The sequence below is a fragment of the Callorhinus ursinus genome, unplaced genomic scaffold, assembly GCF_003265705.2.
Source record: "Callorhinus ursinus isolate GAN/ISIS: 27379988/994484 unplaced genomic scaffold, GSC_fseal_2.0 scaffold14, whole genome shotgun sequence".
Classification (NCBI taxonomy): domain Eukaryota; kingdom Metazoa; phylum Chordata; class Mammalia; order Carnivora; family Otariidae; genus Callorhinus; species Callorhinus ursinus.
The window spans coordinates 15371215-15659572 of NW_027397076.1; the positions used below are offsets into that span (position 1 = coordinate 15371215).

Consider the following 288358-nt stretch of genomic DNA (forward strand, 5'->3'; position numbering starts at 1 on the left):
TGGTTTGAGAACTATCATATAGCAGGTCCTGAGCTAGGCCTCAGGGGTACACTGGTAACCAAAATGAAGAGATGCATAACGCTGAGTCAAAAGCCAAAGATTAATTAGCTAAGAATTCTGCCTAGCACTATTCAACTTAGTAGAGCTATCTGGTCACTATAATTTATTCAGTATCATGGACCGGAATCTTTTTGCTGAGTTTTGAGTGTATAGTATTATCCTGATCAGCACTGAAAGAACTTTGAGTATCTCTTAAGACTGTTGAAGTTAGTGAATTAGATTATTTAATGTTTTAAATAGGTAACACATTCACACAGTCCAAAATCTAAAAGGTACAAGAATGTAAGTGAAATGTCTTTCTTTTACCTCTGTTCTCCAATACCCAACACCCCTCCCTGAAGGAATCAATTCAGTTAGTTTAGTGGATATCCTTGTTTTATCCATATTTTAGAGTAAGGATTCTTAACTAGATTTGTAACTTGAGAAAAGACCTCTTCTTGATCCTGTGGTAACTGTCCTTCTAAGACTATATCCTGTTCTACAGGACTTATATGAATCAGAAGTTCAGATTTTATTTTCCAGATGAGTATAGTGTGAGTTGTTCTCAAGAGGGAAAAGAATGGGAAAAGCAACTAGAAGAGACATGCAAAAATATATTTTACTGTTAATACTCTTAAAAGTATTTCATGCCATCAAATAGTCTCTGACAAACAAAGTTATACTGTCATGTTTTAAAAGTCTGGTTTCCTAAGGAAAACTATACCTGGTTCTATCAAGATTATGAAAATAATAGTCCTTGCTAAGGGCTATGTAGTGTTTATTTAAGCTTCACAACAATCACATGAAGTATATACATTTCATAGGTGAAGAAAATGAAGGGATAGCAAATATAAGTTCTCAAACCTAGACCAGGGCTCTAGTGCGCTCACTCTAATTTGCATGATACTCATTATCCATCCTAATAGAGAACAGCCAAAAGAAGGCACGTAGCAATATTTTGTTTATACATTTTTGTTGTTTATTCAAAATCTTTATTCTCAAATTTTAGGATCCATCAAAATTACTCACGATATTTAAATGCAGGTTCCCAGGCCCTGGCACTGACTTAGAGAATTAGAATCTCTGAGAGAAGGGCTCCAGCCAGGCATGCTTATTTTAACCAGTACAGGCAGGTGACATTAAGCCGGCTGGCTCTATGCACAGTGACAACTGTCATACCTGTGACAGTTTATGTTTTCCAAAATTGGCCACAATCGTATCTTCCAACACACACATACTATGTTAGTTTCTAGAATCTCTCCACTCCCCTTTCAGGAGGTGGAGTCCATGCCCCATACCTTTGAAACTGGGTGGGTTTTTGTGATTAGTCAACCAACAGATTATAGTGGGAGTGATGCTATGTGACTTTCAGGACTAGGTCAAAAAAAGACAATTCAGCTTCTGTTTTTGCTAGTTAGAACACTCACTCTTGGAACCCAGCTACCAGGGAGAGGCCCACTAGGAGAGAAGCTAATAGCCAGCACCAACCTGCCAGCTATGTGAGCCATCTTGGAAATGGATCTGGGCCCAGTCAGGCTGCCCAGGCTGACACAGCACAGCATGGAGCAGAGATGAGCCTTCCCTGCCAAGCCCTGCCCAAACTGCAGATTCAAGAGCTAAGTAAATGATCGTTGTCGCTTTAAACAGGAAGTATGAGCCGGTTTGTTAGGCAACAATAGGTAAGTGGAACAGCACACTTCTAACTTAATATTCACTCTGCTTTTCTTCCTATCAGGGTGAATTCTCCTGAGCCCTCTCTAAAATATTCTGAAAGTATCCTTGTCCAATGTCATTTACTTTCCCAGATTCTTCTTCCCAGATTCTAATCACAGAACCACTTATTTCAGACTTCTGGTTATGTGAGATTCTCATTATTACCTCTGAGGCTTGGTTTCTCATCTCAAAAGCACTGGTAATAACAGAACCCACCTCATGAGCTTTATAGTTAGATGAGATGATCCATGTAATCATTTAGCATTGTGCCCAGCACATAATATTCTCTTATTTTTACTAGGTTTCTTGCATTCATAGTCTCCATTTCTTTAATGCAATGTGTGTGTGTGTGTGTGTGTGTGTGTGTGTGTGTGTACACACATAGACTTTTTCTTGTAGTCCCATGCCATTTTATAGGCTATTTCCTATGCCTGACATGCTCTTCCCTACTGGGTCTGTTAGACTTACTCACCCTTGAGGGCAATTCTTCTTCTTTGGGAAAGCCTTCTCTGACTTCTCAATTAATGCCTCTCTGGGCTCAAACAGCGCCTTGGAAGAACCTCTACTATAGCCCTTAACACACTGGGTTGTTAATTAATTACTTGTCTCTCTTCTCCATTGGACTGGAAGGCAGTATTGTCTTCACCCCCCAACACAGCACCTGGCACATCCATACTCACCATCTACGTTTGTGCTGTGCTAGGAAACACTGTGGTTAGGCAGTCAAGGGATCCATGTTTTGGGAGACCTGCTCGGGGTCAAAACAGCTCCATTTTCTCCTGCATAATCTTGGAAAATATTAGTTGACATTTCTGAGCCTCATTGTAGAGACACTTTCTTAAGATTTCTGTGAAGTAAAATACCTGTGAAAAGCCTATCCCAGAGCAAGCAAGCAGTCATCAAACGTCACAAAATGCTTTTCCAACAGTCCCATTTTCAGGCATCGCCACTCTAATCTTCCTTTAGGGCCCTGCGCTCCATGGGTAATCCCTCTCTCAGGGATTACTCTGGGCTCTCTAATCCTGTCCTCGGTCATTCCTCCAGCTAGCAACTCTGCGTTCAGAAGCCAAATCCCTGCACCCCAACTCTCTCCAGACCCTTTCTTTCAGCCTTCCCTGAGCTTAAGGGGCCCGATTTACGTGAAATTTAAAAATCAAAATTTAAATATCAAAACTCTATGACTAGGGTATCCCTGGATAACTTCCGAGACCCGCATTTAGGAGAATGGCTACTGAGTTTCAGTCTTCCACCTCCCTTTGAGGAAGGAGCCCGCGGCTCAACTTAACCGGAGTCGTTCCCCGCTGCGGCCGCGCGCAACACAAAAACGTTGAATGAACGAACAAACAAACGGATGAATGAATGGGCTGCGCCCGCGGCTGCGCCTCTGTTACGTCGCCCACTGGCGCAGGCGTGGCCGCGGTAAGAGGCCTGCGGAGCGCCGGCCGTGTAATCCTGCCGTCGCGCGGCGGGCTCGGCCACGAGCGCCGGAGCTCCGCGCCGCCTCGCGCCTCCTCCCCCAAGTCCCTGCCCCGCCGGGGCTCGTCACTTCCGCCACCCCCAGGCCAGGACTGGGGCAGGGAACGCGGGGGAGGGGGCCAGGTCCTAGGGAAGCCCGCCCGCGCACGAGCAGGGACTACATTTCCCGAGGGGCCTCGGCGGCGGCGGCGGCGGCGGCGGCGGCGGACGCGGCAACGTCCCCCGGAAGTGGAGCCCTGGACTTCCACTCGTGCGTGAGGCGAGCGGAGCCGGAGTCGAGACCAGAGGCCGAACTCGGGATCTGACAAGATGGCCGGGCTGCCCCGCAGGATTATCAAGGTAACCGCCCAGGCCAACCCCCGGCTCTGCGCCCTGCTCTTGGCGGCTTGGCAGACCGCGCGGCGCGGCTCCTCCCTTCCTCCGGCCCGCGGCCCGCGCTGGGAGGCCGCCGCCCAGCGCGGAGAGGGTCTGGCTGTGGCGGCGAGGGAAGTCAGACGCTGGGGAGGGGGCTCCGGAGAGACTTCCGGCCGCGGTGGGGCAGCCAGGCGGCGGGGACCCGGGGCTTCCCGGTGGCCGCCTTGCGGGCGGGGAAGGCCTGGCCTGCACCCTGGCGGAGGGTGGGGCCGCGGGGTTGCGGGGTTCTAGTCTTGGGCGCGGGCCGTCGCGGGCCTCCGCGGCCTCCCAGACCACCCGGGAGGAGGCCGCAGGCGCGCGCGAGTCGCGGCGGGGCCCGGACTCCGCGCGGGAGTTGTGGCCCGACACAGCCCCTCGGCCCTGGAGCCTTCTCTCGGGCCGGGCGGGAGCGCGGGGGTGCGGAAGCCCCGGGTTCAGAATGAATGAACCAGGAGCGTGAGGCCGGGCGGGGCCCTGTGCCCCGGGAGGCGGCTCCGGGAGGGCCGCGCGTCCTGCCGCCGTAGGCACATGTTCGCCGCAGGCTGCGGGGGTCGAGGGACATGAGGCTGCGCGCCCCGCTGCTCTCGCTTTCGTGATGTCCTCTCTTAAATACGTTTCCGCTCGTTATCTCTGTGAAGTGATTTTACTCTGGTTGCCAAACTCTGAGAGCGGTTTCTGCTCAGAGGATATAGTTTAACACAACATGGGGGGGAGGGGCGGAGCAGGTATGGGGGACTTGGTGAAATCATTTGCCTCTCGATTTTATGCACTTTAATGTTTAGACTGTTCCAATACATATGGAACTGTGAAAATGGACATATTGGTTTTGTAAATCCTTTACATAATATCAGGTCCTCAGATGCGCGGTATTTCTTGCAATACGTCAAAACAAAACGTTGAAATCTCTTGTCATTTTTAATGAAAATTTTAGTTGAACTTCTGTGTTCCTTAATATGCGAGTTAAAGGGACTAAATTGCAGCATCATTTCCTTGATAGAACATGGTGAACGTGTATTTAATCTAGCTTGTTCTGAAGTTTGAGGGGAGATGCATACTAAGTTCAAGATCTTTTAATGGGTGATGTATTGTGTAGTGCTTCGTGCAACTTAAATATATCTGAGATGGGGGGATGTCTCTGACCTAGAGTTGCTTGATTTGGAGAAATAAGACTTTTTTTTAAAGATTTTATTTATTTGAGAGAGAGAGACAGCGAGAGAGGGAACACAAGCAGGGGGAGTGGGGGAGGGAGAAGCAGGCTTTCCGCTGAGCGGGGAGCCCGATGCGGCGCTCGATCCCAGGACCCTGGGATCATGACCTGAGCCAAAGGCAGGCGCTTAACGATTGAGCCACCCAGGCGCCCCGAAATAAGACTTTTTATAAGGTAGAAATTCTTAGAAATTAGAGACGTGGATAGATTGTCATTGTGTGCTGCAGTCTAATATGAACTTTCATAGTGCAAAATTTGTTGTATTATGGATTTGTCTCAGGCTCTGTCCAAGGCAGTTAAATTGCTGTATGCTTTGGATGGTCCTTACAATGTGGTTTTCCTCACAAGACCCCAATCATGTTTATTGAAGCCCCAGTTGAAAATGAGAGATGGGGGGGATCTAGCTGTACACCAGATGTCTTCAAATGTTTGTTTCCTGTATTCAGGTTATTTATTGACTACATAATACAAATTGATATTCTTAATAATTCTCCAAAATACATAATGAAGTAAAGATTTAACATTTTTTCCAGTTTTGCTTGATTCTGGACATATTCTGCGGTAATATGAAAGCCTTGGATGGAAAAATAAATTCTGTGCATTATTTTTTACAGAAATGATTTATGGCAGTGAATTGAAGGCCTCATAATTCAGTTTTTTTGGCACACAATTTAGTTTACACTAGGTATTTTCATTTTACTATTTTAACCCAGACAGTGATAATTCATAAATATGGTCTTAATTTTACAGTATCTTGTTGATAGCACCTCTTTAATAAAAGGTGACTTCATTTGGGTTTTATCTTGGAAAATTTAGGTGGTTTTACTTTAATGGTCATTTATGGCTTATCTTAAAAGAACTGTTTTCTCCAGTCCCTAGGAAAGATTGCAGAACTATAATGTGTTTTCTAGTGCTTACTATTGTTTTATGTATATTTTCCCATAATCAGTGAAAACAGTTTTTTTAAGATTTGTTTATTTGAGAGAATGTGTGCGGAATGAGTTGGGGGAGGGCAGAAGGAGAGACTCTTATGCACTTCCCCGCTGAGCATGGAGTCCCAGACTGGGCTTTGATCCCAAGACCCATAAGATCATGACCTGAGCCCAAACCAGGAGTTGGACGCTCAACCTACTGAGCAACCTGGGTACCCGAAAATGTTTGTTTTTTAATCAGAATTTTTAGAAAGTTTGCCTCTTTTTTGTCATCCGCAATACAGGATTCCGTGTGGAATATGCTGGTGGTGGTGGTGCCGGGTAGGAACACACCATCTTTCATTGGACAGCTATTAATAGGATGCTATTTATCTCTTAACTGGTCATTATTTGCATTTGCAAAATTCTTTTTTTTATTTTAAGACTTTATTTTTAAGTAATCTCTACACCCAGTGGGGGGCTTGAATCCACAACCCGACATCAAGAGTCGCACACTCCACCAACTGAGCCAGCCAGGTGCTCCTGCATTTACAAAAGTCTTATACTATTTAATACTTGTAGATCTTGATTTTGTGAAGTAGACTACTTTTATAGTCTAGAAACCCATTCAGATGACTTTCTTAGGGTCTTAAAACTGGCAAGGGATAGAACTTGGATCTTGACCCAGTGTGAACTTCCCCTGCTTCTTGTTATTATGAAATGACTATGTAAATGTACTTTGATAACTTTAACTGTACAGATATAAGATGATTTTTTTGAATTACTATTCCCTCATTTACTGTCCTACTCAGATTCCCATATACAATCCGCTAGCAAATTCCCTGGGGCGTCAACTTTCAAAATATATTCTTAATCAGCTACATTTACCCATCTCTCTCAAACCACCGTTCAATTCCATCATTTGTTGCCTAGCCTACTGTATTAGTCTCCTAAGCAGCAGCTAGTGTTACTTTCTAAAAATATAGATCATATCACTCCCCTTCTCAACTCTAGAAAGGTTCTCCACACTTAGAATAAAATCTTGACTTTTTCCCCCCGTAGTTACAAGGCCTTCCTTGCATCTGCCTACCTCTGAGGTCATCTCCTGCATGTCTGTCCTTGGGTCACTCTACTGCAACCACAATGTTGCTTTGCTCTATCTGAACAATAAGAGGCTAAGTTTGTTCCAGTCACAGGGCTTTCCTTCTGTTTACTACATTACCTGTTTTGGCGTATCGTTCAGTTCTTGGCTCACATGTCATCCTCAGAGAGGTCTACCTTAATTATCCCAAAACACAGTTTTCCTCTTCCCCTCCCTTTGAGTTCCTCATTATCCCCATATTTCCTCCTCTCCTCTGTATAGCCCTTATCACTATTTGAAGTTATATTATTTATTCTTTATCTCTGCTCCTACTAAAGCTCCACGAAGACAGGGATTCTTGGGCATTGCTCTAATACCTAGAGGATGTAGTGTAGTAGGCACTGAGATATTGAATGAATGAATGAATGTGCTTCAATCTTTAGAAGAAAGTTTTAGGAGAGTTATTCTATATCATAATTTGATGTTATTGCTTAGTAGATTTCTATCTAAATCAATGTCTGAGCTAAAAGTTAATCTCTGATTCATTAAAAAATCAATTTTTATTTTGTCTAATAGGAAATACATGGAGTGCAGCATTTGAAAGGTTCTAACAGGTACATAGAGAAAGTTAAAGACTCTCATCTGCCCTTCAGCATTCCAGTTGCCTGCCCAGACAACCATTATTTTTATTGTGTATTCTTCCAGAAAGACCAGAGAGATTTAGTATGTATATTTAGGCCTGTTCCCCTCCTCCTGATGCAAATACTTTAATTTCCTCACCCCCCACCAATCTTTTTTTTTTTTTTAAGATTTTATTTATTTGAGAGCGAGAGAATGAGAGACAGAGAGCATGAGAGCGAGGAGGATCAGAGGGAGAAGCTGACTCCCTGCTGAGCAGGGAGCCCCATGTGGGATTCGATCCTGGGATGCCAGGATCATGACCTGAGCCGAAGGCAGTTGCTTAACCGACTGAGCCACCCAGGCGCCCCGCCCCCACCAGTATATCTTTGAGGCCACTCATTTTTTAAAGGGGTTCTTTGTGGAACCATGTGGTTAGACCTTAATTTAACCAATTGTTTATTGCTGACTTAGATTGTCTCCAAAATTTGCTATAGAAAATGCTGTGATGAATAGTTTTATAGTTAGTGGTATTTTGCACATGTGTGAGTTATACTGAATCTTGGCAGTTCTTTGTTTTGCTTGAATTTTAGAATTTGCTTTTTTCTCTCTTCTCCTTGGCCAGAACTCTTTTAGTCTCTAAAAGTGACTGAGCAATTAAAGCTTAAAATCACGTAGGTTAAAAGAAACTAAAATAAGTCCTTCCTAATCGGTTCCTCATAAAGAATTAGAGTTACTTTGGGAGCAGGTAAATGAGATCTGTAGTTGTGGCCTTGGTCAATAATTTATTTGATTTACAGTTTAGGGGCACCTGGGTGGCTCAGTTGTTAAGCGTCTGCCTTCGGCTCGGGTCATGATCCCAGGGTCCTGGGATCGAGCCCCACATCGGGATCCCTGCTCGTCAGGAAGCCTGCTTCTCCCTCTCCCACTCCCCCTGCTTGTGTTCCCTCTCTTGCTATGTCTCTCTCTGTCAAATATATAAATAAAATCTTTAAAAAAAAAAAAAGATTTACAGTTTACATGTTACTTTAACAGAATGATGTTCTGTTGTCTTCTCAAAGTTAATTGTGAAGACAGTAAAATACAGCTTTGGGAACAATAGTTAACTTACTCAAGGAGTTGACTTATTTGATTAAAACCTGGCAAACCAACCTGCTCAGATTAGATTTTCACCAGTTTTTCCTAGAATTTATTCTTCTGTTTGGTAAAAACTCAGTATGGTCTGGGACTCTGCATTGAACTTGAGTTCTATATATTTTTTACTTTAATAATTGTAATTTTTAAAAATACAGATATCACTTTTTCACTATCACTATTTAAAAGCCATTCATTTGATGTCTGTTCTAGTACATAAGGTAGTTTTTAGTGAGAAAAGTGATTCAGATAACTGGCCCTATTTTTGAGCCTTGAAAGTCTGACCAATAATTTTTCCCATTTAAAAAAAGGCATGAAAATCTAAGAAGATGAGGATGGACTTGTTATATGTAGTTAAAACATCCTTAGGAAACTGATAAACTCTTATAGTAAAAACTTGACCAGAAACAGTATGGTTCTTGTCTCTTTTGGTTGTTGTCCCAGTTTAAGAATTTTCTGTTAAGAATTTTTTTTGGGTCGCCAGGGTGGCTCAGTTAAGCGTCTGACTCTTGATCTCGCCTCAGGTCATGATCTCAGAGTTCTGAGATCAAGCCCTGCTTCCAGCTCCATGCTCAGTGGGGCATCTGCTTGAGATTCTGTCCTTCCCTCTCCCCTTCCCTCCCTTCGTGTTCTCTCTCTCTCTTCATATAAATAAATCTTAAATTTTTTTGACCATTCTAGAATAATAAACTATATTTTTTGTATATGACTTCTGGGGATTCAGGTTTTTGACAAGCTTATTTGTGAATCCTTTTTATCTCCATGGATTCCAAGTTAAGAATCTCTGGACTACTATTGGTAGTGATTAAATTTTCAGGTTATAGGGCGCCTGGGTGGCTGAGTCGTTAAGCGTCTGCCTTTGGCTCAGGTCATGATCCCAGGGTCCTGGGATCGAGCCCCGTATCGGGCTCCCTGCTCAGTGGGAAGCCTGCTTCTCCCTCTCCCACTCCCCCCGCTTGTGTTCCCTCTCTCGCTGTCTTTCTCTCTCTGTTAAAGTCTTTAAAAAAATTTTTTTTGGGCGCCTGGGTGGCTCAGTTGGTTAAGCGACTGCCTTCGGCTAGGGTCATGATCCTGGAGTCCCGGGATCGAGTCCCACATCGGGCTCCCTGCTGAGCAGGGAGTCTGCTTCTCCCTCTGACCCTCTTCCCTCTCATGCTCTCTGTCTCTCATTCTCTCTCTCTCTCAAATAAATAAATAAATAATCTTAAAAAAATAAAATAAATTTTTTCAAGTTATAAGGATACTGTTTAATTTACTGCCTAATGTTTTGATTATAAAATGGCATAATTGAAAGTAAATTAAAAAAAAGCAGTTGAATGTTTTTTTTTTTAGCTTCTCTGTGTCAAGCACTTTCTTTAGTCCAGGTTGATCAACTCTCATATTAGAAATTGAGTTTTGTCAAAATATCAAACACTTCTGACTATCTACCATTCTATGTAACTATGGCATCAGAGATAATATGCATTCGCTTTGCAGAAGTTCTAAATTTTTTCCACACTGTGACCACTTATAGCTGTAAAGTTTTATACATTAGAGGATGCCCATCTTTTTCCTTCGCTGATGAATTTGTAGGCCAAAGAATTTGGATGACTAGGATTCTGCTGCAAGTTGGTAACTTCGCTTTTTTCCCGATACCCTGTAGGATGGTTTACTTGTGTGAAAATGATTTTAAGAAGCAAATAAGTTCTACAGATTGAGGTAGTATGGATTGTGAACATACATTTAAATCTGTTACTGTGAGTAATGGATGTTTATGCACTAGAGAAATTCCAGAAACAAGGGAATGAGGATAGTATTCACTAGGGGCTTTGGGCATTACAATTGTAGTCATCAGTTTTGATGTAGGTGCCTAATTATTATATAATTTTACTTTCTAAAAACAAAATAGATCTGAAAGGCATATGTAGTAATTTTATATCAAGAAATATTCCTTTTTTATATGTAGCATGTGTTAGACTGGTATTTTATTATACAGTTGAAATTTGCTTTGCAAATGTATATGAAAGACATCAGCATGGATATATAAATTAGGAGATAGAATAATAGGGAATCAGTTAACTTCACCTGAAATCTTAGCAACTTCTAAAAATGCTTAAGTGAAGTATTTTTTTTTTAAATGTTAAATAGTTATCTTTAATTTGTGGATTAGATAGGATGTAGGATCACCGTAGTCTGAGAACTGTGGCGCTAACATCTCTGGTGGCAGAAGCCATTATTGTGTGATTGGAAGAACTGGATAACTGGTAAAGAGCCCTCAGAGAATCAACAGAAAGACTTCTTTATTAGCCATTCTTTCAAGAGCTATACCACACTATTCATGGTATTTTATGTTTTTAAAATCCTGGTTGTAGCTATTCAAAAATCCCTTAAGGATACTTAGAAATAAAAATTTTTATTATTCTGATATGGCCTGCAACTCAGATGTTTCTAAATGATTAGGATTCAGCTATAATTTAAAGTTATTTTATTTTATTTTATTTATTGATAATAAGTAATCTCTGTGCCCAGCGTGGGGCTCAAACTCATGACCTTGAGATCAAGAGTCACATGCCCTGCTGACTGAGCCAGCCAAGGGCCCTTAAGTGCCTTTAGACATTGTTTTCAGAATCTAATGTTGACGTATTTTGCTTTTTGGCTAATATGTTCAGATTTTCAAACTTCTTTAGTTTTCAGTATGTCTTAATCAGTAATTTGGTCTGTTTTGAGCAAATCTGTTTTTATTTTCAAAGTCTTTACAGTCTAGTGATTAAAGGCATTGTAGTCAGGAAAATACTAGAAAGAAGCATTACAGATGTTATCTTCGTGTCTTGAGACTATGGGTGCCTTTATTTACAACTTTTTAAGATTTTAAAAATAATTTATACTAAGGAAAATCTTATTCCCATAAAGTCTCTGTGTATTTATGACCCTTAAGGACAATTGGGATTACCATCCCTTTCCCCTCTTACTATAGGGCACGGACAAAAGTGACTTTACTAAGCTAGTAAGAGCCCAAGGCCAAATTTCATTCTTTTGTGAAATTGCGATTTTTCGGCTTTTTTATTATCCCTTTTTTTGGTCCATTCTTAAGACATTTTCAGTTCAGGTAAGTGGACATTTACTGGATGCATAATATGTATTTAGCACTAAGCCTGGGGAACAAGAAGTGCATCACTATCTAAGGGAAAACTCAGTCATGAAACAAATTAAAGCGAGGTGTGTTATGAGAAAAGATACACATGGGATTTACCATAGTCTGAGGATGTGAAGGAAAGTAAGATTGAGGGAATGTTTTTAAAGTTGAAGGAGGGAGGGGCCCCTGAGTGGCTAGTCGGTTAAGCGTCTGCCTTCGGCTCAGGTCACAATTCCAGGGTCCTGGGATCGAGTCCCGCATTGGGCTCCCTGCTCCTCTGGGAGCCTGCTTCTCCTTCTCCCCCCCCGCCCCCTGCTTGTGCTCTTTCTCTCTCTGTCAAATAAATAAATAAAATCTTAAAAAAAAAAACAAAGTTGAAGGAGGGAGAATGAGTTTTGGGTAGATGGAATAGCAGGTAGGAAAGCTAGAAGGAGAAAAAGAGGAAGAGAGAGAGTACACAAAAGTATACCATATTCCAGGAATCTAGTGTGTGTGATGGATAGTGTCTTATGTAATTATTAGGGTCCCATCAAGAAGTATTACTGTCTAATTACTAAGTTTAGAGAGTTGGAATCAAAAACTGTTGGGCAAAGAATTTTGAATTGTTTAGACTTCGTGTATGAATCATTCACCAGAGTGTGGTGTGACAACTGTTCCTGAAGTGAGATTGGTCATATAATTTTTATTATGTAAGTAAGACATCTTTTATTGAACACTTACTATGTGCTAGGCACTGTTCTAAGCATGTTACATGCATTAATTTATTTAATTCTGACAGCAAATCTATGATATGACTATTAGTTTTAGCCCTACATTACAGATGTGGAAACCTGCACAGAGGGGTTAAGTGGTTGGTGGAGCTGTGATATGAATTTAGGCAATCTAAATCTGTGGACAGCAGGTGCTGTAGATGAAATGCACCAGAGCTTATCTGCCCCTGGATAATAACTGGCAGTGTTTGTATATTTATATTTTATCATTTGGACAAATGAAGTGGAAAAACATTTCATTGCAGAATCTAAGTGTTTAGCTTTCTTGTTTTTCATCAGAAGTCTCCTTACTGTAGTTTAATTAGAGGCTTTTGCACAAGTAAGTCCCTGTTTAGTAATAGTTTCACTTAAGATGGAGTGACTTTGGTCTGGGGTGGTGTATTCCTCTCTTTCCCTCCTGGATTCTTTGATTTGGGGAAGTCTGTGGTTCGGGTGACAAGGAACTAAAGAGCAGCTATTCCTCTCTTTCCTGCTGTTTCTTACCAGCAAAATACATTTGAGGTATCACTGCATCAGAGCATAATCTCTCTAATGTTAGGTTCCCCCCCCCCTTTTTTTTAAGATTTTATTTGGCCGAGAGAGACAGTGGGAGAGGGGAAGCAGGCTTCCCGCTGAGCAGGGAGCCCGATGGTGAGCAGGGAGCCCGATGCAGGGCTCGTGGGATCATGACCTGAGCTGAAGGCAGACACTTAACAACGGAGCCACTCAGGCGCCCCTCTAATATTAATTTTAAACAAGAATTTTTCATTCAGTAAGCCTAAAAATAGATTAGAATTATCTTACACTCCTTTATATATTGAATTGAATTTTGTGTTTTCAACCCAGGGAGGGAGTTTGTACCTGCGTTAATTTCCTCACTCCCATTTGGAGAGAAGGACAAGCGCTGTTCCAGTATAAGTCCCCTACACGCCTCCACGTGCTATAATTCTTGCTTTGGCTTTTTAGAAAAGATATTTTTCACAGTTGAAGGCACAGTGATTTATAGCTTATAAAGCTTGAAATTTCTTACCCTTAGCTGTAAAAGAGCTATTCCCATTAAGTAACATTTTTTCAAATAAAGTGCTCTGTCCACTGTCTTTATTGGTGCCTGTCAGGAAAGGGTTAAACTGAAAGTGCTGCAAGCTCCATTCAGATTCCTGCCACTGATGTGATTAGAGATCAGTGCATTCTTGGCCAAACCTTGCCTGTTTCCTACCAGAATCTTCTCCCAGTTTAGTTGGGACTGCTGTTTTGGGTGGTAGGAACTAGAAGACATTTTCTGTGAACACTTGTTTATAATCTGAGTACTTAATTCATGGTTTTGCATCAGAATTATCTGGAGCATTTGTAAACTTAACATATAGCATCCCAGCATGTTTTTTTGTTATGTTTTAAGATCTCCAGATGATTTTTATGTGCACCTTGCAGAAACGAAGGCCTTGGGTATGCTTGGCTTCAATGCAAAGATGTTTAGAATGTGGGGGATACAAGATACAAGTAAAATCACATAGCCAGTACCTTCTCATACATAGAAAGCAAAGATGTCAATGGGAACACCAAAGATGACAGTCCAGGGTGGGGAAACCATCAAGATTGGTTTAGGGAGGGATATTTTTAGTGGGGTGACATTTGAGCTAAATTTTGAAGGGTAAGTAGAAAAGTGAGGTGTTGGGGGGGGAGTAGAATGTCATTCTAGGTTAGACATATCAAACTCCAGGAAGATATTTGAGCAGTGCTAAAGCTGTAACATGAGTCAGCACTTCTTTGCTTGGTACACACAGACACTTTAAATGCAGTCTTAATTTGAAAAAGTTTATTTCTTCAGAAGTGTAGTTTATGAATGTGTCATTTTGGAAATTCAATTAATATCCTAAGTATGTTATATACCAAAATAATTAATGTGGATATTTTTCCCCTTCATTTTCTTTTGCTATTTCAGTCTTCAGTTTATAGGTAAAATGGCTAACATCTTACTGAATATGGAAGGAAAACCTAAATGCTTCATTTATTTTTTTGAAATATAACTCACATACCATAAGATTCATCCATTTAAAATGTATAGTTCAGTGGGTTTTAATAATTCACAAAGTTTTGCAGCCATCACCACTAATTCCAGAACATTCTCATCACCCGGAAAAGAAACCCTATACCCATTAGCAGTCACTGTCCACCCCCTTAGTTCCTCAACCCTTGAGAACTGCTTATCTTTCTGTCTCTCTGGTTTTGTCTGTTTTGGACTTTTTCATATAAATGGAATCATATAATACATGACTTTTTGTGTCTGGCTTCTTTCACTTAGCATGTTTTCAAGGTTCACATTGTAGCATGTATCAGTTCTTCATTCTCAAAGTTTTTAGCTGAAGTTTTCTGAGTAAATAACTTTAAGAAATGACAATGCTGAATGAAGCAAAGCAGTACTTTTATAAGGTAAATAGTCTGTATTGGTTCCCCAAGACTAGTCATATTTGAAACCTACATTGCTTTAGAACATTTAAGAAATATTCTTCAGCCTTGTGCACCATTATTTTAAAAAAAAAATTGTTAGTGGTAGTAAATCTTTTTTTTTTTTTTTTTAGTGGTCATAAATCTTTATCTTTGAAGATTGGGCTTGATTGCTGGAGACAGAAAATTAAGCTAATGCTGGTGAATAATGATTAAGGATCGGCACTGACCTTTATTCTTATCTCAAGGTTTAAGAAACTTTGTGACCTTGGTCAAGTCACTTTCCCCAGGCCTCAGTTATTTCTAACTCCTGTTTTAAAACTTAATGATTATATGACCCCTCTGGGCAGAATTTGAAACAGAAAAAGCCATGCTCGCATAATCCTGGAACTGATTTTCCCTTTTGGCTTTTAAACTGGCTCTTAGGCAATCAAAAAAACAAAACAAAACACAAATGCCGAGTAGTTAGCAGCATTCTGAAATAAATGTATACTTTTCCAGTTTAACTAGTGTGCAGGCCTGTATCCTGTCCGCTTTGATAGTTTTAAAGCCTTTAAATGTTTATGTTCTCCTGGGGTTCAGACCTTGAACCTTTTCTCATTATATATTCTTCTGAACACCTTTATTTACTTTTACCTGGCTTCAGTCCACATTGATCAGTGATTCTAAAATCTGGTGCTCAATTTCAGGTCTCCAAATGCCTACTTTTTATCTCCACTTAGATGTCTTGCAGACTTTTTAAAAAAATTTTTATTTTATTGTTAATCACCATACATCACATCATTAATTTTTGATGTAGTGTTCCACGATTCATTGTTTGCATATAACACCCAGTGCTCCATTCAATACGTGCCCTCTTTAATACTCATCACCAGGCTAACCCATCCCCCCGCCCCCCCCATCCCCTCTGGAACCCTCAGTTTGTTTCTCAGAGTCCATAGTCTCTCATGGTTCATCTCTTGCAGACATTTTTAAATCAACCTTTTTTTTTTATTAACAATAGAATGTATTCATTTTGCTGTCTCTCCTCATGAAACACTTTTAGTGTTTCTTCTTTATTACGTCAACATTAACTTAGTTGCCTGAGATATATTCCTCCTCTTCCCTCCCCTTGCTTCCTTTCCACATTCAGTTTGCTAGTAAGCCCCTGATGGATTCAGCCTCAGAAATGTTTCTGGCTTCTCCTAACCCATTCCTCTCTTCTTTCAGTTGTCTTTTTATGTGGGCCCTTATTCATCCTCCCTCGATTGTTTTTGCAATAATCTCAGAACTCATCTCTCTGTCTTCACTTACTGCCCACCCATCTCCCTCCCTCCCCATCCATCACATTATTCTAAAAACACTGATGTGATCATGTGGCTCTCCACTGTATATAGGGTAAAGTTCAAACTTTTTAACTTGACATAGAAGCTGGTCTTTTTGTCTTGATTACTTCATTGGCATCTCCTTCCTGTCTCCCCTTTCTTATATAACTTCTCATAGTGATACTGCTTACCAGCCAACATGATGTATTTTCCAACTTCTGAATTATGCCATGTTTGCCAGGAAGCATCCCTCATCAAATGTGGCTGTCCAGCATTCTATGTTTGGGTTTGTTTCTTTTACTCTCTTGGGAAAACCTTGACAGTAGTCATCTTATGTTCTTAATAACAAGTAGGTGGTGGTTTAGAATTAGAAGTACTATTTCCTGTTACTTCTACAGGTTCCATGAAAAGAAAATCAGGGATAAAATCTAAGTAGTTTGCTTTTTTTTAAGTTTTTTTTTTTTGAGAGAGAGCATGGGGCGCTCTTGAGGTGGGGAGGGGCACGGAGGAGAAGGAGAAGCAGACTCCCAGCTGAGCAGGGAGCCTGATGTGGGGCTTGATCCCAGGACCCTGGGATCATGATCTGAGCCAAAGGCCGATGCTTAACCAACTGAGCCACCCAAGTGCCCCTAAGTAATTTGCTTTATTTTCTGGGATCCTTTTAAGGCACTCCGGGAAACAGATGTTGGTTCTATTGTTAGTCATTAATTATAGTGAAAAAATGTTTAAATTTTTTTAGACAAATACAAACTGTATATTTAAGGTGTACAACATGATGTTTTGATATGTGTATACCTTTTGAAATGATTACCAAAAACTTATATGTTACTTTCCATTGTTATCTTTTTTGTTGCTGTAAGGACACTTGAGATGTCCTCAGCAAGTTTTAAGTATGCAGTGCATTATTATTAATTGTCACATATGATACGTTAGGTATATAGAACTTATTCATCTTATAACTGAAAGATTTTACTCTTTGATCAGTATCTTCCCTTTTCCTTCACCTTCCAGCCTCTGTGGTAACCACTGTTCTACTGTTTGTTTTTAAAGATTCCACACATAAGTGAGATCATGCATATTTGTCTTTCTGTATTTTCACTGACTTAGCATAATTTCCTTGTTGCAAATGGCAGGATTTCCTTATTTTTTAAAGCTGATGAAGAAATATTTTAATTTGCTTTTTCATAACCATTGGAAAAATAAAATATTTGGCACTGCCTGGGTCAAAGTTTTGAGCACCATATATACTTTTTAAAAAGCCTATAGATCTTTTTAAAGCCTTTACTTTTTAAAAAGCCTATAGATGGTTCACACACATACGTATTGGCCTTTCTGTTTTCTACTGCTTAATTGATAATAGTGGATTAACCATAACAGGGCCATAAACAAAGGTGGAGAATTCCAATGCTGGCTCCCTTCATTGTAGGGATTACTGTAGCAGATTTTCCTGTGATAGGATGCAGCAGGACCCTGACAACCAAGAACTCAGTCCTAGTTGGTGAGCAGGCTTTCTGTTCCCTGTGCCCCACAGGTGTGTATTAAAAAATGCAGCTGTTTAGGTCTACTGTCAATGAAAAAAGAAAGTAAAATTAGCATATGTTCCCTCTTAGGAGTAATCAAGTTACAGCAGTTTTAATATTCTTAGAGTGCACACATACACTTCATTACTCCAAAGTGCTCCTTAATTTCTTGAGTTGAATCATCAGGCCAATTACGGTTATGAATTATGTGTGTTAATTTCTTAAACATTACAAGTATTTGTATGTTGAATATCTGCTTTGTTCTTTATACCGATTATAGACAGTTCCCTCTGTTTATGGCAGACTGAAAAAAATATTATTTCTGGTTGGTATATATCAGCCACTTATATCATAAAGTCAGTCATACAGCTTGTTGGGAAACAGACATATCTTGAGAAAAGTGATTAATTGCAAAGTACAGAAGTGTTACCCATTTCCCTCACTATTATTCTTATCTTTACTGAAAAAGCTTTGTGATGTGAGTGAGAAAAATTGAGAAGGGATATTTGTATCCTCTGGCAGGGAGATCCCTGGTATTGTCCCCTTCCTTAATCTTGTTTTCTGTAGGTTACCTTTTTCTTTAGATTCGTTTGACTTCCATGTATGTGACTTCCATGTTGTCTCAAAGTATTACAATACTAATCTGTGTGCAAAATTGCTGGACCCTATATCTTTTTGTCAGGGGTACTGGAGAAGTGTGGTTTGGGAGAAGTTGGTTGTATGGTGATTGGGAGTCTCAAAAATCTTGCCACATTATGAAATTCTGTTAGGGTCATTCACACTTGGGACTGTCTTACTTTGAGCATATTAGATAGTTCTCTGAAGAGCATCTAGCTGTAGTCTGCTGCTTTGAAAAGTGAGGAAGGGTGGATCTTAGTTGGTATAGTGTTGGTCCCGATGTCTGTGAAACTTACATATTGATACCAGTAAAACCACTTTTTTAAAAAAATTGAAGTATATTTGACACAGTGTAACATTAGTTTCAGGTGTTACAACATAGTGAATTGGACAAGTGTATACCTTATGCTATGGTTACAAGTGTAGCTAGCATCTGTAACCATACAGTGCTATTTATTATAGTACTGTTGACTATATTCCCTATGCTGTACCTTTTATTTCCGTGACTTAATTCATTCCGTAACTGGAAGCCTGTATCTCCCATTCCTCTTCACCCATTTTGCTCATCCCGTTTGGCAACCATCAGTTTATTCTCTGTATTTATGCGTGTTTCTTTTTGTTTTGCTTTCTAAATTCCACATGAGTGAAATTATATGGTATTTATCTTTGTCTGACTTCACTTAACATTATGCCCTCTAGGTCCGTACATGTTGTCTCAAACGGCAAGATCTCATCCTTTCTTTGTAACTGAGTAATATTTCACTATATACACACACACAAACACACACCATATCTTCTTTTTCCATTCATCTATTGATGGATACTTGGGTTGCTTTCATATCTTGGCTATTTTATTTAATGCTGCAGTAAACATAGGGATACATGTATCTTTTCGAATTGGTGTTTTTGAGTAAACCACCCTTTGAATCCTGAATTGGATTTTAGTTGCCAGATACGGGCATTGTGTTTTCTACCTGTTCAAGTGGAAGGGTTCCCAGACATCTAGGGACCTGAGGTGCTTGCATGGGCACCCTCCAGCATTGGCATTTCCTTAACTGGCATAACTGCCCTTCTAGTTCCAGCTGTCCTTTTATCCTTTGCAGAGTGGAGGGCAAGGAGCCACTTGGAGGTGTGTACTAGGGGTAGTACTAGGAGGTGTGCAGGCAGCTAGGCTTATCCTTACTGGGGTGATTCTGTGAACATGTGGGAACTGTCACATATATAAAGTTACTTGGGTGACTGAAAGGATGAAAAGAGAGCTTTAAAGTATTGTGGAGGTAGAATAGGAAGCAGCTACCACTTCCAAGTCTGGGAAGAAAACAGAAAAAAGATTGAAATTATTAAAATTGAGGAACTTGGGATGCAGAGCCCCATCTGGGATGCAGAACTCTGAAGAGAGTCCCGCCCTCTACAGGGACACATGACCATTAAGCTGGTGCTCTCAGTGTGGGGTAAACTGCAGATTGAATGAATGTGCTGCAGGAATGTTGGATGATGCTCACGGGCACCTCAGACAGACAAGAAACCCGGGAGAAGCACGTTCCCCCTTGTAGTCCCCCTTCAGCACCTCTCATCTGCAGAGTTTAGTGCCGAGTCCCTGGCAAAGCAGAAGTGAGTGCAGTTTGCAGAGTGCCGCCTCCAGAATCACAAAGTATAGAAGGATAAGTGAGAGACCATTACTTTACATCTGACAGAATTTCCCAGTGTAGAGGTTTTAGAGATAGAAAGCTGCCTGACCCAGCACATGATAGATAGGGAAAAGGTGTGGTAGTATTTGGCTTGACTTCAGTCCTGCAGAATTAGGGATTTTGAGATTTTTAAAAAATGTTTTCGTTTTGGGGCACCTGGTGGCTCAGTCGTTAGGCGTCTGCCTTCGGCTCAGGTCATCATCCCAGGGTCCTGGGATCGAGCCCCGCATCAGGCTCCCTGCTCCGTGGGAGGCCTGCTTCTCCCTCTCCCACTCCCCCTGCTTGTGTTCCCTCTCTCACTGTGTCTCTCTATGTCAAATAAATAAATAAAATCTTTAAAAAAAATGTTTTTGTTTTGACTAAGTTTAGGGTAAGGGGACCGCTTACCACAACCCCTCCCCCCCACACATACACGCCATTTGTCAGGATTTTTTTGAAGTAAGCAACATACACCATAGATAAATGCCTTTGTTCCAAATCAGTTGAATTTTTCCCCCCTCTTTTTTGGACTATCCCTCAAATCTTAGACCAGAACTGTGTGCATTCAAGAAAGTAGGCAGAGGATACAGGCAAATGGTACGTCAGGAGTTTACCCTTGCCCCTACCCTTGGTGACTGCCTCAGTTCTGAGGACACTCCTTCATATACTATTAGAACAAATTAAGAAACATTTTCTGTTTTTAGCTTAGATACACCTTGCAGTTATAACTGTCATTCACCTAACATGAATGTAGAGATGGGAAGTGCTGCTGGAGGCTAAGGATTCCAAGTACCAGCTGTTAAGTGTAAAAGAGCCCTGGACTGCAGTGCACTTCTAGTCCATGTTCTGCCACTTGTGTACATTTCTGGAGGTGGTTCTGAGGCTTAAATGAAACAACAATGTGAACATCCAGGTCAGTTTTAAGGATGAATTCTTGTGTCATCTCTACACCTTGGATGTATTCCAGTTCTAACTAAATTTATCTAGCTTTCTAATTCATTAGCTTCTGAAAATCCCATGTCCTGCTCAGGGTTTGGCCATTTAGCAATGTTTTGAGGTTTTCTTTTGTCTCTGGTTCTGGGATTGTATATGCATTTAACCCAAACACACAGTTCAGCCCTTTGAGCAGTTTCCATAAAAGAATCCACTACGTAGTTACAAGCATTTTGCAAGTTTACGAATATTTATTGGAGAGTTAGGAGTTTAGCAACCAATGGTCATAAGCCATCTCATTGGCTCTTGGTGTTTTTCCTCTAGGTTCTTCCCTCCTGCATTGCTCCACTGCAGCACCTCTCATCTGCAGAGTTTAGTGCCGAGTCCCTGGTCAGTGTAGCTCCTGCCTCTTAATCCCAGCAAATACTGAGGTGAATAGGGGCCCTGTCTACCCAAATTAAGACCCACTCCTTGCCCTCAGCAAGCTCAAGACATACACTACGCTTTTTTCCCCCTTTTATTAAGGTATAATTTACATACAAGTAATGCATCCATTTTAAGTATACCATTTAAGTTTTGACAACAGCTATGAAACCACCATCTTGTTAAGATTTAGAACATTCCATCCCAGCACAACACTTAATGAAAAGATTATACTGTTTTGAAGTGTGTGTTTTCACTTACATAGAAGGATATTTTTCTGTGGTGTTATACATTTTCATAGGCTTTGGTGTGACCATTATTTCTGGAGCTGTACTTTTGAACACATTCAGTTTTTCCTAAGGATAAATTCCAAGACAAGAAATTTTAAAGGTTTGGTTAGCCTGTAATCCCACCAGCCATGTATATGAGAGCCAGTTTTTTCCAAAACAGTAAATAGCATTTTTTTAAATCTTTGTCACTTCTGAGTTTTAAGGGTTGTCTTGATAATAAGACATTGTCACTTTCAAAATAGGGTTACTTACAATGCTTATCCAATTTCCTTTTTGTGATTTTATTTAAAAACATTTTTTCTTGCTTTTTTTGGTAAGTAGTACTTGGACATGTTACAAAATTCAGCAAGAGGATACCAGCTTGAAGTGTCGCCCACCTCTCAGCCATCTAATTACTTTCCTCAAGGAAACCACTCAGTTGGACCATTTACATCTTTTTATAAAATTATTTTATAATTTTGTAAGCTTTTGTAATCTTTGAAATTTTGTTATTTTTGCTTAGGTGCAGTTTTACATCATATCATATTAGTTCACACTGCTAGCAAGCCCTATGTCCAGCATTCATATTATGTTGTTGCAGAGACTGGCTGTCCCACACGAAGTGGGTGAATTTGACCCAGTACTATTGTATACAGATGCTCTATCATATAATATGTCTGCCTCAGTATGTAAATTTGTGCTTATTTCAGTTATATTAACATCTGAGTTGTCTGGGTCATTTCTTTCTCTGGCTCAGTGGCACAGGACAAAATAATCACCTAAAATCACAGAAAAATAAAATATCTAGTGAGTTATATACTCCAGCTGGATCTCTTAAGATTATTTAACTTTTGGGATGCCTTAATGGCTCAGTTGGTTAAGCGTCTGCCTTCGGCCCAGGTCATGATACTGGGGTCCTGGGATCAAGCCCCGCATCAGGCTCCCTGCTCAGTGGGGAGCCTGCATCTCCTTCTCCCTCTGCCTCTCCCCCTCCCCCAGCTTGTGCTCTCTCTCAAATAAATAAAATCTTAAAAAAGGATTATTTAACTTTCAAACCAGACTGATAATGTGTGAAATATTAAAATCTCCAAAGTACTCAAGAAAATGAGATTAATTTCAAATTCTTCCAAAAACGTTGAGGTACAAGACTGAATCTTTAATATGTCAACCAGTTCTTATTAGCAAATGATCATTATTAAACTTGAGAAAAATGATTTAGATTATCAAAGCTACTAAAAGGGCAAAAGAAACTTAAGCCTGATACTCTGGTGCTTAGTGTTTGGTCCTTTAGTGCACAACTTGTAAGGAGAATGGCAAGGGCAAAGCTTTTGAGCAGAAGTATAAAATAGTTCATGAACATTGGGTTTAAAACTTTAAAAAAAAAATCCCTTTTTTCCCCTCATTTTCCTGGCATTTATGGCCACTTTCTGGAACCTTAATTTTGGGTTAAGCCCAAAATGGGCTTACCATTTTTGAAAGTTCTTGAATCCCCCTTTACCCTCTCTGTATTTTTCTTTCAGTAGTAGTTAGGTGTTCATTCAGCCCTTATGGAGTGTGAGACACTCTGTGGTGCTCAGTGTTGGGGCTGCAAACACTACACCTGGGCCTTGACCTATAGGGACTAGTGTAGCTGGGGAGTCAGTAGGGAAGAAAGTATGTAAGGGGTAGTTTTGTGCAGAAGGTGCACTTATACTGCCCAGTAATACTCTTGCTTTTTTAGTCAGTAGCATTTACTCAGCTGCTTACCTCTTACGTGACAATCAACTTTTCAAAATGGTAGAAATGCTGCTTTGTGGGCAAAATAACGTTTAGTGTGTTAAATGTCTTAGATCTACTTCCTGATTCTGAAGAGCAAAAAGATTTTGGGTGTGTGGAGCTGTGTGGGTTATGTGTGGCAGGAGCACAGAGTGTGGGGGTAGGCTTTCTGGGCTTGACTTGTAGCTGTGCCAAGTACTAGCTTGTGCAGCCCACTTGACCTCTACTTCTTCATCTGTTTAATACACTAATCTAGCTCTAAGGTGGTTGGGAGGGTTAGAGTGCAGAGAAGAGAGCTTACCATAATACAGTGAGCCTTATAATGTTATTACTGTTTTCTGATTTTGCAAAGATGCTGCTTCACTGTAAATCTGGAAAGAATGGATTTCTTCTCAGTGTGGGTATACTTGTGTTCATCATTTATGTATTAGTTCCACAAAATGGATAACCTTAAACATAACCATCTGAAATAGGGCACAGATTTTCTTTTAAAGCACAGTGGATGCCCGTTTATCACAGTGGGTAGGAAAATGGGATGTTTGAGGTAAATAATCTGATTTTATTGGAATTATCATTTTGATTTTATTAGAATTACCATATAATCAATTTTCCATGAGTTAGACAGTAATAAAGTTGATTTGTATTGCTGCTAAACTGAAGTTTTATTCTTTAACCCAAAGTATTTGGGATCTTGCACTGTACAACTTCAGGGGGTGCCATTCATACAGACTGATGTTGAATGGGCTTCTCTTAGAGCGGTGCAGTATGGCAGCCTTCTTAAAGGGTGCTTATTTTGGGGGAGACAGAATCCCTAATATCTAATTGCTTCCTGATTTATCTCAGAGTTAGTATGCAGTATTTTTTCCTGTGGTTTGGATTTTGGACAAAATTTTGTGAGTGGCACAATTGGATTGAGAATGCAAATCTGGACCAACTGTAACTTGTTTTTGTTTGCCTCACTGAAAATTTCAGCTGCTCTGCTTCTGTCTTGTCTGTTAATATAAGCGTAGGCCTTTCCTATTAGTGGAGACCTCAGGCATTTAGCGCTTAAATTTTGTTGTGATTACCACATTTGAAACCTGAAGTAACTAGTGATCAAGGATTGAATAAGTAGTACATGGTAGTTGTACCAATGTAGCCAGTAGCTTGCAGGTCAGTGTCTGTTTATGCCACATAGTTGTGCAAGGAATATTGATTAATTTACCTGTAAAACAACCAGGAAAGTGAGATGCACTGACACAGTAAATGAAAAAATATAAAAATATTAAACTGTTTTAAAAGGGCTTTTTGTCTTTATCAGAATAAATATAAACATACTAAAATGTCAACCAGATTTTGGTTATTAGGAGTATAGCTATTTAAGTCTCTATTGTATTTTTCTTTAATGAGCCAGGTGGGAAAGAATTGGGGAAAAAAGCAGGTACCATTAGCAACAAATTTCTTTAGATATTGAGCATTGGCACAGATGCTAGGGATACAGTCCATACTATCTCTTCCCTCAGCAGCGAGGGTGAAATAGTGAACAGTAATTACAGTGTTAAAGGGTATTATGGGGTACCTAGGTGGTGCAGTTGGTTAAGCACCCTACTCTTGGTTTCAGCTCAGGTCATGATCTCAGCATCTTGAGATTAAGCCCTGCGTTGAGCTCTGCGCTCAGCATGGAGTCTGCTTGGGACTCTCTCTCCCTCTTCCCTTCCCCCCTGCTCCCTCTCAAATAAATCTTTAAAACAATAAGAGTATTATAAAAGGGGACCTTTTAGTAGAAGGGAGCATATAACAGTAAGATTTCATCCATTCCAATGTTAAAATACTCAGTCAATTTTAGTGCTAGAGAACCTTGGAAATGTTGGAGGGACTAAATTTTAGATGGTTGGGGAGGTTAAGTGAGTTTGAATGATTGTATAACGAATTGGTACAGTTAGGATTGGGATTAAATAGAGATGTCTTAGCTCCACGTTTTTTCCCTAGGAGGTACCACCAGGCTGTCTAGTTGGAAGTTAACTCTTTTAATGTGAAATTAGCTCCCTCTTTAACGGCTGTTAAACTGGATAGAAGTTCTTTGATAAAGAGGTTAGCTGACTTTGGTGCTCTCCTTTGACCTCATTTAATCCCAAAGAGATACTTAGTTTCTTAACCTCTTCATCTCTCCAGCCCCTGGTCCATTAACTCTTAACTTTTCTTCACTTTCTTTTCTATCTAGTTTAGGCTTTGTATTTTTAGCAAGCGATGGAGGTCAACTTTGGCTAGTTTAAGTAGAAATAGTATTTACTGAGTTATTAGGTATCTCACATAATCTTCAGGGGTGCCAAAGAAAGAGGCATTCAGGAAACAAGGCTCATAATCACTTCATGGTGGAGACTTCACTGCCACTATTGTGTGCCTCGTACTCTGCAGTTTGATTGCTGATACCAAGTACAGACTGCTACACTAGAACCTCTTCCGTTGCTGTCTAGAGGTAACTACTGCTATTATCTCCAGAATGGATCCTTCTGTTGTATTTTAGCTTTGATGCACAGGTTTTGCGTGAGCCTAGGTCTCACATGCTTAGTAGAGAGTTAGAAAATTTTCTAAGACTAGAGCTTCTATTGAGGGAGGTGGGGATCCATAAAGGTTGGGGGGTATTATTCCCCAACAAGGCTGTTCTGCCTGTCAGGTGGTCTAAAGGAATGACGAACATCTACTATGAACCTCATTTTTCTTATGCTGCCAGACATAATCCTGTGTGACTATGGATAACTTTTTTCTGTTTTCAAACAAGGGTTACTTTAAACTTTCACATTCTTAAGCTCCTAATTCCAGTATTATACTAAGGAAGGGGAGGGAAGGTATGAATGAATGGGGGAATTTTACTGTTGTTCAATTATAGACAAATGTGTAGATAAATGGCTGAAATTGCACATAAAGGCCTTAAAATGAATTATCAACTTCAACCAGTTGAAATTTTAAGAAAGAAACCCACAATCTAGATCATTTCTAACTTAAATGCTGAATTTTTTTTTAAACTACAAGTTCACTGGTTTTTGCTAAGGCATCACTCACAATTTTGTTTTCACTATAAAGAAACAGGAAATTAAAAAATTGCCTTTTCATTCAGGATGAATACAGAAGACCTTCCCTCCCCCACCTACTAAATTATATACTTCTTCCCAGAATCTAAAGTATGCAAGTTTTTTAAAAATGCTTTTTGATGGGTTTGCTAACGGTGCCTTAAGGTCGTTATTATAAATAGTGGCAATCTCAATGAAGTGTGTTACTAAGCTAGATAGTCTCTTCATTCAGAGTTCCAAGACATCATTCCTAAGACACAGAATTCATTAAGACCGAAGGACAGTTACGTTATTCAGATGAGTAAAGGCATATATTAAATTTTTGAGCTGGTGCTAAAGAAAGTCCAGGCAATGAAGTGTTTATATTATCCATCAAATCAGAAACCAAGAAGAAAAATGGAGATGTTACCCATGAGTCTACTAGTATAGTGCTGGGCATTCAAAGGACTTTTTTTTTTAAGATTTTATTTATTTATTTGACAGAGGGAGACACAGAGAGGGTACCCAAACAGGGGGACTGGGAGAGGGAGAAGCAGGCTTCCCACGGAGCAGGGAGCCCAACACGGGGTCCTGGGATCATGACCTGAGCCGAAGGCAGACGCTTAATGACTGAGCCACCCAGGCGCCCCTCAGAGGACATTTTTACCATCAAGAATTTCATGAGTGTTTTATGAAGGAGTAATTGACATTGTCTTCAGCTGTGATGCCAATATTTAGAAATCTTTTAAAAAAACAGAAAAAAGATGATGTAAAGTTATCTTTCCAGAAAACTTTTGAAATGTCTTTAGAAATAAGCAAGAACATAATGTGCTCCCAGTCTAGTCCTGTTGTTCCTGTAGATTAGTATGCCTAATCACACCTGTACCTTCTCTAAGACCTTGACATACCCCATTTGAAAATGCATCTTTCAAAAACTTTTTTTTAAACTATCTTGAAGGTAATTTTTTTTTTTTAATTTATTAGAGATAGAGAGAGAACACAAGCAGGGGAAGAGGCAGAGGCAGAGGCAGAAGGAGAAGCAGACTCCCTGCTGAGCTGGGTACCTCATGTGGGGCTCTTGATTCCAGGACCTGGAGATCATGACCTGAGCCTAAGGCAGACGCTTAACCATCTGAGCCAACCCAAGTGCCCAAAAAACTGACTTTTATATGTACTTTATACTCAGTGAAATAAATTCTTGGGGGACAGAGGGACTATTTTTTATTTTTCCTTTGAATCAGTTGATACCACAGTGTCATGTACAAAATAAATAAACATTTGTTAGTAAATTCATATTTCAGAGTCACAACATTTCAGAGCATAGTGGTTTCATGTAATAACAGAGATAGGCAAAGTGGCTTACCATATAATGGATAATTCCAGGTCAAAATGACATATACCAATTTTTCTATCAAAGCAGAGTTTTTTCAACTTCATTTATGTTACTAAGACTGTATACTTTTTCAATTGCTAGTCCCAAGGGAAAAAAAAGAAAAATGACATTATGGCTTAAAGTAATTTACCCCTTTGATGAAGCACTTTTTCATGATTATGAAGGACTGAAAATAGCCCTTCCTTAACTTCTGTGCTATTTACTATCCTGCCAAACATTTGAGATTTTCTGTTCAAATTTTTTTTTTTTAAGATTTTATTTATTTATTTGACAGAGAGAGAGCAAAAGCAGGAACACAAGCAGGGAGAGTGGGAGAAGGAGAAGCAGGCTTCCCGCGGAGCAGGGAGGCTTCCCGCGGAGCAGGGAGTCCGGTGCAGGGCTCGATCCCAGGACCCCGGGATCATGACCTGAGTAGAAGGCAGACGCTTAATGACTGAGCCACCCAGGCGCCCCTACTGTTCAAATTGTTAATTGTCTTTCTATAGGTCATTGAGATTAAGAAATCAGGCTCTGAAGCCAGACTGAGTAGAGGCCAATTACCTGGATTTCAATCTTGGCTCTGCCACTTGCTAGCTTTGGTTATAATGTAAGTGGTTAGTCTTAGTTTCTCATTTCCCTCATTTGTAAAATGGGTGTGAAGATTGAGTTAATAATACATGTAGCGCACTTAAGTCACTATTTGGCACAGTTATTGTTACTTGATTTTTTACCGATTTTCTGTGTATCTGGGCACAGTGCTTTAATAATTGCATAGAGTCCCTGCCCTTATTTTATTTACAGACTAGTAGGGGCAGGAAAAGAAACACAGACTGCAGTATAACCTGATGTGTTTAGTGGAACAAAAGAATTTGGGGGTGGTAGACAAGGAATTCAGCTTAATGGTTTTCCCTGTTGGAGGCACACTTTGTTAGTAGGATTTTCAGATTTTTGTTTATTGTCAGTGATCGGAATAATTTTAAATGCCATTCCTGGGGTGGAAGTTACCAACTACTAACACAGTAAGTATTGTAATTCTTCTTATCAGCTCTGTCTGGTGCCTAAGCACACATGCATTTATTCATTGAACAAGCATGTATTTATTTAGCACATCATCACCACCATTTGCTAGCTGGAGTTCTCATCTTCAAATAGTTACTGTCCTAGCTGTAATAAGAGGAGTGGTGTTAATGTCCAGGAAACTGGAACTGCAGGGGAGATGCTTCCAGACTAATTCAGACCTGAGAAACAAGTTGATTAGATTTAGCTTTTCAAAAGTCCTTCCCTGGCTTCCAAGTCTCTTTTCCTTTTCACTGACCTTAACAGAAGTACTGATTCGGTCTTGGCTTGAGAGAAAAAAGCTAGAGATTTCTAGCCCAGGTCATTCCATTCCATCTCTTGGGTATTACTCCAAGGGGAGTACAGAGTACAATTGACCCTTAACACGGGTTTGAACTGCACTCGCTGGTCCGCTTATACATGAGTCCACTTGTACGTGGATTTTTTTGTTTTGATAAATGCAGTACAGATATTAAATGTATTTTCTCTTCCTTATGATTTTTTTTTTTTAAGATTTTTGTTTATTTGAGAGAGCACGCACAAGCGGGGGCAGAGGGAGGGGAAGAAGCGGACTTCCTGCTGAGTAGGGAGCCAGACTTGAGGCTCCATCCTAAGACCCGGAGATCATGACCTGAGCTGAAGGCAGATGCTTAACTGACTGAGCCACCCAGGTGCCCCTCATTTTCTTAACATGTTCTTTTCTCTACCTTACTTTATTGTAAGAATACAGCATATAATATATACATAAAATATGTATTAATTGACTTACAGGTAAGGCTTCTGGTCAACAGTAGGCTATTAGTAGTTAAGTTTTTGGGGGGTTAAAAGTTACATATTCACTCTGCTGGTTGGTTCCCCTGACTCCTCTCTTGTTCATGGGTCAGCTTTACTTTCTTGCTACTTACCAGTCCAACTGGAAATAAAGCTTTTCATTGAAGAGATACCTTGGTCTAAAATCTTAAGATTTAGTCCTTGGTACCTAGAGCCTTTGAAAGGGCTCCTTCCATTTTTCCTTCTTTTCAGAGAAGGAAATTGTGAGGTTTATGTGTGTGGGAGTAGAGGGAGAAAAAGAAGGTGGAGGGTGTGCCTTGAGAATCATTATTCTCATCTGACTTTAGGGTAAACATTTTTTAAAAACTTAGTGAATTAGGGTAAAATAATTGAGCCGTTTGCGAAGAAAAGGGGTTGAAATAAGTAAGTGATGTCTTTCGTCCACTAGGGGGTGGTGTGGACTGTAAAAATTAAATTTATTCCTGGGGGGATTAACTCTTATTTCTTAATGCAGTTGCCTTGTTTCAGTTAATTTTTGTCCATGCTATGCTTTTTTGAAATGGCTACAAATCATTATTTTCTAACACAATCTTGTGACTGTAACAAACAATAACACCCACATTCCTATTATTAGTGATTGAGATGTTCCGACATTACTGTTCGTATAGAATTTTTTGAGGGGGGAAAAAGTAATACTTTTAAGTTTCTCTGCCAGATTTTAATCACTATATGAATAAATTATTTTCATAACCTGTAAGTAACATTATAACAGTATTGTGTTTCACTGTCCTGTATGGTAGCTACTAGCCCCATGTGGCTATTGAGCAGTTGCAGTGTGGCTAGTTTGAGTTGATATGTGTTGTAAGTATAAATTACTGGATTTTGAAGACTTTGTATGAGAAAAGATTATAAATATTAATTTTTATATTGATTACATGTTGAAATGATGCTATTTGAATATATTGTTAAATAAAATATTAATTTTAACTGTTTTTACTTTTTAATGTGGCTAGTGGAAAATTTAGTATTTGCAGCTCGTATTTCTGTTGGGCAGCACTGCTGTAGAGAAAATATTCATCAACCGTTTTTATCATGCTGTACGCACCTCTGGCTGGCCTTACGATTTGTAAGGAAGTGGTGTAGTGGGGAAATTGAGCACAATTTTGGCTCTGTTTCTAATCCCAGCCAGAATAAATATGGTCCATTCTATTATAATGAGATCTATGCGTTCCTAAAATTCATTGTGTTGACCAAAATTGTGCAGTAAAAATGACATGGCTCATGGATAAATTGTTGGGGGCATGACACTCAAAAATGTTGGTTAACATTTTTTTTAATGCCCACTAACTGTAGATGGTGAAGTTGTAGATACCCTTAAAGTAGCTTACAATTGAAAAATAGGCTTTTGCTTTATCAGTAATCCCAAAAAAGGAGCCCCCCTGTTTGTTAATATTTTAAAATTGCTTATAGATGTAGTTAACAGAGGTTGGAGTAGACAGAGTAGACATCATTGAGGCATCTCTCAGTTTGATAAGACAAATTGTGACAAAAAAATTGATAGTGTTATCAAGTATAGTCAGATGGCTCTTGGGTGAGATGATCTAAAAGATCCACAATTGACATTATTAGTAATACATTGCATTTTTGTGTTTCGGAGAATATTCTTTTTTAATTTTAGAGAGTGAGAGAGGGTGTGGTGACGGGCAGAGGGAGAGGGAAAGAGAGTCTTAAGCAGACTGTGCTGAGTGCTGATGGAGCAGGGATATCATGACCCTGAGATCATGACCTGAACTGAAACCAAAAGTCAGGCACTTAGCTGACTGTGCCACCCAGGTGTCACCAGAGAATATTCTAAATGGGGAAAAACCTAATTGCTGTAGATTTATGTTGGAGGTGTATATAGAAAGTTATTATGTATCAATTTTTCTCATATGCAAATTGCCACTCTTTTCCTCCCTCCCTCCCTCCCTTTCTTTCTTTCAGCGGGGGAGGGGCAGAGGGAGAGAGAATCTCAAGCAGACTCCCTGTTGAGCATGGAGTCCGACCTGAGGCTAGATCTCGGGACCCTGAGATCATGACCTGAACCAAAATCAAGACGCTTAACCGACTGAGCCACCAGGCGCCCCTTCCACTCTTTTTCTAAGATACTGTTTATTACCTAAAATTTTACTGTACATAATTCATTCATTGCCTTAAAAAATGTATAATAAGACCTCACATTGCTTCATAGTGAGCACAGGTTGTTCCTGAACTTTAAAGTGGGACAAGACCTCGTTAATGGAATTTAGTTGACAAACTGTCAAGTGCTGCAGTTTACTGTGGTATAATCCTGGAATTTGCTTGTAGATGTATTGATGACCAGATCAATTTGATGTTATTTACTTCCATTTTAAGGTATTTATAACATGAACTATTACACTCACTCTGTAAGATGAGGTAGTTTTCTTAGACTTAATCTTATTGCCACTTAAATTCATACTCTATTTTTATGTAATTCCTTTTCTGCTTTTTAGTAACTCATTCCCTAAATAGTCTACAGTGCTTTTTGCTCTGTATGGCCTAAACTCAGTTCTGCCTGGGACTGGGTCGGAGGATTGCTTTTAAACAAGTAGGATCATAATGAAACTAATGGTTATTCTGTTTTCTTTAAAAACAAATACTGTTATTTAATAAATCTTTAAAATTTGTTATTGTGCTTTGTTCTTAATTCTTTTTGAGTTGGTTGTATATGGCTATGGCCTTCCTATGTGATCTCATTTGTTAAGTCTTTCTGCAGTATTATCTCGATCTTCATAGCAACTCTGCATGAGAGGCAATCTTAATTATGATACAGATAAGTCAGCTGAGACTCAGAGCAGTGTAAATTATTTGCTCAAAAGTAAGAGTTAAGTAAGCAGTGCAGTAGGAATTTTAACCCGTTACTTCCAGACTTCAAGAAATCACACTGTACTTCACTGTCTTTCTACCGAAGAATAATATAAAACTAGGTGTTCCATAGTTAACCTTATGTGTGAGGAGTAGCAGGAAGGATTTTATTTCCTACCCACTTTTGCCTTTTTCGGGAAAAAAATTGACTCCCAAGTTCTGTGGGTGAGACTTGTTCCATTTGGTTTGGATTTTATTCTTTTTTCCTCCCATAATTTATGTTACGGGTTTGGGAAATCAGTGCCATGTAGTCAAATAATTATGCATCTGTTCATTATATCAGAATCCATGAGAACTTGAGAGCATATAAAAACTGTTTAAAAAGGTTTTCCACACTTAAAAGCTTATGCTAGAATGTGTTCTGATTAAATCTTATAATTGATCAAGGTCATGTGATATGCTTAATATGTACATTCTTTAGAAAGACTCTTATTTTGAGGAGGAACTGAAGATGAGGAAGGAATGCTGAATCTCTGACAATGTGTTCTAAGAGTAATTTTGAGGCTATTTTGGGATAAGATCTTGGAGGCTCTTCTGGCAGCTTTGTATAGCCTTGAATAGAGCTGCTACTACTTTGTGTAACCAGGGAGTGGGATTTTGGGGCTCTTAGCCCCCAGCCTTTCCTTTTTTTCCCAGTCTCCCTCCTTATGGATTTCTAAAAATAGGAAGACCTGGGGCAAAACAAAAGGAGGATGGAGGTGAGGAGAGGTCAGAATTCAAGGAATTTTACCATCTAGTTTTTTTCTCATTCCTTTACTCTTACTGTTGATCTTTGCTATCTTGATTGGTTGCTAAAAATGAAGCCTGGCCTCTTTTGTTCTAATTCCATGTTGGAGGACTTTCCACAGTGGGGTGCTTCATTATTGCCTCTTGAGATTTTTTTTTTTTTTTGAGATTTTATTTATTTGAGAGAGGAAGAGAGAGCTTGAGCGCAAGAGAGCACACACACACTGCGGGTAGGGAGGGGCAGAGAGAGAGGGAGAAGCAGACGGAGCCCAATGCGGGGCTCGATCCCAGAGACCCAAGCTGAAGGCAGACAATCAACTGAGCCACCCAGGTGCCCCTCTTCTTGAGGATTTTTAATGCTCTAAAAATGTTTTACTTTGAACCTAAAGAACATTTTGCTGAAAGTAGTTTATAGCATTTCAGTTTCTCATTTGCCCTTGCATTGCCACGATTAAAACAAAGCAAAAAAACTAGTCTCTAATTAAAGTACTAAAGGCATTACTTTAAATGGCTGTGGGTTTAACACAGTTTGCAAAAGTGTTTAATTTTTTATCTGCATCTTAGGATTATTTCAGTATATGACGGGGAAATCTCTTTCAGTATGTGCCCTATAGGCTGTAGAATGAAATGGTGTAAGGTGTAGGATTTTTCTTTTTTAAAGATTTTATTTATTCATTTGAGACACAGAGATAAGAGAGCATGAGCAGGGAGAGGCAGAGGGAGAAGGAGAGAGGCAGGCTCCCTGCTGAGCCAGGAGCCCAATGTGGGGCTTGATCCCAGGACCCTGGGATCATGACTGGAGCCTAAGGCAGATGCTTAACCATTTGAGCCACCCAGGCGCCCTGGTATAGGATTTTTCTTAAGTGAAGGCAGTGTAAATACAGTATTCTCATTGCTCTTCATATCTGAAACTTTAGATATAGCAGTGTTCTAAAACTTCGACTGTACATGCCTATTCAAAATGTTGAAAATATATTACTAATATATAAAATTACACATGGTATTGTCAGTTTCTTTTATTGAGTGTTAACTATTTTTGGCTAAAAGTAAGTTTATAAATAGAAGTTAGATTCTTTCTTCCCATGCCTGAATGGATCGTTTTGTTTTCCTCCTGTGATGTGCACATCCTGCTTTGAATAACACTGCTTTAATGTTAAAGATGCAATTCTGATAGTTTATTCCTTGTTCTTTGTAACATCAAATAGATTCATAATTTAGCAAGTATTTATTGAACATCTGTGGTGCCAGGCACTGTTCCAAACGCTGAGGATATAGCAGTAAATAAAACAGGCACAAATCTCCTTTTATGGCGCTTCCATTCTGAACAAAATAAGTGAGATATGTAATATGTTAGTAGTGCTGTGGAGATAAAATTAGGGGAACGGGGATAGTAAGGGTGTGGGATAGGGTGGAAATGGGCTTTTGCAGTTTCAATTATTGAGGCCTTACTGAGAAAACACATTTGAATGAAGATCTTAGGAGCTCTGAGGGAGCAAACCAGATAGAAATTTCAGGGGGAAAAAAGCGAGGGCAAAGCTTTTGAGGGAGGAGTATGCCTGGCAGGTTGGAAAATTACCAAGCCGCTAATCTGGCTGGAGCAAAGTGCCAGGGTGTGAGTATTGGGGGAAACATAGCTGAAGATGAGTTAAGAATAGCCAGAGTGAGGGGATCATATAAAGCCTCTTCTTGGGGGGCCATTATAAGGACTTTGAAAGGTCCATTAAACACAGACCCAGGAGGGAGTGGGGAACAAGGTCAGCAGCAAGAAGAACTAAGTTAGGCTATTGCAGTATGCCAGCCGAGAGCTGATCGTGGCTTGGATTAGAAGTGTAGCCACAGGGTGGTAAGAAGCAGTCCAGTAGATTTTGAAATTCAAGCAAACAAAATATGCCAACCAGGTTAGATATGGTGGGGTATGAAGGAAAAGATTTCATCAGTTGGAAGGATGGCTTGATGGTGAAGAAGGCTTTGAGGGAAGAGCAGGTTGAAGGTGGGGGAAGTCATGCAAAGTTTGGGATGCTTATTAAGATACTCAAGAGGAGCTGTTGAACAGGTGATTATGGTTAAAAGAGGCGTGATATAGGGGAGAGATCTATGCTGTATATGAATTTGGGGAGACATACACAGGGTGTATTTAGTATTTAGATTCATTGGATAATATGGGATCACTCTGGAAGAGTGTAGATAAGCCCTAGGACAAAGCCTTGGCGCACTTCAGTGTTGGGGAGTTAGGGAGGGAACCAGCAAGGAGGTTGCAAGCCAGACAAGTAGAAGAGAATCAGGAGAGCTTGGCTACAGGAAGCTGGGTGGTGTTTGGCAAGGAGGGCAGACCAGCTGGGTAAGATGTTACATTTAGGTCAAATAAGATGAAGATTAAACATTGGCCATTTAATTTAACTGTGTGGGACTCACTGGTGACCTCAACAGACAGGTTAGTGGATAGACCCTGATTGGAGAGTTGTGTTCAAGATAGGAGGGAGGAGGAAAATTGGAGACAATCAAGTATAGATTACTTTGAAAGAGCAGCAAAGCAGTGGGGCATTAGCTGGTGGGGTGGGGGGAGAGTGAGGTCAAGGTTATTTTCTCCTCTTACTGGGAGAAATTATAGCAAATTTGTACAGTTTGGGGAAAGATCCAATGAAGGGGGGGAACTGATGATTCAGGAGAGTTTCGAAAGCGATGCTAGGGCAATGTCCGTGGACAGGTGAGAAGGAGATGAGATCTAGTGCTTTATTTTTTTTATTTTTTATTTTTTTAAAGATTTTATTTATTTGACAGAAAGAGAGACAGCGAGAGAGGGAACACAAGCAGGGGGAGTGGGAGAGGGAGAAGCAGGCTTCCCGCTGAGCAGGGAGCCCGATGCGGGGCTCGATCCCAGGACCCTGAGATCATGACCCGAGCCGAAGGCAGACGCTCAACGACTGAGCCACCCAGGCGCCCTGAGATCTAGTGCTTTAGAGAAGAGGTCAGTCTTAGCCAAGAGTGATGGCCATTTCCTCCACAGTGACAGGAGGACAGGCAAAGCACGTGGGTACACAGTTGAAGGTGGGTGTACAAATGCTACAGTGGGAAGCATGTCTGTTTTCTCGTGAAATAAAAAGCAGAGTCATCAGCCAAAAGTGAGGGTGAGGATAGAGACTGGAGGTTTGAAGAGAGAGGGAAGAGTGTTATAGTTATTTAGGAGAGAGGGAGAAAGATGGGAAAGAGAACCTAATGATTGTTGGAGAGCAGCATTAAAGTGTTTGGTGTCAAGGTTGTATATAGTTCTCTAGCCCTGTTTAGGTGCCTAGGCACTTGGCCCTCCCTCCTACATTCAGATTTTCAGTGACTTTTAGAACTAATTTTACTTTTTAAAAAATTAATTAATTAGAAAACTTTATTTTCAAGTAATCTCCACAAACGTGCAGCTGGAACTCACAACACTAAGACCAAGGGTTGCATGCTCTGCTAACTGAGCCAGCCAGGCGCCCCTAATTTTACTTTTTAAAGGTTTTGGTAGAGTTTAAACAGAGTAAGTTGCCTTTTCCTATGTGATAATCCCAGTGTTCTTTTCTTTTTTCTCTTCTCTATCCCCTCCTCTCTCCTCACTTCTCTCCTTAGTATAAAATCAGTTTCATTAGCCTAATTTTTATTATCAGCATATTTTCAGACATTTGTAGTTGCAGTGTATGTCATCAGTATTCACTTGCAGTTGCATTCAGGTGATTGGGATTATGTAAATAATCTTTTAAGTTGGTGTTTAGCAAAGTGACATTTGTTTCATAAATGTATCATGTTTTTCTGTTGTAGGAAACCCAGCGTTTGCTGGCAGAACCAGTTCCTGGCATTAAAGCAGAACCAGATGAGAGCAACGCCCGTTATTTTCATGTGGTCATTGCTGGCCCCCAGGATTCCCCCTTTGAGGGAGGGACTTTTAAGCTTGAACTATTCCTACCAGAAGAATACCCGATGGCAGCCCCTAAAGTACGTTTCATGACCAAAATTTATCATCCTAATGTAGACAAGTTGGGAAGAATATGTTTAGATATTTTGAAAGGTAAGTGTTACCTTTATTAATATATGCTATTAAGATTTCTCCTTTTTCTCTTAAGCATTCCATATTGAGAATTTGAACATTGTAATCTTGCCTTATATAAAGACCACAAAGGTCTGTGGGAATGCAATGCAGGAGTTCTGGGGCTGTTGTTTCATGCTGGTCATTCTGGGCCTGTTGCCTTCATAGATAAGTGGTCCCCAGCACTGCAGATCCGCACAGTTCTGCTATCGATCCAGGCTTTGTTAAGTGCTCCCAATCCAGATGATCCATTAGCAAATGATGTAGCGGAGCAGTGGAAGACCAACGAAGCCCAAGCCATAGAAACAGGTATTTAATATCCATTCTCCTTTATACCACTTCCACTTTTTAAAACAAACATATACTACCTTTATAATTTTTATTTATTTATTTATTTATTTTTTAAAGATTTTATTTATTCGTTTGAGATAGAGAGAGCATGAGCAGGGGGAGAAGGCAGGCAGAGGGAGAAGGAGAAGCAGGCTCCCTGCTGAGCCAGGAGCCCAATGTGGGTCTCAATCCCAGCACCCTGGGATCATGACACAAGCTGAAGGCAGATGCTTAACCATCTGAGCCACTCAGGCGCCCTATACTACCTTTTTAAAAAACTTTTTTTCGAGTCTCAACAAAAAGAAAAAATATATTAAGAGGAATAAGTCAGATCCTGTTTCTAATATGTAAACACCTCTTAACAACAGATGTTTAAGTTCCAACCTAGGGCCTGCTTCATAACCCCCAGATGTAAAGACAACCTATAATTGGGAGCTCTTCAACTCTTCTATAACCTGTACTACCTGGTTTATCAAATATTTGGTGTGTACCATTCATTTAGCAGTACATGAATATACTAGAAAACTTTTGAACTCTTTTGAGCTGCTTTTGTAATTCATCTGATCAATAAAACTATGTCAGTTTATAGCTAGGGAGTTTGAGATCAGTAGGATTCTTCTTGTTACAGATTTTAACAAAATTAGTGGAGAGCATGTCTAGAAATGAAGGAGACAAAAGGAGACAACTCTTTTCATCCTGCTGAATTTTGTGAACTTCTGGATTCCGTTGTAGTGTTTTGGTAATTAGATATGCACACAGTCTTTCTGTCTGATCCAGATGATAGAAAATGGCATGAATTTAACAGAATACTGCTTTATTTTTACAGAGTTTGGAGAGTAACGTATTGAACTAAGTAAAATAATAATTGCACGTTTGTTTTTGTCTACAGCTAGAGCATGGACTAGGCTATATGCCATGAATAATATTTAAAATCGATCTGATCATCAAGTTCTCCTGTTCTCCTGTTCTGCCAAGACTTCTTCCTTTTTTGTTTGCATTTAATGGACACAGTCTTAGAAACATTACAGAATAAAAGCCCAGACATCTTCAGTCCTTTGGTGATTAAATGCACATTAGCAAACCTATGTCTTGTCCTGATTCACTGTTGTAAAGCATGAGCAGAGGCTAGAAGTACCATCCGGATTGTTGTGAAACGTTTAAAAGCAGTGGCCCTTCTCTGCTTTTATTCATTTCCCCATCATGGTTTGAGTATAAAGCACTGTGAATGAAGGTAGTTGTCAGGGTTAGCTGCAGGGGTGTGGGTGTTTTTCTTTATTACTTTTTTTGAGGGGGAGAGGTAGTTTTATTTTAATTTTTTGGGCTCCTTTCCCCCCTTTTATGGTGATCTAATTGCATTGGTTAAAAGCAGCTAACCAGTTCTTTAGAATATGCTCTCTAGCCAAGTCTAACTTTATTTAGACGCTGTAGATGGACAAGCTTGATTGTTTGAACCAAAATGGGAACATTAAACAAACATCACAGCCCTCACTAATACCATTGTGACTTGCTGTCAAGTGTAGAATCCTTCCTTCAAGAAAAAGCTTGTGACCATTTTGTATGGCTTGTCTGGAAACTTCTGTAAATCTTATGTTTTAGTAAAATATTTTTTGTTATTCTACTTTGCCTTTGTACAGTTTATTTTACTGTGTTTATTTCATTTTCCCAATGTGACAATCGTATTTAAAAATTAAAACTGATGGAACATTCTCTTTTGGTCTTCACCATCTGACAAGTTGATCCGGCAGGAGGTGGATTTTGCCAGTTTCTTTTCCCTGATGCAAACTTGTGTTAAGATGTCACTGAACGGAGTATTTATAAGCTGGCCCTGAGCATGCATAAAGCATTGGTATTTGATATTTTTTTTACCTCCTAGAAATTTGAATAAATGTGTTTGTGTTGTCTGATTAGATGATCATAGGTGTCTTGCCATGATGTTTGAAACTTACTGTACAGGAGAGTCACAGCAAAGCGGCAGTTGTGACTGTGTAGGACTCACATGTTGTGCCACATTTGTTTGTGTCTGGCATTTGGGATATGACCTTTTTCTTAGTTCTTGTCTGGAAACTTCCTGTATAACCACTGGTATGTGCTACTAGGAAACACCAATCTGATAATCATTTGGGGTTGCTGAGGCATTTATGAGGCTTCCTTATAGACCTGATGAGCAGATCTCAAGCAGCCACCTTGCGTAAGTGTCATCTGAAAGGTTTCTTCCTTTGAGAGTATCAGATCCTCAGTAATGATTCTTTCATCCTTCAGTATTTGCTATGGGAGCTCCTGTTGTGATATTCAGTAATTTTTTTCTGCATTGACAGAGTTGCTCCCCTCAAAAAACTGTTCTTTCCCACCCTTCTCCATATCGAATTCCCTATCCTTGTTCTTTGTAAGTCATCAGTGTAGCCAGTCCTGAGTATGTAAATGTTAACCCGCAGGTTGGAACCTTTGTCTCTCACAATTTAAGGTAATGGATATTGTAGCCCGTCTGAATTTGCCCCACTCTTGATTCTCATAACTTCTGGAGTTTCTTCAGAATGTGGTGTATTTTACTGTGCTCCTATGTAAGATGAAGAATTATCTATTAAAATTACATTTTCAACATACGAAAGTTTTTGATGACTGGTAACTGGTATCCTTCCAAATAAATGCATTGCTTGGAAACAAATGTTAGTTTAATTCAGAATAAAATTGTTCGTAACCTTAACGTTGTAAATTTAAAGCTCTTAAGAGCAGTTGACATTTATAACAATTCTTGTGCTGTAGAGGGTGTTTTGCAATTAAGGAAACTGAATTGCATTCTGGGGCCAAAATGAACACAAGCAGTTCTGTAGAGATGAGCTTTATTTAGTGCAGGTGGCAGTACTCGTGATGATAGCTAGTATCACATAGTGATTTATAAGTCCTAAAATTCCAGATTTAAATTCATTGTACCACAAAATATGTCTAGAATAGGACTCATGTCTACTGATTTGAATTCTAGAAGTCCTGAAGTGGAATAATTCACTGTTTTTGTTTCAAATATATGAATTCCTGATTTTATGGCATTCTGTTTTTTCCTTTGTAATTTTGTTAAGAGCCCCCATTGTTTTGATGACTCTTTCACCACCAGTGGGATGAAATGAGCCAGTTTGGTGATTGAACTTGTTTAGGATTAAAGGAGCTCTGGGAGAGGCCACGATAGATTTCAAAAACTGGCAGCTATCTCTGGCTTTTGGGCCTTTTCCTTGGCCCACACAGTGTGGTTGGTTAAAACATTCTGAATTCAGTGCCAACCTTTTAAAAAATCAGGAGATTCACATGACAAAAAAATCCCAAATTCTGGTAACTTGAATGATGTGAAGATCTGGCAACTGCAGCCATGCCCAGCGATTGTGCATAGCACCCTTCACCTTCCGGGAGGAAGCAGCCTCCAGATAAGAGTGCATCTCTCCTCGTTCAGGGACTCTGCTTGGCTCGAGTCCCCTTCCAGGCCCGCTTGCTCCTTTATGTAGTCCTCTTCCCTTGTAGGTCTTTGATTTTGTAACTCCTAAGCTTAAGGGAACAGTGAATTTGACAAAAGTATTCTATGTACCCAACACTACCACTTGGGGATGATTAAGTGAATGAGATTGGCATGCGGCTTTTCCTGTGGCCCTAATGGGGGAGGGGCACAGACAAACTGCAGTTGCAACTCTGTCCTGGAGAAGGGAAGGAAGTACTTGGGAAGGGCTGCTCTTCTGGATTCCAGCCAGATGAACACCTCTAAGCTGGAGGAACACCATGTGCAAAGCCCTGGGGGAGAGGAAAAGAATCCGAATATCTAAGTGGCTTCTTGAGAATCTCTTCTGCCCATTAGGAGCTTCTCTGAAATCTGAGGCATTGACAGGAGCTTTATAAAGTTACTTGATTTTCTGTTTTGTTGTTTGTTTTGATTTGTTTCCACACTAGTTACTATTCTTGGTTCTGCCTCATAAGGTCGTAGGTCCGCAGTGTGTAGAACTTAAACCCTGCTCTAGACCAAGAACATACTTTAATACAAAATTTAGAAAGCATTTAAAAATAAGCTTAAATACAAACTTACTTAAACAAGCCACAGGTGCTGTGGTTTAGCACTGTTCAAGGAGAGTACTGGAGGAAATCTAGTATCCTGCAAGACACCATAAACATAACATTAGCGAGATGGAACTGTTGGTGTCCTAGGAATGAGAGAAATTGTCTTTATTTTTCTATTTGATGGTTCAGGAATCTTTTTTTTTTTTGGTGGGGGGGGCTATTCTAGCCATATCACTGTTTGTTAGTTGCAGTAGCAAAGGTTTTAAAAAGTTAGCCTTATTTGGAAAAGCTGGCCAAAAAACAAATAATTAAATGCCATGATTATGGGGCAGCTAATTTATCAGTCGATTTAAGAAAAATGTAATATCTCATTGGAATAATTATTTTTGGGCTGGGGTAACATTTAGCTATTTGGCATGCTGCTTAGGTTTAAGGAATTATATCAGGGGTTTATTTTTTAAATGATTTAATGATCACAAAAGCAAAACATGTTGAATGTAATAACTTGAAAGAAATATGAAGAATAAAAATCTGTAATCTTCCACCCAGCCTGGTGATACTTTGTTTCCTTAACTATATGCCCCCTGTGTTAATTTCCATTTCTTCTTGATGTTGGAAATTGGGAGGATTTGTTCCAAGGGTTAGCTTTGGTACAGCTTTTTTACAAATTGGGTAAGTTCTCATTGGCAGCAAAACTAGGAGTTGGGCTACGGGTTTTTCCTTTTAGGTGTAGAACTTCACATGAAGAGTGCCTGTCCTCCTTCCTCTCCCCAGTTAACATCTTTGCCATACTTCAGTTGGTCTCATTTCATCTGTGCCTGTTGATGTGGCATTTGAGTTATGTGGATGTAGAGTGCTACACAGCCAAGCCTCTACTGGACTTGATAAAATTGTTTCAGTTTGATTTGGTTGTAGAAGCAGAATAATTGCCTGAATATTTCCACCTTGCTTATTGTCTCCTAGCAGAGTAACAACTGAAATCTCATCATTTAAAATACATTTTGTGGTGCTCATTAAGGAGCTTTTTACATTTTTCCTCTGCTAATCGTTTGTATCTATGGGACAAAACAGGTCTTAGAAAGATTGATACCTTCACCTCATTTGTAGAGAATATCTAGCAGGTTTCCTTTTTTACATACTCTGATCCATTCTCACCCACCATATGACTCTCTTCTGAAATAGTTCCATAATCTAGATTAGTAAATCCCAATTAAATCTCATTATAATCTAGCAAGTTTACAAAGTATTCTGGCTGAAATTCATGAGTAGACTAAAGACTCGTCAAAAGCAGTTTAGGTAAGGTAGGTTGGTTGCACAAGATTTGAACTTGGTGCTGTTTCTTTGTTTTGGGAGGAAGCATTAGGACTGTGAGTAACTAAGGGAATGAATAGGGCCAAAGTCTTACAATCTTTTTTTTTTCCTTCTAAAACAGTAAATATTTGGGGCTCTGTGGTCCATGGGTCTGTCCACGTTACTTGCCTCTGCCATTGTTGGTGAGAAAGCATCCATAGACAATTTCAAATGGTTGGACATGTAGTGCTATGATAAAAGTTTAATTTTCACAGGTCACAAAATATTTTCAACCACTGAAAATGTAAAAAAAAAATGTTCTAAGTTTGTGAGCTGTACAAAGACAGGTGGGGTCTAAGGTTTGTCCTGTAGGCTGTTACCCACCCCCTTGGCTGCTATTATTCACTGCTCTTGTATTAGAACCAAATGTGTTTCTCCTCCCCGCTCCTTTAAAAAGTGATACATTACTGTTATTACAATAACAAAGATGGTGTAGGTTTCCTTTTCCCCCTTTGCTGTTTATACATACGTATTTTGATAGTACGCACAGATTGAGCATTTATCAAGCCCAGTTTTCACGTGAGATTATTGAACATTTTCACACTGAAAATTTCTTGGAAAATTAATTTTAAAATTATACAGGTTTTTAAAGAAAATAAATCCAGATTCCTTTTTTAAAAAGTGACCTTTAGTAGGTAACACTCTATAGTTCTTTTTAAAACGTGTTATCAAAGTTTACACTTGGTGGCATCACATTTGGTATCCGTTATCTATTGATAATTTAATCCCAGGTGCAACATTTAAATTGATGCCAGTTTTACAAAGTCTGCAATAAACATCTTTAACCGTATTTTGATTGTACAACTTGTCTAAGTATTTCAGTTGACTAGATTCCCAGAGGTGCAGCTGTAAAATTTTGCTTAGTACTTAGTCGTTGTCCAAAAGGCCATATTGATTTACATGCACAGATCCTTACCTGACTTGAATGTTATTTGTCTGTGTAATCTTTACAAGGATATACTTGTTGACCATTACCCCTTTAGGTGTGCGCATATTACTTCCCTGTCTCACTTTAGTTGCCTAATTTTGGTATATAAATCTTTGTCCACATTCCTGGAGAGGGTTTGAGATTCCTAGTGTAATACTTTGATCAAAACGTATGTTTTTAAGGTTCTGAATACACATTCTGATCAAAAGGTACATGGTTTAAGGTTCTGGATACACATTAATGGTCAGAGTCGTCTTTTAATTTCATTTAAGGAATGCATTTGATTAAAAATTGAGAAAGTTACAAAACTGGCCTTGGTGTTTTAAGAACCAGGAAATGTGATGTCCAGAAGGTAGTCAGTATTCCACATACTGGCAAGAATAACTTTGGGGATAATTAGTTGCAATCACGGCAAAGTAGAGGAATTTAAGGCTGGTTTCTGGCAAAAAGACAATTGAGCCTTTGGATAAGTTTGGGTCTTTGCTATAATGCAATGCCAAGAGAGGCCCTTAGGGCCTTCTCACCTTACTGCTAGAATTCAGCCAATGGCACTAGTCAGGAAGACATAAAAACAGGGAGGAAAGTAGCACCAGAGATGAGATGACTTTTCAACCTGAATTTTGTTCTACAGCTCCATATAAAATGTTGCTAAATATTTGGGGGGAGGGGCACGTTTTAAAATGTTGCTTTTGAAGATGGTACATGTTAAGTCTAAAAAAATTTAAGTTGTAACACCTTGGAATCCCAGGGCCCTGAGATCACAACCTGAGCTGAAATCATGCTTAACCGACCGAGCCATACAGGTGCCCTTAGACTGTAACAGTCTTGTGGGCAGAAACTTATTCTGTGCTGTGAGCAACAATGCTGGGCATAAAGCAGATTATTGTGCAGCTTCTGGTACACATTAGAGATTTATGAAACAAAGGGTTAGCTGGAAACTTCATCTGAGACAGAATCCAACTACATGACAGCATTCCTGTTATAACCCAGTTTCAATAAAAGGAATGTTTAGTCCTGTCACTTGTCTACAAAGTTCAGCTTAAAGGAACCTGCAGAGAATTCTTGTATTCCAGTGTTAAGACAGCACTGGGAAATGCCATGCTTTTTGTTTTCCTCCAATTTAAGCTAAATGAGATTGAATGGAACTTTGGTGAGGATTCTTCATGGTCTTCGGTAAGCACTATTTTGGGGAAATAAGTATTTTGGTGGGCAAGGTAACTAGCCAGTTACCCTTTTAAATACAGCTGTAGTAAAATGATAGTAATTATCAGCAAAGTACGTAATTACAGAATAGTCTAGAAGAGTTCTTGAAAATCATTAAAGATAAAACCCATTTGGGGAGCAGAAAGCAATAAAGATACAGCCATAGTGGGACGGACACCATGAGACTGGTTGGTATTTAATAGAAAATATCCATTTGGGAGAGTAATGGCAGCACTTTACTGGTGGACAACTAGTTAATAACACTAGTAAGGATCATAAGTGGAAAGTATAAATATATATAAATATACTCTCATATAAGTATATGAGATTATGTATATGACCTATGGGAGAGGAGTAAATTTTTACTGTGGAATGCCAGACAAGTTTTCCACTTGGATGATGTTCAGTTACGGTAAAAAAAAAAATTTATTTCCATTTTTATTTGGTTTCCAAATATAAAAAGTCAAGATTCTTACACCAATTATCTCAAATGAGACCATGCAAAGCAATTTAGAGTGTATACAACAATCATCCCCCCTTTCAGTTTTGCTGCTTTATACAACTGTTTGACAGAAAATTGAATGGCATGTGACAGAAAATTTCACCTTGTTTATTAAAAAAAATACACACACACACACACACACACAAACCCCCCCAACAACAAATATTCAGGATAGTTTGCTACTTTGTGTCTACAAGTCAACTTAACCTATATATTTAGGAGGCACATGGGACTGAAAACTTTAGCTGCCCAATTTTATCCATCTACCCCACAGAAAGCAGAAATGAGTCCCAACACTCTGTAAACTTTGGAGGGTTGAGATAGTAGACACTATTATCTATAGTAGATTCAACTGTTGAGCCTGAAAATGAAGGCTTTTTCTCCTTAACAGAAATCTCCTTATGGCCTTTCCTCTAATTTTGCTAGACTAGGTTCCAGAAGAATAGTGAAGAATCCCTTGTGTGAAATTCAAAGTGTGACAGCTGTATTCTGTTGCATCATACAAATTTTTGCTAGTTGCATAGACTAAAGACAGTTGGTTTGCTAAATGGCACTGAAGAAAATCCTGACCCGAGTGGCACTACTTAGTCCAAATGTTCTTGACCAAAAGAAATTATACAACAATATTTATAGGCTCACTTTTAAGAGATGGCTGACAATACTGTACATATTTTACATGTCAAATACATAGTCCAAGAGTTTATAAAATAAGTTCATGCATTATTACCTCTAAGAATATCATATACAAGATACCCCCCTCCCCCGGTACTTTGACAGCATTTCAGGTGGACATTTTTATATACAAAATCCAGTTTCTCTGCTGTGTTAAGGTATATAAAGAAACTTAAGAGATTACTGAGAAACAACAAAATCTTAAGTCCACTGAAGATTCAAAGTGTCAATCTGTGGATTTAAAATGTTTCTTTTTAAAAAACACGCAGGATGCATAACCTCTGTACAAAGAATACAAAAATTCTGGATGATCATGTTTGATCATACTACATAATTTAGAATGAAATGTCATTGGTTAAGTTTTTCTACTTTACTCATTCCTCTTGACAGCATTAATTTGTGAATATTTATATTTAGTTCAGCTGCATTTATGGCACAAGATCTTTTTCAAAACAGTGGCACCGATTTTCCTTAAGTGTAACAGCACTCTTTAGCAGCCATTATATTTTTAAAGGTTAACAATTTGTAGAATGTACAACTATACTTACTTTCTACTCTATACTCACCAGTTACAATATTTACAAGGCTAATACCTACATAATGATCTTTCACTCTCTCCCCACCGCATGTCTTATTCAAAGGTTTTTGTCTGAGTTGTTTGGGAAAGTACAGGAGTTTCAGACAAGGTACCTGTGTGTGTCTCAATGGGATTCTTGATTCCAAGTGAGTATAAAGACAAGACAAAATAATTCTTAGTTCAGGTATATTCCAGTGCCCCAACAGTTAGTTATAGGATAAATAGTACTTATTGGCAACGTGTAAAAGATGATGAGACATTCTCAGGTGTCCTAATAATCTAAGTCTGGAACAGCCGAACAGCAAGAAGGCCACTGCAGTCACCACTGACTACCATTTGAGGTTAGACTCTAATCCTGTGGTCACTACTGGTAACCAGTAAGTTTAACTAAAGAGGGGTCAGTAAATTCAAAAACTGGAAATATATCTTTTAAAAGGAATTTACCTTGAGAGAATTATGGTTCTCCAGTATTCCGTGTAAAGAGATTATGGATAAAGGGAATTGGCGATTTAGCATGCTAACTCAAATCCCATGAATACAGTTTTTCATGTATTTACTATGTGCGTCTTTCTTACAATACCTCTAAAAATCACCAACTGTATATAAACCGTGTTAAAGGACTAGTGAGTTATAGGGGGTAACTGGCCATATCAGGTAGCTAGTGACATACCAGTTGTGAAAATTCAAGACAAATGAGTTGACAAATTCCTGAAAATACCAAAAAGTCCTTTGTCAAAATAGTTATTGGACCATACAGAAATAGTCCAAATCTGGAATTTAGAAATTAAAACTATGATCCTATGGAACAAGCTTTCAGATCAAACAGATTTAAGAATTATTTTCGTAAATTTCTACAACAGAATTTGTTGACTATGTTAATGCTGTGATGAGAAAATAATTTAGAAGATATACCCATAAGTAAGCTGATCTGACAAGAAATCACAGACTGATGTCAAATGGACAAAAAACTGAACAAAATGCTATGAAAAAAATGAACTAAAATGGGGATGGGGTGGGTTGGGGGCAGAGTTAAGGCATCTAAAAAAAATTCCACATGGCTTTGGCTTATTAAAATATTTTACAATTTTTTTTTAGAGAAGATTTGAAAACATCTGAAAAACATGCAAATTGTTTGAAAATCCTGCATCGCAAATTCAGTTTGCAAGAGTCATTCAGATGTTTGCCAAGGAAAATAAAAGAGACCTCTCCCCACAAGACTGCACTTGGGAGGTCCTCCCAGTTCTATCTTATACTGGATGGCAACCCAGAGGTCTGTGCGGCAGTCACAAATAAGGTGTTGTTATCTGGAAGGGAAGGGACCGTGGAATTTCCATTGGTTGGAGAACAACCCAGCTTTAGTTTTTCCAGATACTCTGCATGTACAGGCTTATGACACTGGAGAACTTTGATGGCATCTTCTACTTTGAACCACTCTCTCTTCCTTCCTACAAAATAGGACACTGGTCACTATATTACAATAAAGTCAATTTTAAAAAGTAGGCCATATGCTTTAACAATGCCCTTCACCCCCTCCCCCCACAAATAATTTTGTTTTTTCTGGAATGGCTTAGACAATAATATGTTGGGGGAAGAATTTTAAGATAATTCAAATGTGGACATACTGATCCTCTTTAAAAAAGGTAACCAAAATTAAAAGATGAAAATGGTATACAAATACAAAATACTTGAATTAAGAGAATCCAGATGGCAAAGGGAAAGGGAACTTACCTATATTAACAGAATCTTCCCAATCTTCTAGTATTTCAGTGACAGTAAGAACATAAACATATGTTCTATGCTTTCGGTCTTGATTCTGCTTGAATATAAAAAGAAAAGCATTTTACTCTCCAGGAGCTAGCCATTACACATTTTTGAGGGGAAAAAATTCAGTTGTGGCATACTACAGGTTAGCACATAGGGGCAAGTATAATCCAGTTGTATAACCCAGCACAGAAGTGAATTTTATGTAATACAAAATATGTAAAATGATGAAATTAGTTCCCCATAGTAAATGTTGCACTTTAATTTCAATGCATGTGTTTAAGAGACATTAAGTATTGATAGTTTAAAAGCTTTCAGGGCAACTATGCGCAGCCAAGGTTGAGAATGGGTTAGTCTATTTCTGGAATATTATCTTCTAGTCCTTTGGGCTCAAACTCAGTTTTTACCCATATAAAAACTGCCACCTTGTCTTGTCTCTAGATTCAAAATTAAACACAAGTTGGTTTTAAAATGAAGGGGTCATCCTCTCAAAAGTTAGCCTTGCTTACCGTAGTCTAGGACTTCAGATAATTGCCTGATAATAAATTCTATGCCTGACCTGGGGCTTGAACTCAAAACCCTGAGATCAAGAGCTGCTTGCTCTATGTTGCCAGAATTTTTTCCACCACAAACCACCTGAGTAATACACTCAATTCAAATAGTGTATTATGTCTTTGGGAAGGAACGGGACAACAAAAAAAAAAGGCATCTCTCACATAAAACATTACTGTTCTTATTAAGAACTTACTGTCTTATTTCTATGCCTGGAAAATCAATATATTTATTATGCTGTGTTCACAAATTCACTGAAATCACCAAGGTGACTAGGAAGGATAATCCTAATTTTCTCCTGTATTTTCTAAGGGGAAAGATACATTGGTTTACTATTTTCTGTTCAGAGTCTATGAATAAATTTAAATAGCATTTGTAATGCAGTTAATACTATTACCTACCTGTGTTAGAGAAGCTTTATTTATGATGTGAGAAGTTTTCTTCAAAAATCTTGTCAGCATATCGACAATGTGCTATTTGTACCATGGCTACTCTGAATTACAGAAAACCCTCAACATATTTTTCAGTTTAACCAGGAGATGGTGCTCTTCAGTTGGGTAAATCAAGTGCTGAATTCTGGGAAAGTCTGAATATTAACTTGAGAACTTTACTATTAACACAGTATTCTAGGAGTCATTAATTCTACCAAGTGTTGCACAATTTCTGAATTCTGTAGAAAGCCTTTTTTCTTTAAAAAAAAATTTATTGGGCGGGGAGGGAGAGAGAGGGAGGGCTGTGTGAGCGGGGGCAGGGGCAGAAGAAAAATCCCAAGCAGACCTCTCTGCTCAGCACCCAACGTCCCTGAGAGATCCATGACCTGAGCCGTAATCAAGAGTGGGCCACTTAACTGAGTCACCCAGGCACCCCCTTAAAAAAACCGTAAAAATAAAATGTTTACGGTTCTACAAGAAGGACTAAACTAACCCTTTAGTAGTATCTTGAAGGGAAATAAAGCCACAGTGTGTCAGGTACACCATGTATCTATGTATCTTTTTGTCTGACTCTTGGATGAAAAGATGAGAATAGCTTGTGTCTCATGATCCTTACCTTCCATAGAATACCTGCCAATTCCAAATTCCCTCTCCACAAATTCCATTCTGCCTTCAGTAATAACAGATTATACAAGAGAATTCTAAGCTTTTAGCATCTATTCTTTGTATCAGGGTTTTTTTTTAAACCTTCATACAGTCCTGTAGGGATAATAAAATCATTATTTGTGTATCATCTAATATTATGTGCTAAAGGCTAAGGGTCCATTTCCAGACAGTATCCACAAGAGTCCTAAACCCTTAGGTGATACTAAGGACACTGTACCTCCTAAAGAGTCTATAACTAAACATTATCAGTAAACCAAGAGATAGGTCTTTCTGTATCAGCTCTACTGTATTGTCATATAAAAATAATTACTACTGTAATAATGTATAAATTGATGGAATATGAAAGTAACTTTTACTTCCCTCCCTCTTAATCCTTATAAACTTACTTGCTTACCGATAGTTTTAAGAGGAAATGTCTAGCTCAGGTTGCTGCCAGATTATTTGGCTGGTCAGGAAAGAATCATTAATTCTATTATTTGAAAGGATTACTTTTGTTACTCACCTCAAATATGCCCAGGAGTCTGCCTAATTTTCCTTTGACTCCAGCCTATTAAAAAAAAGGATGAAATGTAAAACTGTTACCTTTGCTAAGAAAATTTACATTAAGGTTATTTTCTGGCTATTTCAACCCTTGGATCTAAGCACAATAAGCCCTCCTATACCAAGCCTGCTTCTGTAAAAGTTTTTTTTGGTTATGCCAAGATTCACAACCTGTGGTTTGCTGTAAGACATGGCTTAATTTATTCCATATGCAAGTTCAGACTGATCAGATTGTCATTTCATTTATTAGAACTGACAGGGATTGGCCAAAAATTAAGATTTTCTACCAATTTGGGACAAACTTCATGAATGAAAACAGAACTTTTCCATATGAACTGATAAAGGATTTACCCTTCTTAAAGTACTGTCTTTCCGCCCTTTTTTTTCCCCCACATGGCTCAGGAGGTACAATTTTCTTCTCTATGTTACTCTTCGACTGCAGAATCCTCATTACTTTTACCCAGTTCTGTAACAGACTGACTGGAACTTCAAATCCACACCACAACTAACACATTGGTACTTGCTGTCTCCTCTGTCTACGACTTGTGTTCCTCCATCAGGAAGCTGCTCATCCTTCAAGACCCATCTCTATGAAACCTTTGTAACTACACACCAAGACCCAGTGAGAACATTAGCATCTGCTTCCCATTTATACCCTAACTTGCTGCTCAATTTATAGCACTCAAATCTATGCTATTCTGCCTCTGAGTAAAAGCAAGTTCTATCTATAAGCCACTGTTAGAAGATAAGCAGGCCACTATGCTTTTGTGCATGGGTGTGTGTGCCATTTTCCTCAACTTTAAGACAAAACAAATAAAGGCCGTTTGCTTATTCATCTGAGAAAGAATTACAGGGCATGAGTGATGTCTCTGTGCATTCCTGCAGGGCATTCTAGGTGTATCACTAACTGCTCTGACACGAGGCCACCATATTACGTACTCATCACTGATCAGGCTTATTGTCTGTTACGCAATTCTGGGGGACGTCTACATTGCTTTTAGCTCTATTTTACCAGGTAGAAAAAAATACCTGCTTAGCAAAAAAATGCTAGCTATAGTTGCCTGCTTAAAAATGTTGAACCAAACAAGAGAGAGCACCCAGGTGACCTGCCTGTCCGTCTTCTGAGTGCATGTAGCCCGAGCGCCCCCTCCCCCCCCCCCGACACTGTAAAACCTCCAAGTGCACAAGCACATATGTTTGAGAGGAGAGCAAACAAGCTACCATGGTCCATCTCACCTCTTCATAAACCTCCCTCACGGCTGCACCGCCGGGTTCCTCCTCCGGCTCCATGCCTCCTCCAGGGACAATCCACTGGTCCGGGTACCGGCTGCTGCTCACGAGCAGCACCTGCAAGAAGGAGCACCACCGTGCATGGCCGCTGCACACGGAGTGCCGCGCCCCAGACAACACCCTCAACCCGCCGCCGCGGGCCTGGGAATGTAAGCCCTTCCAGGTCAACCCGCCTTTCAGGGTCATTCAGATTAGGACGGGTGCACATTCCACCACAAACAAGCAGCCGACAGCTTCTGTACACACCGTCTTTCGGAATTCTGAATTCAACAGTATTGTGTTCACATTACTACACCATCCTGAACCTAATGAAGTTACTTCAACTACCAGATTCAATTCGTGAAACTCTCCAATTCTTGGAGACTCACAAAAGATTGAAGCTGAGACTCCGTTTACTAGTCTCAGCTGTATGCACTTAGGTTTGTGGTCGTAATGTCTGTTTTTTCAGTTACAGAATCTGAGTATTCTCCCAAATTTAAGGGTATGTGACCCCAGGCACATCACCCCGTTCCCTCACCTATAAAATGTATGAATACTTAAAAGATAACCGAGACTGTGAGAAAGGAATAGGGAAACTCACATAAAGCCAATGCACGGCAGAGTTCCCGTTATTTTTACACTTATGATTGGGTGGAAAGAAGTACCCTTCATATTCCAAACTAATTATAAATGAACAAAAGTCACTTTTGATTAACAGGCAGCTATAACTTATGATCTAGAAGACGAATGGCAAGCTACAGTGAGTGCACTGCTTGTTTTTGTACTGTCTGTGAGCTAAAAATGGTTTTTATATTTTTAATTATATGAAATTCAAATTCCAGTGTTCATAAAATTTTATGAGAACCTAGCCACACTCATTCATTTTTTACGTGCTGCTTATGGCTGCTTTCATGCCACGACAGCAGAGTTGGGTAGCTGCAACAGAGACGGTGTGGCCCACAAAGCCTAAAATATCTGGCTCTTTACAGAAGTCTGCAGACCTCAATCAAGATTAGCATTAACCTTGAAATATGCACTTTTTTTTAAAGCAGAGTATCCCAGAGGTTCATTAAGTGCCTGAAGCAAGAATTATATATCTAATAAATGAAAATTTGTGGGCCAGAGTAGGTTAAAATTCACCCAAGTTAAAACAACAAAGGCTATGATAAATAACCAAACGAGGTTTGTGAAGTAACAGATGCCTTAACGAACGTGAACAAAAGTGTTTACAAAGTTACCTTAGTATACTGCCTTCACCAACATAAGCCATTCTCACCAGATCAATCAATTCAGAGCAAAGTTTAATCCCGGACGTGGGCGCTTCTTTTCTGCCCTGCCCTGCATGCCCGTAGGTCGAGCTGCCCAGCCCCCTCCCTCCTGCCAGAGCAGCCACTGGCCTTGAGAGTTCACAGCCAGCACAGGATTCGCCTCCCATGGAGGAGGCCGCCAGAACTCAACCTTCCCCACTGGAAAGTTCCAGGCTGACAGTAAAATAGTTCAGCAACTCCCACCTTTCCCCAAAACCTCTAAAATACTGAGCTGGAAGGAACACCTATCCAGGCACATATCCCCTCAATTTGAAAGCTAAGCAGAGCAGCAAATTGTGACCTATGGACACACCATCACTGCAAATTGGTGATCCATCAATGTTCAAGGGGTCTGAGCATTATTTCTCTCATTCTTGATCCGGATAGGACTCTATTGCTTTTTTTTTTTTTTTTAAAGATTTTATTTATTTATTTGAGAGAGAGAATGAGATAGAGAGCATGAGAGGGGAGAGGGTCAGAGGGAGAAGTAGACTCCCTGCTGAGCAGGGAGCCTGATGTGGGACTCGATCCTAGGACTCCAGGACCATGACCTGAGCCGAAGGCAGTCGCTTAACCAACTGAGCCACCCAGGCGCCCGAGGACTATTGCTTCTACCAGCTTTATTCCTTCAAATGAGTAACTGGCAGAACAGTGCAAATCCAGAGGAAGCACTGTAAATTAATAGCGGATACATCATTATTAAAATATTTAATGGCTGGGGCGCCTGGGTGGCTCAGTCAGTTAAGCGGCTGTCTTCTGCTCAGGTCATGATCCCGGCGTCCTGGGATCGAGCCCCAGGTCAGCAGGCAGCCTGCTTCTCCCCCTGCTTATGCTCTGTCAAATAAATAAATAAAATCCTTTTAAAAATATTTTAATGGCTGACATTGAAGGTATCACCAAGTCAAAATATAGCAATTTTGGTAAAATGAAATGTAAGACAGGTTTACATTTAAGCTTTCTTAAGTATTAGCAAACAGGGCTTACATATCAAAATTAGAAACTAAAGAGCCAGAATAAGCAAATCTAGTAAGAATTAGAAAACACTGGTTTGAACCTGAAGATGTTTTGCAACTGTACAGATCACAACCAAGGTGTGTTTCACTACTGGATGCACACAATGAAGGCTGCTCATCTACCTTTCAGTGCACCAGTGTTGTCCTCTGTAAAAGCAAGTGCCCGCCCTTGTAGGGCTGTTGAGTGTTACTGAGAATTAAATACCTTAAGTCCTGGCCTAGGCACTTGCTGTTGGCCCTTACTAGCTATTCGGCTTTCCCACCAGTGGAGTTGAATCAGCTCACCAAGAATTAGGCTTTCCCCCCAAATTTTGCCACTTGTATTTGTTTTATAATTACTGAGAGTTAATGATGAAATGAGGGCAGAAAGGAATTATCAAAAAGACTACAAAGATTAATTAAAGGTGGGTTATTAAAAACTATCAAATTAAGTACGGATGAGACTACTATAAAAGACTGGAAAAAGGAAATTTAAAAATCCAGAGTCTTCAAGGTTCAAATTCTTTTTTTTTTTAAAAGATTTTATTTATTTGACAGAGAGACACAGCGAGAGAGGGAACACAAGCCAGGGGGAGTGGGAGAGGGAGAAGAAGGCTTCCCACTGAGCAGGGAGCCCAATGCGGGGCTCGATCCCAGGACCCTGGGACCATGACCTGAGCCGAAGGCAGACGCTTAACAACTGAGCCACCCAGGCGCCCCAAGGTTCAAATTCTTTAAACAAAGCGAAACTGCAAATCAGATTTCACTTTTTATTTTATTCAAAAGGGAGGTTTTCGGAGGATCTATGGTATTCCGAGGCTTTGGCCTATATTGAGACTGGCAAATGTATGTTTTTAAGTTAAAACAAAAATGCTTAAGGTATAAAAGCATACGTCTTGCATCAAGGGAAGAGTAAACCACAACTTCTGTTTCTGTGCAGAGCTGGAGGCCTCTTTTCCTGATTACTAGGTGTGGGTTACAGATAATCTAGTTTTTATTGCCTGGCTGAAATTCTTACTACCCAATTCTATGCTCCTTAAGAAACTTCCTTGATTACCTTCATAATGGGACAGGACACTGCAGGGGCTAGCTACTGGAAAAGTACATCCTTATTTAGTAAACAGGGAGTTTCAAAGCCACTGATATTCTTAATGTTTGAGTCCTGAAAAAAATGAAACTCAGTGTCATGTATCTAGGTCAATGATAATTCCCATTTGTCCCAAGATAGTCTTTAAGAGATAAATTACGTAAGGTTAATAATGTTGAAAACCCATTAGTAGAGTCTGTCTCCTTTTCTGAACACTTATGCTTCCAATTAAATCCAAATCTTTAATCTGCAATCTAAGGACATCATTCACATATGAGTAAATTTATCTTCTAAAAGTCAGTGACATGGAATCCCTGTATGCTTCATAAATTATTTTTTTAGAAATGTATGAAAAGAAGTGTACAGTTTTGGATAAATGATTTAGGTAGAATCTGAGAACTTAACACGCAAGAGTCCCTTGACATTCCAAAATGATTAAATTTTATTGATCAAACCATCAACTTCAAATGTATCTTTCCAAAATGATACATTTAATAAACAAGTAATTAGTATCTGCAGTATAGAAATGACCAGCATCTAAACTAGCTTAAAAGATTTGATAGTGAGTCTTCAGTGATTAAACAGATTTGGAAACCAGTATGCTTCATTAAATATTTGCCTACTCATCTAGAGTACTTCAGAGTTCAAATGAGGTCAAGGCCACATTTGTATGTTTGTTATGTTATGTAGGGGAGAGTGGTGGTGGTGATTATCTACCAGGGTAGAAGAAATGAATCTGAATAGCATTAAGTAGAGACAAAGATGAATTAAAATCCCTCCTACATGCTAGAAGAATCTGAGCATATAGAACCCCATCACAGATTATTCAATATCCTCAAAAAAAAGCCATCTAACATTTCTACAACATCCTCAATCTAGATCTGTAATAATAGCTTTAGCATGCTTACTAATGCTCTAAAAACATTATTACTGAAGTAACAAAAAGAAGTTATAAGATCTAAGTAAGAGGATATACCAATAGCTGACAAATCCATACCTGGTTGTTCATAGGTTTTAAATTCCTTTTCAGATACCTTTCTAGGCATATTACATTTTGTGTATCCAACAAGATGACAGTCTGCCACATTAGTGACAAGGTGACAGAAATGAAAGTAGACATTCAACCTTCCAGGTAAGCCAGAGCCGAGCAAAGGAAGATTTATAAAAAGGAGGTTAGTCAACCCACCAGGCTGCAGAATGAGACCTGAATCAAACTCAACCTCAAAGCCAGTGCTGTTAGAGTAGTGAAAAGTGAAGACATTTCCTTGATTCAACCCGCCCACCTTCATATAAGCATTCCTGCTACTGTACTATCAAACCCCAACCCCTCCTTCCATGTATTGAATAATTACCAGAACACAACACCATTCACTTATCACTGTTAAGAAGCCATTTCTCACAGTTGTCTTTTTCTTAGACACTTAATGTTTTAACCATTTGGAATATAAGTACTTCCCACTTTAAGTAGCAACAGTATAGCGATAATGGTCTACTTGGAACCAGCCCTGAGTCTTCCTGGACAAAGGTTTGTCTATGAATTGAAGTAATCTACAGTATAGATTCTATATTCCGTATCACCTAAGTAAGTCGTCCTCACTGGGGGTGTGTTAGAGCTTGTAAACGAAAAAAAAATGCCGTTCAAGGTTTATGTGATGCAGTTATGCCTTCAGAAGATGGAGGTACTTGAAATTCTTAGTCCTATACACCAAGAGGCCCCCAAATGTCCTTTGTGTTTCAGCTTTTACCCTTATAACTGTTCTTGGTCACAGCCTGATTCTGGGAACAACTAGTCACTACAAATGACTACTCCTGGGGGCGGGGGTGGGGGGGGGAGCTATCTAGAGAACCTCTCAAATGATTCCTAAATCGAAGAATGAAGTTTTATTTTGTGAATTATAGCTATTAGAAGCTGTACTGGGGTTTTTGTTCTTTCTTCCCACATTATCATGAACTAGGATGCATGAATGGTTAAACTACCTCTACCATAGTAACAATATTATAGACATTTAGCCAAAATTAGGCCAGCAAGCAGCATATTAGGAACACCCAGTGTGCACACAGACATTTTAAAAGATCTTAAGTTATAACAATGATTTTTGTATCCATTAACCAGCTACCTACTGTTATTATTAAACAAATTAGTACTACTTTTTGGACTACAGAGGCACAGTCCTATAGGAGCATCAGAAATAACAGCTCATTTTGGGAAAATGTGCTTAACCCATATTAGATTATTGCTAGCTTGGAAAAAGATCAAAATTCAAAATCTGAGGTATGGGTTCTACTGAATGTGTATCACTTTTGCACCATCATAAAGTCGAAAAACCACAAGTTGAACCATTGAAGTCAGGAACCATCTGTATGGGATTGGTAGATAGATGAATGCTAAGTTGGGCTGATGACATTTTCTTCTAGCATGTCAGTGTTTTGAAGCTATGGGTAAGCTTTCTTTCACACATTACAGAAAGCCTTAGTGATATATATACCAAGAGCCTGAAACAGATGCAAATGGTACAAAAATGCCTTCCCTTGAAGGAAGTGGCTGAGTGGCAGAAGCAGCACTTTAGGTCTGGGAGAGCTGGAGGCAGAGAGGACATTTCCCTATGTTTAGAAAAGGCTGTCTTTGGATAGTTAACTTTCATAAAAGTGGTCTCCATTTGAAGCAAGTATCTTCAAGGACTTAAATCTGAAAGGACTTCTGCGGAAGTATAAGCCCCAGAGTATACATCTGAAAAGGCAGACTGCCTATTGATCCCAAGCGTACAAATTTTAGTAGAGATTTACCTGTACTAATATTTCTTATTAAGATTGTTTTTATTAGGGCTCTGGTTTTAGAGTTCTGCTTTCCCTACCAAGTCTTTTTAGGACTCTGCTTTCCCTCCCAAGGCCTACTTTCAGTGCATGATTTTGTAGAATTCAGACATTTAGTTAATACACGTTTGGCATTTAGCAGACTGTAGAATGCAGTCCCTGGCTCAAGGAGCTTAAAAGTTAAGTAGGGCAGTAAATCCAAATGGAAGAGTAGGGGGGCAGTCTTTAAGACTGTTTTGTTAGTGTTTCTCACTCACAACTGTGCCTGGATTCCACCCCAGAATCAAGTCATTTCTATTTCTCTTTTTAGCACTCTAACCTATTTTGCTGCCAGATCATCCTCAAGCTTGAATACATTAAAAATGTAAGGGTTCCTTGTTCAAAACTAAGTGTTCCTCTCCTGCCTAGCAACTCCTTAGCCTAATAGTTAAGGTCCTCTTTTTCAACCATTATCTGTCCTATGCTATCCTAAGCTGTGGCTCAACTAACCCACAGCCCCAAGTTTTGCTGTTTGTGATACTTGGTCCTTTCTCTCTCACTGACTGAAATCCAGCTCCAGTGGATCTTAACCCTGGAGTGCGTGATGGTACTTTTCCCTTATTTCCTTTTATATCAGTCATTTGTCTATCTTCCTGCTAGAGTTATGTTTCTTAGGAGTTGACACTTCATCTCTACAACCCTGTTCAAACTATCATATATGCAGTATGTTCGAAAGAATCTATTTTTGGTTACCTTCTGTGAATGTATTATCCTCCTTCTCTGTACAAGCACAATATCCCAGCTACTCTATGGGATGCTTATTTGTCGGCTTGTGTGGAAGCCCAACTGCCAAAACTAAGGGTGGTTCCCTACAGGAAAAACTAGCTAGAGAGGATCAAATGAACAGGAGATTTAGAAATAAAGCACCTGGGGTCAAAATTATCTGCCAGCTTCTTTGACCTTGGGACAAATTATGTCTGCTGCCTAATTTCTTCCTGTACAAATGCTAATTCTTATTATTTACCTCACAGGGACGATAAAATGGGCAAATATAACCCCCCCCCCCAAATAAGACTGTGCTGTTAGGACAACCTTCTTTCCTAAAATAACCTGTTCTCAACTATGGGCTACTGAGAACGCCTTCAGTACAAGGACAACCATACTGGAACACTGCGTAACTTTTTCTGGTCAAACAGCAATTACCATTTTATTTCAATTGACACTCTATAAACATTTCATCCTAAAATAAGGCATACATTTAAATCTCCCAACCAGGACCTAGGTATTGTTAACCCAGTAGGGGTGAAAATTCTCACCTATTAGCACTGAGAAGAGGTGGATTCAGTCTGTTTTGTATCCTATCCTTGGAAGGCTACCAGTATAATTTAAACAGAGTGGGAATAAATTCATAGCAAAACAGCAAGATGTCCAGGAAAGCTAATAGGGTTCACTTTGTAACTATCATATAATAGAAAGAGCCCCAAATATACACAGCTACAGAAATGGAGATCCTAAAGAGATAAACCACACATAAAGGTTGGCTGTGCATTTTACTTAGAGAATTCTAGAGCCTTCCCTTAGTACATATTCTGACTTGGTTTCTCAGTCTGCACTGTACCAGATTTACCAAGTTTTACGTAACAGATTTCTCTAATACTCCAGAGCTTGCTCCTTACTTCATTTTATCTAATGGCAGTAGTCTCTTGACTCAACTAGAGGCTAGGAATTTAGCATTTATTACAGTAGGAACAACTTCCAAGCACAAACGTAATTCACTGATCTACTAAGGTGATTTCTGAAGCTCTCTTCAGGCTTTGCTTTACCATTCACACAATACAGATCATTTCAATTTCTTCCCATTTCCTGTATTTTCTCCTGGGAACGGTTTTGTTTTTTGTTTTTTTTTAAACAAAGCCTGAATTCCAAGCTCAGGTTATGGCAAGACTTCAAAGTCGTCACTCCCAGAAAGGCTTGGTCCCAAGCTCAGCCTCACAAAATCTCTCATTCAGCAAATAGCGTGCATCCAATTGCTAAGGAGCCCTGTGCCAAGAGCCCAGCATCAGGAACAGGGACTGGATCCTGAATTCTGTCTACCACTTCCTAATTATGTCATTTGGGGAAAGTACTTACGACCTGCCACCGTCTCCTCACCTATAAACCAGCACTAAGAGGATGAAATGTAACAAACTCGGGTTTTCAGGAAAGCACTCAACTAAGAATGTGATTACACAATAGTGAGCAAATCAGACAAGATCCCTGACCTATCTTGATCACTTCGGGCTATTTTATATTGAAAGCTCGTTTTTTCCTAACACGGCCCTTCCCTCAACGATTTTCTAATCTTTTTAAAAACATCATATACTTAAGGCTGGTTGACTATTCTGTGAATGTTACATCTTTCCCCTTCCACTTTCTAGCTCTCCAAAGTGGGCCCAGTCATAGATGCAGACCTGTTTCTTCGGAAAACTCAAGAAAATTTACGTTTTAACACTTAAAGGCCCCCAACTGAGGACTGATCAACACTAAAAGGCTTGGTTTCTTTCCAAAAAATAAAGGCAAGACAAGAGTTTGAAGAGCACCATTCTGAAGCACTTTGATTTTTGTTAGCATAGTAAGAACTATGCTACCGAGTGTACACCATGTCATACTCATCCTAACTACACGGATTAGCAATAAGGAAGCCATTAAAATTTCCCGTCTCCAGCTTTAGCCTGGTATTTTACTGGACACAGTTGGTTATGGAAGCAGAACTCTGTTAATTTTTTCCCTAATGATTTTAGGAGTGGCAATACTTTATAAAAGATTTTCATGGCTACCAATCAACTATTATTGCCTTAAGCAAATTTAAAACAGTGAACCATTTTTAAAGTAAATAAATGTAACTGAAATAAGGAAAACCTCAAGGGCCTCATATCAACCCAACGCAGGAGCGTAAATTACAGAAGATTGACTGCTTACTCCTAGAACAAGAAAGGCTGCTCCTCTCCAGATGTCAAACCAAACACAGCAAAATAAAGAAGCCTTGATAAAATATGCTGAGAGCTAGAGATTAGGGTCTGAAAATGGCAACTTTGCCGACCTCTAACCTTCTTCTCCCTCTGGCGTTATTCCACATTTTTCACTAGCCATCTTTCTGCTGTCAGAAAACTTTAAATGAGGAGGCCATTAAAAATATATATATGTACCAAGTATAATTATGCCAAGTGCTTGCGAGTTAAGGGTCCACTTAAAAGTGGGATTTTAAAAAACCAGACCGAATGGGGGTTTCATTTTAAAGTACGGCGTCTGTTTGGCTATTCCACAAACATCCCTAGGTTTAATCCGAAAACGCAAACTGCTGTAACGTGGAAGAAAAATGTAACAGAGGCAGAGGCATTAGAGCTTGGGCTGCAACACGCCATTTCTGCCGCCTCTGTTAGCACTCGAGGTTTATCTGGCTTTACACTCATTTCGCGTGTTAAAATGGTGACTCCCGCCAGAAGCGACCTCTACGGCCTGGGACCTTACCGCGGGCCGGGAGGCGTCTCGGCCTCAGGTCCTCACGACCGCCCAGCAGAACATAGGGCTGGGCCAGCCCCTTTGTCTCCTCTATCAACCCAGAGAAGGGAAGAAAGGAAGGAAGGAAGGAGAAAGGAAGGAAGGAGAAAGGAAGGAGGCAAGGAGGGAGGGAGGGAGGAAGGGAGGGCGGGAGGGAAGGAGGGAGGGGGCTAACTAATACCTCCCAGCCCCGGGGCCAGAAGAAGGGTCGGGCGAGGAAGGGGAAGGGCAAGGACCCCCACCCTGGCCCGCACCGGCCCCCCGCCCCTCGGCCCCCTCCGGCGCCCCGCCGCGGAGGGCACAGAGCGCGCTGGCGGCCCTCACCTCGTCCTCCTGCTCGCTCCGGAAGCACAGGCACGCCGCCCGCTTCTTGAAGCCCTCGCGGTCATAGGTCCGCGTCTGGTTGGGCTTGAACTTCATCATAGAGGCAGGCTCTTGCTGCCGCTGCTGCTCCGGCCGCCGCCGCGGGGACCCGGCCGCCGCCACCCCGCCGGGGAGTTGGGGCGCAGGCGAGTCGGGGCACAGGGGCGCCGGGAGGCGAGGCGGCGGCGCGGGGAGTGGCAACGAGGCCGGTCAGTCCCGGAGCCGGCGGCCGCTTCGACGTAGGGCAGGGCGCAAGCGCCGGTCACTGCAGCCCGGGTGCCGGAGAGGAAACGCCGCCTCTGCCCGGGCGTCCGCCGCTCTCCATGGAGCCCGCCGCCCGCTCGCCTCCGCTCCCTCCTGCTGCTGCTGCCGCTGCCGGCAACGCCGTCTCCGTCGCCGTCGCCGCCGGGGGAAGAGCGAGGCTCGATGCTCGATGCTCGCGCCACAAGGAGACAGTTATAAGAACTCGCGGCGACTAGGCAGCAACGCCGCAGCGACTTCGCACCGCCCCCACCGCCCCTATATTTAAGTGGGCCCGCGCAGCCCCGCCTCCGCGCGCCCCGCCCTGCGCGCGCCCCCGCGCCTGCGTGCCGGGACCGTTGCGGCGGGGGAGGGGCGGCGGGGGGCGGGGTCTCCGCCGCGCGGCCGCGTGGGTTCCTCGCAGCCTGAGAGTCTGGGGTTGCGTCCAAGCGCGGGCTGCCGGTAGCCCGCCAAAATACCCGTGAGGAGGAAGAGGCAAAGACCCCTCCTTCCCTGTTTATAAACACCGCTACCTGCCCCGTGGAGACCTTAAATATCATCTCCAGGAGAGGAGGTCCAACTACGTACATCCTCACAAAAAGTTGCACCCCGGTCAGGAAATGCCTGGAGGCATCGCAGCGATGGCAGTCTCCGCAGTGACTGACGTCCCGAATTCGCCCGTGAGGTGCGGGGAGACGAGGGGGTGAAGGCCTAGAAAGGGGAAGACGCTGATTAAGAGGGTTCGTTTGGAGGGTTTTAGGGGTTTTGCTTGTTTTCCAGAGGAAAGAGAGAAGGCACATTTCCTTTTTTTCCCCTTTCTTTTAATCTTTGGTTAGGGGGTCGTTTGTATTCTTTCAAGAGTCCGTTCGAGCTTGAATATTTCTTTGAAGCTATGGGTAGCATCTTCCACTTTGTCCCACGCTCCGGAATGTGTTCATTAATACTGGCAATGGCTAGTATTTACGAAGTGTTTTGTGCTTGTATTTCATGCTAAGTAACAGGCACAGCTAGGTACTGGAGCCACACGCTAAATAGAGTAGGATTTCTGCTATCTGGGAGTTTCAAGTCTTCTGGGGACTTGGGACGAACAACCTTTCCATTTCAGAGTGTCACTCACGTTTTAAGATTGGAGCCAGGAGGCCCCCGGTGTTAAGGAAGCCAACCCAATCCATCCTGCCCCCTCCACAGAGCCCAGGCTACTTAGTTCCAGGCACGTGTGACTCTTCGGTTTTCATTCCTAGAGGGCCTACTGTGTGCCAGACACTGGCATCTAAAACCAGCCCCTGCCCTTCCAGGATCTTTGGCACCTGAGAGCAGATATAGTCAGATATCAAACAATCACACGAGTACATGTAAAACTACAAATGTGATAAGGTTGAAGGTGGTGGAGGGTTTCCCAGGGAGATATGACCAGACCTGCGAGTCAGAAAAGGCTTCTTGAGGCAGGAGGTCAAGAGCTTTGGTCAAGGGCCAAAGGAGGGGGAGCTAAGGCCACCAAGAGCCTGGTGAACTTTCAAGGCTGAGGGAACTGGGACATATGTAGAGTCCAGTGGGAGAAGGAGCAAGGAGCAAGGAGTAAAGGCCCATGCGGCTGCAGAGGGGGTGGGGGTAGCTGGGTTCCACCTTTGGCCCAGGGGGCTGTGATGCCTGACTGTTCCCAGCCTGGGGTCCCTTGGAGAGTCCAGAGTAGGGCACTGGTCTTCCTGTTCTAGATTCTGACCTCCAGGTTCATGACCGCTGCATCTAACTTCATCATCTTCTTATCTCCAGGGCCAGGCAGATGCAAGTTTGTACAATAAGTTAATGTTGAATAAGTGATTTAAGAAATGAGATTTTACCATGGCACAATTGGAAATCTTATCAAGTCTGTGCAGGGACATTTTCCAAGACTTAGCGTTCTTACAGAAGCTGCCTGAAGTTTATTTCCCGATTTATAAACAGGGACCGAACACATGTAGCTAGGGGCTCCATTTTGGCTAATATGCAAATATTATTTTAAGATAAGTGGTTCAAATTGATAAAATGATTAATCTCACCATGGTCTTTTTAAATGATAAAGAACATTAAGTTTCTCTCTGCTTTAAAGGTCTAGCTTCTATTTTGTGTTCAGTGAATATTAGTTGATTGGATGTTGATCTACTCAAATCTTTCCCATTTCGTAATTACATGAGGTGAGGCATGAATCAGAATTAACTGAGGAGGAAAAGAGGAAGATGGCTGGAACAGACTCATTGAAGGGAGGAAAAACTGCACAGAAAACTGGCGAGCATGAGCATGGGACCCCTTGCTTCAGGTTCCAGACCATTGCATTTGGTTGAAAAGATCTTGAGTTCAGGTCTCACCTGCACCAATCACTAAATGTAACTTTTCTCACCTGTCAAATAGATGTAATATCATTTATACCATCTTCTACAAGACCACAGTGAATCTGAGGGTGCTTTAAGACTATAAAGCATTTAAACATAGGATATTATTAATAAGAACATTTTCTCTGGAGATCTATCCTCCTCCTCCGTTTCTTCAGGGAGTAGAGGAATAATGCAGAGGGCCAGGTGCTTGAAAGGACTGTGAGTTGTGAGGGAAGGGTTTTAAAAGGAATTGTGCAACAATTGATTTGAAGGGAAGAATGCTATTCTATAAATAACCACCCCCTACTTTTTTGTTAGTTTATTTATTTATTGAGTTAGTTTTTGCAATTATTTGAGAAACACCTGAGAGAAAAGGAAATTTTTGTCTGACTAAAATGATAGAATAGAGAAAGGCTGAATTACAATGCTGGATCTTCATTTTTCTATGTCAGTTCCTCAGTAGTAGGGTGCACACCCCAGCCCAAAGCTTCCTGCTTAGTATTGTCTAACAGGTATTATGCATCTGAAAAGCGCTTAGGCACTGTTTAAAGCTTAGATCATATCCAGCCAGATCACAGTTGAGATAGACATGAGGTTGTTTTTCCTCTGCAGGGCCAGTAAGGACTGGGCTACACCGGCCGGTTTCCTTGGGGATCAGAGTCCAATTTCAGGTTAATCCGTTTAGTGCACTTAGCGTAGTGTTGTCTTACCTGGAACTTACTACACACGGAGCCCTTTCCTGTACTATTTTCAAATACTTGAAGCCATCAGAGAGAACTAACATTCCCTCTCCAGGGTACTTCTTTTCCCAGGGTCTTTTTATGGGAGGCAGTACAATAGGGGTGCTGTGCAGGGAGCTTTCTGCTTTCTCTTGTAATTGACTCACAACGTTACCATAAAGTAAGTTCTATCTCTCAAGGTAAAACTGATCATGCCAAATCATCCCTTCCTATGTCTTTCCAATGATAATAATAGCTAGTCATTACTGAATGTTACTCAGTGCTGGGTGCTTGTCATGATCATATTTGAATGATCCCAACAGCAGCATTATGAGACAGCTACTATTTATCATCCCCATTTTACAGGCAAAGAAACAGGGATGGCCTTTCTCTCTTTGCAGCCAATATTCTTAACTCCTGCACTGTATCACTGTAAGCTTGTCTCGCCTCTTTTATTACATGGTAATTATTTTGTATGTGTTATGTTCTGACACTGGGATTTCTTTCCATTTTAAAATGAAAAAGCTTTGTTTAAGGTAGGATGGTAAGAGAAGCTCTTCTAGTGCAAAATGGAAGTGGAAGTCTTGATTACAATTTCATGTCATCTAAAGTGATTTTGTTTCTTTTACAAAAGGCACAGATTAGAATGGAATAAGCAATAAACTAAAGCTTTGGGATTAAAAATCCTAAAAAAAATTAATGCAACCAGCATTAGCAAGACTTTAAAAGAGACTGGTTTGCCTGTTTATAAACTTCTCTTTCATTGAAGTAAACAAATGATTTTCAGATTTACAACTCATTTTCTATTTCCTCAATTCCTATTTACTGCAGAGCCCTTTGCTTCACATGCATCATGTTTACGTGCAGTTCTGGGTGGCTAATAAAAGTGTTTACTGGGAAGCACAGCTCCCACTTTCCTTCTTTATCATTCAGGGGAAGGTATGCCAAGTGCTTATCTCCTCAGCAAAGGCAGTGACTAGACGTTTTCATCACCTTCTTCAGGACAGCATTTTAAACTCCTGCTTCATTCAGAATTGCTTCTTTTTGCTACATAACAATTCTGCTATTTTCATTTGAGGAGAAAAGCAAAAAAAAGAATGTTTGCCCATAAGAGACATGTTACTCAATTGTAATGTGTGGACCTTGTTTTGATATAGATTAAAACAAATGAAAAATAAACAAGAAAAAAGACATAGGGCGATTAGGGGATGTGGACACTGGTTTATGATATTAAGCAACTGTTGTTATTTTGGGGGGCTGTGATGTTTGAAAAGGGAACTCCTTACCTCTTAGAGATATATACTAAAACATTCAGAGCTGAAGTGATATGATATCTGAGATTTCCTTCAAAATAATCTGGGTTGTTGGAGCAGGGAGGATGGGTTGGGAGTGTGGAGGAAACTAGAGAGGCCATGAGCTGATTGTTGTTGAGGTTGTAAGCCATTAGGAAAATGGAGGAGAGGAAGGAAACCGAAAGGAGGAAAAGAGAAATATTTTATATTTCATGGGGCATGGAAATGAATCTCTGTTAGAAAGAAGCTGTACACACTCATAAGTATTAGATTCTAGAATGATGAGAATAACCAAAAGTGCAGTTTGCAAGTTATGCAATGTTTTTATAAAATATAAAATAGAGAAATAGGACATAAAAATTACCTGTGCAAAAAGTTGTGACCAATATTATTTCATGAATTGAAAAAAATTTAATGGTTATTTCTATGTGAAAATTTAATAGTGATTGATTTATCAGCATTCATCTTTGTGTGGTGAAACAGAATTTCATTCTTAGAACTAGACTACAATGGGCCCCTGGGTGGCTCAGTTGGTTAAGCGACTGCCTTCAGTTCAGGTCATGATCCTGGAGTCCCAGGATCGAGTCCCACATTGGGCTCCCTGCTCAGCTGGGAGTCTGCTTCTCCCTCTGACCTTCCCCCCTCTTGTGCTCTCTATCTCATTCTCTCTCTCAAATAAATAAATAAAATCTTAAAAAAAAAAAAGAACTAGACTACAAGCCCTAGGAGGGCGGAAAGCCCGGGTGATCCAGTGATACTTTAGTGTTACAACTCAGTTATAGGCTATGAGACAATCCATAGATATATGTTGCTGATTTCTTCTTTTGGCATAGTTACTGTATCATATATCATATTCCTGTATAGAAAATGCAAATACAATCACTCTCTCCGTTTCCCTCTGTCTCCTCTCTCCCTCTCTTTCTCTCTCTCTCTCTCTCTCTCTGGCTATTTATGCTGATTTTTAAATCTGTCCTTGATTTTTGTTTGTTTTGGTTTGGGGCTATATATATAAAATTATATATATTTACCCTAACTGAAGAATATGATCAACTCAGTCCTCAGAACCTGACATTTATTTCTCACAGTTTTGGAGATTGGAAAGTCCAAGATGAAGATGCTGGCAGATTCAGCATGTGCTGAGAACTCACTTCCTCACTCATAGATGGTTCCTGGTTCTTTGTGTCCTCACAAGGTGGAAAGGGCGAGGGAGCACCCCATAGTTTCTTGTAAGGGCACTAATCCCATTCTTGCGGGCTCTGCCCTGTGACTTAATCATCTCTTAAAGGCCCACTTTCTAATACCATCACATTGGGGTTTGGATTTCAACAGATGAATTTTAAAGTGACACAAACATTCAGTCTATAGCAAGTAGCTACACAAAGAACTGTAGAATTTCTCTTTAGGTGGGAGTTAGAGCTGGTGATTTGTTTGCGAGAGGAGACTTTTTAGAAGCACAGTTTTTATAGCATTTGACATAATATTGAGAAACATCAAGTGTACATATCAATGAAAAAATTGTGGCTGCTTTACTGAGCATTAATGGCAGCTTATGCTTTTTCCAAAACTATCCCTTTTTCTCCCTCCAACTAAAACCATATTTGGCAAGGACTTAGGCCAGTGATGGACATAGCGGGAAGGGTCAGGTGGATTTCCATATAAGGTAGACAGCAGAGTCCTATAGTTTTTGAACTGGAAGGGATTTTAGAGCTCATAGTCAAATCCCTTATTTTTCAAACATAACCTTTCTCTCTGGCTCTCACCCCTCTTTGGCTAACTCCTGCTTCAGGACTCCATTTAGAGACCCTTCCTTTAGGAGGCATAATTTCCCTTCTCCTACAAAGTCTGGTTGCAGTCCCTGTTTCTGTCCCCTGTGCTTTTTCCATGGTCACACTCTTCACTCGGTATTATAAATACTCTTTTCATTTTATTTTTTTATCTATTGCTCCCAAGAGATTCCAAACACTTGAGGTCAGAGGCCTCTGCTATATCTAAGGCCAGTTGTAGGGCCTGCACATAGTCATTCTCAAAAAGTATCAACTGAGTAAAGGAATGTACTTGAAAAACTCCGAGGCAAAATCATTTAAAAATAGGGAGAATTTGCTAGGGTACAGTGGACTAGGTGGCTGGACCAACAGGGAGAGAGCAGAACTGACAAACCAGGAAACATCATGGGAAAGGATAACAACAATATATAAGGAATAATAATGATAGCATCTCCTCAGTGCTTCCGAGGTGACACCCTGTGTCCTCATACTTTATAGATATTAACTCGTTTGTTCTCCACCAACATGCCCATTTTACCATGGGAATACTGAGGCACAGATGAGTTATATAACTTGTCTAGTTCACGAAACTGGAAGGTAGAGCCAAGTGTTCAACTCAGGGAGCAGAATTTCAAAACTGTAATTATCATCACAATTACAAGCATTGATGGCAGAGCTAATAACTGGAAGACACAACAGCAATCTGATAGATACCTTGCCCTCAGCTACAGTCCATGCTGTGTATAGATGAAGAAGGTGGCAGGTGAATTTGTAGTCAGAGCACAGAAATGTATAGACCGGGGGCATGTCTTAGGTAATCTAGAAGTTTCTTGCACCCCTAAAGATTGAACTAAGTCTTTGAATGTGCAACAGGTTCTTATATAAAAGGAGAATTTGAACTTGAAGGAGAACTTGAAGGAAAGGTATTCTGGCAATCTAAAAAATATGAATTAAAAAAGACTGGAAATTTGTCCATTAAAATATTGACAATTGGGTATCTTTAGTGCTAGGATTGGAGGTGATTTAAAACTCTTAATGTATGCTTTTCCTCACTTTCCAGCATTTCTTCAATGTACATATATTACTTTGGTGATTTTTTAGAAGAAAACTCTTGGAAGTGCTAAAGACAAGCACTAGCTTTTCTGAAACTCCACCAAGAATTAATTACATCTGTTTGTAATGACTGAAACAGAGGAGGTCTTTGAACTTTTGTGACTGTTTAGAAACTTAGCTAATCGGGATTAGAAAGAACCATGTAAGTTTTTTAATTTGGTTCTGGATAGCTGAGTTTATCTTTCTCCCTTCTATCTAAAAGTTGAAAGGAAGTTATTCATTGGTGGGTATAAAGATTTATCCTAGACTATATAGATTGCATTGTTTTGTGGGTTATTTTTGGTTTTGTTTTTTTTACACCATAGGTTACTATCAACAGAAGCCCCTTAAAAGTGGCCTCTATAGGATCATGAACCCCTTGAAATTGAATGCAAATCTTTGTGTGTTTGTGTATATATGTACATTTTTTTTTCTTTTTTTGGAGTGGATAAGTTCATAGCTTTCATACATTTTCAAGGAGCTCCTCAAAAGGATTAAGAACTGCTACATGAAATGGACTCACCCAGACAAGGACAAGAGGAGTCTGGATCTGTTGTTAGAAAGTTAGAGGCATGGGTGCCTGGGTGGCTCAGTTGGTTAAGCGACTGCCTTCGGCTCAGGTCATGATCCTGGAGTCCCGGGATCGAGTCCCACATCCGGCTCCCTGCTCAGCGGGGAGTCTGCTTCTCCCTCTGACCGTCTTCCCTCTCATGCTCTCTGTCTCTCATTCCCTCTCTCTCAAATAAATAAATAAAATCTTTAAAAAAAAAAAAGAAAGAGGCAAAGTTGGAATGAGGTAACACTGTCAACAATCCAGGTGCAGGGTTCAAGAATAAGATATTATAGTCATGAGCTGGTCATAGTTTATAAATCAGAATCCAGATGTAGGGGCAGAAACTGTCTGGAACCAGGAAAGAGGAACAGAAAGAATAAAACAAAGGCAATTTTAGTAAATACCTGTTTCTTGAAAAGGAATTAATTTTAGGCTTGGCTGAGGCAAGAAGTTTCCCAGTAACAATGCTGTATTCTGGTATGAGTTAATGTGTCTGAGCTCCCAGAGAGCTCTATGTTGTCTCCAACTCTCCCTTCTAAGGGGTCTTTCCACACCCTTATAAACAATCTACTAGAGGGCTGCCTAGGTGGCTCACTTGGTTAAGCCTCTGACTCTTGATTTTGGCTCAGGTCATGTTCTCAGGGTTGTGAGATAGAGCCCTGTGCCAGGTTCCAGGCATGCTCAGCAGGGAGTTGGCTTGAGAGTCTCTTGGCTCCCCTACCCCCCACGCGTGCACGCTCTCCCTTTCAAATAAATAAATCTTAAAAAAAAATCTACTAGAGGGGTGCCTGGGTGGCTCAGTCGGTTAAGCCACTGCCTTCGGCTCAGGTCATGGTCCTGGAGTCCCGGGATCAAGTCCCGCATCGGGCTCCCTGTTCGGCAGGGAGTCTGCTTCTCCCTCTGACCCTCCCCCCTCTCATGCTCTCTCTCTCTCTCATTCTCTCTCTCAAATAAATAAAATCTTTTTAAAAAAATTAAAAAAAAAAAAAAGGGAAGCCTGAGTGGCTCAGTCAGTTAAGTGTCTGCCTCCAGCTCGGATTATGGTCCCAGGGTCCTGGGATCGAGTCCCACATCAGGCTTCTTGCTCAGTGGGGAGCCTGCTTCTCCCTCTCCCTCTGCTGCTCCCCCTGCTTGTGTTCTCTCTCTCTCTCTGACAAATAAATAAAACTAAAAAAATATTAAAAAAATCTACTAGAGATTCAGAGATGCTGGACTTCCGTGCTTTCTATTACTTAGTCCTATTCACCACATTTATAAAATTATGTCTAAAGCCTTAAGATATCCATAGAACAAGCATAAAAACATTGTTTTTCATAATAATAATAATAATAATAATAATGATTGCAACCGTATCGTACAAATGCAGATTATTATAGGGTCAATATGTTCCACAAAATAATATTAACATTTAGTTTCACATTTAGAGAATGAGAACAATTTATTTCAAAGATTGGATGGTTAGTAGGATTGGTTCTCATGGCACATTGGGTGAACTCTCCTTTTCTTTCTTTCTTTCTTTCTTTCTTTCTTTCTTTCTTTCTTTCTTTCCGTCTTTCCTTCTTTCCTTCCTTCCTTTCTTTTTTAAAAGATTTTATTTTTAAGCAATCTCCACACCCAACATGGGGCTCAACCTCACAACCCCAAGACTGAGTGGCATCCTGCACCAACTCAGCCAGCCAGGCGCCCCGTCTTTAAACTAAATATAAACATTGTGGCAGGCACTGTGGAGGATACAAAAGAAATAGAAGACAGAGTTCTTAACCTCAAGATACCACAGTCTTTTCAGGAAACATGAAACAATACAAGTCTAGTCTAGAGTAAAGAGTTAAACTCAATGTGGTCAAGTGCTAAATTGTAACCACATTCAGGCTAGTTGAGGGCTCTTGGAAACTACTTTCCAACAACAAAAATACTCATGTGTATACATTCATGCACACACACAGACCCCCTCATCCCTAATGAAAGTATCTTTCAACATTACTTTTCCTTTCATTTTTAAAAAGAAAATAATATATATAAATATATAATATATAGAAGATGTGTTCTATTTCAGTTGTATGTTCTCCAAGACTCTTTTATATTCCAGCTTTATAGAAAAGTAACATTATTTAAAAAGGCAAGTAGCCATACATGTACATATAGATGCATTTTCTATTGGTGAATTTTCCAGGCTGAGCCTTTATATATCTCGTCATTAAGGAAAAAAAAAGTGTGAGAGAAAGAGAGAGAGAAAGAAACAAGAAAGAAAAAGAAGGAAAGGAAGGAAAGGCAAGGAAAGGAAGGGAAAGAAAGAAAAAGAATTGTTCTACCTTTTTAAACAGAGCTTGGTGATGTTAAGATAAATATTCACTTATTTAATTTAAAGCACATATAGTGTAGATTTTTCTGCTTTTAAGAGACACACTTGCATTTCCTAGTTTTATTTGCCTTTTAAATCTCAACATAGTTTTTCAGATATGTTACCGTTTGTAAAGATTCATCTTTATCCCTTTTAACTATTTGGAGAAATGAACGCTACAATTTGGTTCCTTCTTCTATGTAGGTTAATTAGATAAGAAATTTTTTTAAATCCACATTTGAAGAAACTTGGCGATGCTTTAAGACAGAATACATCTATATATGCTTCAGGGAAATACTCAGGGTTTATATGTCAAGTTTGAAACAAGGACAGAACTTCTTTGAGATATCTGATTACAGAAGCACAAGTCATGTCTCCATAGACTTGCCAACAATGCCATCTGCCAAAGCCACTGTGACTGTATAGTCTGTAGGAGAAGGCACCCTGGGCCCAAAGACAAAACATCTGAGTTCTGGTGACAGCATCTTTACGTTATCTGTTTTTTTATCTTCAAAATAGAGTTAATAATACCTGCTGTACTACCCATGTCTCAGAGTTTTGTGAAGACAAACTGTTACAAGAAATAATTGGAAACACTTTGGGCAAAGCATGTAGAGTGGTTTCAAAATTTTAAGATAGCTTTGTAAGAAAAAATTGATTCAAGTGAAAATCAAATGAAAGTATAGTGGTACATAGCATTTTTTTTCCCCCAGATTGACACAAAGGTCCAAGGACATTGGGTTTTAGGAAGACTCTAAATTCTCTTGTCACTTGAAAAGCATTCCACAATGGTGATTCTAGCCATGTCGAATCTGTGAAAGAACCTCTGGCTACCTGTTCTGTTTCTGGTAAAGTCTAAAGGGCATGGGAAAAGATGAATGATTTGGTGAAAAGACACTTAGGGTAGGTAGGGGATGACTGTTAACAAATGGCTGTTAAAGTTTTTGTTTAAGAAAGTGTTCCTCCAAGGGGTGCCCAGGTGGCTCAGTCAGTTAAATGTCTGACTCTTGGTTTCGGCTCAGGTCATGATGTCCAGGTTGTGAGATGGAGCCCATGTTGGACTCCACGCTCAGTGGGGAGTCTGCTCAAGATTCTCTCCCTCTACCCCTCCCTTCGCATGTGCCCACTCTGTCTCTCTCTCAAATAAAAAAATAAACCTTAAAAAAAAAAAGTTTCCTCAAGATTTAAGGACTTGTGACAAGCTTATCAGTGTCTAGTCCCCACCAAAGGCCCTAATGGGTGGAAAAATCTGCTGTCATTTTAAGAACTTCTGGTTTCTTTTTCCCAACTTCGTGTTTTTATACCACCTCTCATGTATTTTTTTTTTTTAAAGATTTTATTTATTTATTTGAGAGAGAATGAGAGATAGAGAGCATGAGAGGGAAGAGGGTCAGAGGGAGAAGCAGACTCCCTGCCGAGCAGGGAGCCCGATGTGGGACTCGATCCCGGGACTCCAGGACCATGACCTGAGCCGAAGGCAGTCGCTTAACCAACTGAGCCACCCAGGCACCCATACCACCTCTCATGTATTTGTGCTCCTTTTTCAACACTCCCCTCTTTCCTCCAAAGCCTTCCTAGAACTGGTCACACCTTTAATTCAACAGAATTTTATGAAATACATTATTCTTGAGGAAATTTCATAGTAGTTCCTGCTTTTGTTTATAATTCAGTGATACTGTACCTGTTTTTCTTGGCTAAAGGAAACCAATGACTAAAATGCTTCTTACACTGTTCCCCTGCTGCTGCCTACACCTTGTTTGGGGAGTTTTCATTTACTCATTGCTGATATTGAGAGCTATTAAAAGGTTTAAATCCATATTATTAATCCAAAATATGTTTTGTAGAAGCTAAACGCCTAGTAATAGAGAAATGGTTATATAAATTATGATGTCTCCACTTCCAAGAGTACTGTGTAGCTATAAAAAACAATGCTTAACTATTTTCTAAAAACAAGGCAAGAACTTGTTACAAAGTTAGTTTTTTAAGTGTTAAAAGTAAATATAATAAAGTCCCAGTTATATAAAGATCTTTGAGTATAGGTGTTTTTTTGTTTGTTTGTTTACACTTAGCTGTATTTTTTCAATTTTCTATCATGAGCATGTTCATTTTTGTATTAGGATGGAGTCTGGTTTTTTTTCAGCACAATACTAAGTAAATTGCTTTCACATTGGTTAATAAGAATAAAGGCACTTATAATCCCAACAGTAATGATAAAAATGTAATATTCTGGGAGGAACTGGTGTATAATGAATGAGTTCACTCCAGACCACTCAATTTTAAGACAAACCTGTTAGTATGCAAAGTAGGAAGTGATGAGGTTATTGGAGCTTGGTGGTTGACTTCATTTAACCTTGGTCACAACGGACATAGATACGTTGTAAGCCCCCACTACGGCCCTCCCCTTCATCCTTCACAGTCTCTTCCCTTTCAGACTTCCCATTTTATTTCCATACCTCCCCAGTGGCTTAAATCAAGGGACAGAGGGAAAAATGGGGCAGGTCAAACTTAAAGGTATAGGAAAGATTCTTTTTTTCCTTACCTCTGCAGGCAGGGGAGATCCCTTTGGACAAGTTCTGAGAAATAAAACTATTTCATGTAACTGAGCACTCAACTACTTCAGCTAATGGATCTTGTGACCCAGTTGTGGGAGTGGAGTTGAGTTCCCTTTTATTTCTTAGAGTGACTTTTTAAAAGGTACTGGAGCATGTAACAGTGTCTTTCTTCCTTTCTTTCTTTTGAACACTGAAAATTCATGGTAATGATTAATATTACCCCCATTAACATTTTGTGGAATTGATCAAGACCTAAAGGAGCTTTTCTGGCATAAGATTGTTGCAGTTTCATATTCAATAAAGGTTTAGTGAGCAGAGACTACATAAGGACATAGCATAGCATAGCATATTTGGAGGCCCCCCAAAATCTCCATTTGCTCTCCAAGGACACCCAAAAATTTTTCAAAAAATGTAGTCTGTGACACAAACAATATTTTTCTCAATCTTATTTACGATGTTGGGGAGTAAAGTCTCTTGCCTTTACTGTTTCTCTTGTAACATACGATTTGTGCAATTATAAGACAAGTCCCCTAAGTACTAACTAGTAGGGGAGAAAAATAAATATTTGCAAGGTGAGAAAGAACTATAAGAGATGTGTGTCCAGAGTACAGCTCTCCCCAGGGCTCCAGGAAGGCTGGCAGTACCAGAGGTATTGAAATGAGAGTATCAGGCAAGATAGAGAAAGAAGAGGGGCCCAGGGTATGGGACGGTCAAGTTCAAAGGCGCTGCTGTGTGAAAAAGAATCTTCGGGAAAACAAAAGCTACTTGCTGAGAATATTTGAAGATGAGGCCAAAGAAGCAGTCATCAGCTATATCACAGACTTAGATTCAGGCTAACGAGTTCAGACTCTACTGTGTGGACCAGGAGTATCAAAGTGACCTCAAAAAGACTTTTACTTGCTGGCACAGCTGTTTTAAAATAGTTTCAGGTTTGAATGCCTGTAAGTGGGACAGGTCTTTTCCAGGTCCATACTGCCTCCTACTTTGCTGTATTAAACCCCATGATTTCACATTTTTAAATATCTAGTAGTGAAGGCACCTCAGATTGTCTCAAGAAACCTCTGGGTAGTCAATGGAGAGTCATGAAAGACTAGAATAAATCAATGACATGATCAGATTTGCACTTTAGGAAGGTTATTCAGGCAGTAAAATGGAGACTAGGTTTTGTGACAGTTGGCATGAACTGGAGGGAAAGACCAGTGAGAAAAATACTTAGAAGGTAGAATCTACAGGGCCTGATAACTGATTGTATGTGGAAAATGAAAGAGGAGGCTTAAATGTCTTCTAAGTTTTTGCTCTGGTAAAGGGGTAGATTGGAGTGTGAGTCACTGAGATGGGGGCTTTGCAAAAGGAGTAGCAAGGTGGGAGCAATGAAAGGATGTTCAGTTTGAGACCAGGTAAGTTTGATTGGTCCTGTGGGGCATTTTTGGCAAGCTGTTCAGTGGGCTAGAGATGTGGATGCTCTGGGTATTATTTGGCTTCACCCCTGGTCTAGAACCAAGCCAGGTTGTTGGGTTGTTGAGCTATTCTTAGCATTTGTTTACAAGCTTTTTTAGCTGTATCCCAAGGAAAAGTTTCTGTTCTCATTTATTCCCACCTACTTTAATTCTCAGTTTGTATCCATCCTGCAGGGGTTTTAAGGAAGAGGAATGTAATTATGTTTCATCTTTTTGTGACTATATCCTCTCTTTTCCACCCATCAGCTAACTGCCCTATGGTTATTTGCACTGTTATGGTTAGTAGGTAATTGTGCCTGCATGGTTAATGACCCAGCAGCCATGCGGAGATTTGTGGGCTGCATGTGAACATGAGCTGCTACCAGCAAGAGGTGTCAAACACCCAGCCTTTGCCGTGAGCACACCTGGCACAGAAGGCTTTCCTGTCCCATGAACACTGACTTATCTGTAATAGAGCTACTGGAGGGGGTGGGGCTCAGGCTGGGCTGTTTATGGGGTTGGAAATAATGGCAAAACCATTCTTAGAAGCTTGGCAGGACATGTGCAAAGGAACAGCTATTTCTTAGGCCACACAGCATTTGCATTGCCTTCTGTAATTTGAAGCTTTCTCCTCTGGACCTGAGAGGAATTTGGGTTCTATAAATAAAAAAATACTTAAAGTATGCCTCAAAATGACTAAGGTCTTGGTATAACTTTGGCATTTGAAGTTGTCTGAGAAAATGAGGCAAATGATCAGTGAACACATATTATGAAGGACCTCCACAAAGGTTGGGACTCCAGTGGTATCCCTCCATGGAAATGTAGAGAACTCTGAACCCTGGCATGGCTCCATTATGCTTTGGGTAATTCACACACTACTTTTTGAAAGGGGGAGGCAATATCCAGATTAAGGGCAGGAGAGGTTCATTGAGACACATTTGGACATGCTTGTATATTTGTATTTATTTTAATTATTATAATGCTCATTGACAAGTTTTAAAAAAAAGTAAAAAAAAAGTCATCTCCAAATCCTTTTCTGCAGGTACATATACAAACATTATTTTTGTTAATGATGAATTATATTATACATTTAGGGGTTTTGTTCCTTATTTAAATTGATGTATAATTTACATAGAATGGAATGTATAGATGTTGAATGTACCTTTAGATCAATTGGCAAATGTATACCTACTCTGTCCCTCTCCTCCCCCTCAAGACATATTCCAAGATTAGAACATTTCCATCACTCTAGAAAGTTCACTTACCTCTTTTCAAATCAGTGTCTATTCTGCAGCGGTTCTCTACCCTCCCAGCCAACCTCTGTTCTGATATCTATTGCTACAGATTGGTTTTGCCTGTTCTTGAACTTCATATAAATGGAAGCATACAAGTGCAAAGGGTTTTCTATTTTTATTTAATCTAGTAACATATGTGAATGATTTTCATCTCAGTAATATTTATCCACAACATCACTTTAATGGAAAAATAATACTGCTTTTTATGAATGCAGTGTACCATATTTATTTATTTGTCCAGTTCTTATAGGTGGACTTTTTGATTTCTTTAATTTCCTCCCTTCCCGTCTTCCTTCCTTCCTTGCTATCCCTGTTATCAGTGTCATTATAGGCAAGTCTTTGCATATGAGGCAATGTGAGGTTAATTCCTAGAAGTGGAGTTGCTGTTTCAAATAAATGCGCCTTTAAAAAAAATGCATATTTAAAGGGATATTGTCAAATGATCTCCAAAAAGACTGCCTTAGTTTATTTCTTAGTATTGTCAAAACATCATGTAAACTTGTTTTCCAATACCCTCACCAACATTGAGAATTGGGGGAAGAGCTTTGATCTTAGTTCCATAGCATAAACCTGGTGTTTCATTTTAATCTGTATTTCTTTTATTATTAATGAGGCTGAAGACTTTTGAGGAAGATTTCATTTTCATTTTGTCATTTTACAGTGGAAATAAATGGTCTTTTTATAAAAAATTAATTTTCCAAATGATCAATAGCTGGCTATGGAAAAAATAATCCTACTGAAGATGGGAGGATAAAAATAAATCAATGAAAAAAGCCACAAGCCAAATTTTCTGTCTCTGTTACTTTTAGCCAATGGCCTAACTTCATAGTGATTGACATTAGCCTTATTCTATACTTGATTTTGCCTAGTTTTTGCTTTTCAGGCAGTGTTTTTGTCTTCAGTTACTTTTAGAAAGGTTTTACTTCTGCTTGAAAAAAAAATTAAATTCAGTTTTGCACGACCAGGTTTTTAAATAAAAATTAACCCACTATGGGTATATTTAAGCCAGGATGTACCTTAGATATTTTAGGAATGATTTTTATTTATATATTTTATTATTTTTTAAAAAAGATTTTTATTTATTTATTTGTCAGAGAGAGAGAGAGAGAGAGCACAAGCAGGGGGAGCAGCAGAGGGAGAGGGAGAAGCAAGCTCCTCACTGAGCAAGGAGCCCAATGCGGGACTCGATCCCAGGATCTTGAGGTCATGACCTGAGCCGAAGGCAGACTCCTAATGACTGAGCCATCCAGGTGTCCCAGGAATGATTTTTTTTTTTAAAGATTTTATTTATTTAGGGGCACCTGGGTGACTTAGTTAAGCGTCTGCCTTCGGCTCAGGTCATGATCCTGGGGTCCTGGGATCAGGTACCGCGTCGGGCTTCCTGCTCAGCAGGGTGCCTGCTTCTACCTCTCTGCCTGCCGCTCGCCCTGCTTGAGCCCTCTCTCTCTGTCAAATAAATAAAATCTTAAAAAAAATTTTATTTATTTATTTGACAGAGAGAGAGAGAGCACAAGCAGAGGGAGCAGGAGAGGGAGAAGCAGGCTCCCCACTGAGCAGGGAGCCCCATGAGGGGCAAAATGTGGGACTCAATTCCAGGACCCTGGGATTATGGCCTGAACTGAAGGCAGATGCTTAACTGACTGAGCCACCCAGATGCCCCTATTTTAGGAATGACTAAGGGAGAGCCAAATAACCAGTGTTTAGGAAGCCACTTGCTTTTTGCGAAGTTATCAATCAAGCAACGGAGTTAGTAGGTGAGGTTTGAAAACATTCCAACCTTTTGTGTCAAGTCCCAAGGTTGTTTGATACCATCTTGTTAGTATATCACAATTTTATTTCAGACTCTGATTATCATCATCATCAATAGATATATACTAAGAGGTTCATTTTTTCTAACATTTTTAAGGGAACCGTTGGTGTTTTAGTTGTAGCTCAGTTGAACTTGGGATAGCTCAGTTCTTTATTTGTAGAATTGTAGGGGTTGGTTGAATTTACCCCAAAGGTCTCCTTGGGACCTGAAACTTTTTTTTTTTTAAAGATTTTATTTATTTGACAGAGAGAGAGAGAGAGCGAGCACAAGCAGGTGGAGTGGCAGGCAGAGGGAGAGGGAGAAGCAGGCTTCCCGCTGAGCAGAGAGCCTGATGTGGGGCTAGATCCGAGGACCTAAAACTCTTAAGACAGAGAAATTTATCATTGTTATAATAACGTTAGTAAGAATTTTTATGATAATGGAGATTAATAAATAAATAGCAGTTTGATAAGTTCTTGTTTTGGGAATGTCCACAGAGCCATTTAGAGATTGAGTAAGCATGTAGGGCAATGAGGTAGGATGCAGATTCTGGAGTTGTAAGCAGTTTGGGGTCTGAAACCCAGCTCCACCACTTACTATCTGTGTAGCCTTCAGCTAGTTACTTAATCTCTCAGTTTTTCAGTTTGCTCTTTTGTAAGTGGGGATAATAACTGTCTCAAATTTTTGCCCGATACATAGGAAATACCCAGGATAGGGGTGCCTGTATGGCTCAGTCAGTTTAAGTGTCTGCCTTAGACTCAGGTCATGATCTTAGGGTCCTGGGATGGAGCCCTGCCTCAGGCTCCCTGCTCAGTGGGGAGTCTGCTTCTCGCTCCCTTTGCCCCTCCCCCTGCTTGTGCTCTCTCTAGCTCGCTCTCTCAAATAAATAAGTAAAATCTTAAAAAAAAAAAAGAAATACCCAGGATATGGTAGCTGCTGTTATTATTTTTATCATCATCATCATCATCATCAATGCAATCAGGAATATATAGAATTGAACAGAAGCAGCCATCACTTTATTATTCATCAATCTACTCTAATTTATATTTGAAACTTTCAGACTGGTTATTCGTACTGTCAAATATACAATGAATCTGATTCCCTCATCCCATCTGGAGGGATATATTAGCAGAAACCTTCTCTACTCTCTCACAGGTTCTCCTTTCTACCTAAACCACTCTCTAGAGTAGGTGGTGTTGAAGGCCATTCACTTTGTGAAGGTCTAGCTGGTTTAGAAGGAAGCCTGGAACCCCTTGTGGCCTGAATGCATCCACTTCCTAAACCTCTCCCCTTCTGTGTCCCTGCCACCGTGATGATGGAGAGACCACCCTGCAGGTCTGCAGAGGGGGGTGCAATTGCTCCCCACTACATAGTCCTAGAGAGACAGGTATGAACCACTCATAGGTGGCCCTGAAACTCCCCTGTAATGTCCTTTTACTAAATCCTCTCTGACCATATGTAACTTGACCTGAAAGGTCCTTTTTTTGGGGACCTTCCAACCCTTTCTTCAGCTTATCTATGCGATAACACCTGTGTCTTAGAGTTAGTTATGCATGAGTCTGTCTTCCTTGCTAGCCTAGATAAGAAGCTCCGTGACCATGTATGCTATGAATAAATGAATGCATGAACAACACAGTTCCCATCCTTGATAGTGATGTTCAGGACTGGTATAAGACAAAGTTTTCAGAGATCTCACAGATGCTGTAACTCCTGCTTCCCCCACCAGGAGGGTTCCCTCACGCCTGCCTGACACTGTCATGTCTGCAGCTCTACATACACCACCCTGAAGACTGGTTTCATTTTCCCCATTTTGCAGATGAGGACATCTGAAACTCAGAGAGCTATAAAGCAACTAGCCCAAGACTCCATATTAGCAACTGGATTAGATTCCAGGTTTGTCCAATTCCAAAGCCCAGTGCTCTTTCTACCATACTACATTGTCTCCAGAAAGAGGGCTGGCATGTGGTGAGGTCTGTCACCTGGTTGTCCCAGCACCTCAGGTATGTATATAGGTAGAACTCCAAAGCTTTCACCAATAGGTCTTACTGTTTTGAGGCATGAGAGAAGATGGGTGGTGGAGTCTGTTTTGAATGTGGTAGAAGAGCTTGAAATGTCACCACCAGCTTGTCACTGATATTTAAATTTATTTTGGCTCAAGGGATTGCTCCCCATTAAAGCAATTAAATCTGTGTGAGAGGAGCAGGGCATCTGTAGTAAATAATTTACATCTTATGTGCCTTATCAGTTCAAGCCCAGATGATGTAGCTTTGGAAAGTGACATATATGTAACACATGTCAACCTAAATAAAGAGGTAAACTGAGACAAGCTCAGATTACCGGAAATTGAGCTTATTTGGGAATAGTGGAGGAATTGCAATTTGGGAAATGCGTGCTGTAGCAAGCTACAGGCAAGTCTGTTGAGGGTTTAGAGCAGACTTAGGAACAAGGAATACAAAGAGGGGGACGTTCAGCTGGAGTCCAAGCAGTAAGTTCATTGGCTGGAGGATGGGAGAGATTCCTGTTGGTTGTTCATTGGTGAGGAGATAAGCCTCATCTTCTGTAAATCAGGCATTTATGGGAAACCAGTGTCTCAGTTCTTAAGTTCTGTTCTTCTGAGGGCATGTGCATGAGATTCCTCATTTCATATCCTCCAGTTCAATTTGAGATTGAAATTCTTTCACATGATTTAGAGAGAGAATTAAATATATGTTAATATTAATAAAAATATATATTCTGTCACACAATGTTAGAGAAATATATATTTATTAATACTGATATTAATAAAAATATTTTTAAATTAAGACAATCTCTCTTGGTATCATTCTCCTAGACATGATCAAGAAATGTGTTAAATTAGGTTTTTGTTGTCTTTAAAGCAAAATTTTAATTGTTCTTGAGTCATCTACAAAATATAAGAAGAGATTGCTATTTAAGGGAATCCAAAGAAGAATTTTAGTACTTTAATTTTATAGAAGATTAATCTGGTAAATGTATGTTTTGGTATTTTTATAAGGGCTGCATTTATATATTAGAGTAGCTTGGTTTTTTTTTTGTTGTTGTTTTGTTTTAATTTCTAAAGCAATACATTAGAACTGAGTTAAAGCAATGAAATTCCCTACTTTTTATTCTTGCTGCCCTAGAATGGTCACAGTAGGCTCACTGAAATATTTCTAGAAAGATGTAAATACCATATTTTGTATTTCATAATATTGTCAAAGCTTTAAAGTTTTTTTTGTGTGTGTGGGTTTTTTTTTTTTTTTTTTTTCCACAGAAGGATCAAGATAGGAGTAATATTATTAAGTTTGCATTTATGGGGAGAGATAGTTTCTTGTTATAAAGGAGTTAACACTGGATTTAGTGTTAAGAGGCTCCAAAAATCAGAAATAGCCTGACAGGAGAACAATGCCTGTCATTAGTTGCAATTGCTGCATAAATGGTCTTTCTCTTTTAGAGAGTGCAGTTTATAGTAATTGAAAAAAAAAATCCCATGTGCCATTTTCATTGTTTGCTCCATTTGTTTGCTTTCTGTGTAATTGAATTTCACACAAAGGAGAGAATGAAAACAATTTTCAGGTGCATCACTGCATTTTCTACAGATTCTTTAATTTTAGAGCTTAGCTCTTGTTAAGTGTTCTCTAAGGGGTATGTATTGTGTGTGTGTGTGTGTGTGTGTGTGTGTGTGTATATGCCATTCAAAGAAGGAAAACGACATTTCTTTTGAAACCAACCTCTGACTTGATTGACTGTTAACATTTTTTAAAAACAGCGAAAATTGGCTTTCAATCACATTTTGAGTTTATTTCTAGCCATTTGCCAGAGCAAGCCTTATTGAAATCAGGAGACAAAATTGTATTTCACGTTTCCTAGCGCTGTGTTTCCAAAGCCACAGAAACACAGATTATATAGTATTCTGCCACACAAATATTATTTAAAAAAACAATATATGAGATGCAGTTCTCAATCACACCACATTTTCCACACCTTTTTTGTCAGTGTTTGGGTGTTTATACCTGGGTGAAATAAATTTGGGGAAAAGGCAATATGTCCTTATTTTGAAGCAGCAAATCTTTGCTACTGTTTCATTTTATGAATGGTGTGTAGAATTGGCTTGTGGGAGTAAATGGGGAACTGTAAGACATAGAGTAACATTCAAGGGATTAGGGGAAAGGTAATGAAAATGGTTTTTGTGGAGTTCAACTATCAACTCGTGGATATGGGGAACAGAGTGATTTGCTTTTAAGTTTAATTTTTGTAACTCGGGGCCTGCTACCTAGCATCACAGCAGACAAAAAAAATACTTAAAAGATATTTTTTGAACACAGATCTCTGAATCTCATTATATTAGCTTTTAATTATCAGAAGGTGGTTCTGTGAGACTCAGAATCCGATGAGCCATTGGGGAAGAAGGAACTAGTGCAGTTTTATGAGTGAGGACAGTATTGATGGATTAGAGGGAAAGAATAGTAGCTCAAAATTTTGGGTTCTTATAAGAAAACTGGTCCTAAGACAGAAATCTTCTCCTTTCAATTTATCTCTCACAAGAGATAATGAGGAAATGGGGACTCAGTATCATCCAATCTAGACTTTAAGATTCAGACCTTTTTCAAAAGCCTCATAGCTGTTTATTGAGATCATTTGGCTCTAGAATATTGTATTCAGCATTCTTAGTGTAAATGCTTGCATTGTATATTTAGAACATGTTAACTCTGGGATGTTCTAGGTCAGTTTCCACACTGCATTTTACATTGTGTGAAAATTTTATTATTAAACTCTGTGCTGACTCATTAGGATCTGTAGAAAATATGACAAGCGTAGTGACACAACTGACTTTTTTAAAAAGGAATAGTCCAAGATCCTGCTGAATAATTTGTTGCCACTATAACCTTTATAAAAATCTGTGGATCTCAGCAAGATACAGTCTTCAAACATGTGTTCTTCTAATAAGCAGAATGGTCAGTGTTGTGAGACAATTTTCATGGGTCTCTCACATTTCTGCCTGTCTTGTGAGCAGAGGCACTGACTATATTCATTCTAGACTATCCTTTCAAGGATGTTTGTATAGTGAATGGTCTTGGAAAATAGAGGTATATCTCCTGGAGCAAAGGAACAGGTTTATTTGCTGCCTGTTATAAAAGATTAAGCGTCCCTCTCCTGAAATGCAAACCAGTGCATGTGCAGATGTTATCTGGCTCCTTTCATGTCACTTTGTGGGGATTGAGACTCTGGGAACCAGTGCAAGAAAGTGCTGATACTCTGGCTACTGGCGTTGTTGTGAGTAATAAAATCCTTTGTATCTGACTCAGGAATGTCATGCCTGTTACCAGCATGCATAAAACTGGCAGGCTTACTGTTAATCTGCAAGTAAGATATAATCTCAGAGCCTTCATAGTCCTTGATAGTACCATAATTCATAGACAAATTTCTTCTTCATGTGTGCCTGTAATTGTTATGGCCTAACTAGATATATAACTAATAAAAGAAATGATTTTCTAAATACCAAATAGTAAATAATTTGGGACACCTGGGTGGCTCAGTCAGTTATGATCTCAGGGTCCTGGGATTGAGCCCTGCATCAGGCTCCACACTCAGCGGGGAGTCTGTGTGGGATTCTCTCTCTCCCTCTCCCTCTGCCCCTCCCCCTGCTCGTGCGCGCTCTCACCCTCTTTCTCTCTCTCTCTCTCAAATAAATAAATAAATCTTTAAAAATAAATACTAAATTATCTTCTAAAATAATACTTAAGATTCTTAGTGTGGCCTTCCTTTCCCACCCCATGCCTCGCCTAAATTGTTAACTCGAGGCTAACTTTCAACTTAGGGAAAAAAGAAATCAATTGAATCTTTTACTCCTAAAAATTCCTTGGTTGACAGAACTTCAGACATCACTCATTTCAAAGAAAAAAGAGATGAGAAAGCCAAAGCTGGAATCTACTAAGAGCGATAGAGTAAGTAGGGAGCCTAGCCTGGGATTGAAGATTCCTTTTAGTTTAGGTCTCTTCTGGTACACTCGCTAATGATGACTAGTACATGTTTTCTATTCTTGTTAAGTGGAAACATTATATTTTCTTCTTAACATTTAAGAATGGTAAAATAGATCTGGAATGGTAGTGGTTAAGCCCTGGTTAAGAGTAAGACCTCTGGGGGCGCCTGGGTGGCTCAGTCAGTTAAGCGTCTGACTTTGGCTCAGGTCATGATCTCAGGATCCTGGGATTGGGCCCCACGTCGGGCCCCAGGTCATCCTCATCTTTGGGCTCCACACTCAGTGGGGAGTCTGCTTGTCTTTCTCCCTCTGCTCCTCCCCCTGCTTGTGCTCTCTCTGTCTTTCTCCCAAACAAATAAATGGAATATTAAAAAAAAAAAAAAGCAAGACCTCTGGAATCAGCTGGACTGGGTTTGTGTGCTGGTTCCACCTGTGTGGAAGCTTAGAGCAACCTTTGATTTAGCTTCTCTAAGTCTGTTTGTCACCTTTAAATAGGAATTTAGAGCAATACTCCCTTAAAGAATGGCTGTCATGATGAAATGAGGTAATGCAATGCACAGTGCAAGGCACCTAGTGAATTCTCACCAAATGCTACTGTAATTAGATATTTGTTAAATATGTGCCTGACAACTAATGAATGACTTAGGAAACCGGTCAACAAATATGCAGTAGCATTCATTATTCATCCCAAATAAATTATTTTTAAGATGGAGACCATTGCTGATTGATCAGTTTCTTTGCCATTAGTGCAGTTCACATGGTTTCCCTAAGCATTTCTGTGTTCCTTTTTTTTTAAGATTTTATTTATTTATTTATTTGAGAGAGAGAGAGAGAAACAGCATGAGAGGGGAGAGAGTCAGAGGGAGAAGCAGACTTCCCGCTGAGCCTGAAGCCTGATGTGGGACTCGATCCTAGGACTCCGGGATCATGACCTGAGCCGAAGGCAGTCGCTTAACCAACTGAGCCACCCAGGCACCCGCATTTCTGTGTTCCTTTACAGGTCTTGCTGGGAGTTAATTCAAATTCTGGCTGTCCACAAATGATTTGGCCTTTTAGGGACTCAGGAATTTGATTTCCACTTCAACAGCTTTATAGGGACTCCTCTATCAGAATAAAAGTAGGATGTCAAGTTTCTTGGCCAAAAGCTTCACTTTTATTTTCTTTCAGAGCCATATAAGAGAATGTTTCTTTTTCCTCTGTTATTTGCATCTTGCAAAGCCAGTAAGCTGACCTTATGATCCTATTATCTTTTGCTCACATAGTTCACAAAAACTGTCCAAATTCTATGATTTTTTTCTAAAAATTGAAAACCTTTAAGTATTAATAAGTAAAAAATAGAAATGCAGGAGTTTTAGAAAATATGACTGTCCGTGGAAACACAGTGAAAAAATAGCGTGTTCACTGCTCCATAGAAAAATAAGAAAAATAAGTTAATGTAAAAAATCTCTCCTAAAGCTAAATATAATGGTAAAAGTAACTTATTTTGACATTGTGTTCTTAAATTTTTATGTTATTAAAATATTTTTTCTATGAAATGTTGCTTATATAACGGGTTTTTTTTTTTTTTTAAAGATTTTATCTACTCATTTGACAGAGAGAGACAAAGCAAGAGAGGGAACACAAGTAGGGGGAGTGGGAGAGGGAGAAGCAGGCTCCCCACTGAGCAGGGAGCCTGATGCGGGGCTCAATCCCAGGACCCTGGGATCATGACCTGAGCCAAAGGCAGATGCTTAACGACAGAGCCACCTAGGTGCCCCTATACTGGGTTTTTAAAAAATGTTTTTATTTTGGGAAAAAAAGGTCAAACTCATACTGATTTCCTTAAATTCTTTTTTTTTTTTAATTGGTTTTTGAAGTCCCAAAGTCTAAGAACCAGGAATTAGTGAACATTTATGTAAGGCTTCTATGAGCTAGGCTCTGTTTTAAGAGCTTTACAAACATTTATTCATTTAATTCTTAACAGCAACTTTATGAGGTAAGTACTGATTATACCCAATTATTAGGTAAAAAAACAGAGAAACTGAAGGGTTAAGTAACCTGCCCAAGATCACATAGCTAACAAATGGTGAACCTAGGGCTAAAATCCAGGATTCTGAAGCTAATCTCTCTTCCTTTCCTTCCTTTCATTGAGCTAGAAATCTCAACCCAGTATTTAAATATGTGGAAGGCATTTTGGCATTTATCTATCAAAAGGTTCAAAAATATGTCTTTATGGTTTGACCCAGCATTTCTAGGAATTTATTCTAAGTGCCAAAATATATGTACAGGGTATTTTTTTAAGATTTTATTTATTTGAGAGAGAGAGAAAGTGAGCGGGGGCAGGAGTGGGGGTGAGTAGCAGAGGGAGAGGGAGGAACAGACCCTCTGCTGAGCAGGGAGCGCAACGGGGGGGCTAGATCTCAGGACTCCAGGATCACGACCTGAGCCAAAGGCAGATGCTTAACCAATTGAGCCACCCAGGTGCCCCTGTACGAGGGTATTAATTACAGTATATTTTCAATAGAGAAAAATAGAACTAACCAAATGCCCCACATACAGAGGATTGTTTTAAGTAATAGATAGCACAGCCATGCAAAAGAATACTAGTAAATAATTTTTAATTGATTTAGGTATTTAAACTGTGTCTCACAAAATCCTGGGGTTCATCTGATCTGCATTAGGGCTCTGTAGGTTTTTTATCTGAATTCCATAAATTTTTATGGAGATTGATACATGGTTTTCTTATCACCCCTGATTGAACTTGTTTGTGTTTATAAAACATGTTCTTATAGATTTAAGATGAGTAAATACTCTACATTTGAATAGTAGTCCATCTCCATGGGTTGACTGATGCCTTATTTATTTATTTATTTATTTATTTATTTATTTATTATTAATGAGGATGCTATGCAGACTAAGCTGATTTTCAACAGCAGCTCTCTAGTTATGATGTGATAATGAGTGTCCCCATTAGGGTTTTCTGGCTGACCAAACTTGTCAACCTGTCCTCAGTATATTTTTTCTACTAAACACAACCAGACTTCGCTTTGCTAAACTAGCCTGTAATCAGCAGAATTCCTGAGAGGGAGATTCTTCCCCGTTATAGTTTCAATTTTATGTAAAAAGCTTCTCTGGTCTAATCAGTTAGAATTCTTCCTTGAAACTACTGAAAGAGTAATTAGTGACTAGTGTGGACAACACAAATAGCTTTTTTTTTCTTTTTGCAATTAAAAATTCTTGAAAATGTGACTGTATCACGATGTAAGGGAAGAGGCAGTTGTTTTAACAGAATTGTGAATTTGCTTTAACTGTTCCCTGTGAGATGTTGGCAAGTTATTTTATCTTTCTAAGCATTAGATTTTTTGTCAGTAAAATGGAAATTAATATCTTTCAGTTTGTTACGAGGATTACATAAGATACATTTGAGCGCTCAACAAATGTTGACATAAAAGGAATATGGCTAGGGACGCCTGGGTGGCTCAGTCGTTAAGTGTCTGCCTTAGGCTCAGGTCATGATTCCAGGTCCTGGGATCGAGCCCTCCATCGGGCTCCCTGCTCGGCGGGAAGCCTGCTTCTCCCTCTCCCACTCCCACTGCTTGTATTCCCTCTCTCGCTGTGTCTCTCTCTGTCAAATAAATAAATAAAATCTTTAAAAAAAAAAAGGAGTATGGCTAATTTAAATATGGGAGTCAGGGAAGGTTCCGTCAATTTATTTTTTTCCCTGTATCCATCACCTCAAATACTGGAGGTAATTTCACACATCTCCAGTAACAGAGAGATAGGAATGAATGTATTAGACTTTTATTTTTGGAAATGTTTCCTACTTTTTACCCTCAGAAAAAATCTAACTTCCATCTATTTAGAGTTTTACAACTTGTATTAAAGATAATATTATACCCACTCTTTGCTGTATAACCTTGCTAAGTTCTCTGGCCAAAAGCAATAAATTTCACTCTGGCAAGATCAAAGACTATTCAGATAATATGAATATAAAATATTGCACTACTCTTTAAACTTATGGTCCATTTATGCAAAGTCTCATTGCACCACTTCTTGGTCTTTTGGCTAAGATCAAGTGTAGTACACTCATTGCCATAGGAGAAGTGTCTCAGTTATTTTCTGGGGTGCCAGTAGTTTTATGGAATTGTCTTTCCATTCTCTCTCTGTCTCTCTCAAGTTTTCCTTGACCTTCCCTGTCTGAGTTGGTTGCCCCTCCGATAGGCATCCTCCATAGTCTGAATTCCATAGGTAATCTGGGGTGCATTTTTCTGTCAGTATGTATGAGTCTTCCCTAACAGATTATGAATTTGCAATGGGCAAGAACTCTGAGTGTTCCTGGCAAACCCTCACTTCCTGGTCCCCAACACCCACAACTGTGCCACTGCTATCAGCCCTGGGGGGGGCTGTGCTAATCCCATCATGCCTCCCATTTCTGTCAGCCCTGGTCTGCCAGGTCATCTCCCATTCTTGGACTCTGATCTCCACATGGCCTCATATGCCCCTATCCTGGCCCTACGTCTCACCATTCTCCAACTTATGAAACCCTTCCACAGTGACTTCACAGCATCCCCTCTCTACCTCACTTCTTGAATGTTGGCTTCAACTTCTTGATATAGGGGTGACCTGGCTCTCCCAAAGACACTGGTTCCTTTGCTGATGGGGGCCATTTTCTCTCTCAAGCTCCTCATATCATGAGCCCACAAGCAGGGTGGGTACTGCATACCGAATGTTTGTGGATCCCCCCAAATTCATATGTTGAAAACAAACCCCCAATGCGATGTTATTAGGAATTGGGGCATTTGGGAACTGATTAGGTCATGAGAGTAAAGCCCTTATGAATAGGATTAGTACCCTTATAAAAGAGACCCCAGAGAGCTCCCTTGCCCTTTCTGCTTCGTAAGGATGCAGGATAAGACAGCCATTTATGAACCAGGAGGCTAGTTCTTATCTGATCTTGGACTTTCAGGGAGAAATAAATGTTGTTTATTTATTTTTATTTATTTATTTGACAGACAGAGACACGGCGAGAGAGGGAACACAAGCAGGGGGAGTGGGAGTGGGAGAGGGAGAAGCAGGCTTCCCACCGAGCAGGGAGTCCGGTGCAGGGCTTGATCCCAGGACCCTGGGATCATGACCCAAGCTGAAGGCAGTCGCTTAACCAACTGAGCCACCCAGGGGCCCCGAAATAAATGTTGTTTATAAGCCACCTAGTCAATCGTAGTTTTGTTATAGCAGCCTGAATGGACTAAGACAGGGGGTCATCCTTATTACTGCTTCCAGAACATTCCCTCCACCCCTCAGTGCTCCTAACCAACTCTCAATCTCCAGTCAACAGACCTATAATCTTCTATTGCCTCCTTTTCACATACCCACTTGTTTCTTAAGATTTTAGCTCCAGATCCCTCTCCTGCACTACATCTGCCATACTTCTTGGTGATTGTTTTATCCTCATAGGTTTTGTTTTTATTATCTGGTCTTAGCTTTCTTTAGATTCCCCTCCTCCAATGACCTTGCCCCATCCCACCTCATGTACTGAGTCCCATGGTCAGCCCTTGGACTTTGTCATTATTAATGAGTGTAACCTGTCCCTAATCTCAGTCTCAAGTGCTAGCTATTAGTGTTACTATTTTTACAGAATTTGTTGAATTGGATTGCTCACAATTTGGATCACCACAGGCAAATGAGTTCCACTCTTTCAGCGCCATTTGCTCTGTTCAGGGGCTATGGTGTGATGAGTTGAGAACAGGTATTGGTGATAGGATAGCTGGGCAGAGAAGCAAGAGGAACTGAATAATGAAGGGCTTAAGGGCTTTGAATTAAGCCGTGAAGAAAGAGGTAAAGCCTGGGGGCCAGAGAGGATAGAACAATATTCTATTATGGAAGAAAAGGATGGCTAACCTGCATGTCAGGAGGTGAGATATTGGCTAAGAAACAGTAAACAGATTATAAACTAGAGGTTTTTGGGATCAGCAAGGGTAGAATAGAGAGATTAGAGGCAGCCCAGGGGACACAGGGAGGAGAAAATGTTCCAGAGCACACAGTAGGGGCTGAATAAATATTTGTTGAATAAATGAATAAATTACATGACTCCAGGCATAGGGTTTTATTGTTTTCTTATCCTGTTTTGGGCCCAGAAGTGCAAGGGCATCACATTTTAGGCAGGTATGTGGGGTGGGGAAGGTCGAGGCTGCTGCTAGCATATTTCTTGTGCAAATTAGAAGTGACTCCATATTTGGGCAGATAGATTAGAAAAGGTTTCAACTTTTAGGTTCTAAGCAGCTTTGTGTCAGCAATGTATGTTTTGGATCTCTGCGCCCCTATTTTTGGGGATAGGTTGGGGGCAGGTGGGTAACACAATAATGTGGTAAGGTGGGGCGCCTGGGTGGCTCAGTTGGTTAAGCATCTGCCTTCAGCTCAGGTCATGATCCCAGAGTCCTGGGATTGAGCCCCGCATCAGGCTCCCTGCTCAGCAGGGAGCCTGCTTCTCCGTCTCCTTTTGCCTGCCTGTCTGCCTACTTGTGATCTCTCTCTGTCAAATAAATAAATAAAATCTTTAAAAAAAAATAATGTGGTAAGGTTCTAAAGTCCATTCTTGAACTTCCACCCCACCCCTACCCCAGCTCAGTAGTCTTTATACTTTTTGAACCTGGGCTCCTGCAATCTTTGAAGCCAGAAATTCTTAACATTTCTTCTGTGACCTCCCTTTCTAGTCAGTTGAGACCAAGGTCTAGTTTAAAATGAAGAGTTGGTTGACTGGGGGTGTAAGGGATTTATTTCTCTTTTTGTTGGGGTAAAAAAAAGGAAAACGATACGGATTTATGATGGGACTCCTGTTTACTTTCTGTACTTTCCCTCATTTTCAGGATTCACAACCATCTTCCCAGGCAAATGTGAATTACATTATTCTTATGGAGGTCTGAGAAGAGAGTCTGCAACTTGGGCCAGGTGCAGAGTGAGGAATAAGTGAAGATTCAGACTCAAGGTATTCCATTGTGCCTCGTATATGCTGTATTTCCTTCTGGTAAAATACACCACTAGCTGTAAACTTGCTGAAGTTAGGTGTTGTTTTATTTTTTTCACCTTTGTATCTTTCCCAGAGTTTAGCATCATCCCTGACACTAAGAAAATGTTGAATAAAGGGCAGTGAGGTTGAACTGAATGTGCATGAGCAAAGGCTGCTGACTACCAGCCTTTCCCCTCTGTCTGCTGACATTTTCACCCTGGGCATCAGTCATCATAAGGCTGTTTTCATCATTTGCCTCTTCCATCTTCCCCTCTGAAGGAAATGCTTCTCATGGGAATCTGCTGATCCAGTGAGCTGCAGTCATTTGATACCTAAAGAGATTTGGAAACATTCATTTCCTAGTGGCTCCTATGCTTAATAGGGTCTAACAGTTTCCCTTACTGTCTCCATTTGCTCTTATTTGGTTCTTGTATTTGGAGGTGTATCCAAGGAGTCTTAAGAAAGGTATATGTGGAATTTTTTTGTTGACCCCAGTACAACACTCTGCTGCTTCGACTCAGGTCATGATCCCAGAATCCGGGGACGGAGCCCCACGTCGGGCTCCCTGCTCAGTGAGGAGTCTCCTTTTCCCTCTCCTTCCGTTCCTCCCCCCACTTGTGCTCTCTCTCTCTCTCTCAAATAAAAAATCATTAAAAAAAAGAATTTTGAAACACATAATAAACAATTGTCTGCTTTTAAACTTGAATGATACAATTTTCAACAAATTTTCATTTAAAAAAATTTTTTACATTAAAAATATTTGGAGGGCGCCTGGGTGGCTCAGTCGTTACGTGTCTGCCTTCAGCTCAAGTCATGATCCCAGGGTCCTGGGATCGAGCCCCGCATCGGGCTCCCTGCTCGGCGGGAAGCCTGCTTCCCCCTCTCCCACTCCCCCTGCTTGTGTTCCCTCTCTCGCCGTGTCTCTCTGTCAAATAAATAAAATCTTAAAAAAAAATTTGGAAGTATAGTTGACATATAATATTATATTAGTTTCAGGTATATGACATAGTGATTCAACAATTATATACATTATAAATGCTTGTCACAATAAGTGTGGTTACCATCTGTCACCATATAAAGTTATTACAATCTTATTGACAGTATTCCCTATGCTCTACTTTTCATTCCCATGACTATTTTATAACTGGAAGTTTATTCCTCTCAATCCCCTTCACCTATTTTGCCTCTCCCTCTACCCACCTCCCCTCTGGCGACCACTAGTTTATTCTCTGTATTTATGAGTGTGTTTCTGTTTGCTCATTTGTTTTGTTTTTCAGCTTCCACAAATAAACAAAATCTTTTGGTATTTGTCTTTCTCTGACTTATTTCACTTAGCACAATACCCTCTGGGTGTATTCATGTTGCTGCAAATGGCAAGGTTTCATTCTTTTTTTATTGCTGTTTAATATTCCGTTGTGTATATATATTAGTTCTTTATCCATTCATCTATCAATGGTTTCTTCCTTATCTTGACTATTGTTGATAATACTGCAGTAAGTATAGGGGTATATACATCTTTTCAAATTAGTGTTTTTATTCTCTTTGGATAAACACCCAAGAGTGGAATCACTAGATCATATGGTAGTTCCATTTTAAATTTTTCGAGGAACCTCTGTATTGTTTTCAATAGTGGCTGTACCAATTTATATTCCCACCTACAGTGCACAGGGATCCCTTTTGTCCACATCCTCACCAACACTTGATATTTCTCAATAAACTTTTTATTAATTAGATCTGGGGGTGGAGCGGAGGGAGAGGGGACTCTTAAGCAGGCTCCAGGGCACCTGGGTGGCTCAGTTGGTTAAGCGACTGCCTTCGGCTCAGGTCATGATCCTGAAGTCCCGGGATCGAGTCCCACATCGGGCTCCCTGCTCAGCGGGAAGTCTGCTTCTCCCTCTGACCCTCTTCCCTCTCGTGCTCTCTGTCTCTCATTCTCTCTCTCTCAAATGGGTGAATAAATAAAATCTTTAAAAAAAAAAAAATTTAAGCAGGCTCCATGCCCAGCACAAAGCCCGACTCGGGATTCAGTCTCACAACCCTGAGATCATGACCTGAGCTGAAATCAAGAGTCAGAGGCTTAACCTACTGAGTCACCTGGTCGCCCTTCTCAACAAACTTTTAAATCCACTCCCTGATATTAGCTTTCTTTTGTTTTTCAAACTTGCCCAACCCATAGAATTAGTAAATGGCAGGGCTGGAATTGGAAGTCTTTTAGGGTTTGGTTTGAAATTGTTACTCTGTTGCTGTCAGGCTGGCCCAGTTTCTTAGCTTCTATAATAAAAATAGAAATTAAAAAAAAAACAACACCCTAATTTTTGACTACCAGATTCTAGGCTCTATTCTAAGAGCTTTTCTAATCTATAAGTTCGGATAATAATAGTGTTGTCTTGAAGATGACATGTGGGCATTTGTATAACATCTGTTGGACGAAGGCTGGATATTGTAACTGCTCCATAATGTTAGTCATTGTGATTGTCATTATGAATAATTTTGTCTGCCAAGAAATATGACCAGCCACAAAAATGCTGCCCTTGCCATTTCCATTTAAATGGTACTGTTCTGGGACGTCTAGCTGGCTCAGTCAGGGGAAGGTACGACTCTTGATCTTGGGATTGTAAATTCAAGCCCCACGTTGGGTGTAGAGATTGCTTAGAAAGAAAATCTTTTTAAAAAAATGTAAATAAAAAAATGTTACTATTCTGAAGAATGTTTGTAAACATGTCACAAATGCTCTTTTTTTTTTTTTTTTTGGTGGGCAGCAAAGCAAGGTTCATTGAGCGGTAGCAGTGATAGTACAAAGCTCCTGAGGAGGGAGGGGACCCAACAGGGTGGCCACAGGAGTTTCTAAGTCTAGAGGGTTTTAGGGCTTGTTGACAGGCTGTTTTAATCTGATTAACCCTCCCTGCGCCTGTCCTCCAATCAGGTTTTTGTCACCTATCCTGGGAAAGGGTGGAGGGCTTCTTCCAGGGTGGTGTGAAATCCTTTTAAGGGTGGTTTCATCTTTGGGCGGGGACCCCTTGTCCCTGTTTGCCTGCCTTCTAACTATCCTTCATTATTCCCCCCTCTGAAGACGTATCCTTAATTGCCATTAGGGAAAAAGGGCTATGACTGATTGTAGCAACTTCCTATTGGTCAAGAGGGTTGGATGGAGTGGCAGTCAGGGTTCCTCTCATCCTGATCTATCAAGGGGTCCCTTGTAGATATCTGGTTTGACCTTCATATGAAGCTCCATCTGAACCACCATTTGGAATTTGATGACCTTTAGTCTGGAAGATATAAAGCGGGTTAGGGCATTTAGGAGGCAAGGCCCAAAGCACAATGCAAGATCGAGTATAGCCAGGGGTCTGACGAGGGGTAGGGGATGTTTTGGTGGACTTCCCACATACTGTGAGGAGAGGGCAGGTGAAAGGAATGCAATAAGGATTATGATTTTGATGGGATATAAGGATCTGTGTCTTGTCCCTTCAAGACTAGTTTGAGGTCCTCTCTGGGTTCACAGAGGGATTTTGGTTCCTTGTTGTTAGGCCCATTGGGGGACCAGGGTTTGACTCTGGAATGGTGGATTCAGGCTTCAAATTCAGGCACTTTGCTGTTGGAGTGGCTAAAATCACCGTATTCGGTCCCTCCCAGGCTGGCTCTAACAAGCCTTGGTCCCCAGGGTAAAATGGGAGAGGTTGGGTATTTTGGGGCTGGGAGTTGGGAAACTCCTTGCAAGAGGGATGAAATGATTCCAGAACCTTGGATGCTCCCTCTGATAACACTCAAAGGGACTAGGGGGCTTCAGACCAAGGGATTTACCAGTGCCTTTATCACTTCTGAGGCTTTTTCGGTTTTACAGGGGAAGGCCTCAACCCAGGGCATTAAGGTATCTACCCAAAGCAGGAGGTACCTGTACCCATGCATTTTAGACATGTGTGAAGTCCATTTGCCAGTCTTTCCCAGGATAACTTCCTACTTGCTGTATGTCTCAGGGGATTTGTGAATGGGAGAACGGGGTATTCTTCACATTTTTCCTGTCCTAGAGTTAGTTTCTTCCTGTCCCAGAGTTAGTTTCATAGTCACAGCTGCCCCTAAGGCATGCCGGCCAGCCATAAGCCACCAGATCCAGCTCTTTGCTTAAATATCCCACTGGCTGTTGAGCTGGTCTCTGGGCCTGGGTTAGGTCACCCAAGGCCATTCCCTTTCTGTCACATCCCTCATGGTAGGAAGACTTAAAGCTGGGGCACTGAGCAAGGCCCTCTTGAGATTTTTAAAAGCTTTTTCTGACTCTGGATCCCACATTAATTGATGGCTGTCTGGGTGTCCTTGATCAACCAGTAGAGGGGACATGCTATTTTTCCATATCCTGGTATTCACGAGCGACAGTGTCCTGTTATGCCCAAAAAACCTTTCCAACAAGGGAAAGTTGTGTAGTCCTTAAAGTGTATGGGAATTTACTCTTTTTTCCCTAAAGATATTTAAATAACCTTTTTATTTTAGAATAATTTCAGATTTACAGAAAAGTTACAAGATGGTACAGAGAGTTCCTGTCCATTCCTTACCTGCATCTCATATTACTGTGGTAACTTTATCACTCCCAAGAAGCCAACATTGGTACATTACTATTAATTAAACCCCAGACTTTTTCATATTTCCCTAATGTCCTTTTTCTGTTGCAAGATCCAATACAGGATACCCCATTGCATTTGGCACGTGCTCTCTTCTGCCCTAAGCAGTCCCTTCTTCTGTTAGCCTGAACTGTGCTCTGCTCCAAAGGAATGCCACAGGGAAGCTCCTTGCATTCTCCAATTCTGACATTTGCAGCTTTCTGCCCTTCACTTTTCTGACCAATCCCTGTCTTACACTCTGACAGATTCGTAAGACTGGTCTGAAACAGTGGTTGTATGACCTAACCTAGATCCTCAGTAGTAATTCCTACAGAACCTGGCACATGGTGACTCTTCCTCAAAAAATGTTAATTATAGCTTTTTAAAATCATTGTGCTCTCCTCTTCAGGTTGTAAACCGGCCTAGCTCCTGATTCTGTCCAACCTTTTTCAATCCTCTCATGTTATCTCGGATGTTACTCAGTTTAGTAGATGAGTTTGCTGACTCAGAGGCTGCTTAATTGCCAGAGAAGTTTGAATGCTTCTTTTTAAATGCTTTGTGACTTTCCTTCCCTTATAGAAAATTTTGGAAAGTAATAGGACAACAAGAAAGAATCTGGTATTTCAGACTTCTTCCAAGTCCTCTCCCACCCTCTATTTTGGTCTTTTTTTTATTCCTAGAACTCCCACCATACTGCCTGCAAATAGGGGAAGGCCCACCCACCCATCTGCTCTGAGCAGGGAGGGAACAGACCTGGCAGCTGTGGTCTAGGATAAGCGATTTTGAGTATTCAAATCATTTCCTGTAGGATGTGCTTAGGTCACATGGTCTAATCAGAAAATTTCATGCAATCTGACATTTCCCATCAGAGTTGCTTAGAAACCTAAGGAAGGCTCTGGCTCTGAATGGCAGGACAGTAATAAATTAGGCAGTCCCAGGTCCAGCCATCTGCTTTAAGTAAATTAAGAGCATAACCCATATGGGATTTATCTAAAATAGCAGTTCTTATTTTTTCCCCTCTTCTCGTTTTTATTCCTCTTTATCTGGGCTCTATTAATCAGTTTAAGTTTGCATAGAATACCCCAGCTGTCTTTATCCTGTGGGCGAGGGTACTTTAGCTGTGCCTCTGCAGGGCCACCCTCCACCCTCTCGTCCTTCCTGATTTACCACCTTCCTCTGGTCCCTCCGCACCTTGGCCCCTCTGACCTCTCCAACCAGTGTCCCCTCATGTGGCCTCTCACCATCACTTTCATTGTCACTCTTTGCCCACCAGTCCTTATTGTACACGATCTCATCATGCCACTGCCTTGCTCAAGAACCTGCACCACTTACAAGACAAGCCAAATGTTTCTACTGTAAATTCCTCATCAAGCTCCAACCTGCCTTGGAACCTCATCTCCTTACTGGCTTTTACCCTCACTTCACATAGTCTGTTCTTGCTACTTTTTCCAGAGCACACCTACTTTGTCCAAACTCATTTATTTTAATATTTTAAGATTAGATCCTGCTTCATATCTTTGCTTAACTGTGTGGTGTTTCTTATTCAGTTGTAAGCTCCTGGAAAGCAGTCTTCCACATTTTTGTTGTCCCCCACCCCATGCTTATCACAATTTTAGACACCTGGAAGTGGTCAGTAAATACTGAACTAATTAATTAATGAACCACTTTGTCATGGTTGTGCTTCTAGTGGATGAGACAGTTGAGACAAGTAGGATATATAGTTGGTGAGGTGGTGACAACTGCTATGATTAAGAAGTAAGTAGAGGAGGAAGTAGTAGGGGGGTGGAGATGCAAATAGGATAGTAAAGAAGGACTCCAAGGGGAAGAACACTTGGGGCAAGACATCATAGTGGTGGATCTGAATTCTCTAAGGCAAATGTTCAGTTATTAAAAAAAAAAAAAAGTCCTTTCCAGGTCATAGCACAGTAATATGCACGTTTGATGAATGCGATTGGAATGACACATATCATGGCGTCACTGACGACCCAGAATACAATTCAAATAATATTTTTAAGTACAAGTTATGTTGTACCACAGGGGGATAAAGCCACCCATTTCAATTCCCAGCTGACACAATTCAAGAAAAAGAAAGAACGAAAGAAATGGCTTTGTGACACAGAATTTGTTTAGAATAGATACGGTTAAACAAAGTAGGAAAACAGTCAAGACAATCCATAAGTGAAAATTAAATGGAACACAATACCAAGATTAGATTTCTCCCTCGAGCCTTTGTGGAGGACCGGAACAGCTGAGCTGGAGCTTGATCCAGTGGGGGCCAGCACAGGGATGGTCCAGAGATGCCAGGGAAGGGAGGCTGTCTGGGGTATGAGAGGATTTGTGGGTCCAAAGACCATCAAAGAGGGCCATTCTTTCAGCAGGGGGGAAGCAGCTACTGTATGCAGACTGCCACAGCATGCTCAGAGGTCTGATTGGGTTTCCATGTGAAGATCACTTCATTCTGGAAAGTTCATCAACATTGGATGACACCAGCAACCTTAAAAAGTTTTTTTCTCTTTGACTTATTAATTTCACAGTTAGGAATCTAGCCTAAGGAAATCTTCAGAGGTGCAAATATAGGGTTATGTACTGGATGTTCAGGTCAGCATTATCCACACAATAGTGTTTGTGCATTCATAAAAAAATGCTTTAAAAGTGGCACAGAAAAATACACCCACCATACTGAGCAAAATTTTTTAAAAGCAAAATTCCATACTGCACATAAGTACTGTTCTAAATGTGTAAAAATAAAATGATTTTACTTATTTGCCAAACATTATTACCACATAGATGTTTCAGACTGTGACAGGTGCTGAAGAGATGAATTTATATGTGTATGTGTGTGTTCACAGAAAACACTAACATGATTATAAATACTGGCACACAATTAAATTTGGGGGTTCCCAAGTAAATAAAATTCATTAAGACGCTCTTTCCTTTTGTGAATTGGAGGTACAAAGCGACCTACAGTAGGCTGCATTTCTCTGCAGGCAGCTCATTAAATGCCAGCAGAGCCCTCCCCTCCCCCCACCAACGTCTAATGTTTCTCCTTTCTGGAAGAAGCCTGCATAAACCAGCGGAGCAGGTTTGTGGCGGTGAGGCGCAGCGTGCAAAGCAGATTTGAGTCCGGGATTAGCACACTTGCAGTTGGACAAACGGGCCATTTGAGTGGCCTCACCTATGCCTGTCTGGAGGACAGTCTGTGGGTTCTCAGTCAAAAGAGGACACGGAATCTGACACCCCCCCAGGGTGGAAACAAAGCACTGCATGGAAAAAAGATGCTTTTGTGCCAAACGAGGTTTCTAGGCAACAACTCATTTAACTACTTCAATGTCTCTAATCATTCAGCACTGCTGACCTTTAGAACTTGTCTGATAAGCTCATCAGATTTCTGCCATGAAAGAGCTGATATATGCAGATGAGACAGATCAACATTTGGCTCCTGCCTTACTTTCCAGCCTCAGAGGCCATCCCTTTGTTTTTTGTCCTACCAAAAGATTGTCTTGGTGTCCTCTGACTTTGCTATCTTCATGTTCTATCCATACTGGTCTCTGTGCCTGGATTCCCTTTTCTGGACCTGAAAGTCTCTTCAAGATTTAGTTCAAGTTTCACTTCCTTTGCGACTCTTGCACCACCATCCCTAACTCCTCCCCACACCCCATCCATCCATCCAACTTATTCTCAAACGCCTACTATGAGCTAGCACTGAGACAGACATGGCCATTGTCATCGTAGAGGTTATAACCTAAAAGGAGGACAGTATTGAACAAATAATTATAGCTTTATTTTTCTCCATATTATTTATGACTTGATATTCAATTATATATGTTTTTGTTTATCGTTTACCACTGATATTAGACTATAATAAACTCTAGAAGGGCAGGGGCTTTATTTTGTTTGCCACTGTGCCTAAAACTATCACTATAGGTGATAGTTCCTATCACCTATCACTTTGTAGGTACTTGATTAATATTTAATAACTGAGTAAACTAGAATTGTATATGGTTGCATTTAAAACAACTAAGGATGTGAATTTCTGGTGTGTTTAGAAAGATGCATTAAAACCACCCCTCTTCAGGCATCTTTCAAATGATAAATGATTAAATACTAAAACCCAATATGATGTGATGTGGAGACAGTGATTTCTACCTCACTCCTAACTTCAGTTAGAATGTCTGAGAGATTCGGTCAAGTTGACACCAAAGTATTTTGTGGTAGAAACTTGATGATCGCTTTGCAGTTTTTGAATAATTTTTTTGTGATTCCCGTGGCAATTTCAAGGAAAGGCTTGTTGGAGCCTGATCATGTTATAAGAATATAGGACACAAAATAGAAGGTATTTGGTCAGCAAGGAACAGCCATGATAATAGTCAACCTGTATGAGTAGGGGGTATTCTACACAGCAGTGTCTGCCATGCATTATAATTCTGTTTAGTTGACAAAAACAAATCAAAACAAAAAACAGATGACAATTCTAATACTTCCCAATCTGACTTCCCCTGGCACCCCCCTTCCCAACTGGGGACCTCAGTTATACCTTGGTGTGCTGGGAGCTTGGGTTGTTGGTGGGAAGGAGCAGGTATCCCTGAGGGGATGTTCTCCAAGGTGGGGGGTGGGCAGGGGAGACTGAGGGTGCCTATCCCTGAGGAAACCAAAACTTGACCAAGATGGCCAGAGAATCTAGGCAAGGCTGTAATCCATGGAAACTGAATGAGAGAGAGAGAAACAGAGAGAGGTGTGAGGTGAGTCCTAGGGCTGCTGTACCAAGGCACCACAAACTAGGAGGCTTGAACAACAGACATGGATGACCTTACAGTTCTAGAGTCCGGAAGTCTGAAATCAGTGTGCCAGCAGGAATAGTTCCATTTGAGGGATGTGACAGAGAATCAGTTCCATGACTCTCTTTAACTTCTGGTATCCTCAGGTGTTCCTTGGGCTTGTAGATGGCATCCTCCTGGGGTCTTCATATTGTCTTCCCTCTGTGTCCAAATTTGCCATTTTTATAAGGACACCAGTGAAACTGGCTTAGGGCCCACCCTAATGACCTCATTTTGACTTGATTATCTGCAAGGATCCTGTTTCTAAATAAGGTCACATTCATAGGAGTTCAGTATCTTTTGGGGGAACAGAATTCAAACCCACAACAGAGAGAGAACGGGAAAGAAAAAAGAGGAGTGGAGGGTAGCCTGGAGAATTTCTAGAGTAGCTGGAACGTAGCATAATGTTAACACAGGGGCTTTTTATAGACCCTAGGCAGCCTCAGCCAGCTTTGGAGGAGGGCAGGGTTGCTGCTCAGCTTGGACACATACCAACAATGAAACTGAAAAAGTCCCCTTGAAGTGGCTGGAGCTTCTTGGAAAGAAATACATTTCATAGCCACAATACTGCTTTATTTCTGGGGAAAAAAAATGATATCAAATCTGGGGCAAATCATCAGAGGTAATTCGGTGGATTGGGAAGTGTACTGAGTCACAGTGGTTACATACCACTGCTCTAGTACTGGCTGTGGGTCTTTGCTTCCCCTTGCAGGGCCTTAGTGTCCTCACCTGTAAAATGAGGCCAGTGAGCTTGAACTCACAGGGTATTTGTGACAGTTACATGAGATTAGATATGAAAAGCCAACTGTTCTCAGAAGACGCTCAACAAAAGTCAGTTCCCCATTTTCCCTTCCTTTTTCTTTTTTTAAAAATTTACTTATTTGAGAGAGAGAGCAGGGGGAGGGGCAGAGGAAGAGGAAGAGAGAGAGAGAGAATCTCAAGCAGACTCCCTGCTGAGCACGGAGCCCCATGTGGAGCTCTATCTCACGACCCTGAGATGATGACCTGAGCTTAAACCAAGAGCCTGACAATCTGCCAACTGAGCTACCCAGGTGCCGCCCCATCCGCCATTTTCCTTTTCTGAAAAGATCCAGAGAGAGCTTCTGTTTAAGAAGCTAATTTCTTGTTTTCATTATAATGTCAGAGTACAAAACCTTTTTACAAAGATAGGGTGGTAGACATCTAAATACCTTACAGTTGGTTAGATTTGCTGCCTTATTCGGGGTGTTATAGAAAATGATAAGCTTGAAATGTGGCTAGAACCATCCTATCTTACTCTAATCATTAGGGTAGGAGGCCAGGAGGTTGGGACTGCAGGGGCCCTCTTGGTCACTTAGTATTTTCAGATGTAGCCTTTGAATAATCCAACATACAGAAGAAAATCTCTGCCAGGTCCATAGCCCAGGAATCAGTAAACTGAAAAATCTCTGTCAAAGTTTGTGATCATAAAGAATATATCTATAAACCTTAAATTTTTAATGTAATTCATGACATATAATGTACATTCATTTGTCTAGTTGCATAGCCCTCAAAACTACTGATTTTTCTCAGTATGGGTTGGTTGATTCAAGTTTTACTTCTTTTTTTTTTTTTTTTCACAAACTGTTTCCATAAAGTATTATCCACATTTCCTAATCCTGAGGGTAGGATCTTAGTAGATTTTTCTCTCCCTAAACTTTTAGAGTTTACCAACTAACACCTAATCTGACAATACTTTTAATGATAGATTTTATCAACTTTTCCCAATACGCTCAACCTAATTTTTATGAAAATAACTCTTGTTCTGCATTCCTATTTCATTAGCAATATTGAATTATTATTTTTTAAAAAGATTTTATCTTGAGAGAGAGAGTGAGGGGGAGAGAGAGAGAGAGAATGAACAGAGGGGAGGGGCAGAGAGAGAGGGAGAAGCAGAGTTCCCCACTGAGCAGGGAGCCCGATGCAGGACTCGATCCCAGGGCCCTGGGATCATGACCTGAGCCGAAGGCAGACGCTTAACCGACTGAGCCACCCAGGCGCCCGGCAATATTGAATTAAATTACAAAATTATAATAGCAGATACAATGGATATAAAGGGAGCAAGAACAAAGTCCACTGAGTCTTTGAAAACATATAGCTGAGCTGGAGGGAGCAGAAGCATTCAGACAAATGGAGGCCCTTCCAACTGTACCCCTTAAGTGGGGATATGGTGAAAAGTCAATGTATTTTAGAGAGGAAACTACAACCTACATTAATCTGATGAATTGGTTAAATGAAGATGGGTTGAAGTGTTTCACCACATGAGCTGATAAGGGGAACCATAATGGTTCAACTGTTGACAGATTTCTATATCTCTCTAGTAAGGTTTTGCTGTAAATTAGGACCACCACCATCACTCCAACAACAAATTACAGATGCCAGGATAATCCTAATCACTCTTCAGTATGCTATCATTATATGTATAATTGGATGTTATTCCTAATTCAATGTATGTGTTCAACAGTCTAACAAACATTTATGAAGTGCTTTTATTCCTGCGTGTTGGGAGAAAATATGGTCCTTGCTTAAGGTATGTTGCTTGCTCTTGGGGAACTTATAGTCTGGTAAGGTAGCCAGGTCAGTAAACAGGCAATAACCAAGCAGCTGGGTAGCACAAAGGATAAGCAAGCCGAGAGAACAACATTCCACATTGCACACTGCTACTCCTCATCTTAGTGGAAGTCGGAGGGGAAGTGTGGGTTCGGTGATTAACAAGCATCTGTGGGGCAGTTGCTGAGTACCAAGCTCTGCTTTAGGCAGCAGGAATACAAAGATGAGTAATTCCTAGTCCTGTACTCGAGAAATCCATACAAGTAGCTATAGTACCCTGTAGTGAGTGTGGTCTTTTGAATGGGCACTGGGTCTTCAGTGAGCATCAGGGAGAGACAGTGGGGAAAGGGAGGCTTCCTGCAGGAGGTGATGCTCCTCTAGGCTGGAAGTGCCCGGAGGACAGGGCCTCACTTGTCTCGTGCTTTCTTTTTGCTGCCCCCCACTTCCTGGGACAGTGCCTTTTTCGCACTGTGAGCTTAATTGATTCTATAATGAGTGAGTGAACTACAGGATGAGCAGGAGTTAACTAGGGGCCAGGCCCTGTACGAGATGCTGGGAATGCAAAGATGAGTGAGACGCAGCCTTTGCCCTGATGTAGGAGATTATAATGAAGTCTCATTTCTGGCTGAATCCTGATGACATATTAGGCAATGTAAACAAAACCATTTACAAACATGGGCATGCCTTTCTAACAAATGGTGCTTCACACTGGCTACAGCAAACACTTGGCCAAACATACTCTCCTGAGCTTATTCCATGGAAGACAATGGATGATTAAGGGAACAGGAGACTGATCAAGGCGAGCTCCAGCCGTGGTATTAAAAAGGCATCATTTAGACTGGTGGGGTGCCTGGGTGGCTCAGTCGTTTAGCGTCTGCCTTCCATTCAGGTCGTGATCCCAGGGTCCTGGGATCGAGCCCGCGTCAGGCTCCCTGCTCTGTGGGAAGCCTGCTTCTCCCTCTCCCACTCCCCCTGCTTGTGTTCTTTCCCTTGCTGTCTCTCTCTCTCTCTGTCAAATAAATAAATAAGTAAGTAAGTAAGTAAGTAAGTAAGTAAGTAAGTAAGTAAGTAAGTCTTTAAAAAAAAAGAAGGCATCATTCAGCCTGGCTTGAATCATGATTGTGTCAGGAAACCATCAGTGCTCAACCCCAGAGTATGGATAATACTGTTGGCAATAGGCCATTGGGTGTAGTGAGCAGTTTCATCTGAGGATCCCCCAAGTGCTTTTTCAAATACTGGCTACCCTTTGAAACTTTCCTTTGCACTACCCCCACCTCCAGCCGGGAGAGAAGTGGCAAGTAGTAATTCTCATAACATCATCAAATGCTGTCAAAGTTTGGAGTTGCTGGCTGGAGGTTTGCTCCAGGTGACCAGCAGTTTCAAGCTGGTCTCTAGGAACAAAGGAATTTGAATGAAGTCTCTCAGTTTATTACAATTACCACTGCCTCTGTTCTGACTCTACTCAAACCCTTGATTCCTGAACCATCCAAGGCAGCTGAAGTTGGTAGAGAGGCTAGTAGAACAGGGGACACCAGGCCAGATAGGAGGCATGGTTATGTGATTAACATCAATTTAGTATGCCTAAGTGCCAAATCAGCAAGACAAAAAAAACCCACATCTGTGTAACTTTTCTCTAATATTGTGAAAAGACAAGCTGGGATGGAGGGAGGCAAGGACTTTGTCTCAGGGCACACAGCAAGTTAGGGGCAGAAGTACTCTGTTCCTTGAGTAATCAGCAAGTCAGATTGTGTGTCTGTCCCAGAAAGAGAAAGGCCATTCCCTTTTCTAAGTTGGGCATCTTCACATCTTTGCCCTTTCTTCTCCTAAGAATGTGCCTCATTTTTCCTCCCCAGATAACAACCCTTCCCAAGTTCTCATTGCCGTATTTATTCTTGAGAACCCACACATCAGATGCAAGCAGAATTACAGTTGTAATATTCCCATTCATGCTCTCCACATGCCCTCAACCCTGTCCAGCCAGAGGGTCACATTCCATTTCAGAAATAGTATCAAAGAGAAGTCACTTTGGGGGTAGAGAGCAGGAGTGTAACTAGAAGTTGGGGACCTCTAAGCAATGACTAATGCAGCAGACAGGCTTCTCTTTGTCCATTGTTAACTGATAATGAATAGATCTCCAGCCCCCTTATTTCTACCTCTGGAGAAAGAAGGAGGAGGCAATGGGCAGAGAAAGTTACTTTCAGCCTGCCTCTGCCCTTGAGTTATTGCCTTTTCCCTCCCCCCCAGCTTCTTGAGGTATAATTGACAAATTAAATATAAGATGGTTAAAGTGTTCGTTGTGATGATTTGACATATGTATACATTTATGAAAGGATTTCTCTTATTTAGTTAATTAGCACATCAATCACCTCCTATATTTATCTTTTCTTTCTCCCCCCCTTCCTTTGTGAGAATGTTTTGAGTTATTGCCTTTCCCCCTTTCTTTCACAAGTCACCAAATCTAGCCATGAATTTTTAACAAGTTGGAACCTCTAACAAATCTGAGGTTTTGGCTCTGATGAGTGTTTGAGAAACATTTCAGTGGTCTATATTAGGACTGTATCCTCCAGTTCTGTATCTTATTCTTGTTCTGTCTCAGGCACCAGACAGCCAGGTACAACTGTGGGTATGTTGACACACAGGTTTTAGTTGCCTCATCTGTAAGATGAGGGTGTTCTCTGGGTCATATACTTCTTGAAAGTATGTATTATGCTGTATAATGTTTTTGTTTTTTGCTTTTTGTTTGTTTGTTTTACAGAATTTGAATTAGTGTCAGTCATTTAAAAATTGCTATGGAAAACGGTATGAATAGATGAATGAATGGTTAAAGAATTGTGGTATATACATACATGGAATATTATTCAGCCTTAAAGAGGAAGGAAATTCCAACCCATGCTACAACATGGATGAACCTAGAGTATATTATGTTAAATGAAATAAACAAGTTGCAAAATGAAAATACTGTATGATTCCACATATATGAGATACCTAGAGTTGTCAAATTCACAGAGACAGAGAGTAGAATGATGGATGCCAGAGGCTGGGGGCAATGGGGAATGGTGAATTGTTTCATGAGTACAGAGTTTCAGTTTTATGAGATGAAAAAACTTTTGGACACTGGTTGCACGACGTGAATGTACTTAACACTACTGAACACTTAACAATGCTTAAGACAGTAAATTTTGTATTATGCATATTTTACCACAGTTAAAAAAATTCAGAGATAACTCATGAATATCGGAATAGTCATCTTTTTGGGGGAAAAATAACAAGATTAGGCACACTGGGCTTTAGATACCAGTTGGCAGCAACGAGCTTGAGCTGAGCATCTTGCTCTGCTCTTCAGATGAGCCTCTTCTTTGCTGTTCTCTTTAGCCACCAACATGCTGTCTTCTTTCAATTAAATAATCTGTCTGGCCACTCTAGGCCTTTGGGTTTGCCACCCATGGATTAAAACTATCTCTATGGTCCTTTCTAGCAGTAATATCTATGATTCTAGAATCTCAGTCATTATGAACAGTCTGTAAGTAAACAAGGTCAGTGAAAATGTGGGCAGAGTGACATTCAAGTTACCTCCTTGGCATTTCTTTTCTCAGGTCCCTGGGAAGTTAACACCCATGTCCATAATGGCTGTAAAAACAATTGGCTAGTAACATTGGTTTAGTTGCTCCCTGACCTTTGGATAACCCCATTCCATGGCTGGGGTTTATGCTCTGAGCCTGAGCCTCTAGGATTACTCAGAGTATTGTGGCTTGCTGATACCCTGATCCAGGAAAGACTATTGTCACCAAGGTATACGAAACCCTTAAATGTTACAAAATGGATGACCCTAAGAGCATGAGGAAATTACAAGAGAAATAACCTAGATAACTGGAAGATTTGCTTCCAGAAAAAGAAGATGATTTAAAATTGCCTAAGGAAGCGAAGAAAAAATAGATGTTTCTTAAATTGCCCTCCTAGTTCAATATCAGTATGCTGTGTATGCTGTGTGTGACATCATGATATACAACTCTACTTTTGATCTTGGGAAAGAAGAACTTGATTATTGGAAGTCTGGAGTAAAGTAATTTTGAAAGTTCCCCCTATCCCTTTATGGGGAGAGAAATGAGATCAGCTCAACTAAGATATCAGACGGTTCTACTTCATGAAGATTATCCCTGTCTTGGTCCCCTATTCATCCATTCATTCATTCTTTCATTCATGTGTTCATTCATCCATTTAGTCTACCAATATTTATTTAGCATCTACTATTGCCAGTCCCTGCCTAATAGGCAGGACAGTTAATATTCCTGTCCTTATGGAATTTAGATAGTGGGGGAAGACAGACAGCTAAATAACAGCTTGTTGATGTCTGATCAATAATTTCCTAGAGGATATTATTTGGTATCCTTTTCCCGTTCAATATTTATAAGGCACTTTGGTAGGTGCTCTGGAGTCAGCTTAGTGGACAAGACAGGCATTGAACAAGAATGATAATTTGAGTTTTGCAGTTTTTATTAGTTCTGACTGCAAAGGATCTGGGAAGTTGCTACAGAAGTGGTATTGGTATCTGGCCTTGGAGGATGTCTATGCTCTTAGTAGGCGGAGGCTGGGAGATTTTTTTGCAGGCTGAAGGCAGAACAGAGCCAGAGGCAGGAAGTATGGAATGGTAAGAATGTTGACGAAAACAATGAATCGTAGATCGCTACATCAAAAACTAATGATGTATTGTATGGTGACTAATATAACATAATAAAATAAAATAAAATAAAAAAAGAATGTTTTTGGAGAGCAAGACTTTCTGTGGAGTTGGTTGACTATCGTTCTTCCAGTAACCCCGAATATAGTACAGAAATATAATTCTAAAGAGGGTCATTCCTAGGGGTAGCCTCTGTTACCACAGTGCCTGGAAACCTGCCTAAGAAGAGGCTGCCACGGGCTTAAGATTAATTCTAAAAAAATTTTGTTTTGGGCGCCTGGGTGGCTCAGATGGGTAAGCATCTGCCTTCGGCTCAGGTCATGATCCCAGGGTCCTGGGATCGAGTCCCGCATCGGGCTCCCTGCTCCTTGGGAGCCTGCTTCTCCCTCTGCTTCTCTCTCTCTCTCTCTGTCTCTCATGAATAAATAAATAAAATCTTTAAAAAAAAATTTTTTTTTTTGTTTTGTAAAGTTTGTTTAGGATTGGGGATGAGTAGTTGTGTGCAGGATGACAAAACTGAAACGTCTACACAGTATTTGCACCAATTCATGAGCTGCACTTTATATACTTGAAATTAAGCAAGTTTATGAGAAATACTTTACAAATTCATGAAAAATAACATATGAATAATTATCTTACAATCTGCCAGAAGTACCTGGTGATTCTAACCTAGTAAGACTGTTTTAAAAAGCTAGGAATCTTATATTTGGCAGGAATATAAAATACATTTACTTTAAAAAGATGAAGTATGCTGCATACCATTTTGGACAGCTAATAGAAGAAAGTTTTGTGGCCACTTTATGCACAGATACTTTACATATATATACAGTAATAATACTAATAGCTAACATTTATGTAGTTCTTACTATGTGCTAGGTATCCTTCTAAATACTTTACATATGTTAACTCAGATGACTATCCTGATAACTTTTTTTTTTTAAGATTTTATTTATTTATTTGCTAGAGAGAGAGAGCACAAGCAAGAGCAAGGAGCCCAATGCTGGGCTCGATCCCAGGATCCTGGGATCATGACCTGAGCCAAAGGCAGCCGATTAAACGACTGAGCCACCCAGGCGTCCCTATCCTGATAACTCTTTAGACACTATTATTATCCCCATTTTACAGATGAAGAATTACAGGGAGGTTGGATAACTTGCCCATGGTAGCCTGGCCAGTAAAAGGGGAGGCTGGCATCTCAACCCAGGCCTGGCTCCAGATTCTGTGCAATGTATAGTGAATCTGGAAAGTAAATTAAAAACAAGAACAAATTTAGAGTTAGGAAGTGGGTTGTTTTGGATTTGTACATTTTCTAGTGTTTATTGAGCACTTATTGCATTATGTGAAGCACTGTCTAGGTACTGGGACATACAGAGGTGCACAAAGCAGACAAAAGCCCTGCCCTCAGGATGCTTATGTCCCAACATGTCCACTCCTTTGATTCTAAAGACATCACTTCTCTATTTGACTGCTTTTCAAGCTATCTGCATTAAAGGAACATTTTTAAAAAAAGAAAAATTTCGGGCGCCTGGGTGGCTCAGATAGTTAAGCATCTGCCTTCGGTTCAGGTCATGGTCCCGGGGTCCTGGGATCGAGTCCCACATCGGGCTCCCTGCGGGGAGCCTGCTTCTCCCTCTGCTTCTCTCTCTCTCTGTCTCTCATGAATAAATAAATAAAATCTTAAAAAAAAAAATTTCAACTTGTGAACAAACTTTAATGAAGTGCCATAAAAATCAATTACTAGACACATGAAATTTAAAAAACCCAGACACCCTGTGCTCCATGCAATACGTGATGTCCTTAATAACATCATTAAAAAAAACCAAACAAACCCAAAGACATACAAAACACACAGCCCATTTTTCTTTTTCTTTTTAAGATTTTATTTATTTATTTGACAGAGAGATAGAGAGAGAGCCCAAGTAGGCAGAGAGACAGGCAGAGGGAGAGGGAGAAGCAGACACTCCACTGAGCAGGGAGCACGATGTGGGGCTCAATCCCAGGACCCTGGGATCATGACCTGAGCCGAAGGCAGCCGCTTACCCGACTGAGCCACCCAGGCGTCCCCACACAGCCCATTTTTAAAGTATTGGATTTGACAGATATAAAACTACTCTGTTGATTTTCTATAATCGTCTAAGCTTACTCTCAGCTTTTGTGCTTATCTCATTATGGATCATGATGGCTCACCAACTGGCAAAAGTCTAAGGCCCACATTTGGGATAGCTGCCATACGCTCTCTCTTTGACAACTATCTGGACAGTTGCTGCCCATAACGCCATGTGATCTGAAAAATAAAGATGAATTGGATTGGCAATATGATAGACTTTTTTTCTGTAAAGGGCCAGAGAGTAAATATTTTAGGCTCCATGGGCCAGACAGTCTCTATCCCAATAACTCAACTCTACTATCTAGCTTTCCAGGAATCGTGGATGATATGTAAATAAAAAGTGTGGCTATGTTCCAATAAAACTTTATTTATACTAAATGCTATCTGGATTTTATATAATTTTTATGTACCTCCAAATATTCTTTTTTATTTTTTGAAACCATTTATAAATGTAAAAGATGTTCTTAGCATGTGGGTCACACAAAAACAGGCAGCAGGCTGGACTTGGCCCATGGGTTATAGTTTTCTCATCCCCGCAATAAACCAATTCTGGACAACAGAAATATCCTGGAATACCTAGATTTCCTTGACTTTGCTAAGGAATAAATGTAAGCTGCCATATTTTTGTACTTTGTAATGAATATTATTGGTAGTATCTATAAACACAAAACAGCTGAAAAAGCCAAAACTGCACATTGTAAATGATAATAAAAATTGAGAGAAGATTAGAACCCTCATAGATTGCTAATGAGAATGTAAAATGATGCAACCAATTTGGAATACAGTCTGGCAGTTCCTCAAAAAGTTAAGCCTAGAGTTCCCATATGATTAAGAATTTCACTTCTAGGTATGTACACAAGAGAATCAAAAATATGTCCATACAAAAACTTGTATATGAAGGTTCATTATTCATAATAGCCAAAAAGTAGAAATTACCCAAATGTCCATTAAGTGATGAATAAACAAAATATGGTCTATCCATATAATGGGATATTATTTGGCCACAAAAAGGAATGGAGTAATGATATATACTTTAACATGGATAAACCTTGAAGACATTAAGTGGAAGAAGCCAGATACAAAAGGTCATGTATTGCATGACCATTTATACAGAATGTCCAGAATAGGCAAATCCATAGTATCTACCAGAAGGTAGATACTGGTTGCCAGAGGCTAGGGGCATGGAAAGGGGAATGGGAGTGTCTTTTTGAGATGATAAAAATGTTCTGATAGTATTGATAAGTGCATAACCCTGTAAATATACAAAATACACAAAAAAACCAGTGAATTGTATACTTCATAAACTTTATGTACTCAATAAGGCTAATTTATTTTATTTTATTTTTATTTTTATTTTTTTAAAGATTTTATTTATTTATTTGACAGAGAGAGAGAGAGACAGTGAGAGGGAACACAAGCAGGGGGTGGTGGGAGAGGGAGAGGCAGGCTCCCCACTGAGCAGGAAGCCCGATGCGGGGCTCGATCCAAGGACCCTGGGATCCTGACCTGAGCAGAAGGCAGACGCTTAACGACTGAGCCACCCAGGTGCCCCAAGGCTAATTTTTATTTCAAAGGTATTTTATTATTTTATTTTTTACTGAAAAACTTTACTTTTTTATTTAAATAAAAATTTTTTAGGGGTGCCTGAGTGGCTCAGTCCATTAAGTGTAGGACTCTTGATTTTGGCTCATGTCATGATCTTGGGGTTGTGAGATTGAGTCCTGAGTGTTCAGCATGGAGTCTACTTGTCCCTCACCCTCTGTTCCTGAAATAAAGAAGGAAGAAAGGAAGGAAAGGAAAGAAAGATTTATTTATTTTAGAAGGAGAGAGAGCACGTGTGTGGGGGGGGAGGGGCAGGGAGGGGTGGAGAGAGTCCCAAGCCGACTCCCTGCTGAGCTGAGAGCCTGAAGCAGGGCTCAATCCCATGAACCTGAGATCACGACCTGAGCTGAAACCAAGTCAGTGCTTAACCAACTGCACCATCCAGGTGCCCTATTTTTAATTTTAATTTCAGTATAGTTAACATACAGTGTTGTATTAGTTTTGGGTATGCAGTACAGTGATTCAGCAATCCTATATATTACTCAGCGCTCATCATAAGGCTGTTGTTTTTTTAAAACTTAACAAAAGAATTAAATTTTTTCAACAACATTTGACCTGGAAAAATTTTAAAGATTTTATCTATTTATTTGACAGAGAGAGAGAGAGAGAGCAAGCACAAACAGGGTGGAGCGGCAGAGGAAGAGGGAGAAGCAGGCTCCCCAGTGAGGAGGGAGCCCGATGTGGGGCTCGATCGCAGGACCCTGGGATCATGACCTGAGCTGAAGGCAGGTGCTTAACCAACTGAGCCACCCAGGCGCTCCAGCAAAAGCTTTATAAAAGGCTATAATTGATAACATTTTATTTGGACAAAGCATTGATTGATAAATGTTTGTTAATAAGATTTGATTCAATACATTTTTATCTACTATTGATAAAAACTGAATCAATGAAAATGACTTTAGCTGAACAAAATTAAAAAAAAACCAAAAACCTAGAAGGGGTTTAGCTGATCTCCACTGAGAATGGACATAGAACATTGGCCTAATGGCATTCACCCCCCAAATTATTTCATAACCCAAATTAATGAATATTAGTACTACTTAATGAAAATATTTGTACTACAAATGCAGAATCAAAACACCCTTAGTCAAAATGGCAGATAAAACACATCCTGCACCGGGATTCTAATATCGCTCTAAAATTTGTTAATCATTTGTTGTATTAGTTTCTAGGGATGCCATAACAAAATTCCACAGACTGGGTGGCTTAAACAACAGGTATTGTTTTCTTCATAGTTCTGGAGGCTGGAAGTCCAAGATCAAGGTATGGGCAGAGTTGGCTTCTTCACCTCTCTCCTTAGCTTGCAGATGGCCGCCTTCTCCCTGTGTCTTCTGGTGTTTCCTCTGTTCACGTGCACGTCTGTGTCCAAATTTCCTCTTCGTATAACAATACCGGTCATATTGGATTAGGGCAAACCTTAACATCCTTATTTTACCGTAAGCACCTCTTTAAAGGCCCTGTCTCCAAAAACAGGCACATTTTGAGGTACTGGTGATTAGGACTTCAACATATGGATTTGTGGGGGGCACAATTTAGCTCATAACATTTGTTTAGTAATGGTGCATGTACACACATTCCTTATGACTTCACAGGCTCCTAGAAAGTTAAGAATTGGAAATCTCAGATGTCATGTAGTATAATTCCTACCTCTCTCCTCTTTCAGAAAGAGGAACAATGCAACATTACACAAAGCATGTATCTCTGACTTATAGCCTTCGGTCCCAGGACAGAAGGGTCTATATTCAAGATGAAAACAATGTCCTTCAATATTTGTTATCATACATGACATCCTGTGCTATAACTAAAGGATTGCTCTTTGGGAATCATGAAAAGCTTGTTTGCATAGTTTAGCAATGATGGAACATTACTTGTGAAAATATAACGAACAGACGACACGTTTATAACCCCAAAGCTGGACCACACCCAGACATTGTTTTAAAAAGTGCTTCAGGATTAAGTTCACCTTAGATTAGTATCAAGAGTCTTGCTTAGAGGCTGTAGCTATCTTCAAAAGTATTCCAGGTCCTATCTGATAACAGATATTTGGGTTCAGAGATTGAAATGGGAGAAGGAAAGCTTCAGAAGTCATTAGTGCTTGGTTCTTTTTTTTTTTTTTAAGATTTTATTTATTTATTTGAGAGAGAAAGAGAGCATGGACAGGGGGAAGGGGCAGAGGGAGAGAGAGAAGCAGACTCTCCTGCTGAGCAGGGAGCCTGATGCAGGACTCTATCCCAGGACCCTGGAATTGTGACCTGAGCCGAAGGCAGATGCTTAACGGACTGAGCCAACCAGGGGCCCCTAGTGCTTGGTTTTTGAGCCTCTTTTCTTAGCTAGAGAAACTTCAGCGCTTCTTCAATTGCTAGGGGAGAAGATGTCACGAGGGCATCAATTTTTGATGAAATCTTAAGAGATTCTTTTGGGAATGTCTTAAATGTGTCCTGTCTAGAATCAAATAATAAACATTTATTTCATTCACTCGTTTTTATATTCCTCCTTCCACCAACTGTTTATCAAGTATCTACCGTCTGTCAGACCTGTGCTAGTTGACCAGTAGTTAATCATGATCACATAGAGACAGGCATTAAACAAGCAATTACCATATGGTGTGATAAGGTCTGTGAGAGTTGGGAGACAGGCCATTAAACAAGCAATTACCATATGGTGTGATAAGGTCTGTGAGAACTTCAGAGTGGATTGTAGGAGCCTACAGGGAGAAGGGCACCCAGCTCAGGCAGAGGGGTCAGAGCTTTCTCCAGAGAGGGCAAAGCTGAGACCTGGAAATAAACAAGATTCAGGTGAAGATGGGTGGCAGGGGGTGAGGGATGGGGTGCTGGTGGAGTTTTGAAATAGCATGTATCTGATTTGCAGGCAAGAGATGTTGATGGGACCAAAATATATTCACTTTAGCTAAAGTGTAGCATGTAGATAAGGAGAGCACAGGGGTGAGGCTGCAAGAGTAGGTGGGGTGGGGGTGACAGGTGGGATGTGGGGATGCATGTCCTAAAGACCTCTCTCGAGAGATAGGATACAAAAAGGAGCATCTTCTGAGAACTCCTTATTTACTCCTGATCTGCTCCTATGATTCTAAGGTGCTCCAAGGAATCTGTATTTTGACTGTGGGCTTTAGAGCCAGACTGGGTTTTAAGTTCCACTTAGCTGCTTCCTAACCTCATTACCTAATCTCTGTGTTCCAGTGCCCTCCCTGTAAAATGTAGCTAAAATAGTACCTATCTCAGAAGGCTATTGTAAGAATGAAATAAGATTATGCATATAAACTGATCTGGAGGAATGCCTACAGCATAATACATTCTCACAAAAGTGTAGCTGTTAACAAAATCCTTATTTCGAAGTCCATCTCACCAAATACTAGGACCTCTTTGTTCTAGAATAAAATTACTTTGTTTTGGCTGTTGAAGATTTCTTGCCTTTCATACCTTGAATCCTGGGTTTCAAAATAATGGTAAGAATTTGTTCTAATAGCTTTATGACATATGCTTGGAATTATGGTCTCTTGACTGTTATTATGCCACAAAACCTCCTAGCCAAGAGCCTGGGACATTTATGAGCAGGTGAGTCATGGAGTGGTATACAAGTTCAGACTGCTCTAGGGAACTTCCTGTTGGTCAGTGGCTGTGGGAACTGGGATGGTCTGTCCACTGCTCAGGAAAGCTGAAGGAAGCCAGAGCATCCTTTGTGCCTTGTTAATCAAGGAGCAAAAGTTTCAAGTGAACATTGGAATTTGTGGTCTCTCAGTGGGAAGTCAGGTTAATGACTTGTTTGTACTCTGTTTTTATTTCCTTTAATGGGAAGCTAACAATAATTCCCTGATCTAGTGATTGCTGTAAGGACTAGGCTTGTATAGTGTTGTTCTAACGATATAAAAGCAGTTGATGAATTCACTTAGTCAATTAATTTGACAAGTATTTACTGATGGGATATAGAGGGCGCCTGGGTGCCTCAGTTGATTAAACGACTGCCTTTGGCTCAGGTCATGATCCCGGAGTCTTGGGATCGAGTCCCGCATCGGGTTCCTAGGCAGGGAGTCTGCTCCTCCCTCTGACCCGACCCCCTCTTGTGCTCTCTCTCTCTCTCAAATAAATAAAAAATAAAATAAAATCTTTAAAGAATGGAATATAGACATGACTAGTACATGATTCCTACTCATGAGAGGTGAGATTGATGTGTCTACTTATAACTGAAGCAAAATAGTAAATGCTAACATAGAGTTTTATTTGAGATACTACAGGATCATAGAAGGAAAACCCTAATCTTGCTCATGATTGTGATGCTTAATTTTATGTGTCAGTTTGTCTCTGCCATGGTGTCCAGATACGTGGTCAAACACTGTTCTGGGTGTTTCTGTGAGGGTTTTTTTTTTTAGATGAGATTAGTATTTAAATCAGTGGACTTCGAGTAAAGTAGGTTGCCCTCCACAGTGTGGATGGGCCTCATCCAATCAAGTGAAGGCCTGAATAGAACAAAAGACTGACCTTTCCCAAGCAAAAGGGAATTTTATAGCAGATGGCCTTCATCCCAAATTGCAGCACTGGCTGTTCCTGGATCTTCAGCCTGATAGCCTTTGGACTTGAACTATAGCACCTGCCCTTCCCTAGATCTGCAGCTGGCCAGTCAATCCTACATAGTTTGGGTTTGCCAGCTTCCATGATTGCATGAACCACTTCCTTAAAATTAATCTCTTTCTCGCTATATTCATATCCCAATGCTTCTGTTTCTCTGGAGAATCCTGAATAATATACAATGGTGATCAGGAAGAGCTTCACAAAGTAGATGTTATTTGAGTTGAGTCTTAAAGGATGAATCAGAGGCATCCATACAGGATTGAGTAAGGGTATTCCAGGCAGAGAGAACTGCAAGCACAAAGGCATAGAGTCTTCCAACAGTATGGGGTTTTGGAAAAACTGTAAATAGCTTGGTTTTCTTGAAGTTGGGATGTTTTGGAGGCATGGAGGGAGATGGGAATGGGAAAGTAGGCAAATTATGGAGGCTGTGTGTGTATATAGTGGTGAATATGTGAGCAGTCACTCAGGTTTATGGGGAGCGGAGAGGAATGTTTAGAATGAGGTAGAAGTAGGGTGGGATTCAGGTGAGAGATAACAAGGGGCTGAATAAGGTAGTGGTGGTGAGGAAGGGGCAGAAAGATGGATTTGAGAGTTAGATTTATGGGACCTCATGGATTAGACCCAAGGTGGGTGGAGGAAAGGAGGGCACCTGGTTTCTGGCTTAGGCCTACTGGTTGGGTGGTGGCTCTGTGACTCATCTGTTACAGTCTTTATGATGTTAGATTAGCCTGGACAGCTTCCAGAGGGTTTAATTAACAAAGTGCTAAAACGGAACTAAACCACCACAACAAGACTAGCAGGCTAGTGAGCTTCCAGAAAATGAGAGAATTAAAACATACCTTAGAGATCTACAGCTCTCATCAGCTTCACTCTGTTTTGAAGGTAGGTAATTTTCCACTCAGGCTGGAGCCTGTGAATTCCAAGGGAGCAACCTGAGCCTACAGGAAAGAAGTTGTGATGTCACTTCTCCATTCCATCTGTGCAATTGTCCCCCTTGCCTGTATGACAAGCATAGTATGGACTGATATCATGTCCCAGAACTAAATGTGGTCGCTCCTTTGGGATAACATGATAAGACTGATTTTCCTGCAATGCCCTCCCTTTCCTATGTTCATTCCACCTAATGTGTATGTGTGATTCAAGGCCCAGCTCACTTCCTGCCTTCAGGAACCTGCCCCATATGATGTCAGCCTGCAATTAACTTGCCTGTCCCTACATTCCTTTGCAGCACTTTGGAGTTTATTATAAATTACCTCGAATATCTCATTTTTATTTTCTGTGAGTCCATAGCCCTCATCTTATTTACCCGCTGTGTTTTTCTTAAAGTTTCAAGTTTCTAGTTTCCATTTTTCTATGCTGGTCATGTGCACTTTTGCTCAAGGCAGCAGGAATTATGCGCCACCAGTCCTGATAGCTGACATGTGGCTATTCATTCATTCAACAAATGTTTTGTTGTTGTTGTTGTTTCATTCAATGAATGTTTATTGAGTATTTGCTATGATCCAAGTATGTGATCCAGCCCAGTCTACATCCTTGACTCCCTCTCCCCATCACTCACTTCCAACCATAGAGACTTATTCCTATCTTAAGACTTTTCCACTTGCCTTCTGGCTGCTGGGAGTGCCCTCCCCCAGAACTTCCCAATATTCAGATTTCCTTAATCTCCTGTCCTCAGAGACTAGCCTCCCATGCATCTGCTCTCTATCTCATTACCCCTTTGCTTTGTGTAGACCACATATTATTATCAAAAATCAGCTTGTTTGTTTAGTTGTTTATGGTCTCTTTCTCCCTAGTTGGGTGTAGGCTGCAGGAGGGCAGCGTAGTTTTGTTCTCTGCTATAACGTGTGCACTTAGCATGGTGCCTAGCTCTTGGTAGGTGTTCTGTAGGTACCTTTTGAATCAATGAATCAGCTGTGTTAGACAGTTAGGCACCTGCCCTGATACTCTTCATGGAGAAGACAGACTCTAAGTACATACCTGTAATGAACATATCATATGAAACAGCATATAGAAGTATGGTAACTTATAACGTGGGAGTTCATTGAGACCATGGGCTCAGAGAAAGGCCTCCCTGAACCCAGTGAAGTTTAAGTGGAGACCCAAAGGACTTCACAACCTCTTTTACACACTGCTGAGTATGTCCCAGTTTTCTCGTGCTTTATGCTACCTCGAAGCTCCTTCAGCTTTGACTCCTAGGACAACGCCTTTGATTATTGATGGGGTAAGGAGATAATGGACCCTTCTAGGTATTTTAAGGCACCAGCACTTTTAAGGTCCATCACAAACAGTCCATTTTAGCATATAATAAATAAGAATGCTTCAACCCAGCCCATTTCACCATCATGTTTATTAATGGAATTCAGTGTTTACAGCTGTTCGTGCATTCATTTCACTGTGACAAATGTTAAGCTGATGCTACCATACACATGACAAATCTTACTCCATCTCCTCTTTTATGCAGAGGCAGTTAACATTCGTGCTGTCTGGGGTCGTTGATTCCACCGCTAAAGCACTGTTGTGTTAGGATTTGACTGAAGAGAGTTTTTCTCCCTTACGTACCACAGCGTTGCTAACGAAGTACTCTCTGCTATGCATCTGTGGGTTGCTAGACTGATGATCTATTTTCTTAAAGGGTCCCTTTGGATATTATTACCTTGATCTTGCTGTTGATATCAAAAATGTCGCTGCCACATGGCTGATGGAAAAATGTTTCATTTTTATGGCAGAGCCATATAAACACTTAATCACAGCTTTCCCTTTCTCTGTTTTATAACCACCATAACCATAACTATCTCCCCATATATTTATTTCATTGCTGCAAAAATTGATGTTTGTTGATTCAGTGGCTAGTTAGGGCTCATTTCTAGTCAACTGAAAAGGTCTTTGTGTTTGGGGAATCAAATTATAATTTCAGCTGGTTTCTCCATCTCTTCAGCAGCAAAAGGGGTATGTGACCAGAATGTACAATATGTAATTAGACTGGAAGATGGGACTCTGTTATTCCAAAGCTACCACCAGGCGCCAGAGGATGAGATTCAGAGGAGGAGTGGCTATTGTTGGGGAGTCCTCTGTCTTCTAGCCTTCTTTTTCTCTGTGTGGCCTTGGACAGATCTTGCCTCTCTATGTGCAGTGTCTTCCCATATGAAACCATGAGATTGGATTGGATTGTGTGTGGACTCTCTTCTGGGAGGCAGCCAGAAGATTTATTGATAAGGTGTGGAAATCTCTAGCTATGCAAAATTTCTATTTGGTAGAGTTGCTAAGGGACTCAAATGTGGGCAACTTTATGGCCTCTGGGTGTCTCTTCTAGCTTTTAGCATCTTTGAAACCAGCTGGAGAGAGAGAGAGAATAGAAAATTGTGCTTACTGGGTAAATAGTTAATAATGCTATCAATTTCTACCTCATTGCCATATAATGGAGATAGGAATCTCATTATTCAGAGACATGCAAATGTAGCAATTCTAGTCTTTACATACAGCCTCTGAATCACCATGCCACTCACACTATGTAATTGCTCTGTGAACTCAGGCACATAAAAAATGTCACACTAATCACTACCAGTCATGGCACCACTGAAGAAAGAACTAGAATAATAGGTATTTGAAAGGGGACATGCTGAGGATTGCACTGTTGCAAGGCAAAAACAGGTTGCCAAACACAATGGCCTCTGATTGGCTTTGCAGAGCAACTGGCTGGAAACTGACACAGCTGTCCCCCAAATGGTGGCAAAGTTTGAAGGTGGCTCTGAGAGACCTGTCTTGAAATTGAACTAGCAAGATTAGAAATGAAGGCTGTCTGTGGCCTTGAAGAATGCTGTCAGATCTGGCTTTCAACTACATTATTCACTTCCACTACACCAAAAATAGAGACTTTTAGGAGTTTCTTTGGCCTAGATATATGCTGTCCAATATGGCAATCACTAGCCACATGGCCACTGAGCACTTGAAATATGGCCAATGCAACTGAGATGAGCTGCGAATGTAAAATACATACCAGATTTCAAAACACTATGAAAAAAACAAATATAACTTATCTAATTAATAATTTTATATTGAGGGCGCCTGGGTGGCTCAGTCGTTAAGCGTCTGCCTTCGGCTCAGGTCATGATTCCAGGGTCCTGGGATCGAGTCCCACATCGGGCTCCCTGCTCAGCGGGAAGCCTGCTTCTCCCTCTCCCACTCGCCCTGCTTGTGTTCCTGCTCTCGCTGTGTCTCTCTGTCAAATAAATAAATAAAATATTTTAAAAAATTTTATATTGATTACATGTTAAAATAATATTTTGGGTATATTGAGTTTAACAAAATGTATTATTCAAATTATTTTCTCTTATTTCCTTTTAATTTTTTAACGTGACTACTTAGAAAATGTAAAGTTATGTAGGTGGACCACATTTTATTTCTCTTGGACAACACTAGCCTAGAGAAATCAGATACTTGTTTACTCTTACTGCTAAGATTCTACCTTGTTTTTCTTGCTCTCTTTACAAACTCAAGTTCCTTTAAAGATTCTTCACATTGACTCAAGGAGCTTGGTTCCTCATTACTATTCAGGTGCAGAGTTCTTCCTATCAACCTGTTCACCATTCTTCGGGCACCTCTCCGCCTGGAACTCCCGACCATACTCCCAGTGAGAACAGCCTGGGTAAAATAGTCCCTCTAGTTGCAAAGAAGGCACCGTTTCTAAGGACACCTGTCTCAGTTCTAGATGGACTATGATTCATGGCGGTCATTGGAGTGTAAATCTGACACAGGTTTAACCTTTTGATGGGATTTGGTTTTTGTTTCAGAAAAACTATGGTGTAAAAAATGGCAGCATGTGGTGTTAAGGAGAAGCAGGGGGTGCAGTTTGATGTCAGAAGACAGATGCAAATCCCTGGGCAGCCACTCACTAGCTATGTTTGATTTGGACAAATCACTCTATTTGAGCCTTAGTTTCTCTGTCAGATACCTGTAAGATGAACTCAGCAATGCTTACTTCAGAGGGTTGCTGACATATCAAAAGAAAAAATGTATAAGAAAATACTTGTCGGGACACCTGGGTGGCTCAGTAGTTAAGCGTCTGCCTTCAGCTCAGGTCATGGTCCCAGGGTCCTGGGATTGAGCCCCGGTATCGGGCTCCTGCTCTGCGGGAAGCCTACTTCTCCCTCTCCCACTCCCCCTGCTTGTGTTCCCTCTCTCCCTGTGTCTCTCTCTGTCTGATAAATAAAATCTTTAAAAAAAAAAAAAAAAAAAGAAAATACTTGTCAATGTGAATCTGTTTGTGGTGGCCAATTTATGGCCAGAGGGGTAGATCCTATGGGCAGATGGTTTTGTTTGGCCAGAAAAGTGTATTTTGTTTATTTGAATCAGAGTGCCGGCAGGGAGATCCTGTCCAGTTTGTCATAGACTTTACCACTCTTGTTATCTTAATTCAGCTGATTTGTGTCACTTGCCTGGCTGCTGAGGATTGATGTGTACCTTATAAATGGGAGGGGCAACACTTAGTAACACAGCCATACCTGATGCTGGCTGACATGGTTCCTGTCCCCAGGACTTCATATGGCATATAAGTTATACCATAACCAAGTCTGGATGAACAGATGTTTGCCACGCACGTGATTGCTGCTCTAAATTCCAGGGATAAAAATTAAGAGGAACAAATCAACTGTGGGTACAACAAAAGGATGGGCAACTAACTCTGCCTTGGGGAAGCATGTTTAAGAGGTAGGGTATAGGAGGAAGAAAAGTAACATTTTTGAGTCAAGACTGGGCCATCCTTAAGACTAGGCACTTGTCATACACTATCTCATCTACCCCTCAAAAAGTTCTCAAAACTGAATATTGTTATCTTCATTTTGTAGATAAGGTCTGGTGGCTCATGGAACCTGCCCAAGGTCACGGACAGAGCTAGGATTTGAATCCAGGTCCCTCTGAGTGGGCCAAGGCCATGATGTATCATCTCTGTTTCCCCTTGAGATTAATGAAAGCATGATTCATAGCAAATGCTTTATTTCTGTTTGCTGGGCCTCTCTCCTACTCCCTACCCACTACTTTCCCTAGAGTGTTGTTTTTTTAACCCAAAATTCATTTATTTGTTAAAGTTACAATAACATACTTTTAAATGCATACAAAATTGCAAAATGCTTTTTTCAACAAAGATACCAGATATATTTAATGATGACATAAAGATATGTCTAATAACTTTTGTTCTGTTTTAAAAGTCATCATGAGGGGTGCCTGGGTGGCTCAGTTGGTTGAGTGTCTGAGTCTGTATTTTGGCTGGGGTCGCGGTCTCATGGGCTGTGGGCTCGAGCCCTGCAGCGGGCTCTGCACTCAGTGGAGAGTCTGCTTGAGGATTCTCTCTCTCTAGCTCTCTCTGCCCCTTCCCCAATGCATGTGCTCGTGCACGCTGTCTCTCTAAAATAAATAAATGAATCTTAAAAAAAAAAAAGTCATCATGAAACCAAAAGTGTACATCAGTGGAGCTTTCTTCCACTGGTGTATATATTTTAATTGGTCTCATGTGAGAGTCTCTCCCATTTTGGTGATTGGCTAGAATCCAAGTTTGTTTGGAAGATGGTCCTTAGAGTTCATAAGGCATCACTAACTTTCCTAAGACATGGAACACAAATGTCAGAGGGAGGCAAGGAAGTGTCAGGTGCTAAATCCCGCTTCCTGTGCTTGTTCCCCTCCTAAGGACACTGTGTCCTTGGTACCCTGTCCTGTCTTTCCTTCAGCCTGCAGGGGATGTTGATGGCCCGTGGGAGTTTGTTGCCAGGGCATCTGAACAGCCTGCAGTGAACTCTGATCCCAGCAGTGATGAAGGCTGTTTGATCATAAAAGTTGGGGAGCTCTGGTTCTTGACTGTAGTAGCCTTTAGCATTGATTCCTTTGTGATAAATAACCGTCCCCCCCCCCAAATCTACCTTCAGGTGAGTTGTCTTGTCCCCTTTCCATTGCTATCCCAATCAAAAAGCCTTTGTCTCACCCCTTTACCCCAGGCTGCCTTGTGATTGGCTCTTTAAGTGGGCAAAGGCCATGGTCAGAGAGTTGTAACTGAGCATGCCCAGGGCAATGGCCTTGTTTTGGGCTTATAGTGCACCATGAGACCATAGCCTTCATCAGCTTGTGTTTGACTTTCCTCTGCTACAGTGGGGTAAAGGTCACTGTGGGCTCATTCAGAGCCCAGGTCTAGAAGCTGACACACCTAGGTTTGAATCTCTACCATGCCAACTTCAGGGTGGGTCACCTGGGGCAAGTTGACTTAACCCTTAACCAGCCAAGCTCTGTTTCCTCATGTATGAAACTATGTAGTAACAACAAGGCTGTTGTGAGATTTTAATAACAACAAGCACTTCTCTTGCTCTGTTAGGCACTGTTGAGTGTTTTACATATATATATATATTTTTTTTTAAAGATTTTATTTATTTGTTTGACAGAGAGAGAGAGAGAGCGAGAGAGGGAACACAAGCAAGGGGATTGGGAGAGGGAGAAGCAGGCTTCCTGCTGAGCAGGGAGCCCGATGCAGGGCTTGGTCCCAGGACCCTTGGGATCATGACCTGAGCCGAAGGCAGACGCTTAATGACTGAGCCACCCAGACACCCCAAGTGTTTTACATATATTAACTTAATGAATACTACAACAACCCTATGAGGTGAGTACAATTATCATCCCCATTTTACAGATGAGAAAACCAAGACGTGGAGAAGTTAAGAAATTTTCCCAATGTTCCAAAGCTAGTAAATACAGACCTGAGATATCAAAGCAGTGTGAGTCGAGTGTGTTCCTAAGTGCTAGGCCATGAATAAATATTAAAAATATACAAATTTGGAACATAATAGATGTTCAAGAAATTCTGTCTATTAATCCAATTATTATTATTTTTAATGGTCCTGGATTTCATGGCTTTCATGATCCACTTCAGAAGTAGAATGAAACTTGAGGCATTTTTGTGAGATTATGACTTTTTTTTCATAAATCTGAGCTTGGATGAGAGTATTGTGTCTGAATTCAGTTCCTCTGTCTTTTAACTATAACTTGTTAAGCCTCAATATTTTCAACACATTTTGCAGTTTACATTATTTTTTTTGCAGTTTACATTTTACATTATACTTTATGATGCACACTAGCATCTTCTCATAGACTTCTTATAAGCTAAAATGAGTTAAAATGGGTAAAGTATTTAGACACGTGCTTGACACTGAGTATGTGCTCTATCCGAAAAGAATATATGAAGAGCCCTGAAGGTATGAATACGATTTCACCTGATCCTCCACTTTGATCTTTCCTTGTGGAAATGCATCTGTTCCCACGCCACCTAGGACCATTCAAGACACCTTACAGTTGTGTACTGGGTTGCCAACTGCCAAGTCAGAAGCTCCTTGGGGCGGGAGTCTGGCTTGATGCATCCCTAATGGTCAAGGCCCACCACGTTGACTGTTGTACTGAAAAGAAGCATGAACTTGGCAAGAAACTGAATTACATTTCTTTGTGCCAAACTTCAATAGGGAACAGGCAAAAAGAAACAAGAGGAACATGTCCTCATTTCCCAAACTTGCTATTCTACCTCTAAGGTCCTTGATTTTAATGATTTCATTTCACAAGGAGTTAATAACACCCTTCAGGTGGCCTAACCGTTAATCCAACATCACCTTACTCAAATTGTCAAACATGGGGACTGTGTCACATTACATGGAAAATAGGGCTGAGGGACTATAGGTACAATAAGGACAACATTGGCTCATATTGTTTCTGTAACTATGAAGATTCTCTGCACATAATTTCTTTGTATGCATATGTATTTATATATTACATATGATAAATATGAGATTCACCTATGTATCAAGCATCGTTTTAAAAGCTTTGTGTATTAACTCATTTAATCCTCATGATGGCTCCATGAGGTAGATACTTTTGTGATCCCTATTTTAGGGTTAAGGACACTTTGGCACAGAGAGGTTGGGCAGGCTGCCCAAGGACACACAGCTGGTATGTGGTGGAGGCAGGATTTCGATGTAGGAGTCTGGCTCTGATATCTTACACATCACACTTAACAGATGATTCCTTATTTTGATGAAATCTTTCACTTTCTAATATGTAATTAACATAGAAAACGTTATGTTAGTTATTAAATAAACACATCACAGAGATTTCAGAAACCCCTCTGGGAGAACTCTCCTGGGTGGTCAGCAACTATTTTCCTCCTGTAAATTTCCTCTTTAATGGCAAAGGGCTGGGAGGAGCATGACTTCCCAGGTGAAAGTGACACAATTCCCTACTTTGATTGAGTGGACTTTACCAGAGGTAGCACCCTTCCAAGTGGTCCGTCAGAGAGCTCTCCCTTCGTCTGCCGCTCCCATGTCTGCCCCAAGGACCCAGCCTGGGAACTGAATCACCTGCAAGCCTGACATTTCCACTCTCCCGTTGTCTTAGTCAAGGGCTGCTATAACAAAATACCGTAGACTGGGTGGCTTAAACAACTAACATCTATTTATTTATCACGGTTCTGGAGGTTGGGAAGTTTAAGATCAGGGTGCCAACAGATTCAGTTCTTGACAGGGGCTCCCCTCTGGCTTGCAGATGGCTGCCTTCTCACTGTGTGCTCACCTGACCTCCCCTGTGTGCTCAAGAAGGAGAGAGCTCCGCTGCTCATAAGGGCACTAATCACATCATGAAGGCCCACCCTCATGACTTCATCTATACCTGTATTCCCAAAGGCCTCCTCTTCGGATATCTTTGCTTTGGTTAGGGCTTCAACATATGAATTTGGGGGGGGGGGGACACAAACATTCAGTCCATTACACCTATCTTCCCTGCAGACCATGGGCCCTAGAGCTGTTGATTCCAGTGCAAAGTGAGGCACTGAGTAGATAGTCAATAAGTACTTGTTGAACTGGAAGGAGTTGAATGAGCCTCTGGTATTGTAAAGTCCCTGAGGATTTGGGCTTTCCTTTCAGCCCAGGAGAGGAACTGCAGAATATACTGAAACACCCAAGAGGAGTAGTGGTGGGGGTCAGAGTCGCCTTTGTGGTGCCTGGTGAAACAAGTTCTCTTTAGGATAAATAGAGGAAAGAGATGGGCACCAGAGTGAGGAAGCCCCAGGTCTGCATCTTGGTGCTGCTACGGAGAGGCTGTGCTGCCTGGGTCTTCTGTAACCCCTGTCCTTGCTCTTCTGTAAAGGGGAATGATACCAACCTCATGGATGTGCTGGGAAAGCATAGTCGAGAAGCCTATATAAATCATTAGCACACCTCCTGGCTCAGAGGAGGCACCAGAAAAGGTTCCCTCTTATTCAATTAACTCTTTATCTATGCCAAATGAAGCTTTCATTAGGGGGTGGGCAACCAAGAGAGCTGATATGGGAATGCCATGTGCACATGAGTCACAGACTCCCAGAATCTGAAAAGGGCTATGTCATGGGAACCAAATAAAGTATTTACCTGGGAGGCCATCCACAAAGCCTGAGGTTACCTATTAGCCTAACGATGAGTTCTTTGGTGTCTCTTGTGGGGAGGGAAGGAGAGAAATGAAGAAAACCCACTATAGGTGAAATGTACATGTAGCCCTTGGAGCTCTCAAAACCCATACCCCTCAGAAACCTTAAAGGAACTGGGGAGCAGCGGGTAAAGGAAAACAGCTTATGGAAAAAGGCAGACTAGACACTGTATGCAAGGAAAAGGGGGTAGTAATACTAAGCAAGCATTCAGAAGGGAAACTTGATTCATTAAAATTGGAGCAAAACTTACCCACCTGGTTAGCTTTGTGTGTGACAAGGAAATTTCCAGACCCTTGTGTCCCCTGGCTCCCGTCCTTCATTTACCAGGGCGGTCTAGCCGCCTTCCTCTACCACCAGCTTTGACATTGGGTTAGCTGCTCACTCTCTCTGCTCATCTCCATTCTCATCACAAAGCCCAGCTCTTGACACAGATTACCAGGAACCAAAGGGTAATGAGAGTTTAGAAAAGGCTGTTGATTCCCCTTCTACAAGAGTAGTGTCTAAAAACTTAGGCTCCACGATCAGACTCATCTGGGTTTGCATCCAGGCTTCACTGATTTTTTATTATGTGACCTTGGATATGTTTCTCAAACATCATGAGCCTCAATTTCCTTATCTGTAAAGTAGGCATTAATAATAGAATAATAGTACCTACTTATGGTTGAGTGAATTAAATTACATAATAGAAGTGAAACGCAGCAGCACCTGGAAATAATGAACACTTAGCAGAGAATAGCCATTATCATTCTTAGTAGTGATATTTTTATATACTGGGAAAAACCCAGTTATCTTTCATTCTGTTTCCTCTGATCCTGATGGTTGTGGGCTAATGGAGAGAACAAGACCAACAGATGGCTCTGCCATTATTTAACTGTGCAACATTGAGCAAGCCTGTAACCACCCTGAGTCAGACTTGCCTCCTCTCTAAAATAAGGACAATGGTTGTGTTTCCGCTTACTAGACTATGAGTGTGTTGGGGGGGTGCTCAAGAGAATGTCATCAGGGTGCCTGGGTGGCTCAGTTGGTTAAGCGTCTGTCTGCCTTTGGCTCAGGTCATGATCTCAGGGTCCTGAGATCGAGCCCATGTCCGGCTCCCTGCTCAGCGGAGAGTCTGCTTCTCTCTCTCCTCAGCCCCACCCACCTGCTTGTGATTTCTTTCTCTCTCTCAAATAAATAAAATATTTTAAAAAAGAGAGAATGTTATCAAAGTGCTCAGCAAGGCAACACTGGGAGGGGAGATATAAGATAATATCCATAATTGCATCGCAGTCCTACAGTGGTTCTCCATGTGTAATCCACAGCACCTCTTCTTAGAAATGCAAATTCTCAGGGTCATCCCAGGCCTTGTAGACCAGAAACTCTGGGGGTGGGGGCAGGTGATCTGTGTTTACTCAACAGTCCAGGTGATTCTGCTGCACCATCCCGTTTGGGAACCACTGCATTATGGTTATCCAGAGAAGGGAAGAGATGAGATGCCCAAAAGAAGCTAACTTTTTACCGAGTAATTCTTAACTTTGGAAAATATTTATAAATGATCTTTTCCCTCTCTCTTCTTATGCAGAAGGATATTCAAATATATTTTTTATTTAGCCAAAGCTATGGGCTAAATTGTGTTCCACCAGAATTCCTATGTTAAAGTCTTAACCTCAGTACTCGGGATGTGACTGTATTTTAAGAGGTAATTAAGGTAAAATGAGGTCATATGGGTGGGTCCTAATCCATTATGACTGGTGTCCTTGTGAGAAGAAGAAATTTGGACACAGAGAAGCAGAGGGAAGACCATGTGAAGACATAGGGGAAGGTGGCCATCTGTAAGTGACAGAGAGAGGCCTCCAAAGAAACTAGTCCTGCCTGCACTTTGATCTTGGATGTCTAGCCTCCAGAATTGTGAGATAATAAATTTCTGTTGTTTAAGCCACCCAGTCTGCATTTTTATGGCAGTCCTAGCAGACCAGTACAGCCAAGGTGGGGCACTAAGGAAAGTAGAGAGTGAGGTTTGCATTGCCGGGGCTGGCAGCTGCAGGCAAGGAGGTGAGTTCAGGTTTGGACTCCTTTGGGACCGCAAGGGGAAAGCCGTTTTAGGTGGGGGCAATTGCTCACTTTAAAAAGAATTCTTCACTTTACGAGTGACTCACTTGTCACAAGAGAGAGATTAGAAGCGATGACAAAAAAACACTATGGATCAGTGTTTTTGGATCAGAATGAAAGTCAGTGGAAAGGTATTATTTGTTCTACAAACACTGTGTTCACATATAACCTTTCAGGAATGTGTTTACCTCAGGAAGGCAGACATCTTGGTCTGTGTGCAAGGGATCAGACAGAGCCTCTGGAAGAAATTGTTTGGAAGGGCCCGAAGAACCTAGTCAGCCCACAGACCAGGAGGCAAGGGTATTATACTTACACCTATGGAAAAAAGAAATGCAGGACCCTGATGATGACTTGATTATTTGCTTAAGTGGGTTTATTGCCCCTACCTTTGAGTTTCACCTGCATTTTGATCTTTCTTTTTTTCTCTTTTCTCTTTTTTTCTTTCTTTCTTTCTTTCTTTCTTTCTTTTCTTTTTTCTTTCTTTCTTTCTTTCTTTCTTTCTTTCTTTCTTTCTTTCTTTTCTTCTTTCTTTCTTTCTTTCTTTCTTTCTTTCTTTCTTCTTTCTCCTCTTTCTTTCTTCTTTCTCCTTCTCCTTTTCTTTTTCCTTTTTAATTTTCCTGGAGATGTAGACTTAGAAGTGTGGTTAGGTTAATTAACCTGGGGCTGGGTGGATAGATGAGGTCAAGGAATTTGAGAAAACACCTCAAATAGGTTCTGCCATCCAGCCACCTTCTCTAGAGTGTGATCATTGATGTCACATCAGATAGACAGATGTACATACAGAATTTGCTTTTCCCATAGCTTTCTCTGAAGTCATTATCCTGGGGTTGACATTTGACAAGTCAACATTTTATCTGTCCACTTTTGGAAGCTTATGAGAAGCAAGCCCTACTCCTTTCTCCCTGCTCCTTGCCCTTCAGATTTATACTATATATATTTTAAAATGTCATTTAAAATGATCACACCATAACTGAATAGAAGACTGACTCTCCTCATTTTAAATGAAGAGACACATGGTTTCTTAACATTCAGTATGAGATGCAGAACTTCTTCCAGGTCCTAATGGTTTCTTTCTTCCCTTGGGTAATCCTTCTGGGGAGTCTCTAGCATGCACAAAACATGAAGACTGCATGATAAAACAACAATTTGACCTTTGAGCTCTGCTGAAAGGACATACCCAATAATAGACCATTTGTCTATCAAAGATTTCCATATAGGGGCGCATGTGTGGCTCAGCCAGTTAAGAGTCCAGTTCTTGATTTGGGCTCAGGTCATGATCTCAGGGTCGTGAGATCAGATCCCACGTTGGGCTCCACACTGGGCATGGATCCAGCTTGGAATTCTCTCTCTCCCTCTGCCCCGCCCCCCCACCTCTCCCACCCCCTGCTCACACATGCACTCTCTCAAAAAAACAAAAAAAAGATTTCCATATAAAATTTTTCTTCCTCTGTTCATTCCATCCATCATATAAAAACTAATATGCAGGAGTCACATGGAGTAAGTGTAGTAGGTTCTCTTGTATGAAATGCATTTCACTTTGCAGTCATTGGCATTTTCGAAGGTACTGTTGAGTGCTGGGTAGGGACAGAGAGTGTGGGTGACTTGCATGAGATTCAGTCCTGGGCTGTTTTTAATTTGGGGGAGGGGAAGTTGGGATCAGTTGTGTGCTGATTATAAGATGCTGCATTATCTTGGCAGTGACATGAAATCTTACCTCTGGTAAAAAGTTCCATGGTTCATGATTTTTTTTCTTTCTTTTTTTAATAGTTCACTCTTTGTTTAGGAAGTAGTCTTTACTGTCTGCTGGGTATACGTAGACATTTCCCTGGAGAGAGTGAAAGAATATGTAGTTCTGCTGTGCAGTAGGCACTGGGGTATGATGCCCAGATGCCCCACTTCAGAACTGCAGCTGGAGTGTGACTGGCGGACGGTCACACTTCTGTCTTCCTACCCGCACCCCCCCAGCTCTGCGGAAGAAAACCCACATAGTTCAAGATCATGACCTTTTCCTAGCAGCAGCTAAAATCCCATGACTGGCTGCTGTGGGGGTCGAAAGTTTCAACCTCCTTGCCTTATTTTGGGACATCTTTACCTGGCCATCCCAGCTCCGGAGCTCCCAGTGAGGTCAGTTGAGGTCTTCGCTGTGACTACACTGCAGCTCAATTTCTCCCTTTGCCTCGGTTGGCAGCTTTTGTTTCCACACGCGTGTTGATGCCTGGATCATTCCTCAGTAAACCTCTTGCATGTAATTCTCCATCTTTGATTCTGTTTCCTAGAGAGCCCAACCTGCCAGCAATACTTTCCCTTAAATATGGCCATTGTTTTACTGTTCATATGGTTTATTGTTAAGAGATAAATTCATATTTTCAATCAAGGAATTGATATGTATTACTTTTCAGAGACTTTATGTGTATGGAAATTTTTCTGTGTATACAGAGTATATAAGAATTGAAAATGTTTTTAAATCTGTTGGAACAAAATAGCAGTGAGGACACTCAGTTGGTTAACCCTGAAGTTTTGGTCATTGTGTTTGAATTGACTGCCAACCACACACGGTGTGACCATATGGCAGAGGTGAAAGTCTGAGGCCAGGGTCCCTGTTGAGAAAAGCCAAAGGTTCAACCTCCTTATTGTTTGGTCTGTTTTCCGTTGTTTCCTGGTCTCAACCTGTAGTCTAACCTGGCCAGTCATAGTAAAAAATGTTCTCTTGACCTGCCCTTGGAACAGGTGATAGGATGTGGATAACCACACAAATCTGTCACCATGGCTGGAAAAACAATCCCCAGCACCTGCCCTGCCATGTATGGAAAGCAGAACATTTATCAAGATCAACCCAGGAGAAGCCAGTTTGGAATTTTTCCCCAAAAGATAAGAGGCTACATTTCCACAATTTGTTTTTTGTTTTTTTTTTTTCAAATTTAAAATACACACAATTTTGGCACAAAAATAAGCACATAGATCAATGGAATAGAATAGAGAGCCCAGAAATAAACCCACACTTACATGGTCAGTTAATCTAGGACAAGAATATACAGTGGAGAAAAGACAGTCTTTTATGAGAAGCAAGCCCTGCTCCTTTCTACCTGCTCCTCACCCTCCCAAGAGTTGCTGGGGTTGAAGGAGTCTGCTCAGAGGAGGAAGAAAGGAAAAAGGTCAGATAATGACCCCTGGTCAGGTCCTGGAGGACTCCTGGAACATAAGGGGCTGTTTTATGAGGGGTGGAAAATGTGTATGTGTGTATGCATATGCAGTGTGTTGGGGGCCAGCAATGATGGAAAGGAAGAGCACTGTGGGTGCCATGAGGCAGTTGTGGCTGGATAAGTGAATTGTGAACACATGTGAGCAGAAATACTCTGGGAGGATTTTACAGGAGTTTGGAAGCCTGCAAGAGCAGATGCCAGTATGAGCCAATGGAATTCGAGCAACAGCTGTTAGAAGTTAACATTTATTGAGCATCTGCTATGTCCAGGTACTATGCTAAATTCTACAGTCCTTAGCTCCGTTAATCCTCCAGCAACTGCCCTTAAGGAGGGTACTTTTACTCTTTTCTAACACATGAGGAAACTGGATCTTGAGGAGGTTAAATAAGTTGCTCAAAATATTGCTGAGCTACACATTGTTGTTCAATTTGGGGAAATTCTATTGGCTGTGTTTTCTTAAAGGGAAGCAATTATAAGTAGGTAAAATCTTGAGCTGTGAAGACAAATTTGGATTTCTGTCATTTATTTTTATTTTATTTTATTTTATTTTTTTCCTTGAGAGAGAGCACACGTGGAAGTAGCAACAGAGGGAGAGGGAGAAGCAGACTCCCTGCTCTGGTTCTATCCCAGGACCCTGGGATCATGACCTGAGCCGAAGGCAGACGCTTAACCAACTGAACCACTCAGGCGCTCCTGTCTTATCTTTGCCAATATCTGGCTGTGTGGTCTTGGACATGTCATACAACCTCTCTGAGCCTGACAAAATTGTTGGAAGGATTAGAGATAACAGACACAAAGAAAAATACTCACTTAATGATAGTTATCTATCATTCAAGCCCAAACCCTACCTAATGACTATGAGTTCACTGATGAATTAGGTGCTGTATACTTTTCAGCCAAAAGAAAAAAGTAAACTTTGACTATAGTCTGTGACACTTGATAGATTAATTGCACAAACAAATCTTTTTATTTCAATATTCAGTTATTATTAAAGCAATGTGATAGCTAATTGTATGTCAACTTGACTGGGGCACAGGGTGTCCAGATATTTGGTCAAACATTATACTGGATATTTTTGTGAGAGTACCATTTAAATTGGTAGACCAGGGGCACCTGGGTGGCTCAGATGATTGGGCGTCGGCCTTCAGCTCAAGTCATGATCCCAGGGTTCTGGGATTGAGTCCCACACAGGGAACCTGCTTCTCCCTCTGCCTCTCTCTCTCTGTCTCTTATGAATAAATAAATAAAATCTTAAAAAAAAATAAATAAATTGGTAGACCAGTTTGCACTTCTTAATGTCAGTGGGCTTCATCCAATCAGCTCAAGGCCTGAATAGAACAAAAAGGCTGACCCTTTGAATAAGAAAGAATTCTTCCTGCCTGACTTGCCTTTGGACTGGGACATTGGCTTTTTCTTGCCTTCAGACTTGAACTGAAACATCAGCTCTTCCTGGGTCTTGGGTCTGCTGGTCTTTTGACTTGAACTGGATCTATACCATTGGTTTTCCTGGGCCTCCAGCTTGCCAATTCACTCTGCAGATCTTGGGATTTATCCAGTCTTCATAATCACCTGTGCCAATTCCTTATCAATCTCTCTCTCTCTCTCTCTCTAGATAGAGAGATAGATGTGTGTGTGTGTGTGTGTGTGTGTGTATGCACACACATCCTATTGGTTCTGTTTCTCTGTAGGACCCTGAGTGTTTATTCACTCAATAAATGTTGACCTAATGATGTCTGGGTCCCAGGCACGGCGCTCCAAGCCAGAGATAGAGAGTGAATGAAACAGTCTGGTATCCTGTCCTCATATAGTTTATAGTTTATAGCTTAGACTAGTTGGAGAAGCCTTGGAGACCTTAGATATTTCATTGCAAATAATGAACACAAATTGCAGTAAGTGCCACAGAAAGAAAACATAGCAGGGGCTGTGTGTACATAAGGCAGGGTCCTCCCCCCCCTACCCCTTTGGGCTTCCCTGAGGAAATAACACATGAGCTTTATAAGCTGAGATGTCAGGGGTGAGTGGGCATGAATCCGGGAGCGTGAAAGAGAGCATGATGGGGAAGCATCTTGAGCAAAGGCAGCAGCATGGGTTTGTTCTTCTAAGTGGAGAAGGTGCCTTGTATGTTCCAGAACTAAAAAGAGGTAGCTGTAGTGGAGCACAGAGGGCAAGTTAAATGAATGAAGAACCCATTTATTCCCTCATCTGCTATTTTTTTTTTAAAAGAGATTGTGTATAATTGGTGTTAATTTTTCTTTAAATGTTTGATAGAATTCTCCAGGAAAGACATCCGAGCCTGGAGATTTCTCTTCAGCAGTTTTAAAGTTATAAATATAATTTCTTTAATAGTTTCAGGGCTAATCAAATGATTGATTTCATATTGGATGAGTTGCAGTAGTGTGTGCTTTGTGTAGGATTGGTCCATCTCATCTAGGTCCTCAAATTTGTATGTGTAAAATTGTTTGTAACATTCTGTTATTACTTTGATGTCCACAGTGTCTGTAGCAATATCCCATTTCATTCCTGATATTGGCAGTTTGGTTTTTTTCTCATTTTATTCTTCGTCAGCATTGCTAGAGGTTTGTCAGTTGATCTTTTAAAGGAGCCGACTTTGTTCCAGAGAGCTTTTTTTCTATTTTTGTTTTCAATTTTATTGATTCCTGTTCTTTTCTTTATTTCCTTTTTCTGCTTTCTTTGGGTTTATTTTGCTTTAAAAAAATGTCTTGAGGTGGAAGCTTAGGTGGTTGATTTGAGACTTTTCTTCTTTATTAATGTTAGCATAAGTGCTACAAATTTCCCCTTGGCACTGCTTTAGTTGTCTCCCACATTTTCATTTTCATTCAGTTGAATGTATTTCAAAAACATTTCCCTTGAGACTTCCTTATGACCCACGGGGTCTTTGGAAGTGTGTTGTTTGGTTCCCAAGTGTTTGGAGATTTTCCTGTTATCTTTCTGTTGTTGGTTTCTAATTTCATTGCCTGTGGTTCAAGAACACACTTTGTGTAATTTCAATTCTTTTACATTTGTTAAGGTAGGTTTTAGGACTCAGGATATGGTCTCTTTTAGTATATGTTCCATGTGTGTATTCTGCTATTGTTGGGTGGATTATTCTATAAATGTCAATTGGATTCTGCTAGGTAATAGTGTTATTGCATTCTTCTGTATCCTTGATGATTTTGTGCCTAGTTGTTTCATTAGTTGTTCAGAGAACAGGGTGTTGAAGTCTACAACTATAATTCTGGATTTGTCTATTCTTTCAGTTCTATCAGATTTTGCTTCAATTTTTTGGTAACTCTGTTGCATACACATTTAGGATAATTATGTCTTCTTGGTGGATTGACCCTTTTTATAATTATGTGATAATGTCTTTATCTCTGATAATTTTCCTTGCTCTGAAGTTTACTTTATATGATATTAATATAGCCAGTCCTGTTTTCTTTTGATTAATGTTTGCATGTTTTTTCTATCTTTTTACTTTCACCCTACCTACATCATTGTATTTGAAATTAGTTTCTTGGGCACTTGGGTGGCTCAGTCGGTTAAGCGCCTGCCTTTGGCTCAGGTCATGATCCCAAGGGCCTGGGATCAAGTCCCACATTGGGCTCCCTGCTCAGTGGGGAGTCTGCTTTTCCCTCTACCCTTACCCCCTGCTCGTGATTTCTCTCTCACTCTTTCTCTCAAATAAATAAATAAAACCTTTAAAAAATGAAATTAGTTTCTTATAGATAGCATATAGTTGGGTCATGCATTTTAATCCACTCTGCCAATCTGTCTTTTTAATTGATGTATTAGACCATTTACATTTATGTAATTATTGATGTGTTACAGCTTATGTCTGTCATTTTGGTTTTTGTTTTCCATTTGTTTTGTTTCCTCTCTGGTTGTTTGTTTACTTGTTTCTCTATTTTCTTTTTCCCACCCTCCTATGGGTTATTGGACATTTTTAAAAATTTTGCTTTATTACTTTGAGTGAGTTTTTCTGTATAGCTTTTTTAGCGGTTACTCTGAGTATTACATTATATATACATAACTTAATACAGTCTACTGGTATTGACACCAGTTTAAGTAAAGTGTACCTCCCTTTCTCTTCTTTTACCCCACCTGTTTACAAGTGCCTTAAGCAGTCTATCTGTATACATTTATTTATTTTTTAAATCTATCTACATACATTTAGAATCACATCAGACTGTTATCATTTTTGTTTCAATTGTCAAACAATTTAGAAAACTCAAGGGAAGGATTGTATTTATTCATATTTTTACTTATTTTCCTTCCTTCCTTCTTTCCTTCCTTTCTTCCTTCCTTCCAGATTACTTCTTTTATCATTTCCTTTCCATTTAGAGAACTTCCTTTACCTGTTCTTTTAGGGTATGTCTGATGGTGACAAATTTTCTTAGTTCTCCTTCATTTGAGAATGGATAAATTTTTCCTGCATTCTTGAAGGATATTTTCTTCTTCTTTTTTAAAAGGGTTCTTTATGGAATAATGTTCTCTCTCTCTTTTTCTTAAAGATTTTATTTATTTGACAGAGAGACACAGCAAGAGAGGGAACACAAGCAGGGGGAACAGGAGAGGGAAAAGCAGGGAGCCCAATGCGGGGATCAATTACAGGACCCTGAGATCATGACCTGAGCCAAAGGCAGACACTTAACGACTGAGCCACCCAGGCACTCCTTGAAGGATATTTTCAACAGGATACAGAATTCTGGTTTGACAGAAAGATGTTGGGCTACTTCCTTGACTGCCATGATTTCTGATGAGTAGTCTGCTGTTATTAGAATCATTATTTCCCCTATAGGTAAAGTGTCATTTCTTTCTTTCTGCTTTTAAGATTTTTTCTTTGTCTTTAGTTTTCAGTTGTTTGACTATGCATCTTAGCAAGGTCCCTAGTGGTCTTTCTTCTTTCTTTTCAAAGTCTTACTCTGAAATCTTTCAGAGTTTGTTTTATATATAAGATCCAGAGTTTTTAGTTTTACTTAGCAGGGAGAAAATGGAAAAGCACATCTCCATCTTTCTGGAAGCAGAAGTTCCTAATGTATATCCAGATTATTTATTTGGTCTTTTTAATCCTGGCCAAAAAGAGTAATGGATATAAATAAAACGTTAGCCTTCAAAATTCAATCTAAATGGAAGACTGCTAATTTTGGGTTTTTTGAGATATTGTGCACCAATATTTTTTGGGATAAAACCTCATGCCCTGGATTTTCTAGGGAAGTCTGGGTTTCAAGCGGTTTTATTGTTTTAAATAAAAGCATTTGATAAACTTAAAAAATGTGATTTTTCATGTGAATAAACTAAAAATGGGGGAAAAACTCCTATATCTGACCTTAAGTTCCTATTTTTATTTTGGAAAATGAGGTTACTTTATCTGGTCATGAGATACTAGTCAACCATAGGTGACTAACATTTATTATTTTGAGGCACTCTTTGGCTAAACATTTGGGTGATAGTTGGCAAAAAATGACAACAACAACAATAATAAAAGTGAACATTTACAGAATATTTTACTATGAGCCAGGCTCTGTGGTAAGTTTTTTATTCACTGCCTCATGTTAAATTCACTACAGGCCTATTCAGAAAATAGTAAAATGTCCCCCAGTTTACAGATAAGTGAACACGGGCTTAAAGAGGTTAAGTAGCTTGCTTAAGGTCATACAGTCAGCAAATGGGGGGAGCTGATTCTCTCTGACACCAAAGAGACTAGCTGTAGACTAGCACCAGTGGATAGAAATAATGTGAACCACACATATAATTTAAAGTGTTCCAGTAGGGGTGCCTGGGTAGCACAGTTGGTTACATGTCTGACTCTCAGTTTCAGCTCAGGTCATGATCTCAGGATCCTGGGTTTGAGCCCCATGTTGGGCTCCACACTCAGTGGGGAGTCTGCTTGAGATTCTCTCTCCCTCTCCCTCTGTCTCTCCTGCTCATGCTCTCTCCCTAAAATAAATAAATCTTTTAAAAAATGTTCTAGTAGCCACATTAAAAAGTAAAAGAAACATGTGAAATTATTTTTAATAATATAATTTATTGAGCCCATTATAACCAAAATATTATCATTTCAATATGTAATCAACAGAAAAATTATTAATGAAAAAAATTATTAATTTTGTACTAAATCTTCAAAATCTGGAGTATATTTAACACCTACAGCAACATCTCATTTTGGAGACTGAATTTTCATTGGAAATACTTGTTGTGCATTTAGATTTCAAATAATTCACAGTTGAAAAAAATAGATACAACTACCCAAGTTGTTCCAAACATACTCAGAAATTCATCAACAGCTAAATTCAGTCCAAGTTTTAAAAGTTAAATAAATTGAAATCAAATGCAATTGAAAGTTTAATTTCTCCGTCACCATAGCCGTATTTCAAATGCTCAGTAGTCATGAATGAGCTCTTTAGATTGCTACATTACCCTGTCTAAATTCAGCTTTCCTTTGAGGGTTGAATCTCAGGGAGAAAAAAACCTTATACCATAGCCAGAAAGAGGGAGAAAATTCATGGAAACAAAAGGAAGGATCAGTCAAAGGTCAAGAAAAAAGGCCTTTCTTTTGTCCACTGCTAAAGTTACAGTAAGTTCTAGAGTCTTAGGTAACTAGGAAAGGAGGTAAAAGTGTTTTCTTCCATTTCTGAGAATGTGTCACGTGCACATTCTATTAAACCTGGCTTTTCAAAGAGAGCTATGTCTTGGTCTATCAAGGATTAAACCAAATGAAAATAGCATGAAGCTTCTAACAAAGAAGCTCATCAGCTGAGCACATCTATGAAGTCATGAGCTGTGTCCCTGTGGTGCTTAGTCATGCAGTAAGGGATTCAAGTCAAAGCTGAACCCTCCACCACAAACCTTGGAATGGAAAATATCTCAGATTTTTTTTCTTATTGTAGTTGTTCATGGAGGTCTCTTGGTTCTGAAATGTCCTGAAGTGGCAGAAAGTATACCTTGGTGCCAAGCAGTAGTTCCTGACTATGTAATTATTTATTTTTTTATTTAAAAAAATTTTCATTCTGACCTTTTTAGACTCAAATCCATTTCATAGTAATAGATAATTTCATGAACGCTCTCAGAAATTAAAAATCATTGTATTATTTTACAAAGTAATTAGAAAGAGTAATTTTAAACTAAAAAATCAATTCTAGAGATATTAAAGATTTTATTGAAATACATTTTAATATGTTGTATAATATTTATAATACATTTAAAGACCAATTTTATCTTTTTTTTTAAAGATTTTATTTATTTATTTGACAGAGAGTGAGAGAGGGAACATAAACAGGGGGAGTAGGAGAGGGAGAAGCAGGCTTCCTGCTGAGCAGAGAGCCTGATGTGGGGCTCGATCCCAGGACCCTAGGATCATGACCTGAGCCTAAGGCAGATGCTTACTGACTGAGCCACCGAGGCGCCCCAAGACTGATTTTATCTTTACTTAACAAATGACAGATGCTAATTAATTTTCTCTAAATAAATTATATAAAGAAGTATCACTTGAAAAATGAATATAAAAATAACATATCTTGTTTGCTTTGGAGACCAGATGTATATTAAAATGTAGATTGAGATTTGACTGTGCTAAATCATCAGCAATAATACTATTCGATCTGATGGTTGGAATTCTTACATTTTGTGTGCTTAAAAAAATAAAATCATCACTTTACAGTAGTCCCTCCTTAACCACAGATTTCCTTTATGTGGTTTCAGTTACCCATGGTCAACTGTGGTCCAGGAAGCAGATGATTCTCTTTCTCATGTATTGTTAGAAAGTCAGTAGTAGCTTAACACTATGTCACAATGCTTATGTTATTTCCCTCACTTCATCTCATCCTGTAGGCATTTTATCATCTCATATAATCTCAAGAAGAAGCGTGAGTATAGTACAATAAGATATGTTGCAGGAGAGGGCATCTGGGTGGCTCAGACGTTAAGCGTGTGCCTTCGGCTCAGGTCATGATCCCAGGGTCCTGGTATCGAGCTCCACATCGGGCTCCCTGCTCCACGGGAAGCCTGCTTCTCCCTCTCCCACTCCCCTTGCTTGTGTTCCCTCTCTTGTGTCTGTCTCTGTCAGATAAGTAAATAAAATCTTAAAAAAAAAGATATATTGCAGGAGAGAAATCACATTCATGTAACTTTATTATAGTATTGTTCTAATTGTCTTATTTTATTATTAGTTGTTAATCTCTTACAGTGCCTAATTTATAAAATAGACTTCATGATAGGTATAGATGTATAGAAAAAAACATTGTATGCATCGGATACTACCCATGGTTTCAGGCATACACTGGGGGTCTTGAATATATTTCTTGTGGATAAGGGCAGTGGGGGGACTACTGTAATTTGATTATTTTTTTGAGTTCTGTTTCTATAAGAAGAGATAGAGTGAGGGCTCTGGACCCTCATTAAAGGGCAAATACATGTCCATTTGCACAAAGGCTGAGAAAGTGGGATTTGGAGCCAGACATTCTGAGTTCGAGTCTGACTCTGCCCCTTAACCAACTTGAGAAGTTTAGGAAGTTACTTAAACTCTCTGTATCTTGTGTTCCTTCCTTACTTCCTGGGGCTGTTGTGAGGATTAAATGAATTCACATATGTAGGGAGCTTAGAACACCTCTTGGCTCATGAGAAAGTCTCAATAAATGTTTATTTAATTTGTATTTATTATGTTAATATTCATTAATTCAAATGGTTTATTTCCACCTGGGTATTCCTCTCTACATATCTAAAGTCACACTTATCAGTTTGTCTTCTACACTTGTTCTTCATGCAGTTTCTATAAAAATCAGCGCTACTACCAAGCACCTCATCACCCTTTAAAAGCCCATGATTCAAGTTTTCTTCTGCTTACTCTCTTCATCTAACCATTTGCCAAATGCTCCCTTTTAGCTCTGATTTCTCCAAGTCATTTGTTCTTCTCCCCTTCTAGGACCATTGCCTACTAGCTAGCCTTTCTGTCTCATTTCTTGCTCCCCCTACATTAATTTTCCATACAGCATAGCACCTAGTTACAACCTAAGTCTGAGTAAAGTTCTCTCCCACTGGTGATTCTCCACTACCTACAAGGTAAACCTAAGTTTTTAGAATAGAATGAATATGAGGTCTTCTGTGATCTGTTTCTGCCTACTTCTCATTCATTCATTCATTCAACAAATATTTACTGAGCACTTACTGCATATTAACCTAAAACCTTGCAATGCCTGCCTGACACTTTTGTTGAACACCATGCTTCTTGAAATTTCTTGAACTCGTATGCTGTTTCTTATCTCTCTGGGACGGCTCACAAGTTATTTTCACTTGGAATGCCCTTTCTCAAAGTCGCTGAGTGTCTGAGCCCAGGCTCAGATTCATGTTTCCTGTCTCTTCCCCCAGTTTTTTCTGTCTGCCACACCACAGTTCAGGACCAAACACCTGTCCTGCATCAACAATAAGGTGGGGAGTAACCTCTCAATAAATATTCTATTAAACAATGGATGCTATGATTATAACCAGACCAATTCTTAGGGCATTTTTACTTATGGAAGTTCTTATGGAAGTTATCATATATCACATTCTCACCTCTCTTCCTTTTAGGGAGTTTCAGATTCTTTAATCTTAGAAGGCCCTTGGGGATTATATGGTCATTATTGCACAATGTAGGAGGAGAGATGCCATGTCTCATATTGATCTAATACATGGGTGTAGACAGTGGGGCTAAGATACCTGATATATCCTCTGTCCTTCAACACATCTTTGACTGAGGCTGGAGAAGCATAAGAATAAGGTTCTGGGTGATCAACTCCTATTTTCTCTCTCTTGAGACTGCCATGGCCCCTCTAGCTTAATCAATCATTCATACATTTACTGATTCAATCAGCAAACCTTCATTCAGTGTCAAGCATTCTCCAGAACTACCTCATGTGATGCTACAGTTTCCTGGTTTATAAACTTTTTTCTTCCCCCAAAGATTTCACACATAGGGTGTGGGTTGTCTGCTTCTTTCTCCCAGGTCCTGTCCTTGTCTGACCATGACATCTGGCCACCTCTCAGTGCTCTATCCGTACTCTCCTGCCTTCCCATCCTTCAGACTAATTTGCAGATCTTAAAAGGCTTTTGAACTTCCCTTCCTGTTGATCCTTCCATAGGTGAGTATAGGAATATAGGAATTTCTATAACAATTTAGGAACTTTCATTCCAAAGGTGAATATAGGAACTTTCTAGGACATCTCTACTGAGAACCTGGGCACATGTTGACAGTATGTGTTTGGGGGATGATGGTGGTATAGGTATCAGAGTAGAATTTAGGGGCTTTGCTTAGAAGTTAATTTGACCAAATCTTAAGTTAGAATATGCTAGGACTGCTGAGACAAACAGGAAAGAAAACATGGCATAGAATAAATTCCATAAGCATTTTTAAAATCCCCTAAGGATTAGTTTGGATATGAGACTAGGAAATCAAACACATAAACCAGTCCTGGTTTTAAGAAGAATATATCATGTGTACCATCCAGCTGCTCTGCAAAAACTTCGCTTAAGAAATACAATGCCTGATGTAAGAGGCGATGGATTTAAATTTGCAGAGCATCATTGTTTTTTTCTAGGAATAATTACTCTATTGTCTCTTGCCTCATCTCCAGAAGCCACCTGTGACAGTGACAGAATGAAGTCGAAAGTACAAGAAGATTCATTATTTTAATTCTTTTGTTTCTGAAAATGATCACTTTACAGCCAGATTTTCCTTAGTTCATAGAGAAAAAGAGATTCTAAGAGAAGCTTTGAGTTGTTTAGCCTTCCCCTAAAAAGCTGTCCTAGCTGGAGTGGAAAAATAATAGCACTGGTATCTGGTCTGGCATTGGCAGGTACCCTGTCCGTATCATTTGCTCCAGCTCGCTTCCTATCTTCCCCTGATTTTTCTCCCTCTTGCCAGTATTCCTTCCTCATTTGTATTCCTTTTCCAAGGCCCAGGTTTTGTCCCTAGATGTCATGACATCACTCAAATGGGCGGAAGTATTGACATGAGTATAAACTCTCTTCTCAGTCTGTCTGAGGTTGCTATAGCCCCGGCCGACATCCTGTCTGCCTCCCTGGCCCATCTTCCTCGCATCTTGGGGCCCTAGCACTTGTCCACTTGGGCTGACCCAGCCTTTCTCAACTTCAGTCATTTCCAAATCCTCTTCACAATTTTGAGATATCTAAGTAGTGCCCATACTGTCAATTCCCTTATAGTTTTAATTTGACTTACTTAAAAACTTAAAACTCATTTTAGAAAGGAAATTTAATTCATCACCATAAACAGAAAACTACTATCACTATTCTAAAGCCCATTGTGGTGGCATTAGGAGGTGGGGTCTTTGGGAAGTGGTTAGGTTGTGAGAGCAGAGTGTCATGAATGAGATTAATGCTGAAGAGAGCTCCCTTGTCCCCACCTTGTCAGGATAGGTGGAAGTCTGCCACCTGGAAAAGGGCCCTCACCTGACCATGCATACATCCTGATCTCAGATTTCTAGCCTCCAGTACGGAGAGAAGTAAATTTCTGTTGTTTATAAGTTACCCAGTCTGTGATATTTTGTTACAGCAGCCTGAATAGACTAAGATAGTGCCCTTAATGATGGATACAATAAAAGCAAAATAATAAGTGTCCCAAGGGTGTGCATTTAAGGTTGATTTTTTTAAAAAGATTTATTTATTTTTATTTTTTATTTTTTTAAAGATTTTATTTATTTATTTGACAGAGAGAGAGAAAGACAGCAAGAGAGGGAACACAAGCAGGGGGAGTGGAGGAGGGAGAAGCAGGCTTCCCGCTGACCAGGGAGCCCAATGTGGGGCTTGATCCCAGGACCCCGGGATCATGAACTGAGCCGAAGGCAGATGCTGAGCCACCCAGGCACCCCTATTTATTTATTTTAGAGAGAGAGGGGGAGAAAGGGAGCAGGGGGAAGGCCAGAGGGAGAAGGAGAGAATCTCAAGCAAACTCCCCACTGAGCGCAGAGCCTGACAAGGGGCTCAATCTCACAACCCTGAGCCGCAATCAAAAGTTGGATGTTCAACCCATGCACCCGCAATTGTGTGCATTTAAAATAATCTATTAGACCACCTGTGTTTAAGTGCTGCCTTTTGGAAAATTTCCTGTGAGGACCCTCAGGTTTCCTCCTAGGTCACCAAAGGTGGGTCCAAGGTGGCATTCTCTTACCACTGCAAGGACGTTGGGCTCTGTGTTCACTCTCTGAATGACTTTGGCCAAGTTACTGTTTCCTGGGAGATTTCTGCATTTCAAAGCTAGAGGAACAATGGCCACCTCTTAGAGAATTTATTAGGATCAAATGAGACAACATCTGTAGGGCCAACCACATGCCTAAGAATAGGAAGCATTTATTGAGGAGGAAAACTTTTCCTTACCTTTCAAGATTCTTCTGGGTGGTCTAAGAATCAAATTGACATGAGACAGATTAATAGGAGAAAATAAATTTAATTACATACATATGGGGCATCCACATAAACATGAGACTCAAAAGACAGGCAAAATGAGGTATGTATGTCATCCTGAACTAAGGAGAAGAGGGTAGGGGTCTGGGACTTTAAAGGGAAGGACAATAATTCATGGGAAGATAAAAAAAAGAGTAAATATTTGGCAAACCAACATTTGCTGGGCCATACAGAAGCAGTGGAACATAGAAAGGACTTTGATCAAATAGGCCTTGCTAGGTTCTTCCTTGTCTACCATGCCTAGTTCATATTATACTATAGTTATCTATGATAATAACTCTCTTCCTGAGGCAGGTCCTCTATCTAAATTCTTTTCGGCAGTTAGGGGAAAGGTCACAGTTTCTTCTTGCATCTTTTGGACCTTGATTGTTTTCAGCTCAAAATAATCCCCATGCCAAAGTGGCACATCTTGGGGTGATTTGTTCTGACCCTATACACACTCAAGAAATGTTTGTTGCTTTACCTACTGCTCTTACTGTGACAGAGAATGAAATTTGAATGATATAGGCTCTCTTGCTTTTGTATTTGGCAGTGTGCTAAACTGGGTGATTTGCTAAACTGGCTAAACTTAAAACAGCCAGATCCTCCCTCCCCATTTTATTGGCTTTCCTAGAGTGACACAGTTACCAGTGGTCGAGCTAGGGTTCAAACTCATGTCTGTATGACTCCAAAATCCATGTTCTTAATAATTAAGATGGACTGATTTCTAAAAAAAATCAACCTTTTTGAGATAGACTTTACATACAATAAAATTTAGCTATTTAAACATATATTTTGATGAATTTTGACCAATTTGTATGCCCATGTAGTTACGAACACAATTTAGATTTCATCCCTAGAAGTTCCCTTGTGTGCCTTTCTTGTCAGTTCCCTTTTGCTGTACCTCTAAGTTTCTGACTATAGTCTATTCCTTTTCATCACCGAGTAGTAATGTCCACACAGTGGGACAAGTTTTTCTTACCCCTTGCCTGTTAATGGACATTTATTTTTGCAGTATCTCAGTCCTGCCATTTCTCTTCATCTCTGCTAATCACTGAGGAACCAGCATCTCTTGCCTGGACTACTGTGATTGTCTCTCTGGTTGATGCCCCGGCCTCCTTCATAGCCCCTCCAACTGATTCTCCACTCTGGAGGGAGAGTGATCTTAAGAGGGGCAAATCTGGGGCGCCTGGGTGGCTCAGTTGGTTAAGCAACTGCCTTCGGCTCAGGTCATGATCCTGGAGTCCCGGGATCAAGTCCCACATCGAGCTCCCTGCTCGGCAGGGAGTCTGCTTCTCGCTCTGACCCGTCTCCCTCTCATGCTCTCTCTCTCATTCTCTCTCTCGCAAATAAATAACATCTTAAAAAAAAAAGGGCAAATCTGATCAAGAATCATCAACTGACTCTAAAATTCTTCACCCCAGGATAAAGATCAAAATCTGTATTGTGGTTGACAACGTCCTGCATGGCCTGAGTAGGACCACCGGTCCTTCCTATCTGTACCACCTGTCTTGTGATTGCTTTGCCCAATGGCTCATTGCCCTCTGGATATCTTTGACCTTCTTTAGATTCCTCTTACACCCCATGCTGCTCACTACTCACAAAGCCTCAAGGCTTCTGCAGTGTAGTTTCCTTCATCTGAAACTGCTTTTCAGTCCCCCCAAACCTCCTGGCAGCTCTCTGCTCTCCCCGTTAGTGCCTACTACTCTCCTTTCAACCTCCACTCAAATCTTGTTTCTTCAGGGAAGGGTTTTTAACCCTCCTGGTTGGGTCAGCTCACTAGTTTTCTCAAAGGACTGTATTTCTTTTTTCCCTCCAGGGTACTTTCTCAGTTTGTACTTTTCCCTTCTCTGGTGGGATTGCAATAAATGATAAGTGTCTGTTTCACAGTGCTCAGAGATCTGGGCAGGCAGAGTCTGTGTCTTTTTTACATCCTGTTGACTCACAGTGCTTTGCTCAGGGCTTGGCCCATAATAAGACACCCAGTAAATAGAAGTTAAATGAGTAAATGAAAGAACTGACCCTTAGATCTCCCAGGGTCCCCATGAACACTTCTACCTGCCACCCAAGGAGGTAAAACTGTTGCTGAACTATGAAAAGGAGGCATTGCATTTTGGGAGGATTTATTTTGTGCTAGGCAAGGTAATTATCTTACTGTTGGTATTTGGTAGAAATAGGGATGTACCCACCTATGTGCTTTGAACTTTGGAAAGGAAATTGCCTTCTAAGAGAGCTAAATTGTGAAACAAACATAAAAGGAATCAGATTATTCAGGCAGATCACCTGAAAGGATAGGATAGCTTCTAGGCCCCAAGGCTTTGATTGTAACAGGCTTGAAGTTATTCTCAAAGATGAAGAAAAGAGTCCTTCAGAAAGGGGATTAACTAGCCTCAGAGGAAGGGTAAACTAAATTAAATTATGTCTGGGAGGGGCTATCTGCAGAACAAAGGGCTGGATCGATCAAGCCCTAATATGAACTCTTCAGTTCTGATTACACTGGAGATGGCACAATCTGCCTTCTTTCTGGTTCTATATTCATCAAGGAGCCTTCTAATTATAATCCACTTTCCATGCAGATTGTTCACAGGGAGTGAATACAGCCATAAACTGATCTAATCTCAGATCTGATTGGTGTGTTATATGTCCTTGTAGTCATTTGGCATTCTGGTTTTGTACATGGGTTTTGGTGATAAGCTCGGTTAAGGGGGATCTGTCCCAAAGAGATGGCTGTGTTCTCTTTTCAGTGTCAAGTTCCTGAGACTGTCTAGCCAGTAGGCCAGGATCTGAAGAGTGAAGAATTCCCCTGAGAGTGCCCTGCTGTAGGGCCGGGGTCAGTTTGGGTGGCCCATTTTACAGATCAGTGCCTTAGTATAATAGTTAATGCAGAACGTAGATATCCATTCAGTCCGTATAATTTATTGATGTGCTTTGAATTTATGATCAGGAATGCAAGAGGAAGAGGAAGATAGTAATTGACAGCTACCTGAATGTTTTGTATTAGGAATCTACACTCGGAACTCTTTGTGTTCAGTTTAGGCAAAGCACAATTTTGAATACCAGAGAGTTGTTTTCACACTGACAGCTTTGTTTATTATAGGATGAAAAATAGCTATCATGTATCAATTATTTACAGAGGCCAACTATTACAGGTTCATTAGTTAGATATTAATCATCATATCTTTAGCAAATAGACTTTCTGTCTCAGTTTCCTAAATGTAAAATGGAAGTAACAATAGCAAACATTGATTGTCTGCTTTGTGCCAAACAAACAACTGTTTTATATGCTTAACCTAAGTATTAGCTCATTAATTCTCATAAGCAGTCTAGGAGGTAGATGCCATTGTATGATGATTCTGCAGAAGAGCAACTTGTCTAGGATCATATAGCTAGTAAATGGGAGAGTTTTAAAAATCAAGCAGTGTAGCTCAGAACCCATCCTTCTGAACACTTCACTACCTCATAGAATTAAGTGAGTTAATAGACATAAAACACTTTGACCAGGGTCTGGCTCCCTTTAAGCTTCAATAACTGGTAGCTATTATTATTATCAATTTGTTTTTATTGCCTACGTCTGTGTGTTAGAAGAATGGAACTGGGATTGAAGCCTTTTTTATCCAAGCCCCCCACCCCCCTCCGCCCCTGGCCTTTTCCATGATCCTTTGCTGCGCGCATGTTTCTCTAAGCAGAACCAAAATAAACAAACACCTCAGCTTGAATTACTCTGTTTGAAACTGCCGGTATAACAAAAATCACGCATTTAAAAACCCAGGATATTTTCTTGATTCTGCCTTACCCCTGTTATTCTGAGCCTTTCTTCTTTATTCCCTGTGTACTCCTGGAATTGCTTCACTACCTTTAACTATATGAAAAGCCAACTGTCCATAGGGACTACATATTTTGAATTTTGTGATGGCCTTGCCCAAATCTTGAGGACATTTATTCATGGTACTCTTATTGCTAATATTCAAGAAAATGGAAAAGTTCAGTCTGTTAGGAAAGGCAAGGTTTATAAGACTATTTATAGTGCTGGGAATCATATTCATTGCTAGTTGGAACTTAGGTTTTAAGATCAGGGGAGATGCTTTTATTACTATTTCCTTGCTCCATAAGCCAAAGAGAGGAATAAGATTCTTGAGCTTGTAGCTGACACCTAAGATGGCTTGTATCTATAATAACAAGCCAGCCACAAAATTGAATTTTTTCCAAAGGCATTATCATCCTGAGCTCTTTAAAGTACAAACTATTTTTCACGGAAAATAGGATTAGGACTTAAAACCAGTTTGGAAACCAGTTTCTCATTTTGTTGACCAAATATGTGAAGGCTTTCTGTGGATGACGCAAAATGATTTTCAGTAGCATTGGAAATATATTGGACCAGAACCCGGCTTTTCCAATAGTAATAATATTTTCTTTTTTCTTCATCAGTTAATTGTTTTAGTCTTGGTACCTCTGCAATATTATTCTCTGTCATAGAAGTTTTATGTTTTGCCAGGAAAATGTTTAAGTGAATTATTTTGACATTACTTTAATGAGGCATTTCTGTGAGATATTAATCTCACTATATACATGTGGGTTATGTGAACTTTTTCTGGCATTTTTGGTGGTTTCTTAGGGATGTCTAACAGTTCAGAATTAAATAATCTTGGCCTGGTTTGGACTTGGGTATCTAGAAATTCACTGTTAAAAACCACTAATGAGAGTGAAAAATTCAATAAGAAACCATATCCTAAGGACCATGGCTTGAAAGAGCAGACAGTGGTTGTAGACAATAAAGCTCATCTCTCTCTTCCCTTCACTAATTGCTATCAGTTTTATATTTGAAATGCAATCAACGTATCTACTTCCCTTCTAAAGATGCTGACAGTAATTCAGTGTGTAGAATAATGGACAGTTTTGTTTTAACACTTAAAGTGAAGGAGACACTCCCCCCCCCCCTTTGTCCTGTGGCCAACAAATGCTCTGTGGCTTCTTTCATTTACTCTCAGTAGATTATTTCAGTCTCTAGATTCCAAAGAAAACACGGATTTGAGAATGAGAGCCAGGCGGGACGAATCAGGCAATGATTTAAAACTTTCCATGGGCTCTAGAGTGCTTTATAAAGGCTTCATTTATTTATTTTAAAATTTCACAGGAAGAACTGTTATCACAGATTCATGATAAAAGGATAAAAGAATGGAAAGAGCTATGAATTGTGATTCAGGTGTCTGTGTATGTGTGTGTGTTGTTTATTGGAGAGGAAAGAGTGTGGACTTAGGATCTGGGTTTGAGTCCTGATGACATCACTCATTAGCTGTGTGAACTCAGGCAAGAAACTTGATCTATCTGGACCTTGATTCTCATCTGTTAAATATTCACATTGTACATTTTTAAAAAGTGAGATTTAAATAAACCAATGAATATAAAGAGCCACAGTGGTGCCAGGCACTTGTATAAATTATATATTGGAACCGTGTTTTACTATTTTGTAACACCTTCGTAGAATGACACATGAATGTTCTGTTAAGATGTGGGTGACACCGCTACTGGAATCATAGACTGTTTAAAAGTCTTAGATTTTTAGGGGGGCGGGGGAATGGGTTAGCCTGGTGATGGGTATTAAAGAGGACACGTTCTGCACGGAGCACTGGGTGTTATGCACAAACAATGAATCATGGAACACTACATCAAAAACTAATGATGTAATGTATGGTGATTAACATAACAATAAAAAAATTTAAAGGAAAAGAAAAAAGTCTTAGATTTCTGAAAAATGGTCCCAAAAATGAAACCATAATGTATGAAAGATCAGTCATGCTTTGATATTTCTGGCCGATGTAGAAGCACAGATTCTTTAAATGAGATATATTGTACATACAGAAAAATGTACAGATCTGAAATGAACAATTCAGTGGGTTTTGACAAATGTAACCATTGCCAAATCAAGATATAGAATTTTCTCTCTCACCTGGAGAGTTCCTTTGTGTCCCTTTCCAGTCAATACCTGCTCTTTGCAGAGGCAATCATGCTTCTGATTTCTATCACTACAGATTAGTTCTGCCTTTTCTAAATGTTCTATAGAATATACTCTTGTTTCATTCAAGATGATGATTTTGACAGGACAGGTTATCAGTTTGCTCCTTTTTATTGCTAAGTATTATCCCATTATGTGCAGATATCACATTTTTTCCTTTCTCTTGTTGATGGACATTTGAGTCTGTCACTTCCCGTTTGGGTCTATTATGGAGAGATCTGCTATAAACATTCTCGTGCAAGTCTTTTTGTTGACAAGTGTTTCCATCTCTCTTGGGTAAATGCTGGTTTCCCACCAGCAACTTATGAGACTTGGGGTTGCTTCACATCTTCATCAACACTTGTTATTGTCAGTTTTTCTAATTCTAGCCATTCTGGAAACAGAAATCTTTACCACCTGATTTAGGTCAAGTGATTTATAGCAGTTATTCTTAACCTGAATGTCTTGAAACAGTACTGGGACTGGATTGGTTTTGAAGTTTCATGAAAAATTTATTACAAAACAGTAATAGTGGGCGCCTGGGTGGCTCAGATGGTTAAGCATCTGCCTTCGGCTCAGGTCATGATCCCAGGGTCCTGGGATCGAGTCCTGCATCGGGCTCCCTGCTCCTTGGGAGCCTGCTTCTCCCTCTGCCTCTCTCTCTCTCTCTCTCTCTGTCTCTCATGAATAAATAAATAAAATCTTAAAAAAAAAAAAACAGTAATAGTAATAGTTTAAGCACTCAAGCTTATGAATAGTTTTGTTTATACTCTGAAGAGGATTCAAGGTCATCTCCAAAATAGCATGACTCTGAATTATGGGTATCATGATATATATTTTTTCTGAACGTGATAAAAGAGATCTAGTTAATGCTACAGAAATTACATGTTATAGACTCTTAACTGTGGGTTTGAATCCATGGGCAAGTGGACGTTTTCGGTGTATTCCTAATACCTGTAGCAATTATGAACTACTGAAAGATAGGATGAGAAACCCACGGGTCAGCAAGCAAAACATATTCACAACCTAATAAGACTGTAGGTGGTTTATGTTAAGTTACCTTTATTTACCTGTCCATTCATCCATCTATCTACTCATTCAGAAAATATTTACTGAGCACCTAACTTATAGTGGTAACTGGGTTAGGCTCTGTGAATACAAGAATGGCAAAAATGCAAAGAAATGTTCCAGTCTAGTGGGGCTGACACATACATAGATGATTATACAGTAGTTGGTCATCACCTAAAACAAAGAGATCAAGATTATAAGTTTAAGCTTATGATTTTTACAGATACCATAAGAGAACCCAAGGGTAAACTGGTGACAATATTTATTAATTTGTGCAACAACATTCATTAAGTTCCCACTAGGTGTCGGGGACTTTGTTGGTCACTGAAGGACAAAATGAGAAAATAATTTCTATCCAGTGGGTTTTATTTTTAATTTATTTTTTAAGGTTTTATTTATTTATTTGTCAGAGAGGGAAAGAGTGAGCACACAAGCATGGGGAGCGGCAGGCAGAGGGAGAAGAGGCTCCCCACTGAGCAAGGAGCCTGATGAAGGACTCAATCCCAGGATCCTGGGATCATGACCTGAGCTGAAGGCAGACACTTAACCCACTGAGCCACCCAGGCATCCCTGTCCAGTGGGTTTTTAAATGCTAGCATACACTCAAGAAAAAAAGAGTACTTGTTAAAAGTACAGATTTCAGGGGGTGGAGCAAGATGGCGGAGGAGTAGGAGACCTGGATTTCGTCTGGTCTCAGGAATTCAGCTGGATAGGGATCAAACCATTCTGAACACCTATGAACTCAACAGGAGATCGAAGAAAAGAATAGCAACAACTCTCTGAACAGAAAAGCGACCACTTTCTGGAAGGTAGGACGTGCGGAGAAGTGAATCCCAGGCGATATTCAGGAGGATAGATGGCAGGGGAGGGGGGCTCCGTCGGCCGCTTCTGGCAAGTGATGGAGCCGCGGAGCACAAAATCGGAACTTTTAGAAGTCGGCTCCACTGAGGGACGTCGCTCCAGTGGCTAAGCGGGGGGTGGAACCCTTTGCGGGACAGTGTGGTCTCAGAACCCTCGGGGTCACAGAAAGACCGTGGGTGCCTGAGTGCAGAAGAGCTCCCGGGTATCAAAGCGGGGAAGCTGGCTGCAGAGACAGAACCCGAGGCGTGGGCTCTCAGCTCGGGGTTGCCATAAACTGTGATCCGCGGCCCAGTCGGGCCACTGCTCCTCCAGCAGGGACCCAACAAGCAGCAGATCCGGGGAGACTTCCCTTCCTCCCCCGGGAGGAGTGGCGCAGGAGCACACCACAGGGATCTGCTGGGTTTGGAAACTCCACACCGAGTTGGGTGCCAGAGATAGAAACGCTCGGTCACAGGCCGGGTGAGCACAGAGTGCAGCTGGAGACCGGGGAGATGGGAGTGATTGACTGCTTTTCTCTGGGGGCGCACTGAGGAGTGGGGCCCCGAGTTCTTGGCTCCTCTGGGGCAGAGATTGTGAGACCGCCATTTTCACTCTCGTCCTCCAAAGCTGTACGGAAAGCTTGCAGGGAACAAAAGCTCCAGAGAGCAAACCCAAGCAGATTACTTAGCCCCGACCCCCGCAAGGGTGGGGCAATTCCGCCTCTGGCAAAGACTTTTGGGAACCATGGCAACTGGCCCCTCCCCCAGAAGATCAGCAAGAACAGCCAGCCAAGACCAAGTTTACCGATCAGTGAGAACTCCAGTGCTAGGGGAACACTGCACATAGAATTCTTGGCTTTTTTACCATGATTCTTTAGTCTTTCAAAGTAAATTTTTTTTAACTGTCTTTTTTCTTTTTTGAATTTTTCTTTTTCCCTTTTTCAACCAACATCTTATCAATCCGTTTTTTAAAAAAACATTTTTATTTTTCATTTTTAGAGGCATATTCTATCCCTTCATAGTAGTTATCCTTATTTTTGGCATATATATATATATATATATATATATAAGTTGTTCTCTCTTTAAAATTTTGGGATACAGTTTCTTCTAACAGATCAACATATACCCTCAATCTCTAGTGTATGGCTTTGTTCTAGTCTCCTGCCTGATCACATTCTCTCCCCCCCCTTTTTTTTTCTTTTTCTTTTTTAAATCCTCTTCTTTCTTTTTTCAAACAACTTATCAATTCCTTTTATAAAATTTTTTATAATTTTCATCTTTACAGTCATATTCTATCCCTTCATCATATCAACCCTTATTTTGTACATATATAAGTCTTTCTTTCTTTAAAATTTTGGGAGGCACTTTCTTCTAACAGACCAAAATATACCCAAAATCTAGTGTGTGGCACTGATCTATGCACCAGCCTGATCATATTTGATAATATTGGTTTTTTTTGTTTTGTTCTGTTTTTATTTGTTTTTATCTTTTTCTTTTTCTTTTTTTTCCTCTTTCTTTTTTCTTTCTTTCCCTTTCTTTTCCCCTGGTGTCAGGTCTTTTCTGATTTATTTAGAGGATATTTTCTGGGGACGTTGTTACCCTGTTAGCATTTTGTTCTCTCATTCATCTATTCTCCTCTGGACAAAATGACAAGAAGGAAAAAATCACCTCAACAAAAAGAACAAGCTGTAGTACTGTCTGCCAGGAACCTACTCAATACGGACATTAGTACGATGTCGGACCTAGAGTTCAGAATCATGATTTTAAAGATACTAGCTGGGCTTGAAAAAAGCATGGAAGTTATTAGAGAAACGTTTCTGGAGAAATAAAAGAACTAAAATCTAACCAAGGTGAAATCAAAAAGGCTATTAATGAGGTGCAGTAAAAAATGGGAGCACTAACTGCTAGGATATATGAGGCAGAAGACAGAATCAGTGATATAGAAGAGCAAATGATGGAAAATAAAGAGGCTGAGAAAAAGAGAGATAAACAACTACTGGATCACGAGGGCAGAATTTGAGAGAGAAGCGATACCATAAGACGAAACATTAGAATAATTGGGATCCCAGAAGAAGAAGAAAGAGAGAGAGGGGCAGAAAGTATATTGGAGCAAATTATAACAGAGAACTTCCCTAATGTGGGGAAGGAAACAGGCATCAAAATCCAGGAGGCACAGAGAACCCCTCTCAAAATCAATAAAAATAGGTCGACACCTTGACATCTAATAGTAAGACTTAAAGTCTCAGAGAGAAAGAGAAAATCCTGAAAGCAGCTCGGGAGAATAGATATGCAACCTATAATGGTAGAAACATTAGATTGGCCACAGACCAATCCACAGAGACCTGGCAGGCCAGAAAGCACTGGCATGATATCTTCAGAGCACTAAATGAGAAAAGTATGCAGCCAAGAATACTATATCCAGCTAGGCTGTCATTGAAAATAGAAGGAGAGATAAAAAGCTTCCAGGACAAACAAAAACTAAAGGAATTTGGAAACACGAAACCAGCCCTCCAAGAAATATTGAAAGGGTCCTCTAAGCAAAGAGAGAGCCTAAAAGCAGCATAGACCAGAAAGGAACACAGACAATATATAGCAACAGACACCTTATAGGCAATACAATGGCACTAAATTCATATCTTTCAATAGTTACCCTGAATGTAAATGGGCTAAATGCCCCAGTCAAAAGACACAGGCTATCAGATTGGATTAAAAAACAAGACCCATCGATATGCTGTCTGCAAGAGACTCATTTTAGACCCAAAGACACCCCCAGATTGAAAGTGAGGGGGTGGAAAACCATTTACCATGCTAATGGACACCGAAAGAAAGCTGGGGTGGCAATCCTTATATCAGACAAATTAGATTTTAAAACAAAGACTGTCATAAGAGATGAGGAAGGACAATATATCCTACTTAAAGGGTCTATCCAACAAGAAGATCTAACAACTGTAAATATCTATGCCCCTACTATGGGAGCAGCTAATTATATAAGGCAATTAATAACAAAAGCAAAGAAACACATTGACAACAATACAATAATAGTGGGGGACTTTAACACCCCCCTAACTGAAATGGACAGATCATCTAAGCAAAAGATCAACAAGGAAATAAAGACTTTAAATGACACACTGGGCCAAATAGACTTCAGAGACATATTCAGAACATTCTGTCCCAAAGCAACAGAATACACATTCTTCTCTAGTGCCCATGGAACATTCTCCAGAATAGATCACATCCTCGGTCACAAATCAGGTCTCAACCGGTACCAAAAGATTGGTATCATTCCCTGCATATTTTTGGACCACAATGCTTTGAAACTAGAATTCAATCACAAGAGGAAAGTCAGAAAGAACTCAAATACATGGAGGCTAAAGAGCATCCTACTAAAGAATGAATGGGTCGACCAGGAAATTAAAGAAGAATTGAAAAAGTTCACGGAAACCAATGAAAATGAAAACACAACTGTTCAAAATCTTTGGGATGCAGCAAAGGCAGTCCTAAGAGGAAAGTATATAGCAATACAAGCCTATCTCAAGAAACAAAAAAGGTCTCAAATACACAACCTAACCCTACACCTAAAGGAGCTGGAGAAAAAACAGCAAATAAAGCCTAAACCCAGCAGGAGAAGAGAAATAATAAAGATCAGAGCAGAAATCAATGAAATAGAAACCCAAAGAACAGTAGAACAGATCAACGAAACTAGGAGCTGGTTCTCTGAAAGAATTAACAAGATTGATAAACCCCTGGCCAGACTTATCAAAAAGAAAAGAGAAATGGCCCAAATCAACAAAATCATGAATGAAAGAGGAGAGATCACAACCAATACCAAAGAAATACAAACAATTATAAGAACATATTATGAGCAACTATATGCCAGCAAATTAGATAACCTGGAAGAAATGGATGCATTCCTAGAGATGTATCAACTACCAAAACTGAACCAGGAAGAAATAGAAAACCTGAACAGACCTATAACCACTAAGGAAATTGAAACAGTCATCAAAAATTTCCCAACAAACAAAAGCCCAGGGCTTTTTTTTTTTTTGAATTCTTAATCTCAGGAAACAAACTGAGGGTTGCTGGAGTGGGGGTGGGGTGGGAGGGATGGGGTGGCTGGGTGATAGACATTGGCAAGGGTATGTGCTATGGTGAGTGCTGTGAAGCGTGCAAGACTGTTGAATCACAGATATGTACCTCTAAAACAAATAATGCAATATATGTCAAGGAAAAAAAAGAAGAAAGCAGGAGGGGAAGAATGAAGGGGGTAAATCGGAGGGGGAGACGAACCATGAGAGACGATGGGCTCTGAAAAACAAACTAAGGGTTCTAGAGGGGAGGGGTGTGGGAGGATGGGTTAGCCTGGTGATGGGTATTAAAGAAGGCACATTCTGCGTGGAGCACTGAGTGTTATGCACAAACAATGAATCATGGAACACTACATCACAAACTAATGATGTAATGTATGGTGATTAACATAAAAAATTTAAAGAAAATAAAAATACAAATTTCCTGATGTAGTAGGTAAGGAGTGGCCAGGAATCTGGATATTTAACAGGAATTCCAGAATATTTTGATGTCTCTGGTATGTGAGCAACCCTTTGAGAAACATCCTAGTCTATTGGTGAAGAAAGACATAAATATTTACTTATATGACCTCATGAATGAGCAGTAATGGAAATATACAGGAGGACGGTAAATCCACTCCCACCCCCAGGAAAACTAAATCTCTTGTCATTATTGTGTACGTCTAAAGGTGATTGAGTAACATTAGTAGTATGTTTACATCGTAATCATCAACAGGTAATTTGTGCCCTGCTGAATTCAGACTCAAGATGGCAACATCAACTATTACCTGAATTTCCATTCTGCCCTACAAATATTGGACTGTCAGCCCCCATAATTGTGTGAGCCAGTTCCTTAAAATAAATCTATATATATTAAAAAGAAATCCACCTAGCAACACTGACTCTACTTCTTTCTGCCAACACTTGGCTAGGGCATTTATGTTCCAGTTTCCTTACCTGGTACAGGTGCTCATTTCTCTAATATGTTTGACCTCTCTAGGCATTTGGGGTACTGACATAGATGGCATAAGATGAAGTCTTTTTGGTATTTAATGGGCCAGGTCAGATTAGCATGGGAAAGAATATGGTGCCTATCTTTTTTTTTTTAAGACTTTATTTATTTGTCAGAGAGAGAGCACAAGCAGGGGGAGCGGCAGGCAGAAGGAGAGGGAGAAGCAGGCTCCCTGATGAGCAGGGAGCCCCATGTGGGACTCGATCCCAGGACTCTGGGATCATGACCTGAGCTGAAGGCAGACGCTTAACCGACTGAGCCACCCAGGCGTCCCTATGGTGCCTATCTTCTGTTCCCTACCATCACCTTGCCTCTATGTATATAAAACTAAAAACAATATCAAACCATACACAAGTGTAGGTCAGTTCAATAAAGTTGATTTTTTTTTTTTTTTTTTTTTTTACTCAAGGTGACTTCCTGGGTAGTTTTTGGGAAATAGTGATTTCTTTCCCAAATAATTTTTTGGATGCTACTGCTTTGCTAGTGTTTGCCTTGGGTGATCTCTAGGGACACTGCAGCATTTCCCTTCACCCGGGTCTCCCTGTACTCCTCTGCATCCCCAGTCCGGAGTACAGCCCCAACCCCAGCTTATATGACTGCAGCTTGGATAATCCCTGACTCTTTTGAGCCTTTCTCTTCTCAGGCACCAGAACCTGTCCTCCTTGCCCTCTGCAGCTTTAGACCCAGGCTAAAGCTGTAGAAATAAGTATGGGTTTCTTGGGCAGAGGGAACCAGGGCTAATGCTCAGGAGCTGAGCTCAGTGGGTTTCCATGTGGAAGTTGGCAGTGACTCTGGTTAAGAGAATGTCCCAAGAAGGCTTTGAATTTGTGTCATGCCTGAGGCTAGAGCCTCTGTATGTATTATCTTACCAAATCTTCATAATTAATCCCATTCTCCGGATGAGGAAGTTGATGCTGATGATTTCTCAGTAAGTGGCAGAGTCCGGCTTTGAACCCAGGTTTGTGACTAGTTTTGGTGCTTCATTTGGGGGATAGAACTTGGGCAGTCACTTTTACCCCGTGGAGACTGAGCAGATCACAGGGAAAATTGCATATTTAGTAAGTAAGCTGTCCATTCTCACTTAGCACGATGATGTTAGGAACACAAGTCCTTTGGACTGTGATAAGGAAGAGGAAGTTTAAGGGCAACGGTATCTCAGGGCTCTTTACTGCTCAGCCCTCTGAGTTCTTTTGTAAGAAGTATTTTCATATTAGGTCTCCTTTCTCTCTTGTTTTCAATCTGATTCTTGTGGCTAGAAGCAAAAGCACATAATTCTCTTGTTCTTGTTTCAACATGAAATGACATCCATAAAACTGTAGGCTACAGGAAAGCAGACCCCAAGACCAAATCTGATAGTTGTTAGCATGTGAGTCTGTTTGGATCCCTTTACTTTACCTGGAAGAATCCCGATGGAGTTGATTTTCCAGTTGTGATAGATACAGGACCTCAAATGAAGACTTCCTGTTCAGGGGAGGAAAAACAAGAGATATAGAAGTAGGTCAGGGGGCCCTCTCTTAGGCTCACATTGCAGAACCTCCCGTATATGGAGTTGTGTGCTTATCTGTGTATTCTCTCTGGACTATAAGCTTCTCAAAGTCAAGGACCACTGTCTCCTTAATCTCTGTATCCCCTTCACCTAGTACAATGCCTTATATGCCATAGATGGCCATGGATGTCTGATAGACAAGCAAATGCATGAATGGAGGGATGTGAAGCAGAAGAAAAGGTCTACAGGCCATAAAGTATTTTGGGGGCACCTAGGGTTGCAGCAGTGGTGAGAGTGGGCTCTGAAGTCAAACTACCAGGGTTTCCATCCTGGTGCCACCTCCCCACACAACATAACCTTGAACAAAGCACCCCACCTCTCTAGGCTCCCTTTTCTCATCTGTAAAATGCTAATAAAATGGATTATGATGGTCTTTATCTGTGAGATTGTTATGGGGTTTAATGAGTTATAGTATCCTGGGTTAGGCAGGGCATTACAGCCTTATGATAGCCAATTTAGATTTTAAATAAAAATGTGAAAGGTGTCTTGAGCTAGAGATTTTGGAAGGCTTTGATGGATCATATGGAAAAGTCTAGAAAAGTTCAAGACATGTGAGGATATTGGGTTTGGGGAAGATACTGAAAATGGCTAGAAGAGGCTGAAATTAGGAAATAAATAGAATTCCAATGAGATCGTCAGGGGGGGAAAAATGAGAGAACTGAGTGGTTAGGTAACTTGTGTCCTGAGCGTATGAAATCCCCCGCAATGACCAATGGACTTTTCCTTCAGATGGCTTAAGGGCTTTTGACTGGCATTATTTATTTACCCCAGTTTTTGTTCTTAAGGAAAACAGATCTCCTCTTTAGTTTTATGGGAAATTGGCAATAGATAAATTTTAATGCTATTTTGAAATTTTAATCTATTCTGAGTTTTGAGTCATTTTTATTTCTTCTACATGGAGTGTACAAAAGCAGTGTAATATTCTTCTAACTCTACCATCTACATAGTACCTACTAAATTACATGTTATTTATTAATATTATATACTTACCTGTTTAAAATTATTATAATTTGACCATGCAATACATTTACTCAGTGCAAAAATCAACATGATGTGAAAGTCATGCCTTAAGAAGTCTTGCCTTTCTCCAGCGATCTACCCTTTCTGCTGTTCCCACTTAAGGAGCCACGTGAATTAGTTTCTTATGGCTCCGACCAGGCTTTCTTAGTGCAAATGAAGCAAATACGAATATATTCTTCATTTTTTCTCATTCTTATTCAAGCACCACAGTTTATTTTCCCAATTCTCTAGAGGGGGAAGGGCCCTTGAATGGCTTCAGATCTCTTGTTACAAAAACGCTTGTACGTACTTCAGTTTTATGTTTGCAGGTCTATCTGTGAGATATGCTGCAGTTACCCACCGGAAGTGGGGTTGCTGGACAAAGGGTAAACATAATTGTAATTTTGATAGACGTTACCTAATTGACCTCCTTATTTACGTCATTCCTGTGAGCAGGGCAGAGCCTGCCTGTGTCCCGCAACCTCCCAACACAGTGTCTTGTCACACTAATGCTTGTCTAAGAGGTGAAACATGCTTTCTCCGTGTAGCTTTAACTTGCATTCCTCTTATTATGACTCTACTTAAGCATCTTTTCATGTGATTGAGAACCATTTCTATTTCTTTTTTGTTTTTTTAGCCACTATATAAACGTTATATTCTTTTTATTTTATTATGTTATGTTAGTCACCATACAATACATCATTAGTTTTTGATGTGGTGATCCACGATCCACTGTTTTCGTATAACACCCAGTGCTCCATGCAGTACGTGCCCTTCTTAATACCCATCACTGGGCTAACCAATACCCCCTCCCCTCTAAAACCCTGTTTGTTTCTCAGAGTCCATAGTCTCTCATGGTTCATCTCTCCCTCCAACTCCCCCCCCTTCATTTTTCCCTTCCTTCTAATGTCCTCCATGCTAGTCCTATGTTCCACAAATAAGTGAAACCATATGATAATTGACTTTCTCTGCTTGACTTATTTCACTTAGCATAATCTCCTCCAGTCCCATCCATGTTGATGTAAAAGTTGGGTATTCATCCTTTCTGATGCCTGAGTAATATTCCATTGTATGTATGGACCACATCTTCTTTATCCATTCATCTGTTGAAGGGCATCTTGGCTCTTTCCACAGTTTGGCTATTGCGGACATTTCTGCTATGAATATTGGGGTGCATATGGCCCTTCTTTTCACTACGTCTGTGTCTTTGGGGTAAATATCCAGAAGTGCAATTACTGGGTCATAGGGTAGCACTATATTTAATTTTTTGAGGCACCTCCACACTGTTTCCAAAGTGGCTGAACCAACTTGCATGCCCACCAACAGTGTAAGAAGGGTCCCCTTTTTCCACAACTTCTCCCAACATTTGTTGTTTCTTGCCCTGTCAATTTTTGCCATTCTAACTGGTGTAAGGTGGTATCTCAATGTGGTTTTGATTTGAATTTTTCTGATGGCTAATGATGATGAACATTTTTTCATGTGTCTGTTAGCCATTTGTATGTCTTCTTCAGAGAAGTGTCTGTTCATGTCTTCTGCCTATTTTTTGACTTGATTATTTGTTTTTTTGGGTGTTGAGTTTGAGAAGTTCTTTATAGATCTTGGATACCAGCCCTTTTTCTGTAGTGTCATTTACAAATATCTTCTCCCATTCTGTGGGTTGCCTCTTTGTTTTGTTGACTGTTTCCTTTGCTGTGCAGAAGGTTTTTATCTTGATGAAGTCCCAAAAGTTCATTTTTACTTTTGTTTTCCTAGCTTTTGGAGATGTATCTTGAAAGAAGTTGCTGTGGCCGATGTTAAAGAGGTTATTGCCTATGTTCTCCTCTAGGATTTTGATGGATTCTTGTCTCACATTGAGGTCTTTCATCCATTTTTGGGTTTATCTTTGTGTATGGTGTTAGAGAATGGTCGAGTTTCATTCTTCTGCATGTGGCTGTCCAATTTTCCCAGCACCATTTATTGAAGAGACTGTCTTTTTTCCATTGCATATTTTTTCCTGCTTTGTCAAAGATTATTTGACCATAGAGTTGAGGGTCCATATCTGGGCTTTCTATTCTGTTCCATTGGTCTATATGTCTGTTTTTGTGCCAGTACCATGCTGTCTTGGTGATCACTGCTTTGTAATACAGCTTGAAATCAGGCAACGTGATGCCCCCAACTTTGTTTTTCTTTTTCAACATTTCCTTGGTGATTTGGGGTCTTTTCTGATTCCATACAAATTTTAGGATTGTTTGTTCCAGCCTTTGAAAAATGTCATTGGAATTTTGATCAGGATGGCATTGAGGGTCTAGATTGCTCTGGGTAGCATAGACATTTTAACAGTGTTTATTCTTCCAATCTATGAGCATGAAATGTTTTTCCATCTTTTTGTGTCTCTTTCAATTTCTTTCATGAGTGTTCTGTAGTTCCAAAGTATAGATCCTTTACCTCTTTGGTTAGGTTTATTCCAAAGTATCTTATGGTTTTTGGTGCTATTGTAAATGGAATCATTTCTCTAATTTCTCTTTCTACAGTTGCATTGTTAGTGTATAAGAAAGCAACTGATTTCTGTGAATTGATTTTGTATCCTGCCACTTTACTAAATTGCTGTATGAGTTCTAGTAATTTGGGGGTGGAATCTTTTGGGTTTTCCACATAAAGTATCATGTCATCTGCAAAAAGAGAGAGTTTGACTTCTTCTTTGCCAATTTGAATACTTTTTATTTCTTTTTGTTGTCTGATTGCTATTGCTAGGACTTCTAGTACTATGTTGAACAATAGTGGCGAGAGTGGGCATCCTTGATGTGTTGCTGATCTTAAGGGAAAGGGTCTCATCTATTTCTTTTATTTTGTAAATCATGTGTTAATGTCCTTTGCCTATTTTCTATTACTTAATACTTTTTGTTTTTTGAGTTCTAAAATACCTCAGACATTCATTGATCAACTGTTTACTGACCCAACTATGGTGCACCAGGCTTTGCAAAAGCACTGGCTAGTTAGAGTTGAATAGAACACTGCTTTCCAGAAGCTCACAATCTAATGGAGGAGCCACTATATCTATAATTACCTATCTATCTATCTATCTATCTATCTATATTTATATCTATACCTATAGATAGATATCTATGTGTGTGTATCTCTCTACTTCCCTATCTGTCCATATCTGTGTGTGTGTGTGTGTGTGTGTGTGTGTGTGTGTGTGTGTGTGTATAAAGAAACACAATATAATGTCCAAGCATTTTGATAAAGAGGTGTGGAAGTTGTTTTGGGCCCAGTGAGGTGGGCTGATGCCCCATCCAAGTTGGGATGGGAGGGAGTTTTAAGTACATACTTTCTAGACCACCTGGGTAGGGGGTGAGGAGCAATCCAGGTTGAAGAAATGATGAGGCTTCTAGTTCCTTGTTCTTTGTGCTGCTCTCTGGTTCTCATGCCCCCACCCTTTTCAGCGCCAGTCATTTAGTGAATGCTGACTACATGTTCCCTGAGGGCAGTAACTGAAGAGGAGTCTGATGTAAGAGCCCTCTTGAGGTGTGAGAAGGCTGGGGCAGTGGCATGGGGCAAGGTCATGGTCACGGGGCAGACTATGGCAGTGTTCTGCTCTTTCTCAATCCTTTCCCTCCCTGGCAGGGAATGTCAGAACCTTCTTGGACTCTTCTCCCTTTCAAGGAGCTGACCCATCAAACTTTTTGCCATTATCCTCTCTCTCTCCTTTCCATCCCTTCACTTCACCTAAACCCCTCGTTTCCCTACCTTCATCACCAACTTCTGTCCGGCTGTCTTTTGTGGCTAGCATCCTTGCTTCATTCCTCAGGCCACTATGCGAGAGATAGTCTTTATATTATTTTTCTGAAAGTTGTCTTGCCTTCCTCTCCCCTCCCTGCAACTCCTTTCTCCCACCTCTGTAAACTCTGCAAACTCACAAAGACCGATGCTATATTAATTTCCTAAGGCTGCCGTAACAAAGTGTCACAAACTTGGTGGCTTAAAACAACAGAAATCTGTTCTCACAGTTCTGGAGGCCAGATGTCCAAAATCAAGTTGTTGGCCATGCCATGTTCTCTCAGAGGGTCTAGAGGAGGATCCTTCCTTGCCTTTTCCTTGCTTCTGGTGGTTTCCAACAATCTTTGATGTTCCTGGGCTTGTGGCAACATCACTCCAGTTTCTCCCTCCGTCTTCACATGGCTCTTCTCCTCTGTGAGTATGTGTATCCAAATTTGCCTTCTTTATAAGGATACCAGCCCTAGTGTCTAGCCTAGTATTAGGCCCACCCCAATCCAGTATGTCCTCAATTTCACTTAATTACATCTGAAAAGACCCTATTTCCAAATAGTACTTTCCAGGTACTAGGGGTTAGGACTTCAGCATAACATTTTTCAAAGGTACAACTCAGTGGATAACAGGTGCCCTAAAACTGTATATTGCTTAGCATTTTTCAGAATGCACTCACACTGTGGAAAGCAGCTTTACAACATCTGGTTAAGAACACACACTTTAGTGCAGATCTGAGTTTAAGTCCTGCCTCTGCCTCTTAGGATGTGGCCTTGGACAACTGACTTGGTCTCTGTAAGCTGTGGTGTCCACATCTGTAAATGGGGAAGGTAGTCCCAGCTACCCCATGGTTGTTACATATTGGGTACTTAGTATAGGACCCAATCCATAAGATATACTCCAGAAACAATAGGCCCCGTTGTTATGCAGGTAGACTATTCTCATTCCTCTTTCATTTGCATGTGGTCACATGGACTTCAAGCAGAACTTGACACCAGTTTTGAGAGTCCCAACTAAATGCTGTCAGCACAGTAAGCTCTCTGGACTATGAGATGTCAAGTCAACTCAAGATATATCCATGAGACAAGCTGAGCTTTGCCTTTCTCTGTCTCCCTCACTGTCCTTGTCTTGTCTGTGTGCCAAGCTTCAAGTGGCATAGAGTAAATGTTAAGAAAACAAACTTTTGGGAATGGGGTGGGGGATGTGAGCTTAGGTCACCCCAGTGAGAGGCTTTTTGCGTATAGCTCCCCTCTCCCCTCCTTTTCTGTTTTTCCTGTAAGCAAGCAAATTCCCTACTGGGTGGGATACAACTCCCCTGTCTTGGCTTTCTGCTGATTTCATGCTCTTTGATACTGGTGTGGCTCTGAAGGAGTGGCTAATGAAGACAAACCACCATTTGTTTTTGGGGAAAAAAAATGAAAAGAAAGAAAAAAAATCCAGTCTTTTATCTCTGTGTCCCTCTAAATTGCCAAAGGTCTTATTGTGGAGAGAGGGAACAAGTAGGGTTTTATCTTTCTGTTCCTGCCAGGCAGCCACATGAGCATTAAAGCTCTTAGGGCCCTGGGGGATTGTGGGGCAGTGGTGGTGGGGGCAATGTGAGTAGATACAAAACCAGGCTAGGCTCTCCCAAGGAATGACAGGTGCTCCTGGGGATTTGGGCTCCTTTGATGGTGACTATCTGGGCAGGAAGAAGGGGAGCTCCCAGCTTTAGTATGAAGAGGGGAGGCTCTAATGAGTCTGAAGTCAACTGATGAAACCACACTATGTATGGGGAACAAGATGCTTCCTTTACATTCAGAATGCTGGCTGCCTATTGAAGAGGTAGGGTAATATTGCATGACACAGTAATATTAATAATCGTAAACACCATCAATTTTTTTTTTTGGTGCATATATCATGTGCCAGGACCTGTGATAAGTCCTTTACATATGTAATTTCACTTAGTCCTCATCACAAGCTTATAGGATGGGAATTGTTATCCCCATTCTATATTTGAGGAAACTGAGGTGTAAAAGGCTTAAATGACTTGCTTGAGGTCACAGAGAGGCAGGATTAAACCTAGGTCCACCTGACACCGCAGTTTGCTCTTAACCCACTGGGCTCTAAGGCCTCCTAAGACATTTTAAAAGATAAAAACAAATGACAATAAGAAGTAGGAGAAATTAACCTTCATTCACTAATAATAAACACAGAGGAGGTAAGTGGTGTGGGAGAGAAGGTAGGTCTAGATTTTGATTTGGATACAGGTTTTGTCTTATGTGTTACTCTGGGTAGGTTACCTTGGATGTTATCAAGAACCCAGGAATTGTCCTTTCTACCCTTCCATGTTTGGTGTGACATATTTTGTCCTTAGGTTAGCTGCTCTCATGAGCACAAGGTGGCTGCCATAGTTCCAAGCATCACATGTAGACTCAAAAAAAAAAGGTGTGCTTTTCCCCATACAGCATTTTCAAAAGCACAAAACCTTTCCTTTTTAGAATATCTTCCTCTGCCCCTACCTCCCAGCATGTCTCATCAGTCACTGGCAAGGGGACTGGAACTACCATAAGAATCTCAGACCAATCAGGTTTTATTCCTGGGGAAAATTGGGATAGGGTCCCTTTCCCTGTGGGGAAAGGTGAACACTACCAGTCCAACATTGGAGAAGGTAGGGTGACTGGGGTAAGCATTCAAAAAATATCCTGCAGAATGCCAAGTGCCCAGCACAGAGCCTGGCAGCTGGCAATGCTTCATTCCCTTTGTACCCATTCATCTGAATGGGGGGAAAGCAGTGCATTTTAATTAGTTTAGTTTCCAGTATGGGTCATTTTTAAAAGATATATTGTGATGCCTTTATGCAACCTAACAACTCAATGAAAAAAGAGTCTTCAGGGATAGTCCTGGCTGAGAAGTTTTCAGGAATAGAGAGAGATAACAAGAGATCCATGTATCTTATTAAAAGATCATTTTCAGAAAAAGATAAACTCCTGACTCTCATACAGATTATAAAATGAACATGTTTTAAAGAATTTATTTTACTCATATGATACGAGGGAATTAGGCAGATATAACCAACATATTAGTTTGCTAGGGTTGCCATAGTCAAGCACCACAAACTGGGTGGTTTAGACAACAGAATTATTTTTTCACAGTTCTGGAGGGTGGAAGTCTGAGATCAAGGTTGTTAGAGTTGGTTCCTTCTGAGGCTGTGAAGGAGAATCTGTTCCTTTCTCCCAGCTTTTGGTGGTTTGCTGGAAATCCATGTCATTCCTTAGTTTGTTAGATGCATTATCCCCATATCTGCCTTCCTCTTCACATGGCATTCATTCTGTGTCTGTCTGTCTCTTTATCCAAATTTCCCCTTTTTATAAGGACACAGTTATATTGGATTGAGACCCACCCTATGACCTCATCTTAACTTGATCATTTGCAAAGACCCATTTTCAAATAAAGTCACATTCACATGTACTGGGGGTTAGGACTTCAACATTATTTTTTTGAGGGGGGACATTATTCAACATATAACAGCTGTTTCCTTTTTTTTTTTTTAAGATTTTTTAAATTTATTTTTTAACAGAGAGAGAAACAGCGAGAGAGGGAACACAAGCAGGGAGAATGGGAGAGAGAGAAGCAGGCTTCCCGCCGAGCAGGGAGCCCGATGAAGGACTCGATCCCAGGACCCTGGGACCATGACCTGAGCCAAAGGCAGACGCTTAACGACTGAGCCACCCAGGCGCCCATAACAGTTGTTTCAAAGGAAAAGTCAAAACACATATTTATAAAAGTAAAGGAATGTTGAGATGAATTGCAAATGGAGACAAAACTGGGTTTTTTTCCAGTTTTAAGGACAGTTGGGGTGGTGGTGGGGTAGTCAGTTAAATCACTACCAGACAAGATAGAAATTCCATATCTATCAGTTACCTACAGCTTACAAAGCTTTATGAAATAACTCAAATACAGTGAATAGCACTACAATCTCATAACCTGGAAGAGTATGCTGTAGGAAGGGATGAATAGTTTTCCACTGAAACATAAAATGTTTATCTATACTATTATTAGTCCATTTATTTTATTCTATAGATGAAGGAGTCCCAAAATCTGCTGTGCATTAAGTAGTCCTGAAATCTTGTGTGCATGATTTACCTTCTTGGCAAACTTACAGCCACCTCCATTTTATAGGTCTGTTTCCTGTAAAGCTGAGTGGGAGATTTGGCCATGTTTCCTCAGTGGGCCTTTTGGATGCTTGAGGCCAGCACTACCCTCTGTGGAGATGTACAGAGTATGTTACAGATGCTCTCTGTTCTTTCCTTCTTAGTTACCTCAGGGAGGCAGGAAACCAGGCCACTCGGTGGATGCATTGCTCTAACTACATAAGCTACAAGATCCAGGACACCATGGGCCATTCTCTGCATTGTATTTACAATCCTCCAGTCCTCATGCCTTAGCCTCCAAAATGTATAGGGCATAACATACTGCTGTTATTATCTCTGTTGGCTGGGCCTGTCGAAATTCTTCCCCTGGCCAGCTGAGAGAAAAGGGCACACAGAGAAGGAACAGGTGTTCAAAATGTCTACATATTAAAAAATGCAACACAAGCAAGAGCTTCATAAGAAAATGTTAAAGGAAATGCAGGTACAGGGGCTCAAGAAAGAAGAAGTCAAACTCTCACTCTTTGCAGATGACATGATATTTTATGTGGAAAACCAAAAAGACTCCACCCCAAAATTGCTAGAACTCATACAGGAATTCAGCAACATGGCAGGATATAAAGTCAATGCACAGAAATCAGTTGCATTTCTATACACTAACAATGAAACAGAAGAAAGGGAAATTAAGGAATCAGTCCCATTTACAATTGCACCAAAAAACATAAGATACCCAGGAATAAACCTAACCAAAGAGGTAAAGGATCTGTACTCTAAAAACTACAGAACACTCATGAAAGAAATTGAGGAAGACATAAAGAAGTGGAAAAACATTCCATGCTCATGGATTGGAAGAACAAGTATTGTTAAAATGTCTATGCTACCCAGAGCAATCTATACATTCAATGCAATCCCTATCAAAATACTGTCAACTTTCTTCACAGAGCTGGAACAAATAATCCTAAAATTTGTATGGAACCAGAAAAGACCCCGAATAGCCAAAGGAATGTTGAAAAAGAAAAGCAGAGCTGGTGGCATCACAATTACGGACTTCAAGCTCTGTTACAAAGCTGTCATCATCAAGACAGTATGGTACTGGCACAAAAACAGACATATAGACCAATGGAACAGAATAGAAAACCCAGAAATGGACTCTCGACTCTGTGGTCAACTAGTTTTCGGCAAAGCAGGAAAGAATATCCAATGGAAAAAGGACAGTCTCTTCAACAACTTGTGTTGGGAAAATTGGACAGCCACATGTAGAAGAATGAAACTGGACCATTTTCTTAGACCAGATACAAAGATAAACTCAAAATGGGTAAAAGACTTAAATATGAGACAAGAATCCATCAAAATCCTAGAGAACATAGGCACCAACCTCTTTGACCTTCACTGCAGCAACTTCTTGCTAGACACGTCTCCAAAGGCAAGGGAAACAAAAGCAAAAATGAACTATTGGGACTTCATCAAGATAAAAAGCTTTTGCACAGCAAAGGAAACAACAAAACTAAAAGGCTATGAAATGGGAGAAGGTATTTGCAAATGATATATCAGACAAAGGGCTAGTATCCAAGATCTATAAAGAACTCATCAAATTCAACACCCCTTAGAGACAAATAATCTAGTCAAGAAATGGGCAGAAGACATGAACAGACATTTCTCCAAAGAAGATATGCAAAAGGCCAACAGACACATGAAAAAATAAATGCTCAACATCCCTTGGCATCAGGGAAATCCAAATCAAAACCTCAATGAAATACCACCTCACACCAGTCAGAATGGCTAAAATTAACAAGTCAGGAAACAACAGATGTTGACGAGGTTGCAGAGAAAGGGGAACCCTCTCCTACACTGTTGGTGGGAATGCAAGCTGGTGCAGCCACTCTGGAAAACAGTATGGAGGTTCCTCAAAAACTTGAAAATAGAGCTACCCTATGACCCAGCAATTGCACCACTAGGTATTTATCCCAAAGATACAAATGTAATGATCCGAAGGAACACATGCACCCCAATGTTCATAGCAGCAATGCCACAATAGCCAAACTAGGGAAAGAGCTGAGATGTCCGTCAACATATGAATGGATAAAGAAGATGTGGTGTTTATATACAATGGAATATTACTCAACCACCAGAAAGGATGAATACTTACAATTTACAATGACATCGTTGGAATTGGAGGGTATTATGCTGAGTGAAATAGGTCAATCAGAGAAAGACAGTTATCATATGGTTTCACTCATATGAGGAATAGAAGAAATAGCACAGAGGATCATAGGGGAAGGGAGGGAAAACTGAATGGGAAGTAATCAGAGAGGGAGACAAACCATAAGAGACTCTTAACTATAGGAAACAAACAGGGTTGCTGGAGGGGAGGGGTGTCGGGGGATGGGATCATTGGGTGATGGGCATTAAGGAGGGCACGTGGTGTGATGAGCACTGGGTGTTATATGCAACTGATGAATTATTGAACTCTACATCTGAAACTAATGGTGTACTATATGTTGGCTAATTGAATTTAAATAACAAAAGAAAGAAAAAGAAGAAATCTTTCTCCTTAATAAAAATAACATTGGGAAAAGATAAATTAAGAATTCTCTCCCCCATGATTCATATTCTCAGACATTCTTTGGCATTCACACTGTATAGTTTCCCTTTTTTTACTGTATTGTTTTTTTTTTTTCCCCAGAAAGAGAAAATCTTACTGGAGAAAACCATGCCAAGCCTGAGAACGTTGAGTACCCGAGGCCAAGTTCAACAAGGCCAGGGAACTTTCCGGCAAGAAATGATCCCATCTGTAACAAGGCCAGTCTCATGGGTTGTAGCTCACAATTGGCAGGAAGGTAAGTATCCTTTGCTCTGTTTGTCCTGCTCTCTAATTTACTCCCACCTGCTTAAGCTTTTACCAGTTTTCTAAGCATCATTCAGCCCGGAAGTTCCCCAAGCAGCTGCCCTGCCCTGGTCAAACGTCTCAGTCTTAAATTCTATTTCATCATCATAGGCCTTTTCAGGCAGAACCCATGCTGCAATGCTTGTGGGGGCCCTCATCATTTTTCTTTCCCGTCTCTTGGTGATCTTGTTTGTATGTCTGGAGAGAAAACATGAAAGGGATAGAGCGCTTTCCACTTCGTGTATAGATTGCAGACCTGGCTTCTCTCAGGCTTCTTAATTTCTTTTGAGACTTGGCGAGTGTGCCATTTTGCCTAGCTGACCCGTCCCGTGGAACCCATGGCATTTCTATCTCTTAGGAACCATACACTCTTTCTAAACTTTGCCAGTTCCCCTCACCTATTCCTTCTTTTCACATGTCTTCCACTAAGTGCGGACTCTATGACAGGCAATTTGCTAAGCACCTTGATGCATTATTTTATCCCACCTTCAAAACGGCTTTGTGGGTTAGGTAAAATAATGACTTCAGGCTTACAGTTGAGAAAGCAATGTTTAGGGTGTTAGAAAACCTGCCTGTGGTCACATAGCTAAGTTGAAGAGTCAGGATTTGAACCCAGGCTTCACTGACTAAAAAGTCAATATAATTTACCTGCCTGATCATGTGCCATGGGATTGAAATGTCTGTTATGAGAGTCTAGGAAAAGAATGCTGAAATCAATATATTCCATCAGTTATACAACTTTAAGGATACTTGAGTTGCTAAAACTGAGTTAGAGTGGGCGACTAGGGTTAGGTAAATTGTGATGAGTTATTGACATTCTCACAATGTGATGCTTCCTTCTTTCCATTGGATTGTTTCCTCTGATGGACTTCTCTCAAAGGCTGAGACTGTCCTTCAGCCTTATTAACCTCTCTGACGGCAAAAGGTTACATGATTTTCAGGGGGCCAGACTTTTAATGAATTCTAACAGATATAGCCTTGAGTTAAATTTAGAAAAACATAAAGTTTTATCTCTGGGATGCCATCTCCCATTTTTATTATTCTTTTCCTCTTAAAATAAAGCAACTAACAAAGATACTTTGCTTGTGCAAACTTTAATAAGGCTCCTGGACCTTCCCCTAGGTTCATCCTTGCAAAATCTAGTTTTAGCAAGAACCTTGATAAGTCGGTTTAACTAGAGCCACTCACCCTTGATTTCTGATCACCTTTGATATCTGATCAGGTTCGTCATCCCCCAGGTGATGTCTGATCATCCTGGCCTGTTGTCAGCAAGAATCCCATTAGGTGGGTTTAACCAGAACCCCTTTTATGCCTACTGTATCTCCTTAGTAATTTTTCATCCACTACACCCCTGCCCCCCCCCCCGCCACTCTACTCCTTGGCTTTAAATTCCCACTTGGCCCCCTCTATTTGGAGTTGAGCTCAGTCTCTCTCCCCGACTTCAAAATCCCATTGCAATATTCCCTGAACCTATCATGATGGTCCTGAATAAAGTCTGCCTTACCTTTTTTTAACAAGTCTCATTGAATATTTTTTTCTTTAACAGTTATGGTGCCATAACTCATATGGGATAAGATTCATCATTGGGCCCCTGGACTTCACACCTCGGACCCTAAGAATGCCCCTTTGAATGTCTTCCCTCCTGCCCAAAAGATTGAGGATCCATTGGAGAGTCTGACTCTGGAACCAGTGCTTCAGACAGACATTGTTGAAGCTGGTAAGGACAGATTTTGATTCTTAAGATTCTAAGTATACTCCAGAAGCTGACATAGAGTCCCAGACAAATAGATGCTGGGATAGAGTCCTACATTTCTCTGTTTGTAAGAAGATGAGTTAGAGTCCCTGGCTTCTTTGAAAGGTGCCGGCTGAGCTGGAAGTCTCTTTTTTCTGGCTCTCTTTCCCGAGAGGGAATTATTCCCTAACTCTCTGGGATGGAAGTCTTTCTTCTTGGTTCTCTGTGAGGCCTCTCTGTTCTCTTTGTTGGACTCTGCTTCTCCCATGGGAATTTCTCAGTTGACTGAAGCCCCCTTCTTGTACCTCTACTAATTTTAGGCTCTGCCAACTTGTCTACTTCTATTCTTGCTGGCATGATTTTGCTGAGGATAATTTAGAACTCCATTGGCCACTTTGGAAAACTTGAGATCTCCCCATACTGGCTCCTCTAAGGCCTCTCCCTTTCCATTGTGTCTTTCTTCCTTCCTCCTCTTAGCACCTTCACTATTCCTTCCAGTTCTCTTGAATCCTTTTATATGTTCCCCTTCAAACCCCCACCTCCTCTATTACTCTCCAACCCTGCCAGACTTTTCCCTTTCACTTTATCCTCTCAGTTCCCTACAGCCACTTGAATTTTAGGCCCCCTACCCTCTCTCAGGGGCTCTCAGGGAACTCAGGGACCTCCAGAAGCAACCACCTAAGGCTGAAAAGAGAAAAAAAGCTGTTTGAACCAGAGCTAGACGTTTTGTCCACTCAAATGTGCACTGGAGATGTCCAGATAGCTTCTAGGTCTCAGTCACTGGCCTAAACTTTAGTACACAGACTCCATCAGATCACATACCAGGGCAAAAGAAAAATTTAAAAATCTTCTCCACAAATATTGGCATGCAGGTAACATTAATTTGTCCCATTTGCTAGAAACACAATGGAGATAAAAATATAAAGTGGAGATAAACCAGTGAGTTTGTATTACTATGTTTTATTAACTTATGACTAAAAATTTTAGAATGAAAGCCAAAAAAAACTGTATTTGTCTATATGTTTATGTATGTGTGTATATATGTCTGTATGTTATACACAAGTGATATTTTTCTATCTCATGGTGGAATTATCAATTTATAAAATTCCCTCAAATGAGTTCGACTCTAATTGATTTAGAGATAAGTGGGCACTTACCTAAATTAAATTGTCCTAAAACTCTCAGAAATAAAGAAATTAATTGATGTGTGTGTGTTTAAGTTCGCATGATCTAGGATATTCTTTGGTAAATAAAGCTACTTAAAAAACTGTTGGTAAAATAAAATAGGTATGTCCTCAGAGTACTCAGGATTAATTACAGTGTGGTTATACAATTTTTTCCTACCTAGATTTACTAGTCAAACAAGCTTTTATTATCTCTGCTATATGTTTAAAATTATAAAAGTTTGAATTCAGCCTAAGAACAAAATGTAGAATAAAAATAGGAGCGCCTGGGTGGCTCAGTTGTTAAGTGTCTGCCTTCGGCTCGAGTCATGATCCCAGGGTCCTGGGATCGAGCCCTGCATCAGGCTCCCTGCTTGGCGGGAAGCCTGCTTCTCCCTCTCCCACTCCCCGCTGCTTGTGTTCCCTCTCTCGCTGTCTCTCTCTCTGTCAAATAAATAAAGTCTTTAAAAATAAATAAATAAATAAATTGCTTGAGGGAGAAGGAGCAAGATGGCGGAGGAGTAGGAGACCTAAATTTCTTTTCTTTTTTTTTTAAAAGATTTTATTTCTCATAATAATAATAATAAGATAATAAGAGATGAAGAAGGAAACTATATCCTACTTAAAGGGTCTATCCAACAAGAAGATCTAACAATTGTAAATATCTATGCCCCTAAAATGGGAGAAGCTAATTATAGCATCCTTTCATGATTAAAACTCTTCAGAGTGTAGGGATAGAAGGTACATACCTCAGTATCATAAAAGCCATCTATGAAAAACCCACAGCAAATATCATTCTCAATGGGGAAAAACTGAGATCTTTTCCCCTAAGGTCAGGAACACAGCAGGGATGTCCACTATCACCACTGCTTTCAACATAGTACTAGAAGTCCGAGTCTCAGCAATTAGACAACAGAAAGAAATAAAAGGCATCTGAATCTGCAAAGAAGTAGTCAAACTCTCACTGTTTTCAGATGATATGATACTTTATATGGAAAACCCAAAAGACACCACCCCAAAACTGCTAGAACTCATACAGGAATTCTGTAAAGTGGCAGGATATAAAATCAATGCACAGAAATCAGTGGCATTTCTATACACCAACAACAAGACAGAAGAAAGAGAAATTAAGGAATCAATCCCATTTACAATTGCACCTGAAACCATAACATACCTAGGAATGAATCTAACCAAAGAGGCAAAGAATCTGTACTCAGTAAACAATAGAATACTCATGAAAGAAATTGAGGAAGACACAAAGAAATTGAAAAATGTTCCATGCTCATGGATTGGAAGAACAAATATTGTGGAAATGTCTATGCTACCTAGAGCAATCCACACATTTAATGCAATCCCTTTCAAAATACCATAAGCTTTTTTCAAAGAAATGGAACAAATAATCCTAAAATTTGAATGGAACCAGAAAATACCCTGAATACCCAGAGGAATGTTGAAAAAGAAAAGCAAAGCTGGTGGCATCACAATTCTGGATTTCCAGCTCTATTACAAAGCTGTAATCATCAAGACAGTATGGTGCTGGCACAAAAACAGACACATAGATCAATGGAACAGAATAGAGAGCCCAGAAATGGACCTCAACTCTATGGTCAACTAATCTTCGACAAAGCAGGAAAGAATGTCCAATGGAAAAAAAGACAGTCTCGTCAACAACTTGTGTTGGGAAAATTGGACAGCCACATGTAGAAGAGTGAAACTGGACCATTTCCTTATACCACACACAAAAATAGACTCAAAATGGATGAAAGACCTAAATGTGAGACAGGAATCAAAATCCTAGAGGAGAACACAGGCAGTAACCTCTTCGACCTCAACAATAGCAACTTCCTTCCTAGAAACATCGCCAAAGGCAAGGGAAGCAAGGGCAAAAATGAACTATTGGGACTTCATCAAGATAAAAAGCTTTTGCACAGCAAAGGACACAGTCAACAAAACCAAAAGACAACCGACAGAATGGGAGAAGATATTTGCAAATGACATCTCAGATAAAGGGCTAGTATCCAAAATCTATAAGGAACTTATCAAACTCAACACCCAAAGAACAAATGATCCAATCAAGAAATGGGCAGAAGACATAAACAGACATTTTTCCAAAGAAGACATCCAAATGGCCAACAGATACATGAAAAAGTGCTCAACATCGCTCGGCATCAGGGAAATCCAAATCAAAACCTCAATGAGATACCACCTCACACCAGTCAGAATGGGTAAAATTAACAAGTCAGGAAATGACAGATGTTGGCAAGGATGCAGAGAAAGGGGAACCCTCCTACACTGTTGGTGGGAATGCAAGCTGGTGCAGCCACTCTGGAAAACAGTATGGAGGTTCCTTAAAAAGTTGAAAATAGAGCTACCATTTGATCCAGAAATTGCACTACTGGGTATTTATCCCAAAGATACAAATGTAGTGATCTGAAGGAGTATGTGCACCCCAATGTTTATAACAGCAATGTCCACAATAGCCAAACTATGGAAAGAGCCAAGATGTCCATTGATAGATGAATGGATAAAGAAGATGTGGTATATATATATATATATACACACACAATGGAATATTATATAGCCATCAAAAAAGCCAAAATCTTGCCATCTGCAATGACATGGATAGAACTAGAGGGTATTATGCTAAGCGAAGTAAGTTAGTCAGAGAAAGACAAGTATCATATGATCTCACTGATATGAGGAATTTGAGAAACAAGACAGAAGATCATAGGGGAAGGGAGGAAAAAAATGAAACAAGATGAAACCAGAGAGGGAGACAAACCATAAGAGACTCTTAGTCTCAGGAAACAAACTGAGGGTTGCTGGAGTGGTGGGGGGTGGGAGGGATGGGGTGGCTGGGTGATGGACATTGGGGAGGGTATGTGCTATGGTGAGTACTGTGAATTTTGTAAGACTGATGAATCACAGACTGTACCTCTGAAACAAATAATACATTATATGGTTAAAAAAAAAAAAAGATAGTAGGAAGGGAAAAATGCAGGGGTGGGAATCAGAGGGGGAGACGAACCATGAGAGATTATGGACTCTGAGAAACTAAGTGATGGCTTTAGAGGGGAGGGGGGCAGGGGGATGGGTTAGCCCGGGGATGGGTATTAAGGAGGGCATGTATTGCATGGAGCACTGGGTGTTATACGCAAACAATGAATCATGGAACACTACATCAAAAACTAATGATGTAATGTATGGTGACTAACATAACATAAAAAAATAAAATTAAAAAAATAAATGCTTGATGCATGTAAAGCATGGCAATTAAAAAAAAAAAGGAGGGAAAAACCGAATATTTAACTTTTAGATTCTTTGCTTTCATGATTTTTTTGTAACGTACCTGATTTGCCAACAAGAAAAATAGCTTATGATGGTTAGGTTTTGTTTAATGTCTCATGAAATTTTCATAAACAATTCAAGCATAGTTATAAGACAAGTAAATTAAATAGAGGTAAATGGGATACAAGTTTATAAATGGACTTTTCAACAATAATTATGCTTTATGTCTACTTAAAAATATTTGCGAAAATTGAAGATGTTATATACAAACCTAATGGTAACCACAAATCAAAAACCACTAAGAGATATGCAAAGAATAAAGAGAAAGAAATCCAAGTATAAAACTAAAGAAAACCAGAAAACCATGAAAGAGAGCAAGAGAAGAAAGGATCAGAGAAAAGCTACAAGAACAACCACAAAACAAAAAACAAAATGGCAATAAATTCATATCTATCAATAATTAATTTGAATGTAAGTGGACTAAACACTCCAATCAAAAGCTATAGGGTGACAGAGTGGATAGTATATATATGATACTATATATAGAAAACCTGAAAGACTCCACCAAAAAAATACTAGTGGGTAGGCACCATCTGTATGCTGCCTATAAGATACTCATTTCAGACCTAAAGACACCTGCAGATTGAAAGTGAGGGGATGGAGAAACATTTATCATGCAAATGGATGTCAAAAGAAAGCCAGACTATCAATACTTACAATGGAAAAAATAGAGTTTAGGGCGCCTGGGTGGCTCAGTTGGTTAAGCGACTGCCTTTGGCTCAGGTCATGATCCTGGAGTCCTGGGATCGAGTCCCGCATCGGGCTCCCTGCTCAGTGGGTAGTCTGCTTCTGCCTCTGACCCTCCCCCCTCTCATGCTCTCTCTCTCTCTCATTCTCTCTCTCAAATAAATAAATAAATAAATAAAATCTTCAAAAAAAAAAGAAAAATAGACTTTAAAACAAAGACTATAAAAAGAGACAAAGAAGAACACTATATAATAATAAAGGGGATAATCCAACAAGAAGACGTAACAATTGTTAGTATTTATGCATCCAACATGGGAGTACCCAGGTCATAAAACAGTTAATAACAAACATAAAGAAACCAATTGATAGTAATACAATAATAGTAGGAGACTTTAACACCCCACTTACATTGATGGACAAATCATACAAACAGAAAATCGACAAGAAAACTGTCTTTGAATGACACAATGAATCATAGATTGAACAGATGTATTCAGAACATTGCATCCTAAAACAGCAGACTGCACGTTCTTTTCTTTCTTTCTCTTTTTAAAAAAGATTTTATTTATTTATTTATTTATTTATTTGAGGGAGAGAGACAGAGAAAGAGAGGGGGAGGAGGAAGGGCAGAGGAAGTGAGAGAATCCTTAAGCAGACTCCCCGCTGAGCACAGAGCCCACCCAGTGCACAATCCCAGGACTCTTAGATCATGACCTGAGCCAAAATAGAGTCAGATGCTTAACTGACTGAGCCACCCAGGCACCCCTATACATTCTTTTCAAGTGTACACAGAAACATTCTCCAGGATAGATCACATATTAAGCCACAAAACAAGCCTCAACAAATTCAGAAAGATTGAAGTCATACCATGCATTTCTGACCACAATGCTATGAAACTAGAAATCAACCACAAGAAAAAGTCTGGAAGGACCATACATGTGTGGAGGTTAAATAATGGTGCTACTAAACAATGAATGGGTAAATCAAGAAATCAAAAAAAGAAATCAAAAATTATGTGGAAACAAATGAAAATGGAAACACAGTGGTCCAGAACCTTTGGGATACAGCAAAAGCTATTCTAAGAGGGAGGTTTATAGCAATACAGGCCTACCTCAAGAAGCAAGAAAAATCTCAAACAACCTAACCTTATACCTAAAGGAGCTAGAAAAAGAACAACAAACAAAACCCCAAAGCAGCAGAAGGAAGGAAATAATAAAGATTAGAGCAGAAATAAATGATAAATGAATTAAGTAAATTTGCAGGATACAAAATCAATGTGCAGAAATCTGTTGCATTTCTATACACTAAAAATGAAGCAGCAGAAAGAGAAATTAAGAAAAAAATCCCATTTATAATTGCACCCAAAATAATAAGATACCTGGGAATAAACCTAACCAAAGAGGAGAAAGACTTGTATTCTGAAAACTATAAAACATTGATGAAAGAAATTGAAGATGACACAAAGAAATGGAAAGACATGCCATGCTTATGGATTGGGAGAACAAATATTGTTAAAATGTCTGTACTACCCAAAGCTATCTACAGATTTAATGCAATCCCTATCAAAATACCCAATGGCATTTTTCACAGCACTAGAACAAACAATCCTAAAATTTGTATGGAACCACAAAAGACCCCAAATAGCCAAAGCAATTTTGAAAAAGAAGAACAAAACTGGAGGTATCATAATCCCACACTTCAAGTTATATTACAAAGCTGTAGTAATCAAAACATTATGATACTGGCACAAAAATAGACACATAAATCATAGATCAATAGAACAGAATAGAAAACCCAGAAATAAACCCAATTATATGGTCAGTTAATCTTTGATAAAGCAGGAAAGAATATCCAATGGGAAAAAGACAATCTCTTCAATAAGTGGTGTTGGGAAAACCGGACAGCTACATGCAAAAAATGAAACTGGACTATTCTCTTACAGCATACACAAAAATAGACTGAAAATGGACTAAAGACCTAAATGTGAGACCTGAAACCATAACAATCCTAGCAGAGAGCACAGGCGGTAATTTCTCTAACATTGGCCATAGCAACATTTTTCTAGATCTATCTCCTGAGGCAAGGGAAATAAAAGCAAAAATAAATTATTGGGACTACATCAAAATAAAAAGTTTTTGCACAGCAAAGGAAACAATCAACAAAACTAAAAGGCAGCCTATGGGATGAGAGAAGATATTTGCAAATGACATACCTGATAAAGGGCTGGTATCTAAAATATATAAAGAGGGGCACCTGGGTGGCTCAGTTGTTACATGTCTGCCTTCGGCTCAGGTCATGATCCCAGGGTCCTGGGATCGGCTCGGCATCAGGCTCCCTGCTTGGCAGGAAACCTGCTTCTCCCTCTCCCACTCCCCCTGTTTGTGTTCCCTCTCTCACTGTGTCTCTCTCTGTCAAATAAATAAATAAAATCTTTTAAAAAAATAAAATATATAAAGAACTGATACAACTCAACACCCCCAAAACAAATAATCCAATTAAAAAATAAGCAGAAGACATAAACAGACATTTCTCCAAGCAAGACATCCAGATGGCCAGCAGACACATGAAGAGATGCTCAACATTACTCATCATCATGGAAATGCAAATCAAAACCATAATGAGATATCACCTCACACCTCTCAGAGTGGCTAAAATAAAAAAACATAAGAAACAAGTGAGGATGTGGAAAAAAAAGGAACCCTCTTGCACTGTTGGTGGGAATGCAAACTGGTGTAGCCACTGTGGAAAACAGTATGGGTTCCTTAAAAAATTAAAAATAGAACTATCCTACGATCCAGAAATTGTACTTGAGAGTATTTACCCAAAAAATACAAAAACACTAATTCAAAGGGATACATGCATCCTTATATTTACAGCAGCGTTATTTACAATAACCACATTATGAAAGCAGTCCAAGTGTCCATTGATAGATGAATGGATAAAGAAGATGTGGTGTGTATGTATATACAATAGAATATTACTCAGCCATAAAAGGAATGAAATCTTGCCATTTGCATTGACATGGTTGGAACTAGAGAGTATAATGCTAAGTGAAATAAGAGAGAAACAAATACCATATGATTTCACTCATATGTGGAATTTAAGAAACAAAACAAATGAGTGAAGGAAAAAAGAGACAGAGAGACAAACCAAGAAACAGACTCTTAACTATAGAGAACAAACTGATGGTTACAAGAGGGGAGATGGGTGAGGGGCTGGGTGAAACAGGTGATGGGGATTAAGGGGTGAACTTGCTGATGAGCACCTGGTATGATATGGAAGTGCTGAATCACTTGTACACCTGAAACTAATATAACACTGTATGTTAACTATACTGGAATTTTTTAAAAAGATTTTTAAATTTATTTGCGAAAGAGAGAGAAAGCATGAGCATGAGAGGGGTGGTGGGGGAGGAGCAGAGGGGGAGGGAGAGAGATAATCTCAAGCAGACTCCTGGCTGAGCTCAGAGCCTGAAGCGGGGCTTGATCTCACAGCCCTGAAGTCATGACCTGAGCCAAAATCAAGAGTCTGACACTCAACAAACTGAGCTACCCAGGCGCCCCTATGCTGGAATTAAAAAAAAAAAGTTGCAAAAAAAATTTTTTTTAAAGATTTTATTTATTTATTTGACAGAGAGAGACACAGCGAGAGAAGGAACAGAAGCAGGGGGAGTGGGAGAGGGAGAAGCAGGCTTCCCACGGAACAGGGAGCCCGATGGGGGGCTCGATCCCAGGACCCTGGGATCATGACCTGAGCCGAAGGCAGACGCTTAACTACTGAGCCACCCAGGTGCCCTTGATAACTTTAAACCTTAGCGCTATACTCAGTTAAATGATGGATATTCATTGAATATCTAGATCATTTCCAAGAAAGATAAAACATTGAAACGTTAATTGCCAAACATAAGTTTATCTACTTTTGGGATCTTGTTTTTATACGGGATAGAGAAGCTAAATATATTTGAGTCTGTTAATAAACATGAAAAATTATACTCTGAGAAAGATACACCTCTAGAAAATTATGAAATGATGTATTCATAAATTTGCTACAGAATGATAGTATGTGACAGTTCACAACTGTCAGATTCCTGGTTTTCACTGAAAACTAGGGTTACTAATGGTTAAAAATTCTAATCCATATTGTGTAAATGAATCTACTAGAAATAATAAAAGTAAAGAAAAAAGCAACTCTGTGCAAGGAAAATAAGATGTATTTTTGATAAGTGAAAGTATGAATTATGTGTTTTTGTTAAAGGAAAAAGAGAAATTTTCTTCTAAAGTAGAATGACTAATTGTTCCAGACTTCCAGACTTAGAAATAAGAAAGAGTAGGACAAAAACTGAATGAATAAAAAAAATTTTTTTAAGAAGATTTATGGAAAAGGAATCTTGGAAAAGGAATTCTTTTCGTGGGTGATCAAAGCTTGCCAAGATTGGATGGGTTTATTTACATGGGTTAAAAAGAAAAAAATTAGCCTTTATATTACTAACTAGTACACTGACACAAAATTAGAACTTGGTTTTCTCTCTCTGTTAAAGTTTTCCTAGGGATGCCTGGGTGTCTCAGTTGGTTAAACATCTGCCTTCGGCTCAGGTCATGATCCCAGGGTCCTGGGATTGAGTCCCGCATCGGGCTCCCTGCTCAGTGCAGAGCCTGCTTCTCCCCCTGCTTGCTGCCCCCCTGCTCATTCTCTCTCTCTCTCTCTCTCTCTCTGACACATAAATAAAATCTTAAAAAAAAAAAACAAAAAAAACAAAAGTTTTCTTAGATTATTGGTCTGCTCTTAATAAAACACTGTAAAAAGTTTCTTTCCTTACGTTTTAAGTAATCTGCCTGGGCAATCAGCATTTTGTGTCCTAAAATAATTTCCCATGCTTCACATTGTCTTTATCAGGTCTTTGATTACTTAAGAAAACCAAGTATTCTTAATATTAAAAAAGCTATGTTTTTTTTTACAACTATGTAATTTTCTGTATTTGTGAGATCTTTTAATTGTCACTTTGGTTAAATGGATAACTAAATATTGTTTCATAGTGACTTGTGAGCTTATGTAGTCAAATGTTCAAACTTTTTGACATTTTTTTAAATTATGTTCAGTTAGCCACTGTATAGTACATAATTAGTTCTTGATGTAGTGTTCAGTGATTCATTAGTTACGTATAACACCCAGTGCTCATCACAGCACTTGCCCTCCTTGACATTTTTGACGATTTTCCAAAATCCAATTCTAAATGGAGTCTTTTTTACTTCAAACTAACTTTGAGATTGTCCGGAGCACTCCTGGAAAATCTCAAAGGATTTCTGTCTCACTTTGTAAAAGAGAGATATTAAGCTAATTAGAAATATGTGATATGTTAAATTATGTGGGAAACATTGTTAAATAAGAAGTGATGATAAATCTTCTTAGGTTATATGTGTATGGATATATGTTACTAATATAGATATTCCAAAAATAGTGTGAAATTCTTAGAAATTTGCAGTATTACAGTTTTGTAAACAGCATTGAAACATTTATCTTTCTCTCTACTTGATCCCTCCAGAATGTGGAAACTCTTAGCATTCTTATTTTCATGGCAATATAGTTATTTTCATAAGTTCTATACGAATCTTTTCTTGTAATAAGACACAATTAGAAATATCAGTTATATTAACAAGATATTGACTGGAATATCATATTTGAGAATGATGTGCATCAAATCAGATATGACCTGACAGTTTTAAGGAACTAAGGTTGATTTTAAGGAGCCAGTGCTTATAAGCTCCTCCACCCCCTTAGAAAAGCTGACCTGTATCTGGCTTATAGCATTCCCCACCTTACAGGTGAGTAAGGAAGGTCACTTCTTGGCAGACCCAGGAATCTTAGGATATTTGGGGGATACTGAGAAGAGAGGAATTCACCCAAATCAGTAGGTAATGCAGGCAAAATATGGTAGTGAATTCTTGGTTTGGCTCCTAGCCTTGAGAGGCTTTTAAAAGTCCAATCTAGAATTTCTAATGAAAAGTTCCAGCACAGCAAACTCAAATATGGGCCTATGCAAGCTCTTGGTTGCACTTACATAAATGATTAGGCCAAGAGTAATGATCAGACTTACTTCACAAACAAATTAGTCTTCCTTTGATTATCATTGAAATGGAGAAATGGGAGTGACTATAGAAAGAATTTGGTTTTTTTTATTTCAGTGGAAAACTATAGTGCACCCTTATGGGCTCTGTCTTGCACATTTTGCCAATCCTTGCTAAGTCCTGAATTCTTTTAGTTTGCTCTACTATCTGGTTACAACTCTCCAAATTAAAGTTTCTAATTTTTTCTCTCTTCTGGTTTGGAATTAAGACTGCCCTTTTCTGGAATTAAAATAAAACCTAAAATAAAGAAAAAAAAATTGCCCTTTTCCTGAAGTGTCCTATAAGCTGAAGCTGGATGACCACAGATTATGTCTGGGCAACCTTCATGCCTTCTGCTATGTGCACCATTCAGAAAGTTCACTGGAGCACCTGATGGCATCACCAGAGACATTCAAACTCCAAACCAGGAAAACTAATCAGATGGGCACTGCCAGCCTCACTCCACCTTCTAAAGATGCTTCAAGCTCAAGCCTAAAAATCTTGGCTGGCTGCCCCTCTGGACTCAGAAACTGGGTTTCTAACAATCTTTGCTTTTCTTCAGTTTCATAGAAACTTCCTCATTAAATGCCTGATTGCTAGCACCATCCAGCAAAGTGTCATAAAATGTGTGTGTGTGTGTGTGTGTGTGTGTGTGTGTATTTTAACACCACCTATCCAAACCTCTGAACAAATCTCAAGGGCTTGTAGCCATGACCTGTGCTGTTAGGAAGAAAATCGATCAGAGAAAAGCATTCACTTGCCTTAATAGTTTATTCTTCTGAGCGTAAAAGAGCACTTCAAGGGGAAAACACTCTTAACCCAAAGCATGCCTTAATAATGGTGGGATTTAGACATCAGAGGGCAGAGGTGTTTAGGGACCGGTGAGCCTTCCTGGTGACACTTAGGTCAGATCTCTTCTGTTTTCCCACCACGATGGCTTCCTTTCAACACAAAGTCTTTGCGTCTGCTATTCCCTTGGCCAAGACTTTGCCTCTCATTCCTATTGCTTTGTCTGTTAACGTCTACTCATCCTTTAGATCTCAGTGGAAGCAGTGCTTTCTCAGGGAAGCCCTCACTGACCTCTCTAAGTCAGATTTTCTTAACTTCTTAAAAGACTGTGACCATTCCTTCTTAGCACTTGTCACAGCTTCAGTTTTTCATATACATATGCAGTTATTTGATTGTTGACCACTGGATACCAAGTTTCAAGAGGGCATAAGTGATGCCTGCTCTTGGGCACTTGTATCTGTAGCACACGGCACCTTACCTGGTATGTGGTGGGCCCACCCTAAATAGTTGTTGAATGAGTGGACTAGGGACTTTCAATGACTTTAGGCATTTCCCTTTCTACTGCCTCCACCCCCATGCCATACTAGAGGCCAAGGATATCCTTCTACTAAAGCCCATAGATGTAAAATATAGTAAAGCAAAAGACATTAAATAGCCTCTCCTTTCATATTGTTTCAACATATTCCTTTTTCAATGTTCTAGATCAACACAGTGTCAGTGTGTCATGCACATGCATGTGCCTCCATGGCATGGAGTTTTACCAAGCTGATCATAACATTCCTTGGGATTCACTTGGGAATAATGCAAAATAAACATACTGTGACCAATCTTGTAGGACGGAACTTGCTGTATGAGGCCCATAGCATTAGGACAGGGTCCTCCTCAGAAATTAATTAGCATGGCTTGGACCATTGAACTAGGACTCCCTACCTCCTCAAGTAAAGATTAGTTTGGACTGGTTCTGTTTTTGCATTGGAAAAAGAGTTTTCCAGCTTTTGCAGATAAGATCTTGGCCACTTAAAAGGCTTTTACCTTTTTTCTCTACCCTGCAGGCCATGATGGTCACATATGGTCATTGCTGGGTCCACCCCACCCTGGGAGGTCTTTCTAAAAGCTGAAAGACAACACTCTGGCCTCAGACCAAATGTGGAGTGGAAATGGCCTGGCTTCTTGGCAGCTTCTCTGTCCCACTGACAGCAGCCCAGCTTGTGGAGGCATCTGGTATCAAGAATATCCGGAGCTTGGGTCCTGGGAAAATTTTTCTCTGTGGCTTTTGTGGAAAAAAAAAAAAAAGCTTTAAGGACTCTGTGTGTGTGTGTGTGTTGCATATTATATGTCAAATATTTTCAAAAACCGTAGAACTAACTAAAATAGATTTCATTCTAGAAACATTATCTGTCATTTATGATGGAGACTTTTTATAGCTCTTAAGGTTGAGATTACATTACATCAAGTTTTTTATAACAGTGGTTATTTTGGAAGCCTGAGGGTGGGAAAGCCGATTATAATTTAAATTGTGTGGTAGACATTTTCCATGTGCTTTAATATGAAGATTTAGGAGTCAGGATTTGGGATCTTCAGTCCAGATAAATTGCACTCTTCATCCAAGGAGTATGCAAAAGAAGAGAACAGTGATAATAACAGTAATTAAGTGTGTGGACTTAGGTGTGGGTCAAAATCTCAGGTTATTAGCTATATGGCTTCCACACAATTACTTCTATGAGCCCGTCTCCAAACTGAGAAGGGTAATTTCTACTTTGCAGAGTTGTAAGGACTATTTGCTATGATATATGTAAAGTCCTTAGCATGCGTTAAGTGTCCAATAAATGATGAATTTTATTATAATTATTAGTCCTACAATATGCCCAAACCAAAATGGACACTTGTGGGCAGCAATCTTAGGGTGATGAGAGGAAACCAGATTGTAGTTTCTAGGTGATAAGAAAGGTTCAGATCTTGCAGAAGGAGAGGGAGAAGCGTTCTGTCTCTCCTCAACAACATGTGGGGTAGATAAGGTTAGCCTAGTTCTTAGATAAGGAAACTGAGGCCCAGGGAAGTTAAATGACTAGCTCAAAGTTGCACAGCTAATAAGTGACAGAATTGCAGAACCATGACCTAAATTCAGGCCTAATTACCGATTCAGGGGTTCTTTCTATTATACCATAGCAGTAAAAGTTCAACCAGTATTAATATCAGAAGTTAAAAAGTAAGTATTCTACTCACATAATACAGTTTGGTGCTATCTTTTGTTAGCCTGGCATAGCAGTTTGAAACTTTCAGGGGATCTCTTTCACTTGTTCCCCACGACCCCCCGGAAAACATGTATTCTTTAGATGAGAAGATACAGAGGTTTAGGGGCTTATAGAGATTGTCCAAATTCACTGGGCCAAGTTGAGGGTTAGGGCTGGTGATCGTGCAAACCAGGCCTACCCCCACAGAGAGCCCCTCTGGACCTCGTGGGGCCTGCCAGTACAGGGCCAGGCCCCCACTAAACTCTCAGTGAGTGTGAATTGAACAATCATAGCTAACAGGCCACAGTTACATGCATTTTCTCATTTAACCCTCAGTACAACCCACCGGGATCTAGAGACTCACAGCTGGGGAGTGTTCTCCCTGTGTCTAATGTCCATGCTCAACACTGCACATCCTCTTTTTTTGATTAATCAGGTCAGGCTTGCTGACTCTTAATGTGGTGCCCTTTCTGGTACTAACTGGTTTCAGTGTGGGCGAATAAAAACCAAGATTCCAAATCAAGCACAAAACAAACCAACAGACCGATAGATCCCTGGAAACCATCAAGAGGCAAGAACAGAAATGGTTAGCTCTTGCACATTCTCCTCCTTGCAACTGTAGTCACTATATAGCATGTTCTCCCTAGGAGGCCCCATCCTTAGCCTGGAAATGAAAATAGAGCATTCCATGTAGGCCACTGGATGTGTGACCTGAAGAAACTCAATGATCTCACATTAATTTGTGTTAAGGAAGGACAATGCTTTTTAAAAGTAGTATGCATTTGATCCCTGATGGCAAATAAGCACCTCAGAGCCAGCTTAGATTCTTCCTCTCATATCTGTGGCTCTCTCCCTTTCCCCTGTGGTACAGCTATTGGCCACAAATTCTTTGTCCTGCATCAAAGGCCTTTCAAGCTCCCACCCTGAACCATCAAAGATTCCTTAACTTCCCTTTTTCCTCTGTAAACATCACTTTATTACTCTGTCTCCTGTACATACACTGAACCTCTTGACAACAGTTTGATTCAGGGAAAAGCTGGGATCTTAAATATTTCAGAGATGCAATGGGTGATGAAAGCATGAATGTGTAGCTACTGAATTGACCCTTGGAGCAAAAAAGGGGAAAAAAAAGTTTGATCTCAGAATTATAAGAATTTTTCTTTACCCTTTTTCTTCTTTTTTCTCCTACTATTTCCCAACCGCCCCTCTCACTGCCTGGCTCCCACCGGCACCCGCCCTGGGCCCGGCTGGGCAGTGGGGGGCTCCCAACCTTCCCTTTCACCATCAGAAGGGAGGGCATAAGAATTTTTTCATTGCACCATGTACCTACCAGGAAGGCAGCACATCAGCTGACCATATTGCCACAGAAGTATTTCTTCCCAAAGAGGAAGGAGCTTAAGGACTAGAAGGGTTACAAGTAGGAACAGACAGAGCAGGCAGGCAAAAGTGGCAAAACATTGAACTGAAATGCATTGAGAGAATCTCTGTATCTGAGAAGTGAATGGCAGGGTCGGGGATGGACAAGGAGAGGACCTGTCTTCCTCTTGGCCACAGACTGGACCACAGACTATTCTTTTCCTTCTCCGTGAATAGTTAAGGGGAAAAAGAGCAACCACTGGCCTGGCTATTGACAAGCAAATGAGATATGCTGGCTCTAATCCAAGTTCTCTCCTAGCAAGGCAGTTAAATGGTGCCTTCTGGTTCTCTTAACTTCTCAGAGCCTCTAACCACTGGACAGCATAGTCCCTCTAGCCCTTGAAAGTGATCTCAAGCTTCAGTGCTCTATAGAAGGTAGCATGGTGCAAAGCAGGGCTTCCCCAACCTTAGTCTGCATCACAATCATCTGGAGGCCTTCCTACAGCAGAGATTGTTGGGCCCCACAGCAGAGTTTCAGATTCATTGGGTCTGGGGTGGGGCCCAAGAGCTTACATTTCTACAAATTCTCAACTATCACTGATGTGCTGGTCTGGGGACCATGCTTTAGGAACTGTTGGTTTAGAGGGAAAAGAAGGACTTGTAGGAGGACAGGGATTCTGGTCCCAGTTCTGCCACTCCTGTGTGTTTTTGAGTGAGACACTTAACTTCTTTGAGCTTTGGTTTTCTCATCTAGTAGGGCAGATATGGAGGATAATGGTAGTGTGGTCAGATATACGGACTGTGTTCAACTCTGGCCCTGCCACTGTCCACCTGTGTGATCTTAGACAAACTGCTTCACCTTTGAATCCCTCAGTTCCTTCACCTAGAAAGTGGGGGCAATAATTGTCTATCACCTGGGGTTGCTATGAACACTGTTACTGAAAATAAGTAAAACAGTCACGGCAGCTTTGTGCTATAAATGTGATATAAACAGGCACTCATAATTTTTTGTGGTTCTGTCACTTACATGAGATGAAGAATGTAAAGGGCCAAATGTCATGACAGGCACATAGAAAATGCACAGTGTCAATTTCCCCTCCTCAACCCAAAACAGGGAAGTCAGAGCGGGAGGTGCTGACTGAAAGAATGTCCTTTCAGTGGAGATCTCAGTCGAAGGCACAGCAAAATAAAGATACCAGCATGAGGATTTTAGCTGTTAGTGAAGCAGTGTATGCCAGATGCCTCCTCCCTTTAAGGAGTCTATGCCAGGGAAGGCTTCCTTTGAGCAAGGATCAGCAACTTGGAAGATTTAGCCAGTTGATGTCTGGCACTCGTAAGTGTGGGCAAACCTTGAGGAACTCCCAGCAGGATGTTGCACAGCTAGCATTCCGTTTCACGGGGAGGGCTGGAACCACCTAAGTATGGCTCAGGACACAGAGACCTCAGGCTGGTGGGACTCAGGCTGATCCATTTCCTTCATCGTCTTCATTATACAGCTCAAGGCAGTCCTGAAATCATCCTGGAGCTGATGCTGAGCTCTAAGACAGCTGTAGTCATTTATTTTACTTTTTGTCCATATTGTCTTGTCATGGTCTGTGGATAAAAGACAGGGTGAAAGGTTAGATAAAATTGTCCATCATCCCTATGGTATCCAGTGAGAATTTAGTGAGCTGCTTTAAGGATAAAGCATTCAAATATGTTTTGGCTGTATATTAATAATTCCCTCTTGGATGTTTTTGATACTGAGTAGTATACTAAAGGCCCTGAGAAGTCCTGCAGTAAAGAAATAATGGGTTTTATCCATAACTCAGCAGTTCTCAAATTGTTTAGCCACGGAAACATTTTTCTTTTAAACAAAAGTAGTATCTCTTAACATCTCTCAGAACATAACTGTGGCAAATGCTTGGATAGGCAGAAATGTTAAAGTCCAGATATGGAACTATTTAAACACTGGGGGCTACTGATCCCTAGAGGGAAAATAGGTTAAAGGCCATACGTCAGTGTCCAACCATTTTAGTTTATTGCTAGACCCATACTAAGCTCTTGTCAAGTGCTGGCTCTCCAAATATCACTGACACAATCTGTTAACGTGACAAAACCATGTTTCTTGCAGTAAGAAAGATGACCACCTAGACAGAGTTTGGGTAATGTCTCCTAGGGGAAAAAGCAAGGCTAGATTTTATTACAAATTGAAAGTTTGGTTTAAAGTTGTCTTCCAATGAGGGGGCTTGGTTGGGTAAGGATAATGATACAACAATTTAGGATTATAAACGACATGACAAGGATTTTGAGTTGAGGGATTTGAGGATCTTTAGGGTGTTAACTATTTCTTGATGCTTCTTAGGAAGAAGTGAATGGTCTTTTTGGGAGGTTCCTGTAATGAACAATTAAGTTATCTGCCTGGACAAAAATCTCCTGGATTTTAAAGGCATGATAATGAAAACAATGGAGTAACAGAATTAAAATTTCTGTTAATGTTTTGTAGAAAGTAAGGGGTGTGTGGGGCGCCTGGGTGGTTTAGTTGGTTAAGCATCCAACTCTTGATTTCAACTCAGGTCATGATCTCAGTGTTGTGAGATTAAGCCCCGTGTCAAGCTCTGCGCTGGGTGTGGAGCCTTGGAACCTCCTTAAGATTTTCTCTCTCTCCCTCTCCCTCTGTCTCTCCGCCTCTCCGCCTCTCTTAAAAAAAAAAAAAAAAAAGGTAAGGTGTGTGTGTGTGTGTGTGTGTGTGTGTGTGTGTGTCTGTTTGGGGGAGGAGGAAGGTTAGATAGTTCCAGTCCTCAGTCCTCAGTTTCCAAGCTGTGTACATGAGATAGATAGTTTCTATTCTCACTCTTCATTCTTGAACTTACTGCATTGATGTTGAGTACTCATCTATTTTATTTTAAATATTTCCTCCAGGCCAGACTGCAACAGGATATAAACTTGAGGATGTAATTTGTGTGGGGTTCTAAAACTTCATCATTGTTGTGTTATTATTCTGTGCCAAGATCCCCACCTTCTTCCCCCTTCCTCCCAAACACACCTTTGAATGTGTATTGTGTCAATGCAGAGATGAACCTCAGATCACTCAGAGCTGAGAAACTTCTCTTCATCTGGAGACATCTTTGTTGGATTTCAGCATATTTTGCAACAAGGATAGAGGACAACTTTGAAATGATGAGGTAGGCCTTTGTTAGTTCCCTGAGGATAGAACCTCCTAGAAGTGGTGAATTCTTGGTAATGACCATGATGGAGGATGCATTGACGTGGACTGCTTTCCATTTACTTAAGAAGTTCATATGTCTTTAAGGCATTTCTTATTTTACAAATGCAAAATAAGAAATGTTATAATCACTCAAGCTTTATATTACATTTTAAGAAAAAATGATGAATTTGCTCTCCACAGGATCAGAGTACAGGATAAACCGTAGATTGAACTGATATCTTTAATAGCAATAAAGTTATATTCTGTGAATTAAATATGAATTTAAAAATCCAACCTCCAGTTTAGTCCTAACTCTCAATTTAATCTCCAACTCAGGCAATATTTTCTAGGAAATTATTTTACCTTTTCCATTGATGAGCTGTTTTTAGTTCCAGTTACTTGATATTACTTAGAAAAAAGAAATATTCTGGGCTAATGGCACAATGGCTTTAAAAGCACAGGAATGTTGCTACCATAAACACTGCTTTAATCTTTTCTGTTAAAAGTTGATACAGTCCTACTGCGTAAATAAAAAACACATGTCTAAGATCCTGGATAGTACAAATTTAGTATTAACTTTAATAGCCAAATGCTGGTTTAAACGGCAAGAAGTACCTGAATTCATGAAAAATCTGAACTACAAATGTTTAAAAAAAAAAGATATATAGTAAGTGGAGATAGTTCAGTCCAATAATATATACTTATTGAAGTCCATATCAATTACAGCATTATGCTACAACCTGGGAATCCAAAGACCAGGGATAGTATTAGTTCCTGTCCTTGAGCTCATTGTCCAGAAGGGAGGACTGAGATGAAAACACGTGAGTCAGACGAGGTAGAGAGGGTACAAAACGCCAGTGGTCAGTAAAAGTTTTCTAGAGGAGGTAATGTATTAGTTATGTATTGCTGTATAACAATTACCCCTTATCTCACATAGTTATTATCTCACATAGTTTCTGACAGCCAAAAAACCTGGAGAGGCTTAGCTTGTGGTTCTGGCTCAAGTTCTCTCATGAAGTTGCCATCATGATGTTGGCCAGGGTTGCTGTCATCTGAAGGCTTGACTGGGGAGAATCTACTTTCAAAATAGCTACTGGCAGAAGGCCTCAGTTCTCTTCCACGGGGGTGTCTTCATAGGGCTATTCATGACATGGTCTGTACCTATCCCAGATTGAGGGATCTAAGAGGGAGAAAGTCAAAAGCTACAATGTCTTTTATAACCTAGCCTCAGGAGTGACATTCTTCACTTCCTCCTTATTCTGTTGATCATACAGGTCAATCCCGATACAATGTGGAAGGAGACTAAGGCAAGGATGTGAATATTAGGAGGCAGAGACCATCGGGGTCCATTTTGGTGACTGGCTACCATAGATATTACCTAACCCTAGTAGAAGTTCCCAGGGAATATACTTTAATAAGCTGTTTTTTTTTTTTTAAAGATTTATTCATTTGAGAGAGAGAGAGTGAGCATGCATAGGGGAGGGGCAGAGGGAGAGGGAGCGAGAGAGAATCTCAGGCAGACTCCCACTGAGCAGGTTGCCCAACATGAGGCTCAACCCCACCACCCTGAGATCATGACCTGAGCTGAAAACAAGAGTCGGATGCTTAACTGACTGAGACACCCAGGATTCCCTAATAAACTGTTACTTTAAATAATTTTTTAGTCAACTGATAATATTCATTGATACTTTTTAGCTGGAATATAAATGTCTGTATATAAAAGGAGAATGATAATAGTGCCAATATTTATTGAATTTCTATATGGCAGGCACTGTCAAAGCGCTTTCCATATATCATCGCATTGAGAGAGAGTACAGCTTAGCATTTAAGCATCTGGATTCTAGAGCTATATAGGATTTTTAAAAAAATATTGACATGTTGGGGCAGATTACTTAACCCCTTTGTACCTTGGTTTTCTTATCTATAGGCAAAAGGAATGTTATGTCCCTCATAGGATGTCTTGAGGATAAAGTGAGCTAAAACACCAGGCTCTCTCCTAATTCTGGGCACACTTATGCTCAGAAACAGATTTTTCAAATTATTTTAATTCTTTTTTTTACCCATGGGAGGTGCAGGGCATGGGCATCACATTGGATTGACCCAGTGGGAAGCAAGGAAATCTCAGTTCAGAGTTGGATGTCCTCCACAAAACAGGATGGTCGACTCCCATGCTGCCAGTCATCTAGGCTGGGTTTCAAGTTTTAGTGCACTGCTATGTTCACTCCTTCTGGAAAAATGAAAAAAAAATGTGGGTCACTCAATGGACTACTGGGCAAGTATCCCTAGGGGAGGCAGATCTGCTCAGTGCCTTGGAGCAACCCATGCTTTTTCCATGGGACACTTAAGGCTGACCAACAGGCCACCCCAGGGTGTCTCTCTGACCTCATGCCCTATGACTGAGGACATTCTTTTTTCTTGGCCCTGGCACCCCTTGAAGCCCCACCTGCTATTCTCATCTGGTTTAATCTGGTTTAATCTGGCTCTTGTCATTTTTATCTCCTTAGCATTGCTTAAAATGTCCCTGCAGGACCCTCCCTCTTCAACTATTTCTATCTTTAGCAAATAGAAACTTGGATACAAGTGCTGGCTCCTCCTCAGCTAGGTCATTTGCCCAAAGCCTTCCCAGGTTACTGTGGGTATGCCATTGTATTCATATATCACTGCTCTGGATTGTGAAAACAGCTCTTCACAAACTAAATAACCAAAGGTCCCAGACAAATTTATCTGAATTTGTAAAGGTCTCTGGGAGTGTTTTACTTCCTTTTCTTGTATACAGTTATTTAGAAATAAATGGTAAGGACTAATAATGGCAATGAGATGAAAACTATGTAGAACGGTGCTCCCCACTCTCCTTTGGGAATAATGCTGGTAAGGCCCTTTAAAATGTGCAAGACAGGGCACCTGGGTGGCTCAGTTGGTTGGGCGACTGCCTTCGGCTCAGGTCATGATCCTGGAGTACCAGGATCGAGTCCTGCATCGGGCTCCCTGCTCGGCGGGGGGTCTGCTTCTCCCTCTGACTCTCCCCTCTCTCATGTGCCCTCTCTCTCTCATTCTCTCTCTCAAATAAATAAATAAAATCTTTAAAAATAAAATAAAATAAAATGTGCAAGACAGGGGCACCTGGGTGGCTCAGTTGGCTAAGTGTCCAACTCTTGTTTTGTTTTTTTTAAAGATTTTATTTATTTATTTGACAGCAAGAGAGACAGCGAGAGAGGGAATACAAGCAGGGGGAGTGGGAGAGGGAGAAGCAGGCTTCCCGCTGAGCAGGGAGCCTGATACGGGGCTTGATCCCAGGACCCTGGGATCATGACCTAAGCTGAAGGCAGACGGGTAACAACTGAGTCACCCAGTCGCCCCTCCAACTCTTGGTTTTGGCTCAGGTCATGCTCTCAAGGTCCTGAGATGGAGCTGCACACCAACACCCTGCCCACGCTTTACCCATGGGACGTGCAGGGCATGGGCATCACATTGGATTGACCCAGTGGGAAGCAAGGAAATCTCAGTTCAGAGTTGGATGTCCTCCACAAAACAGGATGGTCGACTCCCATGCTGCCAGTCATCTAGGGGAGTCAGGGAGTCAGCTTCCCCTCCCTTTGCCCCTCCCCCTACTCACACACACACACACACACACACTCTCTCTCTCTCTCTCTCTCTCTGTATCTCTAAAATAAATAAATAGATCTTTTAAAAAAATGTGCAAGAGAACACCAACTACTCACCAGGGATTAATCTTTAAATAAGAACAGAGAAAGAACTGTGTTAGTTAAAGTAAACCCTCATTAGCTGATGACTGTCTATTAGGTTCCTGTATTTACTTTTCCACAATGAATGACAAGACTTACCATCACCAAGATAAAGGACTTGCCAGAAGTTTGAGCAGTCTCCATTTTTCCCAGGACAGTTGTCACCTTGGCCCCAGTTCCTGCCTGGCTAGTGACACAGCATCTGAAGTCATGCTGTCCACAGCTGGGGAAGATGGGGATGGGGGCCCAGGAGGCACCAGTGAGCTCCTGTTCCACATCTGCTCGGCTCTCTCCTTGCCTTTGGTGAAAATATTTTTCAAATTCTGTCTCCTTAGAGAAATCTGTTTAAAATCAATTTCTGGCCAGCCCCTTTCCCTTTCCTCCTGGTCAACCATCCATCCAGTCTAGCCACTACTTAAGGATTTTTTTTCATAAATAAATGCAAACATCCAACTCTACAGAAAGAATATAGAAGACATGAGAGTGTAAGTCCATCTTATTGCCTAGGAACCAAAGAGCTTACAGGAAAGACCCCGTTCTCAGACTTTACACGGTTGCAAGTTAGGGGCATGCTCAAGATAGTGGCTTTGAAGTGGAACATCTCAGTTCCAGTTCTACCACTTAGTAGAAGTGATATTCAACCACCCTATACTTTATTTTCTTTACCACTATAATGTAAATAATGATAAGCCACTTATGGAGTTGTGAAGATTTGGGGACCACATAAAGCATCTAGGAAGTGCCTGGCACATATAAGCACTCAATATTCCACTTATTATCATAATTATTTTTAAAAACTCTGTCTCTAAGATTAAGAATTCCTCTTTATCTATTCATCTGTCGATGGACTGTGTAAGACTGTTGAATCACAGACCTGTACCTCTGAAACAAATAATACATTATATGTTTAAAAAAAAAGAAGAAGAAGAAGATAGCAGGAGGGGAAGAATGAAGTGGGGGAAATTGGAGGGGGGGATGAACCATGAGAGACTATGGGCTCTGAGAAACAAACTGAGGGTTCTAGAGGAGAGGGGCATGGAGGGATGGGTTAGCCTGGTGATAGGTATTAAAGAGGCCATGTATTGAATGGAGCACTGTGTGTTTTACACAAACAATGAATCATGGAACATTACATCAAAAACTAACGATATAATGTATGGTGATTAACATAACATCATAATAAAAAAAAACGAAAAAAAAAACCTCTCTCTACACCCAAGGATTCTTCCTAAAGGCTTCAAGGAAGGTTGGACTACTGATATCTCACTTTATCTCCATTGCAATAGATAGTAATGCAGCCCCATTTTATCCATGATTATTATTAATTCACATTTTAGATGTGAAAACTGAACCTAAAGAGGTCAAGGGATTCAAATGTCCTGTCAGAGCTGGGGCTCAAACTGATTTCCTCAAATTCTAACTGAGCACCAAGCTCAGGGTTCAACATTAAATTACAGTGATCTTTAGCAAGGCAGATGGATATGTAAAAACAAAAGCAACAAAAACAAAAGTTGCACAGAATGTAATGAGCATGATAAAGAGACATAAAAATTGCTCTAATCAATCAGATCAAAGAGCCATTAATTCCAGGGCAAGAGAGGGGTGGAGGTGAGAATGGGGTCAAGTTAGGGAGGCTCTGAAGAGTAATTGTCAAGCCTTCTCTAGTGGACTTCTGGAACAAGCGGTCATAAACTGGACTGCTTACAGAAACATTTTAGTCCTTTAAAGTGCTTAAAATTATTTTGAATTGGTTGCCAACATTTAAAAACAGGAGATTTCACATAAAAATAGAAATTTCTGGCTTCTCTTGGAAAATCAGATCTGTTAACATGATTGTTCATCGTTCCACTTGATGTCAGTTGGCCGTTCACTTCAGCCTGGGCTGACCTCCAACAGTGTCCCCACAGGGTCTCTTCTTGACCTTTGTCAAGGGTCAAGAAATCAAAAAGATAAGATTTTCATAGGCATAGCAACAACCAAGCATGAAAATTTAAGTGCTAGAAGGATAATGAAAATCTTTGTTTACTTAAGTAGAATAAAATATTCAAGACATCTACTATTTATTGACTAAACATATCCTTTACTCCTTAGATTTCAAGTATACTTTAGTTCAGTGTAGGTCTAAATGTAATCATCACAAAGGGATTAGAGAGGTGGAAATCCTGTGGAGATTGTGGATGTGTTGAAGTGAATTCAGAAAGAAAGATGCTTCTGAAAAGGGAAGTAGTAAAATAGGAACTCTAAGGGCTTGCATGCCACAATGTTTTGCTGGTTTTGCTAATTACTATTAGAGATACATTAGTAAAAATTAATTAATTTATAATTCTTTTTTTTCAATTTCCTGTATCTGGACATAGGATTTAACACAGACGCTTTCAGACATTTTTGTCCATGACCCACAGTATGAAATACATTTTTCATCACATATACATGCATATACATTCATCTGTGGGTGGACACTTGAGTTTCTTCTACCTTTTGGCTATTGTGAAAAATGCTACTATGGGCATGGATGTACAAATATCTGTCCAAGTTCCTGCTTTTGATTCTCTTTATGAAGTGGAATTGTTGGATTACGTGGTAAGTCTGTTTTTAATATTTTGAGGAAGACAATGATTTTTATAAAGATGATTCTTTAGATTACAGCTACTGTGAAATAAGGGACTGCATTAGAATGTTCATCTGCATTTTCATTACTTTCCGGTATGCTGGCAAGTTTGCAAATAAGAATTCTCAAAGAAATTTTGTTACAATGGTTCTGAGGAGCACAGGACTCTGTAGAGGCAGCATCAGAATAGAGCCAATCTCTGCGGACAACCTGCCGCTGAATGATGAATAAGTAACACCCATTAAGAAAACTTTATATGGGGGCGCTTGGGTGGCTCAGTTGATTCAGCCTCTGCCTTCAGCTCAAGTCATGATCCCAGGGTCCTTCCTGACCGGGAGCCTGCTTCTCCCTCTCCCTCTGCCTACCACCCACCCTGCTTGTGCGCGCTCTCTCTCTCGCTATCTTTCTCTCTCTCTCTGTCAGATAAATAAATAAACAAAATCTTAAAAAAGAAGAAAACTTTCTATGGTGATCAAGAAGTTGCCTTTGCTTTCTGTGTTAAGATGTACACTTACTAATCTAGTCTGTTTTGTGTCATGACTATAAAACCTTAACAACTGACGCTTTTCTCCACATGCTCTAAGCAGCCTCCAGTGAAATTGCAAGGAATGAAAAGTCCCTAAATTTCAGTCAAAGCCGTCAATATTTACATTAAACAAAATAGAAACCCCAAATAAAACTCCAAACCCCAATTTCTCTTTCTAAAAGTAACATATGCAATGTAGGTTCACTGTAGGATAATAAAAAAAATAAACATAAAAATATAGAAATGGAAACGAGAGGTATCTGGGTGGCTCAGTTGGTTGAGTGTCTAATTCTTGGTTATGGCTCAGGTCATGATCTCGGAGTCATGAGGTCTATCCCCATGATGGGCTCTGCGCTCAGTAGAAGTCTACTTGAGAATTTCTCTCCCTCTCCCTTGCCCCTCCTGCTTGTGCTCTCTTTCTTTCTAGAATCAATAAATACATCTTCAAAAAAATATATAGAAATGGAAACCATCTGTAATCCCACCCACTTTTTGTTAAATTCTTCCAGATTATTTTCTGGACATAAATGTATTTCATGTACATTTTAATTATCAAATGAGTCATGCTATAATTTATTGTTTTATGACTTGTTTTTTCCCTATTAGTATATTGTACACATATTTCCATGCCATGTCTTTTCTCATAAAGTAATGTTTATGATTGAAAAATATCAGTCTTACAGATATCACTTAATTTATTTGTTCAGTGTTGTATTGTTGGACTTTTTCTTTGAAATTTTATTTTGCTAATACAGCAATGAATTTTTTTCATAGGTTAATTTTTAAGTTCATCTTGATTTTTATGGATGAATCTTAAAAATAATATGGCTTATGCAAAGGGTATACATAATTATTTTTTCGAAAAGAAAATATTTGCATATTTTTCAATATTAAAAGTAAATATAAATTTATCATTACAGGTTCAAATAGTATGAAATAAAATAAAAAGTAGAGTTAAAATTGCTCTTTTTCCTCGATATTGTGTTAATAATTTAGTGAATGTTAGCCCTTTTTTTTTTAAGATTTTATTTATTTATTTGACAGAGAGAGAGACACAGTGAGAGAGGGAACACAGGCAGGGGGAGTGGGAGAGGGAGAAGCAGGCTTCCCGCCGGGTAGGGAGCCTGATGCTGGGGCTTGATCTCAGGACCCTGGGATCATGTCCTGAGCTGAAGGCAGACGCTTAATGACTGAGCCACCCAGGGTGGCTTTTCTTTTAGACTTTCAATGCATGTATACAAACATATTTTTACAAAAATGAAATCTGCCTCTACATTTGAGTTTGGTAATTATTTTTTAACTTAGAAGACAGTGGATTTTTTCCATGTCATTAATATTCTTTTACAATATTTTTTGATGGTTTCAAATTGCATTGTGGTGGAAAAACTTTTCCTATACCCTCCTTGGTTCAGGGTTTGGGGTCTATGAATTAAACTGACAAAAGACAGATTAGTAAGAGAAAAAAAGATTTTTTAATTTATGTACATGGGAATTCACAGAAAATGTGACTCAAGGAGATGGTTAGAATTGGGGGCTTATATACCATCATCATAAAGGCACTTATGGGAGAAGAAATGACTTTTGGGAAGATAAATGGGTCCTTAGAAGAATAGATAGATATGACAGCTTAGTAACAATGTCTATTTAGTTGATTTCTTATCCTGGCGCTGATCTCCAGTGATAGGAGGGCACTTAGAAGAGTTTAATTCTTTTGGGACGCTTGGCTTTTATGCAGAGGGGCAGAGTTCAGAAAAGAAAACTCTTCACGATGATATGTTCTGAATCCCTTCACCATATTTGTATTATGGGTCAGTCCAAATTTTTGCAGCCTCTGCCGAGGGGAACGGGCCTACCCACAGCCTCTGGTAACAGGGTAGGGCTCCTCTCTTCTGCTGTTCCTGCCCTCCAGCCACCAGCTAATTGGAACAAGACCGGGTACCTGACCATGGGCAATCACTATGTTATGAGGGGGCCTGGTGCAAAATCTTTGCCCCGGCAGAGAGAAGCTGGACCAATGATGGTCTCATTGTTGGATTTGAGTTGAGGTATAAGTAGAAAGTTAAACTGTTCACACTGGATTCACAGCTTAAAGATGCATGAAGAAGAGCCACAAGGGAGAGTACTTGCCTTGAAAAGTCATAAATAGGTCAGTTAACATTATAGGGAAGCAGGATGTGTAGCATATGCTATCAGGCTGATCCAAATATGTAGAATAAAGAGTTGTGTTTTAGGGTAAAGCCTGGAGTGAGATGAGAATTTGAATTTTGATACTTCCACTTAAATGGTTTGTGACTTGCTCCGATTAACCTTCTGACCCATAGTTTCCTTGTCAGTAACATGTGGATAATAATATGTCTGTTATTGAGTTGTAGGAAGAATTTATTAAGAAATATAGGCAAATTTACAATGATGTGGATGGAACTGGAGGGTATTACGCTGAGCGAAATAAGTCAAGCAGAGAAAGACATGTATCATATGATCTCACTGATATGAGGAATTCTTAATCTCAGGAAACAAACTGAAGGTTGCTGGAGTGGTGGGGGGTGGGAGGGATGGGGTGGCTGGGTGATGGACATTGGGGAGGGTATGTGCCATGGTGAGTGCTGTGAATTTTGTAAGACTGATGAATCACAGACTGTACCTCTGAAACAAATAACACATTATATGTAAAAAAAAAAGAAGATAGTAGGAAAGGTAAAATGAAGGGGGGGAAATCGGAGGGGGTGATGAACCATGAGAGACTATGGACTCTGAGAAACAAACAGGGTTCTAGATGGGAGGGGGCGTGGGGGGATGGGTTAGCCTGGTGATGGGTATTAAAGTGGGCACGTATTGAATGGAGCACTGGGTGTTATACGCAAACAATGAATCATGGAACACTACATCAAAAACTAAGGATGTAATGTATGGTGATTAACATAACATAATAAAATTTAAAAAAGATAATATAGGCAAGGTTCTTAGCAGTCTCTGACATACAGAAACGCTAAATAAATGTAGTCATTATTATAGCTGAATTTCCCAAATATACCTTATATTTGATATTCTTCCTGTGCTGTATTTTCTTCCTCTCCTGTATTTTTGAATCTCTGGTATTTAATATAGCAATTTATGAATATGTAATTAATGATTGTTATGTTATGTGCCAGGAAGTTTTCATATCAAAGTCTGGATTTTTTTATTGACCAAAGTTCTAAAATAACCAAATAAATTTTCTACTCTACAACTTTCTTTCACCTTTAAGGATAAAAGAATATTCTACCAAGATTGCTCATTTGATTTGGGGCTTATAAAACTTGAATTTTCTTTCCTATAATCCCTTGTAATGTTGAATTCATGCATTAAAAGGAATATTAGCAGTGAAATCCCAGCTGACAACTGGGTAGACTGCTTGCATCCTCATAGGATTTGAATTTCTTATCTTTTTTTCCTTAGAAAGGAAGTACCTAAAATTTTCTCTTGTCAGAATGGTGTAAAGGGGGGTGGGTAGATTCAGTTTTTAGTCAAGTCAACTTTCTGCCTCTTCCCATCCCCTCCCTATTAGATAATTAAGGACTACGTGGCATGTATAAATAGCTTCAGCTGAGAACATCCTCATATCTTTGCCCCTCTCATCACTGAGCAGGACCCATAACTGATGTTGCAATTAGAGTGCTGATTTAGCTCTGAGAGACACATTGCAAATGATCCACAGCGGAGGATGGTATTTATATCACTACTGACTGATGAGGACTTTGTCAACTGTGCCTTTGGCAGATCATTTGATGGCACGCCCCTGGGTTAATCTACTTCTCATTATAACCGATGATCCATGGTGATGTGTTTTCAGAACACTCATCTTACACAGGGTGCCACGATGTGGAACAGACCTACGTAAATACAGATAAGTAAGGAATACTCAAGCCAAAGTATAGAGATCAACAGAAGAGCTGTAGAGGTCAAGACATATGGTGACTTACTGGGGCACATTTGGTATCATTTGTGCCAACAGGATTTACACTTCTGTGTTTAGGATTTAATTGTCTATTTTGACATAAGAGAAAGGAAATGAAAATAGGTTGACTACTTACATTTACCATAGAAAGGTCAGGCAATTTGAAGTTTTTGGTTTTTTTTTTTTTTCTCCATTTCTTAGAGGCTATGAGTGCTTCAAAACCATAACAGATCTCAGGTCAAATAAGTAATATGGAATCAGAAATTCTAGGATTATTTGATTAGGAGTTTAAAGCCTGTGATTCCCTATCTATCTATCTATCTACCTACCTACCTACCTACCTACCTACCTACCTATCATCTATCTTTCCTCTGTGTAAGATGAATTAGTAGAAACACAAACATGGAGTTGGGTTCATTGTCTTTCTAACTCTTCCTTAATGGCTAGAAGGTGTGATGTTACAGTGTGTTAGAAGAAAGCTTCATTTTTGTTCTCTTTGATATGGAGAATTGATATTGATAATCTTTCGTGAAGAGCTTTGAAAACATAGCTTCATGCTCCTCCTGATCCCCCAGAAATCCCAAAGAGAGTACCACCTCTAAGCCTTTCCTACCTAAAAATCTTGCTATCAATCAAATGTACACTAGGAGTCTAAATGATGTTGCAATGTGGAAAGTCATTGCTCAGTACACACTGAATCTCTGTGAGGGGCACCAAGGAACTCCTTCTCCTTCTTCCATGGTCTTCTTCTCTCTGGATTAACTTCTTTTTCCTCTTTGATTCTGGCTCAGGTGATCAGCCAGTCAGGTTGGTTCTATCGGAGCTGGAGAGAAGGGAAGTAGGGTGGAGGGAGTCCTTGCTCTAAGAGAAAGGGCAGAATGAAAATGGTACCTTCTGGTTCAATCTCAAAGTGAAATAGCTACCAAACTAACTCTTCCCTTACTGGTTTTGGCCCACTTTTAGAAAACGTTTGTGTTATTTTGTGTCTTTCTTCCCTCTTACCATAGACTGTCAGTATTGTTCTAACTTGTAAGGAATAGAATGAACAGAGTGAAAATCTCTGGGCTATGATACAATCAAGGCCTTCCCTGTTTTCTCATATAAACATCTGCCCCCCCTGTGACTAGTGGCTACAGGCTACTCAATTCTCATCTCAGAAATATCAGATGTAGTCCCTTGAGAGGATAAAAATGTAAGCAGGAAATCCATGTGTAATTTAGGACTTGCATTTAGAATATTTAAAGAACTCTCAAAACTCAAAAATAAGGAAAAAACCCACAATTTGAAAAAATGTACAGGGCACCTGGGTGGCTCAGTCGGTTGGGCGACTGCCTTCAGCTCAGGTCATGATCCCAGAGTCCTGGGATCAAGTCCCACATCAGGCTCTCTGCTCAGCAGGGGGTCTGTTTCTCCCTCTGACTCTACCCCCTCTTGTGCTCTCTCTCTCTCTCTCAAATAAATAAATAAAATCTTTAAAAAAATGTACAAATGACTTGAAAAGAAACCTTAAAAATGTACAAATACCCAATAAGCACATGAAAAGATGCTCAACATAATTGGAGAAATGCAAATTAAAACCACAATGATGCCACACACACAAAAGATAGTTAAAAATAAAGTAAAATAAAATAAAACACAGCAATAACCATGTGCTGATGAGGGTACAGAGCAACTGGAATTCTCATCCACTGTTGGTGGGAATGCAAAATGTATAGCCACTTTAGAAAACAGTTTGGCAGTTTCTTATAAAGTTGAAAGGCACTTATCATATGACCCAGTAATCCTACTTTTAGGTGTTTACCCAAGCATATTGAACTTAGTTCATACAAAAACCTACATGCAAAAGTATATAGCAGCTTTATTCATAAGCACCAAAAACTGGAAACAACCCTGAGGTCCTTCAACTGGTGAATGGATAAACAAACTATAGTCCATCCAAACAATGGAAGCACTGGACAATAAAAAGGAACTAACTTCTGATACATGCAACAATATGGATGATCTCAAATGCATCATGTTGAGTAAAAGAATCGAGATTCAAAAAGCTTAAAATCATACCATCTGATTCCACTTATATGACTTTCTGGAAAAGGCAAAACTATAGGGGCAGAAAATGAAGACAACAAAGGGACATAAGGGAACTTTCTGAGATAATTGAAATATTGAATATCTTCAGGGTGGTGGTTACATGGTTGTATGTATTTGTTAAACCCCCTAGGTCTGTACACTAAAAAGGGTAAACTTTTACACCTCAATAATTTAAAAAAAGGGAATGGCCATTGATAAAATAGAAGACAAAGATAAAAGTGATCAACCATGGCAACCTCTTTAAGAAAATGAACAAAATTAGACAAACCTCTGGTGATATTAACCAGGGTTGCCAAAAGGACCAGGGAGAGAAGGTGAGACATATGGAATAACAGGTCCATACAAGGCAGCCTCTCTCATCCCTCTGAGTTTCAGGACTGTGGAGGAAAGGGACAATGAGTAAACACTGAGAAAATAACACCTATGAGGAAACGTTAAAGGAACAGCGTTAGTTTCCCTGGCAACAGGGGCCAGAAGGGTGACTTGGTAGCTGTCTTTGAGTTTCCAAGCCTCCTTGACAGTTTAATTACAGTGCTATTTAGCAGGAGTGAATAGCTATAATGATCTTTAGCATATCATAATGGGATTTTATCTATAATATCATCTAAAAATTAACAATTTATTGTGCTTACTATATACCAGACCCTGTTCTATCTGATTCGTATTTATTAACCCATTTAAACACTTCATCAGTCCCATAAAGGAAGTATTCTTTATTGTCTCCATTTTACAGATTTGGACAATGAGGAACAAGAGAGGGAGTTGCACTTGTATCTCCTTGCTGAAACAAAATGATGCTTTTTGCTGATTTCTCTTTCTTGCGTGTTCTTTTTTCTTTTGACAGCATCCTTTCATTTATGTTGTCTTTTATACTTGACAGAGTACTTTCAAAAGCTATATTTTATTTGCAACCAGAGGAATTTTGGTGTGAAGTAGTAATTTGTATGTGTGGTTAAAGTTCAATGACAATAGTTTCTAGAAAGTTCTAGGAAGAGTTAAATGCTGTTCTGAATTTCGTATCTTAGTTTTTATTTTCTATGCCTCATAAAATTTCCTCTTTTCTTTTTTGATTCCTACTGATCCTTCAAGGCCCAGGTAAAGGCCCCACCTCCCCATTCAGTGACATTTATGAAGTACCTACCCCCATGCTGGGCATTGGCTTTTTTCCTCTGATCCCTGAGGGAGTATGCGACCACCTTTCTTCACAATGATGGTACAAAGATGAATGAACCCTGTCCACAAGACAGTGACCACTGTCTAGCTGGAGAATGGACAGATGCATGGCCTACTCCATATCACGATATGATAACTACAAAATGAAGGCAGTGAATGAGTCCAAGGATACACATATTCTCCTGAAATAGGAAGAGCAAGGAAGAATAGAGTAAAAGATGAGGTATAAGAGAGAAAATGAAGAATAACCATCAGCCAAAAATAAGAGGATCAGGGACCTTAAGAAATAGTTTTGGAACCATTACCATGGGGAGTAGGAAAGGAGTCAACTCAGAATTAGTTAAAGCAGTCATTCTCAACTTGGTGCAAAATAGAATCACCCTTATTAAAAAAAAAAATACCAATGCTTGTTTCCTATCCCAGAGTTTCTGATTCAATTGATCTTGTTGATGGGGTTCAGTCATTGATGGTTTCAGAAAGCTCCCAAGTGATTCTCATGTGAGCTGGGATTGAGCAACACTGAAAATATTGCTGAATAGTGCTAAGAGGCTCATGCCTATCCTGCTTAAGTTGATTTCTCACTATTGCTTACTCTCTCATGTTCATTCAAAAATGTTTATTGAGCACCCATTATGTGTCAGGCACCTCACTAGGCAGAGAAAAAGTTGTCTTAGTGCTTTGATAATTATTTCCCTCCCATTTGGGAGGATTAAATCCTATTTATTTATTTATTTTTAATTTTTTTTTTAATTTGAGAGAGAGAGAGAGAACGAGAGCATGAGTGGGGTGGGGAGGAGCAGAGGCAGAGGGCAAAGCAGACTCCCCGCTGAGCAAGGAGCCCAATGTGGGACTCAATCCCGAGACTTCAGGATCATGAACTAAGCTGAAGGCAGCTGCTTAACCAACTGAGCCACCCAGGAGCCCCATGATTAAATCCTTTTTAAAAATGTTATAGAAGAGGGGCAGCTGGGTGGCTCAGTCAGTTAAGAGTCCAACTTTTGATTTTAGCTCTGGTCATGATCTCAGGGTCATGAGATCAAGCCCCATGTCAGGCATAACACTAAGTGTGGAGCTTGCTTAAGATTCTCTCTCTCTCCCCCTCTGCCCCTCCCCTGCTCATGATCACACACCTGAGCTCTCTCTCTCAAAAAAAATTTAAAAAAAAAGTAATAGAAGATATTTGAACACTTACTATATATTACTGAAACTTTACAATGCCTACATGTGGTAGGCCCTGTCCTTGTTATGCTGCACATTTTATGAATGAAGGAAATGAGCCACAGAAAAGTGAAGTAACTTACCCAAGGTCACACAGCTAGTAGCTGGCAGGGCTGAGAGGCTCTAAGAGTGGTGTTCTTAACCACAAAGCAGTACTGTCTCTCTGCTGTACCTGTCTTCATGCTGAGTTCAAAGCCAGTGCTTCATAAATATATATCTTGAACCCTCAGAAATGCTGAAAATACTGTAAGCCAGATATAGTTAAAGCGATGGAGGTGTCTTGTCTTAAATGAACCCATTTTACTGGCCAGGATGCAGTCAGATGGCTACATCTTGTTGCAGGTGAGGCTAAGAAATGCAGTCTGACTATGTGTAGGAGGAGACAAAAGGGTAAGTGAACACCTAGGCAGTCTTTGATATAGTCTCCTCTGATGAAATAGAAGGTTAAATTTAATGTAGTCAAATGTATCACTTTTTTTTCTTTATAAGTTATATACTTAGTGACTTGTTTAAAAAGTACTTCTCTATGGCAAGGACATAAAGATATACTATATTCTTTTCTAAAAGATTTCAAGTTTTGACTTACATATTTATAATCTATGTGGCATCAATTTTGGTATATGGTTTGAGGGAAGGATTACATTTTTTCTCTTTATGAGAGAGTGTTCTGGAGCTTTGTGACGCTCTTATTTGGTCTAGCTTTTTTCTTTTGTGCTAATTCCTCTCAGCCTGAAAATTCATGTTCTTTGAGCGCTCAGAAAATTTCTTGAGTTCTTTTTTAAATAATTTTATGCTCTCTGCTTTTTCTTCCTGGAACTCCTATCAGATATTTGACCTGGATTGATCTTTTATATATTTTATCTTTTCTTTTGTACTAACCATCTTTATCTTTTGTTTTACATTTTGGTGTGTGGTTATTTAATTATCATCATGAATTTAATAGTAATCATTATCATTTCACACAGCATGTTCTCAGACCAACATTGACAAAAACTATTCAAAAAAACCTGATGTAACCATTTTGGGTGAAGGTGACAACAAGATTGCAAGCCAACAGGTGTTCTGACACACATGACTCTTGCCTCACTGGAAACTTCATGCCAGAGCCTGGAAAACCCAGTCTGTGTCCTTTCAAGTCTAATGTTCATGTACTCATGAATCTCTTCCCCTGCTGTGCTCTCTTGCTCTCTCTCTGTCAAGCAAATAAATAAAATCTTTAAAAAATATATTTTTTTACTTTATTTTCCAACCGTTCTATTGAATTTTCAATTTTAGCAATTCTATTTTTAATTTTACAAGAACTCTTGTTCTCTGTTCTTTTTTTTATAGCATTTTGATGCTGTTTTATGGATGCAATTATCTTCCTCAATCTTTCAGAAGATTAGAGTTCTTTTCAGTTTCCTATCTTTTCTTTGTTTACTCTGAGATGCCATTATCTGTTTTTCTTGGCATCTCTCTATTTTTAAAGGTCTCCCTATTATTAAAGTAGAGTGGGGAATGCTTCTGACCTGAGTGGGGCTTACTGCCGGATGGTAGTTGTTTTAGGGTGATTGGCAGAGAGTTGGCTCAACTGCTGGGAAACTTCCAAATGCCATTCTATGGAGGTCTTTTCTCTGGAGCCATTCATTTTTTTCCAGATAAGAAACTTCCTAATTCCTGTCTGGAGGAAAAAGGGCCTGGCTACCAGGAAGCTGGTCAGGCATGTTTGGATGCATAACATTCATTGATTAAGTTTTCCAAATCAATCCCACCCTTTGCAGTGATAATAATAGAAATGGCAAACTCATCTATAGCTTACTCTATGTCAGATACTAATCTAATTGCTTTACACTGTTAATTGCTGTAGTAACTTAATCCTCCCAACAAAGCTATGAGGTTACAGAAAAGGAAACTGACGCACAGGGAAATTAAGTAACTTGCCTGAGATCACAGAGCTCCTAAGTTGTAAAGTCAGGATTTGAACCCAGGCTCTTTGATGGACAACAGGGTGTATGCCATGGTGCCTCAATAGGAAAATGAAATAGGCTGGTATTTGAGCAATGTTAGTTCTGAGGGTACCACAAGACTGCGAGCTCCATGAGGCAGGGGTTTTGCTTCTTTTACTCCTCACTGTACACCCAGATCACAGATCAGGGCAATAAATTTTCATGACATGAGTGAACGTGTAGTGCCTTTCATACAGAAAAGGCACTTACCTCTCCTGAGAGTGGCCTCACTAAAGGAAGGTGTGTATGTGCCAATAGTGAGGCCCTCTGAGAGACTTTTGGTTGCTAAAACTCATTTTTCCTTTTTTGTCAGGGAAAGAAAGTAGATCTGAGGTTGAAGGCGAGGTGGTCCAAGGCACATTCCTTCAGTAGAACTTTGTTGTCCCCTCCAACAGTTGGTAGCCTCATTCTTTATTTAAGGACAGCTACTATTACTTGGGGGGGAACGGTGAGCTTATTAAATTTTTCTTAATATTGTCTGCTGTAAATCAACATGTCTATCATTAGCTATCATCTGAAGTGTAGGGCAACCCCTAGTCCCCACCATTTCTATTAAAAAACAAAAGAAAACAAAACAAAAAACAAGACCAAGGCTTGATTTTTATATTGTTCTGTCTGAATGAAGACTCCTACCATTCTTTTCCTTACAGAATGGCTTTAATTTTACAGTGATTATTTAAAGCATGAATTTTCTGAAAGGGGGTGACCTGCAGGCAATGGCATACACAGGCTTTGTACATGCTTGAGTGAATCTGAGTCTTATTTCAAGGATTTATTGCTGTTTTGACGATGTACTATCTTTTTTACTGAAATGTTTTTGTAAAAATGGACCCATGCATAACTAGGATCTGAAGTTTTATTGCCAATGTCACTAATATTTATGGTAGTTTGTAGAGTAGAAATGATTCGTTTTGTTTAGACCGCTTGTTTGCAATTCCAAACTTCTCAATGGCTTACGGTTAAGGAAAATACTTTTTGTGGCTTTTCCTTGTTTTAGGAGGAAGTCTACCTTAGTCAGTTCTGTCTGCCATAACAGAATACCATAGACTGAGTGGCTTATAACAACAGACATTTATTTCTCACAGTCTGGGGGCTGCAAAGTCCAAGATCACAGTGCTGGCAGATTAGGTTTCTGGTGAGAGTCCTCTTCCTAGTTCATAGACAGCTGTCTTCTTGTTGTGTCCTCACATAGCAGGAGGGACAAGAGAGCTCTCTGAGTCCCTTTTACACAGGCACTAATCCTTTGCATGAAGGCTCCACCCTCATGACCTACTCACCTCCCAAAGGCTACCTCCTAATGCCATTGCACTGGGGGTTAGGATTTCAACATATGAACTTTGGGGGGGATATCATCATTCAATCTATACCTATGGCTCTTATAATAGTTTTTCTAAAATTAAACAGAACAACTGACCTGGAGAAAGTATATTATAAGGTGAAAATGAGCAATTTCTTAAAAGAAATTAGCAGCTCTCAGGAATTACTTGGTTATAAGTCACAGAAATCCATTCTATCTATATTAAGCAAAATAGGAACATTTATAGAAGATTATGGAAGCCAAGGACAGAGAATACAAAGAATGATTTCAGCCAGGAATTAGAAAGTCAAAGCCTGAGATTTCTCTCCCACCCTCCCTCCCCCTCCCCTCGTTCCTTCCTCAGACCTCCCAAGTGCCAAGCACTGTGGATGCAGTGGAGAAATAGTCAGATGAGAGCTCAGAGGCACAGAGAATATTTGCTAAAGAGTATATCCTTGTAGGAGGAGATAGACAATAAGCAAGCCAAAGTCAAACAAAAATAAGATTCTTATAAGTAAGGTGACCATAAAATCTGTTGCCCACATTTGAGAGCCAGCAAGGTACTATTAATAGTCAAACTTGACAATAAGTGTAAACCTGTCCAGGGCACACCGGAAATGTCATGGGCAAAAGACTATGGAGAGAATTAGAAGAGGGTAATGTGGTAATGACTGCATTGCTACTTGGGACTGGTGACAACAGGTGTTCTATGTAAGCTGAGACCTCAATGACGAGAAGGAGCCAAGCGTAGGAAGATGACAGGGATGAGCCTTCTAGGCAGAGAGATCAACTACGGGCTCTCAGGGAGGAATGGGCATGGAGCATTTGCAGAACACAAAGAAGGCCAGTGTGGTTGGCGTGCAGTGGACAGAGAGAGCCTGGCTGGGTTGGGACCAGAGACATAGGCAGGGGTCATGTAAGGTCAAACCTTCTGGGCATTAATAAAGAGTTTGGCTTTGTTTATACAAAGCATGATGGGAAGCCACTGAAAGGTTTTCAGCAAGGAAGTGACGTGACCTGCTTTACCTTTATAAAGAGCACCCTGTAATGTTACATAGTTAGGGTTTTTAAACAATTGCAATTTTTATTGATCTTTCCCTTGATATAGTTACTTCTTTTAAAGTTCCTATTTTGAAGAGATGCAAACTTAGGTAAAACCATATCATTATATATCAAATGATATGATATCTGAGATTTTCCTTAAAATTAGAGGTTAGATGAAACAAGATTGGCTGTGATTGGATATTTGTTGAATTGGGGTTTGGTTTACTATTATTTCTACTTTTGTATATGCTTGAAGTTTTTTTTTTTTTTTTTTAATAATGAAATGTAAACAAAAAAAGGGGAAAAAACAGGCTCACTCTGGCTGTAGCTGTATGGAGATTGTATTGTGGATGAGTAACGGGCAGGAGGGCTGGTTAGTCCAGAAGAGCCCACCTGGGAGCTAGTGATGGATGGGTTAGGGTGGGTGTAGTGTGGACACAGAGAAGTGAGTGGATTGGGAATGGGACCAGATATGTTTTGTAGCTAGAGCCAACAGGACATACTGGCAGTGTGGTGAGGAAATGAGAAGATCCAGTGGTAACTCTTTGATTTTTAGCTTGGCAACCGGTTGGATTAAGATGCTATTGGCCAAAAAAGGGAAGATGTAGGAGGAGCATGTTGGAGTAGGGAGGGAGGAAAAGTTCTCTTTTGACCATGTTAAGCTTCACATTAGACATTCACATGGGAAATGTCCAGTAAGCAAGCCTGGAATTGTGCTGAGAGGACAGAGATGTTGTGTAAGACACCTCTTAGGAGCCACGTCAGGTGCTCTCAGACTCACCTGACCCATGAGCCTCTGCATATTTGTTCTGTCTCTGTTGCTGGTTCTGCATGGGCTCCCACTGACTTTTTTGTAGGTGCAACCTGAAAATGCCTGTTTCCCAGGTGTCTCTCATCTTCCACCCTGGGGATTCCCTACTGATGCTGACCTGCTCAGTGCCTGTGTAAAGCAAGTGGGAAGTGAGGAGGAGTTAACACCTCATGGAGAAAACCTTTTGCCAAGGGGGAATGGGAGCCAGTGGGTAAATTCTTCCCTTTTCCTCTCTCTGGAGCCAGTCCTAAGAGGCATTCACTCATGTGGCCTGTTGGAAGATGGTCCTTGGAGATGGAGCAATCGGTCATGCTTGATCCCAAGCAGAAGCCAGCTCTGTAATGCACCACTGTATTTGTTTTCTTTCCTTTTCTGCCTCACTCTCCTTTCCTCAACATCCTTCTAGGTCCCATCAGCTGTGGTAGGGAGGTGGGTCATGGATGAGGAACAGTTGTCAAAGACCAGGATATGCATAAGGTAGGCACCCTAAGAAGTAACCTCAGCCTCACCTTCTAGACTTCCTGTCCTAGAGAAGTGCTGAAGAACAGGTTGGATGCATTTGGCTAAGCTGTTTTTTTTATTGTTGTTGTTCGTTTGTTTCTTGGGATATTCTTGCTATAGGCCTAGCAATTGTAGTCAGACTGTGTTCTGAGTTTTAGTTTGGGACATTAGCTCTCTATAGCTGCAGGGAAAAATCTTTTTTTATTAGACCCAATCATCTCAAAGTGTTTGAGTGTAGGAGGAAATTCAAATAGAGATAGAGTGTGTGTGTGTGTGTGTGTGTGTGTGTGTGTGTGTGTGTGTGTGTTCGTTCTTCCCGTTAGTGGTTTCTTGGCTCCTGGTTCTTGCTGAATATAGGAGGACTAATATTTTTTTCTGTGGGGGAGGAGTCTTGTGTAGTGAATTGCTCCCAAGAGCCGATGAGCACATGGCCCATTTAGGGGAATGTTCTGGGAGTCTCTTTTGGAGTTGTGCTCCCGGTAGTATGGGGGCAGAGGAGTTCAGAGCTTAACGAATCAGTGTTTTGGCCTTTATTACTACTTGTAAGTCTCTGTGCCATTGTATTGTTCAAGGTTGCCATGTTATTCCTCCAGCCAGGCAGAAAAGTATCTTGGTTGGGAGCTCAGGCCTCTAGTCAGATGTGGTTTAGGTCTCCACTCTGCCATTTACTAGTTGAGTGGCCATGGGACATTATTAATGTACACCTTCTTTATGTGGTTCCTGGGGAGAGGAAATGTGTGAAGAGCATTCAGCAAGAAGCCTAGCACAAAGTAGACATGGCACAAACAATAATGGTTTAATTTCTAGAAGGACCTATTGGCATAAAATGCTGCTGTTGGATGCTCAGTGCAGTGTATGGTCTAGAGAAAGAAGACAAAGCTATTTGGTGAATGAGGTGAGATTGGGGAATAGAGGAGCACCAGGTAGAACATGGGATTATGGAACTTTGGTTATTAGTGAGGTAGATTTTGATTCAAATCTCGAATATGCTGCTTGGATCCTTGATGAAGTTGTATCACTAAGCCTCAGTTTCCCATCTACAACATGGGAGTAATAATGTTTACCTCATGCGGTTGTTGTAAGGTAGAGATCAATAAAACACTAAGCATAAGGCCTGACATATAGTAGCTATTCATTAAAGAGCTTTGATGGTTAATAAAAGTAGATGGGAGTCATTGCTAACACAATAGAGGTAGTGTAGCTGAGTGGGACAGAGTGGCCTTCTGCCTTCCCGAAATTGCACAAAATTAGTCATTATCCACTTTGCAAGGCTGACCCTACCCAAATCTCAGTTCTGATGATTTCACAAACGTTGTTAGATTTGACATGACAAGGGCCCCTTTCAAACGTACATAAGTTAGTAATAATCTTGGACACGGATCTTGTATACCCCATCTTTCATTTTGCTTTGGACATCTCACCCTTCTGTTAAAAGCAGTATATATTGAATCTCATTTTTTCCCCCTTACTCTTTTGAATCTGATCACTCAGGCCTTGATAAAAATCCTTGTTCTGGAGTTTGTTCAAAGTTCATGGGAACAGCATCACAATGTATTATGCTTGCCAAAATCGCTTACGCGGAATTGAATCACAAGGAAACAATCAGATTAACTCAGAATATGGTATGTTCCACAAGACAACTACCCTGGACTCTTCAAAAAACTTTAAAAACAAAGCAAAACAAAAAAGTCAGGGCTGGAGGTATATAAACTTAGACTAAAAGAGACTATACATGATAACCAAATGCAATGTGTGAACCTTGAATGAATATGGGGAGTCCTCCCCATCAAAAAAAAAGGAAGAAGAAAAAAGTCCAACTATAAAGCATATTATGGGACAACTAGGGAAATGTAATTGTGGACTGTGTATTATATAATATTGAATTTATGATAAATTTTTTGGGTATGATAATGGTATTGTGGCAATGTAGGAGAATATTCTTGTTTTTTTTAGGCAATACGATGTAAATATTTAAGGGTGAGGTATTATAATTTCTGCAACTTACTTTCAAATGGTTCAGTAAACAATATGTAAATGTGTACATCTATATCCATAAGTATGTAGATGTATAAAGAGAAAGAAAATTTTCTTTGGAGTATTTGGAACATGGAGAATGCTAACAACTGTTTAAGTTCATAGCTATTCATTAAACTGTTCTTTCAACATTTTTTTTTCAACATTTCTAAAGGTTTGACAACTTTCAAAATAAAAAGTTGGGAGAAAAAAGTTTGTGGAAGAAAACCAGCTAGCCAGTCTGCATGTTTTCTTCCAGTGAGTGTTTAGTGAGAAGTCCTCGATTTAACCTCACAGACACTGGTGCTTTTATCCTTTCAGAGACTAAGGGCTCACATGATTTATTTAAGCTGATGGCCAATTCTCACCTGGGAAATCCTTGGTTCTTTATAATCCTGCAGCTGAAAATCTGGAGTAGAAGATAGATGTGGAGAGAGGGCTTGTTCAAAAAAGGAAGCAATAAAAGAAACATGCATTTGAGAGGGCAACCACTAAAAAACCCCAAGGAAGTAAAGTCCTTTCCGTTTTCAACATCTGTGTAAATTTAGTAGGAATCTTTTCTGCCTAGGTGATAAAGAATAAGAATTCCAGGGTAAAAATAATTCAGGAATTTTCACCTGGAATTTCTGGAGGAAATCAATTTAACTAGGAGAAGGAATTTCTTTTCAAGAATGGATTAAGGACAGATGGGTCCTGGGGTCATTCTTCTTAGAGCTTAATTACCATGTTCTGAAGCAGTATGAGATCTTAATGACTTGACTCATTCGTATCCACTGGTGTCAAATTTAAAGCCAACCACACAAAATGTTGGGGGCAAAAAGTAGTCCAGTAAACAAACTTATTAATAGAAATGAAATTCCACAGGGAACACAGATACACACAAGTCAGGGGGATATTAAATTCCTGTGATAAGTTAACATGGATTAAGCAAAACTTTTTATAGTGCAAGTTCTTAGTATCAAATTTTGAAGAACAGCAACATCTGATAATATAATTATAATATTTATATTAACTATTTCTAATAGGTTGCAAATAATGCTAAAGGGATATATTGAAGGAAAACACTGGTTCACTCAATAAATAATTATTGGATACCATTCTGTTCTGAATTTGGGAATAAAGCCAAGGACATATCTTCCTGGAGTCCACTCTCCACCAAGGTAGACTTAAATTATTACGTGATCAGTTACAATAGCAGCAAATGCTACAGAAGAGTAGTTTGTAGATCTGACATTTGGAATAGCTTAGATTTTGTGAGCACTAATAATCACAGAAGATAATTATCAAATGTAGAACTATTTTTAATATATTTAAAGGTTTTCTGAATTTTTTCATTGTACAAAGGCTTTATGGAGGCTTTAATTTTCTAAGACAGCTTCTTAAATACTGAAGGTTTGAACTTTTGTTCTCTTGCTTAGGTCTCCCACCCCAGTACTTGCAGACAGAGTGATTGACAGGGTCAATAGCTATGCATGTGATTGTTGGCAGGAAGGTTGCATGGGACATTGCTCACAGTCCTGTATTCCACCAGCATGGCAGTATGCCCAGTGGTTAAAGATACCAATACTAGTGTTAGATTCTTGAGTTCAAGTCCAGGCTCTGCCACTTGGTAGCTGGGTAGTATAGGCAAGTTACTTAACTCTCTTAAGCCCAGTTTCCTCAGCTGAAAATGAAGATAGTAATAGTACCACTCCTCAACATTTTTTTAATTTTAGCGTTCTAAATAAGATAATGCAGATAAAGCATTGGGCAGAAAGTAAGTCCTCAATAGATTTTAACTATTTTTTTATTTGAAAATCTATTTGGCTTTATTAAGCAATTCATGAATCACGCAGCATCCCATCTAGCAAGTGGAGGGGAGGTCCCTAGATTTTAACTATTATATGGTTACTCTAATTTTTATGACTAGAGGGTTGTCTGATCATGCCCACTCTAGGCATGCTCACTGGCTTTTTATTCTTATTTTTCAAGTTGAATGCAGGCAGATCCCTGATTTCACACCAAATGTATTCATTTTCTAGTCTTGTATACACACAGTAATCAAAGTGGGCTTTTACTGCCCTAGAGGTCAAAAAACATAAAATTTTATTTGTAGTATGAGCACCCAAATTTGGCATAGGAAAGGAAGTTTGAGAGTATCAGAGATTAATACAAGAAAGTGCAGGCTTTTAAAAGGCAAATACGCAAAGTTGAGAACGGTCTTTTCCCTGAATGAACGTCTGGAATGACGGCAGGTAGATCAGTACACTCATGATACCAGCTGGTGCCAGCTACTTCTGAGTCCAAGGGGGCTTTTTTCCTAGCAATTTTGGGAAATGCACACCTTTTTACTTTTGTTTTTTTGATGCTGCACAGTGTGACAGAGATGGCTAATTGCCACAATACTCATTTCTCCCTTCTTTTTTGTTAGAGGACAGTGATTTTTAGTTGGACTGTTGGCTACTCAGAATATGGACTACATTTCCCAAGCTCCCTTGCAGCTAGGTGTGTGGTCATGTGACTAAGTTCTAGCCAAAGGGCTGTGAAGAGATGTGTTCTTGCAAGGAAAGATGTGCTTTCCTTTCTTTTTCTACTCAGCCAGGATGTGGATGTTGTGGTGAGCTACCTGGATCATGCAGATGAGAATAACACCCTAAGAAAGGTGGAAGGAACTCGAGTTTGGACGCTATGGAGCAGCCACATTATATAGGAGAAAAATAAACTTCTATTCTGTTTAAGTCATGGTTACTTGGTCTCCATTACTGCAATTGTATCTATATCATAAATAATACAGGCAGGAATGAATATGTAAGTAGAAGTGTCTTCCCAAGACGTGTTCCTCCCCACCCCCCACCCCTGCCTTGTTCTTTCGCCTGGCTTGAATCCTGGGGAAATATGCTGCTGTGTGTGTGGGTGTGTGTTTTGTTTTACTCCATGTGTGAGAATTCATTCGCTGTACACACACAGTATTTATATTGAGAGTTCCAGGTATTTTACCTCGTATATACATATATATGTATACCTGTATATCAATCATAATTCCCATGTTTAATGAACATACAGTCTAGATTGGAAAATCTAATAGTATGAGAAATAATATATGGCCAAATGAACAAGATAATGGGCATTAGAAAGTTTCTGAAAGCCTGGGCCATCATTTTCACTCTGAACCCAATGAATTACCGATGAAAGTAGAAAGCTAGTCTCTGGAAGGACAAGGGATGGGAGTTGACTTTGTTTGGTTTCCCCACTGTTTATAGAACACCCTACTCACAGATTTCTTTCAGTTCTGTGTCAGGTTGCCCCCTCCATGGTCTTCCGGTTCTTCTTGGGCACCCTCCTCTTCCCCACCCACATAATGCCCCCCGCTCCAAGCCTGGCCCTCCTTCATCCCTTTGTGCGAGGCCAGCAGCCAGCATCACTGCCCCACTTTCATAGACAGAGCAACTGAGTCATTTTGCTATTGTTGCTGGACCAAAGTTAACCAGTGAGTCATTCTGAAGTCCTAGAACGGGATCCTAATTCTTGTTCCTGGCATCATTTGCAGAACCGAATTAGATGGAAGGTACAAGAGGATGCTGGCCTTTGAACAGCTCAGAGAGGAATGCATTTGCGTGTGACTTGGTTAAAAACAAGGATTAACTCTCTCTTGAAACCTGCCCCCCTGAAAAAGAAAGGGGAGAAATGTATCAGTGTAACATCACCGTCATACCAAAAGGATGCTTAACTGCTCTCAAAATGTTCTGCAAGTTCTCTGGTTCATGGCTTCCTTGGTACTAGGTTTTTAAACAGAAAATATCTTATTTGCAGTTGAGGCAATCAATTTTCTTCATCTTACAATAGTCACATATGTGAATTTAGATCTGGGAGGAAACAATTTATTTCCTTCTTTTCACAAGAGAATCTTTAAAGTATCTAACAACAACAATAAAAATAAATTTTAAAAAAGTATCTAATAGACAAAAAATGAGCTTGCTCATGTATTAAAATTAGTAACACAAGCCATTCCAAACACAAGCTGCTCGTATTTAGTAGGGAGATGCTTTTTATATACCCCTTTCTGTATAGCTTAGAATTTCCTAAATTTTATCCTTTCCTGGGGTCTTTCTTTGCATCACATGTAACCCCATTTCTTCATCCTTTCACCCACCCTCCTAGCCAAGTTGAAGAGAGGCACAGGGTGTGCCCACAGTAGTAACTCTGGATTTAAAAGTAGCAACAGTGTCAGTTTGAAGGCAGGTTACAGCTTTTGTATATTAAATATAGTAACTTTATCCTTTGTTTCATAGCTATGGGAAAAGGGGACATTTTGGAAAGCAGAGAAAGGATTTCTTACGGGGAATCCAGGAACCTTAAAGCTGCCTTTCTTAAAGTTATCACCTGCAACAACGCTTTGAACTCTACCCAGACACCCTGAGTCAGGATCCTTGAAGATGGGTCATGGGATTCTGCACTTTAACAAACTTCCCAGGTGGTTCTTAAATCCATTAACAGTTCGAGAGTCTCTGCTCTGGGGAGTCTGTGGATGGTGTTGAGGGGCTTCATATGTATACAAAGTGTGGTGCGAGTGCTCATGTGCATTTTTCTGAGGGAGATTCTTAAGGAGTTCTGTGACCCCAGAAAATGTTACATCCCTAAATGGCCAATAAATGTAGGGAAAAAAGTCCTATCTCACTTATTAGTGAGCAGGAACTAAAAAATATTAGTGAACAGATTGAAAAATCTGACACAGTGTTTGGCAAATATCTAGAAAAGTAGGAATTCTCATACATTGGTTATGAGAACTAATGGTTACAGACATTTTGGGGAGCAATTTGACAATAGCTAGCAAAGTTTAAAGTACATTCTCCTTACAACCCACTCTTCAGTAAGTACAAACTCGTGAATGTATGAACATGTCTTGTTTAAGCATATTTATGGGGTATTCTTTGTTTATAGTCGCAAAAAATTGGAAATAACCTAAATAAAATGTAATATAATTAGTGTTCAATTACTATAAAATGATTACAAGGAATGATCTAAATCCACATATTAATAACTATGAAAATAGGGGTGCGTGGGTGGCTTAGCCGGTTAATTGTCTGCCTTCAGCTAAGGTGATGATCCCAGGGTCCTGCATCTGACTCCGTGTCAGCAAAGAGTCTGCTTCTCCCTCTTCCTCTGCCCCTCTCCCCAACTCATGTGCTCTCTCTCTCTGCTCACTCTCTCAAATAAATAAATCTTTAAAAAATTATGAGAATAATAATAGTTAATACATGTTTACTGGCACATTTCTAAGAGTTTTGCATGTATTAACAAAAATTCTGGATTTCAGGACATAATATTGAGTGGAAAAAGCACATCATAAAATGATACCCATTGTGATACTACTTATGTCTAAAAGTACAAAATAATGCCTACCTTATATGGTTTATCAATACACATGTAGTAAAAATATGAAAACATGGATTTCCCAAATATACACAAAATTCTCTATAATTGTGGTCTAAGGTGGCACTAGAGAGGGCTTATAAGACTGGAGGCATTTCGGTCTGCTTCTTATCAGATATATGTCATTTTCAAAAGACCTGTAATTAACAAACACTTGTATAGTACTGTACTCTCACAACCAATCAGCAAGGTGTGATGATTAATTTTATATGCCAACTCTACTGGGCTAAGGGGTATCCAGAGAGCTGGCAAAATGTTATTTCTGGGTGTGTCTGTGAGGATGTCTCTGGAAGAGATTAGCATCTGAATCAGAAGACTGAATAAAGATCACCTTACCCTATGCAAGTGGGCATCATCCAATCCATTGAGCACCCACAGAGAGCAAAAAGGCAGAGGAAGGGCAAATTTGCTCTTTGCTTGAGGTGAGGCATCCATCTTATCCTGCCCTCAGACTCTGTGCTCCTGGTTCTTGGGCTTTTGGATTCATATCAGGACTTACACTGTTGGCCCCAACTTTTAGATCTTCTCAAAATTCATGATAATTAGGAAATAGAGGGCTTGAGGTTGCCAGCCATGTGCCTTAAATTTAAGATTAGGAAAACTGGGAGAACTCAAAATATGCAATTTTGATTTAACAAAAGCAAGTGTCTTTCCCTCTCTCCCCACCCCACTCCATATTTAAAAAAAAAAAATGCGTGAGGGAAGCCCAGGGGGGAAAAATTGGTTATGGCTACTCAGGTAATTCTCCTTTCAGCCAGATTTCAAATTTAGAGCTCTTTTACGACCAACTTCTCTGTCCTCTTTGATGACAGGATTAAGTGGATATGCAAGGACCTGCACATTTGCTACCAGCATCCTCCCAGTTCACCCCATACCCCACCCACGTGGACTCATCATCCTCATGTTTGTGCTGCCAAACTTTGCGCATACCACTTCCTTGCCTGGGAAGGATTTTCTGGTTCCGCTCGCCTGGAAAAGCCCAATCATCCTTCAAGAACCAGCTCCAAGGTCACCTCCTCTATGAAGGCTCCCCTGAGAGAGGAGGGAACTGTCGTCTATACACTCAGTTATTCACCCACACATGCTTATTGAGTGCTGTCCATACCCTTCAGCCAAGACCACCAGGAACATGCCAGCAATGAACTAAGGTGGGTTTATTACTCATTGACGGAGGGAAAACATACTCCATGGGTCATCTCCATAACAGAGTGTTACAGAGAACTTATAAGATTTGGGCTTTGGTTGGCTGATTTGGGGAGTGTCTAAGAAATCAAGAAACTGCTCTAAATTGGAAACCATCAGAGAGTGAGGGCAATTCTATGATTGGGTTTTATGGGTGGCACAGTGACCTTGTTTTTGTCTTTGCATAGACAAAATTATGCAGTGACGTTGTTTTGTTGCACTTCATCATGGTTCAGAGTAAGTTTATCTGAGGTTGGTGTTCTGTGAGACTGTTCATGTGCAACAGGAGAACAAAATGGCCTATGAGTGTCCGACCAGCTTGTAATACTATTACAGTCCAGCTGTGATTATTTGTGGGTGTCGGGGGCTGCTGCTTTCTTTTTTCTTAGCACCTACAGTACAGTGGTTGTTGGGCTGTGATATTGTCTGTATGTCTGTTATATCACTCAGCATGTTGTATTGTGTAGCGACAGTACTGGTATCTCTTAAGATCCATTTGAACCCTCCCCGACAGCGAGGCAGCCATGGGATGTTGGTGGGACTGACCCCACCTGCAGGTTCACTGATGAGTCTTGATTTGTCTAGAACACCCCAGTGACTGGTTCGGGGATGGGCACTGCAGATGGTGTTTCCTGGAAATAGAAACTGAGATTTGCATGCAGAAGAGTTAGGGGGGAGGTCTCACAGGAAAGGATGTAGCAGAGAGAGGGAAATCCAATGGCACAGTGGGAGAGGTTGACATGTGCGTTTGCAAAAAAGGCCGTATCTGATCCTCCTACGGGAGCTCTGGAGCTGGGACGTCCCTTCTGAGAGGTCTGAACGGAGACAGGACCAGGCTTTTGTACCCACCCATTGATCAGCCATTAGAGGCGATTTCTTGCCAAAAGGGGTAGGCAACTCCTTTTGGCTAGAGCAATGCCTGTAGCAATGCCTGTAGCAATGCCTCATTTATGAACCATCAACAATGATCACTCCCAGCAGTGGGTGATGAGAGTTTCCCAATCCTGAAAGGAAAATCTAGGGAACTATGACAAGTGTTTATGGGAGAGAAGATGAAAGATAAGATAGGCAAATGCCCATCTGATTTTTTAAGAAAGAGGAAGGTAAATTCTGCAAGTGGTATAGTTTCTTGATTATCTCACATCAGGTTCTAGAAGAGATGTTGAAATCTTAGTTAGTGAAGGAGAAGAAGCAACGTTTACCAGGATATGCTCATTAATAACAACAAAAAAGTGCAAAAATAGTCAAGGGTTTGCATGATGTGACATGACTTTGGAATTCAATGTAATGGGGATAAGGGAAAGATACTGTATTTGCTTCCAAAACACCAATGGCACACTTTTAGGATGTGACATGGCTTAGCAGTAATATGTGCGACAAAGGCAGAGAGATTTTATTTGAAAATAAGTCCAGTTTGAGTCATCTATGTGATGTGACCATGAAGAAAGCCACTGCAGTCCTGGGTTACATTAAATAAAGCTTAGTTTGGTCTTGTGACTTAACTGATTGATGTGCAAGTCTTACTGATGACCTAAACAGAAACAGATCCTGTTTGAACACCATTTTGAAAAATTAGTTGTCCTTCCTCCCTCAAACCTGGCAGAATGTTATTGAGAAACCAGTATGTGTGATTCAGTCGAGGGTAGTACCTGCTTATGAATCACATTTGTGGCTGCATGGCAAGTAAGGTCCACCCAGGTTCAAGTGACCTGTCTGTCTATTCATCTGCCATTACCATGCTGTATTAATTATAGAGGCATTTTGGTATATGACTATCTAAAAGAGCTAGTTCTCCTGCATAGCTCCTCCTTTTTAGTGTTTCTGAGAAGATTTTTGTTGGGATCGGTGATCTATAGGCTCCTATCCTCTCTGACCCCTATCTCCTCATTTCACACAAGTTGAACATGTGTGTGAATGAGAAAAAGGAAACAATACTTCTGGGCATTCACCTCTGTCTCTCTCTCCCTGCGCCTGCACTCCTCTTTCTCCAAGAGACTTGGTGAATATGGGCTCTGTTGACAGACAGACACAATCTGACTTACATTCTTGGCTCAACTGCTCATCCCCTGTGATCCTGTACAAGTTCCCTAAAATCCCTAAGCCTCAGTTTCCTCATCTATAAAGTGGGCAAAATGACGCCTTCCACGGAGTGAGAATGAATGGAAATGATATGCAGAAAGCACTTAGCCCAGAGCCTGGTACAGAGAAGGGGCTCCATAGATGGCAGCCATGTTCACTGTTGTTCTTGTAGCAGATGGTACTTTGTTGTTATGGTTCCTGTTATTGTTAGCATCAGCGACTCCTTTATTTCCTTCATTCTGATTCATGCATTTGAATGGGGAAAAGAAAGACATCTCCATTTTATCTAACCCTTCCTTGAAATCTAGCTTTTCTTTCTAGTAAGAATGCAGGCAGCAGACTGCAGTGGTATTAGCATTGTGACTTTGTCACCATAGAAATCACAGATCTTTTCATATTACTCGATAGTCTCAAAACATCTCCCATTGCTCTTTGAAAGGACAGTAGTTATTTGACCCGTCATCAGATCTTAGTACTTAAAGCATTGATGAAGGAGTACAAATATTACTATGACATACTGTTTAAATATTTGATAACCATAACAATGTAGTTGTTTTCTTTTATAGTTCTGTGTATTTAAAACATTATTCTGAGAAGGTGTCTGTGGGCTTTACCGGCCTGCCAACAGGAACCATGGTGCATAAAGGGTTAAGGGCCCCCGCACTGGGGCCATGTTGCCTCTTCTGGCTGGTCAGCTCAGTTGGTTAAAGAGCAGTGAAGGTCACAGGGTCAGTTCACCTCACTTCATTCTATTCCTCAGCCCCAGAGACTGGGCAGCATGTCCAGAGACACAGAACTGGGTAAGACCCACCAGAACAAGCCCATCTCTTTGGCAGGTAACAGAATGTCCTGTGGCTGGTGGATTAGGCTTGGCATAGCATTATGGGAGGGGTGGGCCATTTGGATATGAAAGTTGATAGTTGGCAAAACCTAATAAAGGGAGAAAGGAATCGCTTGTAACTAATGGTCGGCCCTGTGACTGACGGCAGTTCTTCATTCTGACTGTCTCTCAGTCCAGGCTCTTTGTTCTCCGTCAAGTAAGGACACTTCCTATTGCTTTCCGTCCTTGTCCCCACTCATCTCTCTTTCTCCATCTTGTCTTTGCTTCTGTCTCTTTCTCTCATTTTTCTCCCTTTTTCCCCTTCTCTAATTCCCTTTCCCCCACTTCTTCAGGAAAGAAGCAGTAGAAAATTCTGAATTTAGTATTGGGCACAGAGTGGACATTCTTTTCCATGCCTGACCTCCTACTCTTGACACTGACACCTGTTGGCTTTGAGCCTGTCCTCGCGCCCCTCACTGCCACCATACAGCCATGCGAGTGTGCAGGCACACACGTGCACACATGCACACACTCTCCATCTCTTTCTCTCTGACACACACTCACACCTCAGAAAGATTATATTTATAATACCCTAGGGTATTTCCAAATGCCAGTATTCATTTTGGGAGCACACTTGTCTCTCTTGCTTGGAACAGACTGAATTTTCCACTGGCTCAGAGTTTTGAAGTTCTTCCGGCTGAGGGTGGAGTGAGAGACTCCAGGGGACCAGCCATATGTCAGAGCGCTATCAACTTTCTGCTCAGAGGGTCGTGCTCACTAGAGCAGAACATTTGTTGAAGGATTCACAGCCACATTTGGCCCAAGCAGCTCATGCTGGGGTCTTTTAAAATAAAACTTGCTAGGGGACAGGGCTTCTAGAGTGGAGAGACCAGGTGTCGAGTGAGAATAGACCCTACCAGGCTGACACAGGCCATCAGAATAGATGTTTCTGAGGCCCAGAGAAGAGGAGGGTTTTGAAACTAACAAATCCCCAAAGGACAAATTATAAGTTTCACTCAATGTCTGTGCATTAATAGGAATTCACTTTCAATTTGGAGTGGCAGCTGAAGGCTCTCATTTCTCAAAACTGGAATCAAAGCTGCCTTTATGCACAGGCAGACTTGAGCAGTTCCTCTCCTCTTCCTTGAATTTAGCTGTTCCATGAAATATCCTTAAAGGAGTTCAGAAACAGCCATTCCATAATTAGAGCTATGGCTTGAAATCCTCATTCCTGTGAGAGTTGACTCACTGACTTTAATTCACACTAAAGTGTGAATGACTAACCCAAGATTCTTTTCCTTTTTTACAAACAGGTTTATTAAATAAGAAATATGGGTAAGAGATAGAGAAGGGGAGAGATTCATAGAGCAAGAGGAAGGGAGAGAGAGACAGATGCAGATGTTTGAGAGGAAATTGGATGGAAGGACATAGAAAAATGGGATACTTGAGATTTTGTAATTTTATAAATTTTTTAACTTTATAACGTTATGGGTTTCATAACTTATATACTCAGAATTTGTCCCAATTAATTTTCAGGAGGCAATTACTTAGCTTAATTATGGATAAGTTTTTAGCACTCACTTTCAAACTGGACTTTATATTGATTGATTTTCTTAGCCTCTCATATGAGAAGCTCTTTAGTGGGTAAAATGGGAAGATGGCAAGAGAGAGGAGGCACTGAACTGAATCAGAACCATTGGTCAGAGGATGATGTTTCATCACCTTCCATGTCGTTTCATCAGATGTCATCTCAAACCAGTTAAAAATGCTCTTCCCTTCTACTTCACAGTAAACAAATCTAGGGAGAATTCTTTCACTTCCCCAAATCACCATTTTTTAAGTGGAATTTGTTTGAACAATTTGATGTTGATTTCTAGTCTGGCTTCCATTTGGTTCCTATACGGGTCACTAAGCAAAAGGGAATAATATGTCATCTGTTCCACATATAAATGTCACCTGATGTTAGCTGTTCAGTGAGCGCCGAGGTCAAAAGAAGGGTTACCGCCAGCAGAGAAGTATCACTTCCGACACAGGATGTGCTGTACCACACGTACATGTGTTGCATTCATTAAGCAGTTCGTGGAGGTTTTCATGAACTTGTTAGCAGGGTCTGTGTAAGCTTTGCTGGGAAAGTCACTTTGTACTCAGCCCAGCTTCTTAGCTCCCTATGCAAGAAGGTCAAGGATGTGGAAGAGGAGGAGATGGGTCCCAGGGCACCCTCAGCCTTGAGAATCTTCTCCCTCTGACATCTGGAAGGGAAGAGGGTGGTTGAGTTCAAGGTTGCTGCCCTCAGACAGAGAGACTGGAGAGAAATTTTCTTCAGATTCCTCTCCCTTTGGGATGACAGTGAGGGTCCAGCTCCAGAGTGGTGGGCTTGGTCTCTTTCTGTTAAGTTGGAAGATAGAGGTTGGTCAAAAATGTGTGATTAATTCCTAGTCTTTTAAACTTTAAAGATAAAACTGCAACATTTTAGTACTGTCAACTCAAGCATTATATGTTTTATACTTATATGTTTTATTATTTTCTTGCTTATTCTGGACAATAACATTGTTTCCTTTTTACTGTTCAGTCTGGACATACCTCGTGATCTCCCATTGTAACTCTTGCTGACATTTATCCTGAGCTTTCACAGTGGCTCTCATAGTGTGGTTCCTGACCAGCTGCATCAGCATCCCCTGCCTGGGAAGTTAGAAATGCAAATTCTCAGACCTTACCTGGGATCTAAAGAATGGAACCTCTGGGAGTGAGGCCAGTGATCGGTGTTTCAACAGGCGCTCCGGGTGGTGCTGATAGACCCTCAAGTTTTAAAGCCACTAACTTTGAGTTAGTGAGTGTTTCATTCGTTTAGTGGCAACACTCCTACATGTATTCTCTCAGGTGTCACATTGACCCACCTCTGCTTTAGAGTGGGAGAAATGGAGGCTTAGAAATGTGATGGGGAGGGTCCAGAACAGGCTACTCTCCTCCTGGGGTTTTTCTTTCTCCTCTGCATTTCAGAGTTTATCACAGGATGCCTCTGCCTCTGCTGGCCCAGGGGAAGGGAGCTGTCCTAGAACACCACTCAGAACACTGCCCCATGGCCTCAGGAAGGACCTCTGCTCAGGCTGTTGAGAGACAGCTGATTGACAGCTGGCCTCATCTGCTACCTCGGCATCCTGGCTCCAGGGAGCTCTCCTTCCCCTCTTAATCTCTGTCCCCCTCTCTCTGTGCTGTTGCACCTGCCAAGATCAGCGGAGCAGCTCTGGCTGCCTGTCTTTGGAGAGGAGCTGCGTGGTCTGAGAAAGTTGGGTGGATGGAAAGGCCTCTTCTTGGAAATGGGCTCTCTTCAGGTTCAAAGTCTTGGGAGACTGTCCACTAGGGCATGGGGCAAAAGCTTGTGTGTTTATATACGGCATGGACTTGGAGTCAGGACAGGAGTTTTATGAGCAGAAAGGGGATTTTGTTGTGTTTTTGTCTTTATGCTGATTCTTTCAGGGAAGTTGAGTAGTGTGATGGAGAAATCGACGAGAGAAAAAAACAATTTTAGTGAAGTCAATGTAGGCTCACTTTCACTTGTGAATATATTACTTCCATTTTTTGTTACACCATTCATAAGTTTCATATATATAACCTTAGATTGAGAATCTTTTTTATGAATGATCGTTGTTGCTTTCTTTCAACGAGGCTCAAGAAACTTCGTAGTTGTCAGTGGGGCATACGTTCTGGCTGCCATTCACAGGGTAGGTGGTGGCCTCCTGTTAGTTGATAATTACTGATGGACAACATGTGCCCCTTATTCTGTGGTGCCCACTCACACAGGCACACATATGCATACACATATGGGCACACACACGCGTATACACATGCACATACACATACGGAACCCCTTATGTCTTTTTAACTTCCAAAGTCTTTATACATAAAATTTGCCTTCACCTAAAGTTTAAATAAAAATTCTGAAATAATGGATGAAATCCATTCAGGCAGCTTGATGGTTTAAAGCAAGGCTGATCTTCCTGCTTTTTGAAAAGCTTATTTCCAGAAATAAAGCTAAGTGGGCAAAGGAAGACCTATTTCTCCCTGCTGAATAGGAAACAAAACTGCACATATTAAATGATGTCTCCAAGGTGCTATACTGCTTGGAAAGAGATGCCATAGATGCCCAGGCTATTCATGTTAAGACTGAACACATAGTCACTATGTGAATTAGGCAAGGCCATGGCAAAATTTACTGAAAATGAGTCAGCAGGACTATGTGAGCCGTTCCTTCCCCTAATAAAACATCTACCTCCCTAATAAAACATCTCTTTCCTCTCTCTTTTGACCTTGAGCAGTCTGTAAAGGACAGTGTCCTTCCTTTGGGATTATCTAATCTCTAAGAGAAAGTGCCTTGCCCTCGTATATTGCTAGTGGGAATGTAAAGTGGTACAGCTGCTGTAGAAACGCTTTGGCAGTTCCTCAGTAAGTTAAACAGAAAGCTATTACGTGTGTTTATGACCCAGAATATTCCACTCCTAGATATATAATCTAAGATCATTGAAAACATACGTTCCTACAAAAACTTGTACATGAATGTTCATAGTGACATTATTCATAATAGCTAAAAAGTGGAAACAGCCCAAATGTCCATCAACTGAGGAAAAGATAAATGTTGTATCCATACAATGGAATATTAGTCCGCCATAAAAAAGAATGATGTGTGGACACATGCTATGACACGCATGAACCTTGAAAACATAATGTTAAGTAAAAGAAGTCAGAGACAAAGGGCTGCATACTGTATGATTCTGTTTGTATGAAATGTCTAGAACAGGTAAATCCATGGAGATGAAAAGTAGATTAGTGGTTGCCAGAGCCTAATGGGAGAGGAGAAATGGGGAGTGACTGTTAATGGTAGTGAGCTTCTTTTTAGGGTGATGAAAATACTCTGGAATTATATAGTGAAGATGGCCATACAATATGATTATACTAAAAACTCCTGTATTGTGTACCTTAAAATAGTGAATTTTATGGTATGTGCATTGTATCTCAATTTTTAGAAAAGCCTTAACAAGGTTCTGCCACTTTATTTTTTTCTTTTTGGATTAAGACAGGTTAGTAGAATGCATCTCCACCTTGGCCCCTGAGGAAGTGAGCTGAGTGCTCTCTTTTGCCCTTCTTGACCTGCTGTCGGATATGGAGTGCTGGAAATGGAGGAGCAGATAGTAAGAACTCAGAGGAGTGCAGGAAAGGAATAAAGAGTTGGATGGGTCAGCTGCAGTCTTTAGGAAAGAGCTGTACTCTGTGCATTTACTCAGTCAACAGGATCCCTGGAGCCTTTTCATGGGCTGAATGTTGTGTGATTATTAACGTGAGTAAGACCAAGTCTCTGCCGTCCATGAAGGTTAGGTTAAGACAGATGTGTTAAGGAAACAGTCATGATTCAAAGGGATCCACCTGCCACAGGAATGTCCTAGAGATTCTCAATTGACAGGAGAACTTGTGGAAGAGATTGGAGTGGGGAGGCTGTCCTCCCAGCCTTATCAACAAGAATAAAGGGGCAAAAGTAGGAATGATGGTGTGTGTTTGGGGCGGATGGGGAAATGGCCAGAGTTTTATTGACATCCTTCAGGCAAGTAATTACTCAACTCTGCTTTATCTTTTGTAAAACTTCTTTCTAAAAGTTCTATATGCACTGGCAAAAGTTGTGGACAGTACAAGAGGGAACACAGTGGATAGTCATCTCCCTGCCCCCTTTCTTGTAACTGTTCTCTCCAGATGGAACTGTCTTCAGATAGTCTTAAATAAAACTTCTGACCCCCGCCAACAAAACCCTACACAATCTAACACCTGCTTAGACTTTACCAACCCTGCTATGGGCTGAATTGTGTCACCCCCCACCCCCCAAAATTTATATTTTGGAGTCCTAAACCCTAATACCTCAGAATGTGACTGTTTGGGGGAGATAGGGTATTTAAAGAAGTAATTAAGGTAAAATGGAGTGACACGAGTGGGCCCTAATCCAATGTGACTGGTGTCCTTTTAAGGAAAAGAGATTAGAAGAAGGATGGGCACAGAGGAAAGACCATTTGAAGACAGAGGGAGAAGGCAGCCATCTATAAGGCAATGAGAGCCATTGGAAGCTATTTTTTTTAAAGATTTATTTATTTATTTGAGAGAGAGAGAGAGACAGAGGGAGTGTGAGCTAGTGGAGGGGGAGGGAATTTTCAAGCATACTCCCCCGCTGAGTGCAGAGCCTGTTGCAGGGCTTGATCCCACAACCCATGAGACCAGGACCTGAGCTGAAACCAAGAGTCTGAAGCTTAACCTACTGAGCTACCCAGGTGCCCTGCCACTGGAAGCTTTTAAGCAGGGCATCTACAGATCTGATTAATGTTTGGGAGTTAGTTTCTCTGGAGATCCCAGCAAGGAGAACTAAAGCCCCACTGGCCCCAGGCCCAGAGGTGATCTTCCCTATTAACCCAGGGCCTGGATTAAATTTTCTTTATCCTGTTCACTGTTCTTGTTTTTCAGCAGAGTTTGCACAAAAAGAAAACAACACAGTCAGGATAGCATGCTTCAGTACTCCAAACAAATTCTGAAACGCATAAAGGTTCAACCATAAATACACATTTTGCAAGACTCTCTGATCTATTTATGTCACAAAAATCTCGTAAATAGAGGAAGTGGATCAACAGCAAATAGCCATTGTTGACTTTCTACGAGTACATTGGTTATCATGATGGCTTGTGTGCCACAGGATTGTTATGAAGAGAGATTTCTGTGTGGGGGTGTCTTTCTGTGCTCATCAGTGGATTTTGTTTTTTCATGTGGGTCAAGATCTCTAGCCGTAAACAAAGAGAAAATGTTGGCCTGAGAAATATCTACTTTACTTTGTTAATAAGCAGAGCCAAAACTGGAAAAAATAATTTTGTTTTGTAAACATAAGCTTGTTGTTCAGTTAGTGCAAAGCCTAACTCTTGCAAAATGCTAAGGGGACGTGGTCCCCATGGGCTAGCGTTTAAAATGGCTTTGGAAGAATAGAAACAGCAGCCCTGTTTGTTGTGCAAATGTAGGGAATGTCAAAGCCAAATCGTCAAAATTATTTTCAACAACCAAATGCCATTTATGAGCTGTGAGGTACCTACTTAACAAAACTCTTTCAAGTTTAAAGGGAGAAAAATATCTTTTTATGCCTCTAAAGACAGCATCAAAATTAACATCTGAGTTATAAAAATAGTCCATGAAACAGATGACTTGATTCTATGACTTGAGACTTTACCAGATAAAATTCCAAGTGAATCTCTTTTCTCTTTTGCATTTTTAAGAGCTGTTTCCCTTCTCTGGTTTGGTCCTCTGGTTGATCTGTTGAGGGAGGCCCTTGTCAGCCAGATGGAATATAATCTATATTTAGAGCTTCCATTAGCTCTTGTGTGTGAATGTGCTACCACTTCCTAATTTCAACACAAGTATTCTATGAGAGTGGATTGCCATTTATGTTATTGCTGTATAATAAAGTCAATTATGCTAATACATCTTCTTTTTCATGGAGATTTAAAAAAACTCATGAATATTCCCTTTTTATTGGCTACCTATTGATAAATGGGAAGTTAACTTGGCAACATTTGCTAGCTTTCAGACTGGTCAGCCTTAGTTCTGGTTTCTCTCCACATCCCTTCCAAGCTGGTTTGGATGCTGTTTAATACTTTCTTTTCAGTTTGTGGGAGTTCAGCAGCCCAACTAACCTTGAGAATGGAGGAATGAGAAATGGAACCAGTCCATCTTTGGCAAAAAGGTTCATTTTGCCAGAGAAATTCTTTTTCTCTAAAGTAAGAAATTATTGTGTTATCCCAAAGGCACAGCTACTATTGTGCCAAAGTGCTGCAGAAAGCTTACTGCTGAACTTTTCTCAAATCAACGGAGTGTTAATGAAAGTTTGAGGGTAGTAGAATTCCAAAGAGAAGTACTCTGTTTTTTATCACCGTTTCCCCAAACAATATAGTGGAAAGCTCCGATGATGATTATAAAAATAACAACTCCCCTTGCTTGTGCTAGAAAGAATATAAAGCGGTTCCACAACCTTTCTGCATTGAATCAGAGTAATCCCCCTGGTGTCCTCTGGCAAAGACCTCTTCGGGGCTCACAGAATGCTGGCATTGTCATCAGGATCCTGGGAGTGAGGCCTTGGGCCAGGTCTTGGGATTTTAATAAACATAGCATATGAAAAACCTCTGGAATCAGAGTCTTTAACAAAACAAAACAAAAATCGAAGGCTACAATTACTCAAAGGGTTATTTGGATCTTGGAAAGGAGATGAGGAACCTACAGATGGCTTTCTGTGTTGGACAGAGAAGGCAGATAACCACGTTCATGCTTGTTCTCAATCATAGCAGCTATTCGTACTCAGTAGGAATATCGGCTGTGTGGTTTGTCACATGAAAGAAAAGATCAGGGCTTCAGCGGAGTGGCCAGAAAAATTGGGCTTTGTCATTTCCAGCCACTGAGGTCAGCACAGAAGATCAGACATGGATGTCGACTGTTTGCGCTGTTAACGGCTCAGTGGAGACAAGCTTCTTGCTACCATGTCACATGACTCCTGGTTGGAGACAATAAGTGAAGACCCCAGGTCACACCAATAATTCTCAGTCCCAGCTCCTGCTATTTTTATGGTGCCTTTGTTTTCCCCTCACAACTGGCCTGCAGCCACTGCTGGATGCTACTTCTCGGACTGCTTTTCTCCGTGTCCCTCCTGGGCCTCAGTGACTCTTGACTCTGATTCCAGTGTGTGGGTTCCAACCCCCATCTCAGCGGTTCTCTGACCCCAGCTAGGTGTCCTACAATTCAACTCAATCCTGACAGCATGTGCCCGGAGATAGTGTGAGGTCCTATAGGAAAGGGTTCAGTCCAGCTGTCATCTAGTTCCCAACTTGCGGTGCCAGGCACAAGCCCGGGTTGTCACCTGTGCTTCTGTCCGGCTGGCTATAGATTGGAGGTTCCAACAACTCCCTTCTTGGGTTCAATTAATTAGCTAGAGTGGCTTACAGAACTCAGAGAAACATTTTACTTACTAGCTTATTAGTTTACTGTAAGAGTTTATAACTCAGGAACAGCCAGATGGAAGAGATGCAAGGGCAAGATATGTGGGAAGGGCTGCAGAGCTTCCATACCTTCCCCTCTCCAGGAGCCCTGTCTCCTAGCACTGTAGTCGAGGCACACGGGTACAAGAGCACCTGGCTCAGGGGGGTCCCCAGCAGACTAGGTTCGGCCACTTGCCGCTGTCAAAATCCAAAGGCAGGGAGATGAGCGGGGGTGAAACAAGAAAGGGATTTATTTCAGTGAGACCAGACACAGTGGACTGGTGTCTCCAAAGTGCTGAAAATACTAAGTTTCTGTAAGGAAAATGTGGGACAAAGGTCAGTGAGTACACGCAGGTGGGCAATAAAGGTTGGGTTGATTATTGTCTTGGGGTCAATTACTTGGGGTCTTGCTGGCTTAGGTTAGTCCTTACTGCCTGAGGGGGCAGTTTCTGTTCCCATCACAGGGTGCTTTGTCCAAAGGGTCTTTTGCCTGAGTTAAGAGATAAGCTGGAAAGAACTTAATTACGAAGCACAGACTGACATCAAAATGGAGGTAGCTGACGTCCTCCTTCAGCACCTCCATGCATACACCCACCTGAAGGTCTTCAAGCCCTGTCCTTTTGGGTATTTACGGAAGCTTCATTACACAGGCATGATTGACTCAATCATTGGCTATTGGCGATTGATTCATCCTCCAGCCCCGCCCCCTCCCCAAAGGTCGGGGTTGGGGGTGAGGTGGGACTGAAAGTTCTAACCCTCAAATGATACTGTTGGCTCCACTGGCAACCAGCCCCCAACCTTAGATGCTTTCCAGATGTCACCCATTAACATCACAAAAGACACCTATGTCGCTCTCATCACAGGAAATTTGAAGGGTTTTAGGAGGTCTGTGTCAGGAATGGGACAATGACCAAATATATATTTCTTGTTATAAATCACAATATCACAGCCTGTCTTTCTGAAATTGTCACCTAAATGTTGACATTTCCCTGGGTGTGCCCTATAAACCTATCCGTTCTCACTTCATCTCTAGATCAGAACTCTTTCTATGGGGGCACCTGGGTGGCTCAGTCGTTAAGTGTCTGCCTTCAGCTCAAGGATCCCAGGGTCCTGGGATGGAGCCCCGCATTGGGCTCCCTGGTCTGAGGGAAGCCTGCTTCTCCCCCCCCCACTCCCTCTGCTTGTGTTCCCTCTCTCACTGTGTCTCTCTCTGTCAAATAAATAAATAAAATCTTTAAGAAAAAAAAAAAAGAACTCTTTCTCTGGTTTCATAGATGTCTCATAGCATGATTGATCTAAATTCATGATGCTCCCACCCCTGAGATTATGTCTTCTCCTGAGAGCCTCGTCCCTACTAGTGACCAAGATTCAGTGTACTCATGATATTCCAGGCTCTGTTCCAAGCATCTGACATGCTTTACCTCATTTCACCTTTGCGAGAGTCCAGTACAGAAGATACAGATATTCTCCCATTCCACACATCTGAACACAGAGTGATTTGGTACCAGGCCCCAGGTTCAACAGCTAGTTGTGGGTAGAGCTGGGATTTGGCTGTGGGTTGTGTAAACCATAACTCTGCCGTGCTGCTTGCTGTTTGCATTTCCCCAGGTCAGAAACTCGGTCAGCCTTTTTGATACCTCCTTCTCCCTTGGTTGCCACTTCCAATCCCATGCCTGCCCCATCACTCTTACCTCCTGAATAACTTCACTGTCACCACCACTGTCCAAGCTATTGCTTCCTAAATGGACACACGCAATGGCCTAACAGCTCTTTCTGCCTTTCTCTCTTTTCTCCTTCCCGCCCCATATACTTCCCACATTACAACCAAAGAAATCTCTCTAAATCATAAATTCAGTTGTGTCACTCTGCTAACTAACATGCTCCAATTGTTTCCTATTGTCCTTGGGTCAAAGCCTGTTAAAAGATAAACTGGGGCATAGTAAAAGTTTTTAAAGTTTATTTGAGCAAAAATCCATTCAAATTGGAATAGAATCCCAAACTGGAAGTGGTTAGGAGCACTCTACCAACAGGAGCCAGGAGAAAGACTTACACAGAGCAGGTGCAGAAGCAAAGAAAGGAACTTATTTGATTGGCTGTATCTTTAAGCCTAGTTGGCTGTTTGTGATTGGTTGTCCTTAAGTGTGGATTTCTTAACTTTGAGGCATTTACAGGCTTAGATTTAGGTTTGCTTATGTCAGTCACCCTGGCATTTAGAGCCACTTCAGTCTAATGGCCTCCTTTTAAAAACTAATTTAACACCCTTAACATTACTTAAAAGGCATGGTCTGGCTCTGTTCTCCCTTCCAGTCTCGTTCTTCTTCCCAGAATCACCCCTCACCTAGTGCTGTCCACGTGTTCTGGTCTTTCTGAACCTCTTTCCTTTTGTGGTTTTTAGAAGGACACCTGCTGTCTCTTTCCTCTTGGCCACTGAGCGGTCTGTTCCCCTTGCCTGAAACACTTTTCCATTCTGCTTTAGCTGGTTTACTTCTACTCATCTCATCCTTAAGCTTTCAGGATGCCGTCCCTAAGATCCTAGCAAGGGAATTTGGGGTCTTGGCTGTGTGTTCCAGAATAGCTGCCACTTGCTGTGTGCCTGGTTCTGTTCGGAGCACTTGAAACATACTCACTCATTTGATTTCACAAAAAGCCTGTGAGGTAGGTACAGTTATCATGTAGCAGATGAAGAAGTGGAAGCACAAAATGTTTCCATCATAGTCCATCAGGAAAACCGATGCTACTCTAGTAGTTCACCAGAGGACATTCAATACAGGCCTCTACCACAAGGGTATGGCAAGAGCACAAAAGACAGATAGTAGGTGGGCAAGGCAGCCTGGAACGGAGCAATAGTAGGAAGCTGCTGGGGCAAGTTACAGGGATGGGGGTGGGGTGCAAGAGGGAGGTGATGTCACCAGAGCTGAGGTTCTGGGGCTGCCCAACAGGAATTGAACCCAGGGGGAAAGAAAGGAATTGGAACCCAGGAGGAGATGCAGCCATGCTAGAGCTGCTGCCCCAAACAGAGAGGGAATGAAACACCCTGACATTTCTCTCTGCCAGTGCTTCCCATTGGCTGAGCTAAATTAGAGACACTCAGTGGCTGAAATGTAGTTCTCAGAAGTCATGGGGAAGATGGGGAATGGATCGAGAGCAAACAGGCAGGAGACAGACCCAGAGAAGTTAAAGTAATTAGCCCAAGGTCACACAACTTCTGGGAGGGCCCAGAGAGTTTGTCCCCAGAGTGTGCACCCGTAACAACTACTATATATTGCCTCTCTGAGAACCTTAGGCAAGGCACTGAATCCCTCTGCCTCAGTTGTACAAAATGCAGATAATAGTATCCTCCGTATAGGGCTATAAAAAAGATTAAATGAATTAAAATGTGTCACATACTTTGGACAGTGCCTGGCATAACATATGCATAGTCAATTTTGGCCACCATGACAAGAGACAAGTATTTCAGGAGAAGCCAGTGGTCTGGGGGTGGAAGCCATGCCCAGTACTGTTGTAAGCTTTTCCTCTAGAATGTAATTGCTAATCTCCATCTTACAGATGATAATACTGAAGCCCCAGGAGTCCGTGTTGTCCTAAGTGACGTAGCAAAAATGGAGATAGGACTCAGGAATTAGATCCAGAGCCTGTGTGTTTAGCCACCATATTGAAATTCCTAGATAGTAGACACCTAAACTGAAGAGGGTGGCAGAGTCTATATCTTTTGCCTCTCTGACCTTAGCACTAGCTCAGTGCCTGGAGCCTGGAAGGTACTCACTGCGTGTCTGCTTCATGAATTTTAAATGGATTGAAGATTTGCTGGTGCGCAGGGAGAGGGAATGTTTCCAGACTCGTTTCTGGACTTCTCAGTCAGCCGTGAAGTGTCCAGTCATGAGTTGCAGGCACAGCCTCTCTTCAGGGACGGATTCTAGGCTGTCTTCACAGTTTATCCCCAGGAATCCCAACCTTGCCATTTTATCTCGTCCTGTTATATCTTCTTCTGACTCTCCCTTCCCAGAGGCCATCCAGTTTTCCACCTCACTGAGTGCTCCAGGTGACCAAGGCTAAGAGTCAGAATGGGGAAAATTGCAATGGGATGATGTGAGAGAAAATAAAATGGGGTAAAAGGTCACTATTGGAGAGTTCTCCAGGACACTTAAAGATCATAATTTGGAAACACATCTGGACGTAAGATGGGACTGAGAATTACTTCCTTGCTAGGACACATTATTTCTATTTTTATCTGTGTAATCGACTTGGTGTATGAAGTGGAAGCAAATCACTCTTCTCTGCCTTGTTTCCCCACATAAGAAGACAAAGATAATTTCCACCAAATGTTGGAAAGGCTATACTGGATTAATTACTGACTCAAATTTTGGCATGAGGATATTGGCTAAAACTCAGTTTTTGATCCATTTGCAACAGTATGCTTTGGGGATGCTGCCCTTCCTGAATTTTCTCTCATCTTGCCAGCTGAAAGAGTTGGTCTTCTTCTTCTTCTTTTCTTTTTTTAAAGATTTAATTTATTTAACACAGAGAGAGGGAGAGGGGGCAGGAACACAGCAGGGGCAATGGGAGAGGGAAAGGCAGGCTTCCCACGGAGCAGGGAGCCCGATGTGGGACTCGGTCCCAGGACCCTGGATCATGACCTGAGCCGAAGGCAGATGCTTAACGACTGAGCCACCCAGGTGCCCCAAGAGTTGGTCTTCTTGTGAGAAGCCAGTCTGTATTTATTTAGCAAGTAATATGAATTATGTACCTGATAATGGTTCCCTTTTTCCTTTGGCTGTGTACAAAGTGCAGAGTCAAACTGCTCAGTGCTTGGAAGCATGTAGAATTTTCAAGGCATGCCTTTCATGTCCTAACCTCGCCACGGCCATGCGCTTTCTATTCTATTGTCTTCGCCTCCCCCCCTCATTTATATTTAGTGGATTGTATCTTGCTGAATTATATGTATCTTTGTAAGCCACCCACAGTCCTTCCTGGAACAACACAGACAAATAGATATGGACTCAAATGTTTTTATTGTAGACTTGATTCTTCACTTTTAGTGCACTACATTGAGTTACTGACAAGCATCATTGTCCCATTACTTTCTTAATGAACTAATGTAGCAGAGGCCTTTTTAAGGCAAAAAGTTAAATATTAAGTTCCAGGGTTCCTAGCTGAGAGAAGTTGTAATTTTATTTTATTTTATTTTTTTAAGATTTTATTTATTTATTCAACAGAGAGACACAGCAAGAGAGGGAACACAGGAGGGGGAGTGGGAGAGGGAGAAGCAGGCTTCCCCCTGAGCAGAGTCTGACATGGGGTTCGACCCTAGGGTCCTGGGATCAGTACCCAAGCTGAAGGAAGATGTCCAATGACTGAGCCACCCAGGAGCCCCAGAAGTTGTAATTTTAGTACTGGTTGATCAAGAAATATATTTTGAGTGGTTGCCAGGGGCAGGGGGTGGGAAGCGAGTGAAATGGATGAAGGGGGTCAAAGGTTCAAACTTCCGTGTGCAGCATGGTGATGATAGTTAATAATACTGGATTGTATATTTGAAAGTTGGTAAGAAAGTAGATCTTAAAAGTTCTCATCACAAGAAATAAAATTTGGGGGGTGCCTGGGTGGCACAGTCAGTTAAGTGTCCAACTCGTGATTTTTGGCTCAGGTCATGATCTCAGGGTTGTGAGATTGAGCCCTTCATTGGGCTCTACGCTCACCCGGGAGTCTGCTTGAGATTCTCTCCAGCTCCCTCTGCTTCTCCCCCTGCTTCTCCCCCTGCTTACGTGTGTTCTCTCTCTAAAATAAATAAATAAAATCTTTAAAAAAAAAGAAAAAAAATTTGTAACTATGCAAGGTGATGGATGTTAACTAAACTTACTGTGGTGATCATTTCATAGTATATACAAATATCAAATCGTTATGTTGTACACCTAAAACGAATACAATGTCATATGTCCATTATGTCTCAATACAAAAATATACAAATGACCAAAAAAATCAGATACACATTTCAACAATAATTGAGTCATCAGAAATGATAGTGAGTGACCAGGAAGTTGTGTTTGCTGAAATGAAAAGTATCAGATGTGAGGCAGTACTGATGTTTTAATATTGGCTTGTTATACACATTCCTATCCATTACACTTAATTATATTTTGGCTTTTGCTTTTGTAAAATATAGACACAGTATACAGTAGAGATCAAAGAAAGGAAATCATTTGAGCAAGTAGATTAATACAAATAAATACAATTTAATACAAATTAATCAATATAGATTAATACCAATAAATCCACGATGGTCAGGGCTGAAAAAAAAAAAGAACATATGCTGAAAATCTACTTGATTTTGCTGAAGTTTTAAAATGAGTTTTTATTTTATTAATACCTAATACAGAAATAAAATTAATGAATTTATAATTTATCAATTATATCTTATTCATCACAACCAATCCATATACATTTGGAAAAATAGTTGCATATACACACGGTGAAAACAAGGTCTCCATTGGGTAATCATTGGGTAATAATGTCTGTTGAGCATATTGAGTAGAAGACCCCATGAAGAACTTCATAGTGCCCCAGAGGCTGATCATTCCGGCTAGGAATCTGGCTTTGAACCTGTACTTTGTTTTCAAGGCATATTTGGTTAGGTGCTAGTACCCCCAGGTATGCACTAGAGTGTTTCCTTTTCATGAAAAATGGAAAACAATTGGCTCAACCTCAACCTTTACTGATAGGGTTTCCCTTCTACCTTGCCAGACATGCATCAAAATCACTTCATTAAATTTGAATGATGTTTAAATCAGTACATATTTGTACTGAGATTTTAAACTTGTTAAATGCTCTGATACAATATTTTGTTTTTGTCAACTGTATAGAGTTTAACACTATTCCTATTAATAGATCTAAGAAGGCGAGGATCTCATTTTGTAAAAAGGAAACTGTAGGGAAGTGCATGGCTTCACTGAGGTCATGTTTCAAGGTAGAGACTGACCTGAGACTAGACCTTTATTTCTTAAAATGAATTCTGTTGCTTTTTCCTTATCTTGTGTTGACTAAGGGCTGTCTCTTTAAAAAAAAAAAAAATCTTTTTAAGTAAACTAGTTCCCAGTGACCCTTCATGTCTCATCCCCCCACCCAATGAAATGTCAGTACTGTGTACAGACAGACCTGTGTCTCTCTATTCTTCAACATCTATGCCTCCCACTGGGGTCTTGAAATCCCTCTACCCTCTACATACATTAAGAAATCAAGATTCTTCACTCCAGACAGCAGCTTTTCTGCTCTACTAGATTAGCTCTTTCATGAACAAAAACTGGCACATCTGATCTATAGGATTTTTGTAGTTGTTTAATGGAATTTATTGAAAGCCGCTCAGCAAAGCAGCGTTTCTAAGGGTAACCAGGCCCCAGGAAAAGCCCGTGCTTAAACCCTAACATTAAATAGCATTCCCTGAAAGGCCCTCTGAATGAGATCTGAATGGTCTCCCCTGCACGCTTCCCAGGCCTGGGGGAGAGCTGGAGGGATCCATTTTGTTTATCTCCGCGTGGATTTTTTCCTTAGCCCCTGACACGGGTTAATTCTAAATGATAAATCCAACTTGCTTCCTGCAGATCCCTGAGGAAATTTTGAGAGAGAATGCAACTTGTTTTGTGAACTGAAAACCAAGTAGCTCATGTTTGGCTAAAGATGAAAGAAAAAAAAAGAAAGAAAAGAAAAACTCAAGAGGAGAAACAAAATGAAACACTGGTACTCTTTCTTCCCTATGGGCAGCACAGGGTGTGGGAGGACAGGGAGAGGGGGTGGGAGTGTAAAGGAGGCGTCTGAGTTTATTTTTAACACAAGTTAAAGGCATACTCTGTGTTCTTTCCTTTTAAAAATAGATTTTTAACCTCTTGAAGCATTTTGACTCTATTCTCCCTGTGGGGTAATACCCCTTTTGTGGCTGGCAACTCCCACTGGATCTTTTCCCATTACAGGCTTACAGGCCAAGTAGTTAGCAGGATGGAAAAACCCCAGAATATTTCTTCGGAGAGCTCTCCCTCAGCATATGCACATAGCTCCTGTGTGCAGAAAGGCTTATAAACCCTGGCTGCTTACATGGACCTTGAGCTTTACTGCATCTTTCAAAACTTGGTGGCTAGCAAAAAATGTCCTCTTTTTAAAATAGTCTGAGTTAGTAAAATAATGGACATAGTCTTCTTGAAGTCCATTCTAATAACTTTTTCGATGAATTTATGAAAGACACAACACAACACACACAGACACCCCCCCCCATAAAATTAGATATGTATGAATAGATACATTCTAATAGTTAGTCTCTGACACTGATTGTGGGCTTACAATTTGGCAGGCACTGTTTCATATGCATTTAAAACTTTGAACAATGCTCTCAATTTTACCATCCCATTTTACAGATGAAGAAACCTAGGCTCAGGACTATTCAGTAACTTAGGAAGATTATGAAGTCAGTGAGCAGTTTGGGGAAAGGAATTCAAATTCAGGCAGTCAGGCAGATCGAGTCCACTGCTACCCCCATATGGTAACTCCATAATTAGAAAAGGAGCCCCCGCTTCCATTGGTTGAAAAGTTATCAAATACTGATTTTGTTAGAACAAGACATTTTATTACCACTTGCAAGACAGTTGTCATTGTAAAAATGCAAATCTACAGTGTTGACAACATGAAGGATGCCCCCTTGGATTTGAAACCCTTTTGCTGTGCACAACCTGCACAGATGTACATGGTGGCCCCACATACACACAAACACACAAACCTCATAAACTGCAGGCATGGCAGTTTATAAAGAAAGAAACAAACTTTTAATTTAAAAGGAGAGGGACTAGTCTTTCGGAGGTAAATAGACTGATTTGATATTAGTAACAGCTCTTCTACATGCCTCACTCTAGAACTAGTACAAATCATATGAGAAACTCTGAAATGTGTTGCATTTGTACACAGTACAAAAGTGCTCTACTCCCATGTCCCCTTTCTTCTCCTCCAAGGAATAAACATTGAATTCACATTGAAATAGGTGGTCTCTATATATGAATATGCATATGAGTGTGTTAAGGTGGGGGGTGGAGCAGAGAAATACGACAGTTCATAAACCTAAGGAAATTAAAATTTTATTATGGAAATTTTCAAAAATATACTGAAGTAGACCAAAAAAGCATAATGAACCCCACTTACTCCCATGAACCTAATACCCAGCTGCAATAATTATCAACTAATGGCCAGTCTTGCTTCATCTAGGTTTCTATTTACTCCTTTTTGAAGCAAATTCTAGACATCATATCATTTTATCATCACATTATTCTCAATATTATCAAAACATTTCAGTACCTTTCTCTACCAGTGTTTTTTTGCGTGTTTTTTAAAAATAACCACAATACCATTATTACATCTAAACAGAAAATAGCAAAAAGTCCTTGGTATCATTAAATACTCAAATGATGTTCAAAATTTCAGTTGCCTTCCAAATTTCCAAATTTTCTTTTTTTTGTTTTTGTTTGTTGTTTTTACCTTGTGTTTGTTTGAAATGGGAATCAGCTAAGTTCAAATGTCACATTGGCTGTCAGGTCTCTTAAGTCTCTTTGAATCTATAAGCTCTCCCTTCATCTCTTTTTTTCTATAGTTTGCATCTTGCTGACATGCCGATATGGCATCCTTATTATGTGGTTTAACACATTTCTCTGTAGCAGAATCCTTTCTGAGAGCAGGCCAGGCATCTATATATATATATTTTTTTTTTTTAGAGAGAGAGTTCATGAGTTGGTGGGGGGCGAGGGGTGGCTCAGAACGAGAGAAAATCTTAAGTAGGCTTCCTGCCCAGTGCAGAGCCCAACATTGGGCTTGATCTCATGACCATGAGATCATGCCCTGAGCTGAAATCAAGAGTCAGATGTTTAACCGACTGAGCCACCCAGGTGCCCCCATCTGTATGTTTTTTTAAGGTGGTTGGGTGAACTTGAACCACAGTGAGGCTTGGAAAGCACTAGAAAAGCTCAGGGTCTGCTCCCGGATTTTGTAATGTCTTGGTTGAAGAAACAAAACTCTAAGGAACTTTCATATGTCCACCATCTGTTAACAGGTAAAGATGCTGGCTTGTGTGTTGAGGGCATGCAAAATTCCCTGGGTAATTTAGGGTCCTCCAGGAGAACAGTTTCTCAGCCAGGTTTGAGAGAGGACAACAGATGTGAATCGGTGGCATAGGAAAAAAGAGAACCTCCCAGCTGGGGGGATTTGGTCTCATTTGGGACCACATGGGAACTGGTTACCAGCAGGTGAATTGCAATTAGCAGACAAAGCCTCTATTTTGAGGGCTTGAATAAGATGGTGCTTGACTTAAGTGGAGTTTAAGTAACTGGTTACACCAGATGTTCTGTGCATACTGGACTGATGTTAAATTTACATGTCTTCAATGGATTGTGAAATGAACACACTTGACTTCATTTTGAATTTTGTTTTTGTTTTTAAGATTCTAGCTTTGCTGAAGAAATCAAATGAGGGTCGATAGGTCCATTGGTCGGTAGGTTTACAGCCCCCTTCCCCACAATGATCTAGTGCACCAGTGGTGTCAGTGGTAAAAGGTGGCCTTGCCTTGTGTGGAAGAAACAGCAATGTTGTTTGTCCTAAACTGCTCTGCTTCTTGGGCCATTAGCCAGGGCTTTCCTTCTCCTGTGCCTCCTGAAGCCTCAAGATGATTAAAAAATAATAACAGAGCATTACATTTTCTTGGGAAGGTTTGGGTTTTGAACCCCTTTCCCACATCCACATTGGTCATAAGCACCTGCTCCAGCCCTCTGATGTCCTCATTGCCTTAAACAGCGGCCAGGAGGGGTGGTCACATGGCACTTGCTGATGGGGAGCCTGGGGTTAAGGTCTGCCCTGCAACCTCACTGGCTAGCTGGGTGACCTTGGGTAGGTCACTTGATTCTCGGAGTGCTGATATCTTCACTTGTAAAATAGGGATTGTATTACCTCCTCTGCCTACCACATGAGGATGTTATGAGGATCGAATTAAAAGAGTTAATGTAGGTGAAAGTCATTCATTAAACTATAAAGCATTACACAAGTGCCCTTGTTGCTTGCCGCTTGATGCCTCCACCCACATTTACTCACTCCTGGCTGGCTGTGTGGAAGAAATTACACAGATTTTAGAGTCAAATAAGGCTCCATTGCTTTTCAGCTTTTGTGCAAGTCATGCACTGAGTCTTGGTTTCCTCATAAATAAAATGCGGATATTTTTATCTGGCATTTATTTATTTACATCTTTACACCTTGATTCGGTGTTGTTAGGAGGACTAAAGTTTAGATAACATATGTAGAGCACCTAACATAGATTTGGCCCCCAGTACATTCTCAATAAATGGTAATTCTTTTCCATTCCCTGTTCGTGGCAATTGTACTGTGGTATGACCCAGCTGTCATGCCTTCTTTACAAAGGAAGATCTCTTCCTCCACATTGCTGAGGACAGGACTGTCTACTAGCTCCTCCATCCTTGTTCACAAGGATACTTGCTTATGGCTCAGGTATGCTTTAAATTCTCTTTGTAAGTTGGTAGACTAAGAAATTACATAATGAAGTTTTGCTCCTGTATTACTTGGGAATAAAGATTCCTCCACAGAATGTGTGAAAAAAACCCAAATGTTTGGTTGACTGCAAAATTAACATGAGTCAGTAGTGTGATGGAGTGAGCAGATCAGTGTATTTTAGGAAGCACTAATGGAGGGGTCCTGTCCTACTGGACTCATCCTACTTGTGTAGGTCAAACCACACCTGTGGTAAAGGATTCAGTTTAGGATGCTGGTACACTGGGTTGGATCACTAGAAGGGGAAGGCTGGCAAAGAGCTTGTGATCCAGGGTATTTGAGTAACTGTTAGAAAAACTGAGGATACTTAAGCTGCAGGAGATACATTTCAGGAGAGATATGTTATTGTCTTCTGTTTTTTGAATGGACTGAGCACTTAGAGAAAATAGACCACCACCATTTTGCATTTATGCAAGAGTACGAATTTCTAAGGATATGTACAAGCATGCATTTGAGTTTATGTGATTTCACAGGGAGGAATTAGGGGCAGTAGACAGAAGTTGTAGGGAAATAGTTCTAGTGGTCTTTCTATTTCTATTCCTACTTTAGACTCTGGGCTATTGTAAGAATTGGCCATTATAGCCCATTTAAAACTGGGCTTCCTTATGGCCAGTCTCACCATAGCCTTACATTCAAAAGATATCCAAAACAATATTGAAATTGGAATTGAAAAGCAGCATAACCACAAATATACTGGAAATTAAACCAGGTAACAAGGGACAATCATGTACAGCTTTATGTCAACTAATTTGAAATATGCAAAATGGTCAATTTTCGAGGAAACTGCGAACAATTAAAACTGACTCAAGAGGAAATAAATGACCTAAATCCTATGACCTTGAAAGACATTAAATCAGTGGTTAAATCTACCCACCCACATTATGAATTAAGATATAGTTAGTTTCTTACAGGCAAATCTTACCAAATTTACAAGAACATATAGTTCCAATCTTCTATGAACTATTCTAGAGAAATAGAGTATGAAAAGAAAGAAAACCCCCAAACTCACTTTATTAGACTGGCACAAACTTGAATCCAAAATAAGACAAGGATAGTAGGGAAAATTGTAAGCCTAACTTACTTCCGAATACAAAGGTATAAATTCTGATAAAATTCAGCAAAGTCACTGACTTGACAAAAATAATAATACACTACTGGGTTTATCCCAGGAAAGCAAGGATGTTTTAGTCTTAGAAAAAAATCTATCAGTATAATTTGCCACATTAACAAATTGAAAAGAGAAAGAGCAAGAGAAAAAGCACATACTTACCTTAATAGAGGCAGAAAAATAATCTGTTAAAATGTAATACTCTTTCAATTTTAAAAAACAGGAAATACAAATAAGAAGGAATTTTATTTTGTACACATCTATTTCACAAAACTTGAATTATTCTGAATATTGGACACTATTTGATCTAGCAAATGTTAAGTTGTCCATTTTAGGGAACAATTTGCAAATGGAAATCTCTTCCCAGATTCTCCTTGGTGAAGACAAGAACCTACCCTTTCACTGTTACCTAAGCCTGACATTTTTAAAAAAGTTATTTATTTAGGCAGCTTTATTGAGGTATACATAATCAATATACTAAAAAGCTACACATATTTAATGTGTATAATTTGATTAGTTTGAACATAAACATTCATTTCTGATAGTCCCCACAATCATGGTAATATATATATCCATCACCTCCAAGTTTCTTTGAGTCCCTTTGCTTTTTGGAGGGGGTGTGGAGGGGAAAGAAAACAACATGAGATCTTCCCATTTAGCAAACTTTTAAGTGCACAAACCATATTGTTAAGTATAAATACTATGTTGCATAGCAGATCTCTAGAACTTAAACATTTTGTCTAACTGTAATGTTATGCTCATTGAACATCTCCTAATTTCCCATTTCCCCTGGCAACCACCATTCTAACCACACTTTTATATAAGTGGAATCATGGGAGTGTTTGTCCTGCTGTGACTGACTTCTTCACCTAGCATATCTTCCAGGTCCATTTATGTTGTTGCAAAAGTTAGGATTTACTTCTTCTTTAAGGCTGAATAATATTCCACTGTATGTATAGACCACATTTTATTTATCCATCCTTCTGTCAATGGACATTTGGGTTGTTCCATTTGTTGGCTGTTGTGAATAATGCTATAATGAGCATGGAAGTACAGATATGTCTTAGAGATCCTGATTTCATTTCTTCTATATATATATATATCCAGGAGTGAGATGGCTGGATCATATGGTAGTTCCATTTTTAATTTTTTAAGGAACTTCCATAGTGTTTTCTATAGTGGTTGCACCACTTCACATTTCCACTAATAGTGTACAATGGTTCCGGTTTCTCTACATCCTTGCCAACACTTGTTACCTTTGCTCTTTTGATAATAGCCATCCTAACAGGTGTGAGATGATATCTCATTATTGTTTTTATTTGCATTTCCCTAATGATTAGTGATGCTGAGCCCCTGTTCATATACCTGCTAGCCATTTGCATTTCTTCTTTGGAGAAATGTCCAAGTCTTTGACCATTTTTTAATTGGGTTATTTGAGGATTTTTTTTTCTATGAATTGTAGGGGGAATTATCTTTTTAAAAGGGATTTTATTTATTTATTTGAGAGAGAGAGAGAGAGTGCATGTGAGCAGGGGGAGGGACAGAAGGGGAGGGAGAGGGAAAGGGAGAGAATCCCAAGCAGACTCTGTGCTGAGCATGGAGCCCAACATGGGGCTCAGTCTCATAAGCCTGAGATCATGATCTGAGCTGAAACTGAGAGATGAATGCTTAACCATTTGAGCCAGCCAGGTACCCCTGTAGGGGGAATTATCTTAAATGAACAAGTATATCTATCAGAAACTTGTAGCAAACATTATATTTACTGGTGAAACTTTAGAATTATTCCCTTTAATATCAAGATAAGAAAAGATGCCAATAGTGATTTCCATCCAGTCACTATTTGAAGGTCCCAGTCAGGGCAATAAGAGAGGAAAAGAAAAGCTGTAAGGATTGGAAAAGAAAACAACAACAACAGCAACAACAACAACAACAAAGTATCACTACTCATAGGAATAGTATTGCATTTATAGAAGCTAAGAGAAAATACAAACAATTAGAACAAATATAAGATACCAGCTAGTTACTAGATACAGGATTAGTATAAAAATAATTTGCATTACCATACAACATCAATAAATAATTTTAAAAAACCTAAATATTACAAAAAATGCTAGTTCTCCCCAAATTAATAAATTCAAAACAATCCCAGGTGATTTTTTTTTTTTTTTGGTATACTTGACAAGATGATTCAAAAAGTCATATGAAAGAGCAAAGGAGAAAGAAGTTTGAAGAAGAGAAAATGGGAAGGCTTACTCTACCATATTCAGTGTGTCAGGCAGGGTTCAGTCAAGAGAGCAAAGCTGCAATGAGTGTAATGACATAAGTGGCTCATTCTAGGGCACCTGGGTGACTCAGTTGGTTAAGCGACTGCCTTCGGCTCAGGTCATGATCCTGGAGTCCCAGGATCGAGTCCCACATCGGGCTTCCTGCTTAGCAGGGAGTCTGCTTCTCCCTCCGACCCTCTTCCCTCTCGTGCTCTCTATCTCTCATTCTCTCTCTCAAATAAATAAATAAAATCTTTAAAAAAAAATAAGTGGCTCATTCTAGGAAGTGGACCTTACAACTATGGGAGGAGTTGGCAAAATGAAGGTCTGGAAGGAAAAGCTGGCGGATCAAAGAAGAATCTTCATCCAGTCCTCTAGGAGCACTGGTGTGGGTAGACAAGTCAGAGATTACAGGGAAATCTAAGAAGCCAAGCACACCCAGCTACCGAGGTTGTACTGTAGAGGGGAGCACCTGGAAAAGTCTATGCAAAACTATTGCTTCTGTGCATCCACCTTGTCTATGGATCTTAGCCAAGTGTCTGGTAGGGGACCTTGAGCTGCAGGACCAGCAATTGGAACTGTACGACCAGCAGCTGGGAGGAAAAGCTGAATGCAAAGCAGAAGAGAGCAAGGGCCAGATGGAATCCTTCTGGGTTACTTCCATGTCTGTATGTCAGTCATTCCATCTAATTGTGAAGACCTTCACAGAGTAACAGCCTCCCTTCACTTCCACATCCCAAAGTCTCACACAAATTCTTCTTGGGCAACTTGAACCTGGAACCATACAGGAAAAGGAATTAGCTCAACAAAGATGGCAATGGGGAGATTAATATTAAAGCTATTGTAAGGAATTACAATATTATTATTGTATTGTTATGTGTTATTGTATTTGTTGCAGGCAAAATTAATAATAATAATAGAGTAATGGAGTAAAACAGAGAGGCTAAAACCAGACCTAAACATATATAGAAAGATAAGAAGTGGCACTGAAAATTCGATTAATGATACCAAAACATTTGTTTCCACAGTGGAAAAGTGGTCAGAGTAAAAAAAAAAATCCTTTCTTAACACTAATCACAAAATTAAATTCCAGGTGGATCAAATCCTAAAATTCTAAATGTGAAGAGCAAACTTTAAAAACTTTTAAAAAAGAAAATATTTGAGAATATTTTTACGACCAAAATGAGGAAAAAATTAAACAAGAAAAAAAAATGGGATGATACATTTGACTAGATTCTGATTAAAAACTTCATGACAATTCGTTTGATAATTTTATTGCTAGGATCTTGGACCTTGGACTAACTGATATCCTCCCCAAACCTCACCCCCATTTTTGGCCAAAATTGGAGTATTGCATGGACTAGAAGTGGGGACTAGAAGTTTTTCTCTAATAAAACTTGGATTATTGAAAAAAATAAAACCAAAAAATCTTCTTAACAAAGTATGTCATAAAAACTGAGATGACAAGCTACCGGCCAAAAGAAGATATTTGGAACATATAAATACAAATGATTATTACTCAGGAGATTTAAAGAATACCTACAAATCAATATGAAAAGGAATAAGAAGTTAACAGAAAAGAATTCTTGAATGGCCAATTCAAAATTCTGAAACAGGGATGACATTTATTGAGCACTAACCATACATTGTTCCAGATGCTTTCCATGTGTTAACACACTTAAACCTTGCAATAAATGCATGAGGTTGGTACTACTAGCTCTTTTCTCTTCCAGAAAGGGAAATTAGGACCGAAGCTCATACAACTAGTAAGTGATAAAGCCAGAATTTAGACACCAAGAGTGTTGCTCAAAAATCTGGCTCTTACCCAGTGTGCTATCTTACCAACTTTTAAAAAATGTAGACATCTGACAATATATATTGTTGGCAAGAATGGGGCAAAATGGAACAACTGTTGACTGCTTGTGGAAGTATAAATTGATACAACCACTTTGTTGGAAAGCAATTTGACTTTACAAATAAAGTTGAAGATGCACGTTACTTTAGAACCAGCAATTCCACATCTAGGTCAATAGCCTAAAGTCTCACATATGTAAACAAGGAAAATGTACAAGAATGTTCATTATGGCATTGCTTGTAATGCTGCGAAATTACAGTGTGGAATATTCATACAATGGGATGAAAGAATCTAGATAAATCTCTATGATGTAGTGTTAATGAGGAAAAAAGTTATAAAAGGATGTATACGAAGTATGATGCCATTCATATAATAATAAAGTTAAAAATATGAAAAAACATGATGTACCTATGTAGTAAAGTCATAAAACATGGAAAAAATGAAACTTGGAATTCAGGAAAATGGATGCCATTGTGAAGGGGAGTGAAAGAAGGGGATGAGGGTTGGTGTAGGGAGCATCAGTTGTATCCAGAATATTGGTTTTTTTTTTTTTTAAAAGAGAAAATATGGCAAAATATTGAGATATGAAACAACCGGGTAGTGAATATATTCTATTATTTTTTGTACTTTCAGACTTCAATGACCTGACATACTTCCTGTCTGGTTTCTTCCTGGGTCTGGTGATTTGAATTTCGTATCTTGACCCTGTTCTGAATTGTTGGATTAACTCAGCTATTCTGGTTTGCTAGGAGAGCTGAGTCTTCAGTTCCTGCCAGGGAACTGCGATGTGATTCCATTTCATGGTTTATCAAATCTGGACTTGCTTGTTATCATGAAATCACTTCAAGCCTTTAGGGTGATCTATTTAAATGCCAATAAATATTTCTCTATTTGCACGTATATGCATAGAAAATGGCCCAAACTAGTAACAGACGTTACCAAGGAGAAAGACATTCACTGGGGTCCATGACAGGGGCTGAGGGAGCAGGGAGGGAAAGATTCACTTTTTAATTCTCATCTTCTTGAATCTCTCTCTCTCTCTTTTTTTTAAGTAGGCTTCATGCCCAACATGGAATGCAGTGCTGGTCTTGAACTCATGACCCTGAGGTCAAGACCTGAGCTGAGATGAAGAGTCAGACACTTAACTGACTGAGCCACCCAGGCGCCTCTCACCTTCTCAAATCTTTTATAGTAAACATGTATCATTTTTACAATAAGGATAAATATTTGCGATGAAACACTGTGTTCTAACTGGTGTAGTAAGTTATCAGTATTTGATCCTGAGATTCTCTCTTCCAGAGGCAGTTGGAAGATAGATGTGCTGCTAAGTATAACTTCAGCTTCTAGGAGAAATCATTATAAGGAGATGCAATTTCAAATCCAGGGTATGGCTATGGACCGTTTTCCAAATTTGAAAAGAACATTTGCGAAGGAGTCACTGGTGTGAATGTATAGATGAATTATGGGGCTGTCATTCTTGTCTGGTAGCTGCTTCTGACTCTGAAAGCAATTTAGGGGAGAGCCAAGTGGAATGGAGCCCTACCCTTTTAATTAGCCCCAGGAGCCAGGTAAGGTAAATATTTGTGGCTGAAACTGCATGAATCCATGGAAGTTGGGATTTCAGCCTAGAAGCACTATGCTGCCAAGTTGCTATGAGACCCAGAAAGCTGGAGCTATGTGCTGCCTCAGAAAGTGCTTTTGGGTTTAAGAGGAGGAAAAATAACAGACAGAGTGGTGATATTAAGGTCTATGTGTTCATGAGGATGATGAGGGTATATCTATGCCTTATGCTAAGTCACAATTGTACCTATTTTAATTTTATCTCAATATTGATTTCTATTTTTAGAAAATCAGTACTCCAAATATAGACATACTTAATTTACTGCATTTATTAACTCATTCTCTGGTTTACAGTGATATTAAATGTATTTTTTTAAAATATTTTATTTATTCACCTGAGACACAGAGATACAGAGAGAGAGAGAGAGAGAGAGAGCATGAGCAGGGAGAGAGGCAGAGGGAGAGGGAGAAGCAGGCTCCCCGCTGAGCCAGGAGCCCGATGTGGAGCTCAATCCCAGGACCCCGGGATCATGACCTGAGCCGAAGGCAGATACCCAACCATCTGAGCCACTCAGGAGCCCCTCCAGTGCTATTAAATACAAATGAGACTTGTATGGCCCTGCTTAAAACTTTTCAATACCTTTCCATTTCTCTTAGGAGAAAATCCTGTGTCCTATAGCTGCATATGCAAGGTGACTGAAAAATGTATCATCCAACCTGGGATGGCTTTTAATATTTATGGTGGGGAAACAGATGTAATGGGGACTCTCCTAGAAAAACCAAGATCTCTCCATGAAACTCTGTTGGATGTAGCTCTTAGCCTCATCTTTTACTATCCCCATCTGCTCACTTGGCACCAGGTATGCTGGCCTCCCTTCTGTTGCTTCAAGAAATTATCTTGGGGTCTTTGCTGTCCCCTGGATCACGCTCATATCTCCTTTGTTTCTCTTTGGGGTCTTAGATGTCAGCTTCTCAGAGAAGCCTTCCCTGACCACCCAGTATGAAGTGGTCTCTCCTGTTATTCAGTATTTCATCTCTCCGCACATTTCCATCATCATACCTAATGAATAATGACAAACAAGATCCTGATCTCTAAGGATCTTGTTTATGTATTTGTTTACTATCTGTATCAGCTACCAGAATGAGGCCAGGGACTTGCCTGTCTTCACAGGCCTGGTTCAATAAACACATGGCAAATGAATGAACGATCAGGTGAAGGTCTTTAAGTTGGACTGAGTGACCCAGGGATGCCCACTGCTTTGATTCTCATCATATGAGTAAGGTCCATCTTCAGTAGAAGGGAATGAACTAAAACAGAGAAAAAGCAGAGGAGAGAGAGAGAGAGAAGGGCATGGGCTGATGTTGGATGAGCCCTTGGTTACAAGCCCTATGGATATATAATTTATCCTTTACTTCTTCCTTGATAGGGTGAGATTCAAATATATTGTAAATAACCTTTCTTCCCCTTGTTTAAATTATATAACTTAGAATTGGGATTGGGACTCCATTTTTGCAACCAAAGATTTCTAGCAAAACATAATTAACCTATTTCCTTTGGAATATATATTTCCATTTTTTTAAAGGAAAGCATTGTGGTAGAATATGTTAATTATGCCCTATTATCTATGTTTACCTTCTTCCTTGGCAAGTTAAGGGAGTATGCATTAGTTTCCTATTGCTGCTGTAACAAATTGCCATGAAATTAGGATCTTAAAGCAACACAAATTTCTTATCTTACGGTTCTGGAGGTCAAAAGTCTAAAATGGGTTGACAGGGCTATGTCCCTTCTGGAGGCTCTAGGAAGGGCTGTTTCCTTGCCTTTTCCAGCTTCTAAAGGTTACATGCCTTTCTTGGCTCAGGGCCTCTTTCTCACATCACTCTGACCTCTGCTTCCACTGTCTCATCTCCTTCTCTGACTCTCACCCTTTGCTGCCGTCGTAAGGACCCTTGTGATTACACTGGGCCCACCTGGATAATCTAGGATAAACTCCCCATCTCAAGATCTTTAACTTAGTTATATCTTCGAAATCCCTTTTTCCAGGTAAGTTAACATATTTATGAGTTTCAGGGGTTGGGACATGGGCATCTTTAGCAGGCCATTATTCTGTCTACTATGCGAGGCATGCTCTTTTTGCCTGTTTCCTCTTTTGCTGGATGGGATGTAGGTATAATGGATGGAGTTCAAGCAGCCACCTTGAGCCAACGGTTTGGAAGTCACCAGCTAAAGAAAGGAGAGTAGCAATGTAGAAGGCTTGGGCCTCTGACAGTTTTGTAAAGCTCCCCTGCCAGTCTGCTGACTTCTTTCAGGTAATTTTGAGTTTTCTAAACCAGACTCATGCAATTACGTTCTTTACACTCTTTTACATTCTCCCTCTTCACTTGGTTTTATATCCCACCTATCTTTCCATGCTCTTAAGTATTTTACAAAAACTTGAGTTTTGATGACAGTACAGTAGTCCAATTTTTAAAGATCTTCCAACAATTTGACAATTAGATTGTTTGCAACTTTCTTTTGCTATCACGAATTAAAAGTTTCAGTTTTTTAGTAGAGAATTCTGAGTGGAAATTCATGGCTTTATGTGGATGTCACATCATGGAACATGCTTATGTTTGACAATTAAAGATCTAAGTCAGATACAAGCCACTTACCCTGGTTAAGTGAATAGCGTCTACAAGAAAATCTTTAACTTCACATCTCCTGAATTTGAAAATCTAAATACAGTAAAGTGACAGGAACAATCACAAATATAACATTTAAAAAATTACTAAGGAGACAATAACGTTGTCCAGGCAATTTAAAAAAATAACACTTCTACGTACTTGAGTAGAACCTGATTTTATTAAATATTTTATGTTGAATTTTTTTGCAAAGAAGATTGTAGGGGAAAAAAATGAGCCCTTTGTACTCTAACTCCCCAGTGGACAATAATAAATTAAATTATTCTGTCAACATCCCACACAAATAGCACATTAGGCAATCTTTATTGCTCTATATTGTTTCTCTTAATAGCGGTCATAAAAGAAGTTCAAAGGAACACAAGTATAGGTCAACGATAAGAACTCTTTTGTAATATGCAGTCGCAGGGGTATATGTAACTACAGTGAAGATCAAGCCCACAGTGTATTTCTCTGAGGATGGCTTTCACTTGCCAGTAAAATTTAAGATGTTATTTAGTTAGTTAGTTAGTTAGTTAGTTCACCACTCTCAATTTCCTTACCCTTTATTTTTCTTCACTTAATATTGTATATTGATTTGTTTACTGGTTTTGGTTACCTCACTAAAATGTAAAGTCTAGGGGTGCCTGGGTGGCTCAGTCGTTAAGCGTCTGCCTTCAACTCAAGTCCTAATCCCAGGGTCCTGGGATCAAGTCCCACATCGGGCTCCCTGTTCAGTGGGGGGCCTGCTTCTCCCTCTCCCACTCCGCCTGCTTGTGCTCTCTCTCTCTGTCAAATAAATAAGTAAAAAATAAATAAAATAAAATATAAAGTCTATAGGGCAGAGTCCTGTCTACCTTATTCACTGGAGTATCCATAGTGTCCAGTCACAGATGCCAGCTGTAAAATGAGCAGGGCCTGGAGGTGAGACCAAAGGGATGTGCGTTGACTGGATCCTTGAGGAACTGCAAGGACTTTGACTGTATCCTGAGGCAGTGAGGAGTCACAGAAGGATATTAAATTGGCAGTTGGGGGATGGTGAGTGAGATGATTAGATTTGGATTTTAGATAATAACTCTGGGTTTGGTGTGGAGAAAGGGTTTGGGTGGGAGGAAGTCTGGAGTCGGGAAGACTGGTGAGGAAGCTATTGTGACTCGCCAGGTGCATGAAGATGGGAGCCCAAGCTAGAAAGTTGGTAATAATGAGAGCAATAATAACGATTACTTTAGCCAGGTTTTTTGCACAGTCACTAAAATCCATTTCCTAGACTGCATTTCCCAGGCTCCTTTGCAGTTAGGTGTGGCCATGTGATATGTTCTAGCCAAAAGAATGTGAGCAGAAATAATGAGTTCTAATTCCAACTCTGACCCTTAGAAATCTCCCATACACACTCCTTTCTGTTCTTTCCTTTTTCTGGCTAATAGGGATGGAGAAGCTATGTATCAGAGATAAGTGGGAATCCATTAATGTAGGTCCTTGTAAAGCCACCCAATTGACCAAGAACACCTTGGAATGTCACGTAAATGAGGAAGAAATATCTATTGTGGTGGAACCATTGAGCTAAAACCATTTTAGCTCTATCGGGGCGCCTGGGTGGCTCAGTCCTTAAGTGCCTGCCTTTGGCTCAGGTCATGATCCCAGCGTCCTGGGATCGAGCCCCGCATCAGGCTCCCTGCTCTGCAGGAAGCCTGCTTCTCCCTCTGCCACTCCCCCTGGTTGTGTTCCTCTCTTGCTGTGTCTCTCTCTGTCAAATAAATAAAATCTTTTTTTAAATTTTTTATTGTTATGTTAATCACCATATATTACATAATTTGTTTTGGTGTAGTGTTCCATGATTCATTGTTTGTTTATAACACCCAGTGCTCCATGCAGAATGTGCCCTCTTTAATACCCATCACCAGGCTAACCCATCCCCCTTCCCTCCTCCCCTCTAGAAACCTCAGTTTGTTTTTCAGAGTCCATCATCTCTCCTGGTTCGTCTAAATAAAATCTTTTAAAAAATAAAACCATTTTAGCTTTATTTGTTATAGCAGTTAATGTTACCCCAATGAATTTAAGCACTCATTTTTGGCTAGGCACCATTCTTAATACTTTATGTATGATAACTCATTTAATCTCCACAACAACCCATTGAATAACATATTGTTATTATTATCCCCAATTTACAGATGAAGAAACTGAGATACAGAGGGGATATGTAACCTACTAATGTTACAAAGCTGGGAAATGAGAAAGCTAAAATTGAGAGTTCTGGCTCCAACATTTTAAGCAATACCTGATAGTGGAAATGGATAGAGATTAATAGTTTTGTTGTTGTTGTTAGAATTAATAATTTATATATTTTTTAAGATTTTATTTATTTATTTGACAGAGAGAAAGAGAGAGAGTGCACCTGCACAAGCACGGGGAACAGGAGCAGGAGAAGCAGCCTCTCTGCTGAGCAGGGATCCCTACATGGGGCATGATCCAAGGACCCTGGGATCATGATCCGAGTGAGGCAGATGCTTAACTGACTGAGCCACTCAGGCGCCCCTTAATAGTTTTTTTTTTTTAAAGGTAGAGATGTCCCTTCTTTTTACTTAAACATTCTGAATAAAAACAGAACCTTAAAAATGGTTAATAGTCAAGTATGAACATTAATTAAAATGAAAGTCACTAATTATGAAATAATAATATATATATTTTTAATTTTAAGAGATAAACTCTCTTTTCATTGTGTTTCCTGGAAATGGACTCTGAACCTGAGATTTCCATGGAGGAGGTTCACTGGGACATGCTCCCTGGAAGTGAGGGAAGCAGGTTTGGGCAGAGAAGGAAGTTGAACAGAAGACTCAGCCTATTCGATGGGACACTCTGGAGCTGGGACAGCCCTTCAGAGTTATTTCCCCATCAAGGCAAGGGGTCTGGGCTTTTGTGTCCTGCTTCAATCAGTTATTGACTGTGGGCTGCTGGCCAGCAGGGGACATAGGCTTGGGTGAGGCAGCTCCTTTGGACAGGGATTCAGCTGTGATCCAGTGCTCCCAGCAGCTGGAGGAATGGGCATCATGGTCTTGAAGGGGCAGGGAGAGGGGGAGAAACTGGATGGTGCACCACAGTATTTGCTATAGGACAACTAAGAATAAATAAGTACTATATTTGTAAATCTTGGTTGTTCCAGATTGCTTCACTGAGCTTCAGACTCATACATACAGCCCACTATTTCCTGATTGTGCCTGAAGCATGAGAATGTGGTTGTAAGAGGACAAGAGATGAGACTTCAGAGATGAGTTGAACCATCTGGAAGTCTAAGTGGATGCCAGGGAACTTGGGTGAGAGGGAAGTCTGGTGGCAGCATGGAGATGGATTGGCACAGGGACCACTCTGGGGCATACCGTTTGCAGCTGTTGTAACAGCCCATTGCTATAGGGACCAAAGCCTGAACCAGTATCAGTGGGATGGAGAAGGGCTGAACTTGCAGGACATTTTAAAGATAGCTTTCAATGGTTTTAATGGCTAAATATGCAGATGAGGGAAGATTTGAGACAAACTCTATTGTTGTAGCTTGGGAGGCTGTGTGAAAGGTGATGCTTGAAGGGAGATTACAATCATGTTCACCCTATGGGGTCCATGTTCACTCTGTGGGGTCCATGTTCACACTGTGGGGGTCCATGTTCACCCTGTGGGATCCATGTTCACCCTGTGGGGGCCAGTGTGAAATCTTGACTACCTTTTTAATTGACAAAACAAAAATAATTTCTTTCTCTTTTTCTTCCTTCCTTTCATTTTTCTTTCATCTGAGGAAACTGTCTATTGCTTCATTTTGTCTCTTCAAGTGAGTTGTTCTTTCCAACTATAATTTTTTTTCATTAATCTATTTTAACAAAATTGTCCTTCATTATGCCTTCCTCTTTTCAGTTATAAATCTAAGTGTTCCTGAACAAAACATTCACTTAAACAAAACAAAACAAAGTTTTAAAGCCCGGATAGGAAATCCATTTTTTCTTTATTTCTTCATTTTTTGGCAGTTCTGTCATGGCCGATAATGGAAGTTCTGACGATAGCCTTGGAATTGTAAGTGGGATGAGAGGTGACATGAAGTGTGCTGGGCTTGGGGACAGTGTTACCTTGTGAGTGACTGATTGCTGTCATTGTGGATATATAAGATTGTTTATTAAGGCTGGGTCTGAATGACTATATGAAACCCCTTGGTATACCCTATGAGTGTAACCTTTACACACCTCTAGTTGTTGTGCAATGCCCTTTTTATTTCCTGGAGCAACAGTAATTTTCTGACCTGATATACGTAAGATTAGAATCTAGCCTTCTGCAGGCTGCCTTTTTGCCATGTAATTGGAAAAGTTTTAACAGTGGAGAAATTTATTTTATTTTATTTTATTTTTAGAGAGGGAAGAGGGAGGGACAGAGGAAGAGAGAGATTCTTAAGCAGGCTCCAGGTCCAGCGCAGAGCCCTATGGAGGGCTCAGTCTCAGGACCCTGAGATGATGACTTGAGCTAAAATCAAGAGTCAAATGCTTAACTTACTGAGTCACCCAGGTGCCTCAGGAGAAATTTATTTTAAAAAGGACAAAAAGTTAGTAATTAAGTGAGATCAAATCAGTGTAGAAGATGTTTATGTTGTATATACTCCGGGCAGCCAGATGAAATCAATTACTCATTTAACAACATTAATGGGTAGCTTCTCTGTGCCAGGTGCTATGCTAGGTATGCCAAGAATCCAAAGGTGGATGAAACAGATGAGGTCCCATCTCTCACAGAATGTACCTTCTAATCATGGGAACAGAAAATAAGAAAAAATAAGACACCTTCCAATGTTTGTACGTGCTCAGAAGAAAAGTTAGGATTCAATTTATTTATCCAGTCCTTCCTTCCCATTTCAAGAGGCTGTGCTGGTGAGATATTGGGTCTTTTAGGGACTTATAAGAGAGATAATGTGAACCCAAACTTACTGCTTGAGTAGGCAAATTGACTTGGAATTTGTTGGGGTAGGGAGGATGGAATTTTAAAACTTTGAGGATAAGTGTGACAGATATAATTTAAACTTTTTCCTGGGACTGACAACAGGCATTGTTCCCAAAGACACTGCTTAATATTAACAGTTAACTAGTGAAAACTATCATGGGTGCTCTTTTAGCCAAGTTCCACTTAAGTGACTAGTAGGAGGAACCAGTGCTTTTGATTTTCTTGGTGAAGATGTGACTGGTAGGCCAAAACCCAAGTCTGCCCTCACTGGCCCATCTCTTCCCCAAGAGCTGAGTTTCATGTGTTCTGAGACTCAGAATTGTTTGTTCCCGAACATATTTATGCCAGTTTTACTTGTTATTCAAATTATAAAATTTGCTTCAATATTACATTAACTAATGAAACATGAATCAGAAGAGAGGGATGGAGAGAGAATTATTAAAATGAAATGTAATTTAAATGGACTGATGCTTTGAAAAGACTCAGCAAAGACAAATGGGGAAAAAAATCTATAGTATTTTGCTCACGACTGTTTTTAAGTTCTTATCCACTACAAGAAAAGAAAAATTGGAAATGAAAAATAAGATCTTATGGGTGTGGTTTAGGTAAAAAAAATGTAGCTTTGGAACCTTTCCAGTGAACTCATAGTGAGGGAAAGGGCCAAGACCTTCCACCAGATCGGTGAATACATTTACATTTATTTAAGTTAAATTATAACGTTTGCAACATAAACATATCCTTTTCTCCCCCCTAACATTTCTGATTAGCCCATTAATTAGCAATTCTGATTGTGTTGCATATGATTTTCATTGTATTGTTGTGTGTTAAGTGCAGTGGAGACTCATGATCCCTCCATTCAAAGAATTCAGGAGTATAGTCCTAACATTATTAGGTAATTTATGTGTTTTCCAATAATTCCTTAACCTGAGCCAAATCTCCTTTCTGTCATTTACACAGTGAGTGGAAGCAAAATATTTTCACTTTTCAGCAGTCCCTTTCTTTTGAGAATATTGAAGCTCTTTAAGGGACAAATTTCTAGTTAAGCAATCATGCTCATATCACCCTAACGAGGTGAACGGAGATATTTCTTATCCTCTCACTGAGGATGTTAGACCCATGTTAAGTAGCTAACAGATGTCTCCGTGCCATCTCTCAGAAGCATTACATTTCTGCTAAGCTCCCTGCCACACTGTGTCCTCTTCTCTATTCTTAGTATTTCCCAGTATTCACAGCCCCAGAGAACTATGAGAGCATTGAAAGAGCACTTGTCCGTGGGCCAGGACACGTGGGCTCAGACCCTGGCTATGCCACTAACTTGTTGGACCTTGGACACTTCAGTCAGCCTTTCTGTGCCTCAGCTCCTGTATCTGTAAAATGAGACTGACGGTACTTGTCAAACCAACCAACCAGATCAGGGAAAAAAAAATGTTTGTCAAAACAAATACAAGCGCTATAGCCGCGGGTAGGGAAATATTCCCCTTTCCAAATGTGGGCCCTCGTTTTGTTACAGTGTTTTTGATCATGTGTTAATTTATAGGTTCTGGTTTGTACATTCATTTTTGAGACCAGAAATAGAAGTCCTTCCTCATATGTTATCCCCTTCTTGCCTACCTGCTCACTTCTACCATCTTCCATTGATGGCCCCAGACTCTTAGTAAGAAATGTAAGGAAAGAGACAGACCACGGTCAGGATAATGATCTACTCTACTCTGAACTACAAGATACCAGTAAGGGGCTGCCATTTTCTATCAATTTTGAATGACATTGTATGTCTTCACTCATTCACAGAAGCATTGCTGGTAATAGTTTAAAAAAAGAGAGAAGGAAGGAAAGAAAGAGAAAGAAAGAAAGGAAGGAAGGAAGAAAAAAAGAAAGAAAGAAAGAAAAAGAAAGAAAGAAAGAAATTTCCAGCAATAGGGTATCGCTCAAGTAAATGATTGTATTTTTGTACGATGGAAGGCCATTAAAAAAAGATGTTGTAGTTGAATATTTTTGGCATAGAAAGATACTCATGATAAATAAGTGAGAAGGCAACCCCAAATGAGTAATGTACAACAAAATCCCATCATTATATTTATAAAAGTGTATTTGAATAAAAATATTTGGAATGAAATACAGTGGCTATCTCTGGGGTGGTGGGATTACAGAAATAAATTTTCCTTCTTTATTCTTATCTGGATTTTCTAATGTTCTATGACGGACGTATGTTGCTACTGGCAAAAGAAAAACCTGATTTAAATTAAATAAAATCCCATTGATGCAAATTATAGTTATGGGAATGAAGAACAACATTTTGAAAAACATAAATGCCAACTTTGAAAAATGAATTAAAGATGAAAAATTTTCAAAAATAGGAAGGATAAATTTCATTCTTTTTTAAAAGTATGGAATCACTTAATGATCATGTTTAAAATAAATGAAGTATCAATTGCAAACCTGTTTCTTCTTCCCAAACTCTACCTTAAATTGTTTTTAAAATGGGCTCACATCATGGTAAATAAACATAGTATTTAAGAATACCTAAATTAAGTAATTATTGATAGTGACACGATGTAATTTTTTCCTTTTCTGCAAAAACAGCACTTTATTTTATTTTTTTAAAGAGAGTTTACTTATTTATTTGAGAGAGAGAGTATAAGCAGGGGTAACAGGGGCAGAGAGAGAGGGAGAAGCAGACTCCCCGCTGAGCAGGGAGCCTGACGTGGGGCTTAATACCAAGACCCTGGGATCATGACCTGAGCAGAAGGCAGACACTTAACTGGCTGAGCCACTCAGGCGCCCCCAAAACATCACTTTAAAACATATCACTTTTTAAGACACAGAGGAGATGTCTTTATCTTTCTTATTAAAAACCGTAAGTTACCAAGTACTTTCTATCTGCCTATGTGTCAGATACTTGGAATGTTAAATTGATTGGTTAATTTATTTAATCATAACTGCCTTAAGAGATAGGTATTACTGTGTCCATTTTATAGTTGTTTAAACTAAAACCGAAAAAGTAAGTTTGTTACTCAACCATAAGTAGCAGAACCACGTGCCTTAAAAAAAATACTTGACAAATTATTTATTGAATCCACTCTGATAGCCATTGTGTGCTGTGTGCTGGGAATCTACCAATGAGCAAGACACTGTGGTCTCATCCTTCAAAGAAGCTTATCTTCTAGTTGGATGACATGGACCAAATAATTATAGATGTAATGAATCTTACAAAAGGAGAAATACAGGATGCAGAGGAGGAGTTATTCTGGTCTTCAACATCTGTCCCATATATAAGACATTTACACCAAGATATGAAGCATGAGTAGGACTTAACTGGACAAAGAGTGGGCATGGAAGAGTATTCCTGGTAGAGGGAACAGTATGTGTTAAGTCACCAAGATGACATTTTGCTGCAACAGTCTGGCATAACCAATCATCCCCAACGCTGGCTTGAAATAATAAGCGTTTCTTTCTTTCACATGGGTCTATGGATCAGCTGCAATTTCTCTGGGCTTGGCTAGACTCCAGGATTCAGGTCTCCCTCACATGTTGCTCTCCCTCTTTTGACGAGTAGTTTCTTGGAACATGCTCTTTTCATAGTCCATGGCAGGAGCACACACAAGCAAATTTAAGACCTCCTGTCATGTTCAGGAACATTTCATTGGCTAAAGCAAGCTGTATGGCCGTGCCCAAAATAAATGGGATGGGGTAAATATTTTATCCCACAGTGGATAGTATTCTAGAGCTACATAACACCGAATGTGCATGAATAATTTAATACAGGAAGGATGTGAAAAACTGTCAACAACGATTCAATCACCTATACCTGGATTTTTCAGGAGCCCATTGCCTGTATGGCAAAAGCATAATGAGGGAGCTGGAGAATGATACTGTTGGTTGTTCTTCTCTTGTCATTGGCTGGGTTTGGGAACTTTTTATTGTAGAGATTATATATAGAGAGAGAGACAGAGAAGAAGAGAGAGAGATTATATAAGCTTATTTAAGTTTACTCCAGAATAATGACTTATCCAACTTCTACCTGAACTTTATTTTCCAAGAGTTGACTAAAACACTGAAGTGTAAATGGTTATCCCATAGAGCTACTATAGCGTTGATTGAATTAAACGTTCCTCCTCTGTTATGTCCCAAGTATTGGGTCTCTGTGTGACAGTAGCACACTCAGAAGCTATGCCTCAGAGGCAATGAAACCAGTGTTTGAGCCTCTGAGCAAATGGCATTAAATTTGGTTGCTACTCATGCTCCTGGAATGGAGGTCATCTATTTTATACACGGTGAATAAGACCAACCAGTCATAAAACGTGAGGAAACATCTAATTTAACCACTTTATCCCATGAAACACAATCTTCTATTTGGTCAGATCGTTTTGATAATGTTACAAGAATAGTTCGGTTTATTTTTACCCGTTGCTGTACAGATACATTCACTTGCTTTACAAGTGCTTAGGGGTCTAATGCCTGAATGAACAGGTGTGGGGATATGAGTTGGCCAGATATACACTCATACAGTTCATGTGCTTGACAAGCATAGGCATTTTTTAAACAGAGAATTGATTCAACACAGCCTGCCACAGCATTATTAGCTGTAGTGGTATACTCTGCCACGGAAAACTGTATTAGTTTCAGCTGAGGTTATTTTATTTTCCCTCTTGCTGATGAGAAGAGACTAAACAGAAATCACTGCCTTGATGATGATCCTATTCTGGAGCCAACATTGTCCCTTCATTCGTTAAAAGCTCAATTTTATAATCTTGAGGGTTGAAAATAGAATCTATTATTCTTTTTGACAATACTTACTTCCCATAAAAACAGAATTTTTGTTAGCTAGCTCACAGTAAATTTCACTATAAAGTAGGTGCTGTTTCAAGGAGAATCAGTGGTTCTAATAAATATGATGGATTTGGAACAACTACTTTCCCCTCCTTTTGCTCCCAGTTATGTAAGCTTTCCACTTTGGCTACATTTTGTATTTCACTACTCAATTAGCAAAGCAGTGTTTAAGAAAGACAACTACAGTTTTCTGGTTTCCTCTTCTTAAATACTTTGATTCTGCTTCTTGGAGCCCCTTTTCCTCCTTATGTGTGTCTTCTTGCTCTTTCAGCCTGGCGTCCCTTCAAAAGGCAGCATAACGTGCACATTCCATACCAGCAGCATTGAGAAATGACATTCTTTCACACATTCCCTAAGTAGAAATGCAGGAATGGGAAGAAAAATACCCTGATTGTTAGGAACAAATGCAGTCCCTTGTTACTTCCTGATGGTTAGTTTTATAAAGGGACTGTGGGAATCATGTGCTTGTGTGTCTGCCGAGATGTCATTCCATGCATTTAAGAGGCATTGATCTCCACAGGCGAATTCATGGGGCTTGATTACAGAGAACTAGCAGAGCAGACTTGGGCTTAATTTATGAGTCCTGTTCACAGGTCTGTCATTTTTGTACAACTAAGAGACTGATTTACTTAGTTTTTCCTTCCGAAAATGGAAATAGCCTTCTTATTTTTATGACAGCTTTTCAGTGTCTAAATGAGTCCAAGTGAAAGTTGTAGCTGCATTGCAATATTAGTAAAATCAACTTGATGGATACTTCTCTCCCATTCCACTCTGTCCCACAGAACTGACTTATTTACGTAAACTGACCAAATTAACTGACTGCTTTGCCATTGTAAGGACCCAAATTCCTTTTTTATACTGATCATGGGGTAAAATGAGTATAAAGGGTACATTTGATCTCCATTTTTATGAAATGATAAAGTTTTAGAGTTGGTAGAGTTAGTCAGTAGACAGGTTTCTAGTTAATGATGAACAATTCTTTTCTCAAATTTAGCAGCTTTGCCTTTTAGTCTGTATATTCCCAATCCTTTATTAGAAATTTCATTTCAGCTTATAAATGATACAGATTATAAGACACTCTAAAAATCCTTTCTGGAATGAGGCCCAATGTAAACCTATAGTTAAATAATATAAAAGATTGATTAATTTAAATGACTGGTTTGCCATTGTATAGACTCAAATTCTTTTTTTTTTCAAAGATTTTATTTATTTATTTATTTGTCAGAGAGAGAGAGAGAGAGAGAGAGAGAGAGCACAGCAGGGGGAGCGACAGGCAGAGGGAGAAGCAGGCTTCCCGCTGAGCAGGGAGCCTGATGTGGGACTTGATCCCAGGACCCTGGGATCATGACCTGAGCAAAAGGCAGACACTTAATGGACTGAGCCACCCAGGCATCCCTAGACTCAAATTCTTTTTTTTTTCTTAAAGATTTTATTTATTTATTTGAGAGAGTGAGAGAGAGAGAGAGCACATGAGAGGGTCATGTCGGGGCGGGGTAGGGTCAGAGGGAGAAGCAGACTCCCTGCTGAGCAGGGAGCCCGATGTGGCACTTGACCCGGGGACTCCGGGATCATGACCTGAGCCGAAGGCAGTCGCTTAACCAACTGAGCCACCCAGGCGCCCTAGACTCAAATTCTTAATAGAATTACAGCCCCAATTGATAGGGACATATGGCTCTTAAACCTCGAAGAAGTTTAGAACCTTGAATGATCAGCTGGTACAGCTTTCTTTAAAATTGATAAGATTATATCGGATCATTTTTTTCTGGATGGTAAAAGATTTAAATATAAAAATTCACTTTGTGAGGGGTGCCTGGATGGCTCAGTCAGTTAAGCATCCAACTCTTTGTTTCCGCTCAGGTCATGATCTCAGGGTCGTGGGATTGAGCTCTGCAAGGGCGGGGCAGGCTCCATGTTCAGCCGGGAGTCCTCTTGAAGATTTCTCTCCCTCTCCCTCTCCCTCTGCTCCTCCCCCGCCCCAAATAAATAAATAAATCTTTAAAAAAATTCACTTTGTATATGACTGGGTTAAATCATTGTAGTTTTAGACATTTTGACTAGATGTAAGTTAATCTACTGTAGTAGAAAACTTGAAGCTTCAGAGACCTGAATATGAATTCTGTTCCTTTTTAGTTATGTGATCCCCAAAACCCAACAATACTGAGTCTTAGCTGTAAAATGAGCCAACACTTGTTCTTCTTACTGCGTTGGGGTGTAACAGGCATGGACGCTGTTGAAACCTGTAAAGAAGCACACATGTGATTTTAAAAGAAAATTTAGACATTTTCTGTTTTCACTGCTACTGTTTAACAACAGTTAGCTGTTAATTGTTTCACACATTGGAGTTTCCAGCCAAAACAGGAGGAAAAGGAAAAAGGAAAAGGAGATTTAGAGATTGGACAAACACATTTAATCAACAAATGAAAGTAAAAGATGAGCAAGGATGGTGAATACCTGATCAGTTTTTTAAAATTACTGGTCTTTATCCACATTAGCAAGGCCATCTAGAAAATATAATAGAAAATAAAACACACCAAAAAAAGAAAAAAAAATAGAAAAGAAAAGAAAACACAAATCTTAAACTATAAAGTCTGTAGGAAATAACCCAACAAAGACTTGTCTGAGAAAATTGAAAATTCAGTTACACATTTTAAAAGAAGAGCAGAATAAATGGAAAGATATGCCATGTCTTTGATGCATCAATATGTCAGTTTCCCTTAAGAGTAACCTATAAATTCAATGTCAGAATTATGGCCAGGTTTTTTTTTTTTTTTTTTGACTTCCACATACTTATTCTAAGCTTTTACAAAGGAATAAAAGTTCATGATGCCTAAGTCCATTTTGAAAAGGAAGAGCAAAAAGAAGGGACTCGCCCTCCTGGATAAAACCAGTGTGGGACTGGTGCAGAAGCAGCCAGACGAATCTATGGAAAAGAACAGGAAATCGGAAACAGACCCAGTTCCACATGGGAACCTGTTATAGAATAAACATGGCACCATAAATCATCAGGGAAAAGATGGATCACCTAAAACACTGATTGGTAATGGGGAAATAGTTCATTATATGAAGAAAAGATACTCATGTATATGCACTATCTCAAGCATATACAAAGGAGAAATCCAGTGTCAAAGTAAAATTATAAAGCTAATAGAAGGTACTAGAGGTGTTAGAGATGATCAAAATGCAAACCATAAGTAGAAAATTTAATAGATTTGATTACATTTTATTTTAATTTTGATGTGACTACATTTTAAAGAATTAAGAATATCTGGCGGCACCTGCCTGGCTCAGTCGGTAGAGCATGTGACTCGATCTTGGGGTGGTGAGCTTAAGCCCCAAATGGGGTGTAGAGATTACTTAAAAAATTAAAACTAAAAAAGTTTTTAAAAAATTAAAAATATCTGTTAAAGGATAGACACAATAAGCAAAGTTAGCAAAAAGGTGACAGAATAAGAAAAGATTTATAATATCTAAAATTTACAAGAGATTAATATCTAGAATACACCAAAAAGCCTCAGTATTTCCCAATTTTTCAATGGGGATAATAATAGAAAGTAAAGGGCTCAGCACAGATCCTGGCATACAGTTAATGCTTACTGTTTGCTATTAGTAGTTTATCTGTTCTTATCCTCTTGACAAAACATTTTGTGTTAAGCCACAATATATGAACCCTGAATTTCCAGTTTCTGCATGGCTTTATATTGCTAGCTTATGGAATTACAGAGAAATGAATGTGCAAGTTTCTAGCCAGTCTCAATATCCACAAATCCTGTTTGAAATGTGTCTCCGGATAAGACAATGGTTAAACGAAAATCCGGGAAAATATTAGTGGCAGTTCCCATGACACGGAGGTGAGCAAAATGCTGTGTACATCCCTGGTGCTGGGAGTCAGCTGCCAAGGACACCTGCCAGGTGATGTAGCAAGAAGAGTATGCTTCATGGCTTGAAGTGTGAATCTTGTGACTGGCATATTCTATCCTCTCTGAGGCTGGGGCACGAGCGGGCTGTGTCCAGAGGATTAAGAGACTAGGTGAAGTAGCTCCCCACTCCTTAGCTCTGTCCAGGGGTCACATATGACTGGTGGGTGGGAAAGCCAAATGGGCGAGCTCTTTCCTGCTGGGCTTTGTGGGGCCTTCCATACCCAGCGGGCAGATTGGCCACAAAGAGATGGCTTTGCTCATGGCCAACCTGCTCTCTGAAAGCAGAGCTTTGTCTTTTTCTGCTTTATGACCTCAACTTCGGGAAAGGCTTTGGCTCCCCAAGTGTGGCCTGAAAATATGGATGATGACGCACAGGGCAGAAAGCAGTACACTGTATTTGGTGGCAGTGACCTGAGCTGGATCCACTGCTTGAACCTGGGGGATGGGTAAATCAAGTTGTCCAGGGCCATCCTGCTGTTAGGGAAGGCAACGAAATTCATGACAGCTCTGTGCCAGACACTGTCACACACATCTTTTCCTTCAGTTCCCTGTAAACCTGTGAAATGAACTTTCAGAGAGGGAGAATTGCTCAAAGTCACCTGGCTTGTAGGTGACCCACTGGGATCTGAACCCTAGGTCTGCTTGACTCCAAGGCTCACTGGCGATTGTTTTGTTTTCTTTTTCACTGCCCCACACTCTATATCTGTAGACTCAGAGTGAAGTTGGGTGGGGGTGGGATGAATCTATGACTTAAGAGGACTCCAAGTAAGTCCCATCTGTGTCTGATCTTGGCAGGCAGTTCGGTTAGATGATGGAAAGTTAGTTACATTTCCCAGAGCTGCATCTGAACTTGTGCCCCTGTGGTCAGGTGATTTTAGGCATGGCTTTGATTTCTTAGCAGAAACTGTGTTCCTGTGAAGTAATGACATCCTTGAAGTGTTGTGCTTTGCTTGTCATTCAGATAAGCCCACAATTCCAAGAGATACATTACACCCTATGGATGGATTCCCTATCCAGGAAGGAACCAGGCAAGCCCTCTAAGACAGAAAAAGCTTGCTCTCAAGTGGAATTTCATTTCTCTGTGCTTCTGGGATCTGACAAGTGCTTTGAAGAACTGGCTTTATTGGTTGTTAATAGAGATACTTCTTGTCCACACATCTGCAAGTGACTTTTTTTGTGTGTGCTTGAGAGATCACAGGTACTTTTGTACTAGTGCTAATGGAGGTCAGCAAGATTGCCATTGCTACCTGCTCTTGCTCCTGTCTCTAAGGCCCATGACAATAACTAATAATGATAACAATCATGATAGTGATCATCACAAACCATTCATGTGTATTTGCTATGTGCCAGGCAATGTAATAAACTCACTTTATGTTCACAGCAACCCTCTTAACCCTCTGAAATATGAGTTATTTAGAACTGGCTTAACTGCAAGTAACAGAAATCCAACTTCAATGGTTTAACCAAATGAGGGATTTGTTTTTCTCATGGAATAGGAAGTCTAGCAGCAAGTACTTCAGGGTAAGTATAGGGACCCCATGATGCCATCAAGAACCCAGGCTCCTTCTCTGGGGGCTTTCTTCCTCATGTTTGTAACATGATGATTCTCCTTTGTGCATCACAACCAATTTTTAGGCAGAAAGAAGGAAGAAAGGCAAAGGCTAAGTGGCAAAAACTAAAAGGGTGAATGCAAGCTCCAACAAGCTCTCTCAGAAACTTCAGTTGGTGCCTGTAGGGGCACCTCATTGTCCAGAACTGCTTTGCCTGCTCATATCTGGTGGTGAGGGCATCTGGTAATCCAAGATTGTGTAAGTGAGCACCTCAAGGAGGAAGGAAAGAGACATGGCTATTGGCTAGGTAAATAGCAGTGCCTAGCTCATGTAGTTCATATTTGTTGAAAATATATACAAGGACAATCAAATTAGTTAAGTGTTTGCCAGAGGTCATATAGCTAGGGAGTGCCAGGGCCCAGAAATGAATCCAAGTATGTCTGACTCTGAAACCACATTTCTAAAAGCTCTGCTAGAATTTATTCCTGATATTGGGAGGTGTTTGGGCTGGAGAATAGAGGACTTGTCCTCTATGGAACAGAAAGGAGGGTTGATTGTCAGCTTCTTGAGAATAGTGCAAAAAGCAACATATGAAAAATATGGAAAAGTACAAAGTAAGGAATGATTTATAATAATTAGTAATTAATTGTTATGTGGGCTCCTCAGCAAACTTTATTACCGAAACATTTGTGTAGAGATTAGGTCATCCATAAGAGGAGATCCCTGAACTAATTGGCAGTTTGGGCCCATCATGAGTTCAAAATCCTGGTTTAAACTCAGAAATACAAAGGATTATAAGAGAAGATTATGAGAAATTATATGCCAACAAGTTGGACAACCTAGAAGAAATGGATAAATTCCTAGAAACATAACCTCCCAAAACTGAATCAGAAGGAAATAGAAAGTTGGAACAGAGTGATTACCAGCAATGAAATTGAATCAGTAATCAAAAAATTCCCAACAAACCAAAGCCCAGGACCAGATGGTTTCACAGGTGAATTCCACCAAACATTTAAAGAGGAGTTAGTACTTATCCTTCTCAAACTATTCCAAAAAATTAAAGAGAAAGGAAAGCTTCCAACTTCATTTCATGAGGCCAGCATTATCCTGACATCAAAAATAAAGACACTACAAGGAAAAAAAAGAAAGAAAGAAAGAAAGAAAAAAGAACTACAGGCCAATATCCCAGTATCTCTGATGAACACAGATGCAAAAATCCTCAACAAAGTATTAGCAAACTGAATCTCACAATTTAAAAAAATCGTTCACCACACTCAAGTGGAATTTATTCGCAGGATGCAAATGTGGTTCAATATTCACAAATCAATCAATGTGATACATCATATTAATAAAAGAAAGGATAAAAACCATATGATCATTTCAATAGATGCTAAAAAAGTATTTGACAAAGTACAACATCCATTCATGATAAAAGTCCTCAACAAAGTAGGTTTAGAGGACACATACGTCAACATAATAAAGGCCATATATGAAAAACCCATAGTAAACATCATACTTAATGGTGAAAAACTGAAAGCTTTTCCCCTAAGATCAGGAACAAGACAAGGATGTCCTTTCATACTATTTTTATTCAAAATAGTACTGGAAATTCTAGCCATAGCAATCAGACAAGAAAAAGAAATAAAAGCATCCAAATTGATAAGGAAAAGCAAAACATTCACTATTTGCCAATGACATGATACTATGTATGGAGAACCCTGAAGACTCCACCAAAAAGCTATTAGAACTAATAAATGAATTCAGTAAAGTCACAGTTTACAAAATCAATATACAGAAATCTGTTTCATTTCTATTCAATAATGATGAAGTAGCAGAAAGAGAAAAAGAGAAATTAAGAAAATAATCCCATTTACAATTGCACCAAAATTAATAAAATATCTAGGAATGAACTTAACCAAGGTAGTGAAAGACCTGTACCATGAAAACTATGAAACACTGATGAAAGAAATTGAACATGACACAAACAAATGGAAAGATATTCCATGCTCATGGATTGGGAGAACAAATATTGCTAAAATGTCTATACTCCAAATCAAGATTTAATGCAATCCCTATCGAAATACCAACAACATTTTTCACAGAACTAGAACAAACAATCCTAAAATTTGTATGGAACCACAAAAGACCCCCAAATAGCCAGTGCAATCTTGAAAAAGAACAAAATTGGAGGTATCACAATCCCTGATTTTAAGATATCTTAATTTGAAGGGATACGTGCACCCTGATGCTTATAGCAGTATTATCTACAGTAGCCAAATTGTGGAAACAGCTCAAATATCCATTGACTGATGAGTGGATAAAGAAGATGTCATATACATATACAATGGAATATTACTCAGCCATAAAAAAAGAATGAAATCTTGCCATTTGCAATGACATAGATGGACCTCAAGAGTATTATGCTAAGCGATATAAGTCAGTCAGAAAAAGACAAATACCATATAATTTCATTCATTTGTGGAATTTAAGAAACAAAACAAATGAGCATAGGGAAAAGAAGAGAGAGAGCCAAACCAAGAAACAGACTCTTAACTACAAATAACAAACTAATGATTACCAGAGGGGATGGGGTGGGGGGTTGGGTGAAATAGGGGATGGGGATTAAGAAGTGCACTTCTGATGAGCACTGGATGTTGTATGTAAGTGTTGGATCATGAAATTGTACAACTGAAACTAATATTATATTGTTAACTAACTGGAATTTGAATAAAAACTTAAAAAGATATACTACATAGCTGTAGAAATCCAAACAGTATGGTACTGGCACAAAAATAGGCAAACAGATCAACGGAACAGGATAGAGAGCCCAGAAATAAGCCAACAATTGTATGGTCAGTTAATATTTGACAAAACAGGAAAGAATATCCAATGGGTAAAAGTCTTTTCAACAAATGGTATTGGGAAAACTGGACAGCTACATGCAAAAAAATGAAAGACATGTTTCATGTTTCACTATTGCAGATACACTATGTATACATGCATGATACATTTCATGTTTCATGTCAAATAGTGACATGTTTCATGTCATCTAGAATCTAGAGGTTATTCATTTTTATTTCTCCAAAGAAGACATACAGATGGCAACAGACTCATAAAAAGATGCTCAACATCACTAATCATCAGGGAAATTCAAATCAAAACCACAATGAGCTATCACCTCACAACTGTCAGAATGGTTAAAATAAAAAACACAAGAAAGTGTTGGTGAGGATATGGAGAAACGGGAACCCTTGTCCACTGTTTTTAGCATATATGATGCTGAAGTGAGCACAACCCTGTGCACTGTTGGTGGGAATACAAACCAGTGCAACCACTGTGGAAATAGTATGGAGGTTCCTGAAAAAATTGAAAATAGAAGTATCCTATGATCTAGAAATTCCACTGCCAAAGAATACAAAAACACTAATTTGAAGGGATCTATGCACCCCTATGTTTATTGCAGCATTATTTACAATAGCCAAAATATAGAAGCAACCCAAATGTCCACTGATAGATGAATGGATAAAGATGTGGTATATATATACAGTGGAATATTACTCAGCTATAAAAAGGAATGATATCTTGCCATTTGCAACAGCATGGATGGATCTAGAGGTTATGAACTGCTAAGTGAAGTAAGTCAGAGAAAGACAAATACCATACGATTTCACTCATATGTGGAATTTAAGAAACAAACACACAGGGCGCCTGGGTGGCTCAGTTGGTTGAGCGACTGCCTTCGGCTCAGGTCATGATCCTGGAGTCCCGGGATCAAGCCCCTCATCGGGCTCCCTGCTCGGCGGGGAGTCTGCTTCTCCCTCTGACCCTCCCCCCCTCTCATGTACTCTCTCTCAAATAAATAAATAAAATTTTAAAATAAAATAAAATAAAATTTTCATCTTCCTCATAAGGACTTGTTTTTTTTTTTTAAAGAAACAAACAAACAAACACCCAAAGAAAGAGACAAACCAAAAAAACAGGCTCTTAACTACAGAGAACAAACTGATAGTTATGGGGTGGCGGGGGGGGGGGGGGAAATGGGTGAAACAGGTGAAAGGGATTAACAGTACACTTATCATGATGAGCACTGAGTCATGTATAGAATTGGTGAACCACTATGTTATACACCTGAAACTAATATAACACCATGTTAATTATACCAGAATTAAAGTTTTTTAAAAATCCTGGGTCTAAAAAACAAAAGTGTCTGAGATAGCCTAATCCTGATTAGAGGGAGTGTCCGAAGGCTTTTGGCTTGAGTGCAGAAGTCTCCTGATTTGTCAGAGCTAGAATAACCACACAATTAATTTATGGTCCAAACCGGGGCACTTTTTAGAGTGAAAGGGGTATTTATTAGTATCTACGTTGGGACAGAAGGTGACTACAGGGTTATTGCAGAGGAATCTGTGGCTACCCTCGGCATAGGCTTGAAAAAAAGGACAAGGAGTCCTGGGACTTCATGGGCAGTGGCACTGGGGGTAGTCAACCAGGACGGACATCCCCAAGCCAGTTCCCTCCACTTCCATAGGCTGGACCTTTGAAGAGTCTCTTCTTCACCTGTAACGGACTTTTGTAATAGGTGTTGAAATTCAGTGAGCAGGGACAATGAGTGACTAGTGAAAACACGCACCTGACACAGACCCTCGTTCCCTGAATCTCCTCTAGCACGACTCCTTCTTAAGAGACACTGAGCATGGAAGAAACACTCAGTTTCTTACTGAGTCATGCACCTGGCCCATTCTAGATGGGGAAGGAAACTGGATTTCACATATCCTGAAACTCTTCCCAGCATTTAAAAACTGCTATTCTGGTTTGCTCAGTGACCTTAGGCAAGTCACAACCTCTCCCTATGCTTTGGCTTTTCCTTTAGTGGAAATAAAATGGAAATAATAGTTATACAAGAGAAAAAAAATGATTCAAGATCTTCCAATGAAAGATGCCACATGGAACCAAGAGATATTATTTTTATGACAGTTACTAGCTGAGCTGCTTCTTGTCTCATCCCTTCTCATTAGGCCACAGGGCACAGAATAAACACAGGTTTGGCCAGTGACTGGTATTTGATGATGTTGGCACCAGAGATGAAGGAAGGAATTTCTCTCTGGCTTGTGTTTCCCTATTAACGTCCTCATGCCTGGATCTCAGTGTCTACTGATATAGAAACTGGAGACCATCAAGAATCTTAGCTAGTGGTTTCATAGCAGAAGCAGCCTATTCATGACAACTTCGAATAATGATGCTATTAAAATATTATCTTTATTCCTTCCTTAATTCCTTTCATCAATAAACATTGATTATCTCTGTCTGCCAGGTTCTGTTTCCCAAGCCCATAGCAAGATGCATGGCAAACATTAAACTCTCTGATGTTTTTTGAATCAAGGAATTTGTCAGAGATGTAAGGTTTGGAGAGCTGGTCTTCAGCTGCAATCTTGCATCTCTCTTATCTATCCTGACACTTAAGAAACATTCGAAATGGAAAACTGCTCTTGTTACCCATTTCTTAAAGACCAAGACCAAACTTCTTAATATGGCATAGAAGAACCTTCAGGGTCTGGTCCCTTCTGTCTCATCTCTCACTGAGCCCCTTTTATGCTGCGTTCCAGCAGTTGAGCTCAACTTGCCCACAGGCCCCTGATATATAGTAAATATTTTAGGTTTTCTGGGTCTTGTGGTCTCTGTTGCAATTACGTGGTGCTGCTGTGGTAATGTGAACAACCCAAGACAAAATGTAAGTGACCAGGTATGGCTGTGTTCAAATAAAGCTTTATTTACAAAAACAGAAACAGGTGGTGCTCTAGATTTGATCAATGGGCTGTAGTTTGTTAATCTCTACTTTAAGCCTTTGCTCATGCTATGCTTGTTCACTTACCTACTTTAAAGACCTCTTCTTCCTCCATTCTTCTGGCCATTATCCATTCAATTGCCATCTCAAGCTTGAGGCCTTTCTCTACTACCCTGGGTAGAACTGGTTACTCACACCACTATATTCTGTACATACCACTTGTTTATCTGTTTTTTCCTCCTGTAACCTGATTTATTGAAACTTTATGCCTTCATTCCTGCATTTATTCATTCATTCATTCATTCCATAATATTTAATGACTGCCCACTGTGGGGCAGAGTCGACTTTTTAGTCTTTGTACAGCACCTAGCAGAAAGCCTGACACATAAAACATGCCTAATACATGCTTGTTGAATAAAAAGAGATAGAATGCAATAAAGAGGTCCATTGCCAAAGGTGTGTCTTTGGTGTAGGGTAAAGTGGGGCAATTGCCTTTACTGATTTTGAAACTGGTCCATTGTATAGAAGCATTTGGTCAGCTGTTGTATTTGGGGCTTTCCTTCAAGGTTTCTGTAGCCTGGTCTGGAATAGCGTGGTGGCCCCACTTGTCCTTATTGCCTTTCCCGAGTCCCTGGGGTCCTGCTTTCTGGTGACACCATATGGTGGGACGAAGAGTAGTAGTACCAGATTCCGAACTCCCATGCTGACAGGTGACCAGCTAGGGTGGATTGGAAGTTTTACTAACAAAGTGTCAACATTGCTCAGTGGGTCTCTTACTTTTACTTTTATTTTCATACAGAAGATCAGTTTTTGTCATTGCTTGAGAGAGCAGGGCTATCTGGACTAAGGAGCTTAAAAGGCCCACAGCATAAGGATATTGAAATTGCTTCCTTGCAGAGTTTAAATCTACTTTTTTTTTTCATCCTCAATCTCTGGCTCCTTGAGACTGAGTCTGAGCTTAAATGTAAAAATGAAGCTGCTTGGTTACTCATATTACAGAAATCACCTCATGGATCCACAGAGCCCAAAAAGATCTGAAGTAAGGTTTTTTAAACCATTTTTTAAAAATATACAACCCATTCTTAAATGTAAGCAGAACACGTACCGAACGGGTTGTCACCAATAGAAACAAAATGACTTCATTCGGTTTTGACCTAGTCAGATGTAGATTTTCAGTAGTCGCTGGGAAAGTTCTATGTTTGTGGTCAGGGACAGAGAAAAGACAATGGTCACAGCTTGTTACAAAACAAACACAAAACCTCCACATGGTTTCTCATGTTACAAGAGCAAATAGGAAAGGAGACCCAACTGGGGATTGTAGCACAGAGTGTAAGTTGGGTAAACACTAAAGAAACTGGAGAATGTTCTGGGTCTTCTTTTAAATATAAGAAGCCAGCGAAGGAAGTGTCAGCTGAACACAATATGGGTCTGTGGTTCACCGGCTCACCCCACAGGTGATAGAGAATTAAAGAAATCAAAGTTCCATGGTGACAGATGCATCTATAATCGACCTGACCTGACATCTTATGACTGATTACTTTTGTGAGGAAACCATGGTGAGAAGATATGATGTGCCTGTGTTTCAGAGGAGGAAGGGAAGAAGCAAGGTCATAAACAGATGTTTCGTTAACAAAAGAAAAATAAGGCATTTAGTGTTGCTAAATGACCAGGGCCATAAAGGATAGTAAACATAGCAAAAGCTAAGTGGAGAATGTGTGGTATTAGTGAGCTAACACCATTGCAACACTCATGCAATTTGGTGGTAAGGAACTTCCAGTAAGTTCCTCATTTAGTAAGTTGTTGTCACAGTATATTTTGAATAGATTCACAATAATGTCTGTGTGTGTGTATGCATGAGTGCGGGTGTGTGCGTGCTTAGGTGGGTAAGACATTGGTAAATGAGTTTCATAAATAAATGTATTGCTTGACTGAAGCATTAAAGTTTAAAATAAAATACTGGCTTCACTCTTGTTTCTGGCATGAACAAATATCTTACTTTTGGCAATTCCCATCAAAACTTAAGTGTCACTATTTGACAATGTCTAACAGAATTGAAATTTACATATCCTTGGACTCTGCAATTCTACCTTAAGGCATTGATTCATAGTTCTGTCCATACATCTGTGCAAAAATGTTTGTGGGTACAAAAAAATTGGAAACAACTTATTTGTCTATAGATAGGGGTCTGGGTAAATTTTGGGATATCCATACAATGAAATAGAGTTCAGCTGTTTAAATGAAAGAGGTAAATCTAACTGTATGGATTTATAATAAACTCTGCAATATCTTGTTTAGTTTCACTAAGAAACAGTGAAGGATGTGCAAGAAAAGGGGATGTGCATATAGGCATATAGGCTCGTATGTACATAGAATATTTCTGGAAGGATAGCCAAGAAATGTAATAGTGGATGCCTCTGTGGAAAAGACTGGGCTTCAGAGGTGGGTGAAAATTTACTTTCTACCTCCAAACTGTTTTGCACTGTGAAATTTTTATTGGCCATGTACACAAATCATTTTTCAAAAAATAATTTGAATGGAAATGCCTTGTTTTTTGTTGTTGTTGTTGTTGTTGTTGTTTTTACTAATTAATTAAGGTTTTGCTGTTGGTGGGATCAGTGCCCAATGAGATAGATTAAAATCTGTGGTCTGATTCACAGACTAAAAATGGCTTAAAATACTTCCAGAAGAAGGCATCTTTCAGTTAAGTGTATATTTGGGAAGAGTGTTTTGGTAAGTAATGAATAATAAGGAACACTGGTTTGGGCTGCTATGTTTATGCTGACAGTTGGAATCAGAGAGAGCTGCGTAGGAAGCCCAGAGCCTCTCTCCAGGAAGTCAGGCAAAGGCCTCATGCTGAAGAGTCACCCTCACTTACAGCCTGCAAAACATTAATTAAAGCCTCCTAACTTCTCCTATATGCCAATTCCATACCTCTCAAAGAGTCATCATTGTTGTTTCTTTGCCTATGGATGAATGAAGAATGCTTGGGAAGATAAATACCCACTGGTTTCTTTACAGTTATTAATACCCGGCTCACTCCCAGGAGCTGATAAACTCGGTGGCCTTTAGAAACCAGTCACGTGACAACAACCTAGCAACTTCCCTCTGAAGTTTGGCTCCTGGGCGGAAAAGTGGTTAAGTACAGAAGAATGGCCAACACACATTTTTCCATGAGACCTGCCGCTGAATCAACACTTGGTACTTTGGGGGAGGTGTCTGACAGTAGTTCTTCACTTAACCTTTAATAGCCTGTGTTATCTCTTGTAATGTTAGGTTTATTGTTAATTAACACTTCATCTTTGTCTTCTCTCTTCTCAAAACAGACTGTGGGCTCCTTAAGTGCTAGACTGCTGTCTTCATTCATTCGCTGGAGCGAATATTGAACGGGTAGCTAGCACGCGTGCATGCTTTGCTAAGGCCCCGGGCGGATGAAAGGATGAAAGAGACCTCTTCCTTGCCTATAAGGCACTCAGAGCCTACTTGTCTCTTCACAATCTCAGTCTTATTTAGACTTATATCTCCTAAGATCATTGACACAGAAGGAGCTCAAAAAGATGCTTAATAAATGTTGGTGGGTGGAGAAATTGCTCCAGCTACAAACCCAGAACTGTGCCATGATATATGCATTAAATTTTTCTGAGGAGGGGTGCCTGCCTGGGTGGCTCAGTCGATTAAGTGTCTCCCTTCAGCTCAGGTCATGATCTCAGGGTCCTGGGATCAAGCCCCGCATTGGGCTCCCTGCTCAGCGGGGAGTCTGCTTCTCCTTCTCCCTCTGCCTGCCACTCCCCCTGCTTGTGCATGCTCTCTCTCTCTCTCTGTCAAATAAATAAATAAAAATCTTAAAAAAAAATTTTGTTTTTCTGAGGAAATTTCAGTAAATCTCCAGGCAATTTCTTGACACATCTTCAATACTAGCATTTAGAAGTGAAATTTCTTTCTTAGATCAGATGTTTCTAGTCCTGGGAATGGACTCTTTTAGGGTTGATGGTGAAGACAACAATTATTCTGGCCCAACAGTAGCCAGGGCTATACTCCTTATACTTTTCACACAGACAAATGCTACTCACTAACAAAGGACATGGGAAGACAGAAGTCAGTCAGGGAAGCTGACATTTCCTGAGCATCACACGGCCTGGAACTCCACACGCTTTACTTCAGTTAGTGAACAACCACCCAAGGAGCATAATGATACCGACGTGGGAAAAAAAGAAATGAGCATTTTTGGTATTGGCTTGGTGGTTAGTGGGAGACAGATATAATTGTATATATGTATGCATGCTTCCATATGCATTTATGATTTAAAATTAAATATTTACTAAGCATTCTTCTAGGTGCTAGGTGCCTAAAGAGGTATAAACCATAGTGCTCCTCTGTGCCCTCAAGGAGGTAAATGATATAAAGAAACACAATCCACAGTTAAATAACCACATGAAAATTATATAACAGTAACACGTTTTTAGAGCTGGCTGGATCCATAGTGAAAATTTAATCCAGATTTTCCTAAAATGATATGTGTACATCATTGGTAGCATGCAAGATGGCTTGGATGTTATACAAACATTTTAAAGTTTCGTTAAGTAATTACTTTAACATGCATTAGAAAAATCTATAGCTAGGATATCAAGCCCTTGTGTATATGGGTATTACTGCTTACTACACAGTTACATATGAAAGTGAGTTGACTTAAAGATTATCTAAAGGAAAATATCAAGTAAGTATGTATAAAGAGGTGGTTCAGGCACATGGTAATAATTACGCTGGTGTTATTTGGAAGATCGGAGTTTGGAAAATGCAGACAAGTCCAGTCTCTGGGATGCAGTGAGGCTCAGTGAGTTGTCCAAGGTCAGGAAACCAATGGATCACATAGAGCAGAACCTGGTCACCTGACTGGTCCTCTGCCCCCACATCCTCATTCAGTCCCTACTTCCTGTTTTGCAGATGAGGAAACTGCAGCCGAGAATAAGCAGTCCTCTCTTTAAAGTGCACCAACTCTTATGGGAATCTGACATAAATAGAAAAGAGGGGCACCTGGGTGGCTCAGCCAGTTAAGCATCCGACTCTTGGTTTCAGCTCAGGTCGTGATCTCAGGGTCATGGGCTCGAGCCCCGCGTCAGGCTCCACCCTCAGCCCGGAGTCTGCTCAGGATTCTCTCTCTCCCTCACCCTCTGTCCCCTCCGCCCCCCATAAATAAATAAATAAATCCTTAAAAAAAAAAGGTAAAAAGGGCAGAAATGGCCTCAAGAAAAATCAAAGTTAATATTTATCGTGTGTTTATTATGCATGCCAGTATTATAAAAATTTCATACACACCAATTTATGTTAATTTCCAAACCATGCATCTTTTCGCGAGGAAATTAAGGAACAAGATCAAATAACTTTCCTAAGATTTGAACATGCAGAGCTGGGATTTGAACCCAGGCAGTCCAGCTCTAGAATTTGTTCCCATGAACGCGGTACCCATAGCTCACCAATAATAAGGGAAGGCATGAAAGAGGCGACCTGTTGTCTGGTAAAATTGGAAAGAATCTGCTCAGACAATATTCCTCCCCCTGTGCCCTTTAGTTTCACATCCCCCCATTAGCCTATTGTTCTTTCATAGAATGCATAATTTCTTCAAACTATCACTTTTTTTTAAAAGATTTTATTTATTTATTTGACAGAGAGAGACACAGCGAGAGCAGGAACACAAGCAGGGGGAGTGGGAGAGGGAGAAGCAGGCTTCCCGTGGAGCAGGGAGCCCGATGCGGGGCTCAATCCCAGGACCCTGGGACCATGACCTGAGCCGAAGGCAGACGCTTAACGACTGAGCCACCCAGCCGCCCCAAACTATCACTTTTTAATGTGAAAAAACTCCTGAGAGGAATCAGTGATGACCAAAAGCAACACTTTTATGAGAATCATTTGTTAGGTTACCATGATAACAACGATAAAGAAATAGTTCCACTCCCAAAAGGGAGGAGAGGGGGAGTCACGGGAGGTGAACAGAGGGAAGGCTGATTCAGGGACGTGGCAGGGCTAAGAGGCACATGGGAGAAAAGACCCATGGAGGATGAGCCCAGTGTGCCCCCAAGGGGGCCACCTGGTGTTGTGAAAGCCTTGCGGGGTGTCCAGCGCTTGGCACAGCACCTGGCACATAGCAGGTGCTCACCAGCTTTGTGGAGGGAATGTAATCCGGCATGGAAACAGAGGCCAAGCAGGGAGGCAGGCATGAGTACAGTGATTGGAGGTGGGAGGGCATCAGACAAGCAGCCGACCTACTTTACAACAGCTCCAGGTGAGCGGAGGAGGAAAGCAGAGCGGCCGACTTCCCATCAGCAGACAAAGGAGCTGTGAGCAAATCATTCAGCAGTGCTCCTGAGGTAACTAGGACGCCTGACTTGAGGGAACTCCGTTTCCTTGTCATCACCTCCCAGAGCAGCCCCAGTTCCACCTCTGGCCCAGACTCCCTCAGATGAAAAGCCCTCACCCTCCCTCCTTATATAGGGTGCGGTGTGGCAGGCTGGGGCCCTCTGGGGACCAGAGCCAGCCTTTCTGGTGCCCCTGCCAGAGGCGGCAGTTTTCTCTACCTCGCTGGCAGGCGCTGACAAAGAACTGCCGGAAACCAGGACCAAGTTCAGAGCCTGAAAATTCTTCCAGAGGCTCGGAGGAGAGACCTGGAAGGGCCGATCGTGCATTACATAAGCCGTGTATGCGCAGGACACAGGGCCTCCCGGAATTGTGCAACTCTTAGCAGAGGCCCTCGCTAAGTGTTGCAACATGACTCCACATCTTTATCAAAAATGTGAAGCATCCACCCAGCACACACTTAGAAAACACTAAAGCTCTTCTCCACCAGGTGGTTAAAGCTGCTTGATCCGGCTGACAGGAGAGAAGCAGCACAGGGGGGGATGACTTACTGTAGCTCTTGGCCCACGGAGCTGAACACTCAGTACCTTGTACCCCACTAGCCTTGGGCAGCATTGGCCTCTGATAAAATGTACTTTTTTTTTGTTTGCTTTTCCTGGCAGCCTCATTTTGGGTTATAAATGGCTCATTATTTCCATCCCATAGACCCATTCTTGCCGCTATTACGTTCTCTTCTTGCTTTCTGAAATAACCGAGAGATCGGTAAAATCATCACTGACAAACCCTCCTTGTTCTGACCTTGAGCAGAGGCTGAATTTCCACATCGCTCATGCCATCTACATTTACTGTCCCATGAGAGAGGTTGGCTGGAAAGGACCCCCGAAAGCAGGGGATAATTCTATTTACACTAAGGCACTCAGTGCCGTTAAATGCCAGGAAGTGGCCTGGACTTTTCGCTCGCTCCAGTCCTGCAACCTTTTCAGAGGACTATTGGGCAATCATCAGAGGTTATAAAGTTGGAACAGCATTCCCCTCGGATAGGTCGTTTTTCCCTGCAGGACAGCTTGGAGGCAAATTTTATGAAGTATCAAGTAGCTGACTGAAAGCAGTATAAATAACGAAGGAGCATATGACAAAACCCAGAGTGGAACGTGCTTACCGCAGGCGGAATATGTCCGTGGAACGCATTTACTGTTATCAGCACCTACGTGGAGATGTGTGCCCAGCAACCATCCAGGAAAGGCATTGAACCATGGAAATGGTTATTAAGATTCAATCTTAGAAAAATTATTTTATCCTTACTTTTGAAAGCTCACAGACCACACAGTTGACCCTGGAAAGGGAACTGCAGATAGGTTGGATGTGCTTAAGGGTCATTTAGCAGTAGAGACTGACCTTTATAAAACATCCTAAATTTGTCCAGGTCAGAGCCAGGGAAAAGTTTGGAAGCATGGTTTATAGTGGGGACGAGCTATAAGAGGTCACCATTGGGCAAAAGGAGCCCCCAAATTAGAATTTTTCGAGGGAAACACGGAGAGAATTTTAATTCAGATTTGTTTTCTTTTCTTGTTCCCTATCTTTTTTTAGGATGCACCACAGTGTAAACCATGTTTTAATGAGACTGATCAGGCCACAGCTGACTGAGTTATGAGAAGCCATTGAGCTTTCCAAAGCCAGTTTCCTAAACCAGCTGCTTTGTTAGACCGGTCCCTGCTGGCTAGAGCTGTTGACATTCTATAAGATAATTTTGTGTTCTTAGAATGGTGGGAGGAAGTTCTGGGAAGGAATGGTGTAAGTTTGATGTAGAATGGAATTTATTGAACATTTCCACTGAGAGACAACAAATTTCAAAGGCATTCCTGATCCTGTCTGCCACTTGCAGCTTCCTGTATCTCTTATAAAGGAGGACTTCGGCTTCATCAGGATCTAAATCGCTCAACTATTTTGAAGGGTGGGAGTATGATTAGTGTCAGACTTCTCTGAAGAAGACAACAGCCCCCTGAATATATCAATTCTTTTTTTTTAAGATTTTATTTATTTATTTGACAGAGAGAGAGAGCGAGAGAGGGAACACAAGCAGGGGCAGAGGGAGAGGGAGAAGCAGGCCTCCTGCCGAGCAGGGAGCCCGATGCGGGGCTCGATCCCAGGACCCTGGGATCATGACCTGAGTTGAAGGCAGACACTTAACGACTGAGCCACCCAGGTGCCCCTGGATATATCAATTCTTATATGTTTATTAAAAAATCATACTTTGTGGGGTGCCTGGCTGGCTCAGTCAGAAGAGCGTGTGAGGCTTGATCTCAGGGTCGTGAGTTCAAGCCTCATGTTGGGTGTAGAGATTAATAAAAAAAATAAAAATTAAAAGATTAAAAATCATACTTTGTATCCAAAACTGAGACAAAAAGGGCCAGATGTTTTCAGAGGCCAGAGTGACCACGAGGTGATGCAGTCAAGAAATGTTTCATAGGGGGTGTGGGGCATGGATGAGACCCTGTCCTTTCCTCAGACTCACCTTCTTTCCCGCAAAGACTTTTAGCTCCGGACACGATATTTACTTTCTATTGCCTGGTTAAGAGACTACATTTCCCAGCCTCCCTTGCAGTGGTGATGGCCAATGAGATCTAAGGAGATATTGTCAGATGGGCAGAGTTGCCAGATAAAATGCAGGATGCCCAGGTTAAATTTGAATTCCAGATAAACAAAGAATAATTTTTAATATAAGTATATTCACACAATGTATAGAAATTTTATTGGTCAAATCTGGCAACTCTATGGGTGGACCCTCCTTTTGTCTTTTCTCCCCTTTCTCTTCTTTCCTGGGACATGGCTGGGATGGCTGGGATTTCAGCAGCCATCATGGATCATGAAGTTAAGGATGGCAATGAGAAAAGCAGAACTTGGGTCTCTAATGATCACATACCTTCAGATTTTCTTTATAGGTGAGAATAAACCACTGATTTGCTTTAGCCACTCCTACTACCTGTTATTTGTATCCAATTGCTATTTCTAACTAACACAGTCAAAATAAAAAGCACTATTATTTTGGGTATTTAGTTAAGTCTTAGCCTTTGCCTTTAATGGAACATGAACCACTCCACTTTTACTTACCGTATTTTTTAAGGACCCTATGAGGGATGGATGGTGTTCCCTCTACCCTTTGAAATAACAGTCCTTAGCATGAGTTTTTACGCTGTGTTATTGCCTGACTTTTTTCAAACAGCTTTTAGGTATTTTGAGTAACTGCTTTAGATAAATAATAATAATAGTATTTCTAACGTGGAGCAGTTCTTATCTGCACAAAGCCTGGACCTGCAAAGTCAAGTCCCGTGAAATGATGCTCTAAAACTGCAGAACCATCCTCCCAAACAGTAAAAGCCACAGTTCCATTTTGGTAGTTCCACTTTGAGAACGTTTTCTTTTATATTAAGTCTTCATTAGCCCTCTATTGACAGCTTCCCTCATGCGCTGTACAGATTAGCCACAGATCATCATGTGCACAGGGGAAACTAATTTGCCAGACTCCACCAGCAAGTCAGGAATGATGTAAAAACTGCACGCCCTCAGCCTTGTGAGTGAGTCAACTGCTTTAAATGTCCACTGTGAGGCATTTTAGAAAACAGAGGGGGTCACAGGTTGGCCTCTTTGAATGTAACCTTAAGCTACCTGGCTTAGTCTAGGTGATCATGCAGAGAAAAAGAAGTTCCCTGGGCTGTGAACTGTATAAATACTTGCCCTCCCTTTCCCAGTGGAATCTTTCGAAGGTTAAATAATAAATAGTAAATAATCAACTAAGATTTCTCAGATTGGCTGCATTTACCTTTCCCTGAAAAAACTTTTTTCCCCATGAAGATGAAGCAACTTTGGAATGAGAACAATATTTCCTTTTAGGTGTCCCCGCTTCAAACATTCAGAGAACAAGATCAGGCCTGGCCTGGCTGGCAGAGACTGCCTGGGGCCCACAGCTAGACTAGCCATGCAGGAGAGGGGAGGTGAGTTAGAATTTAACAGAAGGGAGGGGATAAAAACTCCCATTCACTTTCTAAGCTCCCCCATAGGCCTCTCAGCAGCGTCCATAAGCAAGAAAGGGGTGAGCAGAGTCTTGTCCCTGGTCCATCACTGGGGGTAAAGAAAGTCTGGAAATCAACCCCTGGAATGTGAGTTATGTTACTATATATATGTATATATATATAGTTACTGTATATGTTATAACATACTATATATGTTTATATATATAGTTTATACATATAGTTTATATATATAGTTCATATATATAGTAACATTATATAGTTTACACAAAGGAACAAGTAATACACAAATGGAGAGAGATTGACCTGGAAGATCAATCCTTGGTGTCTGGTGACAGACCACAATGTCATGATGACCTGACTCAGAAGAAATGACAGATGACAGATGAGCCCATTTGTACCCATCTACTCCAGATGCAAATAAAAATTGGACTCATGTGAGTTGGGAAAACAGAAAAGGAATCTGTTTTAGTATTATCTTCACAGTGTTAAAAGAAAAAGAACTTATTTCTTTTGTCCAGGCTATGCTAATTATAGTTATATTGAATATCAATTAAGCAAACATTTACTGAGTACCTACTATGTGCTAGGCACTGCACTAGGTGCTGGGAATGCACTCAGTATTACAGCGCTGATGGTGGAAAGGTTAATGATGCCTTTGAACTTCACAAGTAGGATAGAATTTTATAAGGTCCCTCCATTCCCTGCTCACAGCAAGAGCTTAGCCAGAGGAGCATCTTCCTTGTACTGTGATCTCTTAAGATGATGACAATTGCTGTGCAAAACAAAAGTATGTGCAACACTTTAATCGGCATATTTGTCATTTTTCCCTTTCTTTTAATAGCCTTATTATAAGCCCTGTGGTAAAATTTAGAATCTTCTCTCTGCTACTAAAGAATAACAACTTTGCCCAAGTCTTTTCATTTTCTGGCACTAAGTTTAAACATTTAGAAAATGAGATGGTAGGAAGCAGGACTAGGTTGATTTAATGACTCCAATTTAGGATATGCAATAGGAGGAGGTTAAAAGAGACAGCTACTTATTAGCCACTTACACACTGTTGTGATCACAGGGTGGTCACTTAAACCTCTTAAAGTTTCAGTTTCCTTATCTGAAAAATGGGAATAATATGCTATTTGTTGTGAGGATGAAATGGATTAATGGACACTGCTGGTTCAATGCAGAGCATAGCAGAAACCCCCCAGTAAAGGTAGCTATTTGTATTCTACTCAAAAACTATTTGCATCTTATCTGTTGTATTGTATGTATGTATATAAGTATGTGTCTAATCTCCCATTTACCCTTACTCTGTCATCACAGATCTCCTAGTAAGTGGGTAATTGAGGGACCTCAACATATTAGGGCACAAACATGTAATGGATTCTATTTTTCCCAATCAGTACTTTCAATGATTCTATGTCTAATCCCTTTTTCTATCCCTCAAGAGCATCTAGGGTGAGTTGTAGAAATTTGCAGTTTTTAAAAGCTAGGTCCAGATAGTTTGACTTTTATTCTGATTCACAGCTTCTCTCCTCCCTGCAGCCTTTCCTGGGCTCAGGCTCCTCCAGCGTGTGGGGCAGGAAGGGGGGAGGGCAGGGCCTGGCACCTCTGAACTGCCCACCCGTGTCTGTGGTTCTCTCACCACCGCTTGGGCTAACACTGCCGGCATGTTGGTCCCCCTGTGTGGTCAGGAGCCCAAGGGCTGTTGGCACATTGTGGGATCTGGGAGGCCCTTGTGGGGCTCCCGACTGTAGGGTTTGGTGACCTGGCTGACCTGGCTGACCTAGCCCTGGGGGGACCTACTCTAGGCCCTCAGCTCCTACCATGCTTGTTGCCCTCCCTACTCTGCCTGTTGGACCAGGACTCTGTTTCTCCAGCATCTAGAGACTTGTCTCCATGCTTGTGCATAATTTCACTGGTATTTGAATTGTG

The 288358-nt window shown here is 40.3% G+C and overlaps 2 protein-coding genes and 1 long non-coding RNA gene across 8 annotated transcripts; 2 read left to right on the forward strand and 1 right to left on the reverse strand.

Moving 5' to 3' along the window:
• Positions 1-3096: 3096 nt before the first annotated feature.
• Positions 3097-41739, forward strand: UBE2N (ubiquitin conjugating enzyme E2 N). Its single transcript, XM_025881428.2, is given in 4 exon segments — positions 3097-3567; positions 37030-37276; positions 37463-37603; positions 38514-41739. Coding segments are annotated over 4 exon segments (885 nt in total). The 5' UTR covers positions 3097-3111; the 3' UTR covers positions 38555-41739.
• A 3820-nt stretch (positions 41740-45559) lies between these two features.
• On the reverse strand, positions 45560-62688 carry NUDT4 (nudix hydrolase 4). Of its 3 annotated transcripts, none has more exons than XM_025882565.2 (5): positions 62142-62688; positions 52072-52182; positions 50798-50842; positions 48614-48701; positions 45560-48330 (listed from the first exon to the last, which is right to left on the reverse strand). In XM_025882565.2, the coding sequence occupies exons 1-5, from the start codon at positions 62238-62240 to the stop codon at positions 48128-48130; spliced, it is 546 nt and encodes a 181-aa protein (XP_025738350.1). In that variant the 5' UTR covers positions 62241-62688; the 3' UTR covers positions 45560-48127. The 3 variants fall into 3 exon arrangements, with proteins under 3 accessions (XP_025738350.1, XP_025738351.1, XP_025738352.1); XM_025882566.2 differs by having other exon boundaries at positions 48614-48698; positions 62142-62687; XM_025882567.2 differs by lacking the exon at positions 52072-52182.
• A 158-nt stretch (positions 62689-62846) lies between these two features.
• Positions 62847-241728, forward strand: LOC112831211 (uncharacterized). 4 transcript variants are annotated; one of them, XR_012380654.1, is made up of 6 exons: positions 62847-63105; positions 92417-92535; positions 171748-171901; positions 173495-173665; positions 221705-222040; positions 241598-241728. It is a non-coding gene; the product is annotated as an uncharacterized lncRNA (long non-coding RNA). The 4 variants fall into 4 exon arrangements; XR_003210095.2 differs by lacking the exon at positions 221705-222040; XR_003210096.2 differs by lacking the exons at positions 221705-222040; positions 241598-241728 and adding an exon at positions 208798-209018.
• The last annotated feature ends 46630 nt before the right edge of the window (positions 241729-288358 follow it).

What these genes read in the sequence shown, in the direction of transcription:
- NUDT4 (XM_025882565.2), bottom strand. Translation starts at nt 62,240, where the DNA reads ATGATGAAGTTCAAGCCCAACCAGACGCGGACCTATGACCGCGAGGGC. An exon ending in GGAGCGAGCAGGAGGACGAG is followed by an intron (nt 52,183 to 62,141) that starts GTGAGGGCCGCC and finishes TCCTTCTTGCAG; the next exon opens with GTGCTGCTCGTGAGCAGCAG. An exon ending in TGAGGGAGGTTTATGAAGAG is followed by an intron (nt 50,843 to 52,071) that starts GTGAGATGGACC and finishes TTTTTTTAATAG; the next exon opens with GCTGGAGTCAAAGGAAAATT.